Raw genomic sequence first — 262,589 nt, forward strand, 5'->3', positions numbered from 1 at the left:
TGTAAGGGGCTGGCCCCTAGGCTTGTTCAGCGTAGAGGTGCCGTCGATTGACTATTCTAAGCTGAAGAAGGAAGAAAGGACTTTACAAGGGTAGGCACCTAACAGCGGTGAAGCAGGCCGCGTTAGGCGGCGTACTGCGGCAGAATAATGGGTCCAACGGAGCCGGATCTCGGTAACTGCTCCGGCGAAGCCGGAGATATCAATCCGGGCTCCAGCCCGTGACACTTGACGCTCTGAAAACTATATCCCGACGATGTCTGCGATGACTCGCTATACTTGCTTATCATCAATGGGAGAGAAATTATAGTCAGGCCGCCTTTGACATCATGCTGTGAATGAGATGCACTAGGTGAGATCGCGGACGGGTCAAGCGGGTCACACATACCGGTGTTAAGACCGGAGGCGGAAGAGCAGACCCATTTATGCGGACCGGCTCCTCCGGCGTCTCTCGTGGAATCTCAAGGAAGACTGACGGCATTGTAATTCGTCAAAAAACAGTTGCATGCCAACGCTCTTTTGATATCAATTATCGGGATGCATGGGCTCGATCACATTTGTCGCATGCCGGGACCACATTTAGTGATAAATTACGTGACGGACATGGGTTCCCAAAAAGGAAGTGCGTTTGTCCGACTTTCTTATTGGCTGCTCAAATCTGTAGATTGAAGAGTTCTAAAGCTATGATTGGTCAGAACTTGGAAGGATCACAACCCTTGATCGCCGAGCTCCCTAGTCCTCGGGATCCTCCGTCTCTAATTCTCTGTTGCCTGTTGGCGAGAGGGTCATTTCAGGGGCATTTGACGAAGCTTGATTCCTTCTTGATATGCCAATTCCAGCTCTCAGACCACCACACTCGTTGGAGCTCTTCGGCTGCATTCCTTCTTCCTCTCGTATTCGCATGCTACTCGTTTACGTTTGTCTTTGGGGCATCTCGTGTCGTACTAGCGCCTGATTCAGTGTATTGTATCTTGACAGAATGGATGCGAGTTCCGCATCTACGAAGGGTAGCGACAGCGGAAGCTCGTCTAGAACCCAATCGCGGAGCCCTACAGGCCCAGATGAACGGTACGTACGGGTTGGTGCAGGTAGAGTCGAGCGCTGTGATGTGTCAATGCTAAGGACGGTCCGAACTGGGAAGGATCGGTCCCGGCGTCTTGGTTCACATGCAGACTGGTCCGATGGTGGCACAAGTCTGTCTCAGTCGGGATAAATGAGCTGCATGGTGCTTGCAGTTCCACGCTGACTTGAGAGGAAACCAATAGGCCCCCGAAAAATGGTCAAATCATGGCGTTCTCGGTTGCCAATCGCCCGAAGCTGAGTCGAGCCAGCGCCCCGAAAAGCCGTACCGGATGTCGAGAATGCAGGTATGTATGGATATGATACTTGCAAGACCCCATTCTCCCCATTCCCCTGGGGTCTCCATCCTACGAAATCCCTTGTACTCATACAACGGCCCAGGCGGCGCCACGTCAAGTGCGATCAAGCTAGGCCATTCTGCATGAAATGTGTCAAGTCCGGACGCGAGTGTCCTGGCTACCTAGACTCAACGTCCCGCACTCTGCTGCCGTCGAAACAGGCACGGATTGTCTCCCGTAGCCACAATTTCTCCACCACCGATACCCGTTTATTCAAGATCCCTGGCTATGAAACAATGCTATTTGGCCAGCAGAAGGACTGGGAGGCTTTCCAGTCATTTGCTTTCAGTGTCGAGTCGGGAGACACGCTCCTCATCGATGATGCTTCAATCATGACTCCCAAGTTCGCCCAAAGCGCAGCGGAGACTAGTGGTGTCCGTCAAATCTGTTGCGCTGTGGGTGCGCTTGGGAGGTCCTTCCAGTCGATGACCCTGGAAGATTACATCAGTGAGGAGTACCAGGCGGCCTTGGAGCATTATGGTCGCGGGGTCCGCGCAATATACCGACTGAAGTCTTCGAAGACCACCTTGCCCAGCGCCATTCTAGCGTCGATGCTTTTCACGACTTTCGAGTTCATGGCTGGCAGCACAGTCAACGCCGCCAAACACCACAACCACGCTGTTGCCATGATGTACCAATATGTTGATTTGTTGATCGAGGAGCAGGGTCTTCCCCTTGAGGAGCTTAGACTCTCGGATATGGACAAGGCCATGTTCGATTCTCTAGAGCGACACGATACATCCCCCTGGATCGAATCATTAAGCAAGGCAGGTCATGTCAAAATATTGTGCCCAGCACGACGGTTTCCTCATGGGTGTCGACACCGACTCAGCATGAGCAAAATTCCCGACCGCTTCAACAGCACTCAGCAGGCTTTTACCTGGTGGAACTTCGTGCAACACATGATGGCCCATTCGCTCCACCCTCTCAAGATTTCCGGGGACGGGGTCCGACGAGTCAGCGAGGCTACGAAGGCTGCTGCGTACAACGAATGCGACGACTTCCTTCACTCGTGGCGCACCGCTTTCACGCCGCTTTTGCAACACGCCAAAGAACACAGAATCACCCATGGCTCCCGATGGTCGCGGGCGATGATTCTTGAGACCATGTATCTCGAGACCATCTCAGAGCTGCACGCCCGCCACAAGACACACGCAAACATGCTGCCGGCGGTGAAGCCACTTTACCTAGATCTCATCCGCAGCATGATGCAGCTTGCCCGGGAGAAGCCCCTCAACGGCCCCGCCACGATTGGGCTTGAGAACTCCATCATCCGCCCCATAGGCTTTGCACTGGTTAGATGTCAAGACCCGGAAGTTGTGCAAGAGGCAACGACTGCTTTGGAAGCTATCGTAGGCGGTGTGAACATGTCCTGGACGTTGGTTTACCTGCTGAAAAGCCGCAACAAGACGAAGCCGATGGTAACACTTGAGCGTTCGTGGGGATGGTATTTCACTGCGACAGGATGCAGTTCTGGTGCACATGTTTTCGACGGCATACCCTAGTTAGTTTCTGGCGGTTGCTGTTGAACAGGGTCGCCCCAGAATGGTTAGTGCAAGGAGCAGGGGCTGTACATGTATATAGAAAGGGCATTGCCCATCCTCATCAGACCTCTGCTGGTGAAGCATTTTTTTCGTCTAGAACCCATATCTCACTATTCAACAATTACGCGTAGGTAGATTCTGAAGAGGCATCAACCTATCATTTCTGAAGACCTTCTGCGGTTAGAGTAATGTTATTAGAAGAGCCCTATATTGTCAGATAATATTAACATTCCGACCACTGATCTTTTTGCTTTTATGTCTCTCTACTTATGTATCCAAACTGCTAGACCGAAATGACTGAGGGCAACGAGGGATGGCGGAGGGCAGGGTCGCGATGCATCCCAGCCGACCACTGGATCAACGTCATTAACCCCCACAGATACCAGCCACCCGGAGACCCAGCTACCCCGCGCATCCTCGCACCATGCGGACAGCACCCGATACCAACACAAGTTAACCATTCTGCAGCCGGCTGATGGTTTGCAAGGATACGGATACTGATAGCGGAGTTTACATGATAAGACTTTATTTCCTGCTGTGGCTTCGAAGCAAAGTGAACTATGGCCCAGAAGCATCGGAGACAAAATCAACGCATTTGTAATGCCAAGCTTAGATCCGCGGGCAATGGTACACCGCCATCCTAGCCTTCGGCGGTGCTGGCCGAGATAACGAGGTGGGGTCCTTATCCAGTCTCGCCGTGAAGGAATTCAGGCCTACGAGCTTCACTGCAGGCTCGATGGCCGATGTATGCTTCGTTACATGCGGAGAGGATCCTCTATCAAGCTTGCAGTTACAGCTATGATTATTCATGAAGAACGCCACAGGATTTTCCGACTTGTGACATATAAATAAAGACGACATGTGGTCTGTGACACGGTACCGAAGACGCTTTCACAGTCGTGACATCGCACAAACACCACTTCCTGTGCCAAGATATCATCATATACCATCATGATGTTTCTTCGATACTGTTGGGTTCTCCTATCATTGGCCGTTATTTCGTGCGCCTCTCCTATCTCTCGTGCAGATGTAACTCAAAACGACTGGGACCTGGAGTGGATCTCGACCAACTCATCGTTACCCAAGGTCGTGTGAGTACAGCAAAGGCTTGGATATGTCTTCCTCTTGACTGACAACGACATGCAGAATTTACAGCGCCGGTGGAACCATCCTGTCAGCCTCAAACTACAGTCGTCTTGACAACATCGCCTACGGCTCGGGCAATCCTCCCACCCCCGAGGATCTGATTGGCAATATCACCGAGGTCCTCGACGTCGCCCAGCTTGCGATTGTGAGGTTCCCAGCATCAGGCGGAAGCGCGGGCCTCAATTCTTCGCTGTACTTGAACATCAGCCAATACGCCAACAAACAGCTCTGTTCTGAGGGGAGCGATATCGCTGGTGCCATCATGTTCCACGGGACGAACACATTAGAGGAGACAGTGGGTTGATGGTTTGGAATGGGCAAAGAATCAGAAGACTAACTCGAGTGAAGGCCTTCGGCGTAGACTTGACCTTCAACTGCTCCAAGCCATTCGTAGCGACAGGCGCCATGCGTCCCGACACATATATATCTCCTGATGGACGGTCCAACTTTTACCAGGCTGTCGCTGCCGCTGCCTCACCTGCTTCGCGAAACCGCGGTGGACTTATTGCTTTCAATGACAGGTAAGAAGTGTAGAAGCGTTCATGAAGATATCCATATGATATATCTGACCTTCTTAGAATTACGTCCATCTACTACTCAACCAAGGTCAACGCCAACACTCCCGACACCTTCCACGCTCTCGAGCAAGGAAACCTTGGTGCCTTCCTCGCCGGACAGCCATACTATTTCTTCGACGCGGCATACCCCACCGGCCGTCCCTATTTTGACGTCAGCAACACGACCGAGCTGCCTGCTGTCATCATTGTCTACGGCCACCGTATGTATTCCCCCATTAAAACCAGCAGAATGATCGTTCCGCACTGACAACGTCCCAGAGGGCTTCGATGCCTCGTTGATGTACGCCGCTGTCCAAAACGGGGCAAAGTAAGCCGATCACTTTTTGCAGAACCCCCTCCACCGCCGATGCTAATCTTTGAACAGGGGTTTGGTGATCCTGGGGCCCGGAGCGGCTTCCGTCAGTCCTAGCGCCAGAGCTGCGGCTGCCGATCTCTATGAGCAAGGGATACCCACCGTTGCCGTCGCCCGCCCGGTTACCGGCTCCGGCGTGCCCAGTCCTATTCCCGGGGCTCTGTGAGTCGACCTTCCATGTCTTCTTCCTCTCCCACGAAGAGCCTCATCACACTCACCTCCTTGACCGCTGGCTGATTGTTGTCGTAGCATTTACTCAAGTTATGTCGGGGCCGACCAGGCTCGCATCATGCTTCAGCTTGCCATCAACGCTGGCTACAGCCTCGATCAGATTCGCGACCTTTTTGAAAGTCCGCTCAGGAACGCGGTCTATGGATCACCAGCCAGTCAGAAATACTACTATTTATCCTAATATCATGCTGCATAAACAGGCACCAGGCAGGTTTACTCTAAATCATCAAGAACAGTTTTACGAAGACACAGAACTAGCACATGATGGGAGACTCATTAGGTTTTGATATACTATCTCCAATCGTATAATAACAAGCTCGCTATCATACACACATTGAAACGTGGCCCAGATCTCCAGTGAAAATTAAGGTGAAGCAAGCTAATGCTTCTTGGTGTGGTTTTCCAAATTCATCGCGTATGTACAAATCATCGTCATGACGGCGTTCTCGCTTAGAGAGCAGCAAGGACCAGGCCGACGACACCGACGGCGCCGAGGACGCCGGTGTTCTTGGAAGCGCCGGCGAAGACGGGGCTGCTGGGGGTGGCAGTTCCGGAGGGCTAAAAGGCAGAGAGAGACCACGTTAACACAGATTCCCATCACAACAGAGACCAGGCCCAGGCGACACATACAATGACGACGGAGGTACCGATGGAAGTGACGCGGGTAGCGGTGGCGGTGGAGGTACCGGCGGCACCGGTGCCGGAGGCGGAGGGGGTGGCAGCGCCGGAGGAGGCGGCAGAGCTGGCGGCGGTGGTCAGGGTGGTGGCGGGAGCGGCGGCAGAGGTGGCAGCAGGGGCGGAAGAGGACTCCTCAGCGGGAGGGGCGGCAGCGGAGGAAGAGGCGGCAGCGGTGGTAGGGGCGGCAGCGGTGGTAGGGGCGGGCTCGGCGGCAGTAGACGGAGCCGGGGCGGCGCTGGTGGCAGCGGCAGTGGTGGCGGCGGCGCCGGAGGGGCTGGGAGTGGGAGACAGGCCGCACTTCTCGGCGGCGGTGGTCACGCCGTTGCGGTAGTAGATCCAGATGCCGAAGTTGTTGGCGCAGGCCATGCAGGCGTCGTAGCGGGTGTTCCACTCGGCGTTGTCGCAGAAGCCGTCGGTACGGCCGAGGGTGATGAGAAGACCTATGTCAGGTGGTGTTAGACGCCAAATCTCGTGATATAGCTGCCATTGTGCCTCAGTTGAGACCCCAATGATGACTTGTTCTTACCGCAGTTCTCGTGGCAGGCGTAGGCGGGAGTGCCAGGGTCCTGACGGCGCATGATAGCGGGAACGGCCTCAGGGTACTCCCAGCGAGCCTGGATGGAGGCAGAAGCCAGGGAGGCGACGGAGGCCAGGACGGTGCAGGTAACGAATGAACGCATCTTGAAGGCTATTAGGAAGCTTGTAAGGCTAAAGGTTGAGGATGCCGAGGAAGATGCTTTGAGGACTGGAAGGGGAATTGTCTTGGAAATGCCAATCAGCTAATTAAGAACGAGCGTGAGGAGGAAGAGGAGACAAGCCGGACCAAGAGACGGTTGGGAAGAGCCTATTATATGCATACTGCCCTTGGCTTTTCGTATTCCCAGGAACCACGCGTCAGTCTAGACTGCGAGCCGGGTTCGTGTGTGTGTATCCGTCATGGGAACTCCCAGCTTCGCAGTCTTGGCTCAGCTCCATCATCCAGCTCGCGGAGACAGGGGGATGAACTAACTCGCGCGCATGTGGATTTGCCAAAAGACAAAGGGCAATCCGGCGTGAGCAAGGTGAGCAAGTTGGGATCTGGCGTGCTCGGATTTGCCCCGGATCGCCGACCCGACATGACTGGGCCCGGCGCGCTTGGGAGTGCAATCTCGTGCGGGATGCCGAAAAGCTCGTACCAACGATGGAAAATCAAGAACGAGATCCATGTCGGAGAGGAGGGGAGGGGGCGTGGCACAGGTACCCGCCGAACCAACGCAACTCTAAGTGTACGCAGTACTTACATGGTACGGCTGCTACCTTAACCAGCTGGCGATGCCGAGGACATGACTAAAGTCTTGATTAGTGTGCTATGCAAGAGAAGCAGACGAGTGAAGAGGAGGAGGAAGACTGGTTGGCAGTGGTTTGTTGCCAGACTAATGATCCATGATCCGCTCCGCTCTCGCGCGCGCGCAGTTGCAGCTTGCAGTAGGCAAGGTAGCAACAACAAACTCACATCATGTTCCTGTGCCGCCGCCGCCCCTCTCATCCTCCACCCCGCCCTCTTTGTCGACCTGTCGGGAAACGGTGACCTGATGCCAAGTGCTGAAAACATTCGGTTGGCCGGTAAGGATGCTTCTCGCCTTCCCGAAAAGGGCTCTTCTTTCCGGTGCGTGTGTCTGGATTCACCGATATCGTCGGGCCCAGCTCTCGGCCCAGAACCAGGGGTCGCCCATGGCCACAGCGATTATCTGATGGACGATGACTGTCCGTGGCGTGAGGGGGGCACTTTTTCTCGCTTCGTTCGGCGGGATGGGTTAAACTACCCTCCCCCCTTGTTCTTTTGTGGGCGAGGTCGGACTGAGTTCTGGCTGAATGGCTGGCTGGAAGGAGGAGGAGGAGACGCCAGCCCCCCCTTGTCGGTGGAGAAAGGGTTTAAGGTACGATTAAATGGAGCGGAGCACCGGGCACTGGACACACACAGGATCTCGACCTTGTGATGCATCTAATCTTATCAATCACATCAGTGGGAAAGCCATCGGCGAAGAGGACGGACGTTCCCTGTTTGGGCGATATTGGCGCTGCCGCCAAGAGGCACGGCGGGCCGCATGGCAGCACTTGATTGGACGGAGCGATCTGATAAACTGCACTCTGAAAATTGTTTTTATTTAATTGTATTTTTTATCCCTCGTTCCCCTCTTCGAATGTTGCGCATCTCACCACTCAAGAGTCAAGACTCACAACCCGGAACCCTGTCGCTTCTCCATGACTCCCACGCTACTCTGCAACGCGTTGCCTTTTTGCCAAGTAACGCTTATCCGATGCTGGCCCTTTGCCCACCAGTCTATTGCAGAAAAGACTGGACAAACAAACAGAGAGGGGAGAAAGAGAGAGAGACGTTAGATTGAACCGGCCGGCCCCTTCGGCGGCCGAAAACTTCGTATTTGCCGCCGATGCCTGTCCCCAGTTCTCCTCTGCAATGCTGCCGAACCGCTCCTCCAAAGGTCCCTTTGGATCTTGCTGGGTCCTGTCATCCTGTGAACCTCACGGTACATTTCCAAGACTTTCCAAGAACCTGTCGCCACCTGCACCACCACCCAGACCATGCATCACCCAACGAGATTCGGCGCACTTGGCCAGAGGAGCCCACGTTCTGGGCCGCACTTCTGTAGTCCTGTGCGTGTGGACGGACGGTTCGAGTTTTTCCCTCATTGCTTTTTGAGCGTTGTCTATTCTGCACATGTGCAAAGCGGAGGTGGTTGGATCGAGGTTGGCGTGCGCGGGGCGGGAACATGTACACACACACACACACATGCAGCCCTCGAAGAGGCAGTCTCCGTACATCAGAAAGGTAAACTGGGTAAACCGGGTAGGCACTTGCAGCAGTAGTATAACTTGAACGCATTGCCGCCATCCGGTTCGTGTTCCCAAGGATGCACACCCCTTAATTCTTAATTTCCATCGCTCATCTCCCCGATCCCAGTCCAGTCTCTTGGTCTGAAGTTGTGGCTTTGCATCTCTTGGGGTTCTGCCGGGTATCCGACTTGCAATCGTTTTCATCGACTTGTCGAAATGCACTCCTCGCTGAAGACCTTCTTGGCCCTCGGGCTGGCGTCTGTCGCCTACGCCCAGGACAATGTCATGGATGACGACATGGGGTGAGTCGGACGCCGAGGAACTGCGGTGTTAGTGACGTTGACTGACTTTGTCTCGTAGCCCTGCTGCTTTCATGTGGCCCGCCGACAGAGTATGGAGCGGCGATATGGACAACCAGGCCCCTTGCGGCTCCAAGTCTGGCGTTGAGAACAGAACCGAGTTCCCTCTTGGTGAGTTGCGATGACTTCAATCTCAACTGCTCATGTCTGACATAAACTCTGCCAGTGAACGGACAGGTTGCCCTCGTTGCTCAGGATGACTACTACAACACCAAGATCTCCATTTCCTACAAGAACGGTATGTTAACCCTAACCCCCTAACCCAGATTTTGACACTTCTTGTACAACCAACTTGTGTAAACTGCATTCTGCAACAACAACATACTTACTCGTTCCCCCAGACCCTACCTCCAACAGCGACTTTGAAACTCTCATCGAAAACCAGAGCGTCGCCGACCTGAACCCCGGCCACACCTGCGTCAACATCGCCAACCCGCCCAGCTCCGTCACCGCCGGCAGCAACGCCACCCTCCAGATCATCTACAAGGCCGACTGGGACGCCCCGCACAACCAGACCTTCTACGCCTGCGCCGACATCACCTACGTCGAGCTCGCCAACTTCAACACCCGCATCCCCTGCTTCAACGCCACCGAGCCCGGCGAGGACGACCTCAAGGCCACCGCCTCCCCGTCCGCCTCGTCCACCAACTCCGCCTCCAACAGCGGCTCCGGCTCTTCGTCCTCCGGCTCTTCGTCCTCCGGCAGCAAGAAGCTTTCCGGCGGCGCCATCGCCGGTATCGTCATCGGTGCCGTCGCGGGCGTCGGCCTGCTCCTCGGCGCCGCGTTGTTCTTCTACCGCCGCAGCCAGCAGAAGAAGCGCAACTCCCGCCTTGCGCGCATGGAGGACAACGCGAGGAACTCGGAGCACTGGAACGCCGCCAAGGACTCAACTTCGCAGAACAGCGTCCAGCTTAACAATATCCGATGAGCAAGGCTCTGAGGCAAGGGGTGCGGCATGGCTTCAGGTACATAGGACTGTTGGTGATGGTGGAGGGAAGGGGTGGATGGCTGGGTTGGATGTCATGATTTATGGACTTTTGGTTGGACGATGTGTTTATGTGCGACGAGATGATATCCAGTTCTTAGTTTAGCAATGAGTTTATGGTTGATGGTTATCTGTGCTCGCCCAAGTCCAAATGTGCTCGGTGCTTCCAACGACGTATCACTCATCAGTGTGCCAATTCGATGTTTGCCAACAACCTAACAGCCACCTTACTCAAGCCATCCTAAATAAGCGCTGTATCCTCAGTGGTTGACAGACAATCGACAGATGGAAGTGCTCCCGAACGGGGTTGACACTGTGCTCCGAGATACCGAGGGCCATGCCTCGGAGACCGAGATGGCTCGCCAGGCCCACAGTCTTGGTCGCAGCATCAGATAGCGAATAGCAGGTGAATCTCTCTGTTCAAATTTGACCGATTGCTGATAAATGCTATGGTAAATCACATTGCTTGGGTATGATGTTGTAAAGATCTTCTATATGCGTCTCACTCATCTCCGCCTCTGGCCAGAGGAGTTGTCTCGTCTTCTTCGACAGCGCTCTCCTTCTGGTCAGACTCCATAGAACCGTACCTAGCAAGAATTAGCATGAAAGCTTCAGTGATGGAAAAGGAGACTGATTCGTTAAACTCACCATGAAATAACGGCCAGGCCCAGGAAGGCGGCGATAACGCTGAAAAACATGGCAACATAGCCCTTGGCCGTGAATCCTTCAGGCAGGGGCCCGGCAGGCTTGTTCTCACCCTTCAGGTCAAAGAAATTCTTGGTATTGCCTGCGGCGTTGCCTTTGGTGGGAACTCCACCCGCACGACACGCCTCCAGGTGTCCCTCAGGGATCTTCTGCCCCTGGAGCGCCTCGGGCGCCTCGATGATGGTGGCGACAAGACCCTGGTCCATGTGCCACTCAATATGGCAGTGGAAGAGCCACACGCCCGGGTTGTTAGCCTTGAAGCGGATCACAAAGTTGCCGTTGCCCTCGACGACGAGGGTGTCTCGGCGCATCGGGTACTTTGGGAAGCTGATGCTGCTGTCGTTTGCGTACGCGCCGGCGTCCTCGTCGGAGCGGTGGACGACTTGGAACTGGTGGCCGTGGAGGTGGAAGGGGTGCTTGCCGTCGTCCTCGTTGTTGAGGACGATCTCGATCACCTCGTTGTGCTTGAGGACCTGCGTGTTGGTGTAGGTACCGTAGACGCGGGGGTCCAGGGCGTTCTTCTCTCCGACGGTGAGGGCGGTGTACAAGGACGGGACCTTGGGGGCGACGTAGGTCTTGTCGTTGAAGAAGGCGCTTGTGCATGTTAGTCATTGTACTGTCACAACATTCGACGGGAGACATACTAGTTAGCGCCGTCAACCAGATTATCCATCTTGACGGTGAAGCTGAAGGAGTAATCGACCTTGTCATAGAGCTCGCGATGGTCGACGGGTACCAGATCAACATCATCAAAAGCGGCCTCAAAATCGTCTACGGTCGCGGGCTCAGGCAGGGGCTTCTTCTCATCGTAGACGAGCCAGCCGGTGACGTTGGAGTTCTGTTCGTCGGGAATGACATCGAACAACTCCTCGTCCATGGAGCCGACGATGGCGAAGTTTTGCGATGCATCCTTCTTGGTGGTGAGAAGAACGCTGTAGCGCTGCGCCGGGGTGATGTAGAGCATGTCGGCATCGGCCTCCTCAGTCCAGACGCCGTCAACCTCAACAACACGCATCTGGTGGCCCTCGAACCAGATGTACTGAGATGCAAAGGCACCGACGTTGACCAGGCGGATGAGGTAGGTCTTGCCGGGCTGGACCTTGACCTGCAGGTTTTGGGTATCGTTCATGAGAGCCGAGTTGGGGACGGGCTCGGCGCCGGTGGGGTTCTCGACGCTGATGAGCTCCTTGATGAGATATCTCGTCGACTGGTGATACCAATCCGACAGGGTGATGACGAGTTCCTCGTCATACTTTCCCTCGTAAGGGCCCTCGGGGTCGTGGATGACAACGGGGCCACGCAGACCTTCGGGATACTGGCCATCGTTGTGGGCGTGGTACCAGTATGTGCCTGATTGATCAAACTGAGAAGATGTGTGAGCCTCATGTAATGGCCATGTGAGTGTATAAGTTGGGTCTCTCACCTTGAAATCATATGTAAGAGACTTTCCTGGAGGAATGGCGCACTGGGTGACGCCGACAGCGCCGTCCATGTAGTTTGTGCCATTTTGGAACAGACCGTGGAAGTGCAGGCTGGTGCTCTCAACACCGAGCTGGTTGTTGACGTTGAGAACGAGCCTGTCACCTTTTGTGGCCTCGATGAGTGGCAGCGGCCATTGTCCGTTAACGCCGATGGTGGGCTTGTCGAACTGGCCGTCGGGGTTGGAAGTCACCCATGTGATGTTCCAGTCGAGGTTGATGGTCTTTGCCAGGGCTGGCGTCGCGAATAGCATCAAGGCTGTGAGGCGAGCCATGAGGGGCGAACTTGGCGATGAAAAGGCCATGGCGGCCGTGAGCATCAAATTGGGGTTGCGATGTGCTGTGCTCGCTCGGTGGTGGGCGAAGTTACCAAGTCTATGACTCAAGACTCAACACAAGCTTTCAGTTGCCAGACTCTCTCTCTGTGTGTGTCTCCCTTGTGTCGGTCGCTGTCTCACCGGGCCAAACGTCGTCGTCGTCGTCGACCAGAGTGTTGGTATCGCTATTTCAAAACGTCGTGGTTCCGCAAAGGCTTCATCGAACCGGGCCGAGCACGGAGAACATGGCCTTCTTCCAGTGTGGCTGCTTTACGAATAGAGGGACCTAAAGGGAAGGGGGGAAGTCGCAAGCGAGACACACGTGAAAAAGGGTCGCCTGATGGAAAATTGCATGCGTCTTGGCGGCCTGGATCTGATAAGGGAAAGCTCCCCTCAAGAAAAGCGAAAAAGGCCCACCCCGGTGGGGTTTATCTGATCCGCCGCCGCCTGAAAATCAAACACGCAGCAGCCAGCCCACCCCTTCCGCCGGGACGAACCTGTCATCGACCTGCCAGCAGCACAACACCTAAGGTACCTTAGGTATGCTGGACAGTACTGCCGATTCGCTCCGTCTTTGACGCTAGCCGACATCGCTGGACACCCCGGTCCTCGAAAAAGCGAGGAAAAACCTTTCGGTCTCCGCGCCCGTCGCCCGTCACGCGACAGACTTTGGCCGACAATCCTTCACGCTGGTTGGGACGGGATTGTTCCAGCGTGAAATTTCACAGTGAGAGCCCTGTATCCATCGGCATCCATCCACCCTGGCCACCACACGCATTTCGAAAAGAGCCGCCCCGGCCGCTGTCGCAGCATCTCATCCATCTGCATCTCCGCTCTGCCCTGTGCTGTGCTGTGCTGTGGTGACTGTCGCATCCATCATCCCTCGTCGAGCCTCTCTCTCTTCTTTCGATATACCGCAGCCGAGAAGCCTGTCGTCTGCGATGCTTCCAGACTCTCTTGCGCCGTAGACACACTCCCCTCCCTCGTCGAGTCAAGCCTGCCCAGGACCAACAGCGCAGCCAGAGCCCCTTAAGTTCCAGCCGCCCGAACTCTCTCAGCTGACGCTCAGCCGCTCGCGCGCCTAGCACCACCACCATTCGCCCCCAGTCGCCACCACTCACCCACCATCTGCAATCTTCAGCCTCACCCGTAGAACATCTCAAAACAACACACAAGATGGAGGACCTATTTTCACTGCCCAGTAAGCTTGATGAGACGATTCTCATTCAGACGTAGTCGCTGACCCCCCCAGTCTTCTTCATCACCTTCCGCGAGTCCCTTGAGACCGCCATCATCGTCTCGGTCCTGCTCGCCTTCATCAAGCGCACTTTGGCAACTCAAGATGACCCCGTTCTCTATCAAAAGATGGTGCAGCAGGTGAGTTCGTCCCATCTTTTTCACGAGAACCTCCAAATCTGACATGCACAGGTCTGGTTCGGCACCGTCGCCGGCCTGCTGACGTGCGTTCTCATCGCCGTTGCCATCATCAGCGGAATCCACAGCCTCGGCGCGGAGCAGTTCGCCGCCGCCGAGAGCATCTGGGAGGGCGTCTTCTCCCTCGGCGCCTCCCTCATCATCACCGCCATGGGCGCCGTGCTCCTCCGTGTGACGAAGCTCCAGGACAAGTGGCGTGCGAAGCTGTCCAAGGCTCTCAATGCTACCGAGAGCCACTCCGGCCCCTGGGGTGAGCGACTCAAGTATCTCGGCGAGAAGTACGCCCTGTTCCTGCTACCTTTCATCACGGTCCTGCGAGAGGGCTTTGAGGGTGTCTTGTTCATTGTCGGTGTTGGTGTGAGCATTCCCGCCGGCGCCATTGCTCTCTCCTCGGTCCTCGGACTCGCTCTCGGTGCCTTTGTTGGTTACTTCATCTACAAGTGAGTTTGCCTCGTCACAACTCTAGCCATAATGATGCCCGTGCTGACTCCCCATTCAGGGGCTCCAAAACCGCACCCATCCAGCTCTTCCTCATCGTTTCGACCTGCTTCTTGTACCTCATTGCTGCTGGCCTCTTCTCCAAGGGTGTCTGGCACTTTGAGCAGAACGAGTGGAACAAGATTGTCGGCGGTGACGCCGCAGAGCTGGGCTCCGGGCCTGGCTCCTACGACATTCGCAGGAGTGTTTGGCACGTAAACGTAAGATGGTTCCTTACAGCCTCCTCCCGAATCAACATACTAACGCATAACAGTGCTGCAACCCCGACCTCAACGGCGGCGGCTTCTGGGGAATCTTCAACGCCGTACTCGGCTGGCAAAACTCCGCCACGGTCGGCTCCGTCGTCTCCTACAACCTTTACTGGGTCGCCGTCGCGACGGGCTTCTTCGCCATGATCTGCAACGAGAAGGGCTACTGGCCCTTTGCGAAGAAGGACAAGCACGTGGAGCACGAGGGCGACGACCAAGAGCCTCTCCTCAGCAGGCCCGCGAGGTAAGATCAAGCAGTGCCGTCCTCCCGAATTCCCCGAGAAAGGCGCCTACCTGGAAACAACCTGGATCAGTGCGCCTTGTGATCTTCATTGGAACAGGAGTACATTCTCCCAGAGGCGAACAATTATTTGGATCATGTCGCGGGATGAAGACCGAAGACGCCTTAATGAAGAAAGAATGAAAATAGCATATCTTGTACATACGACTCATGTACATCAGCATACTCAATTTGATTGCATATACCTGACCTGCTTTATAGAATGTTGTCATTTGGGTTTGGTGATGCTCCCTCCGGTTCATCGTCCAAAAGACAGAAAATTGCATGACCTTGGTCACATCTTCAACCAAGCCCAGCGTGAGGCCTCACTTCTTCGCAGGCCGCCCGTAGTATTGCAATTTCTTTCCACCCTATTATTGGACGAGACCACAGGAGGGCCTCCGTTTCTAGTGTACTGTATCAAAACAATCCGTTCCGGAGGTATGAGTTCGGTTTCCGAGCACGACCCCTACTTCTTCGCCGATCACTGCATTAAATCATCTCGCCACATGATCTTTCTCAATGATAACCACTCCCGAGCCTCATCATGGCTGCTTGCTGCTAGCCAGATGATGCAGATCCGCCTCCTCGCCAACCCGGAATCCCTGCTCGGTCGCCAACGTGGCTTTGCGCTCCGCGCCAGCTGTCCCGCTGCCCGCAGCAGGCGACGACGACGACGAAGATTTGTTCAGGATCTCATCCACCCGCGACGGCAACCCCGATTTCGCGTTTGCGGCGTCGATGCTCTCGCCGATGTTGCGGTCAACCGCCGAACCATGGGTATCCTTGGTCTCGTCGATGATGTTTCTGTGACGTGTCAGCCCTCGATGCGATAACGGCCGAAACTTTCACACAAAATTCAATTTCTATCCTGCAAAGAGAATTTGAAGAGCTGATTGGAATATCGCTTACTGCGCTTGGCCGTGCTGGTTTGCGTCCAGAGGTGTTTGGCCGACTCCGCGGTCGCTGGCGTGGCTACCAGGCGCAGGGTTGTTCGGAGCTGTACCAGACATGTTTATTACTGGCGAAGTGATGATAATATTAGGTGAGATATTTGTATGATTGTGGAGAACTGTTACAATTGAATGCAATTGAGGATAAAGATCCAATATTATAGTGAAATAGCTTCGCCCAGTCTCCCTTATGTGGCCTTTCGTGGAAGCCTCATCATTGCTACGTCATGAACATTCGGTGGAGGTCGGTCCGCTGCTGAAACACACGCGACCCTACCGCGTTCGAGTGATTCTGTTCGTCTAAGCTGGCTGAGGTAAGATGTGAGTGCTCATGAGGCAAGAGGCTTTGTTGATCAGCCGATTTTGCCACTTCAGTTTCGACAGTGTCCAACACACTGTAGACCAAATGTTCAAAGATGTTGATGGAGTCAATTTACTACCAATATGTGAGATATGATCCAGGCAGATTTCATAGATTTCTCTAGCTGCGGGTTGTTCTTTTTGAGTACAGGAGCCTAGCTGAATCGGACTCACTTTGGCTGTCTTCTGTAAGTTGCAACTCCACAACAGAAATAAGGAACCTGCTCGATATCTCATCCACTCAAACCGTTCATGGTATCAAGGTAAGATGGTTGCGTCCAATTGGTATTTCCGAGATTGCAGTTAAGAAATTCCAGGCCGACCAGGAGTCATGGTGCCATGAATGAAGTAGGTCACGACACAACGAACAAAACAAAGACAATCGTGAAACAGTCATTTTCAAAGACAATTGAACACCGCTGTATTTTATGTCCTATACATTCTGTATCGTATATACTCCGTAAATTCATACATATGAATGGCCAAAATCAAGTGGTTTCATCCGCTCAGTGCAACGGGGCGTGCTGCAACCCGCGCAGAGAGATGCTAGCCCTCACCGTCGCACCCGATCCAACGTCAAAGGCATCCGCCTTGATCATGCCAGGGGCCTCAAGAATGTCGGAGAAGGGGATCTCGATGGCTCCCGTCTCGTCGGTCTTGTTCATCAGCGCAAGCTTGAAGTTTGACGCGTTGTTGACCATATCCAGCGTCACCGGGATCCTGAACGCGGTGTCGAAGTTGGGGTTGAAGATGTCCATCCCGGGGCTGTACGACTTGATCGGCGTCTGGAACTCGCTCGCGCCCCACGTCACCTTCACGCTGGGGTTCAAGTCGCTGCGGTTACCCTCGAGCCCGAGAGCGCTGGCGATAAGCACCGTCGCGAGTCCGCAGATCTGGCCCTCGCCCTGGCTCTCGGCGGCCTTGAGTGCATCAACTTCAGGTACGAAGTTGAAGAATTGGGCGTGGAGGACGATCTTCGAGCCGGTTGGTTCGCCGTTGTGGATCAGCTCCAGCTCGTGAGTACCGCCTTCCAGCAGAATATCCTTGACCGTGGTGGACGCAAGGCCAATATCATCGTCGCCCACGAGGTCATCGTCATCAACGTCGATAGCGATGACCTGTTCGAAATCCGTGATGAGGAAGTCGTGCGTCTCGTTCCAGACTGGGTTGTGGTCGTTCTTCACAGTCTTGGTGCGCCACATCTCCTCGGCGCCGACGCTCACCTGGCAGAAACAGTCGGGGATGTCCTTGATGATCTTGTCCAGCAGCCTCTTGGCGCCGCTCTTCTTGGGTCCGTTGATCTCGGTCGCCTTGTCGACGGTCAGGCGCAGCACGCCGAGGTGGGGCTGGTATGCCTTGAACCAGTCCAGGTTGCCGTCGAGCTTCACCAGGTAGCGGTTGGGGAGGACGGCCATGGAGGCGATGATGTTGAGGATGACCTTGCGGACGGCCTTCTCGATCAGGAAGCAGTCGGCGATGTTCGCGGCGTGAGCAAAGTCGAGCTTCAGGGTTGGGGGGTTGATGAAGGCAACTTGAGCCGCACCAATCTGAAATCATGTTAGTGTATGCTCCTGACGGCAGATGGACGAAAATGTATTACCAGAGGAATAATGTCGGTCAACGGCGAGAGCAGCACGGAAAGTCTGCCGTGGATGTGAACCTTCTCAATGCCCTGTCGAAATTTAGTCATGCAAATCTTCATCGTAAGTTTGTCGAGCATCTTACCAACTTGGGCACCATCTTGCCCTCCAGATCAATATCACACTGTCCATCCCAGTCGAGGTCCATGTCAAGCTTAATGCCCTCATTGTCGGTCTTGTGCACATCCACTTGAGAGAATCTCATTGGCACATTTCCCAGATCAATCTTGACGAAACGCAGGGTTGACAGAGGACCAGGCAACATTGAGGCGAGCATTGGCTCAACAATCTCCTTTGTCATTCGGCCGGCGGCGATGTTGATATGCGGCCACATTTGGTCCACAATATCATTTAGGAATCCTGGATGAAGTTAGCCAGAGTTCATCGTTCAAACATTAGCCAGTTGAGCAGATGAGTATCTTACCGGCCGATTCGGCGCCCCCCGACGCCTTCAGTCTCTCAACAAGTGGTGTCGCCATTGTCGCCATGATGAAATGGTGTATGAAAATGTGTCTACTGAAAGATGAGGTCGAGAATGTAGTACTGGAGCCTCAATGAAGAAGAGTGAAATACGACGTTGGAAATAAGAATGTGGGGCACCCCGACTTTTGAAGAGGAGGCAAGAAGAACCGATCATGGAGTCCAACCTTGGAAAACACGAAGACATCAGCATGTTTTTGATGCCAAGTAGCCCGCGGGGACGGTCGTCATTCCTTGGCAGAGGGAGCGAATTGACGTCACTTGGCAAAACATGACCCCCCTTGTGCCTCTTCTGCGCGGCGAAACCCCTCTCCCATTGGGGCCCTGAGTGTTTGGGAGGCGGTATAAACATTTGGAGTTCAAACTTCCAATAGGCGTGTGTACGCCAAGCAGGGGCGCGACGCGGTGCGGATTCGCTGCTAAACAAGTTTTTTGGGCGGCGATACACGAACCTACGTAGCCTAAATTGCAGCACCAGTTTGACCAGTTTCGGTTAACTGCGGCCCGCAGGTGGCCACTTAGCCCCTACCACGTAGATTGTTGTAGTTTCAGCTGGCTGACACACCGCTTGTTGACCCTCACATATTCCATCGACAACAAGGGGACGGGACCTGTTTGCATGCCAAGAACGATGACAAGTTGTCTTACCATTCTGCAACAAATTGTATCGCCTTTGCGCCGCTGTCGTATGAGGGGATGTTGTAGAAACACAAAAGAAAAGAGGCAAAGCCCCGAGAGCATGTCTCACTTACCGTCGATGCAACATTTGTTTGGAAAAGTCGCAATGTCAGACAGGTACAAGTGTGATCACTCGAGCATGTTGGGGGGAAACGACGCGTTTCGATAACAACCCCGCGTCAGATAGCAGATGCGGGCACCTCGACCCAACCCCGCCTGCGTGAGGACTTTCTCCACAGATATCTGCACATCTAGGGCCACTTTCAACCTATCAACCTCCATTTTCTCACCTTCAATCTATAAAAGTGGGAGAATATTTCTATTTTATCCCTCTCTTGCTGATCAGACCGATATGCGTGATTGGGCTTGAGGATTACGCGGAGGGTCGGGGAAAGAAAACCAAACAAGACCCAGTGGTAACCTCACGTGGCGAAGACCGAGTGATAAAATGATAACGAAATAAGGGCGCGCGGTTGAGCAAAACTCTATGTGTCTTCTACTTGGTCCAAAGTACGATGGGAAGATGAAAACTTTTAGCAGGATTCGAAGTAAGGGATCATATTCAAATGTTCATCAACGGGCACCTTTGGTCTTTCAAAAATCTGCAATAAGTTGTGCGGATTGGCAGAAGTTCTTTAGAAGACAGACGGACATGTTGAAATGCGATTTTACTTAAGAGCTCTGAGTCGCTTGCTCACATATCAACCAGTCAAGCAATAAAAGAAGAGAGTTTTCTCTTATCATCACGTCAAATATTCCGGCAGTTATTACATGAATAACAGAGCACAGCCTAATGCTTCTCAGAAACGGTACTCGCTGACGTACTGACAGTATTATCAATTGAACCTGTTCAGTGATTTTTCAAGGAGTCAAGGAGCCACCAGACTCTATTTTACAATGGCTGATATCATGAGATATAGTCCATAGACCCAAGGCGAGTGTCAGCTGATGGGTGACTGATGGCTCAAAGAAATGAAATTCGAGTTGTATTCAAACATGATTTCTCATTCGGCAATGCTCAATTTTGGATGACAGCTATCACATAGAGTTCTGGCTCCTGGGGGTTTCTTGTAGGACTAATTGTTAACTATTGTTAACTTGCTCACCAACAACAGCAACAGACCAAGTCAAAACATCTCGCAATCACCTAAAATCCTCAATTGTGCTTGCATGTAATTTCGTTTCCCCAATACTTTGCGGAGAAGAGAACACCATTCCTGAACGTTCGGAAAATGAGAAGCCAATAAGTTCACCAAAATCATGTTTTCGTCAAAATTTTGCGTCCTACGAAGCAGCCTAATTGTCGAAGATCCATAACGATAGGATCACAAGCTAAAAGTCGCAGCGCGAATTTGGTATGACGTTGAGCTGATTGGACAGGATAACTGAACGGGCCGGTTGATGCAGTCTATGCATGAGCAACTAGAATCGATGGTCAAACGACGATATGGGTCGACTTAGTTTCGGAGAAGAAAAAGCAACGATAGATTAATCAATAAAGGGGTCTAGAATGTAGATCATGAGTATCGACGGAGTCTTCGCCTTTGCCTGATAGGTGCAGAGTTGCGCCTCGTCAATTGCCCCATAGGTTGCCGAGAGACTACCCCGGCGATATGCTAGTTTATTTTCGGGACTTGCATTTAGTCACTCTAGTCTGCATCAAGTCCTGCAGTGATGTTGGATTGAATCCAGGTACTCCTTGCAGAGAGAAGGTTTGCTGCAACCGCGAGCGCTTCGGCAAAACGGTCTTTGCGAGCAGGTGTTGATACATTAAATGATTTGGTACTGATGCTTAAAGTCGGCAAGAACGGCACCATAGATAGGATACTTGAGGCACTCGGTTTCGCTCGCATTCAGCAATTTCATCCGTCGGCATTCAAGGTTGGCTCAGGAAATTTCCCTAAGGTCACTTGAGGAACTTATGTCGAAAGTTTCTCCTTTCACTGCCGATCCGCAAGAAATTTGCCCCTTCGAGAAGAATAAGAAGTTCCTAATCACGGAAGCCAAGAGTCATGTATGGGGATCCCAAGATCACCGCCCCCTTACCAGAAAATACGCAGCGAAGGAGCCGTCCGATCTTCGAGTCAGTTCAGACGAACATGAGACATCAGATAAACGCTCCCGCCGAGCCAACACATATGGCGGCAATCAATAGCAGACGGATAGGAGGACTTGCCCGCAGCCCGAACGGGTCGCCCCAGACTGTTCATCCCTCATGCGCCGGTTTCCACTATTTTTATTCTCGACTCAAAACCTTGTCATGGATGGTGGGAGTTGGCAAAAGTGATGAGCCCCGTTCACATATTAAAACCTCCAAAGTCTAAATCGTCAACTCCGGAACACTCGGGCCACAAAGTCTCCCCCTTTCTCTCGGCACCAATCACTCGGGATAGCATAGAGTCGTATAACTCCACAAACAATATCACGATTATGAGGGCGATCGGTCTTCGCGAGGCCGGGATGGGGCTGCTTGCAGATATTGGATCGAAAGTCAGTTCTGTCCGCGGAACTTTCGGTTCAGAACTCGCGAAGATAAATAAGGCTGCCAGTCCGCCGTATTACTCGTGTTGATAGGAGTCCCAGAAGCTGTTTGTCACCGCTCTCCCAGTCACTCTTTTGATTCAATCCGAACACAGACATTCGTTTCAATAAACCATCTCAAGATGAAGAGCTTCAGCACCATTGTCCTTGCGGCTGCTGCCGCCACCGGCGTCATGTCCGCTGCTGTCAAGCAGCCCCAGCCCATTGAGCAGCGTACCACCGGGGCCGACCTCAAGTTGGCCGGTTCCGTCATGAACTCCGCCGCTTTCGACGCCTTCAAGAACACCGAGGTCAAGGTCGCCCCCAACGTCTTGAACTCGCGCCAGGAGGCCGAGCCTGACCCAAACCGTAACGAGACCAACCCCGACGTTGTCTTCTTGCTTCAGTGCGCTGACGCTGTGAGTCCATTAGAATCTTGATTCGTGTCTTTGGATGATTGCTTATTAAAGTTCAGGGCTTCCGTGGTGACTGCCTCGTCTTTGGTGCTCCCCCTGGTTCTTGTGGTAAGTGATGGCGCGATCCCCGGCGAGGTGACATATGCTGATGATTGATTCGCAGTCTCTTTCTTTGACTTCAACGGCCCCAACTCCACTGAGGTTAGCGACCGCTTCAACGACAAGGTTACCTCCTTGTCCACCAACACTGGCGGAAAGTGCCAGTTCTACAAGTACGTCGGCTGCTTTCATCTACCGTATCATTGGATGCTAACAAGAATGTCAACAGGTTCAAGGGCTGCGACAACAAGGGCGACGACCGCGGTCTCACTTCTTCCTACAACTACAACCTGGCCGTTGCTCTGCCTGATGACCCTCGCACTGTTGAGTACGACAACGAGATCACCTCCTGGAGGTGCTAAATCAGTAGCCTCGTACATGAATAGACGAGAGCTCCGGTCTTACAGTAAGCCGAAGGGGGACGTCGGAGATGTTTAGGGATAGTTGAGCACTCAGATAGCAAACAATATACTGGGGCACCGCCATTGGGCGAATCATCATTGTCATGTCTAAATTGTGTTAATTCGACCAAGCCCAGACCCCGCATACTTGTTGTCAAGTGGACTTGGATTGCAAGTGAACATACTTCAGAACTAGCGCATCATCATGAACTCAGACGGACCTAAATATGAGCATAGTCTTGGCAAATTCACCGTCGTTCATGGCTCGTCTTCATGTTCATGTAGCCCAGATACCTTACAAAGAGGTAATTATTATTTGATATTTGAACCTACAGCAACTGCGTGTCATACATGGTATATTTCGTCCGGATAGTATGTGCGATGTGAAGGTCTAAATGCATCATGTAGTCGTAAATGCACCGGAAAACTCACGATAGCTCATCTATCATTTGATGAACCGTTTGTGATAAAGCATCGAGAAGACCAAAGCGACGCCGATAGATCGATTCGGCGTGCAACAGAGGCCTTTGAAGCATGTGACTAGGAGATGTTAGTTTCATGCTTCAAATTTGGGCAAGAAACTTACTCACAGTCATATTAATGGCCTTCTCCAACTCAATCTGATGTGCAATGATTTGACGAGGCACATATAATCCACAACCAGGGAGAATCCAGGCTCACAGAACAAACTTTAAGCAACATTCTACTTCCGAGAGAATGCAATACTGCTTCTTTTCACCGTATCGGAGCGTATCGATTGGGAAGACGAATCAAGCGGACTTGGCTTCTTTCGAGCCATTATCTGATATAGGCACATGTCAAACCAGCCTTCAGAATTCAACCGATATGCGAGGATAAATTAATTCGCAGTCCAGACACAGTTGGATCAAATGTAAGCTCTCCTACTCCGCATATCATATTGCAGCATTCGCTTCCCAGCTCAAAGAGGAGTCTTGCAGCTCAATTTCATCTAAATTCAAGCTGCGTGTCATTTGTGACTTCTCTGGTTCCGGGTAAAGAGGTATATTGACGTGTAAACCCCGCACCAGATCGAATGCGTCTACGGAGAGACTGGGCCGGATATGTCCTACAAATCCAGTTCTACAAAGCGTTGGCACAGGTAAGTATTGGACGATGCTTCCTTTGTACGAGCGCAGGGAAGCTTGGCACAAATATAAATTAGGTGCTCGACTTCGACCTCTAATACCTGGTAAACTGCACTTCCACCGTAAGGCCCCACAAAGGGTTCAACCACATATTTCACAATGCAGAACATTTCAGTCGTGATCCTCTTCTTCAGCCTTTTAGCTTGGTCTTTCCCTTAATCCAAATATCGCAATACGTGTTACTGATGTGGGCTAGGGGCGTTTTTGGCCAGACTACGCTGACTCCCTCCACGATTGACCGAACGAGAACGACCACAGTCACAAAGACAATCACTCAAATCTCTGTCAGTCTCACTACCTCAATAATGACAACCGCCGCTACTTCGACTGCGACCGTAACTGCTCCCATTACCTACCGCGAGACAACCACCGTAGTGGCCACGAAGACTGCGACAACAACTCAAACGACCACTCAGACGACCACAGTGCCGTGCTCCTTAGTCAACTGCCCCAAGATCACTTCGACGGGCACGATTTGCAAGAGCTGCTTCGTAGCGCAGTGTACGACGACTTCCACCGTCACCAGATCATGTGGTTGCTCGAGCGCTCTTGCTACGACGACTGTCGATTTTGGATGTGAACAGCCTGATGTGTGCAACAGAATTGGGTGCAGAAATGTGTACGCTGTGGCTACGCCGGTTTGCTAGACAAACTGATGAAAAGAAACGATAAGTAAATCATGATGGCTTGGTGTGGCTTGCGAGACTGTGTGGTTCGGATCTGGCGCAGCGAACGGGTGTGGCCAATGCGTCATCATGAGCCACATGTGAAAACGATGCCTTTGGTACATTGTGTAGTCTTCAAATGCCAAGCATTTTCTCAAATAAAGGGCCACGTGAGCGACGGTAGTTATGCATCGTCACAACCTATCCGATCTAGCTGTGACCATTTGACGTGGGAATTCAGGAAATGGAGAAAGGCAAAGTATCACCAGAGAGTAGCATGCCAAAAGTATAAAATGAATAACAGGGGGAAAAGGCTGAACTCGATCTCAGGGAATCGAGCCTTTGAAAATCGTTGCGTGCTTTGCACAAGATCCCTAGTTCGCGACCTGCTGCTGAAGTAAAGACGGCCCCGAGTCTGAGCTCCCCGAAATCGACAGACTCACGAATCCCAGCTCTTTATCAAGGTACCTAACTAAAGGCAGGTGTGATGAGAAGGACACTTGTGTGGGCGGTGAGAGATCGATCCTACGTTGCCTTAGGGAAGGAGCAGCAACAAGTCGTTCCTGCCTCTCGGCGTACCTACCTTGCCTCATCTGCCTTATCTGATCAAGGCAGGCACCCAGGCTTCTCCCACTTCCTTCTCGGAGAAAATCGTCACCCCGCTTAAAATACTTTTACCGCCCAGTTTCTGTCGTCCAACCTCCATCCGCCAGCATCACAGTCACCCTCTCTCTTCAACATCACCACCCAATGGGTTTTCCAACCATTTTTGGCGTCTGTGCTATCGATATTCGTCATGACAGGGTAAGTGAATTTGAAACATGTCGCTGCAGAGAATTTCATCAATGTTTTGTGTCTCCGGTGGTACATTGCTGACCACACATTAAGCCTTTTTCGAGCACTTTGCGACACCGACTGGAGTCGTCAGGAACGCTCTGCGAAGTCGACCGAAGTTACTTCCACCCAACTCTGCGATACCGCCCGGAGTCATCCTGATGGAGCTCTGCAAAGTCGACCGGAGATGTTGCGAGCAAGATCTGCGAGACCTTTCGCCAATTGGCCTTGGGCAAGCGGGCAACTTGTCTCGTTAGCATGGCTTGGAGGTGTGCTTGGGATTCGTGATGGCACTATCATGGAAAGGCCCTGCTCTTCAGGAGTGGCAATGTTGACGGATGATACACGCCTTGTGAACTTTCATGCTGCGGTCCGGCGAGCGAGAAGAGCTAAACCCTCTGTCTCAATCGCGCCACATTGGTGGTAAGGGCCGAACAGATGAGAGTATCATCAGTGTTTTCATGTCTGCGGCAAGGCAAAGATGATGGAATGAAGAATCGAGGTTGTCTTGGTCTTCCTGCCCCGCTCTTCAGGAGTGGTAACGCTGACGGCTGGTACACGCCATGGGGCCTTCTTGCTGCGCTCCGAAATGGCTTCGCGAATAGCGATCGACTGTTCCTGCCCATGAGGGTGGAAACGGGTGACAGAAGTCGGTACCCAGTGCTACCAGGTCCGCGGCGCGGCAATATGATGGGGTGGAAACCGAACTTGTCCCGGTCCCCCTGCCCTGCTCTTCAAGAGTGGCAATGCTGACGGCTGGCGCACGTCATGGGACCTTCTTGTTGCGCTCCGAATAGCTTCGCAAATAGCGATCGACTGTTCCTGCCCGGGAGGGTGGTAAAGGGTGACAGAAGTCGGTATTCCAGTGCTACCAGGCCCGCGGCGCGGCAGGGAACCGGGACCATTCCTTCGGGGGTGGTAAGTCATTCGCCAACCCTCTTGTGTCATGGACCTGATGCTAACTCACGAACAAACAAAACCACTCTAGAAAGTCGGCGAAAGACAGACTTAGTGCAGTTTGGTGGGATGTTGGACGGCCGGCTTCCGTGATGGAGATGCAGTTGATTTGGTAGACCGGACCGAGACTGGAGTTGGAAAATACGGGTCGATTGGGAAATCAGCGGGAAGGTGTTGCAAACGGCAATTTGCCCTCTCGCGTACCGCACTTTCCTCTGACGAAGTGATCCTCACTCATGCGATGGCGCGATCGGCTGCAGCTCTTTTCGGAGATTGTGGGTTCTGGCGTGAACCGTTGGAGCGCCCAACGGAGTGGAACAGAAATGCACATGCAGGGCAAGCAAACAAGGTCCCAATCCATTAATTCACCGACATACTGCCTCGGGCCGTGCTTCCGCGGGCTGCGTTCTATGACCTCACAGCGATGTTACTGAGCTCTTGGTGCTGATTTGATTTTCGTCCAGCATCCTACCTTATTTTGCGCGATCGGTGCCTCGGTTTGTCCCGAATTGACATAAAAAGTGGCATCGGCTCATGATATTGCGACGGCCCAACACCAACCTAGAAGCCATCTAAGCTGCCAAGGTGGAGCTCGTGGCAACGGCCTACGCGCCCAAGTCTGTGGAGAAAACAGAAAGGGAAAACACCTCGATTTCTTGGGTCCGCAAAATCATGTCGTGCGGGACGAGCTAGTTTGTCGATGAAATGGTCGCTCAAGAGGGACCACTAAGCCCTTAGCTCTTGGGAAATGAGGTCAACGCTTCTGCGGTTTGATGGCATCAAAATTCAGTTGTCTCGATGATTGACGCGGTTAGCCGAAATCGCGGGGGCGGGGATGAATTGGGGATCGTCAGGTTCACCTTGACAACAACCCCGGCTCTCCCCTCATGATTCCCCGCATTTGTCGGTGCCATCAACACCGAGCGCGTTTGTCCGGATGCTACGCTGATTCCAGGGCTACACACCGGACGAACATGGGTTCTCGAGGGCGCACAGGGGTTACTTTGCGACGTTTAAAAAGAAGAGAGACGCTGTCAAATCCAGAATAAGCTTGAGACGGCTTTCGAGTGGTATTGCCAATTGGTCTGTTGCGTTGCATCCGATTCGGTTATCACGATGAGATTCGGATTGAAAGCCGGTGGCCTTTTGTGGCTCGCGGCCTCGCTTTGCGGGTCTGGCCGTGCTTTGGCTCAGGAAGACGTTGACTGGCCGATCCACGACAATGGCCTCAATGAAGTCGTCCAATGGTGAGACTTGCCGAAGATGTTTCATCGAAACAGGTACTGATGCAGGGACATGCAGGGATCACCACAGCTACATCGTCAATGGCGAGAGACTCTTTGTCTTCTCAGGTGAAGTACGGCCTCCTCCATCGCAGTTCCTCATGATGATGATACTGACGGCTTCCAGTTCCACTACTGGCGTATCCCGGTGCCGGAACTTTGGAGAGACCTTCTTGAGAAGATCAAGGCGGCAGGGTAAGAGCGTACTGGACTGACACACCCAACCCACACTAACAATTGGCGACAGCTTCAATGCCTTCTCCATCTACAACCACTGGGGCTACCATAACCCGTCCCCTGGGGTCTTGGACTTCGAGACCGGCGCCCACAACTTCACATCCATCATGACCGTCGCTAAGGAGGTCGGCATCTACCTGATTATTCGCCCTGGCCCCTACGTCAACGCCGAGACCAACGCCGGAGGATTCCCTCTCTGGGCCACAACCGGCGAGTACGGTTCTCTGAGAAACGACGACTCGAGGTACACCGAGGCATGGACTCCTTTCTGGGCCGAGATCTCCAAGATCATCAAGCCGCACTTGATCACCAATGGCGGAAATGTCATCATGTTCCAAATTGAGAACGAGCTCAATGGACAGTGGAAGGATATCCCCAACCGCGTCCTCAACCCGCCCATTGCGAACTACATGCAGCTACTCCAAGATAGCGCACGGGAAAACGGCATCGATGTGCCTTTGTCGCACAATGCTCCCAACATGCGAGGATACTCTTGGTCCAAGGACTTCTCCAACGCGACTGGAAATGTCGACGTTGTGGGCGTGGACAGCTATCCGTCTTGCTGGAGCTGCAACTTGAGCGAGTGCACCGGTACAAATGGACAGTACATCCCGTACTTGACCCAGAACTACTACGACTACTTCACGGTTCAGTCCCCGTCCCAGCCAAACTTCTTGCCAGAGTTCCAGGGAGGCTCTTACAACCCATGGGGTGGACCGGAGGGCGGCTGCCCAGGCGACATCGGTGTTGACTTTGCCAATATCTTCTACCGCGATCTCATCTACCAGAGAGTCACTGCAATCTCCCTGTACATGATGTTCGGCGGTACCAACTGGGGTTGGCTTGCTTGTCCTGTCGTCGGTAGGCACACTCTGCTTCCCAGCTGTTATTGATTGACTGACACACTGCCAGCCTCCAGCTACGATTACTCCTCCCCGGTATCCGAGAACAGAATTATCGGAAGCAAGTTCTACGAAACCAAGCTTTTGACCCTTTTCACGAGAGCGGCGAAGGACCTGACAAAGACGGAGAGAGTCGGAAATAGCACATCATACTCGAGTAACGCAGCCATCACCGTCGCCGAGCTGCGAAACGTAGACAATGACGCCGCCTTCTACGTCGCGCGCCACGCATATTCCCCTTCCAACACCAATGAGGCATTCAAACTCTCGGTCAACACGTCAGAGGGTGCCCTCACTATTCCTCAACACGGAAACTCCATCGCAATCAACGGACATTCGGCCAAGGTCATTGTCACCGATTTTACCTTTGGCGAGAAGAAGCTGCTTTACTCCACTGCCGAGGTTCTCAGCTACATCATCGTCGACGGCAAGGAGGTCATTGCTCTTTGGCTTCCAGAGGGTGAGGCCGGCGAGTTCGTGGTCAGCGGTACCACTTCTGCTGAGCTTGTTGGAGATGGAAACGTCGGCGATTTCCAGACCTTCGCAGGAGAGAGCAACGTCACCGTTGCATACACCCAGAAGAAGGGTATCACCATCGTCGATCTTGGAGATGGCTCGCGTGCTGTTTTGCTGGACCGCACTACAGCTTACCTTTTCTGGGTCCCGACTCTCGACAATGACGTCTTGGCCCCTGCCAACAAGACCGTCTTTGTTCAAGGACCTTATCTTGTTCGTTCGGCTTCCTTCAACGAGACGGGTCGCAGCTTGGCTCTTTATGGAGACGCTGACAAGGAGACCACTGTCACTGTTTTTGCTTCTGAGTCCATCTGCGGTATTACTTGGAACGGCAAGAAGCTCGAGATTGCTTCGAGGGAGGGCAATGTCTTCACCGCGAAGATCGAGGGCCCTGCCGAATTCAGTCTTCCAGCTCTTGGACCGTGGAAGGTCCACGATAGCTTGCCTGAGATCGCTACTGACTATACGCCCACTTCTGACTCGTGGGTTGGTACGTAATACCTTACTTCTGATCACTCTTCCAAGTGCTGATACGTTACAGTTGCCGATAAGACCAACACTTCCAATACGGTCAAGCCTGCCTCGAACAACCCCGTGCTCTACGTCGACGAGTATGAAATTCACGTCGGAAACCACATCTACCGCGCTACCTTCCCAACCAGCGAAAACCCTCCTACCGGCGTGTTCCTGAACCTCACCGGAGGACTCGCCTTCGGCTACTCCGTCTGGCTGAACTCGGAGTACATCGGCTCCTACCTGGGTCTTTCCTACCTCGGTGCTGATGCCAGCGAGTTCTCTTTTGAGAACGCCACTTTGGCAAAGGAGGGCGACAACATTCTCGTCGTCGTTATGGACAACTCCGGTCACGACCTTCGCGAGGCTGCCCTTGCCCCCCGTGGTATCACCAACGCAACTCTCCTCGGCCCCGACGCCTCTACGTACAAGTTTTCCGAATGGAAGATTGCTGGAACAGCAGGCCGCAACGACCTCATCGATACTGTCCGTGGCCCGATCAACGAGGGTGGTCTCTACGCCGAGCGCATTGGTGCAGCCCTTCCCGGCTTCCCCGACGAGGACTGGGAAACCCTCAGCTCTTCCAACGAGACACTCTCCGTGCCCGATGCCGGTATCAAGATCTTCCGAACCGTCGTTCCCCTGGACGTTCCTGTCGGCCTTGACGTTTCCATCTCCTTCCGCCTTACCGCTTCGTCTAATGATACATTTGCGCCGACACAAGAGGGATACAGCAACCAGCTCCGTGCGCTGCTGTTCGTCAATGGCTACCAGTACGGCCGGTTCAACCCGTACATCGGCAACCAGATTCACTACCCTGTGCCGACCGGCATCCTCAACTACAACGGCGACAACACCATCGCAGTCACTATCTGGAGTCAGTCGTCTCAGGGCGCCGAGTTGAAGATTGAATGGCAGGCGGATTACGTGCACACTTCAAGCTTCGATATGAGCTTCGATAGCGAGGCGCTGCGGCCTGGCTGGGATGAGAGCCGTCTCCAGTATGCTTAGGGACGCCTGGAGGTGCAAGATTCACGAGTGTGAAAATTTTTCGGCTTTGCGTATGTAGAAATAATCAAATTGGATGAAAAGTCGCAGTTCCCCACGTGGGTGTATCGTCGGGGCCGTCAAGGTGAATGTCTAAAAAGTGGGAGTTCAAATTTTGCTTGTTTTCGCATCTGAGATCACCACAATTCCTTTTTTTTTTGCCCCGACGTTCGTACAACGGTTGGGATCAATATTCAAGCATTTCGTCATCAAATGACCTATATCTTCCCGATTTGATGGCTCACTGCCTCGGCGTCAGTCGTCAACATGGCTTCCGAAATGCTGGCCACGACGGAACCCAAGTTCGAGCACTTCAACAGACTTCCAGCCGAGCTGCGCCAGATGATCTGGCTCTACGCCCTCGATGAGGCAGGTAATATGGTAACATGCCTTCCTGCCGCCGACCCCAACCTATACCAGCGCAAGAATCCCGCCGCATCAGCAGTCAACCGCGAGAGCAGAGCAGCCTTCCTCCGAGTGTACGAGCCCATTCACGATACTTCCAACTTGGTTCCCGAGCACGCTCCCGCCTGCGCCTATCTGAACCCACGCATCGACAGCCTCTTGCTTGGCGACTACGGTGTCCCAGGTTTAACAGGTTACGCGCCGGTGTGCCCTCCGAGACTGAGCGAGCCGCACGCCAAGATGATACGCGAGGTCCGTCTACAGCAGCGCGATCTGAAAGTGTTCTCAATCAACAGGGGCGTCGGGGCCTGGACGCAAATAGCTTGCACACTGCACACAGGGCCCGCGGGTCTGGTTCACGAATGCCATCTTCGTGTTGCGGATCTGATTTACCCGAACCTGGACACCATCTGGATCACGAGCAGCTACAGCCGCATCTTCTTTCCTCAGAATTACCCTGGCTGGAACCGAGGGCTGACGTTTCGGTACTGCGTACGCTCTGGCGAAGTCTACGTGCAGCGGATCAGGCAGGAGGACTACGAAGAGGGCCTGCGCGTCTACAGAACACCACAAGATCCTGCGCTTTTGTCAGTTGTCCGCGTCGACATCGTTCGAGACGGAGGCTTCGGTGGAGGTGGCGAGGGATGGCATCGGATTAATGTGATTGGGCGCTATCACGACTTGAACGCGGTTTGGGAGTTCATTGTTCATTACATCGATTGTCGACTAAGTCACCTGGCGTGATCATATGAAAGCAGTTGAGCAGCCCTCGACGGTTACCGACGCTTCACAAACTTAGCCGCCGGTTGCAACATCACTTGTCGGTCCTCGCCTGGTCAAAAGGGCAACGTCCATTGCCTTCGAGGTGGATACCAAGCAGGGAAAACATTCAGATAGCACTTAGTGTATTGAGCTACCAAATCATAGGCCTCCTGTGGGCGTCGGAAGAATCATCCTGTACCGTTCCTTCCAATCTCGAGTGTACCAAATCCGCCTGTCCAATCGCCTCCCAAGACAAAACCCTGCCTTCCCAAGATGTACATCATGTGTGCGAGCAAGAGTGTGCCGAGCAAGTCTGTAGAATTTGTTAGAATGTTTCATCAGTGTGCTGTTGCCCTGGGTAGCATACCTTTAAGAAGACTAGATCTAGTTGCGGACGAGACGCTTCAGAAGGTACTCCGCAGAGAATGTCCAGACGAACTGAACCGGCTCGGAGGCCTTGTCGAAGGCGGCAGCATGAGTGTCGCCGTTGTTGATTGTCTGCCACTCAGTGGTGTCGTGGACGAGATCGGGCTTGCGGTCGAAGAGGACCTCGACCTTGAAGACATCATCGCCGGACAGGTGACGTTGAGTTCGCTCATCGATGATGGCATCCTCAGGGATGGTGCCCTGGGAGACGAGAACGGTGTTGGTCTCGACGTGGTAGATGAACTTGAAGTCGGTGTAGCCGTTAAGCTCCTCGACGATGGAGGGAGCGACACTCTCACTGGTGATGGTGACGCGCTCGAGGTTCTTGTAGATGAGGCGGGTCACGTCGATCTCGACGGCGGGCATGGTAGGGTCGAACTCGAAAGAGGTGTAGCCAACCACGGGGGGGACATCGAAGTAATGAAGCCAGACGCGCTTGAGGCCGGTGATGAGAGAGTGCGACTTGGGCGGCTCGATCAGGTTCCACTCGCCGGAGACGGTCTCATATCCAAGATAGAGGACGTCTAGGTGAGGGTTGATGTAAACCCAGTCGGGCTCCTCTTCAGACCCGATCAGTACGAAGGGAAAGATGGAGTCGTAAAGCCGAAAGGCATGGATGCTGAAGACCCGACGGCTCTCCTTGCAAATGCGGGTGAGGATGCTCTGCTTACGAGGGGCATTGAGGTCGCGGCGAGGCGCGACACCGACAAGACGACCGATATTCGCCTCGTTAAAGATTTGGCGGCGAATCGACTCGGGAAGGGCGTCGAAGAGGAAGACGCGGTGGCCAACGTTGTTCGCCGCCATGTTGTGTGAGGTTGTTGGTGGTGATGTAGAAGAGGAGAGGAAATGTGAAAGTTGGGGGGTATGGGGGAAAGTAGGAAGAGAACAACTTTCTGCTCCTCCCATCCCCAGGTTTTATTCTGTGTCTGTCCTGCTGAGTCGTCGAGGGTTGTCTGTCCGAAAGGGTCTGCTTGCTCTCGTGCTGCTATGGTTGCTATGGTTGCTGATGTGGATGTGCTCTTCAAGGCAGGAGGCGTGGGTTTCTGTCGATATCACCATCAATACCAGGGGCTCTCGCTGTTTTGGTTCTTCAGCATGAAGTCTCTGCACATGAAATGTTTTGACCAAACATCAAGTGCACCTTCACCGACAGGACACTACTTGGAAAATTACGCTTGGGTTCTTGAGTATCTCAAAGGCATCACCAGAAAGGGGAAACTTGGAGCATCAGAGCAATTTTCAAAAGATGATTGAAAAACCTTGCGTATAAGACGATAGGTGATAGGTTCCCGATCAATCTAATAAAGAATGTCTGTCACTGGAGGAGAAAGAGAATTGAGAGAGCAAGGAAAGTAAATAATAAAGGGGTAAATGCTGTAAGGCTTTAACCTCTGCGGCAAAGATTGCTCTTTCTCTTTCAGACTCACAATCATCTCAAAGAAGGGTGAAGAAGCAGGTGGCGATCTGTGAAGTTTGAGGGCTTTCGGCTCCGTGCTGGCTGTGAAGCCGGAGGGGAGCTCCGGTGCACTCCGGAGGAACACGGCCCCACTCCGGAGGCACCTGCCCAGCAGGGAAGGAGACACTCCGGAGCAGTGCTGCAGTCAGCCAAGGTAAGGTACCTAAGGTACCTACCTACCTACCCAAGGCAAGCACCGGGCTACTTCCTTCCTTCTTCCCTAGCAGCAAAAACAAACAAAGCCAGCCTGGCCAGATCAGATCTTTGACGTCAACCTCAAAAACCATTCGTCTTCCCCTGCTTGACTCGGGCCATTGCTGCCACCCGAATCCGGTACGATGCTGACCTCTCCGAGAAACATCGCCGGCTTCAAGACATATCTAAATCCACTGCCCCGGCCTCAGCTCCGTCTCTAGGTCCATTTCGGTGGCCGCGGTCGCCGTTAAGAGTATAGCGATCATGTTGTCACGATTCTCCACCAGCTGGACGAAACAGGCAGGGTTTCGGCGAGTTCGTCTTGTGGAGGAATGGGACGCCAACATCGCAAAACATGCATGCTCAACATGGTGCAGAGATGCGAAATCGATTTGGTCTCATGGCCAGCTCCAAGTGCTCAGCAATCTTCCTCGATAAAAACGGCCCCTTCCTGAGATATCTCTGAGCTGCTGAATGCCCCGGTTGGAAGTTGAACTTCTAGGAAGGCTTCGTCGCCCTGACCGTGCCAGAAAAGGCAGCGAGAGTGCGAAACCGTTTTGTCCACCCACATCACGCTCGGATTCAAGGTAACCCAGCCAGATGAACGCATCAAGCAGCCCGCGGGAACCGACTTATGGGGATAAATGCGTCGATTCCAACGTGAAAACAAGCGATCAATGGGGTTGCTGTCAGCAAACTACATAAGAGCGGTCTTAGGTCCGCTAAAGCCGCTGGCGTGGACCTTCAGCGGCCCAGTGCGTCCACTGGATCGTCGCAGCACACTTACAGCTCGAGATTTAGACATGGAGGAATATAAACCAGAGACCTTCCTTATGATGGCGCATTCCATCAAGACATCATCGTCTCATGCGCCATTTTCAGTTCGACCAGAAGCTACGAGCAGAAAACTGACATCATGGTTAACGTCGCGATCGCAGGCGGTACCGGCGCCGTGGGCAAGACCCTCATCGAGGTGATGGCTTCGCAGACGAAACATCAAGCCGTCATCCTCACCCGCAAGGTATTGACTACCGCACGAAGTTTGCCAAAGTTGTCTCGATACTGATTGCACGTCATCAGGCGCCCAGCCCGGAGGAAGAGGCTCTCGCGCCGACTTACCAGGTCGACTACTCCAATGTCGACTCTCTCAAGGCCTTCCTCGAAGAACACAACATCCACACCGTCATCAGCGCCTTTGGCATCAACGCCACCTCGCTCGCGACATCCCAACTCAACCTCATCAAAGCCGCCGACGAGTCCTCGGTCACGAAGCGCTTCATCCCCAGCTCCTTCGCCATGCGCTACCCCGAAGAGTAGGCCCAACCTCATCGTCCTAGTTTCTGAATACCTCAGCTGACCAACGCCCTGACAACAGCGGCGTCAAGATCCTCCCTCCCCTCGAACACTACTTCACCTCCCTCACCGCGCTGTCCTCGACATCCCTCGAGTGGGCCGTCGTCCTCAACGGCACGTTCCTCGAATACTTCGCCCCGGCCGCCCTCAAATCCCACCACCCGCACAGCGTCATCGTCCTCGACATGCACCACAACGCGGCCGCGATCCCGGGCGACGGCAACACCCCCGTGACCTTCACCTACACATTCGACGTGGCGCGCTTCGTCGTCGCGGCGCTGGACCTCGAGCGCTGGCCGGCGGACCACGAGCTGCGCATCGTCGGCGACGAGCTCACCTTCAACGACTTTGTCAAGATAGCCGAGGAGGTCAAGGGCGTCAAGTTCGACGTCGTGTATGATGATGTGGAGAAGGTAAGGGCGTCGCAGATCTCGGAGCTGCCCGGGCACAAGGCCTCGTACGACAAGTTCCCCAAGGAGCAGCTGCAGTGGTTCCTCGCTATTTTCGAGCTGTGGATGGCGACCGGGCTGGGCAAGGTTGAGAGGGAGGGCAGTCTGAATGAGATGTTCCCCGAGATCAAGCCGCTGACGGCGCGGGAGATGCTGGAGAAGTACTGGAAGCCATGAGAGTGCTTGTTAAATAGAGGATGAGAAGATATCTGCGAAGACGGTTCCGGCCAATGGTGCCGTAAGTGACCACTGTCTCCGGCGGGGGGCTGTTTAGGGGCAAATAACAGCGGGCTGCTGCACTGAACCACTGTCTATGCCTAACCTAATGACGCTGGAACGGACCAGATGGCCATCCTGGAACACCCCGACAAGATCCATGCCCGTATTCTTCAAGAGTTAAAAGCCGAATCCTCCAAATGCTTTACTGACGCTGTTCACAGCCACGCATAGAAGTACGCCAAAAAGGCAAAAGGAAATGCCGACCTACCCAGGGATCGAACCTAGAATCTTCAGAGTATGACTAGAAAGCCGAAATCTGACGCGATGCCATTTCGCCAGCAGGCCATGCTGGATTGATGACTAACGGACAGACAAATGCAACTTAAGTAGGGAAGAGGGGTGCGGGCTAGACCGTTGAGGCGATTGATCGTCCCACTCACGATGTGGGGACGGGAGGCTCGTCTGCCTGCGTGATGTGGATGTTAGTGGCCATGTTTTTGTGTCCAACCCAGGAAATGCGGTTCCGCTTATTGAAGAATGCTTCAAGAATCAAGCTGACTACAGAAATGATACATTCGGAGTACTGGGTATCAAAAACGCATCACGATGCTTCCTCTTTAGGGGGCTCTGCGTTGGAGTCCTCGGTCGTCTCTTCACCCTTCGCACCCTCCTTGGCCGCCTCAGGGTCCCACACCGCTTCAATGATGCTCATCCTACATCCCTTGGGCCGCAAAATCTTAGTCAGGACGAATCGCTCGTCGGCCGCCTTAAAGAGAGCCCGGTACTCGTCCTCATTACGCTCCTGCGCGTTCAGCACAGCCAGCATGACCATGTCCATTCCACGCATAATCCTTTCATCCCATGGGTTCTCTTCTCCAGGTTGGCGTAGGCACTGATCCTTGATTACAACCTTCGCGCCGGGCTTCAACGCAGGAACCAGATTCTTGAGGATAGAAACAGCGTAAGGCGTGGAGTAGTTGTGCATGATCCATCGGAAAAAGAAAACTGTTGAAGGAGTAAAGTCAGTCGCTTTCTGTGAACCAATATCAGACACTAGAGGACTCACTATCGGCATCCTTCACAGTTTGTTCTTTGAAGAAGTCGTGTGCCATGAACTCGATGCGTTCGGCGATCTGGGTGTCGTCCGAAACCGGCTTCGGGGCTGAGTCAATCGTTTTCTGAAGATCCTGTACGACGAACTTCATATTCTTCCACTTCTTCGCCAAGTCGACGCAAACGAAGCCCTGGCTGCCGCCGATATCCACCAGCGTTCCGCCTCTAGCATTAATGTCGCTAAAGTCGTATGAATCAACGAGGTGCTTGACTTCATAGCCCTCGCCGCCTGTGAGACTGACCATGGCGCCGCCGAAACGCTTAGCTCGAGCCGGATCCTTGCCAAAGGTGACGAACATCGGCTCCTTGTCCACGGTATCAAATGCGAAGTTGAAGCCAGTCCGTGTGAGTGAAGTGGCCTCTGGATAGGCTTTGAGGGCTTGGAGAACATGAGCAGAGGCGGGGAAGTTGTCTTCAAGGTTGTAGCCAACCCAGTCCTGGAGCGACTGGTCCTCTGCCAATAGGCGGGACGCTGCAGTATGAGCGATCACGCCCGGCGAAGGCTCGCGGAAAATTCGGTTTGTCATAGCATGGCGAAGTACACGCGCGAGGTTGACAGCGTCGAGAGTGGTCTTGGTCTGCAATTCCACCAACGTGATAGTGCCGTCGATTGGCACGAGTTTCGCTTTGCAATGTTAGTGTTAAGACGCACGAAGATGAGCAGCTTGTTGCTTACCGAGACAAAAGTGGTTGACCAATTGAAGGCTCAAGCTGTCTTGCCACTGTCGAATAGTTAGCTTGGAAATTCAACAGTAGCAGACCGCAACGTACGCTCCAAGCCTTCCACCTGACGTCTTCTCGGGGTCCATGAACCAAAGCCTCCAGCTCTCTAGTCGCAAACATGATCTCCATCCGGCTCTTCTGAATGTCCTCGGGAAGCTTGGGAAAGTCAAGGGGTCCCTCGGGGTCCAGACTCGGCAACGGCATGCCATTTTCCTTCATGTACTTTTCCAGCTTTCCGGTTTCCGCCGCGATCTTCGTAGCAAGCTCTGTCAGTCTTGACGACGAACTTGCAGGCTCGTTTGCCGCCGAGACTTCCGCCTTGGTAACCTCATCTTTAAGAGTACCGTTTGACCGAGAAGAAAAGGGTGACAAGGACAGGCGGTTCTGCTTCTTGCCTTCGGCCTCTCCGGTGTTTGATGACGGACTGGTGTTGAGCCACGAGCCGAGCTTGAATTTTGTCATTTTACAGGTGGGTTTTGTAGCAAGATTTACTTCACCCGGTCTATTACGATTAAGAGTTCCTTTTTCATGTCAGCACATCCTCACTTCAGTTAACGAGCAACGCAAGAGATTTCCAGTCCTCCTTCACTAGTATCCCAGCACCACTGGCTGTAGACACAGCCATGCTTGGCTGTCTGAGCTTCACAGCTTTGCAGACTGCCCATAGCCTAGCTGCATGGTGGGAACACCAGAAGTCTCTGAGAAGCCAATTTCAACTCTGATAGATTGCTTCCCCTGCTCTATTATCTGCCGGAGATGAATGACGTGCGAGTTCCACTGACCGTCAAGTTTGAAGGACGTCAAAACCAACGCTACGCCTATCAGTGCTGTGATGGCAGGCTCGAATTAAAATCAACGCTCGATGCTTTGGACGGTAGTGATGCCGCTCGGGCCGTTGTAACACGAAAAAACCCGAGGCCTCGGACTTGGGCTTGATTGACGTAGGTTTCGGGGTATGTGTCACAGAGAGATCAGACACGGCGGCTCTGCGACACAGGACGGCAACCAGGAGATTCGGTCGAGCTTTTTTCTTCGGGGGGAGGAAAGCTCGCGCCATCAGGACCCAGGCGTCTGGGAAGGTGTCTGTTTTTAAGGATGGGCCCAGATGTCAACAACGGCCCCTCCTGTGCTCCTGGGTGACGGGTCCTGGATGTGGGCGGGACAGGACCAGACCGGGATGGGTGCTGAATCGTTGCGACGATATCAACTAGCGCGGCCCATGCTTCTGCGGTCCGACGCCATTGTTGTTTTGTTCATGGGCCGTTTCCTTGTTCCCCGTCTCTTTTGTAGCTAGTGGGCTTCCACCCGCTCTTTGGAGTCCAGCGCCGCCCGGAGGCGACGGACGATCGCGGAGGTCATGGACCTGGCTGGAAGGTGTTCCTGAGACGATGGCCACGGGAGCATGGTTCCATACGACGGTGCAATGGACTAGCAGCTCTTGGGACGGCGAGAAGAGGGGAGGCCGAAGGATGGCAACTTGACAGGCGGTAGTCGATTGTGGCGTGGTATTCGTCCATCCCACTAGTGTAATCGACTTCCTGGCACCCTTGAAGGCCTGGATGGGAACATACTGCATAGTACCACCAATGGAGGTAATTAGTAAACCATCCGAACGGGAGAAACGGCTGGGCGACGTTGATAGCAGCGGCGGTGAGAAGTCTATCTCCATCGTTCAGGGACTGTCGCGGACTGTAACGGCGGTAGACAGAGGGCGGGGGGTGAAGACAGGAAAGACAGAAAAGACAGCACCAGGACAGGTTCCACTGGGACGGGTCGGCAAGCATGCGTCTGCGGGCACTGGGAACACAACAGCTCCCCTCCCCTCCCCCGCCGGCATTTGGGCGAAGAATGGACTTGGAAGAGCACTTCTGGCCAATCATGCCCTGTACTGCAGCACCTACCTTACCTACCATGTTCCATTGTTTCAGCGAGCCAGGGCACCGGTCGCTGTCGTCCCCACTCTGCGGGCGGGCACCTCAGTGGAGGGTGTTCCGCCATTCTGGAACTGGAAACAGCGTCCACGTCTTTGGCACGCGATGCCACCCACCCACCACTACTACGCAGTACACCACCTCCTCCTTCCGAGTCCTCACAGGCTTCAAACTTGGGCCCAATCCATCCAATCTGCAACTCCCCTCAACACCACCCATCGACTTCTCCTCACCCGATCCCACGACGATGCAGCACCCCCTCTGCAGCAACGACTATTTGGCAAGACCATCATACTTCTTCCGGATACGCTTGCAGAATGCTGCACCTAAGAACCTTAGAGCCCCTCCCAATCGCCACCGGTTTGCCAAGGACCTTGAAGTTGGACCGTCTCCAAAACCACACCACACCACACCACACCACCACCACCACGCAACCAGCGACGCCAAACCCGTACGTCCGTATCCGCGGAGAAGAAACACAGTCGGACCTGCATCCAACCTGCTTGCGGTCTCCTCGCTACTTTGTTAGCATCCGCTTTGCTCAAGATCACGACACATCATGCAATTACGACTGGGCAAAAAATAATTGTCTGCGTTAACCGCATCGACTATCCTACACATCCACAAACTCCACCGGCTTCTGCCCATAGACCACCTTGAGCGGCATATACATCAGCACAGAATTGTCATAATACGCCTTCCTGACGTTGACGAGGAAAAGCTCCGTTTGCTCCGCCGACCAATGTAAGCCCCGCGTGAAAGGCCCCAACGCGATGGCCTGGAGTCCATCCAGGAGGATCGTCCGCCAGTACATCCCCACGGTCTTGAGCACCCTGTTACGCGGCCATGTTCCTATGGGAACGTGGAAAACTCTCTCCGTCACATTGCAGAATCCTGCTTCGCGCATCATGTTCGCCAGCCGGTCCCCCGCCGCCAACTCCAAGTCGACTCCGAGCTTCACCAGCCCTTCACCCACGAGACCCCAATACTCAGCAACGGGGTGCGTTGCCGATAGTGAATTGTTGGCCGAGGCCGGGAAATGGTGCATTTCCTGCAACTCCATCCAGCCTCCAGGCTTAAGGTGTCTGAGTCCTTGTTAGCAGTGGCATGGATGCTGGGCGTGACCTGTCACTCACTCGAGGGATCTCTGGAGGAGCGTCTCCCAGTCCTTGATGGCCACAACGGTGTGCCGCGAGTGAATGTAATCAAAGTGGTTTGCATTATACAGCCACGCACTTTCGACATCGTCAACCTCGAACTTGACGTTTGGTGGCACCCAGTCTGGCTGAATAGGGCTGAGATCCACACCGAGAACCTGGGCACTTGGATATTGGTCGCCCACTTCTCTGTCATTAGCAGATTCGATTCGCACGGCTGCCTTCACTTACTCTCAATAGCCCAGGCGCCTGTGCCGGTTCCGAGATCCAGTATGTTCTGAGGGAAACGCCCGATCGGTGCAAAGTTGAGCTTCTGGCTACAAAGAAGCTTAACCATGGCATGTTTCATGTCCTCGCGCTCCTGCTCGACCTCATCGTTCGGGAAGTTGTACCGCCCTTCTCGGAAACGATGGTATCGCCGCCCGTTCTCGTACATGAAGTCTCTCACCGACGACGTAATTGATGTGCTGACATTCGACTCTGTGTCTGTGTCATAACCAGCATCAGATGAGTCTCTCGCGTCGAAAAGATTTAGCTCGTTCCTGTCAACCGCAATGAAGCCCTCGGCTTGCGTTGTGGCCTCTGACGACTCTTGTGCTTGCTGCTCAGCAGACATGTCGGGCAGAATGCGGACTCCATTGGGATGCGTCAAATGAGGCTCGAACGCCGCAGAACGGTTGCCACGGGGCGATAGCGAGTTGCGTTGAGAGTAGTCGTCGGTGTATTCAATGCCGGAGGTCCCGTTTCCATCGCGGTTTGCCGTGCCGGTCCCTGTCATGAGCGCTTCGATGGGCTCATCGGGTGACCAGTAAGGGTCTCGCGACTCTGTTGATGACCCGACCGCATCGACGACAGGGTCGAAGAAGGCGCGCGTCGAGGGCTCAACCGCAGCGGTTCCCGACATGATGTGGTCTTCTCCGGCGTTCTGGACGTTGACATTCTCATCCCAGGGCTTGAGACCTTGTCCGAAAGCCGCACCATGTGTCGTCGAGTTTACATCTCGGCGAGGGATGGAATGGTTGACCAGATTTCTGGGTGGTGGGTGCCACCCTCGCCCGCTCGCGGTCAATGTCTCAGACACCAGATCAGTAATATCAGTCGCGTATCCCGCCTCGTGCCTGGGGCTGTCCAACCTGTCACTCCTACTGGATGACATGGGCATGTCACTCTCGGCGGCGGCGTCCATTGCCTGTCGTGCAGCGTGGGCGTCAAATAATCATCGCCAGGCAGCAATACTAATAATTGCTTTTTCTGATGCGTTGGCTTCGCAGAGCTGGCTGGTGGTGGTCGAGGGTGCTGAAAGATGCAATCACATGCTAACCCAGCCAATGACAAGGTAATTGGCGTTCCTTTAAACGACGGATGGACCCTTTATGACGAACGACCTCTGTTGCATGGCCTCAGCTGTGGCAGTAGTCCCATCCATGCTATGTATGCCATGCCATGCCATGCGTGCCACACCACAACCGGCCAGGGGAATCCGCGGCCGTGCTCAAGCGGGCGGAAAGGCCTCCGCATTTAGCTCACGCTTGGTCAACCAGCAGGCAGCAGAAAGTGGCACGATGTTCAAGTCAGCACCAGCACGAAAGCTTGCATTGCATTGCTATCCGCAGTACCGATGAGGGTAGCAGAGAGCTGACATGGATGCTCACATCTGAGCGCAAATAAGCTCAATCTTGTCGCCAAGGCGGGAGGATCGGGGTGATCCCCCCAAAGGCGCTAACCCGTCTCACATCCCCGGTGCGCCGTCAGTGCAGGCTCCTGTTCATGTTACGAGGGGCTGGAACATCCCCTTTGATCCGAGCTGCATCGGAAGATATTCGCGACTGAATCAAACGTCCTCTGCACGCTGATATCTTCATGTCAGTCTTTCTTCTCAGCCCCATGGCGATATTCTACGATATTCCACAGGCTCTGAATCAGTACCACAGCTAAGATCCTTCGCCCAGGGGCCCGTGACTGCGCCGCGTCATCGGTGATATCTCTTTTCTCGGGCGGGATGTAGTTGCTTGGGTGCTTGTCGGTAGGATTGGGCGGTTCTATATCGCCTCGCCATCCGTACTTGGGCCTACCGTACGGCTCAGAGGGCTTCTTGTGAGGGAAAAGCACCAGCCCTTGTCCTTGGGGTAGAGAAGTTGGGTGGTTGCGGAGTCTGCACTGGACATGGTGGCTCAAGAATGTTGGCGATCAGCGTGGGTTGTGTGTAGTTGGAGTCGGGCTCGGAAAAGCCACAGGTAGAGGTGATAACAGAACTGAGATAGTGCAAGTAGAAACCCATGAATGAGGTGAAGGCAGGAAGAGTGACGTGGAGATGGGAGACAGTCTGATCTGTTCCAATGCTAAGAGATTCCGAAAAGGTCTTCCAACACAGGTTTCGTGTGGCCATTAATTTAAATGGGTTCTTTTTGCAAACTTGCATGTCAGTACTGATCAAAGGGCTAGCAGGATTGTGTGGTGCATCAAGGTTGTCGCGTAAATACGTTGAATGTTCTCTACTTGGTTCATAACTTCGAAATATACTATCGCATCCCCTTATTAAGAAGAATGCTGAGCTATGCCAAGCTCCTCCACTGTCCTCCTCCAAAACACATGTCCTGTACTTTTGCTTAGTCTATACGGGGAGGTAATGCACAGCCGCGCCATCAGGGCAGCTCCAACACGCAGGCTCATCCATGACATTGTCCTTGTACGCCCGGCCAGCGACCGCCGAATCGCCGATGGCGTCCCAGACGGCCAAGCTGTAGATACCGCACCAACCGGATCCCGGGACCCACGTCCAGCTCTTGCAAGCTGCTCCGAGGCTCAGGCAATACGCGGCACAGTCGGTCTGGGCGTATAGATAGCTACCCTGCACCCCGCCGGCCGGTTGCTGGAAGCCCTTCACGTTGCAATTTGCCGTGGCAGGCGGCGACGCAGCTCGGGAACACACCGCGGCCGCGGAGGCGGACGTGCTCGAGGATGCCGCGCTTTGCGACTTTGAGCTGGCGGGCGTCGTGGAGGATGGCGATGCGGTGGCTTGCGGGTAGCCGACGAAGAGCGGAAGCGAGGATGAAGAAGAGCTCGACGAAGAAAACGAGGACGAAGATGAAGACAAGACGTTTGCTGGAACGATGTTGGCGCAGTTGTGGCAGAGCATACTCATCCATACGACCGGCCTGTAGTCCACAGAAGGCGACAGGGACTTGAGCAGCGTCATGACGGGGAGGTTGTAGAAGTTGCAGTTCCAGGAGACGGTGCTGGTGCGGTCGAGGGCGTATCCCTGGCAGCCGGAGATTCCATCGCAGATGACTGCGCAGCGCTGATACGACGGGTCGAAGTTGTAGTCGCCCAAGACGTTGGGGGCGATGCCCGTTGCGACGGCAATGAGACCCTGCGTCGCTGTCGGATAGCCGGACTGGATGCAGCCGTTGGTGTACCATTGAGCCCCGGTCGGTTGACCGCAAGACGTGGTCGACGCCGGCGCGGAGAATGTTGTCACTGTGTCTGCTAGAGCTAAGGTGGTGGCGAGGGCGGTGACTGTTCCAGATGGTCCTGAAGTTGTAGAGGAAGTCGAAGAAGAACTGCTGCTGAAGGGCGTGCTCGTAGCAGATGAGACGGTACTACTTCTGCTGGTGCTACTGCTGCTGCTAATTGCTAAGATACTCACGCTGCTGCTGATAGAGGACGCGATCGCCTGGTTGAGGGTGCAATTGTAACATTCCGTCACTCCCCATGCGAACTTGGCATACGCGGAGCCATACGAGGTGAGGCGGAAGTAGTTGCCAGGGAGGTTATAGTTGCTCGAGTTGACAAAGTTGTACATGTAGCACGACCACGGAGACAGATCGGTGGGCCAGTTTCCACGATCGATGGCCCAGGTGGTGCAGCCGTTCACACCGCGGCAAGCGCCGGCGCAGACCTCGAAAGGCTTGCTGAAGTCAAACACCCCCGATGGAGCCGGAGCAATGCCTGTCGCTACAGCCAGGAGACCGGACTGCGAAGTCGGGGTCGGCCAGCCGGAGAGGGCGCAAGGGGTCGCGCCGTCGTTGTTGCGCTGCGTTACGCAGGTGCCAGAGGTCCAGGCTGAGGCCGAGAAGACGTAGGCCTCGGAGGGCGGCCTTGTTGTTGCTGGCGCGGCTGTTGTGGGAGATGCAGTGCTCGACGTGGATGATGCAGCGTTTGCGTTGAAAGTTGACGAAGCGGCAGTAGATATCGAGGATGCCGCGCTACTGGTCGATGACCCAGCGCTGGTAGATGAAGTAGCCGCTGGGGCGATGGATGACGATGTTGACGGAGTAGGTGACGAGATCGCTGCAGCAGGAGTGCTGCAAGCGTAGCACTGCTTGTCCATCCAGACGATCCAGTAGTTGCCGTCGTTCTGGGGAGTCATCAGCCTCGCGCCGGCGGAGTAAAAGTAGCACGTCCAGTCAGAGTAGTCGGCCGGCCAGAATCCTCTATCAAGGGCCCAGCTGTAGCAGGTGGACATTGACGCACACATCTGCGCGCAAGCTTGGTAGGCGTACTCGAATAGGTTGCTGTTCTGAACTCGCGGAGCCGGAACACCTGTGGCGACGGCAACGAGTCCGGAGGTCTGGAGGACGCCGCCGGAGAGAGTACATCCGGCAGTGTACCAGTTGTCAGCCGTCGGTCGGGGGCAGTTGGTCTCCGTCACCGTGGTAGGAACGGCGAGAGTCGGGATCCATGAGAACAGGGTGATGGCGCCTGGCCGGACGGCCTTTGTGGAGCTAGGTGTGACTTGAGGCTGAGAGCTCGACGGAGGCGATGATGCTGCGGTTGGGACTGAGGTGCTGGTAGTCGAGCTAGGCGATGAAGTGGAAGATTGCCGTATCGTCGTTGAGCTTATCAAGGGCAGCGTGGACGTTGAAGCAGCCTTGCAATTGTAGCATCCCGCCGAGAAATACGCAACCGAACGATAGTTGTTGTCAAATGTTGTCCAATAGTCTCGCGCGTTACCGCCATAGATGTAACAAATCATTGATGTGCCTTGATCAAGAGCGTACGCTGTGCATCCAGGCACCTGTTTGCAAGCTTGGGCACACTGCTTGAACGGCCCCTCAGAGCTAACAAAGCCTGTGATGCCCGTCGCGACCGCAAGGAGACCAGATGTTGCTACAGGAGCACCGGACAGATAGCAGTCTGGCGGCGTTCCGAACGTGCAAGCAGCAGAATCGTAAGCCGGCGCAGAGAAGGTCAGAACACCGGGGATGACTGGAGCTTGTGTCACGGCGGGTACACTCGTAGAAGACGACGAGGTTGTGGACGTAGTTGCCGCCGCAGGCGCAGGAGCAAGGGCAGCCAGGTCTCGTTGCTGGCAGCTGTAGCAAGTCTTTGCAAAGTAGACGACGGCGGCGAACTGAGCGTTGTAAGCGTTGGGATGGTATTTTCCAACCTGGCCCGAGTAGAAGTTGCACCACCATGTGGAGGCTGTGGCATCGGGGTACACGCCGACGCCGCGATCCAGTGCCCAGGAGTTGCACGAGTCGAGGTTGGCGCAGATGCCGGCACACTGCTCGTACGCTTGCTGCATGTTGCCCGAGGCAGGCACAGGAGACGCAGTGGCTTTTCCGACGATGTCGATGGTCGCTACAGGCATCCCAGACATTGTGCAAGTCGACATGTACCCGGGGCTGCTGCATGTCCCAGCCTGATACACCCCCGCGAGGTACGTGGGTACGTTGGCGGCCACGTTCGTCGCAGCCGGAGCAGCAGTTGTCGATGGAGCGTTTGTTGTGGCAGGTGGGACATACGTTGCCCAACCAGCATTGCTTGTTGTGCTTGAGAGCCGAGAAGAGCTGGTGCTTGTTGTTGAAGGTGTTGCCTGGATGATCACCACGGTTGATGAGACGATGACGGTCGAGCTGCTGGAGGCAGAGCTCGATGACGGAGCTGGTGCAACAGCAACATCTCCAATGACGATGGGTACTGCAGTGGCAGGGCAGTACTGAACGATAATCAAGGTCGTGATACCGGCGCTAGTAGGCATGCTGGTCACCGTGGTGTAGCTTCCATCCGTTGTCCAGATCCTGCTCGAATAGATGACGGTGCTTCCAATCATCATTGTCAAGGTACACTCAGACAGGACAGCTCGCTTCGTCGCTCGCTTCTTCAAAGCCTCAGTCTTGTAAGTCAATTGTACCACTACGGAGTCTTCACTCTGCAGGTCAGGAGCAGACGCGGCGGCGACTGTGATAGAGGCCTGGCCATTGTCTGGTGGTGTAAGATCACTGCGGCCTCCATTAGAATTTCTTCAGCACATATCTCTGATGAAAACTTACACTACAGTCTTCCCATCAACGGTTTGAAGCTGAGAGTTGTCGCCAATGGTGGCTCCAGCTAGTGAGGCGCTGACAGCGTGGGGCAATGTAGCATCATTGGGAGCAGAGTTGGCTGAAGGCAAAGTCGACGAGGTGGAGGATCCGGAAGCAGTCGAGGATGTCGAGGATGCGCCGGCAGAAGAAGTCGATGACGGCGCTGGGCTATACTTGTACAAATCCAAACGGTTGGGACCTCCACAACTCTCAGTGGCGTCGCCCATGCACTTCATGTTGCAGGTCGAAGACCCTGCAGACGTAGCAAGCGGGTTCACGGAGTTGCCCGCCCAGCACTCACGCGAGTACTCGATTCCAAAGTTGAGGTATCCCTTTGATATAGCCCAGTCAGCGCACTTCTTGACGGTCATGTCGTCGGAAGCATAGAGGTCGCCAAACGTTCTGCCGTTGGCGGCATCGTCAGTCCAGCATCCGAGGTGGATGAAGTCGCCCACGCGATCGGCAGCCGTACTGACTGCGCTGGGGGCAACTGGAGGAGCTGAACTTGCGCTGGAGACTCCATTGGCGGTGTCCAATGTATACATGTTCAATCGAGCTGGGCCACCGCAGAGGCTGGTAGAGTCTCCTGCGCAAGCCATGTTGCAGTCTGTTTGCTGAGTAGCTGGCAGACTCAGCGAGCCAAGCACATTGCCACACCAACATTCCTTGCCTATGCAATATCAGATCAGTAGTTGAACTGAAGTTGTCCCCTATAACTGCTTACCGTATTCAACGCCCATCCACGCACTGCCGGCACAAAATGTGGCACACATATCAGGTGTCATGGCATCATCAGCACGCGTTCTGGATAAGGCACGTTGGCCCTGGACAAGATCACTGTAACATCCCGCAGAAACGTAGCTCCCTGCCTTGGCCTTTGCAGAAGGACCGGCAGGAGTCACAATGTTCTCGTTCTTGTAAACGCTTAGTCTGTTTCCAGCACCACATTTCTGAAAGCCGTTGCCAGGGCAGGCGAATGAGCACTCGGTGTCATCTGCGGCAAGAGTAGCAGCAGCAGACAGCTTGCTTCCACACCTGTGTTTTGTTAGTGTCGTAGGCAGAAGACCCTTCAGGGGCTCACTTGCCAGCACTCTCTTCCATACTCAGCACCAAAGTATGCCTTGCCAGCCGCAGCACAGATGTCGGCACATGCTCCCAGCGTCAAGCCGTCGCTACCAGTGACAGTCTCAAGAGCACGTCCATTCGAGGGTTCCATATAACTTCACAGAGTTAGGCATCTTCTTCCAGATAGTGAAGGGCTAAAGCTCACCATCCTTGGTACGTGTAGCCATGTTGTGCGGGCAGCGAGACGGCTCGTGGGCCATTGAATGGGACAGATATGACAGTCTGGGCTTGCAATGCTAGCAAGACCGCAGAGCCCAGACCAAAGAAATGAGTGGATTTGGCCATCTTTGACGATGAGCTCGGGGAAAGAGTGTAAATGCGGAAACCGCAGTATAGAGAACGAAAGATCGGATGGACAGCGGGATGGCAAGTATGTCCTACCATCCGGCATGGATTCCGGTTCCCTTAAGTAACGATTGCAATGTCCTCCACGACCTGTATTCTAGCTTCTCGACTTCTGAATCCAGCTTCCACCCTTTTCCGTATCCCACTTGAGACCGACGCCTCAAGACTACTTTTGACGCGGCCCATCCCACAGAGCTTAGGCGATCCGGGTTAGAATTCGTAGCCAGCTAGAGGGACCATCGCTATTCGGAAAGAGAAGTTACAGAGCGATGTCGATTCCGGAAACCTATCCGAGTCCAAAGTAGTAAAGTGCTCAAAGTAGATTTAGCCAGGGGTAAACCGCCATGTGGCTGGCCAACAGCTCTCCGGTGATGGCTCGGGTGGCATCCAATGACTGGCAAGATCGTGACAAGCTAACTTAGCCACCACTTAGCTTGCAAATAGCCTCAGAGAGTTTCCCGCAGCCATGGCGAGGTAGATGAAGAGAACATTGCCAAGAAAAGAAATAATGGCGCTGGGCACCGTCCCGCGTTGAGCGAGCTGCAGGGGCCGCCGCTTGGCGCCAGGAGACAATGAGAGCACATCGGATTGTTGTTCATAGAGACCGATACGGATGAGTCGGCATGGACGAGAAGATGGCTTGCCAAATTCCATACTGGCGGGATTGCCACGAGGGGTTCATGGGGATGCCCCTCCTTTGGACCCTGATCGTCGGGCAGGCCTGTGTGTTTTCAGGCTCTCGGCCTCAGCCCAGACCATCGATCACAGGTTTTATGCTTTGATTTAACCCGGAAGGCATCTCGACCCACATGCCATAAGTCAGAAAACGGCATGACAGCTTTGTCACTTTGTGGGACAGCTCCAGGTGGACTGCGGAGTCTGGCATGCCTGGCCCCGATCGAACTGCCGCGCATGTCAGACCTGACAGGAGGAGAGTCAGTCGCGGGTACTACCGGCGTGGGTTCCAGCCGGCTGGTTCACTTCGCTGCTTCACCCTGAGGCTAAAACAAGCCTTCATTGAAAATTCCAGACCGTCGTGCCCGTTCGCTGTCGCTTCTGGCTTTAGCGTCGCCTAGCGCTCAGCTGAGCTCCGAGTTGGCGGGAGTTTACCTCCAAGCGAGAAAACAACATCGAAATGCCGAATAAGCTTGCTTATCATGCTTGTTTTGGGTGCCAGAGCAATGCGAACTGCGCATTCGGCATGCGGTTGAAGCTGGTAAACTGAATTCAGGGACCACGATGGATACGCCAGAACGGAGGCTCCTGCTCAGGGGCAGCTCTTGCTTAGTCATGCGTTGTCGCACGGGCCACTGGAACTTCACCTTGTGACGTGCTCCCTGTCTAACTGACCTGAAACTAAATCTGTCGACGTTCCTGGTACCCCCGAAGACGAAGTCGCAAGCACCCCAAGACATGCAAAAGTTGTACACGGCAACCGTAGATCACACCACGTTTTCCTTGGGACTTCTTGTCAACATTTTCATCCATCGTCATTCGAGTTGACTTCTCCTTGTAGAATGCTGACAAAGCTCTAGCGTTGTGGCAATAGCAAAGGGTAGCCATCTTTCTCCGACTTGCCATCTTCATTTGGTATGATGCTGGGTACCGGGAGCCGTGTTTCTGGACAGACTCATAACTTGCACTGGAGAAGTCCCGAAAATGTCTGGCTGGCATCGAAACCACGGTCTATCATATCTTGTCTCCTCCGGAAAGAAGAAGTTCCAAAATTTTCATCGACGTTGAGGTGCCCAGATCCTGTCGTGATGCCTTCCAACTTATTCCCACGAATCGTATCCGTAACTCAAATCAGTGGCTCACCTTGTGAACCAGGAAAGAAGACACATACATCATGTATTGCCGAATTACTCTGTGGCCGTTGCAGGCTCTGTCGCTGCTGCAGCGGTGGGAGGGGCGGGCGTGGCTTCCTTCTCGGGCTTACGCCCAGTGATGACATAGCTATAAACCATCAGTATGGTTCACAGGAATGATCCAAAAGCCAACGTCAATTATGAACTTACACCGGGTAGTAGGCGTGGAAGTGTCTGTTCTTCAGATCCTTGCGCACGTCGATGAGGAAGATGTTGACCTCGTTACGCGTCCATTCGAGGGCGCGGGTGTAAGGCGCCATTACCATAGCCTCCAAACCGTTAGTGACGTTATCGTACGTCCAGGTGCCGATGTTTTTGTATCGCTGATCCTTAGGCCAGTCGTTGATTGGCCACTTGTGGAGTTTCAATCTAACGTCCACGAAGCCAACCTCAAGCATCATAGTCTTCAGGGACGGTAGGTCAAACCAGGGGCGTCCCATCTTCGCAGCCGCTTCCTTGAGCAAGATTGCCATCCTAGCGAACGCGCTGTCTTTGGGGAACGTGTTATCATCGGAGAAGGGCCAAACGTCTGCTTCCTGAAGCTCTAGCCAGCCGCCTGGTGTCAGGTTTCTGCGCTCATTATCAGTTGTGAAGATTATATAACTTCAATGCACTGTGAGCATGATGCTTACTCAAAGCACTTGGTAAGGTATATCTTCCAGTCGCTGACGGCCGAGGTCAGCAATCGACTGTGGATGTAGTCGAAAGGCTTCGAGTAGGTCCAATCCTCCTCTAGGTCATCGATCTCAAATGCGACGTTAGGGAGTGTACTAAGGATAGCATATTATTAGTAAGGTATGCTCTGAAAGGCTGTGATGGGGCAAGAACTGTTTCTCACAAAGTCGGCAAAGTATGAGAGAGATCTACTCCGAGAACCTGTTTAAACATCAGGTGAGTTGGCCAAATCTCCCAAAGAAGAAACATCACAAGCTTGTCATCAGGGCGACTAACCTCAGCCTCGGGATGTTCCTCTCCGAAATCAAGAGCCCAGATCCCTGTTCCTGTACCAACATCGAGGACTCTTCCGACTTTAGCGTTGGGATCGCAAGGGGGAGCTAGGCCGAGTCTATCATCCAGCGTATAGATCCAGATCTCGTGCAACATATCTGCCCGTGTGTGAAAACACCGCATCGATTAAGGACACGCTGACAATACCTAATCTCTCGGCTTCCCTTTCGTCGTTGGGCCAAGAGTATTCTGAGATTGATTAATCCAAGTTCACTACCCGCAGATATGGGCTATCTCACTGCCGTCTTTGTACCGATGGTAGGTTCTGCCATTCTCAATGCGGTATTCGAGAAGAGAGCTGCTAACACTGGTACTTGACGATGCGACCGCCTGGGTGATTGCAACATAAGCATATTAGTCTTGAGTCCATCCGCATCGAGTCGCATTTGTTTGGCATCCCAAAGGCTTCTTACCGAGATTTCCGATAGTCCGTCATCGGTAGCCTGATCATAGTCAGCACCAAATCTGAGCCTCGACTGATAATTAGACTTACCTCATCACCAGCAGCTGCAATCTGCACTTCCTGGTCCGCTTCAGCCATGTTTGTTCAAGGATAGGTTTCGAGAAAAGATTCCACTGGTCTAATACACAACTCCAAGAAAGACTTTCCAGAGAGTCATACAGAATTTATGGAAAAATGCAAAGTCGAGACCCGGCCGAGGTTTGGAGGCACACTCGTCCTTGTTGTGGCCGCACCAACATCCTGACTGCAACCCCTCTTCTTCAACAGGGGTTTGCAGCAACCAACAAACGAAAACCCGCATATGCGCCGTGAGAGTCTTTCCTCTTTCGATTAATTCTATGGAGCGAGGAAACTACGGCGGCGAATGAGAGACTCTCTGCATGGGTAACAATCGCACAGGTGAACAGGACGGACAATCTTCTCCTACACATCGACGTATTCCCGGCCCTGCTGCCTGTCTCCCCGGTCGTGGACCAGGGAACAGGTGGAACTGGTGGAACTGATGACATACCTGCGAAAGGCATTCCGGATGCGGCACCTTCCAACTTTGGTAAATGCTTTATTGAAGACAAACTCCATTACCGCCAGAAGCGAACAGCTTGGAACGTGGTCTCCTTGCAGAAATTTCTGTCACCAAAGCCCGCTGAAGATTCAAGGATATGCCAAGAAATAAGAGCCAGTACCGTTTTCCTCAAGATCGTCCTCACAGCGAAAAGATCCGATATATTCAGATGAACAATACAATTCAAATTCAATTCTTGACGCAAATCTGATTCTATTAGCATCGCTCGGTAATAGGATAAAAGGGTGGCCATCTTCCTCCGACTTGCCATCCACGCTCACGGCCCAATTTCTCTTTCACGACGACCTTTACTGTTCCTATCGTGTAATCCAGTCCATCATGAAGGTTCCGGAGAAGAATGCGTTGGTGCAAGTAAATATCGCGTTGTTCCCATGCCGGTGCTGTGCAAACGAAAGACTCTAGTCCCCAGTATTACTATCGAAACTACTCAAACCGGCGTCACGCTTTCTTATTTCACAACACCTTGCTTATCACTCTGATCGAGCACGCCATCAACATGGACGTCTTAGTCGCCATTCCCGAAGACGTGCGGCGAAAGTACTCTAATTACACGTCGACACACCCTCAGACCCGCTTTCATTGCTCTACATCTCCATTCTTCCTGTGCCCTTGTTCATCGACGGACTGGAATGGACCTTGCCGCTGCATGCGCTCTCGATATCCCGGATCTCAGATCTAATGGGAGGACCAGTTGCTCTCTTGTGGGTAGCTGTGTTCAAGCTCAAGTGTGTCAACATATCTAGTCGTTGAAGCGTCCGTGACAAGTCTGTTGTTAGCGTGGAACTCGGTCCAGGTGGCAGTGCTCGCCGAAGTCATAGCCTGTTTAAACCTCGTGCCCACGGCAAGTTATCTGCACCTGGCCCCTCTGCTGACACAGTTATATTATGCCAGAATGAGTCTCTTCTGTTTTGGCGTTCATTGACGTATGTCGTGGTCCCGGGTTTCGACCTCAGCGGTGTATCATCGGTTTGCTGCCTCTGCTTCAAGCGTCAAATCAGATAGTTAAAAAAGCGCAAGCGCGACCGCAACTTCTGCTTCTGGTTGAGCATTGTCTTGGTTATAGTCAGCAGCTGTCATGTGCCTATTACAAGAGTTGTTTGCCATCAGTTATTGGCAGACATGTTCGTTCAACTCCATTGTGGTGGACTTGACAAGTATTTGCAGGTGTTGGGCAATGGAGTCATTGCGACCTTCATTCAACAGCACTTTACAGATTCCTTGCGAAGCATTATGTTGTACGCAGTTACCAAGACCCTCGAACAAGACTAGGAGATCGAAGACGAAGAAGACGAAGAAGACGAAGAAGACGAAGAAGACGAAGAAGACGAAGAAGACGACGGTGATGACGACGGTGATGACCAGAAGGATCTCTTTCAGCAACTATGCCCTTGCCTACTGAGTAAGCTGTCAATGAGTACACGTACTACTCATCCTCTTATGTATATCAAACTTATTATGTTGCCCTCATTTGGAAATCTGGTTAAAGAAACAGGAGCAACGCATAGTAATTTTGAAAGCTTTGACTGGCGACCTAGGGCAGCAGCCAAAGCGAGATCTCGCGCTCGCGAGTTGGAAGCGAGCAGGTTACAGCAGGCGGGTCACCGAACTTCAAGCGGGGCCCGTGTTTGTTGAACAAGACAAGAGCAAACAACGCGGTTCAACGGCTAAATGAACCTCATCGACCAGGGCACGTGCAGATACCTCGGAGAGGAATAGTAATCACAGATGAGCTGGAGAACAGAGGGAAGCTATCAAGCTCGATGCATACCACAGAATAAGGTCGCCAAGTTTAAGCCGTCAGAACCCGTCCACAATCGGGAAGAAAACTACCTCCAAGCTTGCATCAAAGCCCACCGACACGGGGAAATATCCCAGTTCACTCCGCACCGGACCCGAAAATACGACCCCACATCGGCAACTACGTCCTCGTCCCGCCTCCGCGCTCGGAGACGGCGTCAATCTCCCCCGACCGCGACACCGCAACCACAAAAAGCAGAGCGTCATACCTCACTTACGCAACCAACCAGGCACCGCTCAAAAGCCACAAACAGGCACCTACCAACCAACACACACATACACCCAACCCAAGGCAGACACGGAAAAGGGTGCAGGCAGCATCCATCTACAAATGCGTCCCTCACGCCTCCGCACCCTCCTCCTCCCCCTCACTCGTCCTACCACCACCACCTCCCGCGCATTCTCAACGACGCCTCAGTCCTTCAAGTCCAAAATGCCGCCACCACCGCCAAACCCTCCCCTCGCCTACACCACCCTCCCCAAACTAAACCCCTACCTCGTCCCCTACCACCCGCTCCCGTCAACCACAGACACGGACCCGCGCACCCTAGTCACGCACCGCCTGGCCGTTGGCGCCGCCGTCCTCAACCTCGCCGCCACCCCGCCAAAGGTCCTCGTCCTCCAGCGCAGCGCCCTCGAAAAGGCCCTCCCGCACAAGTGGGAACTCCCCGGCGGCGCCGCCGAGGCCGTCGACGGCAACCTCGTCGCCTCCACCACCCGCGAGCTGTGGGAGGAGACGGGCCTGCGCGCCAAGACGGTGCTCGGCCTCGTGGGCAGCTACGAATGGGCCGGCTTCGGGCCCAGCCTCGACGCCCCCGTCGGGCCCGGGGAGCAAGGGTTCGCGCTGCCCGGCGGCGGCGTCGGGATCCGCGGCAAGCCGGTGGAGGTGCCGTCGGTGCAGACGGGCGGTGAGGGCGAGAGGTCGCCGGAGGCGGCCAAGGGTCGCGACGCGTGGAGGAAGTTTACGTATCTCGTCGAGGTTGAGACGGACGGCGAGGGCGACGCCAAGGTCGTGATTGATCCCGAGGAGCACGAGGCTTTTGTTTGGGCTACGGAGGCGGAGGTGCAAGCGGATCGCTCTGGGAAGTTCCAATTCGACTGGACTTCGGAGCATCAGAAGGCTGATATTTTGAGAGCATTCGCGATGGCCAAGAAGAATTAGGAACCACGAGCATGGGGAAGTGGCATAGACACAGCATGATTAGAAGCGAGCGGACCATCGCCGCTTATTCAGGCATCTAATATAGGTGTAGTAGAAAGCATGCCTAACTTCGCCTTCGAGGCTCTCCTACTTCTTCTTAGACCCCTTTCCACCACGACCGCCCTTGCCCTGCTGGCCCTTGGCACCGCCGGCGCCACTGCTACCACCAGCCATCATCACCCTCACCTTGCCAACAGGCACGCAGTTGAAAGCCTCCTCGGGCTTGAGTGCCTTGATCAACTCAACTTCCCTCGGCCACATCTTCTCGCTGTCCTGCGAACGCTCATCAAGAACACCCTTCTTGGCAGACACTGCCTTCCACGTCTCAAACACCTCCTTGACAGCTTTGCCCTTCTTCACCGCACCGGGCTGGAGCTTCGCCTTGTACTTGAACTTGCCCATAGCATTCCACGGTGCACAGACAGGAATGGCCTCGAGAATCTCGTCCCCTGGCAGAGGTGTGCCGACGAGGTTGTCCAACAGAGTCATTTTACCCATCTCCTCGGCGTCGAGCACCTCGATACCCTCTTCATTCATCAGACGACGGACCTCTTCGTGCTCGGCAATCTCCTTCTGCTGGCGCTGGTGCTGCGCGCGGCGTCGTTCCTTCTGAGCAGCCAGCTCCGCCTCTTTCTGGGCCTTCAGCTGCGCCTCGGCTTCGGCTCTTTGCTTGCCACGAGCAGAACCATACAAGGTCTCGGCAATAGCCCTGTCATCCTCGTCTTGGTCCTTGTACTTGGCGGCAATCTTTTTCGCCTTACCCTTCTGACCTCGCTTGGCAGGTCGCGCCTTGTCGCCGGCTGCCGTGCTTGTTTGAGGGCCGGGCACAGCAGCCTCGGCTGGAGTAGAAGCTCCAGTAGCTCCCTCATCTGTACCATCTTCTTCCTCCTCTTCTTCTGATGTCTTGGTAGCTTCCTTTTCTCGAGCTTCAGCGGCCTTGTCTTCGTCAAGCATCAACTGCTCAACTTCATCGACTGGAGGCTCGACTGCATCAGCGCCAGAGGCCGACTCTTCAGTTGCGAGCTTTTCCTCTGAGTCATCTTGCCCGTTCTGCCTGAAGCCCTGAAGAGGGTTGTCACGAGGCTTCTCGTCATCCTCCTCGTCACCAGATCCGATGTCAGACGCGTCATCGATTTCGTCGTCCTTGGCTCCAGCATCTCCCGCAGCGTCGACCCCATCTGGCGCAGACGCTGAATTAGCAAAGCCGTCATACAGCCTGTGCTTCACGTGTCTGGCCTTGCTCTCTTCGCTAATCTTCCACATGATACCAAAGCCCAATAGCAATTGCGCCGGGGGCAAGAAGTTCTTCTGGCCGCGAACCATGAAACTTCCAGTGGGGAGATACTCTCCGGTCGGGGCAGACTTGGACACCTGGTCAGCTTTCACCCACCAGGCACCCATTCCTGCCTTGGAATCCCAAGCACTCGAGCTGCAGACGGCCAAAGTGCCAGCCTGCGCCAAGGTCGAGGGAGGGATGGGGGCATCGGGGTCGCTAGGGGTGTTCTTGATTATGACAGTCGCGGCGCCATGAATGTCTGCGTGAATGTAAACGTCGCCCTTGCGAAGATAGCGCTTGTACAACATTTCGTTCTGCTGGGCGTCTTTGCCACCGAGAACCAGATAACCGTCGGTCGAAATGAACCAGATAAACTTTTCGAACCAAATCTGCTTGCGGATCGGCGCGAGAACCGCTTTCTCCTGCTTCAAACCCTTTCTCAACTCGGCCTGGATCTTTTGTTCGGCATTCTTGAGCGCAATCTCCGTCTGCTGGACTGTCTTCTCCTCTTTCTTGGCAGCAGACCGCTTCTGCTCGTAGTACTCTCTTGCGTTGGCGTAGGGCGTCAATCCAATGTTAACATCCACCTCCAAATGCTTTGCTGTTTTCTGCTTATTGCTCGCTGCCTCATCTTCGCTGTCCGATGCATCCGAGTCGGTCTCGTAGTTCGAATCTTCGTCCTCAATATCCTCCTCCTCGCCAAGCAACAAAGTAATGGTGTTGTCTGCGAGGTTCAGGGGTAGCTTGATAATCTCGGCAACGGGGTTGCCGCGCTTCTGTTCGCGCTCGATGAGCTTGCTGATGTCGATCCAGTCCATTCCTTGTTGAAGTAGACCATTAACGGCGTCCATTGCCTCTTGCACACGCTCCACGTTCGCCTCGATAGCCGTGGCCTTCTGTACATTGAGTGACTGCACCTCCTGAAGACCCTCAATGCGCTTTGCCTGATCATTCCGTGCCGCCTCAAGCTTCCTTTTGGCTGCCGCCTCTCGTTCTGAAAGTTTAGACTCAAGCTTCTGGCCCTCCAAGGATGAGAAGAATTCGTCAACGGTCTTGTTGAAGCCGTCAAACTCGAGGACTTTGATCGTGGGGTCGTTCGCAAACTTGTTTGGTAGGAAAGGATGGAAATCTTCGTAAAGGAGGTCTGATCTCTTCGTTTGCCCCTCCTCTGCCGGTGTCTCGTCCGGTTGGTTCCTATACTTCGCAAATATGTAGCCCTTAGCAGTAGCAGAGCTGGTGGCGTCCTTGACTATGCTACGTGCCTCTGTAAGGGCGACCAGAAGATCGTCCAGCAGGGTCTCATTGTCCAGAATCTCAGCTGGCTTCTTGCTACCGTCAAAGCCGGTGGTTTTGAAGGAGTGGTCCACCAAGATTGGAGGCAGCTCGGTGATTGTCGTAGCCAAACTTCTCCTCAACTCGTCTCCTGGCTTCGACTTGCTCTTCTTGCCTGCCGCAGCGGCCGCGGCGCTCTTCTCAACCGAGGCCTTGAGCGCATCTCGTATTCTCTCCTTTGTGAGGTCGGGGACGCCGTTGAAGTTTTGTCGGTTTTCGAGCGAGTATTCCAGTCCAACTCTTTGAGGTTCCTGACCTTCACCCTCGGAGACATTTCGTAGTAGTGTAAGAATCTTGAGATCGGCGTCCGTCAAGATCACGTTCCCGCTCTGCGCGCAATTAGTAATCAGCATTGTGAAGGCAACATTGGTGGTGGTGGTGGTGACTTACAGCAAAGAACTCGAGGAAAAGACGGTACTGGCCATCGCTGAACTGGAACTCTAGAATTCTGTCGGTTCCGATCTGGGAGACCTTGGTCAAACGCCTCGTCTTGAGAAACTTGCGCAATCGCGTGACGAAGGCAGAGGGCGCCGCGGCGGTCGTGCGCGTAAAGTCTGTGAGGTGGCATCGGAAACCCGAATCGATTATGAGCTGCTTCTTGTTGTCCGGCTTGGCAAACTTGAGCAGTAGGATCTTGGAGGAGAGATCGTAGACGTTGGCCAGGCGCAAGCTGACCAGGTTCTCCTGGAGCTCATGGGCGATTACCTTGACGTCGATGGAGGAGAACCGTTGCTTCATGATCACGGTTGTATAGTCTCAGGCAGTCTATATCAGAGTAGTAGAAGGTTTGCGCCGGGTGTTTCGCGGCAGCTTTCGGTGTAGATGTGTGCCGACTGCGGCGATCGACGACGACGAGGGGCAGATTCTGAGGTGATTGAATAATCGCGGGGCAACTGTGGCTGAAGAGCCGCCTTTGCAAGATTGAACGCCACAATGACGTCACGTGCCTTCGATGCTTCCTCCTTTGATGCCCTTTGATGGACACCGAGGCTTGCAATAATGGGAGTGCCAATGCAATTCACTAAATACTGGTCATGTTTTGCATGGTTTGCATCAATTCTATGACTTTGTTGACTCAGATCTCACGTCTGCCTTTCCAGACTCTATGACGCAGACCGAACTAGGCGCCACACTTCAAGCTCCATAGCTCGGTGGCCAGTCACCCAGTGTCTACTAAAGCTGACAAGCTGATGCTGACCGAGCTTCAAGAGGTTTAAGGGCTGACAGCTCTGCTAACAAAGGCAAAGAGGTCTAAACTTTGGCCTCAGACAAGGCCGCGGTATGGCGTATTCTAACTTGCAAACTAGTTTGACAGACGGGAACGATGACAGCGGCGCCTAATCCAAGGGCCGTGTCTTTGTCACCGCTAGGCTTTGGTTGAACGTCAAGTAGTCTACGCATGCCGAGGGGACATCTCAATCGGGGTCGACGAGACACGGCTTCTTAAGAGAACCGTTTCACTGAGCGCAAGTATCGAAACTATGGTAGGAGGCCCTCTCCATCGTGGGATCGTCTTTTTTCAGAGCTAGACATCGGCAATGCCAAGAATGAGGCATTCCCTTCGTCTAAGGCCACTCCTGTGATATATTCACCACTGACAGATGAGTAGGCCAGGCCATGCTGAACTGGATTGAACGGAATTTGGCTCTCGCCTAGCATTCGGCCCTCTGTCGCGCTGCTACAGACAAGCACTGTACAGCTGTCGCCGCAGTTCGAATGCATCGTCGGAGCCCCAATAGACACGTCGTCGCGAGACCGCCGCTGGATTCGCGCCGCCATCTCCATCGGCCAGCGCATCACCGTGGAGGTCGAGCAAGTGGCGGTGTCTGACCGTACGTCCATGAGTGTCTCGCCTCTGTCCTCAGGTCTCGTGGAATGGGATCCATGTCAACTCGAGTCCTCCTTGGCCATCGATAGTCGCTCGTCTCGAAACGCTACCGCATCGTCGTACTGACAACAACAATCAGTGGAAATTTGCGCATTTTCGAAGGCCTTCATGTGATCAGATAGCAGACCAAAATTTGCCCAATGTGTCGGCGCTGCTGCGAAGGTTTACGGTGAGGATCGTCCAGCGTCGAACATGTGGCTTCCCCATACGGCTAGAGCGGGGACCAGGGAATTTCTCGTCGTCCGGGCAACCAGAAAACCAGGGGTGTGTCAAGGGAGCACCCGTGCGTGCCGAGAAAAAAAAAAGTTCGTCTGGTCTGGTGTTGACCGCGTGGCTGGGAACAATCGAGGGTCTGGAGCAAAAACCCAGATCAATTGGAACAAAGCCAGGTCCAGGGACATCGTCAGGTTATCAACATCTCCAACCTCCCCCAGAGATCAACAACCATCTGTGGGAGACAGGCCTGCAGCGGAGAAGTCTCTCCAGAGTCCAGGTCTTCTCATTCGATTCAGGGGAAATGGGGAAGCCGGCGGTCGAGCTCCATCCATGCATTGGCTTGATGAGACCCCCACTCGGGCGCTGCGGGCAGGATCCGTACGGTAGCTCCAAGTCTTGCGTCGCGTCTCTCTTGCATCTCTGCGGCGTCTGCGCCTTCAACCTCTGGGCTAGGCCTGGGAGATGGGACAGAAAAAGCAAGTTGCCAGCCAGCCTCGTTTTGCATGTGCGACCGTCAACGTGCATAAGTTGTGCGGTGGTTGCAGACCGACAGTCCAATGGTGGGATTCCACGACGCTGATGGCCCAGAAATCAGGACCGGTATTGGTAGTCGAGGGCGGCCGTTGCTGATTCTCAGCAGGGCCTCATCAGCAGGCGACGGCCTGAAAGAGAGGGTCGGGGGGCGGGTGAAGCTGAGGGTGGTTGGGGAAGCTTTGGGAGCTGGCCAATTGAGTTTGCGGGCTGCCGCGGTCAGGCAATTGGGGCCATGCAGACAGTCGATAGCGGGCAATTTGGGCCGTGGTCGAAACGATGATCTTCAAACCCAGCCACCTAGTCCGGTTGTTGTTTTGATGTATCGAGTGTGTCAGGATCATCAACAACAGACTGCCAAATGTGACAGGCGGCCATCAGCTCATTCAGTGCGCAATTGCAGCACTGGACGTTGCAGCTGGAGACACTGGACCGCGGCTTCTCATCGTGCCTAGCTAGCGTCCGTCCCTGTCTCTCGCTGTAGCCTGTGTCTCTGTCCCCATGTCTCTGACCAGATCGAACACACGAAAGGACAGCCGGCTGCTGATTGGTGGCCGGTCGCGCAGTAGCGGCCATCACGGCATTCGACTTGATCGTAGCGAGCGAGGCGGTGGGACATGGAATGATTCGTAGGTTCCCGACGTACTGAGCTTCTGGGCCAGTCTCGAGTCTCGGCGACTCGCGGTGGGAATCCGGGGGTCCCCTATTTTTGTCCAAGGTCCCGGTTTGTTGCGTTGGCTGCTCCGTGCCAGTGCTGCTCGATTTCTTGTCAAGGACTCAAGCAGGGACAGAGGGCCAACAGATGGCCCAGATGCCAGGTTTTGCGAAGGTTGGGGCCGTTCTGCGACCAAAATTGATTGCAATCTGTTGCTGGTGAACGATACGGCCTGCAATCTTCAGTGGAGGGAAGGACCCAGAAACAGCCGAGGAGAACGATGGTCAGCCGGTCAGGCCAGCTTCCAGCCTCCGGCATCCAGCTTTGAGAACTCCAAGAGGTTGAAGCGGGACCTGGAGCGGGACTCCAGCAGTTCGCCAGGGCAATCAATGCTGGACAACTCCACTGTCGGAGCTTGCGCAACGCAACGCAAGCGGCTGGGAGGTGGAGAGGGAGCAGCAAGTGATCCTGATTCTGATTCCCGATGGTTTGTTGACAGTGGATCTGTAGGGGACCTTGGAGGCTTGGTTGCAATGGTCGGGACTGGGAGGAGGCAAGCACCTCATGCCCATGGGCACCTCATGGCAAGCTCCGTGGAAAGCTCTGTCTGAGCAAGCAGCCCGACGCCTCCCGTCGCCGCCCGCGTCCTCCGTGCAAAGTCGTCCGGTAGTGGCAGTCGTGGCGGCAGCATCTTGCATGAAGACGGCTGCAAAGATGCCTCGCAATGATCGCAAGTGCATGACGATGCTCCGTTGGGCCAATTGGCACCGTACGACCAACGTTGGGCCGTCAATTGGTTTAGGCGCTGTTTCCACGGTGGCCGGAGCTGGTGCTGCTGGTGAGACTGGAAGCGGGAGTGAGATGTGAGGCCGACTCAGCATGGCGAGGATCAGAGGCCACACAAACAAGGTGAGACGAAGGCCACGGAGGGAACTCCTTGGTACGCTGGTACCTCGTGCTCCGTACCAGGTAAGGTAGCAAGGTAGGTAGGTATTCGTACTGCTGAGGTAGGAATCGATCCAGCCCAAGGTCGCAACCGAGGTGGGTCCTGGGAGCTCGTACCTGCCGAAACCTCATTTGCAAGGCTGCCACCATCCTCAATCCTCAGTGTGAGTGAAGGCATCCAAGGCAGCTCCTGCAGGGTGTCCCAGGCGTGCCAGGGCGTCAAAGCTTCGAGCTGCAGAGCTCCACCCCGGTCGGCCCCGCTCTGGTGCTGCCGGCTAATCCCAATTGGGCGGGAATAAACAATGGAATATCCACAGCTGCAAGTGACGGGAGCCAATGTAAACATTTGCCCACAACACACGCACCCTCGGCAGCCATCGAGCGATTCAATCCCCAGCCAAACCACCCTTGGGAAGGCTGGTTCAATCTGTTCTCATCTCGCTCCCGCCCGTGGCCTTCCATCATTGATTGAGCGAGAGAGTCTTGACTTGACACTCGCGGCGGCGCACGCACACGCCATACGACACTACCAACTAAGGTACTGCGTGTATCCGTATCTTGGGGGTACTTCCCACCGACACATTGGATGTCGTCTGTCTGCTAATTGCTGCGCGAATGTACACTAAGTGCTAGCCAGGTCCTGGTCATCCCACAGACAGACGCCAGTCACCACCAGTCAGGACTTGGCTCCGTCTATCAAACTCCCGGACGGACCTTCGTACTAGCAGCCAACTTCCTGTCGTCGGTTCCAGGAAGGAAAAAAAAATAAAGTACAAGTCGACATCAAGCCAGACCCAGCTCCATATATCCAGCATCCATCCATCCGCTCCAACCACTCATATCGCACTTTTCTGCCGCCAGTCCCACATCTACTCTCACCAAAGCCTCGTTCAATATCACTCCGTGCTTCACTCGGTCCAGCTTCCTTGTCGAATACCTCGCCTCCGAACCGTCAAGTCAAACACACACGCGCACGCACGGCAGCGGTACACACGCTCGTCCATACTCACTCACACTCGCACTCACACACACACATACGAGACTCGAGACACACCACCCTTGCTTGCCCCGGCAACCTCACAGGCTCAGCAGCCCTCGGTCTTCTGCATCTCACACTTCTGATCCATCCAACCATCTCCCCCAGCCCCCCGTCTTCAAAACCCAATCCGCATCGCACATCTCGCCTGACCCTCTTCTCCCTCCTTCTTCCCTCTCTCGCCATCCATCACCAAAGCTTCAAGCCATCTTTCTGCCCAACGCTTCCCTCGCGCAGAATCACCGACTTCTTCCTCCAAATCCAAAGCAGAAGATCAGAAAGCAAAAGAAGCGCGAGTCAACCAAAGACCGGCTTCTTCCCACTTTCCCCTTCTCCTTTGTTTTTTTAGGAAAACGAAGCAAGAGGATACTCTTCTTTGCCTTCCTTCTACCGGGAACGCTTAGAAGATTCTCCTCGTTGCGCCCAAAAGGCCGCCAATCTGGATTTTGAAGCGCGCATTCCCGTCCCCTTCAGCGTCTTCCCCTCCACCTACAAGGAGAGCGAGACACAAACCCAGACCCAGACCCAGACAGTAACCACTACCCACGAAGAGCTTGAGATCAAACTCCCCGAGAAGCCTCACAAGCCCGGACGGGAAGGTCACGTCTCTTCGTTCCCTCAAGAACAACTTCCCCCTCCCAGGAAGGACCACCGCGTCACCGAAGAGGTCCGTATCGAAGAACACTACCACCGTCCCGGTCCCGGTCCCAAGGTCGAGTCCCACACCTACGTTGAGGAGTTCCGGTATGTGTCTTTTGTCCCCCGTTTCCTTGTGTCCAGCAAGCAATCTCAAAGCACCTCCCGAGAGAGAAATTGAGCTCGAGAGAGAGAGAGAGAGAAGGAGAGGCAAAAAAGGACGGAGAGAGTTGGCCTTGAGCTTCCAGAGAAAAGGGCCCTCCAATTGATGGGGGGTCCGGACATCTGGAGAAACAACGGTCTCTCTCTCTTCCTCACCTCTTGGACTGTCTCTCTGTCTCTCACACTCTCTCTCGGTATCCATCCCACCCAGCCCGTTTGTTTTCTTCCACACACACCCCCAAACACCACAAACCCACCCGCGGTCACCGCCTCCCCATCCCCCCTCCCCTTGGCCCTCCTCTCTCTGCCTCTTCCGACCCTCCTCCCCTGTCCCCAACCGCGGGACCGCCTCAGCTCGGGCCCCGGTATTTCACCAAATTTCCTCTGCTACCCTTGTCCATTACGAGCCGCCGACCATGGACCCTGGGCGCCTCCTCCCGGGACCCTAGTCCGCAGTTGGCCAAGTAACAACATGTCACATCAAACATGTCAACTGGATCAAAAAAGCTTCCCCATCAAGCTCTTCCCCCCCAACTCACCTATCTCACTCATCTATCCCATCCAAACATTCGACTGACCTTTCTTCTCTTTTCCTTCTCTCCAGCCCTGTCCACCAACACTTCCACAACACCACCAACGAGTTCAACAACGACACTCGTGTCCAAGTCGACCACCGTCACCACGAGCACCTGGTAAACCCGATTGATAGAATCGAACGCCAGTACCGTCAACGCGCTCAGCCCAGCTACTACCGCGAAGAGGTCACCATCGAGCAACGTCCCTTGGCTTTGCCCGCTCACTCTCACCACTCCTCCGGTTCTTCTCAGGTCTCGGGTCACTCCCACAAGTCCGACCACTCCTCTCACCACTCCCACCACTCTCACCACCACCACTCCGACCACCACTCTCACCTCTCCTCCCACTTCCCGTCTCACCACCACCACCACCACCGCCCCGCCGCTTCCCACGTCGACGAGTACACCGTCGACTCCGAGCGCCCTCGCCCCCAGGAATTCAAGGAGACCATCAAGGTCACCGAAGAGACTATCGAACCCTCCCACGTGTCTGCCCCCCAGCACAAGTCCGACAAGATGGGTTACTACGACGAGCAAGGTATGTTACTACTCCCCCATCCCACCCGGGCTTCAAAACCCCCAAAGGCCCTGGTGTGATGACCCCCCTTGCGATGCTTTCTTGGCTTCAGTGTGTTTCGGTTTGCGCAGTGTGCTCTCCCCCACTATGGTCCAAGAACTGAACAGGTGTTTGCCGCACCAGGTCATTATCACTCTTTCCGCCAGGGTCTTCACAAGCTGGCTGACAAGATTGCTCACCCGCATAAAGGCAGCTCCACCGGCTACGAGATCGCCGAGATCCGTGGTGCTTCCCGCCCTTCGTCCCCCGGCAACACCGGTGCCCCTCTCCTCCCCAACACCGTCACCATCCCCTGCCACCACATCCGCCTCGGTGACTTCCTGATCCTCCAGGGCCGCCCCTGCCAGGTCATCAAGATCTCCACCTCCGCCGCCACCGGCCAGTACCGCTACCTCGGTGTCGACCTCTTCACCAAGCAGCTTCACGAGGAGTCCTCCTTCATCGCCCACCCCTCCCCCAGCGTCGTTGTCCAGACCATGCTCGGCCCCATCTTCAAGCAGTACCGCGTCCTCGACCTCTCTGACGGCCACGTCACCGCCATGACCGAGACCGGCGACGTCAAGCCCAACCTGCCCGTCATTGACCAGTCCAACCTCTGGTCCCGCCTCAACAGCGCCTTTGAGTCCGGCCGTGGCTCCGTCCGCGTCCTTGTCCTCAACGACGCCGGCCGCGAGCTCGCCGTCGACGTCAAGGTCATCCACGGCTCCCGTCTGTAAGCGTGTGAGCGTCACCGCCACCACGCGCTATGTTACTGTTACGTCTTGGATTGTTGGGATCTAGCAACATGTACGAAATACAGATGATGTCAATGTAATGGAGAAATGTGTGAAGGGAAGGGTTGAGATTGGACGAAAATCTTTCGGATAAAGGATCCACGGAGTCAAGTCTTTTACGTAGATAAAGTAGCTCTGTATATGATCTATTATCCATACCATCTGTGCCAATCAATCGTGTCGTGTTCACCAAAGTGTTTATGCTGGTGGGAGCTTGGGTCTTACGGTGCAAAAGAGCTCCCCTGTCTCTGTCTCCATAAACGTGCGTTTGCCGCCACAAGTGTTCCCTGCCATCCATCATGCTTCCATGTAAGTCAATGCCCGCCGTGTTAATAGACTGTCACAGCTACCAAATACGTAGAAGCCATTCAGGAAAACCCAATCATGAAAAAGACATTGCTGTGTCCTCAAAGGAATGCATCCGTCCTCTAGAAATGTGGGCAACACTTCTCTAACGGCACCACAACCTCTCTGTACACCACCTCCGCAAACCTCGAGTCGCCCAAGTCGTCCTCGCGTTCAAAGTCAAAACATATATACTTGCGAATAGCCTCATACAAGCCTCCACCGAGATCATCACCAATGTACTCCTTCATCGCCTTTTGCGCCCTTCCAACCCAAAGAAAAGCCCCACAGAACATGGTTATCTCGTTCGGTCGCCTGTTCTCTTTCTATTGCGCCGTATAACACATTTTCTATTGCGCAGTATGACGCTGAGACTGCAGGTCGCGAGAGCTCTTTGCAAAGAAGGGGCCGGAGGGCTTTGCTGTTTTGCCTCCCGCTTCACTGCAGACGAGAAGAATGTCGTCTTTGGCAAGCTGCGGTGGAATCCAGGCGAAGGTCGCGAGACTGAGGAGTGTGAGGGCTAACCAAAGGCCCATGTAGAGGCGGCTGTAGCGCATAGACGTCGTTTGCAGGAAGGCGTCGATGGTTTGCTGCCTAGATACGCCAAATGAGCTATGGTCGACAGGTTCTGGCTTGAACGTGATCTTCATGCTTGCGTCGACAACCAAAGCGTTTTTGCAATTTTCAGCTGTTGGCCCAGTTAAATTGCAAAGGTTTATTGGATTCTTCCCCTCGATGTTAAGCAAGTTCAGGGTAGATGAGGTTAGCGGAACTGACGCCTCAGCGAATTGAACCTTTGAAGGAGCTGAAACACCGATTGGCGAGACTAACGACTCACTTGGTCACGTTGTTCATAATGCTCATGGTACAAGGCACCGGGGTTGAATTTACCTTTCTGGCGGCGTGCTTATACTGCCGCTATCCGTGAAGACCTGAGTGACACTAGATACGGAGCTCTGCTTAAGGCTCGAAACAGATGTTCCATTCGGGTTGACGGTCAGCAAAGACGGTGCAGGGCCAGGCACCGGGACCTTCAAGGCCTTTTACAGCTTTCTGATCGTACGCTTGAGCATTGACTTCTGAGCTGGTGCCGCCTTCAGGGGATTTGAAATCGACAATGGCGCCATGATCAACGAGTTGATGCCTTTCTCCTTCGCTATATTCGAGACGCCATATTCTGGTGATCTTTTATCATACAATACAAACAAAATCACGCGACGTTCACGTCCCGGCCCTACTGTTCCTTCTGGTAGTTTTTCCGGTGCCTCTGTTAGCTCTGTACAGAATCCTGCACCACGTCCACCTCAAGACCTTAAAGGTCTTGAGCCAGATAATGTTGTGGAAACTTCCGACACTGGAGGGCGCTCGGTGCCAGCCGCATATTTGACGGATGAGAAGCCCACGAGCTTCGTTGATCGCCCCTCGCCAAATTCAATGCTCATCAGTAGGAGCAGCTACCGCCCTTCTCCTTCTCATTCTCTGGATGCCACTGGTGGGGGTCTTTACCCTCTTTTCTTTTTAGCGAAGACAAGACAAACATCCGTCCGCCGCCCCCGGTTGGACATTACAGTCATCTTGAGTCCGATGCGCGGAATCGAGCGCAGTACAGAAGAGAGACACCGAATCCCGAAGCATCTTAAGTAACACCCTTCATGTTTACTTACGAGAACTTCCATTCCTTGAAAGTTGCGTCGTGGACACCGAGGATGATGGCTCAGTCAATGCACGACGCCGGCATCTCCCGTTGGCCGCTTCATAGAGCACTCCATTAACAGAGAAACCCTCTGCAGTATGAATCAGGATGACCTGAAGGAGATGGAGATTGTTTCATTTGGCACGCGGAGGAAGATTTGGCGGCATATCGAGAATCTGAAGAGTGCAGCCTCCATGGATTGACAAGAGTGCGGACAAGCCCTTATTCAACCAGTTGGGAAGAGTTAGAAATCCTGGTCGCCCGAGGGCAGTGTGTTATTTCATCTTAATAGCCTCAGCCCGAACTATAAGCGGAACGGCGTTCCGGAACTCAGATCTTTTCGGCACCGGTGCCGGGGAACATGGGCACCGGCACACGGAGCATCCGGTATTGTGGGCCCGTCACATTTGCCGAAATTCCGGCGGTGCGGTCCCGTAGGCCGACTGAATCCCTCCAGGTTCGATCCATACTAGATCTCTTCCGCAGCCGAGTCGTTCAGGTCTAGACTCTCAGAAGGTTCAAGTCAATGAAGAGTCAATTCGATGTTCTTATCGGCGCTTCTATGGATTGCGTGTCGTCCCCATGACTGCTCTGTCGGCACAAACTGTAATAAGTCCAGCGAATTAAGTGGACTCTATTGCGACATCTTCTGGTAACAGTCTCTGGAACAGCATCGTCGCCCATATGGCATCCACTCAAATCCATCAGACCCATATCGTAATCCAAGCGGATGGCTGGGAAGTCCGGCACCACAACCGATGCGCAAAGAACCGCATCATGTGAGGACCCTTTGGGTGCGATCCCTAGGCACCTTGATGGACTCGCGCAGTGTCTCGTGTATCAATGGCGTGCGTGACTAGCTGTCATTGGCAGCTAATCCCTGCTGGCGCACCCCTCATCTTATCGCTGTTTGGCTGGTTTGGAGTGATCCCACCAACCTCCAACTGATAAGCAACCTAGCTACCCCGGGTTCCGGGAAGCTCTCACTAGGGGGCACGGGGGGCACGATTGGGGGATGGGAGGACCTGCCCTACCTCGCCTAACGTGCAACAAGACACTCACCTGCTTTCTCTGGCATTCTCGGTATCAGGTGGAACGTGTTGAAGACTGGAATGGGGGAAACTGAGTTGAAAGAGGGGTTAGTTGCTTACGACTCGCGTGCCTTTGTCTTAAATACCGAGCTAGTCCATTCCTTTGAAACCGAGGAAGGCTCAAGCTTCTCTTCCTCCAAGCTCTCTTCGCGGGATTGCGTGATTGTGTAGCTGTCTGGCAGAAGCTGGTCCTTCCCCCCCCCCATCATCGGCCAAACTATTCATATTCGTGGCTGAGAGGTATAGCTTCGCGTGTCCATCTGAAAAAAAAAAAGATTCTATCAGCCTGCCAACATGGGCTCCCAACCATCAAAGACCGCCGCCGTCGACCCTTCGAGCGAGAAAGAACTCCTCGAGCGCCTTCGCCGATTCCAGGTAACCGAAAATGAGTTGGTCAACGTAGAAAACGGAGGCGGGGACGAGAAGAACGGCATGAAGCTTCTCCGCGAGCCTGAGGGTCTGCCCGTACACTTGACACAATCATGGCAATCCCGCTTCCTCTCCGATCCAAAGAATAAGTGAGTTTCCACTCCTGGGTCTCATCCAAAAGGCCTTCAACTCACTTAAAGCTCCGCAGACTCGCCCTCACAGCGCTCAGCACCGCCGACCCGCGAACCGTCTTGACCTCGACCTCGACCAAGCTCTCGGATCCGCAAATCTTCAACGTCAAGATCCCCTTCGAGGGCGGTCCCATCACAAACCAGCGCTCCTCCGGCCGCTGCTGGCTCTTCGCCTCCACAAACACCTTCCGCGTTGCCCTCATGAAGCGCTACAACCTCGAGGCCTTCGAGCTCTCCCAGTCCTACCTCTTCTTCTGGGACAAGCTCGAGAAGTCAAACTACTTCCTCGAGCAGATCATCGACACCGCGGCCGAGGATCTCGACGGCAGGCTCGTCCAGGCCCTGCTCGGCGACATCGTCAGCGACGGCGGGCAGTGGGACATGGTCTACAACCTCGTGCAGAAGTACGGCCTCGTCCCGCAGGCGCTGTACCCGGACAGCTGGAACGCCATGAACTCGGGCGTCCTCAACTCCATCGTCAAGACAAAGCTGCGCGAGTACGCCCTCATCCTGCGTAAGGAGATCCGCTCCGGCTCGGCCACGGCGCAGACGCTCTCCTCCACCAAGGAGATGATGGTCCGCGAGATCCTGAGCATCCTCACCCTCACCCTCGGCCCGCCGCCGAACCCGCGCGAGGAGTTCACCTGGACCTACCTCGATAAGAACGGCAAGGCGCACGAGCTCACAACGACGCCCGCGGCCTTCGCAAAGGACATCTACTCCTCCGACTTCCGCATCACCTCCGCCGTCATCGAGGGCATGGTCTCCCTCGTCCACGACCCGCGCCACGAGCCCCTGACGCTCATGACCGTCGACCGGCTCGGCAACATCGTCGGCGGCCGCGGCGTGACCTACGTCAACGTCGACATGGCGACGCTCAAGTCCGCGTGCGTCTCCATGCTTAAGGCGGGGCTGCCCGTCTTCTTCGGCTCCGACGTGGGCAAGTTCAGCAACTCCGCGTCCGGCATCATGGACCTCGACCTCATCGACTACGAGCTCGGGTTCGGTGTGTCCACGCTGGGCATGGACAAGGCGAGCAGGCTGAGGACGGGCGAGAGCGCCATGACACACGCCATGGTGCTCACGGCGGTGCACCTCGACGCCCAGGGCAAGAGCGTGCGGTGGAGAGTGCAGAACAGTTGGGGCGAGAGCGCGGGCGACAAGGGCTGGTTTGTTATGAGCGATGCGTGGATGGACGAGTTTGTGTACCAGGCTGTCATCGACCCGCGATTCCTGAGCAAGGAGGTCAAGGGGGTTATTGGTACGGAGCCGATTGTGCTGCCGCTGTGGGACCCGATGGGCAGTTTGGCATAGATGTCTCGCGCGTTTGATGGGTTCGGGAGTCGGCGGACGCGTCTTTTCTTGTCGGGCACGAATATTAATGAATGGGATGGGTAGGCAAGCAGCGATCTAATTTACTACATGTTTACTTTGCATCCGGGCCCCCTCTCAACTGCTCAACATGTGGCCGGTCGTTCTCCTCTCCTCCGCCGTCGGCCACTTCCCGCGAAACCATGGCCGTCTAGCCAAGCGCAGACCGGTGTAAGACCAAAGATCCGTCAAGTGGGCTGCGTCAAACCATGGCGGCAATCCAAATAGACCCGCGTCATCTCCAGTCATGGAGCTCCGCGATATCCTTGCTAGGAGTGTCGCCGGGGCCCGAAGCGGATACGTCCCGGCCGCCGACAGCGAACCCCGGGGTTATCCACTCACCGAACCTTTCCTCAGAACCCTCCACCTCGCCGATGAAGGTTTTGCTCTCCCGACAAGGGACCACACACTCTCTGACGTGGTGGGCTCGGCCCGCGAAAGTTCTTCCAAGGACGGAAGGTTTGTTTTGCCTTTTGTGGATGGGATATCCGCTTGTCGACCGGGATGGAGTCGCTGGCCTCGAAGCGAAAAGTGAGGCTGCCCTCATTTGGCTCCCTGTACGCGTTTTGTTGAGCTCGATCAATTGGTATCAGTCATTGCTCCTGGAAACTCTGAGTCTGTGACTCAGCCGTGACTCGACAGAAATTGCTGCGTTCTTCCGATCACCTCGTAAGACAAAATTGTATCAAGATTAGAGACGGGACAGGTTCATGAGGGCTGTTCGCCGTTTGATCTGGAACGGCCTATGAACTACAGTCCGTGTAGCACGTGGAAGTACGGACACTGTCCAAGCAGTCGCTGCTGTATCCAAGCCGCTCGGTCTAGCAACGACTTGACGGTGCATTAGTTCGTAGGCTGAATGAATCCTAGGCTGCTTCTCCAAATCGCCAGCGCGATGCAAGCTACACTTTTGATAGCAAAAGTGAGGTGCGAGCTGACGGACGTCCTTGAGGTCTGTCGCCAAGGATCTCGCACAGTCGTTCGCCTGTACGTAAGTGTTCGAGATCAAGGTCGGGGGCCTCAGTTCAGATGGCGTTGCGGCGTATTCTTGGCGCTACATCGATCCACGTGGGAAACAGCCCATCTCTGGCATCAGAGGCTCTGCTAGTCCAAGCTCAATCTTCGTCGGGCTCGTTCACTCCATCCTTCGACTGCGGGACAGCATCATCTCCCATCAAGTCCACGCACGTATCGCTCAAAGGCCCGCTTCAAAGACGGATTTGGATGAAACGTCAGTAGATCGAGATGCGAAAATTGAAAATTCAAAGTTTTCACCCCGTCAAAGGATAGGCAATGATCGGAGCAGGTCACTTGAGATACAATGCAGTACATGGCGGAAAGCCTATGAGCTTCTGGGCCTAACAAACTGGGCGAGAACCCAAAGCCGTTGCTTGGTGGCTTGGAGTTGACCGAAGCCGGGGATCCCCGTCTTGGGCTCTACCGGGAGCGGGCTCTGCTGGCGGGTCTCCGGGACCGTTCAAGCCCAACCGTCAACGGTGTTGTAAAGGGGACGCCACAAACTACATGGGGTCCAACCCTCCTCGAAGCGGCAAAGCTTGAAGAGTGGAAGAGAAAATCTTCAACTGTGTCGCCTATTGGCTCATCAAAGCGCAAACCATAGAGATCTCGAATGCTGGCATCGCCAAGGCAGTGTTTTTTTTGGGCAGGGCTGTCTGGCGAATTGAAACAGATGGGATGCTCCTTGTCGGCTAGAGGGAATGACGGGGCATGACACGAGTGCGCCTTTCTCCATTGAGCGCCCTTGCGTCGATAGCAAGACAACCATCCCATGCTCTCGTAGCATCTCGCCTTGCACAGTTGAGGAGGCAACTGGAGAGACGTTACACTTGTTGCCTTCCTCTGTGGTTGCGAAGGAAGGCAATGAGGGAAATACAGCAAAGTATCAGGCAATAGCTGCGTGTGGCTGAATCGTAGCGGTGAGCGAGCATGCGACTGACGGGCTCGAGATCGACCCCAGTGTCCCCACGCGGCAGTTGCGGTTTGGCTCTGGCCGGGTATCGATCGAAAGGTTTCGGAGCCAGTGCTTCGCGGCAGGCGGGAAGACGCAAGTCATTGCTTGTTTGGTCGTGTGTTTGCGGCGTGGCGTAGCCGGGACGCAGATAATATGGAGAGTTGTCTTGCAGAACGGCAAGATGCTGCAGATGCGATTGAGTAGCAGTCACGCAGTGCAGTGTGCTATGTAGGCACGTAGGTCGATGGCGTGGTGGTTGCGGCGGTCGGTCGTGAAGGTGGGTGGTGCGGGGCAATGGTTGCGCTTGTCGTCGTTGTCTTCTTCCCTCTCGTAGGCCAGTCGGGTTGGAGATGAGTCTGGACAGCTGTTGCATCGGGATATCTCACATCAAAGGACTAGCGGATGTTCCAGAGTCTTCGATGTGTCCCACTGTCAGGTGGTGCTTGGCAGTCATACCGACGAGGGCTGACAGCCCATCAGGCACAGGCCAGGAGGCACAACAGACGGGCAGTCGCAGTCGACCAGCAACCAGAGATGCGGGCGGATGGTTGGGTCGAAATGGGCACGTCCATTTCATCCACAGCGATGCAGGGAGAGAGACATGGACAAGCGTGTAGTTAAAATCGGGCTGTCGGCGCAGTGGGGCCCATTTCTGCGTGCAGGTATCGATCGATATCCACGATTGGAAGGGATCGTGGCGGATTAGGTTTGGGTTCTGGAGGGATTGACGGATTGACTGGCTGTGGTTGTTGACAGCGTTGATGATGCGATGCCCAAGGGTGTGAAGGAGTTGTTGATGTTTTATTTCTTCTGCCTCGAGTCCTGGTTCGGTGTTTGTTGATTGCAGGAGATAGGAACGATAGGTACTGCAGGCGAGGCAGGCAGGTATGGCTCGGAACTGACCCAATGGAAGGAACTGAGACGGAAGGCAAGAACGGCGGGAGGTGCGCCTGCCCGAAGTACCATTACCACCACCAAGACCTGCCGTTGCGGCTTCACATCCACATCCACATCCCACCAGCAAGCAGTTGCATGTTTGGTTGCTGTTCGTTCACCTCAGTCCCGTCCGTCACGTTCATGCAGCTCCCACGTCTGCCGTTAGCCTCCACCGAGGACAAGCATCCGTTTCCTGGGCAAGCCATCCCGTCCCGGCCGCTCTAGACGGCATCCATCTTTGCCAATGGGCGTCGCTCGCTGGTTCGCCTCAATCAATCATCAATCAGACTGGCGTCAACATCTTGCGCACTAACGTTCTTCTACCCAGCACAAAGTCCCTCCGCTGACGTCGGCCAAATTCCCGATCCATCACAAGCGGACAACGATACGGCACGGCGGTTTTTTTGTTAGTCAGGGACCCGAGCGACCCTTGTCCTCCGGTCAGACGGCATTGGCATTGCATCGCACAAGAAAGAGCGCGGCATACATACAGCGTGCCTGTCCGTACAGAGCATTGCGACGCAACCCACGGCGGATGGGGGCAGCTGCGGCTTCTGCGACGCGAAGCCAATAGCTCCAACGAATGAAGCAGTGTACATTCATGTTGCCAGGCGGGGATTTGCTTCCTGTCCCCTATTTTTCTCAAGTTGTCGAACGCAAACATCTGCACGAAACAGGTCTCCGTGGCCCGTCGTCATCCACCCAACACGAGGAGTCCAGAAAATGCTGGCTTGTTCTTAGTCGACAAGCCCCCTGCCCCCAACACTTGCGGTGCCTCCCCGGTGGCGGTGGGGGTTTGTGACACTGGCTCGCCGTCTGCCGGACGTCTACTATTAGTTGGAATTTCAGAAATTCAATGTTCAGTTCACTGCGTGCCTTAGCATCGCGCCAAAGCCCTGGAAGGATACGCCGTCAATAGCGAAGGTGAATCCTGGATCCGGACCTTCACCTTAGAAAAGCGCAAGCGAGGAGCATCCTGGCTCTGGTCCAGACCTGAACAGACGGACGTCATCGCCGCGATCGACACGGACGACAGCCGGCTTCCCGAACAGGAAAGAGAGCGACTCATTGCTCACCACACCACCAGCGAGCTGTGAGCTCACTGCCGTCAGAACCCTCTAGTTCCGAAGGACGGCCTCGCATTTCAAAGGGCCTGCTTCGGTTTCACTCCCCTAAACCAAAGTCACTAGCCAGTCGAACCCTTACGACGGAATAATTATGTGCTTCAGATTGGACCTGATCGATTTCAATTCACCGGTCGCTTCTTCGCCCTCTTTTGGTGGACTGCCTCTTGGGTTAAATCCGCCTCATCAGACAGACCACTTAAACTTCTCATCACATTTCACACACAGTCGATCGCCTCCTTGCGTTTCTTCATCAACAAGCCCTCAGTGGCGACCATTGCCAGCACCAGTCGACAGTTGGAAGCAGAAGATCAGGAAGATGCAGGCAGGACTTCAGGGCGGAACCTACAGTCGAATCACCGCCCTCGTCTCATCCGGCCTCCAGTTTTCGTCTTCATCTGAACTCCTCAGGAACACACCACAGAGACGAAACGGCCTTAGCCAAGCAAGCAAGCGTTTTCCACATGCCCGCCCAACAGGCCTCCCTTTCCAGCGCGATTTGATTGAGCTAGCACCATTGGCCCTCTGCCTGGGTAATAGATAGGCTCAAGACTTGTCCAGCAAAGGCAACGTACTAAAACAGTTATCGGCAAAGCGCCCAGTCGTCGGCCGTCCATTTCCCAGCTAACGGGGAACTTACCTTACATGACGGCACTAGCATTGGCATTGACGTTGACGCACGTACACAGTCAATCCGCCAATCCAGCTTGTCAGCTTGGTCAGGGTAGAGCTACCTCGAGCTACACCAAGACACACCCTCCTCTCCATGGCTCGTCGACTACGTAGGAATACTGGAGTATTTCACGTGCAGCACGCGACGGACAACAAACCACCCTCCGTCTATTATTGTACATGGCATGCAGCCTTGTCGCGGCAACAAGCACTTGTCCGTCGTCAGCTCCGGATAACCGCAGGCCCCTCGCGATCTTCCGAAGACCCCTACTGGAGGAACAAAGTTCTGTCTACGACAACGTCCAACCGTCGACATCCTTGGCCTTATCAACCAAGTCCTTGGTTTCGCGGCACCTTGCCTACTGCGTACTCCCGTACCGCCGTACCAGTACAGTTTGTGCTCTGTACTCCAGGTACCCACGGGCTGGCGGCGTTTCTCGAGGTAGATACCAAACCGCCAACCGGACGACAGAAAGGACGGCGGCGCCCCAGGGACACAGACTCTCCCTTCAGACAGCAGCCAACCAGTCACGCAGCCTGATTGACTGCTGACTATCTCTTTCTCTGACATTTCGCCCGTTCTGCCTTGCGAATGCTCATGTACATTCTACGGACTCGACTTGTCCCCGGACCATCATCAAAGCAAACCCCCCCGCGATCCTTACAGCTGTGTCGACAGGGATCAGTCCAGTCCTCGCTCCGTCATTGCACCCAGGATAACCGCCCTCCCGAAGTAATCGACGTCGCAGTTCAATTGTCGCCCAATTTTCGCCCCCCAGCCAGCGTTCCCGACACCCTTCGCCCGTCAGATGCTTCAGTGACGTTGATCTCGTCCTTGGATATTTGGTAGTGGAGGTAAGATTCCCTCGTCGATCTATTCTTTCCTACAACCTCGTCCCTCACTCATCTATCTTTTACGCACACATGCAATGCGCCTACTCACACTCCATATGACTACTCGGCTCGACACCCTTTTTGTATGGAACCGTGGCATGGAGCAGGTGCATGGATTTATTCGTCCTATTTTTGCGCCCTTGTCCACCCACTGCTGAATCCCTACGTTCCGCAACTAAGTTGCTGCTAGCAAGCTGACTCGCCCCTCTTTCCCACGGCGCTGCAGGTGCATGCAGTAGAGAATTCCACCAGGTCCACATCAAGCAGCCAAGCGGACGAGACGAGGGACGAGAGACGTTTCGACGGCGATCCGACGACAACTGCACCCACCTCAACCCAAAGCCAGCCCGACCTTCCCTGCCTTGCCTGACCTGACCAGACCATCTGGCTCAGTTGCTTGCGCTGGCGTGCTCGCTGAACACCGGACCTGGACCCCGCCATCCTGTGCTCCTCTTCCTCCTCCACCTGTGCCCAAGGCCCAAGAATCCACACCACACCCGACTCCGACTATCCATTTCGGTGAGGTGGGCATCCCAGCATTGCCCCTCATCCTCTTCCTCTCCCTCTCCTTGTCTCCCTCCACGACCAGGGAAGGGGGAAAAACACGGACACAAGCATAGGGCTTCATCCCATTGTTCGCCCGAAAAACACCAGCGAACAAAGTGAGACAACACAACACCCACCCAGATCAGCAACAGCCGTGAAAAACCCAAAAACGCCAAAGCACTTCGACGTCAAAGCGAGAAAGACATAAAAATTTTAGGGCGGAATCCTCACGTGGGTTCGTCGTGCATCTTTTCCGCTACGTCCGCTCCGCATCATCGCAATTTACTTACTCGGCGCCCAACCCAACCCGACTGCCCCTCTTCATCTTCCTCCCTCGTGGCGCCGACTCGACGCAACTGAACCCTCCAAAAACATCACTTTCGCTGGAGAGTGATCAGAAATCGAGAGCAGCGGCCAAGTTGGCGGTGACGGCGAAGGCGACGGCGACGACAAACACATCACAGGACGACTCGTAGCGTGCTGACAACTCAGCAAACCCGTCGCTATGGATCCCCGCTACTCTTCTTCGCGCTACACCGGCACTCGCCCACGATCGCCTACCTATAATCCGGCGAGAGCGTCGATGCCCACCAGCATCGGTTATAGCTCCATGTACGGAGGCGACATTCACGTCATGCCTACCTCTACGAGGTACACCCCGACGACCTCTTCTTCCTCAAGAGGCCATCACCATTCTCACTCCACCACTACTCCGACAACCACCACCACGTACGCTGTCACCAAGGATCCTCTGGCCCGCGGTCCCAGCCTGAGAGATGTGAGCCGCAACCGGGCAGGCCGTTCTACAACTCTTGACTCCAGCGCTCCCCGCCCTGTCATCGTCACTACTACGACAAGAACACCTCAGCAGGCAAGCTCTTCTTCGCATCACTCTTCGAGCAACAGACACTCCAGCCCGACCCGCGACGATTACCGCTCCAGCGACAGCACCTTTTACACCCAGCCGGCGTCTTCTATACGTTCCCGAAGCCACCATCGCGGTGGCTCTTACAGCGCAACAATGGATAACGAAGAGTTCACTCGCCTTCGCGAACGAACTGTCGACGGTCGGCTTGATGCATACCGCCCAACAAGATCGTCCACCCTATATGCGAACAGCTCTCGTCACGGCAATGCTCCCATTGATTACGGAGCCACTGATGGCTACGAATACACCGCCCCTGGCGACCTTGCTCGCTACGACTTGGACCACTCTCGTCCCCCCTCCAGATCTCGCAGACGAGAGAGCATTGACCGTGGTTACTACCGCCCCAGTGTCAACGTGACCACTACAGATCCTGTCAGTCGTCCGTACAACGACACTGGCCGTCGCGGCGGCCCTCCGCCGACGACTTGGGGTCTCGACAAGATCAATAAATCAACCACCAACGTGTATGACTCAGGGCAAGGCTCTATCCCGCCCATTGTTCCGGCCGCTCCTGTTCACATGCAGGTTCCTCCAAGCCCTAGGGATCGACGTTCCGCCGGTATCCCTTCGTCTTTGGATGTGGCCGCACCGTCCGTCGCAGCCGCAACAGTAGCCGGTCCCACTTCATCTCGTCGCCCTGTATCTGTGTACAATGAGGGAACAGCTCCGCGCTCCATTCACCACGAGGATTATTACCGCAGCCGTGAGGATGACCGTGTGCAGCGACAAGCAAGAGAGGATCGCCCTTATGACGCTACTTACGGTAGTGGCGACTACTTCCATGATGATGCCGTGTCCACGCGCGGCTTTGGCATTCGCACGGATTCGGCTCCACTTGGAGGCGATTTTGATGACCCACGGAACCCACGTAGAGAGGTCCGTCCCGAATCCCGCACCGGGTACCGCCCGGAGTCTAGAACCGGTCATCGGACTTCACCCCCGGACACAAAGAGAGGCTCTGATGATGAATCAAGGAAGAAGCGTGACTCCGCACGACTCGAGCCCGAAAGAGAAAGACACAGCCGACGGATCAGCACCGCCAACGATGATGAATCCGAGCGAACCAGGTTTCGGGACAAAGTAAGCGCTGGTCTCGGACTGGCTGCTACAGCAATCGGCCTTGGGCAGGCTGTGAAGGAAAAAGATGAGAAGCCCGAGAGATCCGATAAGCCTGAGAAGGAATCCCGAGAGTCACGGCGTCGCAACGATGAAGACGAGTCAGGAACGCGCACCGCCGATAGGTACAAGCCTAGAGATGAGTCTCGCGACCCAAGGGACCGCGCACCTGTGATCGTTGAGACCCGCAGAGCACCCGCTGACTCGGAGGCGGATACTCGTGAGCGTGACCGCGGCGAGCGGGAAAGGGAAAGGGAGCGGGATCGGGACCGGGACCGTCGGGATGCTGAGGCTCGACTTACTGGCGACAGCGTTCCGTCTTCCCAGCGCGACGGTTCTCCTGACGACGACCTTAAGAAGTCGAAGCGGCCTGCTCAAAAGGCCATTGGATTCAACCCCACAAACACTAACGACATCCGGGAGTTGAAGGAGCAACTAGCAGCAATGAGGGACGAGAAGCCTAGGGAGAGAGAGAAGGTTCCCATTGCTGCTGAAAGGTCTGACCGCTCGGAACGTCCAGAGCGCTCTGAGAGATACGATGAGCGATATGACAGATCGGAGCGGTCAGAGAGGTCTGAACGGTTGCCGCGAGACGACCGATCGGATCAACAAACTTACGCTGATCTTCCCCTGAGAGACACGAAAGAGCGCACGCCTTCGCCCAGGAAAGAGTCACCGCCCAAGAGGGAATCACCTGTAACGGTGCCGTCAACTGAGTCGACGAGAGATGAGTCTCGGGGCCGTGAGGTTACACCGCCTCACGGAGATGAGAAGCAGGTTCGTGTTGTTTCTCCGCCTCGCGACAAATCGGACTCGAAGCCACTCAAGGGTATCCTCAAGGCACCTAGCAAGTTCCCCGAGGAAGACAACCCGATTCGTGAGGGTGTCGCCCCTCACAAGGATGACAAGAAACTGAAGGAGGTCCCTCCGGGCGCCCGTTGGACCAAGATCAGCCGGAAGATTGTCAATCCGGAAGCCTTGACCGTCGGAAAGGAACGGTTTGAAGTTCGCGACGACTTCGTCATCGTGCTCAGAGTCCTCAGCAAGGAGGAAATTCAGGCATACGCCGCTGCCACTCAAGTCCTGAGAGGTATGTTAAATACTCAAGTCGTTCTTCCACAATTGAATCTAACCAGTAGCACAGAGAGGAGGCGTGAGGAGGCAGGCAAAGACCGCGACCACGATCGCGAGCGAGACCGTGAGCGCGATCGGGACCATGACCGGGGACGCGACAGAGATGAGGACGATGACAGGCGAAGACACTACCGCCACCACAGGAGAGATGACGGGGATGACGATCGATATGACGAGGAGCGCGATCGTGAACGCCACCGCAGACATCGTCGAGACGACGACGACGACGACTATCACCACCGCCGTCACTATAGGGATCGCGACCGCGACCAGGCGGCTATCGAGGGATAAGGGTCAAAGGAACGCATGTACTGATGAATGAGCTATACGGGCGCAGAGATTTTGAATTTTCCAGCGAGAAGCAGCATTGGATGAGGAGCTCCACAAGCGAGAAAGCGTTTCTTTCATATTTTACACTTTCAGGCGGAAAAGATTCAATATTTATATGGGCATGGCAAAGGAAAAACCTAGCGGCTATCGAGGCAATAAATCTACAAAACACTTCTTCGACGTATGAAAGGACCCTCGTCGATAGCTGTCGCAGTGGACCCCACATGAATTGGTCCCGTGGACAGTTTGGAGCGAACTGGTCTCACCTTCGGGCGAACGCCACGACGTATTAGCTCGCTCTAGATGCTTGGGCAACAGATGTCATTCGTCTTTGGCTTTCGTGTTGTTCGCACCCTCCGCCGGCGCAGCATTACGTGAGTCTCTTCTGCGACCCTGCCTCGGCTCCCACTTGTCAATGGAACACCCTCTTTCAGAGTGCCCTTCTCAATATCCACAGAACTGTCAAGGTGATGATGCATGGCGCCTCAACGGTGACTTTGATTATTATTTGCTACTAGCAAAACTCTTTTCCTTGACAGAAACTTTGCCTCCCACCCTCCTGAAGCAATGTTGCTCTTGTATTGGAAAAGTCTGTGGTTGGTAGGCGGGATAGGATATAAGGTTTCTGAAACTATCCATCCTCAACGCAGTCCGCATCCACATGAACGCCAGGTGAGTGACCAGAGAGCTTCCTTGATGTATGGGTTCAATCATAATTCTAAGCACATACGACCATACCCATTGGAGAACTCGGGATCCCGTCCGCTCTCCCATAGATAAGCCAATGAGGGCTGGAGTAGTAGTCGGGTCGGTGACGACCGGCGAATGCCCGGTGTTGCATGTGCTTTTTTTGCACCTTCCTTGTTCGAGGGTTGTTGTTCGTTTTGTTCAACCATCTCTCGTTCCGAGGACAGACAGTTGCGCCTGGGACATATTTGTGGCATATTATGTATGCTGAGGCGTTTCTCCTTGTGCACCTTGGTAATGATCGTTCATACGTATGTCGCCGCAAACTTTGAGCACAGCTAGAAAGTTGCTCTGTGGCTGTTGTTACGAGCAATATATTAGCAATATGCTGATCAGTCTGAGTTTGCTGTGCAGAGCCTAATATGAGAAGTCTCGAAGCCACTGCGAGAATCAAACTATTCTCGAAGGGCCGGTTTTTCACGTCTAGCTACTCATATCGACCATTGAACGACCTCTCTACCTCTTTAGCCCAGCCACATCCATTTGTGCGGATGCCTCATGAAGGCTGTTGAAAAAGTCTGTTACCATTACTGATGCAGACGCCTACATCGAACGTTGGACGACTCCAGCGCCAGGCAGTGGCTGCTCATCGTCGCCATCAGGGTCTATCATGATCTGTTGAGGCGTTCTCGACGCGCCATGAGTGTTGGAAGCCTCCTCGATTGTATCAGCGTAAGCGGATTTATAAATGAACACGACGTGACGCCTGATGTTTCCCCTTTTTCTTTGTCCTCATCTCTCATCATCGTGCCCTCCTTTCCCGTCTTGTTTGCGGAAATTCACCGATCTCACACCATGAAGTGCTTCATCATCACAGGCGCCATCTTGTTGGCGCCCTTGGCGATGGCCAAGCCGGTTAACTTTCAATCAGCCCGGCCCAGTCTCGTCAAGCTTGCGGCGGCCGCCGGCAAGAACATCACGTCGGATGGCCCGAACTTCGAAGACAACGTTCAAGGACCTGAGCAAAACATGCACCAGTGCATCGTAAACTGTTGGGTCAAGAAGATAGGGGATGCGAACAAGATAGGGGATGCGGACACAATGAAATGCACCTGGGATTGCATGAACCGCCCCGAGAACACCGTCAATGTTCCGTCCACGAGCACTTCGCCGTCCACAAGCACTTCGCTCTCAACGAGCACTCCGCTCTCAACGAGTAGTCCGGCTTCCAACAGTCCCCTTGTTCCCACCGGGTCGAGGAGCTGCTCGAGCACTATCAGCTCGACTGCTGCTCCCACTCCGACTACTACTAGTACTCCTGACGAGACTACCACGGCCATGATCACGGTCACCAACACCGCAACGATCACAGAAACAGTCTACATGCCAGACGACGCTACTACCACTGGAACTTCTGACTCAACTCCCGCTCCTACTCCTATCGATACACCTGCGGAGACAACTACTACCGCTGTAATTACCAGCGCTCCTGATAGCACTGCTACTGGAACTTCCTGTGCTTCGATGAGCTGTGATCCTACGACCACCGTCACCGTCGCCACAACAATCACAGCCTCCCCCTCGCCTTTGGCTTCGACTTCAACTTCGGTCGATGGCCCCGTCTCTACCCCGGAAGCGTCGTCAACGTCGACCGTAACATCGACATCAACCGACGCTCCTATCTCTATCCCAGAAGCATCGTCAACGTCGACCTCAACATCTACTTCTTCTGTCTCTACCCCAGGATCGCCATCATCCAGCACTTATTCGTCCGATTTCACCACTACCACCGCCGCCCCCGAAGAAGTCACGGTCACAGCAACCAACAGTGTCACCGTTGCCCCAGCAGAAGTCACAGTCACCGCGACCAACACTGTTACCCAGTCACAGCCGCACTATCTCCTTAACCCTTTCCGCCCGTTCGACCCAAACCCTACCATGCCATTAGTATGATCAAGAGTATCAAATGGTGTGCGGAGGCTAAAGTCGGTATAGACATGGTAACATGTTTGGTGGAGTGAAGAGTTGTGGCATGTTTTTGTTCAGGCCCAAAACCTAAAGCTCACTGATAAAAGGGGCAGATTTTGTAGTCTGAGAAAATTACGTAGATCCAGGTCCTCTGTTTATGCGAATCAAAAGACATTGTTTGAATACAGGAAGTCCGGTGACATGAAGACAAGATGATTACTGGCCGAATGAATATGTTCTGTCTTTGTCACGACTGTCGATATCATCTATAGCCCTCGACAGTTTATGAAATTGCGCACCAAGTCCAAGCAGGACTGATTGTTCAGCTAGCTTTCAGCGCTACAACCCTTCATGCATTGCATTTGAATTGCCTTTACAAGCTTCGTTGCAGTAACGCTAGGAAGTACCTCCAAGCAGTCTCCTCGCAACTCTCGCCTCGTCTCATGGTTTCCTTTATGAGATGTTTAGCATCTTCATTCTTGTCGTGGCATCATATCGGTGTTCGATCTACTTGAAAGTGAAGCTAGAGGGCTGTAGGAGTAAGCATACGTCTGGAAATCAGACATGGGAATTTTGGAGGTTTCTCAACAAGTTTTGTGTCAATTTGCAGCGGTGTAAAGAGTTCACTCTCTTGTTGACTTGCTCAATGATAACGGCCAAGCTCCACTGTGACAGGAGTCGTCAACAGCAAACGTCATCACAGCTTGCCTCTCTGTCAATGAATGTCGGATGGACAGAACCTGCCCGGCATCTTCATTTCGTTTCTTATGATCGCAATCAGAATAGCCTCGTCGTATATTGGACCACCGAGACGTATCTCATCTTGACAGCTATGTTCTACATGGCCCCCGTTGATGGCATAGAAGTCGAGGCTTTTGGATATCGCGTTGAGCCGGTAATCATTTCCCTTGAATTCGTCTTTGAGACCCGATAATACCAGGTGAACACGACACTGATATCTGAAATGGCGTCGCCAGGAGACATGGCAACGCCTGCAGTATTCTGGTCTTTAGTATCTTCCAACATAAGACCGTCTCTTGAAGGTCATTGATAGTTGTAGCTGATCTATGTACGAGCAACGACGTACTCCTAACAGCCCCGGTCAGGGCAGCACTCATGTACTTCACATAAACCACGGCGAAGAAGAGGGACATCACGGACTGAGCGACCCCCTTTCCGCATACTTCAGAATTCCTCCAAAGTTGGAATCTCACAAGTGTGCTCTTGTGACTCTTCCTGCAACGCTCATAGTTAAACTGTCTATCTTATGAGTTGACGGCACGGCACCAGATTCGACAGCTCAACTTCACTGGCAGCTAGTCAACCTCAACCCGGGCAACTTGTAGTTGTCTAGCAATGTCACCAAGTTGACCTGTAACCGACATCCGTCATTCTTGAGTCTCCCGGATTCAATGAACCAAGGCCAACTTGCTCCTACCTCTGCGTGGGCATACCAGATACCCGGTCACAACGCTCGACGCGTCCGCTGTCTCCCAGACGCGTCGCTCCACAGCCGCCTCCCATGTCGTCGAAACCCGGCGGCCCCAGGACCCCTTTTTTCTGCCCACTTTCTCCCTCTCAACTCACTGACTCTGTCCGACTCTCTCGTCGACAAGGGTTCTCCCCGTCATTTCGAGGTCACATCGACATCAGAAATGCGAACCCGCTCGACGTCTCATTGTTCCACGCAAAGGGTATTCTGCCCACCGGCTGCCTGGGGGGTTTCAATATCGTCGCTCTGGTATACCGCGGCAAGGCATACCCGCTCCTGATGAACCCGTCACCCAGAGTTGGGGTCGGCATCTCCAAAAAAGCAGGAACCTTGGCACCACGAACCCAGCAGCAAGTTGATGAAAAAGGAACGCTCCCTTAGCAGCGGCCAGGAATGCGGTCTATCAAAACGTAACCCCCACGTGGAGAAGGACAAGGCCAGGTTCGCAGGCCGAAGAAAAAAGAGGGCAAGACAGAGAACAAGAAGATACAACGATGCTGTCCTCAATCCCAGGCCTGGTCCGGCATGGATATCCATGCCAAGGCCCCCTCGCACCTCATCCCCAGGGCCCGCATGCCTAAATATAGTGGAATGATGCTTGTCACCAATACCACTGCATCATGCAGGGGAAGCTCGGTGGTGTTTTCAGGACTCTCACCTCATTTCTTCATCCTTTAAACCTTTTTGGGCAAAAGCGCTCGCCGGACGCGTCGAGGGCCCCCCCGACGGCGGAGTACGGCGAGCTTGAGTGGACAATGGCCCTGGGAATTCCCACCGACCCGGAATTACCAGGGCCCTTGACCAGCATAGACGCGCTAAGATATCGCGGCGCGTCTGTCTGTCAGGCTTGGGCAAGCTGAAGCTCGCCGCGACTTTGAGATGCCTTCATCACAGCCATATCGAGGTACATGAATCAACGGATTGTTTAGAGCAGCACAAGAGACTTGACTAAATATGTTGGGGTTCTTCCAATTCCTCAGAACCGGGGCCAGGCTCTCATAGTCTTTGAAATTGGACGGCGATCTGGGAAGATTGGCGGAAATACCAAAACCCTTCCTAACAAACGAGTCGGGTACTCTCAATCTCAAAGGATACCGTTTAGAACCCCAAGCGAGTTACTTTGTAACCAACCGCTTTCACGTTATCAGCCGGTATTTGCATGAGTGCTTCAGAACTCGTCGTTGGAGACATCCCCACCAAGAGGTCCATTCATCTCCATCGGGACTGAGGATCGAGTGTCTGCTCCGAGAGATTGCCTTGGCGATGACTCTGTGTTCTTCTAATCTGCGCTCACGAAGCCCAGGCGCAATATGCGTCGAACTGCGCCTCCGACCAGCGTCCAAATAGGTTGCCGGACCATCACCGAAACTTGATTTTGGCCGCGAAGAGGAAGTAGAGCCGGGACCAAGCTCTGTGACAGAGCTGCCCTCAAACGCCTTTTGTCATGACTGCCTGGCCGATGGTCAACTACTGCTTGTTTGTGCACCTTTCCCCCGATATTGGCAATATCCAGACTGTGGCACTGAATCACCAATGATTGGGGGCAATATACGGACAACCAGCAAGTGACCTGTCCGCTCACGTCTTGACAATGCTCCCGGATGGCGATCACTTGGGAGTTCCGCAATCTGGGCTGGCTAGATTGAAGGCAGCCTCTGTCATTTCGCGTTCAGTAGTGCCAGTTCATAAAGTTCAGTAACACGTCTCCTTGCAGCACCAACATTGACTACTATGCATTTCGGTGCTGTTGTTCACAACATGGCTGACAACGCCAACTCGTCCAGAGTGGGCTTCGTCTGCCCAATAACATGGAGTGACGGGCGAATGCCACTTGGTGCCGTCCCTTTTCAGCACCGCTCACGTATGTATACATCACCCGAGAATGTCAAAACAGACCGCCGATCACAGAGCCTAGAACACGGCGGCATGGCCTCGTTCGCAGCGTTTGCGAACATGAGCGATGTCTCGGTCAATGTGTTTAACTAGACAAAGGATACCGAGACCCTATCAAACCTCCCTGACCGCCCCGGTGTTGCAGCGGTGAGCTGTCGTCGACTGGGCGGTGAGAGTGCATACACTCAACGGCAGCTGCAAACATGATGAGTGAACGTGTCAGTCTACCAAAGACATCAACTGCATGCTTGCCATGCGGACAGTAACAGGCTGTCTCGCTCCCCGTCAAGAACTTATGCACATGGCGTGGCGGCGAGACCACATCCCGTGACGAACGGTTCTTCCCCACTTGTTGGAATCCAGCTCATCGTCCCCACAAACGGCTTCAATGTCTTGGAGGAAGTTGGTGATGTCTTGGATGATACTTTCCGCCCAGCAGCGCTCAACCAATACAAAACGGCGCATCGTAGAAACACAAAGACACATGGCTGTTCATGGCTCGTCAAATCGGAAAGTGAACCCAAATGCCTATCAAGATGTTGGGCTACCCGCAGCTGTCCTCCTCAGCGCGAGTTACTCGGGATGATAGAGGAAGTTGAAAACAACACACGATTGGGCTTCACTGACTCTGATACTCATTTTCACAAAAGCCCAATCCAATGACAATCGCGTTTTTCGCGAACTTGTTATCTTCTTCAGGGTGGACGCTTCGTCGGTTGACATTCCAATGTTCGACCCTGTCACTCGGATGCGAGTGATACTCGCCAGTCCTCAGCTTCTAAGCGTGAGGTATTGATCTTTCGATAGCAGTCTCATCCGACGGCCAAAGCGTCAATCCTGATGCCAACCGATCCTACAAAAACGGCGAATACGCAAGTCCATGCACCGAGTGAATGATCGTCGTTCCTAGAAGTGACCGTTGCAGCGAATTGCTTCGGGTTGTGCCTGCCTGGGTGGAACTGCAATGCCTGTCAGTCGGTGTGCGGGATCTATCGCCCCAGCTTCGCGACTGACATATTACGCAGTAGAAATCCAGCTGAGTACAACTGTCGGCCTGCCAGGCCTGACCTTGGCTGACAGACAAGGGCGCAACGCCATCAGTTTGTCCAGTGGATTCTGGGGAGATCTCTAACAGGGCTGGGTGTCAAGTCTGCCCGTACTCAACCTTGCAGCTATCAGTACAACATGTCCCTCCCTAGGTGACGGCAGGCCCGTCTTCAGCCGCGCAGAGAGGCTGCGTAAGGCTGAAGCAAATCTTTCGACTGGGTTGACAGGATGCAAGATGCCACTGCGGACGATGGATAAATTGAGAGAAACAGGGGGGCAAAATAGAAGATACGAGGCGAACAAGTGCATTTTCCTAGGGTTTAATAAGCATAAAGGGTGGGAGGATGGCTTCTGCAGGGCTTTGCGCTCGAGAGTCAGAGGTCGTATCCAAGCGGAATGTCCGTGAAGTGCATAAATCATATTCTGTAGTTCAGGTCGTCTCATGCAATCAGTGGCCAGGAAACCAAGAAACAGAGCCCCAGGGCTATTTATCGAAAGACGTCTGGTAACATGTATCTTCAAGCCGCTGATATCTGAAGAGCTTCAGATACACTGAGGAGATACCGTCAAATTTTTATTGAATCTGACGATTGGACGGGTATGGCGTGGCTTACAAGGATGCCGGCAGAGAAGAGAGGGACAGATGGATTGGGTACCGCAAAATCTGCACCGCAGAGGGCTGCAATGGGACCTTGGGGAACGGGACAGGGGCAAGCAAGCAGACACCGCCAGGCCCCTACCTTTCGACCCTTCCCCATCCCCCTGGCTGAGGTCTGGTTGTGCCTGCAATGCGCACGCACTGACATGCTGCACCTCTCGAAGTTTGCGAGGGTGTAAAAGTCCTCCAAGACGAAAGGAGGTCGATGTGGGCCGCAGAATATCAAGGGGCGAGCTTTGCCGACAGGGCGGCTCCACGCAAGGATGCTGAGAGGATCCCAGTCAACGCGTCAACCGGCACGACTCCTATCCAGTGAGTTGGAATCGATTTGTGGAGGTTGAGCAACTCGACAGCACCGACGTGTTGTTGCTCGATGGAGGTTGAACTCGCTCGCTGTCGAAAGCCCAACTGGAGGACGAATGCGGCAACGCTTGCTAGTCGGACTGGCCGCCGTTTCTGGCGTTGACTGGTGGAACTTTGGCTCGCTTGCCTGGCAGATAACGTGGCACCTAACCGCTGCCAGCCGTTGGAACTTGGTAGTTTTGGTCCTGTACGTAGAAGGGATATCCATGTCTCTCTCTCTCTCTCTCTCTCTCTCTCTTGGAAGAACGTGAGGCGTGACGACGGTGGAATGCACAGATGGACTTGTCAATGTCATCAAGCCAAGTACCGTAGCAGTGGCAGGCTGACTCTGATCCTGCGGTGTCTTGGTCTGGGTACGAGGAGCCTGATTGATTGGCAGGGGGCAGAACGGGGGCCGCCAGGCCTCACAATGGCTGCGCTGCTGTGGGGCTCATATGGCTTGAATGACACTGTAGCTGCGTTGCGTAGTAATCCGACCGCCCGCTTGCGCCGCTAGTGGTATCGACTTGCTTCCTCCAATGTTGCTCGTTGCGGCGTTGCCGTAGTCTGTCCGGTATCCTCGTACCCAAGGTCAAGGAAAAGCAGAGCAGATCGCGTAGCAGAGATTGCACTGACTGCGACAATGTGCAGTAAATGGTCAGGACTGTGATTTCGTGCTGCCGAGTGCGATTGTTTTCGCATTCAATATGGTCTAGTCGCCGTCCGCTGGCCCCCAATGTGGAGATGAGGTCCGGGGCAAGACTGAACCAACGTATCCGTATTGCATAAGTAACAGGTATGCATGCCTAGGTGGTGCTCGTAGCTTCACGGCGAGGCACCTGAAGAAGCTGGTGCCAGAAAGATTCATCAGATAGGCTCCTAGCCCAGCAATGGCACCATGCCACCCTCGTCGTCATCTTGGTCGTGTGTTTTAGCTCAGTCTTCAAGGGAAGCAGCAGTTCGTCCTGATGAATGTGAGTGAGACCCGTTTGTTCAAGCTTCGCGGGGTCTGCCAGGTTCCTCTGGGCTGTCAGGAGTTGGAGAAGCGCCCTAGTCCAAGCCCAGTGCTCCCTTTCCACCGTCCAAACGGATAGCCCATGCCGGACGACGCCCACCCGCGGCGCGGCAGCCACGCCCACATCCCAGGCTGGTCACAGTCCAGAGATGCCCTGCCGCTGCCTCACCCCCAGCCGCCCACTTCAGGAATCCTGGTGCAGCCGCGGTGGCAAAAAATGGTTTCGCGCCATGCAGCCGTGCTGTGGTGACGGCAGGGGCGTCCGTACGAATTGCCATCATTGCTGAATGTGTGGCGGTCGATGGCGGTGGACTTGTGAAGAACATGAAGGCAAATCGTAGGTATGCGGTACCAATCTGCTCGGTCGTATTCAGGTCAAGTCGTCAATTCATCAAAGACTTTAGGCGGCAGCAGCTTTGCTTGGATGCATACTATGCATCTTTAAACATGCTGTCGTCTGTTGTTTGCTTGGATCGAATCTCGGCGCCCGAGTGGCAGCACATCCCTGTCTGTGGTAAGGCATCCTATTCATAATCATGGAAGTATCGTTGCACTATTCACCATCTCGGTGGCATATTGATACCTGAATCCCATGGCGAACTGGCACAGCCATCCACGGGTCAGCAAATTCTCCGAGGGCCAGGGGCGACGATGCCAGCTAGTGGTTGGTCGTGAATAATATGAGGCGGCGATGCCTGATAGAGTGGTGAAGACAGAGGGCTGCTTTTCGCTGGCACCCTGCCATGTTGTTGTCATTCAAGGCAATAAATTGCTTCAAGGTGAGAGACAGCCATGGCGTCCGAGATAGCTAGCTACTGGAGGGAAGCAGTGCTCAATAGGTGCCTTACACAGGCTGCCCTGTGCCCCACTTGAGATCAGCCACAGCTGCAAGCAGAAGCACGGTTTGTACTTGTGGCGGTGTAGTTCATCAGGCGGCGGGCAACCGTGCCTATCTACCGCCGTATGTTCACGATGCAATGCCCCTCAGTTACGAAGATGCATGGCGAGGCAACTACATGCATGGTGCATTGTACCACATCACACCTACAAACACACCGGCTTCGCAGCAGGATCAAGACCGACATGCCTTCATCTGGACTCTACATCTCTTCTTTGCCGCGAAATCGAAACGATTCGATTCGACACATTTCCAGCAGCCGGTGCAATCAACCAAATCACGTCACTGCCTACCTCAATTCTCCATGTCGGGGCCATTTCGGACGACTCCTCTACACGAGAAGTGGCGGGGAGGAATAAGAAAGACGGGGTGACGGAGCCAGTCTGAGAGCCATGGGCTCGGTCGCAAAAAAGCACCAATGACGCGTCGAGTCCTGCGAGGACCCAGCTCCGATGGCCGTGGCCCACGAGAACGTGACGTTTGCGACTCGCTCTCGCTCTCTGCGCAATCCTGCGTGTCCATTCCACGCGCCTTTTGTCATCCCGTCCCCTCCTCCCCTCCCTCTTTGCATCTACGCCATCCGGGTTTCCTCGTGCTTGACCGGACGACTTCCGCGGCGCGGCACGTCTGCGACAACTGGATAGTTCGGATGTGTTGCTTTTTCTGCAGCTTTGGGCCCCGTATGCCACGGCGATACGAAGGGAGGCCGGGAAAAAAAAAGAGTCCGTCTCCTCCTGCCGGTCCCAGGGAGACGAGAGCAGAAACGACGTTGGCTGATGGGTTGGCGTGCGTGGTCGAACCAGCAGCCTGGCTGGACGCCACGACTCGGGAGGATTAAAAATAGCTCCAGGAACAACGAGATGGCGCAGCAGGCAAAGTTTTTGCGCAGTTCATTGGGTTTGGTCGAACTAACTCCCAGATGGACGGCAAGAAGAGGCGCATCAAAGTCCGTCTGGATGCAACCAACATTCACACCAAGGCACTTTGATTACGAGCCCTCGACCAATACGCACTGTTGTACTGGGGCGGTGTTCGTACTCGATTGAGGGCGTACACTGTACTCATCATGAAGCACATGCAGCCCATCACATCATCGCTATCGCCATAGCCTAGTCTGAATCAATCACAACGGGACTTGGAACGCTTCCAACTCCTTCCACCGCGTTGTCCAATGCAAGGCGTGCTGGCTGCCAGTGGCTGGAGATTGTCTTTGTTACCGGCGCCACGCCCACCTTCGCCTCGGGACGTCTGCGTCTCCAGCCCCGGCAGGACGTCTGCCATCGAAACCTTACTGCGTTGCGAGAGGGACACACGAGTGCCGATGTACTCTGGCCCCTAGCCCCAAGACGCGCCTCTCTCAGAACTTTGCCCGATGCAGAATGGCCGTGTCAAACGGCAACAACGCCGGCGCCGCGGCGGTAGGGAAAAAAAAAAATAAGCGCAGACGGCTTTGGCTTTCTTGACGTCTCGACGACATAGTTTACTAGCTCCAGAACTGTCTAGCAGCGGCACGAGCTGCAGCTGCATGGCGGTGATTAAGTTCCGTCAACGGCATGGCTCAGAATCAAATGGCAGCCAGCATTGCGTATGTCCAATCTCGCCGGTGGTCTGGAGTTGAGCCCATGGACGATCGGCCTACATTGCGGACGGGGAACATGTCCCGTTTGATAATGGCCCCCAACGTGGGTGGACGTGTTAGCCGCTCCTTACCCAATATGCAACCATTTCCGCGTCCCACGACTCGCCCACAGCTTCGAGAAGCAGATTTTGGCCGGATTCAGAGCACAGCCGACAGCACACAGAGTGCACTCTATCCAATGCAAGTGCTTGGACTGCCTTGCTGCTTTCCGGTCGACACGACAGTCGGCAGCGCGATGGGCATCCAGTACGCTTGCATAATCTGACGACGGATGCGCTGTGCTCAATGCTTCAGTGCTATCGATGGCGTAACGTGGTCCCAAGATCAGCTCCGCATGAGGACTGTTGGCTATATCCCGCTGGCTTCTGGCCTCAAAGTTTTTACTCTTTTAAAGTGGCTCTATGGTATTTCTTTCAGACCAAAAGCCTTAACAACTTGGGATACCATGAGGTATCTGAATGTACCGTCGCCAACCAGAACAAGCTGATAACGCGCATACGCCGCTGCATAGGCATGCAAAGCATGGCAGAACTGTTGCCAATATTTTCTGCCCACGACGGCGAACTCCGTCGCTAAGGCAGGACTAGCCGGTCGCTTAGAAGCAAGCTCCAGCGCGGCGTGCGGGCCATGCCTGCTACCGCCAGTCAGAAAAAGCCACCAAGACCAGCCGGTTGGAGTTTGCCCCCCTCTGGATATGAAGACTAAATTACCTGGGTCTTCGACTTTCCACTGGCGAGCTACGACAACTTGGGAGTACTTCATACACTAGATGCCTTGGCCTGCCCCGCCGTCTCCTGTCACTTCTCGAACCGGCTCACGAACCGTTGGACATGCACCGAGACCCAATCCTTGTTCCCGGAACCCACCGGTCATCAGCCAGCGGGTCACCAGAGGTAGGTACTTTGCTTTGAGGGAAAGAAAGAAAAAAGACCAAAAAGGGTATTTAGCTCGTCCCATTCTTTTTCCAGGCAGACAGGTTGGTTCGGAAAAACGCAAGCACAAAGTCAAAGACCCAGCGCTGTCCTCACCGATGTAAGGAGGCTTCGAGTCGTGACTGCAGCCTCAGACTTGAGTGTATATGTCAGGGCGATGACATATCCGTACGTACTTGGTCGCGATTGCGGTGCTCCTCGCTGTATGCATATCCGCAGGAAGGGCTGCTCCAGGCATCCCCGTGCCTTAATCTGAATAATAAGCTATGCAGGGTACAGAGTACGGTTTCCAACGTGGTCCTTACGGCGGCGGCCGGCGTCCAGCATCCAGCATCTAGCAACCCAACAAGCCCCAAAAAGGTACAGACACCGTTGACAAGGTCTGCACCAGAACCGTGGGAGAGCTGCCGTTTATTCGACTGGACTAACCAGACTCGTCTAGCAGAATAAGGTGGGCTGCCTCTGGCCCTGGTCCTCGCCGACACCCTTCGCCGTCCGCTCCCCCCCGGTACCTAGGCACGTTTCCCAGTAGCTCTCACTCCACCACCTGAACCCCCGTACGAGCAGCGCAGCCCCTGAACTTCCCGACTGGCTCGCACCTCGTGCCAGGGCCGGGAGACCAGGTCGCTGGACACCGGTACGGATGGCTTGTGGAATGAAATGACCGTGGACCTAGTAGCATCCCAGACACACTGGCAGGAGCCGTCTCTATGTTTGTCTTTCTCCGCATGTGCCGCGGCCCCAGGCGCAGAAGCTTCAGGATGATCTGGTTCTGGTTCCTGAGGGCTTCTTCACCTGTCATCAATCAGGTATCCCTGAGGCTGCCACCCGGGCCCGTTCCTTCAGACTGGACTGCGGACGATGCACTACTGCCCAGTTTTGACGGTGCCGTCAACCTTGCTTCCCGCGCCGCACCGCACCGCTTGAGGGGACCGTCGGCCGTTGCAACTTTGGATAGTCACTTGTGATTTTGATGGTGCACTACAAATGGCCATGACGCCATCTAGAAGCGAACAAGCCTGCTCGTGAAAGCCGTGGAATCTGCATACCGTGTGTCTCGTACGAGTACCTCTGGGCTCTGGGCTGTCGAAGGAGGGAGAGGACGTCACTGGACTCGCACGCTGGGTGATCATGGCAGGTTGACCTGCTGGACTGAGGCGCAACACCAAAGTCAAAGCCCAATCGTTCTTTCCCGTACCTACCTTACCTTACCTGCCTTATGAACATTCATCTGACGTTCGTTCTTGCCTTATGGAAAGCCAAGCCAACGGTCCGGGAAAGAGGTGAGGTCCTGCTGGTTCCATTCTTGCCTCCCGTCCACGTCCTGCCTACCTCAGCCGAGCCCCGGTCGGCAAGCACGTGTCCCATGTGCACCTCAGTGGGCGTGTTCCAGCTCCATCGTGACTTCCAAACCCCCTGGCCAGCCCCGATCAGTCGCCCTTGCCTTTGCCTGCCTTGCCTGGTCTTGTCTTCGCCTTCCTTGTCCTGCCTTCCCGTCCACCCCCCGTTCCATTCCCTGCAGCAACTCAACATCGCCTCGATTTGGACTTGGACTTCAACTTCAAATTCAACGACGCCCATTTGGAAAGTCTAACGCTGTATTCAGTCTTCAGAAACAGCAGCGACTCCCCGTTGATTCTGTGCGCCCGCATTTCGCTTATCGCGGCAATCTTCAGTTTGAAGCATCCGCTAGACGCAACAAAAGCAAAAGTCACCGTGCAAGGTTTTTTGTCTCTCTCGCGCTGGCAGACGGGGCCTCGCCTTCGACTCGTCATACAGAGCACTTTCCTGTCGCATATCTGACATCCACCACCACAATATCGATCCAAGCTGGGACAACGCGCCCTGGAACGATCCGTTCTTTTTCTTCCCGCCCGCGAAGTCTCGACGCGAAACAACAGGAAGACCAGCCGAGTGCCTGTCACCCTTTACTGAAACACTCCTAATTCAGTGCACCTTGAAGCCGAGCTGCGATTCAGGAACCGGTCATCAGGTCCGCCCTGACCATTTTTTCCAATGTGAGTCGCTGTTTCTCTCGCATGTCGCAGCTCCAGACGGGTCCGTCACCTTCTCAACCCCGGATATCATTACCTCCCCCCAATCGCACCCAACCACCTTCTTCCCTGATGCTTGACCTGAGTCAACACGCGCCACCCACGCCATTTTCCATGAGATATTCATTCGAATCGCTGCCAATCTACCCGCCCGCCGGCTGGCTGGCTGGTGGGCATTGCAAAACTTGCGATACGTTGGCAGATCGAAGTGGGCATCCGCAGCCCTTAAGTGGGTGCAAACTGAAGGCTACAGGCGCAAACCAGGAGCATCTCACGTCCCATGTCATGTCTTTTATCTCGTCCAAGGCGAGACCTCCACTAGCAGATATCCGCACACGCTTGGTGTCTTGCGCCATCCCCAGTGTCGTTGTCTAAATAACGTGGCTTGCAACCTCCTCGTGTCATGACGCTTGTTGGGGCTTTCTACCTAGCGTTCGTTCAAATGGTGCTAATTTTGACCGTTGCGCGACAGAAAGATCAAACCGAGCCCGTCCACGATCATCCCTGCGCATCGCTGTGTCGCCGACCCAAATTCCACAGCATCTCATCCCATCCAATCTGCTGGGGGCGTTCTCGAACAGTGTGCCTCTGGCTTCTTCGCGCGACCTACCGGCTGTAGGGCCAGGGCAGTCCCTGATTTACTTAGCGTCACAGCGAACCGACTTACAGGAACACGCACACACACACACTCTCTCTCTCTCACACCTCACACCCGACCTACCTTACCTTGCAGGGCCTGCGCAGTATCCGTACTACCACGGGCGTTCCAGCAGCCCGGGCCGTCTCCCAGATATAGCAATTGGATCAGTCAAAGACATCGCCACACCGCGGCAGACGGCTGCGAGTTCGTGAAGATATTCTGCTCTACATCGCACAGCGCGTATCGCATCCAATCAGCACGCCTTTCTCAGCCCGATATTCGCAGGTTGGTCCATTGAAGCTGCGACACCTGGTACAGCACATTGTACAACGTACGTCCTACTGCGCGCATACAAATCAACGTCGTTGCGTCAATTGGACTGGAAAGCGGCAACGCGATCCAACTCCATAACGTCTGAGCACCCTCATCCTCGTGGTCTTCGTGGTCCCTGAGGTTGGTGTCGTCCCCCCTGCTCTCATTCCTCCCAGGGTGTTTGGTCAGGGTATTGTGCGCGGACAAGGGTTCGACTCTTTGCTAACGGTTGGCGATTCTTTGACAGGTACCGGTCCACCAGGCTATCTCAAGCCGCCCCTGTGTTAGCAGCTTCTGTACCTTACAAGCCACAAGGGCTTACGGTCTTCCCCAGGCGGTATCAACGCTGAAGCTACCTTAGACCCTCAAGATAGTGGCCTGCCAAACTCCATCTCAAGCTGTCGACGAAGCTTATTCTCACGGAATCTCACCGGTAAGTCAGCCACACCTTCTTTGGAGGACCGAACATCTGTCACTTCCCCTTCCCTCTACCCCCTGGCGGCATATCTGGCCCCGCCGTTCCCCCGTTTTCCCTGGCCGCCCTTGGGCACATTGTGGGTGTTTATTACCACTCAACTCCACGAACAACTGCAAGCGGTGAAGATGGCCTTCAGTCTAGACTTTTGCACATCACGCACATCCTCTTTCAACCACTGCTATTTTAGCATTTTCTTGGGCAATTCTCAAGCCGGGGGACCGTTCCGTCCACACCTCTCTTGCAGGCTCCCCTAACAGCTACCCACCCAATATTTAGCCGGGATTTCGCTTCCCACAATTCTCTTGGGTTCCTCTGTATCGTCCAATGGACGTCCCTTGGGGGCAGCCCATCACACCCCAGCTTCTCCTTAATAAATGTGCCGAGTGGTTCGCTGAAGGAACGTCGTCTGCTTGGGAGTTGGCGTTATCGGTCATCCTACCTGATTTTTTTTTTTAATCCCCTTCCCTTTCCTTTCTTCTTCCCCCCTGGTCTTATTGGAGGCCCATTGCCAATCACTTCAGTCTCCCTGGCTCTGCCTAAATATCCGGCATTCTCTCCTGTCTCTCCTCTCCCTCACCATATCTTCCCTCGTTCCCAGCAGCGTCCGCGTCTCCTAACATACCTTTTTCTTATTCATCCAGGGTCTGCATTGCGTCATAAATCCATTTGTGCCACTCTTCAGCACGACAACCCCTGCTCAGGAACAGGGCCGTCCACTCCAAGTATGCGTTCCCAGTCTCAAGCCGCATCCCCAGCCGCTTGACAGATGTACTTTCTGGTTCCCCTTGCGAGACCAGACGTTCTTGCGATTACCCGTGGCAAGGCTGGCCTGCATGAACTAATTCGGAACACAGACAAGACCACAGGTCAGGTCCCCCAGCTCAACCCGTGGCTACCTCACAGTGAGCGGGACACAGAAAGCCTGCAGACGCATCCCAGGTTTGTCCGCACGGCCCCGGCGAACAACGTTCGACAAGCTCCCTGGTCCGTCCCCGGAGAATTGGTAGACCGTCACACAGCACCCTACCTAAACAGGATCAACCAGTCCAGTGCCTAGGGTTCCAAGAGCACTAAGACCTTGCACTACACCACGCTACGGCAGCGCCCTTCAAGCCAGAAGAATCGTCGCCTTCCACAGCTTCCTTACCAGCTTCCTTGACCCAAGCCGCAAGCCTCAATTCCGTGCATCGCTGGGTTTCCCTCCCCCTGCACAACGCGCCCACGTCCATACACACGTCCTGCAACAAGCAAACGCTGCAGAATCAAACCCACCCAAGACCACGGTCAACCAGCCTTGCGCAGATATACTTGCATCGTTACTGGCGACAAGGAACTGTCGACGCGTATCTAACACGCCTCGTCCTAACTCCCCAAGGTACGTGCTTTTCGTCCCTAATCTCCGTCTTCGTCCTCTCTATCTGTCATTATTTTTTTTCTCTCCTTCTCGCTCTTGTTCCCTAGCGCGCGGCAGCTCCAGTCCAATTTCTGTCGTATTCCGATGGGGATCCGAAATTATTACATTTCAAGATGCATCATCTGAAGGCCTGGTTGTTCGGCGCCTGCCCACATAGGGCTTCTTCGACGCCCAAGCGCGTCGTCGTTTCAATTTCGGTAACGTCCCATGTTGCAGTCTGCGCATGAAGACTGTCTGCACGACTCAACGCATCCCCTCTTGGGCCTCTTTCCTTGTGTGATTGCCGTCAAGGGTGTTATTTTTCTGGGGCTCACTGTCGGAACCCGGTCGCGTGTTCTGGTCGCGGTCGCATGAATTTGCTCCGATCAAAGTTCGGAAAACAAAACACTTAAGATGCTGACTTGAGTCGATTTGTAGCGAGCTGGGATATCTTTGTTTCACACCGTCTCCAACATCGGACATACCTACCCAAGATCACGGGTTAATTCTTGCTTCCTGACATCTGCACGAACTGAAGTTCATTCAACGCATCCGTCGAGACGCCTGAACCGAATCCTCCCAACAAGGTGAGCATCATAGCAAGCTCCTTCCCAGCCTGCACAATACAACCAGCTGCTCTCCCAGCTATTTTGCTTGCCTACGGCTCTGCCTGCCTCCGCATCTACATGGTGCGCGTCTGGACACCAACTGAGTTGATGGGGAAAACCTTGACACAAGTGGTGCGGTGAATGCTGCGCTGTTGGGCATCAGGATGACCATCGCCTCGCGGCGATCCCATATCACGCCAGGTTTGCTGGCACTGGACATCGAACATCCCCGTTGGGATGGTTGGAGTCAGGCTAGAGCCCAGGGACGCCTAGGACGACCTGGTTCAAGGTTCACTAGTTACAGATGACAGATGCTAACGAAGGCGCACAGAAACCCCCTCGATATCAACTCATGACTGTCAGAGCCATGGCGCAGAACAGGCAGCCCTCCGGAGGCTACAAGCAGGAGCCGGATAATGTAAGTTCCTTTCCCCTTCTCTTGTTGTCCTCCCAGATATCCCCTTGCGTCGCTGCATGGCGATGTGATTACGTATTCCTTCTGTGGTTCCTGCCTTTGTCATTTGTTTTTCTTGTCAATTACTCGAGCTCGTTGGGGTGCATAAGGTTGTCTGCTTCAGCTTGACCGCACACCGGTCTAAGTTGTCTGAAGACTCGTCACTCGGCTATCTGCTGTGACGACGAGTCGTGACAGGCGGCAAACACGGACCTCGCCCAAAGCTCTCAAGCGGGAGTTGAAGAACAGGTCAAACAAGGATAGGGTTTGAGCGACACGCATTGCTGGCATCGAGAACATGAGAGCGTTCTGGGATTTCCGTCGCTTCCAGAAGATCGCAACGCCGTCGCAAGCTTGACCAGGTCAGGACCCAAAGTCTGTGAGATTGGCAGGGTAGCTCCTGTTTCACCAATGACCGGGGCTGTCGCAGGCTTCATTGCATGAGTGGGCCCTTCCGACTAGCGTGCCACAGCGCCATTCCATTTTGACCCTTTCCAAAGTTGGGGGGGCAATTGGAGAAGGGCGGGCAAAGGGGAGAAAGGTGGTGGGCAGCAAGCAAGCCAGACCAGGGTTGGGCAGGGCAGGGCAAGGAAGGGTGAGTGCTACCCAACCAAGTTAAGCTCCGGGGGGCTGGTTGAACCTTGGGAAGCTCCAGAGACACGCTCGCGGTTCTGCTGGGAGTGCGAGGGATCGCAGTCAGGTCTCCGGAGCTGCCTACGGGGGCCCTCGCACAACGCAGCAATGTTTGCTTGCCTGCCTGCTTGCTTTTCCCCTTGAGCCACAGCGACCAACAGCCTCCGTACGGATGCTGTTCCTCGTTCCTGGTGGACGGAGCTGGGAGAAGCTGGCGCATGCGCGAAGCCAAGTGGTGGCTGGTCCGCTGGAAATGAGGTACACGCAGGGCCAAACGGCGGCCAACGGCTACCCGGGCCTGCCTATGTTGCCTAGTGCTGTCTCGAGTACAACGGGTACCAACCTTTCAGCTTTTAGCCTCGGTGAGGTTGGGCTTGCCTTTGCCCCTCGTACTCGTCATGAGCGGCAAAGGGACATGGCATGCAAGCCCCAAAGATTTCTCTCATGTCCACGTCAGATGAGGAGGGAAGTTAGGAAGGAATCGGAAACCACAAAAGAGGAGGGAACAAAAAAGAAAGAAAGGGCAGAGAGGCCAGCTAGCCGAAAGGAATCGGCTGAAGCAGAGCAAGCTCTAGGCGATGAGCTCAAAAACCACCGGAGGTAGTGTACCTTTCGCTGGCATGTCCTGGCAAAGCAAGATGAAGATGAGGTGACGATTGTGGAGATCTGGAGGCGTTGTGGTGGGGTGGCTTTCTGCTCCGCGGTGCAGCTTGTGGTGGGGCTGGCAACAGCTTCTCCAATCATGGTGACTGCGCGAGCGAAGCCCCAGCCGGCGCATCCATCTCTGCTTCGTTTGCCGTTATGATTCGGAATCGGCTGTCAGGGGGAGAACATCTGCGAGGGCCCAGTCTGCTCATCGATCGCATCGGCGAGAACCACTGCCAGCGATGGCGATGGGAGGCGCGGCGGAAAAGAGGCAAAGAGCAAGTCACGTTGATCCAAACAAGACGGTGGACAAGCTCCAGATGAAGATGAGGAGAAGCCTGTCCTGCACGTTTGTTGCCATTGTTCCCACCTAGAGCAACGGCGGCGAGGGTGACATGGCTAGCGCTTGTCGTGAGGAGTCAACGACCCCATCATCTCTGAGTTGGCTACCAGGAAAAGGCGTACCGGCGACATTCCAGCAGCTGGTCTAGCGGCCGTCTGAGGACGTACTCAGTACGGCAATCCCGCACTGCTGGCTGAGGGTAGCCCGGGTTCCTGGTTGTTCCTGGGACGTGGGTGATACATGGGTCAGCGGCAAGGTCTCAAGTGCAGAGCCAGGACGGCAGAAGGGCAAACTCCAGTGCGCAGCTCGGCGAGCAGGCCAGGCATGAGCAGCCAGGACAAGACCCAGCATCGCATCAAGCGACATGGGGCCTTGCAAGCGGCAGCGCGGGACTGATGTCCCAAGCAGCCAGGATCAGTTGAGACCTGGGCTCCCACATGGAGCTATCTTCCCATCCAGGCACGACGCCGCAGCTCAGATCAGTTGTCACAGTTCGTTCTGTTCTCTCCCACGTCGTCTACCCATCTACCCTCTCTGCCTCACCCATGGGTTACCACACCGCCTTGAGCCAAACAAGTCAAGTGAGTGGCCAGGCCGGTGCAGGGCCCAGATGAGGTGTGGTGGGGGGGGGGCAGGGAGTCGGGAATTGGAGTGCAAAGCTTTTTTGGGGGTGGTTGGTGGCTGAGAAGCGAAGTGAGGACTTGGGGTGACTGGGACTTGGGACTGCCACTGCCGTGCCTTGGTCTGTCTGCCGCGGCCTGGTTTCCTGACTCCTCAGGCTCAGGCCTTCAGGACTCAGGACAAGACTCAAGACTCCAGACTCAGTGGTCTTGGATGAGAGGACACCCGGCGGCATCCCGGTAATATCCTTGTCCGCTGGCTAGCCCCGGACGAGGGCTGCCTGATTGGGCAGCTGCTCCAGCTCGGCCCTGCAAGTTGGTGCCGCCATTGGTCATTTAATCTACTGCGGTACAATGCAGGAGACCCCTGTCACGTTTCTCCCATGCGCTGTCCCACACACCCTCTTTTCCTCTTTTTTCTTTTCTTTTTTTTTGCTTTTATCTTTTTTTCACTGCCCACCACCATGTCCACACACACCCCTGTCCACACCGCACAGCATCCACAGCACTTTCCTCACATCTCCACCGCGAGGCTTGCTGTTTGCACCCCCCAACCCCTCTGGGGCTGTCTCCCCTCCCCTCTGATTTAGACGAGGAGAGGAAAGGACGCAGAAGCAGCAGCAGAAGCCGCGCGAGAAAGTGGGTGGTGGACGAGAGGAGTGGGAGAAGGCTTGGACGTTCTCTGTCTTCCCGCTCCCGCCAATGTCAACGCCCACTCCCACCTTCAGTCCCAATCCCACGCCCATGTCCACGCCTCCCCGGTCGTTATATCCCCTGTTGTTCCCTTTTTCTTCCATGCCTCTGCGAGTTGCAGGAAGAAAAGCATCGAGAAGCTCTCTGCCTCTGCTTCAGCTTTTGCATTTGCTGCTGCTGTTGTCGCCGCCGTCGTCGTCGTCGTCTGCCCAAGGTCACAGGCGCGTTCGCAACCTTTCACGGCTCTGAACTCGAAGGTAGTTGCATCTGCGTGCTCTCTGCTATTTGCCGCTGTTCTTGCTGCTTGTTGCTTGCCTTGTTTCCTGCTTATACTTCTGCTGCATTTTGTCCGCCGTTCTGTCTGCTTCGTACACAGGTCAACCAACGCGAGCGCGCACGTTCTTAACCCTAACAACCTTTTTTCTCTCCTCCTGAATCCTTCTCTCAACCAGTCGTCCATATTCCTCTTCTACCGGGCTGGCAATCTGCGAATAACTCCTCATTCCATCTTTGCGGTTTCTTGGTTCTCTGCGTTTCCTCCTCGAAGCTCGTCACCATACACACAAATCGGTCGGCGAGGTGTACATCCGTATGCCCTCGTCGTCTCGCCTCCAATTTGCCCCACGGCTGTGGTAGCGTAGCGCGTTGCATGGGCATTGCCGTCGAGTTAACATCGCCCTCACCGTCGATATCTCCTCGTCCCTTCGCTTCGCATCGCATCGCCTAGCCTAAGGTACCGTACCGTTATATCGCCCCTTGTATTACCTTACATTGCACCTCATTCTACCCCGAACGTCCAGCAGGGCTTCCAGCTCCACTGCGTCCGCGCCCCCCTGACCTGTCTGGTCTGGCATCCCGTATCTCGAGTGAGAGAACAGTTCCCAAAACGCGCCTCCTGTCTCTGCCTTTGCCATATACCATACGCACTCATCATTCTCCATCATGTATCCACTCCAAATCCTACCTTGCTCCAATGTTCAAATACCTACCCTGTTCCTCTCCTGCCTCCTCACTCGCCCATTCCCCCCGACCAGAGCCATCTTCTGCTGCACCCTCGCTCCGATCGCCATCTCTCCTCCTTCATGCTCCCTTGTCATCTCATTGCACCGCACCTTTCGTCTCTTTTCGTTCCTGTCCTGTCTGGTCGCGCCAGAAACTGCAGTACCTGCCGGTAGCCAGCCAGGTCCATTGCGTCTCGAAACTTCGGGTTCCGCTTCCGAGTATCCTCGCCGCGTCGTCTCTTTAACCGAAGCTGGCTTGATTATTCAGGGGTAAAGCATCAATCCCTACTGCCTTCCAATACCGCAATACCGCTACCCTATGTTTTCGCTTCTCCGATCTGGCGCTGTAGTACGCGACCATTTCCTGGAGCCCGAAATGTCCACTTTATATCAGAAAGGGGTCCCAAACTGGGTCTAGCACGCCTCACCCGCGCGATCCTCGTCGACATCCAGGGGATGAACACCACTTGGATGCCATGCCCCCAGGCCCCTGACAGTGTCAAGGAGCAAAAAATAAAAATACAGACGCGCCCTGCTTTCTTTGTTTTCTTCTTGCTGCTACCAGTCAACTTAATACGTCGAAGCGTTCGTGGATGAGGGACTAATGGGTCTTTTCTCTATGCAGCATCACCCCCACCATCAGCCCCAGGGTCCAGCACCTACTCAGCACCTGCAGCACCAGCAACATCCTCGACCCTCGAGCATCGTTCATCAGCAGCACCACCCGCAGGCTCAGTCGCAACAGCATCCTTCGTACGCGTCCGGCCATCCCATCGCCCCCGCCTACCAGCAGACGAGCCAGGCTTCCAACGCCCAGCACTCCCAGGACGGCCTTCCTTATTACGCGCACCCGAGCCCCTACAGCACCCCAGGCGCGACAAGCGGATACACTTCCGCTGGTGAGTTCTACCAACACCGAGACGTGACGACGAAAACGACGCGTCTTGACAGCTTCACAACAACATTCACTAACATTCACATCTAGACCAATCCGACATGATGGCCGCCGCTCAAATGCCGAGACCACCTTACCCTCCTATGTCATACCACACGCCTCAGTCGAACTCGCCTGCGTCGGTAGCATCGCCCTCCCAACATGACCAGCACCGCAGCATCTACGGCCAGCCGCCGTCTCAGCCTCTCCAGCAGCACATGTACTACCAGACTCAGCAAGCGCACTACCCGTCCATGCAGGCGCAACCTCAACAGTCGCCGTACGCGCAGCACGCTGCCCAGACGCACCAGCCCATGTCCTCGCAGACCAACATGATGATGTCGCAGCAGCAGCAGCAGCAGCAGATGCCTCAGCACGCGGCACAACACAGCCAGCAGCAAATGACCAACTCTCCGCGCGGCCACATGAAGACGGAGCCCCAGGTGCCTCTGCAGCTGCAAAAGCCTCAATCGACTCCCATGCAGCACGCCCAGCACCCCCAGAACGGCGCTGCTCTCAACACTCCTACCGGTTCGACCCCCGGCGGTGTCAACCCCAACGCGGCCCCCGGCCCTATTCCGGCTACCACGCCCTTGGTTGTCAGGCAGGACCAGAACGGAGTGCAGTGGATCGCGTTCGAGTACTCTCGCGACCGCGTCAAGATGGAGTACACCATCCGCTGTGATGTTGAGTCGGTCAACACGGACGAGCTTTCTGCTGAGTTCAAGACGGAGAACTGCGTATACCCCAGAGCTTGCTGCCCCAAGGACCAATACCGCGGTAACCGCCAGGTGTACGAGACGGAGTGCAACACGGTCGGATGGGCCCTCGCCCAACTGAACCCTCCTCTGCGCGGCAAGAGAGGCCTTATCCAGCGTGCTGTGGACAGCTGGCGCAACAGCAACCAAGATCCCCGGCTCCGAAGCCGTCGAGTCCGCCGAATGGCGAAGATGAACACCCGGAAATCGGTCCAGGGCGGTCCCCATCCGGGTGCTCATATGGGCGGCCCCAGCCCACCAGGGATGCCGCAAGGAGCGGGTGGCATGGGTCCCGCGGGTGCATCAGCCAAGATGCCTGGAATGAACATGGGTCATATGCCGCACGCCAACGCTCCGGGTGGAGGGGATGAAGTCGGTATGTTTCACCAGATGTGATTAAAGCCCTCCGCATCTGCAGCGTTTGCGAGCCCAGTCGTTGTCTGTTGTTGATTGTCGTTGCATCGCACATACACACTGCCCGGCATCCCCCCTAAAGATCGTTGATTATGTGATACCTTTCCCCCCTTCCTCCTGTTAGCCGTGGTCTAGAGCGACACGAGCACATCACACAAAACACATACAATTTTTTACCTCTGTGCCTTTACCTGCATCTACTATTACTCGTCAGAAGTCTTGGGAATGGGTTTGTTACACTTTGTCTTTTTTGCGCTTCCTGTCCGTATAGCGCCGGCTTCCTTTTTTTTCGGTCGCATCAAAGCAACTGCTACTTGATACAGCAAAGCTCGCCGCGGGTTGAGAGGGATTTCCTTTTCTCTTCGGCACAGATCTGTACATTACCATAGTTGCTGCACGCAGTTGCTGCTGTTGCTGTCGTTAGTCATATGTTCCCGAGCTTGTCGGGCAACATACTGCGGTACTCTTAGAAGAGACACCGGCAAAAAGTCGCATTGCTTAGCGTTTTGCATTCACCCTTGTTTTGCGTCCCAGCCGCGCATGGCTTTTCTACCACTCCTATCAAACGGACGGGAGGGAACTAAGCTCTTGCCATGGCACCTCTGTACCGCAAAAGCAACCCCCTCAGATCCCTTTGTCTTGAGCGTTTCGCGTTGCCGTTGGTTCGTGTTGTCAGGGCTGCCGATCAAACATGTTTACCCCTCCCACTCCGCTCAACCTGCAGACATCTCCGAAACTCGTTTCCAACCCGTCATTGCAACGTTGGCTGACTTATCATGACTGACTAGGCGATGGAGAATACGTTGACGAGCACCACCATCACCACCAAGCCCCGACCGGCCAGTCGGGTGGCGACGGCGACGTGAGACAGTCGCAAGTATTCTCCGGTAGCTACGGAGGCTATCCGGCCCCCAGCTCCGGGTCCATGCCGCACATGGGCAGCTCTCATGGCGGAGCCATCTCCGCCCGTCGCCACAGCCGCAGCGAGAACGACGAGCCCGAAGATCTGTTCCCCAACATCCCGGAGGCTAAGAAGCGCAAGTTCATCCTCGTCGAGGACAACGTCCGGGGCTCGCGCCTTCGTGTGAGAGTCACGCTCGATGGCGTCGATACCAAGGAGATCCCCGACTCCTTCCGCAAGGGAGCTTCCGTCTTCCCTCGGTCGTACTTCCCACGCGAGATGCAAAGCCCGCCTCCCTCCGCGACCGGGTCCAAGTTCTTCATGGAGGATGCTGATGAGGAGGATGACGGCGTTGAGGAGACTGACGGTCGCACACGCAGAGCCCGTGGTAACAGCAAGGCCATGGTCAAGGTGCCCATTGGTGAGAACACCGAGGGAGAGGTTGCCATCCCCCGAATGAGGAAGAGCGTGAGAGGCAAGGAAGTGCGTCTCAACGACCTCGGATACCGGATGGCCTGGCTCCAGAGCCGAGTCTTCGCAGGTCGCACTGTGTTCCTTCAAAGAGCCCGTGAGTACTCCAAGGCTGTGTCGAACATCACAGAGACTAACATCATGCAAGTGGACTGCTACCGTAACAAGACTCGCTCCGCGATTGAGTCCATCATGCAGGACGTCAAGACCCTTGCGCCGCACTATGAGACGCGTGTCGGCAAGCGGAAGTGGAACGAGAGAATGAGAAAGGGCGAAACCGATGATTAAACCAAATCGGCCACAACGCAAGTCGCAAAATACGTTTGCCAAGTATTTATCTGGTCACGCACATAACCGCGCCGTCCTACGAGCACAAACTTGACATCAGCATTCTCGAGCGAGTCCCCTCATCGAACCGATTCATACCTTTTTCTCTGCTTTCGTTTTTATCTCGTTTCCGCGCATCGTTAATATCGACGTCTCACGACCCTTTTGCGACACAAAAAACAACCATTCTGTATCATACGTGCCGATCCGACAAGTTCATAAAGGAGGCTGCTAAGGAGGAGGAGATACCAACCGTTTGGTTTTCTCATATGGTGATGACGTGACGATGAACCCCTTCAATTTTCTTTTTGTCTACGAAGGATGAAAAAAGACGTTTGCTTTTCAAAATCATTACTCGTTTGGGGAGGTTCCTTCCTCATCGGAAGGTTTCTGTTCTGCGCCATTTTTGTTCATTGCAGCAAGCAGCACACGAGCTTTGCTACGACGCCTTGGACCACGACAAGACATGAGGCGGCTTTTTACTTTTCATGGCCCGACTTTCTTGCATTTTCCCAAGCTTGGGGATGAGGTTTCCTACGTTTCGGCGGTGCGAGGGTTTGGAGGTGGTGGATGGTGGGTGAGGTTCGTTTTTCCTCCTTCGTCTATGGTCGGCTTCTTGGTACATTTTCTCAAAAAAAACTTTTCATGCTCTCGCTTTTCGTTGCTTTTTCGGCAAAGGTCAAGTTAGGGATTTTACCCGTGGAGGAATATGGGGATTGGGGGCTTGGGTTTCGGGTTTTCAGGCTCTTTTTTCTCCTTCGGTTCGGAGGCGTCGGAGAGCGTACTTGCTGGTAAGATATGCTTCGTCCGGCGGCGGCATGGAGGGTGTGACCATGGTTCATAGATTTTTCTTTACTCAAGATTCTGATTTTTTTCGGTTATCTCGTCGCATCTGTGCCTCACATGTGTTTGTACGAGTGTTCGTGTGTAAATGGCATATCAGTCTTGGCGCCGTGATGGACTGACCACATCCCAAGAGGACATGCAGTTGGCTGGGCACAAGTTCACGAAATGTCGGTAAGGTCATCGCGGCTTCTTGGAGATCTGTCATGTTGATACGTGCCGCACTTTATTCGCCTGTTTCTATGACTCGCGCGTGCACCACATATTGTTCAGAGTTCATCTGATGTTGAGGCTTGTCAAACTCTGTGGCTTCCTCACCCGAGCTTGGCTTCTCACGATATAGGTCGTTTGTCTGAAATATTCCAGCACATACGACCATACCCACTGGAGAACTCGGGATCCCGTCCGCTCTCCCATAGATAAGCCAGTGAGGGCTGGAGTAGTAGTCGGGTCGGTGACGACCGGCGAATGCCCGGTGTTGTATGTATTTTTGCCCTCATCCTTCATTTTTGAGAGACGAGTTCAGTAGTAAGTTGATGACGAATACACGGCCTTCCTCGCATGGTTCGGGATTGGTGCATGTTCTTGATGATGGAAGATCTATATGCTTTTACTCTACATTGCTGCCGCCTATGTGATCACTCCTTCGAAGCCACATCCTTTGGAGCTCTCTCTCGTTGGAAGACAAACAAAGCCTCATCTTTTCCGGCGAAACTCGGCAGCGGAATTTGCACCACCTTGGTCCACTCCTTGTGTTCCCTCTCCATGTATTGATCCATTGTGACGCCTTTGAATCCCGTGTACCCGTTCCCGTTCTGCGTGCCAACGACCGCAATAGTGTCGCCCTCATACGCCTCAACCAGGCCCCTGGTGAATCCACCCTCCTCGCCGCCCGCCACACCACCGCCGACGACGGGGTACACAAGCAGCAACGCGAGGTCCCTGCCCGAGTCGCGTTTCTTGAGCCACTTGACGCCGTCGGCGATCTCCGTGTCGGAAACCCAGTTGACGCGCCACTCTGACTGCATGTTGTCTACGGGGAACGCGGTGACGCCGTAGAGGCGTAGCATGAATGTCCAGTACCCGTTGCCAGACCCCATGTCGGCGACGGCCCTTCCTGCCAAGAGTGTCTTTAGTATGGAGAGGGCTTCGTGGGAAGGTGTGGCACAGCCGAAGTGGTGCATGAAGATGGGGAGGACGTGGTGAGACTGCATGCGTTTGGCGGAGGCAGGGTGCGGCCCGGCCCATTCGAGATTCCGGCATGACCACGCCCAGAAATCGACATAGGGGTTTGGTGGGCAGGAGGTTGCCTTTTTGCATTTCGGGATTGCGAGGGTGGTGGCCAGGGATGGGTGGATGTAGCGGTGGGCGGTGAGGTGAGAGGCGATCTCGAAGCGGAGGGAGGACTTTTTTGCGTTTGACAGGAACGATTTCAGAGCAGATGATGTAAGAGTTGTCGGGAGGAAGATGGAGACATAGGCCTCTACGTCAGCTTGAGGAGGAGGGTCGAGCTGAGGGAGGTGTCAGTCTATTATTCGGCCGTGAATTCACCATCAGCGCTCAAGACATGAGAACATACAGGTTTCCCCTCGTCATCACGATACCACGCATGAAGACCGTTCTTCCCCCCCATGTTCACGATTTCCTGAACCTGCGGGAGACGGACTGAAGTCATGGCATGGTATACGTAGGTGTCGCGCCTAGGGTCGATGCCGAAGGAGAGGTTGACGGCGGAGTAGAGGTTGTTTTGGGCCAAGAGCTGGTTCGCTTTCTCGTGACGTTCTCTGTCTTCCGCGTAGGCCTTTGGATCAAATTCGGGTGCGCCTACGCAGTGCACGAATTTGCCGCCCTTGGACGACATTTTGGGCGGTTGATTCTACAAGTGAGATGAGTAAATATTTTGACGTTATTTTGTCGTGTTTGTCATGAGAGATTTTCAGAAAAGTTTGGCCTCTATGAAACCGAGTTAGCAACACGTTTCTCTGCAGTGACAATACCAAGCTTAGCACCCACTGATATGAACATTGAACGGATGCTGCATCACAGATCTCGGAGCGTTGCAAGGTTGTTATCCGGAACGTCGTTTTTAGAACACGCCGGGTTTTCGGGGCCGCATTTTCGGAGCGGACGGATGTCGTCATTGCATTTCGCTGAGCCTCACCCACTTTTTCCGGGACAGTGAGAGGCGTCGGCTGCACTGTGCAGGTTGCGAACGAGCCACGCGAGCGGTGGGGAAATGTCCAGTGACCCCGGGCTGTCAGGTTCGTACTGTGCGCTTAACCTTACCTCAACCGGCGGAGGTAACGGAATGGAATGTTTGGAGAAACAAAACATCTCTCTTTTGACTTCAATTTCGACGACTTTTGCTACTCGTGCGAATGGTGAATATATACAACGACAGTAGCGATCACGATGATCACGCTGGATAGAAAGGCGTTGCGGCTGCGGTCTAGCTGTTGCTGCGAGGTAGCATTCGGTCCAACATGACACGGTTGTTCTCACTTCTTAGCCACGAAATCGACGGCTCTTCATCATACCTCAACCCACGTGGAAGCCCATCCATCTGCTCCGACGCGTGAGCTGACTATCCAAAACGTCTCGATACCTGCCCTGCTTCCCAGGTCATCGCCGTGCCGAATTGCCTGATCCGCTCGTCACCATGTCATGACTCGGAAGTCGGGGAAAGGCATCGGGCCACCGACACCGCAACACCGCTGCGCCGGATACACAAACATTCATCCGCTCCCTCGGGAGTTGACCGCGGTCGAGAACACTAAATTTCTTTGCCGGCCTCTCCCCCACACAACCCAACCCCGACCCTCCACAATCCTCAGGGGTAGGGCCGATTCTGCGGGCACAATGCGGGGTGCTGCATACCCAGCATCCAAGCCATTGGGCCTTTTTGGCAAAATTTTGCCCCGGTTGGATGCTTCTTCAGGCCTTCGAATGGCTTCGCTTGCGGTGACGTAGTTCCACTGCACCAAGCTACACCACCCCGGCGGCTTGGTCTCGTGGCACGATGCTGGGATCAACCATTCATGCTTGCCATGGCTTCATCTCCAGACCCCGTCTTGATGGACGACCCGGGGGGCCCAATGTCCGACCTTCTCCCGGTCCCGCACCCGCTGTAAAAAGTACAAAATGCCCGCCTGCCTCCGGATCGGCGTGAGGTTCGAGAGAACGGTCGTTGTAGCGTCTGCTCGGAACCAGTCGGCACTCACCCCGTAAACATCTACCACCATGACCCGACTCAGTCTGCTGGCCGCCTTCTCCACGGCTTGTGCCACGGCATCCGCCCTCGTCCCGAGACAAGCCGTCCCGGGTAACGACACCGGTGCCGCTGCTCCCACTGCCCAAGTCAAGAATGGCTCGTACTACGGCATTTACAGCCAGTCGTACGACCAGGACTTCTTCCTCGGCATCCCTTACGCCCAACCTCCCGTCGAAAACCTGCGTTACCGCGCTCCTCAGCCCCTGAACTCGACCTGGGAAGGCACTCGCAACGCCACAGAGTACTCGCCGCAGTGCTTCGGCTATGGAAGCGATACCTGGGTGCTCGGAAACTACGTCTCGGAGGATTGTCTGACCATCAACGTCGTCCGGCCCCACGGTGTTTCACCCGATGCGAAGCTGCCCGTCGCCGTATGGATCCACGGCGGTGGCCTGACTAACGGCGGTAGCTCCGACCCGCGGTACAACGTCTCCTTCATCGTCGAGCAGTCCGTCCGCATGGGAACCCCTTTCATTGCCGCCAGCATCAACTACCGCCTGCATGCTTGGGGCTTCCTCTGGAGCGACGAGATCAAGGCCGCCGGCGCGGGAAATCTCGGTTTCCGCGATCAGAGGTTAGCTTTGAGCTGGGTCCAAGAGAACATCGCCGCTTTCGGAGGCGACCCGGAGCAGGTCACGCTGTGGGCTGAGAGTGCTGGAGCTCGAAGTGTCGGAACGCAAATGCTGGCCTACGGAGGCCGCGACGATGGTCTCTACCGCGCGGCCATCATGCAGAGCGGAACCGGCTTGGAGACGGACTTTGGCGAAGTTGAGTCGACCACCAACACGTGGCAGGACTACTACGACACCATCGTCAACAAGACCAACTGCACGTCTGCTGCGGACACCCTGGACTGTCTCCGTGGACTGCCAGCATGGGATCTGAGCGATGTCATTAACGGCACCTCCAGCCCCTCTTTCAACGGCATGGCGGACGGCGACTTCCTTCCCGCTCCGCGTTCAGAGCTCATCAACGCGGGAAAGTTTGTCCACGTCCCCATTCTGATTGGCGCCAACTTCGACGAGGGCACTCAATTCGGACAGAAGGGCATCAACACCACCGAGCAGTGGGACTCGTACCTCCGTGCCCAGGGTGCCAACAACGTCACTATCGAGGTCCTCTCCGCCCTGTACCCTGACATCCCCCGCGTCGGCCTCCCTGCAACGCTCGACGGCCGCCCAACGGGTGACGAGGCTGATCTGGGATACATGTACAAGCGCGCTGTGGCCTTTGGGGGAGACCGCGCTCAACATGGGCCAAGGCGATACTGGGCGCGAAAGTGGGCTGAGGCGAACCAGACGGTGTACTCATACCACTTCAACGTGCTGGTCAACGGCATGATGCCCTCCGACGGCGCGAAGCACTTCCAGGAGGTCGTTTTCGTTTTTGACAACACCGACGCCGTGGGCTACAACACCGCCGTCGCGGTGGACCCGTTCGAGGGCAAGCCCGAGACGTTCAAGACGCTGGCTGATATGATGTCGCGCATGTGGGTTTCCTTCATCACCAAGGGCGACCCGAACTACAACGGCGTCACCAACACGACTTGGCCGAAGTATGACGTTGAGAATCCCTACAACATGGCCTTCGATGTCAATGTCACGGGTATCGCCTATCAGGAACCGGACACGTACCGCACGGAGCAGATTGAATATCTGATGCAGAAGTTGTGGACTCAGGAGTAGTGGGGAAAACACGGATATGGAAACCTAATGTTCTAGACGATGGACGTAATGTAATGGATCCATGATAGTATAGAAGTACAATACCCCAAGAAAATATCTCTTGCTGCCGCAATCTAGGGAAACGCTGTTTCTATATTCTGGCTAGCTCCTGTCAACTGGTTCACCCCTCGCCCTCTGTCAAACTTTGTGAACATGGCACCGGCAAAAGAAGAGCCATGGGAGAATTATCAAAGGGTTGTCAAATCGTACAGCTGTCACCAGTTTGCCCACCTATAAATGAAGTACTTACTGCTCTATAGCTCCCTTCTTCCGATGACCCAGTCCGTCCAGAAATACATCAAGTTCGAGGAAAACTCACCTGGCTTGTGGCCTCATCCTCAAGCTTGCCTCGGCCGGTTCATGCGTCGCCACGCTGGCACATACTCGTCCCAGCGGGGGATCTCTACCACCCTAACAATGGGATCAGTGTGGCACCATTCGCATCCATGTGCATAGGTCTCGCCATGGACACGACAATCTCGAATATTGACGGTTGGACGCCCGCGCGAAGGCGTGGTGCCAGACCCTGACGTGACCGAAGGAGACCGAGGATCCGATCCGAACGTTTGGTCTCCAAGGCCCATGGCTAGCTGATGCTGAGCTGAGGAAGAGCTGGAGGAGGCCTCAGCCCGCATTGACGTGTTAGTACGCGCCAGACTTGCAGCTTGGCTGCCGGATACACCGTAGGCGGACAGTCGTAAGGGAGTCGTGGGCGGTATTTCCGGAAGCGCGTGCTTAGGTGGAGGTGTCGGTGCCGGCAATTGGCCCTGCGTAGGTCTCTCCTGTTTTTGCCTAAGTGGGCTCTTGGGCGGCGGTTGAGGAGGCTCTTGAGGGCTGCTAGGGGGGCTATATATCGAGCCGGTTACGATGCGTGGATCGTCCTCCGAATCTTCCTCAGAGCTCACAGACGGCGAAGGTGCTGCAAACCTCACGGTTTTGGGCTTGGCCTCCCGGACCGCCGTCACGATCTTGTTGCTGTGGTAGTCATTGAGATGACAAGGGACGCTCGCTTCCCCGTTCGACTCATCAGATTGCTGTCTCCTGAAGCGCGGCAACCTCTCGTTCGCCGCGTGGCGAGTTTGGTTTCTACCCTCCAGTTGATCGTACGTGGCCGGCTGACTCTGCCGAGGGTATGGGTGTTCCAGTGCTTGCGGGTGTATAGACTGACCCGAGTAGCCGCTAGAAGCATGCGAGCTGGTGCTTGAAGGAGAGGAAGTCCGTCTCCTGGGGGCGCGTAGCTCTGGATCCTCATCGCTTAGTGGACTCACCTCTCCATTCGCGTACGTGGCTCCCGAATGGGGCGATCTCGGAGGGCTGCTAGGAGGAGTTGACGCAGGATAGCTGAGTCGTCTTCCGGGTGTTTGTTGAGGCATCGGGAAAGGCTGTTGCAAGCGGCTGCTGTCATGCTCGGCATGATCAGGCTGCGAGGAAGATTCCTGCCAAGTCTGGGCCCTCTGCCGAACCCGTGTGTTCTCATAAGATTGACTTGGGCTTGGGCAGTCACCGCTTCTACCGCACCATATGCTGAGTTCGTCAACAACACTTGACACATGCTTGTGAATCACGGCATCTGACGCCCCCAAACTTTCGGTCCACTCAATCGTCTTCTCGCGCATCAGCGCAGCTTTGGCGGCGAAGTCTGGGTCGGGTCTTCGCCTGTCTTTGCATAGACGGCACTTGTCTGAGGTGAGGCAAAAAATATGCATGGTCCTGAAAAGCGTATTTTCATAGAACCGTGTAAGGCTCTGTGCCGGTTGACTGTTGAATGGGTGCTTCAAGGATGACAAGAAGTTCTTCATGGGACTCTTCAAAGGACTCTTCATGGGACTGGAGGGAGTCACAGGATGGGCCACTGGCGGAATAAAAAGAGCAAAAGGAGGGACGTCAGTCGCATTGATCGTGGTGTCCCAGCCGTTTTGCTGTCTGTATGACCAGTACGCTTTTAGGATCTGGGATGATGGCAAGCGTGGAATAGGACGTTGGGTGCCGTAGTATCGCTCGGGGTACTCGGTGTACACATCGACACACTCGTCGCAGAAACCGATGATAGCATGGAGCGAACGTGTGTGTTTGCAGAGGCTGCACTGGCCACTCGATCTCTTGGAACATTTTTCGGTGCTCCATGTTGAGTGGGCGCAAACGGTGTAGAGAGTTTTGGTTTGCCAGCACATCTTGAGAGTTGAAGAGAAGAGGTGAACCTGTTTTATGTGAGAATGGACTATTTGGAGGACTTGCCTGGTATTTTCAGAGTCGAGGATAGAACTTATTGTGCGGTTAAGAAGTTAGAAAGTGGTAGAAGATGATGTTGAAACTAATTGAGAGGGAAGTTTCTCGATCTTGTCTTGTCTTTATCTTATAGTGTAAACAATGTATATGGGATAAAGATCAAAGTCCGGTGTCCAGCCATTGTTCTAATGGTATGTTCTGGTAGATACAGAAACAGGAGGTTACTACAAAGATATTGTCTGCATACACTCACTTAGACCAAGGCCTTTGTGCACGTTGTTGAGTGGGCATGTTTCTCGGGCTGAAAGGGAGTTGCACTTGCTGTTGTTCTGCGACAGATATGGTTGTTCTGTTTGGGTTTGCGGAGGGTTTTGGCAACAAGAATTGTTTTCAGGTTTGCTGACCACCACCAAGGCTTCGGCAAGGCACTTCCATCAGTTTGGGTTAGCATGGCTTCACTACCACTAATCCAACGAAACCGTCGCACCTTGAAGCAGACATATTGCCAAAGATGATCATCATGAAAGTCGTGATAATTGTACTATTCTAGGTGCGGTGCTCAAAGGCCCATTCCAGGGCTCTGTCCAAGCGCATGGTGAAGGACGTCGATCGAAGCGACTCCCCTGCGCGCAAAGCTGTCGTTTCCAGGCCGCATTTGCTATCGGAAACCCGCCCCATACTAAAATACTACCCCGAAAGCCGTACACCTTCTTACAAGCCGTACTTCTTGTCCTTGTCGGCGATAGGGAAGTCCTTTCCGGTGGTGTTTTTGCTACAAGGGGCAATCAGTTAGTTTCAATCAGGTCGACGTCGGATTGTTTTGGGATACTAACTATTGACCTCTGATGAAGTCGCTGATCTGCTCGTCCTTCGCCTGCTCTGCGGCACTCTCGTTGTCCTGGGCGCCTTGACCGAGAACCTTTTCTTGGAACATGTCGACAGCTGGGAACAATGTTAGCTTCCGCGATTCGAGAGTGCAAAGGAAAGGTGTGGGCAAGATAACTTACCCTTGTCAAGACCATCCTCCTGCTTCTCGCTCTCACGACCGCCACCAGCCATGCCGTTGATCTTGTCCATGAAGCCTCCAGACTCCTTCTTCTCCGGCTGCTGCTGGGCCTGGGACGAAGAAGAGTCGTCCTTGTTGCCTGTAAGCTTGTTGACGAAGTCCATTGTGATGATGTTATATGCGAATACTACGATATGATTTGTATCGGATGCGGGATTGAAATCGAGTTGAATGCAGAGGGAAAAGTCAATTGAGGATAAGCGGGATGGCTTGGCTACTTGTACTAGAGAAGGGTCGCACGAGAGAGAGAGACAGTCAGACATCAGCGGCGGGGGTTATCGAGACGGAATGGTGGCTTAGACTGCCAAACCCAGTAGCACCTCCCTCTCGACCAGTGGAATAAGTCTTGGCAAGCACCATTTCTTGGGAGCAAAGGTCGAGTCGCGATGCACCACGCGCTTGTCCACCCGCCCGCTCATCGGTGGAGTTACATCATCAGCTGGTCAGGGGCCACTGACGCAGGCTAGGTCCCAATCAGCACAGCGGGCAGGAGCACAAAAAGGTGGCAGGCACAGCTAGACGTGCGTCTGGGAGCGAGGTTCGCCCTTCAAGTGCCAAGAAACACAAACAAGCAATGAAGCTAGGAGGTGAGCGCACATGAAGCTAGCCCACGCTTGGTGACGTGATGTCCACCCGTCCCCAGCGAATTCAGCTTGCTTCGCCGGAAGCCCCCCTGCCACACAGTGTTGACCCCGCCAATTTTGTCGTTCCAGCTGATCTATTGGACGAGTGCCATCGGGACCCATTTAAGGCCAAAATCAAGCTTCGGCGCACCGCCACTGCGCCACATGTCCGTGGGGCATCTGTGGCTCAATGTTCTCTGACTTCACCGGCTGAGTCAATGCTGCTGACACTTGGACCACAGCTCAGTCACGCCGATGACAGCGCCCCGCCATCCCGATCTATATCTTCGTGACGGCGCGACATTCTTACGGTTGTCGCAAACCCTTCCACCCAAGCAATCGCTCGCAGTACACGGTAACGGTCAATATGGGCGACAAAAACACCACGGATATCCTCCGCCGACCCCTCTATGGTGCGCTTTCTTGCGAACGTCTACCCCTCCATCCCCCACTGACAATGGCACAGTGTACGACCTCCCGGCGGAAGTCCTGACGACACTCTCCCTCAAGCCAGACGCCGCGATCCCCGACCAGTCGCCTCCCTCTCCCCGGTCCAAAGATACATCCGGCTCTGATCTCGTTGGCTCCCAGGCCTGCTCGCTCTGCGGGCTTACCTTCTCCACGGTCCTCGATCAGCGTAGCCATCAAAAGTCCGACTGGCATCACTACAACCTCAAGCAAAAGCTGCGCGGCGCGAAGCCTGTGACGGAGCAAGAGTTTGAGAAACTTATTGGAGGTAATGCGCCGTTGCACTTACCCTGCGCATGCGAGCTGTGCGACTGACTGTCGGTAGATCTCGACGAGAGTCTCTCTGGCTCAGACTCCTCCGAATCAGAAGACGAAGCAAACGACCAAGAATCCACACTTACAGCATTGCTGAAGAAGCAAGCTAGACTAGCCGACCAAAGGAACCCACCCGCTCTAGGAGAGAACGCCGACGATGACGAGGTAGGAGGACGGCCCGGAAAAGGCAAACCGCCACTGATATGGTTCACCTCCCCGGTTCTTCCGCCAAACACATACTTTGGTCTCTACCGTGCGATCCTCTCAGGAGAAGAGCTTCGAGATGAATCAAAGCTGGTAGAGGTGGTGAGGAAGAAGCAGCTGGATCCCATAGCCATCCCTAGAGTGCCCAAAGACGGCTCTGCGCCGTTACCAGCTGTGGCTTACAAGGGACCGCACTTCTTTCTCTGCATGATTGGCGGCGGTCACTTTGCCGCCATGGTCGTTGCCCTTCCGCCACGACAGAACAAGTCTGCGGGCGCCCTCAACAGAGAGGCTACCGTCCTCGCCCACAAGACTTTCCATCGGTACACTACTCGTCGCAAGCAAGGTGGATCGCAATCAGCAAACGATAATGCAAAGGGCGCCGCACACTCAGCGGGCTCCAGCTTGCGTCGTTACAACGAGCAGGCTCTGGTCGAAGACGTACGAGAGTTGCTACGGGAGTGGAAGGGATTGCTGGATACCTCAGAGTTACTGTTCATCCGGGCCACCGGCGCAACCAACCGACGCACATTGTTCGGTCCATATGACGGACAAGTCCTGAAACACAATGATACGAGGTTACGGGGGTTCCCTTTCAGCACGCGGCGAGCTACCCAAAACGAGCTAATGAGATCATTCATTGAGCTCACGAGGCTCAAAGTCAGAGAGATCAACCCCGAGGACGAGGCAAAGCCCCGGACAGAGACACCGACACCTAGCAAAACACCAACGCCGAAGCCGACGAAACCAAAGTTGACGGAGGAAGAAGAGACGGCGTTGCTTCACACGTCGCAGATCCAAGCTCTGATACGCCGCACCAAGCTCCCTGCTCTGTTATCCTACCTGAAACAAAACGACCTCGCACCAGACTTTCAATTCCAGCCTCCCGACCAAAATTATCATACCCCAACACCACTCCACCTCGCAGCACACCAGAACGCTGCGCCTCTAGTCCTTGGTCTCCTCACTCGGGGTGGCGCATCGCCGCTGGTCACGAACAAGGACGGCAAGACGGCCTTTGACCTTGCGGGAGACAGGTCTACTAGAGACGCCTTCCGAGTCGCGCGCTCGGAGCTGGGCGAGGACAAGTGGGATTGGGACACGGCACATGTACCGTCACCACTGAGCAAAGCAGATGCCGACAAACGGGAGGAACGAGAGCGCAAGGAAAAAGACAGCAAAGAGGCCGAACGCCGGAAAGCCGAGGAGGAACGGCTGCGCTCCGAAGGGCCCAAGGTTGACGACAAGAGAAGGAAGGCTGCCGGCCTGGCATCGGCGCAGCCTAACAAGTCAGCACAGGAGAAGAGGGAAGAAGAGGCTAGGGGGCTGACGCCTGAGATGCGGATGAAGCTGGATCGGGAGAGGCGAGCCAGGGCTGCCGAGGAGAGACTCAGACGTATGCAGGCGGGCGGATGATGATGATGATGCAGCCGCGTTGTGTTTGGTATGGATTAGACGGGTCAGTTGCGCTCACCTGCGACGGCGACAGATGGAGCCACTGAGCAACACTCGTTAGATGCTCTTGGAAAGCTTAGCACGATAGACTTCTTACTCAGGTACACTTTGTAGGCCATGAAGTGATGAGGAGTCTTGCTGGGATCGTTATTCAGACCGTCGTTGTCGATGTGAGGCGCCTCGTATTGGTGATACACCTCAGCGATTCTCATCCCCTGAGCTGTCGCAAGACGAAGTGGCACGACATCGTTTGAGACAACAGAGCAAGATAATGGACCGATTGCTACGAACGAGGAGATGAGCCTGCAATTCGCTCCGTCACAATCGACATGGCAATCCGAGACACCAGTATGGAATTCGGGAACTCATGTCGCCATCTGTAGGATTCTTGGGATATTCTACAGAGCCGGAAGCATGCAAGGCAAGGAAGGAAGGTGCCATCTACACACGCAACGAAGCTCACGTCTGTGCAAGTTCACATGCAACTTTACGTTACCTCGTATCTGTCCATAGCAATCCTCCTGCAGCTTTGCGCAAAGCCACTACCAACGTTCATGCAGGCCACACGAAACTAGTCGGCTCTACGTTTGCTTATTCCTCCGAGTCTTCAACTCGAACCCGATCTTACCGGTGAATCGACTTTTCACAGCCACCTCCTCAAAAGCAATGCTCCTGGTAGACCCAGAGATCTTGCCCACACGACGGAACATTCGACCTTTGCCGCTTGGATGTCATGTCAGGGGAACGGATGCAACGAATCACCTTCGGAACTCGACCGCGAGAAAGAAGCATTGGATCGAGTCACTTCCCGCGGCCTCCGCAGTAGCGCCCAACATCTCAATGCTCCTCGATGCACCGACTTCCCAGCCCTCGATACCACCAAGTACAGGGAAGATTTTGACAGATGATACCACTACCACCATCACCAGATTTGTCTCTAGTGTAAGTAGAACGAAAGAGCCTGAACCAACCAGTGACCCACGACACCGCCTCCCCCAAGGAGAGGCCCGCTCATATCGCGGCAGATCGCCCTCATTCACCGAGTCGATCTCCTTGGCCAGGGACCCAAAGGCAAACAGAGTGCCGTCTTCACAGCCACCTCCTGGAGTACTCAGGAACAAACGGCAAGGAAGGGGAAAAAAACCATGGCAGAACCCTTCTCTTCGCAGTGCCGTCGTGCTCAAGGACGGCCCCGCGTCAGATGGCACCCACCCGCTGGATGGAGGGGGACTGGGGGAGGGATACCATAACCACCAACAGCTCAGCTCGTGTCATGAAACCAAGCCAACCCCGCCCCCACCGACCGACTTCTTTTTTTTCCTGCTCTTCAACCTTTTGCTAGGCTAACTCTGGTCTTTTGACTCTCCACAGTCGAAAGACTACCGGAGGAAAAAGCAAGCATGCGAAAGAGGGCCAGAGTCGAACCCGTTGGCCGTCATTGCCGTCCGCGGTCCGGTGGGCGGAGCAGCCGGGGAATTTTTTCTTTACTCGAGCTTGGAGCCAACAAGCTTCACAGCCACTGGTCAACGTCACGGTAGTAATGGTCGTCATTGCATGAACTGTTCGGATTGAACATTATGCATGTTTGGCGGGGTATAGCATCGAAGATCGGAGCCTCAAGGAGAATTTCGTGAGTTCGGATGAAAAGGAACAAAACGAAAAATGAGACGAATGGGATAGCCCGGACTAGTGTTGTCAGAAGCAAAGTGGAAAAAAAGGCAAGGTAGGGAAGCGTTGATATTGGGACGAACACTTGACTCGCCAACAAACCGAAAGGCCTCGCGGCATATGGGTGTCGTTGTCTATCCGTACGTGTCTCTCTCTCTCTTCCGAAAACTGACGGCGTGTGAGACAAGGCGGCCATCGAACGACTCTTACCACAGACACAGAGACAACGAGTTTAGCCACAACTAGAACAGAAACCCATCGTATATGCGGTTTCAAACAAATTCGATGCCCATCTCGGACATCGCCAGTGAGCCGCAAGGTGTGCAAGTTGGCGCGAGAGTCGACTAACTCGGTAGGTGATGGTCGTCCAGAACTATTCATGAAACGTGGACAGCTGTCGACAGAAGACCTCGGGCAATTCATCGTTCCCCTTTCGCAGGGGACGGCCCAGAGGATGCCTTTTTCGGACATCAACGACAACCCTTGGTCCACCACCGTCAGGGTTGCACCGTGGAAGGCACCCGTTGGGGTGCTGAACACCGAAGGGATAGCCCCTGTAGCTTGCCCGGCCCTGGCTCCTCCCCTCTCCGCCAGCAAGGCTACGGCGTGTTGTAGCCATCACGGGAACTGGCGATTTTCGGGCTGGATGGTCCGCCGCAAAAAGGGGGTCCGGTGGGCGAAAGGTGAGAGGCACGCCCGGCAACGGAGGTGCACCGGTGAGCCAACTCTCAAAAGGTGAATTTGGGCCACCCCCAATCCCGGCTATTCATTGTTTGGACCCTCCAAAGTGCCGAAGAAACAAATGTAACCTTGGCTTCACCAACAACGTCGCTGAGAATAGCTGCGCGGTGGGACGAGGGAAATGAGTGAAGAAGGGACCGCTGGTGAGCCATATGGCAAACTGAGAACATCCGGGCCATGGCAACGGAACCAGGCGATCTCATGATCGGGACCGAGCCGTGATTACGGTGTCTCTTCAAGGCCCCGTTTTTGGATGCTTCGGTTTCCTCATTGGGCCTGCCAGGGATTGACCCAATCTGCGGCATTCAATGATCGACGAGAAGACGGGGCGGTAGCGTGCGCTCTGGGGAAGAAGGCAAAAGCACCGGAGCTTTCATCAGGAGTATTGAATTGTATATCCAATATTTCATCTCGATAACCACCAACTCGTGGACAATGAGATCACTGTTGCGGTCTGCGTCGTCGTCGCGTTCGGATATCGGCCTGAGAAGGGAGATTGGAGTTATTCAACTCTGCTTGCTCTAGAGCGGTGAAGGCGTCGGATCCTTCGATTGACAAGAGGAGGACTCGATGACCAGGAAGACATGTCAATTCCGCGGAAAGGATGGCCCGTTACCAAAGCGCCGTTGTCTATGAGCGTCAGGTAGGCAGGCCGTCGGAGTTAGGAGGCCAGGACTGCCATCCAATTTCCCCCAGTCGCCACCAGTCGCTTAGGGTCGTTCAGTGTGCGCCGCACCGCACGAGCCTCAACCGTCAATCAGTTGTTCGCTCGTCTGGAGTAGAGGGCCGTTGGGTTTTTTGACAGCAGCATATGGAAAAAGAAACGTTTCAGCCAAATGCATGTGGAAATTGAAGGGCATTTCTAGACCTCCAGAGGGGGGAAAGAGACGGTTGTATCACTGGCGATTTTGGGAATGGTTCGGATTCTCAGATTCAGGTGAGGCTCTGTATTAGGAAAAGTCCCCCCCGGTTGACCTGGCTTCTTTAGGCTTAGTGACCTTCCGATAGGGCAGTTTGCCGACGTCACGTAGGCAGGAACCGCTGGTCTTCGGTTCTGTCGGTTACGAGTTGATGGCGGTTCTAGATACCAAAGCAACCTCAAGTCGCAGTCGAGGCCGAAAGCGTCGAGCCCAATCAATTTGTCTCTTTACGGAATTGGCTGACTGGCGAGGGGCAGAGGCGCTGGGCGAAGCAGCTTGATGCTCGGTGCAGGCGCCTATTCGTAGGTATTGACCTCTTGTCAGACTGCAAAGGCGTTGCTATGTCTCAGATTGAGCCTCCATCTGATGACCACTGCAGACCTGTGGTCTCTCAAGAGGCGCCGGCTTGTCAGCGGCCATCATACTGGTGCCGCGCGGCCAGAAGCCCGGCGCATCCCCATGCATATGTTGATCGAGGTCTCGAATCATGGCCCAGGCCGCCCGACACATCGCCAGTCATGAAGCGGCGATTCGTTCATCCACCGACCAGAAGGATGCTTAAATCTAAAACAAAATCTAAACCGAGAAAAGGTTGTCGGGTTGTCGATCCACAAACAGAGGAGAAACGCCGAGGGCCTAAATGGGCGTGGATATGGGCGATACCGAAACCACCACTAGCGTTACTTTGCCGCCAAGGTGGTAACGCGCCGTCGTTCTCGCTTGGCCGTTGGGTCTAACTTGCACAATCGATTGTGCTGAATTCGATTCGGGTGGCTTTTGTCGTGAAACAAGCCGTTTTCCAGAGCCAAAGACAGCACTTGAGATGGCTTCCGGTCACATCACGATTTGGAAGACTTTCTCGGCCGTCGTCCACGGCCCGCTCGAGACCAAGCATCATGACGTGACATGACATTGTGCTCTAAGATCTGTTTGGGGGTCGAAATGTCTACGGATAGAAGCAGCCGGCACTGATGAGGCAGGCCGTGCTGAGCGTCAGGTCGCTACCAGCGACTGAGGACTGGCAAGGCTGGCTCGGATGTATTCGGCTACCGTATGAACACCGGTGATGGTGATGATGACCCAGCAGGAAGAAGCTATCTGGTCTGCCTCCGGTTGTCGGTCTCGGTTTGTGTTCGCTGACAAGCATGGCCGGCTGGCAGTATCCGGAGGCCCTGGGCATTACGTGGAAAGGAATATAACTAACACGAGATGATATCGCTTGACAGGCGTGGCAACGGGAGTGGGCGTTGGATCGAACGATTTAGACGATAGTCTGTTCTCGGATGGCGGGAAAAGGAGGATCTGATTGCGCTGGAGGGTCTTTGAGGAGACTGGACGGGAGAAAGACGACGGTCACAGCATCGTGGAGCCGGCTGGCCAGAGGGTCTGAGCATGGGCAACCGGGATGTTCAGCATGGCGGATGGATTTGGAAAGCAAGGCCGACTCTTGGTGTCATGATTGGGGAAAGCGTGGCTCGTGGATCTGGGACCCCGGGTTCGGGAGGACTTGGAGTCTTGGAGAGGCATGGCGGCTCTCGAGGAGGAGCGTCGATGGCAGGCTCGAGCGTGGTGGTGGTAGTGGTCGACAGATTTTTTTATTTTTTTTACTCGGTAGCCAGGGGGGAGAAGAGGATAGAGTGCCCAGATCGGAGGGCTACGATGCGCGTATGACCATTTCCAGCGGTAGGTGGTGATTTTCCCCTTGCAGAATGGCCGGGCCGTGGTCGGGGGAATGATGGAAGTGGGCGAGTGAATCGATGTTGGACAGGGTCGATGGAGCTCTGGACTGGACACTGGACTGCTGCCAGTGGCTGACCGGTGCCAGGCCATGATGATGGACCCCTTGATGTCGAATGCACCTCAGTGGGAGCAGGAGCAAGGGCAGGGGCAAGGGCAGGCGGTTTCCCCTTGCCCAAGAAGTTTCCCATCCGCGGGGCGATGATTGGCCATTGGATGGCGTTCCTGCATTAGCGTAGCTTGGGGAGCGGCGCAGTGGCTGAGCGTTTCAACTTGCACTGGGCAGGGGGCCCCTCGCTGCAGGAGACAGCAGAGAGCCCGGGCATGGAAGGCATCACAAGCATGGACCAGGACGGGAGTTGCAGTCACAGTCGACAGTCAACAATGGAAGGCCAATGTGTTCGGAGAAATACCGGACAGGTTCAGAGCAGCGCAGCTTTATCGTCTGTTGTCGCGAGAACGTGCAGCTTTCAGACGACCCAGCGTCTGTCATTGGGTGGCCCCCTTTTTTTGCTCCCGCTGTCTACCTCACTATGCATCTAAGCTTCTTTCGTCCAATGCTCCCACACAATCCTCACATATACGCAGTGAGTGAAGTAGGTTAGTTACTGGGTAGGAGGAGGATTCAATATTCGTCCACAGCCCTAGGTATTCACGGAATGTATGTTGGCTCCGGAGAAGAGGGCCTTCGGGAAGGGCGGATATGCATGCAGGCGAGCAAGTGTGTAAGTTTAACAGCATCAATCTTCTAAATTAACGTTGGCACTGCCGTATGCGTCAACAAGTGCAAAAGTCGGGTCCTAAAATATCTGGATTACGTGCATCGTCATTTTACTCGGTACCGCCGTCGACCCCAAAGCGCTGGCCGGCTGACGTTAGGCGCGGGAGACCAGCGCGTCGCGGCCCCTCGACCTGGGATATCCCGCCCACCCTCTGCAGGTCCTTGATGGAGGTGACGAACGGCGGCCTGATTGGCTGGCTGGTAGCGATGGATGCCCCAGGCGCTGTAAGGTGTGGAGGGGAGCGCCTTCGGGGCTACTTAGTAAGGTAGTCGTGGGTGGTCCAGTGGCACCAGATTCCAGATTCAGTGGGCGTTTACCCCTGACTAAAAAAAAGAAAAAAAAAAGAGTAAGGTAAGGTGCACCCTTGGCCTGGGGTTGCAATTGGCAACTGCCAACCAGGCACAGAGGGGGGGAAAAAGTGGCATCTCGAAATCCAAACGTCTTTAGCCACTCGACACCACACGACTCACCATTTCCAATACGGGACATGGTGCAGCACAGAATAGCAAGCCACGGGGCTGTCTGCCACTGGTGATTTGCCATTTGCCCTCCTGCTCCATGATGGATCTTGCAACGTCCAGCGCCCAGCGCCCAGCGCCCAACGCCCAACCCAACGTCCAGCGCCCGGCGGCTTGCTGTAAGGCAGAGGCCCAGATGGTAGCTTGGGCCTCCCATGTCGTCGGTTTTCTTTAGCTTACCTAGGTTCTCTCTCGGGTCTCTGTTTGCGTCGCCCCTGAAAAGCAAGCCCGAAGGAAGGAAAGATACGTTCCGACAGAAAGCATCGATGGAAGGTGAAGGCGGGTAAACTGCACCTGGCAGATGGCACCCGACATCTGCAGCCCATCAGCTCGGCCTTTTCTGAGCTTGAGCCTCGAGGCGGCTCGGCTCCTTTGGCTGAGGTGAGGTGCCGACAGCTGCGAGTCTGCTGTGAGGCGCCTGCAGGCTGCAGCACGTCTCGTCCTTCGTCCGAACCGCTTCACCAGGCACAGGCACAGGCACAGGCAAAGGCACAGGCAAAGGCACAGGCATCATCGCCATCAATCAGATTCGGCGGCGGGATACGAGCCTAGCCAGAGCGCACCCGCCGCCGCCGCACCGACCTCGCCTCATCTCGTACACCACCTCACAGACTCGCCGCAACATCTCACCATCATCAAACCAAACCTGCCGCCGCTGTCTTACTGCCTCCCAGCTTCCGTCACATCCGTCCACCACCGTTGATCGACTACGCCTTCATCTCAGGCATAATAGGCGGTGCCCTTAGTCTCAGCCCAGCATCACCACCATCTCCACATGGCGCCTCCTGCACCTCGTGTGCTCAAGCAGACTGGATAACCATATCGTCATTCTCCATGCTGCGACCCCGTCCTAGCCTCTGCTGCATTACTCCGGAAGGCTGAGCTCACTCAATCTGAACGTCGTCCATCGCTTCCAATTCGTTCTGGCCCCTGGTATGCACCACGGGAGTTGAAAGGTCCCGGCAGACGAACCGCTCCATGGATACCTACCGATACTGTGCAATGCTTGCACAATGAGGCACTGCTCGGGATCCCGTCGACTCCCGTTCTCATGCTCCTCATGGAGGCATGGATGATAATGGCCATTCTATCCGGCATCCAGGGGCCCGTCTCTTCCTTGCTCCGATCCTGTGGAAAGCTCGCTCGAATAGGAACCGTCCAGGTGCCTGATGGCTCGAAGAAGAGGCAGTGCTGTTTCTGGGCCCCATCCTGCAATCCCCGTTCTTCACACTCGTCCAGTCAGATGCGGTGACGGCCGTCAGAAAGACCGGCATCAAACCCGGCTTCGCTGTGCGGTGGTGGTCCTGTGGAAGAAGGCAAGCATTCAGGCAAGCAAGCAAGCAGCACTGGACAAGAATATCCACCTTTGCGCCCACCTCGGCCACCCTTCGAGGCCCCATGTCTAGTGTCGTCCACATTCATGGCCATGCAACGGGTCCCCCAGTCCGCCAGTCCGTGCTAGACTTGGTGGTGGCCGCCGTGCTCCTCCTGGACGTCGACTTTCAACTCTTGGACCTACGCTAGCCTACCACTCCAGTGTGGCCCCACTCCGTCCCCTCCCCTTCCCACCACCCCCGTCCCCCGTCTCCGTGCAGCTCATGCTTACTGCGCTAAGGTACCTCACCCTCACGCTCTCTCGTTCACACCCCCCTGCTCATCGTCTCTTCAGGTGAGAGACTGGAGTCCTCACAACCAACCATGCCCCCGTGATGCTCCTCGTGCACTTGGTATATAGATCCTGTCTCTTCCCGCCGCTATTTGGTGTTTCGATTCTTGTCCCTCATCGAACATTCTTTCCTACTTTCGTTCTATCAAACAAACAGTCCATTCGCTTTCTGAGAGCAAAGTCATTCGCTTCTTTCTCTCAACTTAATATCAACCTAGTTTTTTGTTTCATTCGCTTCAGAACAAAGTAACACTCTCACTCAAGAAAGAATACCTTCGTCAACCAACAATCAAAATGAAGAACACCGTTGCTCTTCTTGCCCTCGCCGGCGCTAGCCAGGTCACTGCTACTGTATGTTGCAACTTCACTTACATCTCACTGCCTCCTCGCATATCACTAATACTTCACAGGGCTGGAACAAGTTCCCCTCCTTCGACTGCCCCGACAACACCAACAACGAGTGTGACGACAAGCAGAAGTCGGGCTTCTCCTGGGGTGACCTCAACACTGGTTCCTTCAGCAGCTACGGCGGATTCGACTTCAAGGGCTGGACCTGCGGAAGCGACTTCTCCAAGCGTGACACCCTCGCTCCCCGCACCTTCGGCGGCAAGGTCATTGAGGGCTCTTGCGGTCAGAAGAAGGAGACCTCTCCCTCTTTCGGCTGCGGCTCTAGCTCCGGCTCCCCCGACAAGTTCTCCATCGGCCACTTCGATGTGAGCGTCGAGTTCGACTGCGACCTCGAGTTCCACTACGACATGCCTGACGGCTCTACCTGCAAGCACCGCTCTGCCTGCTCCAAGTCTGGAACCACCGTCAAGAACACCCAGTGCGGTGGTGCCAAGAACGTCACCATCGTCTACCCCTCCCAGCCTTCCAAGCCCAAGTCCACTTGCGGCGTCGGCATCCACACCATCAGCTTCGACTGCAGCCCTCCCAAGACCTCTGTCCCTCCCAAGACCAAGACCAGCGCTGTCCTGTCTTCCGCTACCACTCTGAGCACTGCTCTCACCAAGCCCGTCCTCACCACCTCCGTCCCCGAGGTTGAGAAGAGCACCAAGCCCGCTCACTCCACTGGCGTCAAGGAGACCACCTCCGCCCAGCTTCCTTCCGTTTCCATCCCGGCCGAGACGAGCACTGCTGTTGTTCCCTCCGTCACCAAGCCCGCCGAGTCCGTCTCCAAGCCCGTCGAGTCTGTCACCAAGCCCGTCGGCGAGACCACCTCTGCCCAGCTTCCTTCCGCCAGCCAGCCCTCCGAGTCCAAGCCCGTTGAGTCTGTCTCCAAGCCTGTTGAGTCCGTCACCAAGCCCGTTGAGCAGACCACCTCCGCTCAGCTGCCTTCTGCCTCCGTCCCCGCCAACGGCACTCAGCCCGCCGAGACTGTCCCCGCCACCCAGCCTGGTGTCTCCAAGCCCGTCGAGTCTGTTACCACTCCTGCCGTCCCTGAGACCAAGACCACTGTCTACGACACCACCTCCACCGTCTACACCACCCGTGTCGAGACCGTCACCTCTTGCGCTCCTGAGGTCACCAACTGCCCCGCTGAGTCTCGCACTCCCATCGTTGTCACCGCCACGGTCCCCCTCACCACCACCGTCTGCCCCGTCACCGAGACCATCGTCCACACTCCTGGTGCCTCCAAGCCCGTCGAGCAGCCTTCCAAGGGTGCCTCTTCCGAGAAGCCTGTTGCCTCTTCCGTCACCAAGCCCTCTGCCACCATCCCCGCTGGCCCCGTTGAGACCCTCCCTTGCCCTGATGTCGTTCCTCAGTGCTTGAGCACCTGGCTGTTCTCTTCCGGCTGCAAGGACAACTCCGACGCCTCCTGCTACTGCCCCGACTCTGCCTTCGTCGAGAACGTTTTCAACTGCATCTACTCCCACGGTGCCAGCGACGACGTCATCTCCAAGGCCACCGAGTTCTTCCAGGGTATCTGCGCCGCCCACATCCCCGAGAACCCCGCCATTGTCACCGTCCCTGCCACCATCACCACCGCCATCACTGTCTCGGCCACCAAGCCCGCTGCTACCAACCCCGCCGAGTACACCACCATCACCGTTGACAAGACCATCGTCGTTCCCTGCGTCACTGAGGGCACCACCGTCCCTGGCTCTTCCACCACTGCCACCATCAAGACCACCCTCACTGCCCCCGCCGTCTCTTTCGCCACGGACTCTGCCTCCCAGGTTGTCCCTGTCCCTGCTCCTTCCACCCCCGCTGCCAGCAACCCTGCTGTCACCGTCTCTACCCAGGCCCCTGGTGCTGAGGCTCCCTACCCCACGACCCCTGCCGCTGGCGCCAGCAAGACCACTCCTGCTGGCACTGGCGCTGTCGTCCCTACCACCACCGGCGTCGTCGTTGCCGGTGCTGGCAAGGCCAGCTTCGGCCTTGGTGCCGTTGTTGCCGCCGCTGTCCTCGCTGCTTTCTAAGCAGGGTAACAGCTTCTTTCTCTCTCAGCAAAAGGTGATTCTTTAGCGGAGGAAAGTTCGAAACCCAAAAGATTCCATTTCCTTACTGTCTCAATGTCGCTGCACGCAAATCTGTAATCTACAATCCGCAATCATACATACCATTCTTACGATCCTTACGAACGAAACACTTGCATGGGTTGGTGGCCTGGCTTGGACACAACCACATTTTATCACACTTGGCCGCAAAACAGAGCGCATCAGAAGGGGAACTTGTGTAACATAACACGGTCTTCTGCATCTCTGGCCCTCTCCTGTATTGTTCTTTCCTTTTTGTTCTTTTTGATAGCGATCAAAAGGAGGCAGCGGGAGGAGTTGGACTTCAGAGTTATACCCTGGCTGGTTGAAGTGTTAATAGTAATAAAAAACGCGCTCTACTGAATCTTCTCTCACCATTGGATCCAAGTGACATGTGTGTGAACGCTTGTGTGCCATTCAGCTAACATTTTCTTACACATATTTCGAGTCATGTGATGTTGTAGTTGCGACATGCCCGGAAATGAGCCATCTCTATGCATCCCACTTGCCGCGTCGGCTGAGGCTGATCGATCTTCGAAGGAGAGCGATTGTTGTTAGGGTTTCTTCTGGTTACCACCTCACCTCCCCTTTTCCCGCCCCGCCGATCCATTCAACCCCCAATTCAGAAATACGACGCCAGAAATGGAAATTTGAGAACGCGCGGCGGCGAAATCAAGAAGCTTGGGCCGGGCTCGGGACGCGGCGTTGGAGATCGGCAAAGCGACGGGGAAACGCTCATACCGGCCGTCATGGAAGGGAGTGAGCCCATGGGTGCGGACAGACCACCTTCTGGACTGTGGTGCGAATCCTTCTGGGCGGTCTTCATTAACACTATTGATATCGATAGGGACAAGGAGCGCAGCCTTATTCATTCGGTGATTGCTAATTCCTTGTTCAGTTTTTTCTTTTAGTCTCTCTGTCCTCCTCTGTGCAGTGTCTCGGGTGGAGGATGCCGTTCGTTGCGGCAGTCGGTGAGTTGCGTCAATCAAACAAACTCCACGAAGTCGGACTCTATTACGTGGTGGTCCCCTTTCCGATCAAGGTTTGGGCTTGCTCGGGTGTCCCGCGGCCTGACGACGGTGTACCTGTGACGGATCAATATCCATCGACACGAATGCGGCAATGAGCAGCAACTGCAAGTTGACCGCTTGTGACGGCGCTCAATGAGGGAGGGTGTATAAAATAAACAGCTATAGTTTCTCAAGCTTTTCATATGATGGGTCGTCTGAACTCAAGAAATTCTTGGCAACCACAGGGCTCTTGACGAAAGACATACGGCGACGTATGCAAAGATGGTCCCCTTGGCGGGAATCATGGAGACGCCGACATTCAGCCTTGAGGGAACTCGCTGTTCGCGTCTAGGTTTGTTCGGAAAAGAGGGGACCGATACCGAGTTCAACCGTTGATACGCCCCTTGCGCCAAGAGTCCTGTCGGCGATCTTCATACAAGGCTGCAGAATGGATGTATGGCGTGGAGTTACCGGGTTGAATACGGATGTAATCTGGGTTGGAGCCGTCTCGTTGAGATCCGCGTTGGTGATGGAGCTGATCTGGCGTCGAATACGCGGCCGCGGCATCCTCTGCTAGCCTCGAGCATCGTGATATTCGTATCCCCAGACAGAGTCCGGGTAGGGGTGAGTTTACCGCATGCCATGCTGCTTTCAGGAGAGCTCGAAGAAAGCGATCGTGGCAGCCAGCCTTATCGACTTTGAATTCGAGTGATACCTCGAGACGTTTGTGGTCTATGGAAGTGTGGGAAAACAATCGTTTCCTCTGTGTTCCGTATTGCATCGATCACTACCAACGGTTTGCAGGCGTGCGACATTCCCCAAAAAGCAGATTGAATAACCACTTTGAAGACAACATAGCTCAACAGATGCGAACAGTCTGGGACTAAATAGAGGAGAAGCAGAGAATTGCTACTTCTTCCCCACGTCACCTTGAGGCTAGCAAATCTATGACAACTTCAGTGGTAGATGATGTGATGGAGACTGACTAATTGTCCTCTGCCTGCTATTGTCCTTAATCATGATAATATACTGGTTGTGAAGAAGACAGAAGATGTAGCTGCGTAGACACAGGAAAAATAGGCGGACTTGTGAGATGGGCCACAGACGTCCCGGTGCTCCTCCTTCTGCTTCCAAGATAGCATACATCTCTTTAGAAATGCTGGTGTTCATCTCGTCCGTACTTCGCTGTCTGAAATCTGGATATCAATGAGGCCACTAGCAGTCTCTGCCATTTACACACAAAATGCAACAGATAAAATCCAAGGTCGCGCGTATTACTTCCAATGAAGTGCGAATAAGAGCCCGCAGCCATGGAGAGGCCCTTTCTCGGGGTCCTCGAGTGTTTCACCTGAGCCGGCTGCGTCGAGAACAAATCAGCATTGTCTGATTTTGGCACGGAATCTCGCGGCTGGCCCCTGTTCCCATCAAAAACCCCGACAAAATCAGTCGCGATATTCTCTCGGCGGAGATTCGGTTCGTGCATTTGAAGTCTACCGACAGAGGTGAAGCCAGCTTCAGTGCTTTGTTTACTAAGAGATGCGGCCCGATAAGATAAATGAAGGAAAGCCGGTCATTTTGAACACCTAGGTCGACCTTTGTCACCAGTCACTTCAGAGAAGACTCCAGCGCCAGAACAAGCAGAAGAAGTGGAATCGCTTTATACCTACCCTTTTATGCTGAGGGGAACATCTGTAAAAGAGAACAGAAGCATGACCGATCTTTCAGTGAAGGCCCTGCAGACGGCTGTAGTTGACTTGGTACGACTGGAAGATACCGTTGAATCACAGTAGGCCTTTGCTGGCAACGGTTGCAATGGTAAATGTATAAACTATGCGCGAGATATTGGCCGCTTCAGCAGCCCATGCCGCGTACGATAACATTAAACTGGTGAATACGTGTGTAAAGTAAGGGATGGCATGAGTGTAATCCAACACCTAAACGTCTCGTGCCCAATGTCGCTCACATCTTTTCGCAAATGGCCCCTCGCTGAGGACTGTAAATGCCAGAATATGCCGCCACAACGCCCTATGCACCAAATGACCGCCTCTACTGGTTGTCCGTTTCTGTTTTTCTTTCTCCTACCCGGGTATTGCTATTTCAGTCTCTCCCTGATTCCGAGGCATAGTCGTCCACCAAGCTTTGCATCTCCGGGTCATGCAGCGCTACCCGACCACGAAGACGCCGCTCGAGGTGTTGCGCTTCTTCAAACGATCCACGACGGCCCCAGTTCCGGGGTTGGCGCTTGAGGAATGCACCGACGGAGCCAAGATAGCCTTCGTGACGAAGGAAATACGCCTGCTTCTTGCCTTGAGACCAGAACTTGATGGCGTAACTCAGAGTATTGATTGTTTGACGGTGACCGCGGATGAAAGAACCGCCAAAGTAAATGTGGTCGAGGTTGTGGATTTGTGACTGGAGGAAGGCGATTTGACCAATGTTGTTGGAAATGGCATACAATAGTGATCTGGAAACATCTGCACTGGAGAAGGGTTGGTCCGAAGCATTCTCTCCAGCAGCATGGTGGCTCTCTTCTGTGGAACTCTCCTCAGGTTGTGTGGATGGGGAACCGCGGTTCTTGTTGTCGCCGTTATGAAGGCCGCCGTGGTCCTCGGCCTCGTTCTCGGCGGTACGCTTCATGCGGAAGACCTTGCCAAAAGAGGACGCGATAGTCGTGCTTTTGAGGCCAATCTTTCCGTAGTCACCACCGTAGATGTCGCCAACAAGCATGTCCACCTTGGCGTTGTCCCCCTGTTCTGACGCGTCCAGCATCTCGTCAAAGGTACGGGCACCTGTGAGAAGGGACAGAAGACCCCAAAGCGTTCCGCCACCAAGTGATGTTCCGCCGACGCGTTGGTACTTGTTGGGGCCTGAAACCTTGAGCATCGAGACGCCAGATCCGATGTTAACAAGGAGATAAGGGTATATGTTTTCCGAGGGCGAGACGAAGTGCATGGGGTCGGTTTCGCTGTAGGTAAAGACCTCCCTGGGGATTTCGGTGATGAAGAAGTCGAGACCTACGTAGCGCATGCCGCTAGTCAGCTTGGTTATTCGCCGGGGAATGCGATTGGAGGTGTATGCTTACCGATAATGAGGCACTCCATCTCCTCTTCGCGCAAGACATCCACACCCAGAACGTCGCGCATCTTATCGTAGAACTTGAATGCGCCACCGCCCGTCGCCATGACGCTCAGGGCGTTTGGTTGGGAGCCATTGAGTGTTTGCTGCTTGTCCTTCAGGTGGCGCATGAACTCAATGCAGTCGTCTATGCGATCCGTTTCGAAGTTGAGGAAGTTGAGGCGGCCACCAGGCTCCTTGGAGCCGGCCTCGCGGGTGAAATAGACAAGCTTGATTAGGGAACCGCCAATCTGGGGGACGATAAGGTCAGCAAGTGGAGAGAGAGACTCAAAGCAGGTATCGGGAGCGACAGGGCGCATACATCTACGGCGATATGGCTGACGACGGCATGATGGTTCGGCAGGCGAATATCGCTCGTCTCGTGATGGGTCGGAGAACCTCGGCCATTGCTTCTCGGAGAACTTGAGTCCGGGTCGACGATAAAAGCGCCCTTGACGTTGATGCGGACGGAGCCCGGGCGAATGATGGTGTTGTCAATCTCTTCGGTGCTCGTCATGGTCCGGGCTCTGGTCCGGACGTCTGCGCCCGGGGGAATAGCTGGCTCTGTGGCAGTCGCGGAGAGGTTCTCGTTGTGGTGGTCGTCGGGTCGGGGATCCTCTATGGCTGAGGTTCCATGATCGGGCGCGGGGCACATGCTCGGTCTTTATGAGTGTGTCGTCGGGCGCGCGGAGGAGGGCGGACGGAAGTGGCTTGGGACGGTGCAACTCATGAATTGAGGGTCCAAGAGTAAGATTGCGTGGTTCGCGAGATGCGGAGGACGGATGGGGACAGTGCGCGACGGTTGATGGAGTTGGTGTTGCCGCAGGGTTCGCCTTGCGCCGTCAGTTCGCTTCGGAGTTGAGGGGAGCTGGAGGTCATCGAGGAGGGTGCATTTTTGGCCGCGGGGGGATGCGGCGTTATTTTAGTGGGAACCCCTCATGGGACCGATTGAAACTGGAACTCACCTAGGAACTCACCTAGGTATCTTACCTTTGTACCCAGCTATGTATGGTACCTAAGGTACCTTATGGATAGATAGACCTTACCTCGGTAGTCTGCCACGAACACACAGCGACCGCGATCAATGGGCGGTCAATGAAGCCTCGCCGCCCTAGCTCGGAGTCCTCATCCAGGTGCCCGATTCCTAGCCTACATCTCGGAGCATTTTCGAGTCTTGGAATATTTTCCGAATTCTCCCAGACTTCCCCTAAATACATCCTTCGGAGGCTTTAAGGTAATTGGTGTTGCTTGTGCCCCCTGGCAGACGGGATACGTACTGCCTCCGATTGTGAAGTTAGTCACCGATAAGAAATATCTCTACGACATCGCTACATTCCTCCCTCTCTTACCTCTCCGTCAGTCAATTCACCCAGTGAACGTGCAGAACAGATAAAGACCCCATATCGATATTTGGCCACTACTTTCGCGTGACGACGTAAGTCCTCTTCCTCCACTAAACTGCTAAGAACGCAAAACAATGGCAGACTGACCTCTATCGTGCGTCACAGCGCCGGCGAGCCCCACGGCAAGACCGTCTCCTGTATCATCGAGAACTGCCTGCCGGGGCTGTCCCTCTCCGAGTCCGACATCCAGCCGCAGCTCAACCGCCGGCGCCCGGGATAGTCGGCAATCACCACTCCGCGCGACGAGAAGGACCGCGTGACTAAAGCATTTGAATGCGAATTTGGGCGCGGGAGTGGCATCCCTGCAGGAAGTCATGATGTTTGCCATGATGTTCATCCCCTAGCATCGCAGATTGGGCCCTGACGACTATGGCTCGAAGACCATCGACCTCTACCCGTGCCTCTCCCACCCTACGGCATCGAGATCGTTGCTTTTATTTTCTCGGTTGGCAACATCAAGCTCTTTGAGGACAGCCCTTAACCAATAGCGACGACGATATCGACTTCCTGAGTGGCAACCCTAGGCTTCTCGAGTTTGTTGACTTCCTAACCCGCGAGAAGGTAGATGAGTTCCTTCCCGGGCGCTGCCCCTGATGAGCTCCGCGATCAGCATGACTCTACTGGTGGTACCTTAACCTACATCATTGGCGGGTGCCCCTTCGGTCTCGGCGAGCCGTACTTTGATAGCTGAGGCTCTCCTTGCCCACGCTATTATGTCTATTCCTGCTGTCAGGGGCCGTCACGACCCCAATGTTGCTCCTCGCGCCGTTTCTATCGTCGAGGCCATGGCCGCTCTAACTATTGCTGACGCCCTTATGGCTCAGCACGCGAGGCAGATGGGCATGAAGATCCGCAGCTGGACGATGGTACATTGACTTTAATTTCGCGTGACGAAGCAAGACTTGTTGGCATGGCTCTTTAATTCTCTCACGATCTGCCTCCCTCGTTTTTGCGACTTTGAGCTTTTCGTGGTAACGTCTAGCTCTCGCTCTGTTGTGGTCTGCCAATCGGCATGGTGCACTATTTCCTATCTTGGCAAGTGGCTAGGGACGTCCTCCATAGGGAGTGGAGGGGACTGTGTTCCGTCGGTACAAGCTTTTCCACCTTTTAGCCTAGGTAGGTAGCTTGGTCCAGCTCCCGTTTGGCCGAGGCTTTCAGGGCGTTCCCCCACTAATACATCTACACGGCATTATTGCAACATCCCGCCAATACCCTCCCAAACGTTCAGGTTTTCCCCATCCTATTTCCGCAACGTTCGGATATCGCGCGTGGATTGGAATGCGGAGATGGCTGGTAGACTTGTCATTTGTCCACGGGCAGATGGCGCCTCCATGTGTTCTGCGTTGTTCCATGCGCCCCCCTCGCTCGCTCGCTGCACGTCCCGGCCTCCCGTCTGCGTAGAGGTCAAAACTGCTGCTGCTGCTGGTTCGGCAGCTAACCGTTGCGATTGAGTAATCTCTGTACTGGCCCCCTAACCACGTACACGTAGCCATCCGGCTCTTTCGGCGCGGCCTGGGACTTCAGCCGCCCGAGACACATGGGGGTAAGCCGGAAGAGGCGTTCTCAAGTCGTCCTCGCCACGGCATCTATTAAAGTCGCAGTCCCGTTGAGCGGCTGTCGGGATAAGACATGACATCATGGCACTAAAACTGACCTTTTGCGCTCTGTAGCATCGCCATCACATGTCCGACTGATGCACCCAGCCGTTGTTGATTGGCACAAACCCAAGAAACCACCATCCAGTAATCGGTCCTCGAGCCAAAGTCACAAGGCCCTGCCACGTCATTTGACGAGCCGTGCCATCGTGTCTGGCTCTGCCGTCAGCTCAGGTAGGCCGTTCAGAAGCTCCGCCTTAGCGTGAGAATGACCTCGTACGTGCTTGCCGCAGGGCTGACTGGAATGGACGCATTGACAAATCCCAGTGTGGCGGAAACGGAGTGAGCCGGCGACTATTACGAAGAGGCTAGAAATGAATCTTCCCGCTGTCAGCGCCTGGAATGTCAAGTTGCATTAGCTCCGGCTCCGACGCCGAGCCCTGGCGGAGAGACCCATATATTCCGATGCAATGTGGATGCACACGGGCCGGCCCCAACAATCTCAGCCAGCCTATTTTGACTTAGGTTTTAGCCTCGGAGTACTAGATAGACCTTAATAACTGGGCCAGGCATTCCGAAGAGGATGAACTCGATAACGGTTGGCCAAACATAGGCGGCTGACCCAACTCATACAGTTGCTTACATGCCTGGTGCTATCAGTATTGGTGAAGTTTTGGTTCTGACGACTACTTGACACACCTCGGAGCAGCCTATCTAACAACATTCGAACACAACAAGATAGCAGGATACCGGTGGGACCAAGATAAGGACAAATAGCAAACCAATACATCATCGCGACCACAACAACTCAGGACTTACGGAAGCGCATCCTTGAGCAAGGGCGTATGAGTCCTGCCACAAGTATCCTGTACGTGTTTTCGGCCACATTTGCACTAACAAATCCGATCTTGTCTCACTTGCTGGTTTCTGCTGGATTAGTGATACCATTGATACGAGACCACATTCATCACTGAGGCGGCGAGACCAAAAGTAAAGCCTTCCGCACTCAACCACAATGATTTTTGGAGAGGCCTGTATTTATTTCTTTGGAATTTGACTATAAAAGTTGAAGGATGGGCAACAACTCGCCTGAACTTGCCTACAAGCAACAGCCATCCGACTTATTCTATACATCTCCCTAGTGTAGCGTGATATTCCAACCAGTAGCACCTTGCTGACCCTCTTTGTTGGCCCCCATCCAAGCCTCTACGTCAAAGTCTCCCAAGCCCTGGAAAGAATCATTGACTCTTTGAACCCACCAAAACACAATATGGGCCTTAAAGAAATCGCTTCAACTTAGGTAAAGGCCCAGGCTTCTTCGGATTCGACCGGTGGAACTGCAAGACCCACGGCTCGCAGCCTTGCAAATCTCTCGCCGGCTGCCACGAGGGCTCGGCGTATTCCCATTCGACCAGATATTGTAGCCCCGTCTTCGGTTTCTTGCCCGCCCACCTGGAATCGAGGATGCCTTTGAATGACCATCGTTCCTCATCAGGTTTACTGAGATACTTCACCGTAACACGTCCCTCCTTGTCGGCTTCTGGCTCGGAGACCTCCGCGACAAAGACTGGGGGCGCTAAAGTGAGCTTCGAGGACAGCCTTGCGTCTTCGGGCGTCGTCAGTTGTACTGAGTCTGCTTGTCTGACCCAGGGGTCGTACATGAGGGACCACTCCATCCATATCTCAGGCGTCAGAGTAGTGCTAGGCAGAGGCTCGCTGTGGTCGATAACATGACTATACAGAGAAGGCGGGGACAGAGACTTGCCAAGGTGGCCCCAGGTAATGTCGATTACGGGCGCGTGAACCCAGGCGTTGCAGAATAGGCCAACGACGGCAACGAGGATTTGCAGCATAGGTCTGTACCCGATAGACCCAAACGTCCAGCGGTTCCAAGACTCAAAGTGAGCGTATAACTTGATCAAACACAACAACAGCGCCCTGTCGGCAAAGTCTGGCCCAACCGCGGTGGTTTGGGTCAACAGAGCTTGGCGGTCCGACAGCGTCGTGCTCAACAAGATCCCCTCGAGTCGACCGACGATGTCTTCGTCGTCTGGCGGCGGGCCGTATTGAGCTTCGGGTCTTTCAAGCTCGATGAGAAAAGTGCGTATGACTGCTCTGACGAGGGGGAAGCGCATAAAGCTGTGAATCTCGTTGGCAACGATGTTGTGTCTCTCGGCTAGGCGAGCCAAGTCAGCATGAATTGCTGAAGAGATAGTGAGAGGGTCTTGGAGTGGGTGAATGGGCTTGAACCAGTAGTCGCTGGGCCAAGTCGTCCGCCTATGTGGCTTTTTGGCGAAGGCAACCTCGAGGTAATCCTGGTTGCCGATAATATGCCCATCGTATCGCCATCTTGGGTCGAGGTGCTTCTCTTGAAGTGCCGAATTCGTGAGCCTGACGGCGTACTCATCTTTGACGTGACTCGGCAAACTGAAGGCCAGCTCAAGGTTTGTGGAAGAGAAATGCGGCATATTACAGGTAGGTTATAGTCGGCGATTTCTGCGATGTCGACAAAGCTAGCCTGAGAGGAAGAGGATGGTAATGATAATCTTACAACTAGAGAAGTGAGTACGCGTTGTGAAGAGCTGCTGCTCGAGTATCCATGATTTCCCCCTCATCTCCCGTATATATAGAGCATTTCACTCGTAAACCGCGATTGAGGTCGCAAAAGCATAATGTCTTTGATAGCTCTTATTGTCAACGCATGACAATGGAGGTTTCTTGATTCCGAAGATGAGGCTCATCACAAAGCGGAAGCCTACAAGAGATAAAATGATGCTTGTCAACGAGCGAAGTACTCGACAGTGATAAAACTTGAAGGAAGGTGGCTTGGAGGAACAAGGAATTGTAGGCGATGCTGGATGCGGGCATTGTTCACGTTCAAAGGGCAACTGGCTTTGTCTTTTCCGATGGCCGTGGTTGCTGACAATCTACCTCAATGCATCGGAATGAAAGAGGCGATTCGGATAAGAATTTGAGGTCCGGCAGAAGATGAGACAATGAAAGCCGGCTCCTGTGCCGAAGCAGGCTCACCCCGACACACGGAAGACGGGGTTCGCAGCGGACATCGGTTGGCGCGCATCGGATGCCATTCTTCTGATCATGGAAGAAGCTGTTCGTCGGCCAGACTGCCAAGACCGTGGTAACGACACCGCAGGCTTCTCTCTCCGACGCCGCATGCGACAGCCCTGCAGCGCAGCTTCCCTTGCGAGGGCAGTACGCGGCCTCGTCGCCGGCAATGAGGGGGGCCCCATAATAGGGACGTTGTTAAGTGCATTTGAATCCGGGAAATCACGAGCACTAGACCGGACTGCATTCACACTGAACAATTATTTGGGCGCGAAGCTCGATGATGATAGATGGCAGGTGACAGGCGGGACCTGCTCACATGGATGGAATGGTCCGGTCTGTCTCTGTGTGCCTGACGCCGTGGCCTGGGATTGCGTCCCGCGAGGAGCGCCAAGGAGAAACAAGAAGACCCAATCAGGTGATGTACCTGAGCCATCACCTCGACTAGCCCTGTGACTGGCGGGGCGGACCAATAGGGCCCTTGCTTATCAGATGAAAGGTCAAAGAAAGCCGGAGGTCTGTTGACGGATGCTCTCAGGTGTCGGGGGTCTCACGTTGAGTGCTGCGGGCAAGGCGGTGTACGTGAAGGTGGCGGGAAGAACAGCATTGGCGAACGAACGAGGACGCGGGAGAGGGAAAAAAAAAAAAGTTGATCAAAAGTTTTCGGACCCAAGGGCGTGGGTAAGTTGGTGGCCAGATCCAGGGAAAATGTCTGTTGCAGAAGTTGTCGAGTCGCGATGGATGGGTGGCGGAACAAGGGAACGCCTGTTGCAACTTGTTCAGCTCCGTCCAATAAGATGAGACCGACAGAGCTATATCCTTAGCCGTGCCTGAGAGTCTACTCGATGTATGGTACATATGTAGTGTACATCGACAGCGTTTGTGAGTTCCGCAAACGACAGAGCTGGTAAAAGAAAATCCAGGGGCAGCAAGCAGCTGAGGTTAAGGATGGGCGGATTGAGTGAAGTGAGAAACATGAGAGTTGCCGGGACGCAGCTGAGGCCCTGCCCGGTTGCGTCAGGCCGTCCCCGTGAGGTCACCGGCAATCAAGGGTCCCGACGTCTCGACGGTCGGACAGGGCTCCCGTCGTCTTCACCTCAGCAACAGCAGCCGCTCAGCGGCCGTTGCCTTGTGCTTCAGGGGACAAACCCTGCTCCTCCCCACTGAATAGCCGGTCGCTAGTGACGATGTGCGATGTGATGGCGTGCGTCGGTGAAGCTCTGATAGGATATGCCGCCATCAATCGTGCTGGATATTTTCTTGGTCAGTGGAGGTTGACAGAGGATTAGGTAGTGTACCATTTGCACTATGGAGGGTTCGCACGTATCATTGAGCACCTTTCAAACAGGATACCGCTGGATGCAGTTAGCGCTGCCGCCTGGTCCACCTCGACCTATCCACTTCGCCCGTGTTATCTAATCGCAGTCTCGTCCCGCCGACTTGGAGGCACTTGGCTGAATCGTGGCTCGCAACTCCCGGATGCGCACCAAAGACGCTGAGTGAACCCGGTGTCAAACATTCTTTGGACGTCGTCGGCACGCGCTAGATTCAACATTTGAGTTGCCTGTCCTGTCTGTCCTCTTGTGCATCAATCAGCACCGTGCTAATCAACATTCATGGGTGCTCTCGTCTCAAGCAAATGCTGGATGCGATGACGGTGGATAGCTTCACCCGTCAGAATTCCACGTCCACGCTGCTTCCTCGACCCCCGTTCCTCCACATCCATCCATCCATCCATCCATCCACCAAAAAAGACAAAAGACGCCACCGATTGAGTCGTGCTGGTGCTTGTTCTGCCGTTGGCGCATCTCTACTGGCCTCTTCCGTCTTGCACCCCCGTCCTCCACCCCCACTATTGACTGACACACTACCTACCTAACGGGTACTTGCTATGTACCCAACCTCGAACCAGCTTCCATCAATGACGTCCTCCTGGCCCAGGCATGGCAGCTAAGACGAGAACGAGACAGGCACTGCTTGGTATCATCGCTCAATGGGTACGCATACGTACGGCGCAACTTCACACTCCTGTTGTGTGTCCAGACCAACCACCCCTCCTTCCTACCCAAGGAGAGAAGAAGACGAAAAAAAAAAACATCCGAACTTGTTGCTTGCTTTGCTCTGCGCTTTTTCCAGCAGGCAGCCACTCAGGCACGTTTGTCTTCTGTTTTCTCTTGCTTTGCTTGTTGCTGAGGTACCAGACCTTGCCAAACCCATCCATCCCACCTCAAGGTACCTTGCCTACCTGACCTTGCCTTGACACCTACCTCTTCCTACCTGACCCTACCTTACCTTACCTTACCTTACGACGCCACTTCCATCGGCCTTGGCCACTTGGTCGCAAGTAAACATCTCCAACACCTCCAACACCGCGCGCCCAGAGACCACCACACAGGCAACCTGTCCGCTCGTTGCTCAGTACTGTCGTCGCCACAGCCTTCGTCGCCGTCGTCATCTTGGTCCCCGCCGCATCGCGCATCGTCTCGCATCATATTGGAGCACATCTGATGAATACCACCCGCCGACTTACCTGCTGCTGACTGGCCGCGCCAACCCGGTGATACACTTCTTTCGCAACTCCGTGGATCCGGTCGCCACGCTTCCATCGCCAGCTTCATTCGCCATTGACTTCTATCGCTCTCTCCTCCCGTATCCGCCTTCACATCTCCTCTGACAAGAGCTCCACCTCGCCATCTTTTTCTTCACGCACTTCCGACTGCCGCTTCGCCTGCCATCTCACGTCCTCGATTGACCTCTGCCGCCCCTACTTTCAACAGATCTCTTGCTCTGCGCCAGCTGCCCGAACGCGCGACCACCTGTACGACTTTGAAAATCCCGCGATACCACTCCGAACCAGACAAGCCCCTTCGGGCTGCAAGACCAATTGCCTTGGACGAGGCCGACAATTGACACACGCACGCACGCACGCACGCACGCACGCGCAGCCGCCCGTCCTCGCTGCGCTACAATCGGGTATCGAGCTTGGGCTGGTCACCACAGACGGAACATCGCCAATCCAAGGCCACCGGCGGTGCGCTCTCCTGACCACGCCTCGCCCATCTGGAACGGTCGGCCGTGACCCCCATTCTGTCTGTCCCCCACACTCACCCTCCTGGACGATACTTTACATACCGCATCGCACATTCCACTGCCCATCATGAACGGCACCCAACAAGCTTCGGAGCCGCTTGCGCAACAGCCTCTGCAGCCCGCGGCTGCCAACGTCAACGCCAGTGCCAGCGCGAATGCCAATGGCAACTCGACGGTCGCCAAGAAGCGCAAGAAGGAGGGCTTGAAGCCCATCATCACCACCGAAACTCCCCAGTAAGTGTGTTTATGGTCTCCTTGTAATTTTTTTCCATCTCTTTTATTCGCAGCGACCAAGAAGGTTCCGTGTTGTTTGATTTCCATTATTTGACGGGTGGGTACCGTCGAGATTGTTGGTTGTCATCATCTCAATACGGACGCCAGTTGGCGTCCCGAGCTTCATTTACACAGGACATTACCCTGCCTTTCCTTACCTTACCACACTCCGCCTGCCAAGTTGTTACCCCTCTATCCTGTCTAAAACTGTGCCCGATGCCGCACGTCCTTCCCTGCGCGTCGCTGCGGGGCGGAGTACGGGGGGCCAGTTGGATGGATGGATGGATGGGGGCTCCTCCAGCCAGACCAGACCAGTTTGAGCCGTCGAGTGCAGTCGAGTGCAGTCAATTCAGTTCAGTCCAGTCCCAATCGGCACAAGGAGCAGCGGCATCAGTAGTCAGTGCTTTCTGCCCAGGACCGCGCCGCGCAGACTGTCTCACTTCCGGACATCTGGGAAGCATGCATCAAGCAGGAAACAAGATGGCGCTGGAAGACGCTACGGCAGCGAACAAGCAGAACAGAAGAAGAAGAGTGAGGAACAGACAGCAAGGCCCCAGCGGAACAGATACCCGACGGGGATCTGTCACTGGATTGGGCGCATGCGCTGCGGTTGCACACAGGGCCGGCCATTGGAGGAGATTGAAGCGTTACGGGTCGCCAGCTGTTGCCGCCACCGCAACACTCTGCCAGGGCTGATGATGCGCAGCAGCAGCGCGGTGAGGTGCATCTACCTGTCTTGTTGATGTGGTCTGCGCCGCGCCGCGCCGCGCCGCGCCGCGCTGCGCTGCTCCGCCGGTGCGACAGATACCCATGATGAGAGGCCGGCAACGCGAGGGGCCGGGGTGATGGACGGGAGAAGAGGAGGAGAAGAGGAGGAGGAGGAGGAGGAGGGAAAAAAAAGTGCGAGGTTTGTGCTGACCTGACGGGGTGCCCTGACTGAAGCTTGCCTGTCGTATGTGCCCGTCTTTTGCACGAACTCGACCCGACTGCATACCGGGGACTGACCAGGCCTGACCTGACCTGACTGGACCGGACTGAACTGAACTGAACTGGACTGGACTGCTGCGCTCATCACTCACAGCTGTTTTGCTGCACACTGACAATCTGTACTCACGGCATCTGGGGACAGACAGAGATACAACAGAGGGGCTGAATAGTTTTCAGACATATCGCGACTGGTCTGAGCTGGCTGGACTGGACAGTGAACAGAACAGCACAGAAGAGCGGGACTGACTGACTGGCTGGGCTGGGCTGGCTGGCGCGCGAGAGTGAGCGCTCACCGTCACCCTCCCCACTGGTCCTGATCCGACCCGACCCTGGCCAAGGTGGCCCAGACTTTTGCGTCGCCAGACCACTGAGCAGTCGCTCTCTACCCCCCCCCCCCCCGTTGCGCGCATCACTGACCCCTCTCGCGCTACCTGCCCTGCTTTGCTGCCCGTTCTGCTCTGCTTGCTGCGACCTTCCATACCTACCCTTTCCCGTCTGCTTTTAGTACTTCCTTCCATATTACGTGCCTCTTTCTGCTACCTATCCTTACCATTACCTACCATACCTACCTTACCTGCCTCAACCTTCCGCCCTTCCTCCTCCTCCACCTCCATGTCGGAGGCAGCTTTTTAACCTGCCCTTCCTTACCTACCTTACCTACCTACCTTTTACCTACCTTAACTAGTGCACGCCTACCGCCTGGCTGATTGTTCCCGCGCCTCGCCTCGCCTCGCCTCGCCTCGCCAGCCCGGAAAACCTGAGCCAACATCATCATCGTCGCCAAGACCAGGAGGAAGCCGGTCTCCGTACCCAAGATTTACCGGACTCACACCCAACTCATCGTCGTCGTCCTTGGAACCCCGAACAACGAAAGCTTGCTTGCAACTGGATGGTGTTTCTCGGCCGAGTATTGGACGACCTTGGATCGAGGAGTTGCAAGTCTTACGTACTACTTTGCGGACGACTTAAACCCAACCAGGACGGACGCAGATCCTCTTCCTTCTCCGCGGGGCCGTCGACGTGTCGACAGCATAAGCTCATCCAGGCTAGTCCTGCCAGGGGAGCCCATGAAAGATGAGGGCAACAACGCTGAACTTTGTCCGCAACCTCTGCTAAGCAACATGCCTGGTTCCAATGGCATAACCGCGTCAAGTGACCGGTGTTGCGCCCTGCGTCATCTCCAACGTCGCTCATCGCCATCAAATCTCAATAATCCACAGAAAATCCCACCCACTAGTCTGAGTAAGGGGTGGCGACCACGCCGGCCGGCTTGCTGGCTGGCTTGCTAACCTGGCTTTTCCCAATGTGAACGTTGTTTTCCTGGATGCTGAGTTGGGTCTCCTCCTCGCAAGCCATGACCGAAGGAGCACCACTAAGACAGGAAACCATGACAAAGTTATTGTGGCAGCCACCGTTGACGACCACACAACAGCCATGCTAGGCCGTTTCGGACGGGCGTTGTCTCAGGTCGAACACCTCCAAAAACGACATCACACACAATCTTTGCTGTGGCGGCTTGCTTTCCGGTGCCAGATCTTGGTTCATCAGCCCCAGTTCTGGTTTCTTCCCCATCCCATACAGACTAAACAGCCTCCATCCAACGCAGTAGCTGCTGTTGAGGTTCATGTGCTGCGACGGCTTGGCATCACATCCCCCCTCCTCTAAACCACGTCAGGGAACCTCCCTAATTCCATTGGCTGTGTTCGTGGCAGTGTATCCGTATCCGAAGCTTGTCGGTGGGTTTGCATGGCAAACGTTCGTTTGACGGCTTCTGTCATCAAGTTTAAGCCGATGATTTGCTTTTGGGGAGGGATGCGGGAACGAAGAATGGGCTGGACCAGCCAGCTGGCCCTTCCTACCAACTAATGCAACAACTCGGGTCTGAGATGCACCGTGAGACAGCTTCATCTCAAGTCGGAGGATGGGGGCGGGGGGATTTCTTCCCAGGTCCGCTAGGTTTCCGATCTCCCGAATCCACCGAAGACTGGACCAACTCGTGGTCAACAACCCGTACGGGCGGGAAAAAGATGGATTTGCTGGAGTAACCCGCGGACGCAAGCAAGCAAGCAAGCAAGCTGCGAGAGCACAGATGGGTCAGTGGGCAAGCATGTGTCCTGTACAACATCAAACACCGGATAACAACGCTGCTTGCTTTGCTTTGCTGTGCTTGCACGGTGGGGTCTCCGGCTGGCTTCGGCCGGGCGGACGGGCGGATCGAGCCAAGACCGACTTCACGCCGTGGTTGCCGAGCCGGAGCGTGCCGATCGTCATCAGTGAAGATGCCGGTCTCCACTGTCAACGCGGCCGAGATCGGTTGACGTCGCTCGATGGAGTCGGCTGATCTCGTAGATGCGCACGCGGTTGCTAGAGTTGTGGGAGGCTGGGGCGAGGGGGGTGTTCGAGAGAGAGGTCACGCGGTGATGCGTGCACGCTCTGGAAGCGCCGCTCCAGGTGCGGCGGTTCTTGGAGATGATCTCCAACGATCTCCCGGGGCTCTTCGTGGGGGGCGCGCATGCTAGCATGCTACGATGATCGCACGAGCGCGGGCAAAGCAACGATTGCGAGTCATCGACCCGAGATTCTCGGGTGACGAGTTCTGAACTATCATGTGCCAAGGGCTCTTGTTGTTCTCGTGAAGCGGTTGTGACTATCTCTCAGGCCATCTCGATTATTGATGCTTGCTGCGGAAGACTCGCTGCTGATCCCGTCTTCCCCCTGCACTTACATCCTGGCGAAATTGAAAGATTGTGGTTGTGCGCGTCGCGATGTCGCGTTCAAAGTTTTTTTCTTTGTCGTATTGAACCCAAGTCTTCATGAGATGTGATAACTGAATTTTCGTAATCCGGCATGCGAGCAGCAGCGACTTGTCTTCAAGCACTCACTCCCTCCCTGCCCGCCGAGTCGGTGAAACTCCCTAGTGATAACATGACTTAAACCAGAGTCTTGCTCGGTACCATACGAATTCCGCCGAATTCGGTCTCACCAAAAGCAAGATCCCCAGAATGTCTCTGGTGTATGACGCAGATCCAGGGCGGCGCTCTAGCCGCCGTATCGTCGGGTCATCTCATCGTCGTGAATCGAGAATCGTCGCAAGGGCGGTGAGACGGGCATCGAACGATTCATTGCTCCTTGCAGGGAGAAGCAAATCTCAGCTGCGCTGGCACTGCCATGGTGAACGGCAGGGCTGCGGAGCGTCTGAGGCAGATCTTGGTGCAGGATCTTGCAGGGCCACGGCCATTAGCCACTTTTTCAAGGGATGGTGATGCAGGACTGCCTGCCTCGGTGCCTCCTTTTTCTCTAACTTCGTCATATATCGTGACTTGTTGTGGGTAGTGTTTTACCTCAGGTGGCAAGATCGCTTAAGCTGAAAATTGCCAGCTGCTCGTGACCATGTGCGATTTCCAGGGTTCGCAAGGGGGAAGAAATGTGAGATTGTTGTCTCTCCTATTTTTCTGGTGGTTGACGATGTGGGCTTCCAGTGCCTGGGAGCCAGTGGGAGGGGGAGGGAGGTCGAATGAAGCTGTTCGGAGAATATGATAACTGACGAAAACCTTTTTTCATCAGATTGGCCCCCTCGCTTCCGGGAACCCTTGACGGCCTGACCTGAGAACCTGAGAAAAGAAAGAAAAAAGCAATTATGCTCCTCTTCAGATCCACCGATGGGATCGTCAACGTGCTATGCGGGCGGGGGTGGATGCCAGCGTGCGGTACGGTTCCTTTGGGTTGGGAATTCTGCCAGATCATCGTCCCAGAGTCCCCAGATTGACGATCGGGGCCAATCTTACGGCTGTTGCATAAAGCAACTCTGAGAGACGGGCATCGGACGGGTTCCAGCCGCGCAACGTGAGTCGAGATGCGATTTGTGGGTTTCCTGACTGAGAAAAAACAACAACACTTCTTCTGTCAAGATGATAGAAATTCTGTGATGACCATGTTTGCTTGTCATGAACCCTTGTCGATGGGGCTAGTCGATCAACCGCACCTCCTCAGACAGGACGGCCGTGCCGCTCATAGGCAGGTTTGACGGGTTGCGCAATGCAAGGGAGGTGTGATCCCGCCGAACGACGAGACGCCGGGCCCGGTCCAGGTTCACGCCCCCGACGTTATCACCAACGCCGTAGGTTGGATCACCACGGGGAACGGCTCCCGGACGGGTCCGGACAGGGTGGTCTCACATACACCACTGGCGAAAAACCGTTGCCAACGGGCTGGAGCCAGGCGGGATCGTATCATTGGGGAATCTGACAGGCCGGGGGTCGTTGTTCGTTTGCGGCCCTGGTGGTTGGTGTTGAGAGAAAAAGCAAGCATGCCCGTATGTAGCTTTCTCAATCGACACTGTGTCGTGATAAAAGGCCGGTCCAGGTGGTGTTTGCTTGCAACATGTTTGCTTTTTCCTGTAAGCCTGCGCGGGGCGAGACTTTTTAAAGCCGCTTGATATTAGTTGATTTGTCTTGCTCATGTCTCTTCTCGCCTGCTGACCTGTCACTTGTCTCTTGCCTACACGAGAAAGTGAGAAGAGACGATATGGACGAGGAAAAAAGCAAGGCAACCAGCTGCGATGTCTCTCGTCTGGCGAGGAAGTAACCGTTTGTACCGATACATCCGTTCCAACGGTGGTCCCAAACTCGCTGATGGGCTTGTTTTTGTCGCCCAATCCTGATCGGGGTCATTCGGCGAGGGTTTCCGTCATCCTCAGGATGAAACAGGCTCAGCTTGGGTAATGCACAAGATCTCTGGCGACGAAGAGAAGAAAAGATATAGGTTACATGGTGGTTCGGGGAAGATGTTGACGGCAGAAAGACAGATGCACGACGACGAGAAGGTGTGTGTCTGTGAGGCGTTCTCCTCAGTTTCGGTGTCGTCTTCGCTTGCCTTGGCTGCAGACGCCGGCAGTTAGCTGATGTCACGTGGTGAATATCCCCCTCCTTCCTTGAAACGGCGGACGATGATATAGCGATGGACTATAAGGCATTCAGATGTGATTGATCATGAATTGGCGATTTGGAATCGGTGGTGAGGGCATTCAGGGGCAAGAGAAATCTTGGTTCGGAACTTTTGTCGCCGCTGATGCTCTCGATGGCGATGTTCCAGCCCTCAATCGAACCGTAAGGCAATGGGAGCTTATTTCAATTCGAAACTTAGTGGCTGTATTATCATTATATCGTGTTACTGAGTATGCAATGTAATCATTGTTGTATTCCGACGATGGTTTCGCCATCGCAGGAGGTGAACGACGACCCTGTGAGCGTGTTTGCAATGCTACGCAGACTTTCCTGCTTGAATCGAATGAGAGTTGTGCATCATGCGTGAAAGTAGCAGCGGTTCAGTTTTGTTGTACAATTGAGGCTGGTGAACACAGAGACGTTGAGGCTAAGGACGTATTTGATGATATGGTCTCCATATCAAAGCCACCACCAAACATCCGAATAGCAAGAAGAGAGGGTAAATAAAGAGAAACAAAGAGAAACATACATTTAGCAGCTCTTAAAATCAGAGTATCAGTTAGGTACCACTTCTGAAAGCCCATATGATGTTCGTGTGGACACAACTCGTGGCTATCGTGAGCTTCATCTCAGTATAAGTGAGCTCCACAGAGGGGCAAAAACATCACCAAAAAACATACAACACCGGGCATTCGCCGGTCGTCACCGACCCGACTACTACTCCAGCCCTCATCAGCTTAACTATGGGAGAGCGGACGGGATCCCGTGTTCTCCGATGGGTATGGTCGTATGTGGTGGTTTGTGAAGCCAGAGATGTATATGAAGGGTGGCTCTCAACTGTGTCCGCCAATCGTTCAGAGAGTAGTTTGCGGAGAACAGTACGCTTAAGATCAACAACAAAAGGTGATTTGCGGTCTTATCACTAAAGGAATGTCATTACTAGATTTTCCGCAACTCCATCGAGGGAAAACGTTGATATCAACATCTGCGCCTCCTATCACCACTCTCATGTAACCATCCACAGCATCTGCTCATCAACTCATGTGCGCTCCCCATCGTCAACGCCCACAAAAAGCCATGTCTGTATGTATATAACGCCCTTGGGCAACGCCAAACAAAGGAACTTTCCTTGGCCGGCCAGCCAGCCGATCCGGACTGAACCAAGAGTGCACCGCCAACCCATATTCATATTCCAACAACGCTAGTAAAGACAATTCGTATCCTCCTTTTCTATCATACAAACAGAATAAATGAAACCGCTCAATATTTTCCGCCCATTCTTTCGAGGTCGGCTTCTTCTAACACAGGACTATTCACCCTCGCCGCTCCTCCTCTTTGGACCGAGCTCGTGCCAATACTGGTAACACCGCCGCCGAAACTCCAACTCCCCCAGCTGTCCCGGTCTCTGGACTCTCTAGCACATCGTTCTGTCAAGTCACAAAAGTCCTTCGAATCCTTCCCCAAGACGACGCCTCTGGCGGGGTTCCGTGGCGGTATGAACCCGGCTGCGAGGGCCAGACTTACGTTATGCCCGACGTCTATTGACTGCTGTCTGAATAGCGCAGTTGGGCTGACGGGACTGATGGGACTGACTGGGCTTACGGGTGGCGGTGGCGGCGGAAGCGCTCGAGTAGGAGGCGGACCGGGACATACAAGGTCTGGTATGCGCAGAGGAGTGTCATGCGGACGGGGAGGTCGCGATGGTGACGGGTAAGGGAACGCGCTGGAGATGTTGGAGACGGTCGTTGTCGTGCGGTTGCTGGCTGCGCTGCCTATGCTCACCGTTTTGATAGACTTTCCATGGAAGCTGCTCGACAGCGGAGAGACGGGAGGTTTCGATGAACGGTATCCTTTCTGTGCGAGCCTGGCGCTCACCGGATCGGCAAAAGGAGACTGCGGAAAGCCGCCTGGGCCATGATAACTGACTGGAGTTCCTGGGAAAGAGCCTCCCGCTTCTGATGTTGTCGTGCTGATCAATGAAGGAAGCAGATTCCGTTCTTTCAGTCGGGGCGGTGGTGTAAGTGTCGTATGATGTGTACCGTCGTGCGTTGAGTCTTCTGAAGATATCAGGGGCGTGGGTGAGCTGGCTTGAGGAAGTGAGGGGTGCTTGATTTCGTTCTTGATGCTCTGAGTGTAGCCACGGCGGGGCCGGCGTCGCCAGATACATATCGCAATTGCTATGATCGCAATTAAGACGATGCCACAAGATATTCCAATAGCTATCTTTGAGCCTAGGGGAAGACTGCCGCTAGGTCGTTTCCCATGCGATTGATTTGAAGTTGATGCGCCAGATGTTAGTGCTGAGTGACTGGAAGATGTTGATACCATGGCCGTTGTCGACGTTGAGGAGGGCTTCGCAACAATGGCACTTGTGGCCCAAAATCCCTCCTCTGAGGTGGACGGTCTTGAATCGCTCTGAAAGAAAGGCTTTGAACACTCTGCGTAATTGATGACGGCCGAACAGTCGTATTCTAAAGGAGGCGGCCCCGGATCTTGAACTGTTCGAATGCCGTTGCTATGGACCAAGGTCAACAACACAGCTGACATTGATGGGGTGGAGCGACTCACTTATGACAGGTATTGACGATGTAATTAACACCAGCTAACAAGCTGTCAGACGATAGCCCGATGTTATTGACAGAAAGCTCTACTCACGATCCTGCCCCATGGACGGGAACACCCCGCAAATCGACGAGTTGCAGCAATAAAGATCCCACAGCTGCTTCGTGTTCTCAGTCTGTGAGAGAATCCCGCAGGCCTCGGTCCATTTCGAATCTCTGAAGCCCGGTACCAGTTTCTCAAGGAACTTTCGACCGCAATTATCGATGCATTGAGGCGGATCTGGAACATTGGAAGCTATTTTCCCCCATTCCCTTGCCCGGACTGCAGGATAGCAGCCACTCCCCTCCGAAGCCGTCATGGCTAGGCGAGCCGGCCTACGCCGGCGGCGGCTGTGAAGCAAGACACTTCAGGTTCGGCGTTTCCCTCAGGTGAGTGCGACGATGTAGATATTGTAAGCTGAGTCGGTGTACACGCGGCTTTCGTAAAGTCAGCGACTGGATCGTGGAGAAAGAGTCGGTGTGAGCTGAGAGGGGGCTGGCGGATGCTCTTTCACTTTTGACGAGCACTATTGATAGCATTCGGGGGCAAAACTTGATGAGTAGTGGGGAGTCCTTGCAAACGCCGCCCCCGTTGCTATATACTGATGCCAAACGCGAGCCGGCCGTCTCTCCCACGGAAGACTTGGCTGCCTGAAAAGGTGGACAATGGGATGGTGGTCATCCAAGCAGGCACGGGGTGGCTACACTGCTGTGTCTGCCCGCGGGTCGCAATGGCCTCGTATGGCGCGCCAGTCACACAGCTCTCAGAAGGTTGGGGACAAGAGAACTGCACGCACCCGACTGGCCGTGAGGATATGCACATAATGGATGAGTTCCGCGCGGGCTCACATCTTGACGTAGGGAAAGGGGACTACGGAAGTGAGATTCCCACCGCAACAAGCAGATATGTAGATGCCCGTTGGCTTGCAGAAAAACCCAAGGATGCCTGCTTTCCCTGGAATTCGAGTCTTGGAACTAACCAAGCTGAGAACTTCGCACGGTCTGGTTCTGAACTCGAAGAGACCAAGCTTCGGGAAACCGGAATACCTCCTCTTCAGCTTTCACCAGCTCGTATCGTGAAGAACCTATATCCAAGAATTTGGACTTTTTGTTCAGATACACCCGAGGAGCCTTGCTCATCTCATTTCAAAGCTGATCTTGCAAGAGCCTGTAGAATCTCTGGATGGGCCTGCGCTCGCAAGGCTCCTGTGTCACGAACGGCCTTACTTCGCACGAACTCAACAGGAGGCACGGCGGGAGAAACAGAGTCGAATTCCAACCAGTCGGAGGCTCACTCAACAGACCTTTCTTTGCCCGACGACATTTGAGCAGAGCCTTTTAGGAATCTTGGCCCGTAAACGTTTCTCACTAAGCTTATACGGGATTGCCTCCCCGCGTGGACGAATGATTTTGAGGTGCCACGAACGGGTCGGGATCTTGGAGGGGATGAAGAAACACAGACCACGGTATCACAGTGCTGGATCCAATGATTTTCGGCCTTACGCGAACGGCCACAGACACTGTAAGACTCGTGCGAGAGCATTTCTAGGTTGGAGTTAGCGTGGTAGCACCGGCGGCCAATTTGGGCCTGTTCCAGCTTTGCTGGCTCTGGATCGGCTTCGCATGGAATGTCTCTCGATTGAGTGCCCTTCCTCGTGAGAGGATTGCTGAGCGATTTTCGACCAGCGGTGTGATGCCCTGGGCCAGCCATGCGACCTGTGACGATGCTGGAGGGATAAGACCAGGATGAAAGCTGAAGCATGGCCAGATGCTCAGCAGTGATTGAAGGAACGAGTTTAGCTGATTTGAATGTTTCCAAAAGGGCAAATGCTTTGCGTTCTAGAAAGTCGGGCGTTCGGTGGAAATTTGTTGGTATCCAGGTCCAAACAGCCCAATATGCGCCTACCCGTGATCTGCTGGCTTTCGCTGCGCCGTTTGGCAAACCTGGAACCAGGAATTCCCGCAGCCTGACTTGAGCGGTCTGTAAACAGAAATGGACCGGGAAGCATCGGTAGGCTTTGCTATGAATAATTTTGTCTTGTCATTCAATATATCTTAATTCCCCCGAAGCACCGAATGAGGGCAAAGACAAGGATGAAAAGTAAGCCCTTGCGAAAATCTTGGGTAGATCGACGGTCCGCCAACCGCTCCGATCCACGAGGACGATAATCGTAGGGCTGTACGACTCACGTGGGAAATGTTCCGCATAATAAAGCCTCGCAGCTTGGGATGTGACGTTACTGAGCCCTGAGGTGTGATTCCCATAGGTGTGGCGTACGGTGGTTGGAGATCGACGGCCGGCGGCTGCAGCTGGAGAGCCGCTGGTTCGTATGCACGGAGAATATTGGCTCGCTTCTCTTGGTATTGGAGAAAGAGGCGCAGTTGAATCCTTGAACAAAAACGTGTTGAGTGGCTGTAAGGCTCTCAGCTTCAAGAAGTAGTAGGTTTTTTCAGATTCGTATCGAATGTGTGGACCCCTCACGTATGAGCCTTGGATGCTTCGATATCGGCGCTTATGCAGGGGAAGAATGAGGTTGAAATAACCCCAAGGCGTTGTCGTCACTGGGGATTGTTTTGTCTGAACGCTGTCACGAGATGGTTTGTAATAGACGTTCAAATCTTGCAGGTTTCTGTTTAACACAAGTTGCCCACGGCCTGTGCCGCAAGCTCAGAGATCCGAGCTGGGGGGTGTTCAATTCTAAATAGTAGAACATCTAGAAATTGCTTATATCTTCTTCACGAAAAAAAAAAAGGTCTCAACCAAGCTTGATGTGGATGCTGGTATTGGTTTTCAGAAGGGGTTTGCATTTCAAAGTTGGTGTTTTGGTTTCCAACTTTCATAGCTAACGAGGCCCTTTCAATCAGCTTCTCAATTGCTCACAGAAACTGTGAAGATACGACTGCGTATATGATTGAAACATGTGCGCAAACGTCTCTTCATCTTAAACGTCGTGTTTCTCAATGCATGCAAATCGGTCAGTTGTGTGGCACGAGTGACGAACATCTTCGGCAATCATCTGACTGGTCTGACAGCTGAGCGGACAACCTCAGGAACACCAAAGTCGGCATGTTCATCTCCCAAGTCAATAACCGTAGGAAGAAAAGGTTGAATGATAGCGCCAGCTGTCACAGTCAACTTTGTTCCTCACGGCAGGCTCACAAAGAGCATCTAAGTGCTGCCGTGGTAGAGTAGAAAATTGCAACTGCGATGAGTGACAGCGGGTAAATGAAAACAAAAATGTGACAGATAGGAGTGCTACTTAAGTTTGAGCCAGAGTCCTCGATTGTTGGTTGCTCTCGATCCACGATCATTTAAAGACTCGGCAATCTCCCGGTGCTCCAGGCTCCTTGCGTCGGGCAAAGACCCGCTGGCATCGGCACTCGGAGCCCACTACACCGACGCCACAGCAGGTCCCGCTCCGATCTACAGCGGTCCAATAGCACCGCTCCCGCAAACAGGAGCTCCAAGCTTCCTTCGAATTCGATCTCAACTTTCCCATCCACCTTCAACACCACGATCACGAACGCGCTTCACGATCGCCTTCCCTCGCACGAAACCTCCAGCCAAAATGTCTGTCACACTACACACAACACACGGCGACCTGAAGATTGAAATCTTTTGCGAAAGTGTGCCAAGAACAGCAGAGGTAAGCTCCCCCATCTCGCCGGCCGCCTTTCCAGGAAAAAGCAGGTCCCTAACAGAGAACCCTCCTCCGCCAGAACTTCCTCGCCCTCTGCGCCTCGCACTACTACGACTCCTCCCCCTTCCACCGACTCATCCCAAAGTTCATGGCCCAGACCGGCGGCCCCGCCGAGCCGACCCCCGAGAACCCCAAGGGCGGCCGCTCCATCTGGGGCGGCGCCTTCGAGGACGAGATCCGCCCGGCCCTGAAGCACTCCTCGCGCGGCATCGTCTCCATGGCCAACAAGGGACCCGGCACCAACGGCTCTCAGTTCTTCATCCTCTTCGACAAGGCGCCGCATCTGGACGGGCTGAACACCGTGTTCGGCAGGCTCATTGGTGACGACAGCACGGTCACGCTCGCCAAGATTGAGGCCGTCGAGGTGGACAGGAAGAACCGACCCAAGGAGCCGGTGAAGATCGAGAGTGTCACCATCCACGCGAACCCGCTTGCTGGTTGACCACGACCTGGAATTGCTATGTGCTGAAGAGGGACGCTGCGTTTGAGGTAGCTTCGGACTGCTGATTTTACTGCGATGATACCCGTACGCTATTGCCCTCCCTGCCGGCTGAGCCGCCGCTGACCTTCTCAAGATTAAATTCTAGACTCGAAGAACATTTGCACGGCCTACCGTCATCAAAAAAAACAAATGCTCGTCCACCCTCAGTCCTAAATGAAAGCTTTCTTATCAGCAGCCCCCTCAAATTCCATCTCAACCACCTATTCAGCCCTCGGCTTTCTCCCGTCCCCATCCAAGGTCCATATTCGTCGTTCCAGCCTCGATTAGCCAACAGCCTCATTCTCTCCTCGTGCCCGATCTGCACCCCGTGCAACGCGCTCCAAAACGGCCTCGCGACTTTGCGTCTCAGCAGCACCACGGCCGCAGGCGTCACCACCTCCTTTGACGCCGCAACCCCTTCAAGCTAGCCGGCCGCCCTCGCCCACTCCACGGCCCCAAAGCTCGGAGATGGTATCACTCGCGGAAGTGCCTAGGTATCCATGCGAGGATCCACGTGCGCAGGTAGTCTTGAAGAACTCCTCGCGCGAGCGGAAGAGCAGAGGAAAGGCTGGACGGTGCGCGGTTCCGGGGAGGGCGGGGAGGCTGGTCCTCAGGCAGTATATGCCGCCGCGGCTTGGTTCTGAAGGACAACTTGGGGAGTTTTGTGGGTAGAAGAGGCGAGTTTACGGAAGTCTTTTTGGTGTAGATGAAGGGAACTCTCGGCGAGAATTGTGAGCGTTATGCTCTTCTGATTAGAGCCTCTTCATCGCCGTGCCCATGCCATGAAAATGGCAATAAAATAGATCAAGTGAATGCCCCAATACAGGCTACCTCTCGTGAATAATCCCTTTGAAGGTTTGTCCCCGGTGACTACCAAAAAGTGGACAACATCCGAAGCGGTCCAGTCGGTGAGGTGTAGATAACCAAGGCTATTAGCATGACGCAAAAATCACACATACATCATCAGCTCATGCCATCGAGACGTGTTCATCAAGACTAGCATTCAAGCTCTTTGAAAAGGCGGTCTAGTCTAACGTCCAGTGTGATTTGAAACCCGCTTGTTCCCCCCCACGAAAGTTTCATATTGATATTGAGAAGAGGAGCCATTCCTCCACAACGCTGGCAAACGCTCCCGAGCGAACGCAATTCCATCGCATACCTCTTTGATGCAAAGAACCCATTCCATCCAGTCGGTCGTCTTCACTCCCCCAACCAAGAGAGAAGATAAAAAAAAAGCACAATTTGGGATATCATGATCTCCAGAGCAATCGAACCACGCCTCCCTGAAAATCTGCAAAGAAGAGACCTCCCGCCGTTTTGTGTCATTAAAGCAAGCCGCTCCCGGTGTGTTGTTTGAAAGAAAGTCATAAATTGAAGCCAATGGGTAATCGTGGCCCCGGTAACCTGGCCTCTTCGCCGTTCAGCCGACGCGCCGCCTTTTAGTGCCACGATCAGGACTGCCAGTGTACGGGTCAAAGCCGTCGCGTGCGATTTCTTCCGTTCCACTGCTCTCACTAGGAGTGTTGGCTGCATTGACAGCCGCAACACCGCCGTTGGGCGTAGCAGCGTCCAGGGAAAAGTTGAAGTCGGTTCCATCTCCCTGGAAGACGCCCCCTTGGAAGGCATCATCACCTTGGAAAGCATCTTGGTTGAGGAACTGGTCAATGTCAAGGTCAGACCCAAAGTAGCCGTTCTGGTGATTGATGTTGCCGTTCTCGTCAATGCCAGGAATCCGACCGGAGGGGCTCAAGGGGCCCAGCATGCTTGAAAGGTGGTCCAGCTTGGCAGCTTGCTCTTCTTGCATCCGCTGAAGAGCGGCCAAGTCGGCTTGGTTGTATTGGATATGCTGCAGGGAAGGCGGAGGTTCGGCTGAACCCATGATGGGCGAGAGTGAAAGACCTGACGTGGCGGGCATGGAAGGGGCGTCGGTGGTAGCGCTGACAGATGGAGCCGGCGGTCTGGGAGAAGCGGAGACGGAGGGCCTTGTTGTTGGCGTGTTGCTGGTGGGCGTTGCGGAACGGCCAGCCATGATGTTGAGCATCTTGGTGCGCTGGTCATTGCTCATGGTGACAGGGGTGTTGTTCACGACCTCGGGCAGGTCAATGTTGGACGATTGGTTTGCATGGTTTGCGTTGGTGTTGTTGATGATCTTCATCATGCTCTCGTGGGGGTTGGTCTCAAGCTCCTGAGCCAGGTAGTTGCTGGGGGAAGATGCATGGTCTCCAGGTGACGTGTCGAAGAGCTCTGTTACTGTGCCCATCTCACGGTTGTTGTACGGCTGGGGCGTGGGCGCGCTAGATGCTGGGGATGGAGAAACTGTGTTGGCACGGCCGTTTGGAATTGGCGGCAGAAGCGCTTGTCTGCGCTTCGCGAGGTTCATGTTGTTATTCGCCGCAGACTGCGACTGGATGTAGTCTCCAAGGTCCACCACACTGCCCTGAGGCACAGAGCTGTTGTTGTTGGCATTGGGGATGATGCTCGCCAGCAAGTCGTTCACGCTTTGAGCGCCTGCCTGATCTTCGAGCGTCTTCCTAAAGACGTTGGCCAGAAAGTTAAGGATGGCGTTGATAGAATTTTGGTGACGATCGTGCTGGCTCTGGAAGACGACGGCCTGATTATATAGTGCCGAGTTATCTTGCTGGATCCGCTGGATGGCCGACATAATCAACCTTTGCTGATCCCGCAGCTTGGCCAACTCTTCGCGGATGAGGGCCATCTCTTTCTTCTGGATGGGCATGTCCCCCGCAGGCGGGAGGGCTCTGCTAGACGGAGCGCTGGTGGCGCCGAGTCCTTGTGTCACCCCGTCATCGATAACAACATCCTCCTCGCTGTCGCCCTCGATCTCTACATTCTTGGCGCCTTTCTTGCCCTTGTTGCCGCTCTTGGGCTTGTTGATGAGCCACAGCAGATTCGGGTGGCCGCGACGGAAGAACGGGTTCGAGTACTCGCTGGGGCTCTTGTTCTTCCGCTCGCTCGCGCGCATGGAGTTGTCCGACAAGCCGACGCGCTTGTGGAAGCCGTACATGTTGAGTTGTCGCACAAATGAGGCGTAGTTGTTGTGCTTGAACAGATCGGGAATGAGCTTCTTCGCGAACTCGTCCTCGTCGAGAACGATGAACGAATCACCCTTCTCGGACCATCGAATCAGGTCGGAGTTCTTGTCGTCGTCCAAAAAGCTACGCAAAGGTCAGTACGTCACACGGTAAACAATCCCCACACTCAGCGTGCTGATCGCATCGCTTGGGAGGGGCACGGAAATCTCTGACCTGCTGAGCTTCTGGACGAAGGGCGGAATTTGCTTCCTCTTCTGCTGCGCCTCTCTCATGGCCTTGCGAGCCATCTCCTCCAGCGCCTCGATGTTATCGGTGGCAGTCATGTTGCCGTTTGGTTGTTGCTGCTGCTGTTGCAGAAGGGCGTTGTCGTCACCAACGAACCAGGGGTCGGCGGCAGAATCGAAATTTGGCCTGGCAGCGGTGGGCACAAGCGCTCTGTTCATCTGTCTTCGTGCAAGAGCATTGTTGGGGCTCGGCGTGGGCTGCACGAATTGCTGTTGTTGGCCGTGGACAATGCCATACGAATTCACGGCTGGGGGTGCGGTTCCGTCGACAAGGGCGGTCCCGTCTGCTCCTCCCCATCGCAAAAACTGATCGCCCGTCGGGCTGGGAAAAGACTGCTGAACTGCTGGCATCGGCATGGCAGGTGCTGGTGATGTTCCTGGAGCTGGTCTCTTTCGGGGGTTCGAAGACATGGGTATGTACATGTAAGTATCGCAAAGGTGCGAGCGAGGGCCGTCGAGAAAAGGACCAAGTCGCCGTGATATGCAGAGCCTCGGGGGTTGAGGACAGTGGCGGCTGCGGGGACCTTCTCAACAGCGGAAACTCGTTTGATGTTTTTTTTGTCGCGGGCCGCGGTTGTTGATTGTATTGTAAATTTCGGGGTGCAGGTTGCCTGACAGCCTTGTCGAGTTGTGGAAGCAAACCTTCTTCTCCTGAAGGCTATTGGATTGCAGGACCAAGGACGGATGGATCGGTCGGGATCGTGCAGCAGAGGCGGAAGGGCGCTTGTCGCATGCGCAAGGCCGGCTCTGGCGGGAAACGAAGGAAGAGCGGCGTTGTTGTCGTCGTCGTGGTCTGGTCGGGCAGGCGCGCTGGGTTTCCAGGAGCTCGTGGCAGAGGTGCACCGCACAGGCACTATATATGACGACGGCGGTGGGTTGGTTTAAGGTGTGTCACGGTCGTCAAAGGCAGGCAGGCCAGAACCTGAGTCAATCGCTGGGAGCCTGGGACGGTCTTTCGCAAAGGAAGTGTATTGTGAGGGAGAAACGGCAGGACAATCGTTCGAAGTTCGGGCGGGCAAAGGGGCCTTGTTGCGATAAGGCGGTCGTCAGTTTCGGCGCAAGGATGGGATTGTCTTGGTCTCGGCGGACTTTGCGAAAGCTCTGAATGGGAGGTCCGCTTCTTTTGGCGGAGAGGTGACGGAATGTGTGTTGACCCAAGGGACCTTAGGTAAGGCGACCTAAGGTAAGGTCAGGTCGGTGTCAACGTGAGGTAAGACGTTAGGCGCCAGTCCCATCCAGTCGCTCGCCAGTTCAGTCAGCGCAACGTGGAGTAGTGTGCTGGACGGGAGGTGTTGGCGGCGGAGCGCGTCCGTACTTTTTTTTTTTCTCTCCCCTCTAACACCTGGCCTGGTGGGGGGAGCGCAGCTAAGACTGCACGCACGCTGCTGCAGGACAGAGCGGTGTCTTGGTTGGCAAAAAAGATTTCAGGAATGAGGTTGTATCAGTGCCTAACAATTGAGACACAAGACAGCTGGATGCCCATGCAGAGGGTAAAAAACGATGAGGGCTTGACGGCAGAGTAAAAAATTCGAAAGAGATTGATCTGAAATTGTCTAGACCGTCTGAACACCCGAAAAAGAGAGGATGATGCTCCCATTATCAAGACGACGGCTCTCCAAGGGACTCAAGGCTGAGGTCCCCCAAAGTGGGGACCCTGGACAAGCAAGAGCCCCATCCACGCAGTGTTTCCCCCCCCTTCACAGAACATGCACCACACGCCTGGGCACCGTGGGCATTCAGGGCCCTCGAGTTGGTCGGGATGAGGTCCCTTTGCCACGGGACAGACCGTCCGGTCCAATCAGCTGCTGCCTTCACCGGTGTGCTTGGCATCAAAATCACGTGCTGATACCGCTTTACGCAGGACGGGCCACCCCGTTATCCCTTCACGGGTGGTCAACTTTGCATTGTGCAGCATAGCTGTGCAGTGGATATGCATGAGCCAGGCGCAAGAGCCACCAGCTGTCAGCGTGCCCGTCTGCAGCGTGTCCTCGACCGGGGGATCCATCCGACAGGCTGGCACCAGCTGTGTTTCCACCAGTGCTGCTCCAAACATGGGGTCTGGACTCGGCCGAACTGCCGTTTCTTTGCGGTGACAGTGGTGACAACTGCGAAGCACATCCCAGGCCATTTCCCCTCTGAGGCCATCGCGATGAGGCATGTGGAGCCGGCGGGGAGCCTTTGCATTTGTAACGTCATTTTCCCCCGATTCCTAGCTTATTTTTCGATCTCAGCCTCCAAGGCACGGCCCCAATTCAATTATTGTCTGAATAGCATCACGGAACCCAATTACTAACGCGTCCCTGAACTTTCAAAACCCGTCAACACGACTTCCAGGGGTATCATTGGTTTCCTCGACAAATGCGCAACCCAGAGTCGCATTGCACCCTTGTCGCTTGGCCCGTTTGGCCCGTCCGTTCTTGTCTCCTCTACCTTGCTCCTCTGCCCGCAAGAGCCGAAGCTCTCGCCATCTTTGCATTCCGTGCCTGGTCCCATTCCCGTCCGGAGTTTCCGCTCCGGGCCTCTCGCGATGCCTTCCGTTCTTCCTGGAGCGTCCGGGCCTTTTCCCTGGGGTCAATCACAACCAACTCGTCTTCGGCCTTCTTACGGTAGCTCAGGTCCTTGCCCAGCTTATCTGCCTTGAAACTGAGTGCATGCGACATCCATCCCTCATCGTCGCTGTCTTCCTGTCCAGCTTGGTCCCATGCCTTGCAGCTTTGGCAATCGGCGATGAAGTGCAAATCACAAAGTTCCGCCTCCTCCTCCGCGCCTTGTTTTTCCTCCCCGGTCTCCTCCGGATCGACAGATACCGGCCCACTGTCCTTTTCCTCCGGAGCTTGCTCCAGCTTCGACTTGAATGCCTTCATGAAATCCAGCGCTTGTTGGTCCTCGCGGGCGCTCGTGTTTCCCCCGCCCCTTCTCTTCCGGCCGCGTATCGATGTTTCTGGGATCATGCTCTCGAGAGCAGACTTTTTGGTTTCCTTGACCTCCTCGGGCTGATTGCTCCGCACCATTCCCGCCTTAAGTGCTTTAATCTCATCGTTCATCATCTCGAGCTTCGATTTGCGCGGCCGGTCTTCGGGTTCGGGCGATGGAGACGCTGGTACCCGAATTGGAATGTCACTCTTCCTCGGCGGTGACAATCGTTCCTTCGGCGGTATCGCCGCTATTTCCTCAACGGGAGTGGGTTCGTGTCTCGCAGGAGGGGCTGCTGATTCCACCTTGTTCTCTTTCGTCTTGGCCTTTTTCGGTTTGGTTTTCGTTTGGGCGGGTTCCTCTTCCTGCGTATCCATCACGATCCTAGTGTCGAACTTGGTCTTTTTCAGAACCGGAACCTCCTCCGCATCCCCCTCCTCATCCCCAAAGCTCAGTAGTTGTTTCCCCCCTTTCCTCTTCTTCTTTCTTTCGACCACCACAGTCTTTGGTGCTTGGGTCGCGACCCTCGATCGCTTCACCATGTCCTCGAAGGGATTCACGAGGATTTCAATGCTCGTGATCTTCACGGGATACATCGGTCGATCCGTCCCAGGTGTGACCTCCAACTCGCCCATCTTCGCCAAGTTGTAAATCGTATCGCCTGCGACTCGACCGAACAGGGTGTTTTTGTTGTTGAGCTCCTCGGCCTTGTCGAGCGTAAAGAAGAACTGACTACCGTTCGTGTCGGGTTTGCTCTCGTTCGCCATGCCAAACTGCCCGCGCCGATTCCACTTCAATCGTGAGTGGAACTCATCTTTGAACCCGATACCCGTGGGACCCGCGTTGTTTCCACGTCGCTGGTCCATTGGCCAGGCGTCGAGCTCGCCGCTGAAGCCGCCGCCGTCGTAGATCGACTCTCCTCCATTGCCTGTGCCAGTCGGGTCGCCTCCCTGCAGAATAAAGCCAGGCACCAGTCGGTGGAAGATTGTGTTGTCATAATAGCCGTCGAGGGCCAGTTGGAGGAAGTTGCGGCAGGTAAGTGGTGTTTGCTTTGCGAAAAGTTCAACCGAGATGTCGCCCTGCGTCGTGTGCATGATTACCGAGGCCGTCGGCTGCGGCTCGAGATTGTAGATGGACGACATCTTGATCGGTCGAGATGACACCTCTCCCCAGCCCGATATTCGATTCCAATGTCGAGATTGATGAGTGAGGCTGGTGTGAAGAAGATTACGACGTGAGATCGGGTGGGTGCAGCTGTTTACCAACGAAGGCGAGCTAGGAGACTTGGAAGGATCGTCGTCGCGAATCGCTTATCGATAACAGTCACGTGATCCTTCGTCATACCGATTAACTGTTTCCATGCCTTTCCGCGAAGGCAACTCTAGCTTCTCAAGATGCTTTCCTGGGTTTCCTTACAAGCCATTCGGGACAATTCCGACCGCAAGCCAATGCCTGAGAAACGGCTGATAACCTTAGATCTACTGCAAGATGATCGGGAACCGTTGAACCGTTTGATGCAACCTCGATCTACACCAACATGCGACGCTATCATCGTATCCAAAAAGTCCGAAATCCGACTCGGCCGAGTGCTGTCACTTACACGGCCGTGCCTTCTGGCAACGTTTGGCGTCCATCAAAGCATCCATGGCAAATGTAAAGGAATCATATCGTTTACCCTAATAGGTACTCACACGAACTGGCTAACCTTGTGGCATCGTTTTGGTCCGCGATCCGTCAGGCGAGTACCACTTTACGCCTACCCGGTATCGTCGAAGTCGAGAAAGGTAGGCCATCTATTGGGAAACTCTTCTTGTTATTTAAAGCGCACAAACAAAAAAGTCAGCTAGTCTTCCAGACAACAAATTCAACGTTATGCCTCGTGTTTGTTGCCAGTCCTCACTTGTTGAAACCATTGGGTGCCGATGTCTTGTGACCCTATTCAGAACGCCAAGCGCAAACGACCACTGTACGATTCCGACGATGGTTCGCCTATCAGTCACTTGAAGAAAGAGACTCTCGAGGGCCCTGAAACCCGGCAGAAATCTGAACATATAACCGACACCCAGGTTGATGCACTGAACCTGATGTTGTTCAAAGTCAGCTTGACTGCATCCGACCTCCCATTACCAAGCTATGCCTCGAAACACACCAGAATCTCCGTCAAAGAAGAGATAACAACATGTCCGAGAGAAATAATCGATCTCTTGCTCAAAGACCATTCCGCAGGAACGCTGCAGGCCAGGGAAGACGAAGCTCGGCGACTATGGCAATCGTTCATTGACGAAGCAGACAGTCTTTCTGAGGCCCAGAGTATTGGCTCTAGCGGATCCTCGGTTGCATGCGTAGCCAACGCTCAAGCGGAGATCCCACTCGAGGGTGTAGACCGGGAGGCTACCTTGTCAGCAGACGAGAGTTGGGAAGATGGAAAATATGGCGCATACATGGACGCTGACGAGCCTAGTCTACAGTCTGAGAATGGGCCGCCAAGCGATGCACAACTGCATACCGAGACAGGCGACATGTAAGTTTCCAATAATGATAGCCCTTGGAAAGAGCCCGGTACTCTTTTAATTTACTCGGTTGAAAGGTTAGCTAACGCTGTTGAAGGACGAATCGCTCAAGAAGCCGACAACAGTGTGACCAGCCTGACTGCTGTTGCAAATGCGACATTCCGGGATGCTGTCTCCCGTGCCAAGAAATACGGGATGGGGACCTGCTGCAAGGACAAAACGAAGAAATCCCTGAGATAGGTCGGCGCGAAGACCGCATCCTTGAACATGGTCTCCAACACCATCACAACCAGAGCAGAGAACAAAGACAGCCAAGCCCCTGCTCTAGCCCGCCCTCAATGATGTAATGAAATGAGCCACTGGCACGAAGAACAAAGCAAGAAACACGAAGCCGAAACAAGCCTTATTTTTGGGGTATTGATTTGTCTATTTCCTCTATGAACGGTCCTTGGCAAAAGTGTTTGCAACGATAAATGGGAACACCAGTGTGGCATCTGCATAGACCTATACCTTAATGTCAACATTGTCTTTGTCTCCGAAAGTTCTGCAATACGGCATACCTTGACAGCATCTGCATTAACCTTAATCTTTCCCCAAGAAACGGCCTCGTCCGGCCTGGCTCCGGCATCGCTTCCGTCAAACTCCTGGCCCGTGTTGATGTACACGGCCGACTCGGCGCCGTTGCGCATTAAACATGCGTTTGCGATGTGGTGCTTGATGACACCGCCACCGAGGATGATCATACCAGCGCGCTTCGCACGCACCGAGATGGTGTTGATACGGCGGATGTCCTCGACGATGTCGCACTTGAGCTGTCTCGGCGAAGCCTTGAACGTGTGGAAGTAGAGCATGTCTCCCAGGCTTCCGTCGGTAAGTGCCGGGCAGAAGACGGGGATGTCATTCTTCCACGCCCAGTAGTAGACGGAGCGCGCGTCGTTGATTTCCTTGCCCAGACGGTGGATCATCTTAGATGGTGTCCAGTTAATCTCATCGTCGGTACCCTTGCTGGCCTCCTGCTCCTCCAACATTGCGTCAAAGATGGGCACAACCCAGTCCTCGAAGGCGCGGTAATTTGAGTTTGGGACGACGAGGTTGCCAATTCTGTTCTGCCCCTTCTTGCGCAAGTCGGCGCCGGGTGCACTAAAGGAGGACATGTAGGTGTCGCCCAGGCACTTGATGAAGTCCTCTTCGACGCCACCGGCCGTTGTCACAATGGCAGAGACGTGCTTGTGCTTTACAAGCCATCGGAAAACTCCTCTCATGCCGGATGAAATCATATTCGACGTGTAGCCGAGAAAGATGGTGGTCTTATCCCCTGTCTCGGGGTCTCGCCATGCCCTCTTTCACCCATGTCAGCTGGGTCGCATCACAACAAGACGGCGTGACAGCCTACCATGTCGTTGATGATCCGGATGGACTCGCCAAGAGACGAGGCCTGGAAGCCCATGTACTTCATGCCGTTGAAAAGGTTCTCGGCGGTGATGGGCCCGTCAAGGTCGTCAAAATCCAGCTCCTCCACCTTCTGAGTGCCCTCGGGCATCTCCTCGGACACAACGAGCACCGCATCGGTTGCTGCCGCGGGCGGGGCGTTGGGGTTCTCTTGAGACGCCATGTTGCCTGTTTTGAGCAGAACTAGACACACGTCAGTCCAAGACCCGAAAGCAGTGAATCGGGTTGAAGATGAGCGAGGTAGATTGTTTTCAAGGTGAAATTGATGTCTCAGGCTGGCGGAACAGGTACATACCAGTGAGTGGCGATCTTGAAATTGTGGACACGAGAAATCGGCGGAGAATTGCACAGCTAAAACCAGACACAAAGCCCTGTCTCAGTCTTGAATCAACCCGAGATTTAAATCAGGATGTGGTGGGAGTAGATGAAGGGAAGCCACCTTGTGAAAAAGTCCGTCCACAAGCTACCTCGCAAACACAAACCACATGGCTCCGTCCAATGAATGGGCGGCGAACAGAGTCAGACGGGCATGGAACGACTGTGACTCCATGCCGCGATGTCCAGAGCATAGGTCGGCCGGGCTCCACTCTGCAAAGAATTTTGACGGAAAGGTGGAGTCGAGGACGAGAAAGGGCCGCAGGGTCTGAGGCGTGCCAGGGCCGATCCTTGTCGCCCTGTCGCTTGGGTTCGCGAATTCTTAGATAATACAGGTACGTATCTCTTTTTGAGACAGCCTGATTTTCCTGTGTTTTCTCGGGACTAAAGATGACGATAACGACGGTAGAAGGGATTAGAGAAGACGACGGTAGACGATAGTGGTTACAAGTCACGACGACGACGATGACAATGACGACATCGACGACGATAGCGAGCACGCAGGAAACGCAGTCGCTCTAAGGTAGCACAGGGCAAATACCCAGGTGGACTCCTCTTTTTTGTTTGTTTGTTCAATGTTGGCGTCTGTATCCGTACTCTGTACCTCGACTAGTTGCGCCTGTGTACGTAAGCATGGAGCCACCCAACCCAACGGAGCCAAGAGATGGAACAGAAAACACGGAGAACACAAGGAAGACGGGCAGCAGTGGAGGCTGGAAATTGGCAGGGCATGGCAGCTGTGGCAGGGCCTCACTGTGAACTGCCGGGGGTCCCGCTAGCATCTTCTTCGGGCTTAGCGTATGGGGCGGTAAAAATGAAGCTGGCCTGCCGCCTCGCGGCCCCCCAGCACGCTGGAGCCCCCGGGCAGCGCCTGGCGGATTTGAGATCCAGTCCAGTCCGGGCAGTCCAGTGCCAAATAAGCGCCACTGCACGCGAACCGTATTTTGCAGGCTGAACGTGGCCGGGGTACCGTCTTCAATCCTTCAACATCACACGATTGCTCCCCAGAGTGTGTCGCATCTCTCGCTGCCCGCACCTCGACCAGCAACGACAATCGAGTCGCCTTTCCATTTTCTACAGCATTACCCGACGACGCTCATGCTTATTCTGATCCTCGTCCATCCATAATCGCCATCATCCACTCACACAACTGCGCGACCCGCTGTCGGATGCACCCACTCCCCGCCGTGTCCGCTCTCCCGCTACCTAACCTCCTGAACAGCGAACACCGACCGACAGACGCTTATCCGAGGTTGGAACCCGACCACTCTCAAAGTCTTCCAACGACCCACGACACACAAGGTTCCAAGGTCCTCTGGTTCCACGTCCCAATCCTTACACATATGGTATTGGACCTTTTCCATAGCCAACTTTAAGGGCGACAGCCCAGCCTAGCGCGATGTGAGTCGAGTCGAAACAACAACCCCAAGTCATCCGTATCTCTGCATCAAGCTTTTTCCCTTCTTCGGCGATAGCCAGACCGAATGCCACTCCCTCGCGAGAGCAGGCGTTTTCAGAAAGAGACACTCAGATGCGACCGCCGTATGACCGCCCGGGCCGTCATGCGGGTGTGAGGCGTAACCTCGACCGGCCCTTTCATGCTAATCACGATCTCTACAGGGCTTCGAGATATTCCTCGAGGTATGACGGAGATCGTCGCTCTAGGTCGCCTCGCGACCGCTCGCCCGATCGCTACGAACGCGCTTCGCAGTACAGCGATGGCGACCGCCGTCGTTCATCGGCCGAAGCGCGCTCCAACACTTCCGCATTCCAAAATAACAGAGATTCATTCCGCGACAACCTATCCCGTGAGCCCCCGCGCGGCCCCAAAGCACTTTTAGACCCTCCAAGCGGCCCTAGAGGTGGCGGCTACGCTGGCGAGTTCAGCAGAGGACGGGGCAGAGGCCGTGGCCGCGGATGGTCTCGCGACGAGAGCAGAGATCGCGGAAGAGACCGCGATATTGACTTCAGAGATAGACGCGATGGACCTTACAGAGATGAGAGAAGTCGCGAGCGAGAACGCGACAGAGACTGGAGAGATAGGGAAGGCTACCGAGGAAGGCCGCGTTCACCAGGCAGAGGCCGATCACCGCCGCAGCGAGATTTTCGAGACAGAGATCCTCCGCTAGGCGTCGACGCCGAGAGATCTAGACGAGGCTCGAGAGACGGCGGACCACCCTCGGCCGGTTCCTCCAATTCCGATCCTCCATTCATGTCCCGTGGCGGTTTTAGAGGAGGCAGAGACAGAGGACGCGGGGGCTGGGGCGACCGAGGCAGGGGGCGAGGAGGCTTTTATGATGACCGCGACCGCGACCGATTCGGTCCCCGTAGTCGCTCTCAGGAAGGGCGCTGGGGCCGCGATCGAGACGACCGTGATCGTGGCGATAGATGGATGGACTCCGACGCCCGTAGGGATCCCCGCGACGACCGCGATCCTCGTGATCCCCGCGAACGAGAATTGCTACGACCTAAGGGCATTGAACGAGACCGTGAGCGCGGTACATCCTCGCAGGCACCGTCGCCAAACACAAAGGACATTTCTCCCCCGCCTCTGGCCCCATCAGCACCAGCGTTCGGAACGGTGCCCAGTAGAAACGCAGGCGCAGCCGACGGATCGCCCATTATTGGTGGCACTGGCAAGCTTCCACCGACGGCGCCAAGAGCATTCAACTCCGAACGGCCTGTGTCCGCCGGACACTCTGGCGGCAGCGAATTTCCAGCTCCACCCACCGGACCGGCCAAACTGGGTCTGCCAGAAGGTAGCCCACCGATTCCCTCGGGTCCTCGAGCTCAGCAACAAAAGCAGCAACGGCCGTCGAGCAAACAATGGATCAACCCTGCTTTAGCGGGTAAGAAGATTCCCGAGTCGCCCAAGATAATGAGGTCACAGAGCTTCGCCCAACAAAACCGACCAGTACCCTTCAGACATGACAGTGTTCCGGCCGATCACGGCGATTACGACAGACGTCCTCGTAGTAGTGATGCGAAGGCCGACTCTCATGCTTCGACCACGGAGGGATCTGTCAAGTCGCTCAATCTTCCCGAGCCCGGCGAGATCATCATCAAGAGTGAAAGAGACAGTTACTCGGCCAGAGCGTCAATGGATCGGGACGTTGACCATCCAGACGTTTCAAGGGACACCGTCATGTCGGGAACTGACGCACACGGACATGACGACTACCGACCATCTTCGAGGGACGACGAGAAGCTCAGGCTCTCTGACAGACCCCCCTTCGAGGACAGATCAGAGGAAAAGAACGAGCAGCCGTCCAAGCCCGCTAAGCAATGCCGAATGTCTGCTCACAGGGCGCGATTTGTTTTGCCCCCACAAGAGCCATCGGCACCCGTCTCTGAGCAAACTTCCGAATCCGACGACGATGAGGACTATGGGGAGTACTTCCGCAATGAGATCGCTAAAGAGGAGGCCGAACTGCAGAAACTTCAGCATGCCGCCGACAAGACGCCGGATCTCATAATTGCCCGGTACGCAGCAGTCTCTAACGACGCGATTGCGTCTATTTTCACGGAATCGGATGGTTTCACCGACATCATTGGCCAAATCCCAGAGGTGATTGAGCCACCTAAAGAGCCGACACCTGTCAAATCACCGGTCGTGGAACAGCGCGAGAAGACACCCAAGATCCCGAGTCCTGTTATGCAGATTAAGCCAATGCCAAAGGACATCGTAAAGGAAGTTGCAGCAGAACCCCCGGCGGCGCCACAACTCCCAGCAGCGCCTGAGCCTTTGATGGTACCTGAGATGAATGCTGAGACTGTGAAGGACATTAAGAAGGATGATGGGGAAAACGTGGCTGAAAAGGGTGCCGACAAACCGACCGAGGAACCCGCGGAAAAGCCGGTCGAGAAGCCGGTCGAGATCCCATCTGAGAAGCCAGTCGATGAAACCATCGAGAAGCCAGTCGAGGAGGCCGCTAAGAAGGCTGTTGAGAAGGCCGCGGAGGAACCTGTCGATAAGGAAATCGAGAAGCCCACGGAAACTATCAAGCCAACTGAAAAGCCAACCGAAAAGCCTGTCGAAGAAGCTGCCAAGGGCGATACCGAGATGACTGAAGAACCCGCAGTCGAGACCAGCATTGTTGAACCGCAACCTAAGACCGAAGAGATGGATGTCGACGAGCCGGCCACTCTTCACGATGCGCCTTCTCCTCCAGCTCCCGAGCCAGTCAAGGATAAGGACGTGGATGTCCCAATGGAAGACGTTGCCCCGGAAAAGCCATCTGCGGAGCAAGTGATGGAACGGCGGTCTAAGGAGCCGATTACCAACGGGCATCCTTTGCTTCAGCCTCCTAGCGAGCCGATCGAGACCATTGAAGGCGACAAGGCGTTTCCAAGCACACCCTCGCAAATGGAAGACGACGACGATGACAACTCTACCGAATCGGAAGACACCGATGCAATGCTCATTGACAAGATCCGCCAATTTTCCGCGACACCTCCGATTGACAGCCTACCCGACTTCGGATGTCGTCCTTGGCACCAGGACAGAGACTTCCTGCGAACTCTGGATTCCGACCCGTTGATTGATAGCTTCATCTTGGAACATCTTGGAAATTTCTCTCTCGAGAAGAACAAAGCTCAAGCAGTGGCAAAGAAGGACTACGCGGAGAATTATGTCAATTACCTCGACTTCACAGTGTCTAGCGACCCGATTGCAGTCAAGAGCCGAGAGACCTTCATCAGCTGCTTGCCGATGCCCGAGAAGCACATTCCCATCCCTCCTCCACCAGAACTCAAACCAGAAGGCAGGGGAGCTGGCAGAAGGTATGCGAGCGAGCGTGACCTTGAAAGAGTTCTGCAAGCCTCCATGCGCGAAGACGAAGAACGTAAGGAGAGAGAGCAGCGCGCCATGCAGGAGAAGTACCGCAGCGAAAAAGAGGCAGTCATTCCTGAGATGTACTGGACGCAAGAGGAGAGGGACGCCGAATACTTCAAGGATACGACCGGTTTCACCCCTGTAGAAAAGCTGGTGCCGGCCTGGCAAATCCTCCAGCCTATCAACAACTTCACGCCAGAAGAAGCGGAGCAGTTCGAGAAGAGATATCTCACGAATCCCAAGCAGTGGGGTGTGGTTGCTGAGAACGTACCGAAGCGCAACTTTGGCACATGCATTCAGTACTACTACCTGATGAAGAAGGAGCTGAACCTCAAGGACAAACTCAAGAAGCAACCCAAACGTAGGAAGAAGGGTAGAGGCAAGACTAGGTCCAGTGCACTCGTATCCGAGCTTGGGAACGCGGAGAACGAAGGCGAGGAGACCCAGGAAAACGGCGAGAACGGAGAGAGAAGACGGCCCCGTCGCGCCGCTGCTCCGACATGGGGATTCGAGCAGCCAATCACAGAATCCGAGAACACCACGCCTGCTGGCACACCAGGTCGTCGCGGCGCAAAGGCAGATCCTGACAAGCCCGATGGCAGGAAGAGGGGAAGAAGAGCAGCAAAGGACAAGGAGCCCAAAGCCGCCAAACCTCAACAAACCCTCGCAGCCGCGCCAACTCCAGCCTCAGGCAAGGGGCGGTCTCGCTCGAACTCACGCGTTCAGAATGTGGAGTTCCAGCCGCCGCCTCCTGTGCCGATGGAGAACCGACTGCCATCGCAGTTCGAGGCGCCAACGCCCGGTGTGCAACCGCCTTTTGCAGCTGCTCAGCAGCCACCTCTGGTTGTTCAGGAGCGCCCTGTCTCTACGACCCCCGTGATTTCGGACGTGATGGCGCCCCCGTCGCTGCGTCCAGAGCCGCCTCAACTGCCTGCTCAACCGACGCTGGCAACCTTCGACATTGCTCAGCCGCAGCCCGAGCGCCGTCCCCCAAGCACTGCTTCTAGCTACTGGAGTGTTTCGGAGGCAAACGACTTCCCGGGCCTATTGAAATCTTTCGGCACGGACTGGCCGGCCATTGCCACACATATGGGCTCCAAGACAGCTGTCATGGTCAAGAACTACTTCGTTCGACAGAGGGACCAGGGCAAGAGTGATTGGGAACAATTTGCTTCTGATGCCGATGCGAAGAAACAGAGGGGAGAGAAGCTACCCGATCCTCCACTGCCAACTGTTGGAGGGCGCAAGAAGTACGATTCCACTCCAGGCGGATCTCACCGGGCTATTGCTTCTGCTCCAACCGCAGCACCCACGCCTCCAGCCGCACCCGTCCCAGCCTCAGCTCCTACAACTCCTGCAGCGTCTACAGCACCAGTCACTGAGCCGCCCGCCGAAGTCGTCACGCCCAAGGTTGAACCAGTTGCTCAGCCGCCAGGCAACCCGCCTTTTGGACGTTTCACTATGCCAATCACTCCCGCGCCTCCTGCACAACAGCAACAGCAGCAGCAACAACAGCCACCTGCACAAGCAGTGGCGCCTCCTCAAGCTGTTCCCTTGCCACCCGCTCAGCCTGCTGCTCAGGCACCAATGGCTATCCAGCCGCCCCATCCCGTTGTTCAGCCAATTGTTACACAATCAGGATCGCCTAGTACTCGCCCCGTAAAAGCACCGCAGCAGCAGCCCTTCGGCTTTCCTGAGAGGGAGCGCGAGTCAACACAGCCACCTCAACCAGTCAGGATCTCCCAAAAGCCGTCTGCAACTCCAGTCACCGAGCCTATCCAGCAGCGTCCTCTGGCTGTCGCTCAGCCTATTCAACCCGCACAGCCTGAACCCCAGATTGATCGTCAACAGGTCGAAAGGCAGCAGCTGGAGAGGCAGCAAGTGGAACGCCAAAGAATTGAGCAACAGCAACAAATGGAGAGGCAGCAACAGCTGGAGCGACAAAGAATTGAGCAGCAGCAGATTGAGAGGCAACAGCAACTTGAGAGGCAGCAAATGGAACGTCAACAAATGGAGCGTCAACAGCAACAACAACTCGAGCGGCAAGCTATGGAAAGACAGCAGCTTGAGCGACAAGAGATGGAGAGGCAGCAAGCCGAGCGGCTGCAAATTGAGAGACAACAGGCCTTGGAGAGGCAACAGATGGAGAGACAACAAATGGAGAGGCAGAAATTGGAGGCTCAACAGGCACAACAGGCACAACAAGCTCAACAGGCCAAGGAGCATTTGCGACCCGAGCGCACACGCATGAAGCAGGAGCCCGAGATGACACCCCCTCACCACCGTTACGAGCCTTTCGGATTTGGTCAACAGCCGGTCCGGAGCGTTCCACCTCCCCGATCGGAACCGCCGGTCCCGGCCAGGCAGGCGGAGCCGCCTCGCGGAGCACCGACACCGGTGCCCCAAGCTTACGGTCAGCCAATGCCGCAGCCAGGCGGTCGTGGCTTACTCGGCGACCCTCAGCCATCGGTATCGACGCCCCCTGCGCAACGCCCGATCGCCAGTGCCCAGAGACCCATGCCCCCGCATATGGACTCTTATGGCACTCCGCCGCCTGCTGCAGCACCTCGTCCGCCAGCTTCGGAGCCACGCAAGACATCCAACCTCATGGCATTGCTCAATGACGATCCTCCCGCGGCTGCAGCTGCACCTGCACCGACGCCTCAGCCTAAGCGTGTTAACGATATGGCTCAAGTCAAACCGTCGCCCACGCCTCCTCCTCAAAGCATGTCTAGAGGCCCTGCGCCAGCGCCAACTCCAACACCATTGCGTCCGGAGCGAGAGCCCCCTCAAGCATATCCTTATGCCCGGAATGCTGCCCCATCTGCGTCAGCCATGCCTCCGCTGAAGCCAACATATACTGCTTCACCACAGGCTCAGCACATGAGTGCGCCGAGATCTACTATGGCTTCTCCTCACGACGCAGCAAACGCAGTCGAGCGCGACTATTACCGTCATCAATACCCGCAGCATCAAACACCCGCGACCAACTCACCTCAAGTCGCACAGCCTTATCCGCCTCAGGCGCAGCCACCTCCCCGAGATCACTACCAACCACAGACCGGCTACCCTGCGTACGGAGCTGCTGGCTCCCCACCCCAGCAATACGCCGTTCATCAGTCGGCATCTAGACGGGAGCCGCCGCCCCCGCAAGCTCGCGAAAACGCGTGGCCAACTGGACCCCAGGGCCACGCCATGGGTCAACCGCAGCCGCCACAGCAACCACCATCGGCCTGGCCGCCTTCTCACGCAACACCCAAGGCTCAACCAGCGCCGCCGCCTCAGTCTACTTGGGCATCTCCACACACATCTGCTCAAAAGATACCCACGGGTGGTATGCCGCAGCAATCCTGGGCATCCGCCCCGCCTCAGCAGCAGCAACCTCCGCCGCACCACCATATGTCTATGCGGGACGACAGAGGCGCTCCCATGTACGGCCAGCCTCCTCCCCAACATCCGCACGCCATGCAAGGTCGTTACCCGCCAGTCACTAGGGCACCTGAGCCGATGCCACCCCAGGCGCCGCAAGCTTATCCACCGCGATACGCGACACCGGGACCGAGGGACCAAATGCCGCAACGCAGCTACACGCCTGTCGGTTACGATGCTCGTGGTCCGCCTCCTGGGCCATATGGCGCCGATCCAAGAGAGATGCAAATGCGCGATCCTAGAGATCAGAGGGACCCTCGGGAGCTGCAACAACAGCAGATGATGCAGCAGCGGCAAATGGGCTATGATAGACAGCCTGACCGTTATGGTCGATAAATGAGAACCCGTCTTGGTCGGTTACACAGAAATAAAGGGAAAATGTACAAAATTCGAGCTCCAGGAAGACAGCTCAATCGGCTGGCTAGCTTGGATGGGTACAAGGGAGCGTTGGGGGGTTTGGCTGTAGATCATGTATTCAAATGCACTGTTTTTATCGTGCTTAGTGCACCATCAGAAAGGTTTTCAATTGAGTTAGGTTTATACGATGTCTTTGATCTCAGACGAGCAGTTTGACATCCACGCCACCAGTGACAAGTAACATGAAGCGAATGTCAGTCCATCGCGAACATGACGTCGATGTCGACACGTCGGCAAGAGACGTCTTCACTACAATATATGATCGCCCGCCCCTCATGCAGACTTTCATTGATTGGTGCAAATACTGAGCACAGTTAGGGGCGGTAGCAGGGACATCTCAGCCGGCTGAAGTGGGAGTCGATCAATACAATGTCGATAGCTACCTTCACCATTCGTATTCGGGATGGCCCACGGGCGTGTCAACCGCTTGGCAAAAGGTGTGAAATGGCAGACGTCTCATTTGGCCCGTCATGCTCTTGGTGGCAGCAATTATCCCACCGGAAAGTCTATCAGTTAGGCGTCCGCATAGCTCCCGGCGCCGAAGCCAATTGGGAAGAGAGTTTCTTAAAAGCAGAGATCCCGCGTTCAAGAGCAAAAGGCTGCTCTTTTGCTTTGATGGTAATTAGTTCTGATTGCTTGTGAGAGCAACGAGATATCGCCATGGCCGAGAATATGTCAATAGTTGGGAACGCCTCAACTTCTATCTTGCCGGGGGACTTTGGATTCTCACCAACGTTTCTCAGCCTCATTGCAGGATTGACTGCTATCGGACTTCTCATCATCAGATGGTCCACCCCTGACCTCGACGATCGAGAGCCGCCGGCTTTGAAATCTCGGGTTCCGGTGATAGGCCACTTGATCGGCCTTCTCTGGCACCAAGGCCAGTATTTCAAAGTCTTATAGTGAGAAGAAGCCTTTTCGACAGCTCCCTCCCCCTGAATAGAATGACTGACATCGCTATCCCCATTAGTGAGAGAGGCTTGCCGATAGCAACCCTGCCGATTCTCAACGGCAAACTCTACGCCATCTGGGACCCGGCCCTCGTGCAGTCTGCCTACCGCAACAAAGACCTCTCATTCGAGCCCTTCGCCGTTGAGTTCGCCCAGAAAGACCTCGGACTAAGCAACGATGTAGCCAAGCTTCTGCGGGAAACGGACCTTGTACCGGACTTTTTTGGTGTCATCCACCCTGCGTTGAATGGTGCCCATCTTCACCGCATGAACGCCAACGCGCTGAAGTACGTCTCCGCGGAGCTCGAAAGGATCGGTGGAGGAGTCGGTGATGAGAGCGGACTTGATGTGCCGAATTTGTTTGCGTGGGTGAGGAGGGTCATGACGCTCGCGACGACGGAGGGGCTTTACGGGGTTGAGAATCCGGTGATGAAGGATCTGACGTTGATTGATGACCTGTGGTGCGTATTCTCGAGAAAGAGAGAGGAGGGAAGAATGTGTGTTGCTGAGATGGTCGTAGGACTTTTGAAAGCGGCGTGCCCATGTTCATCCTCGACATCCTCCCGCAGTACACAGCCCGCAACGCCTTCCAAGCCCGCGCACGTCTTCAAGCGGGCCTGTCGAGGTTTTACATGGCCAGACACGACCACAACGACGACGTGGCGCAGATTGTCAAGGCCAGAGCGGATGTCCTGCGGAGGTACGGCATCCCGGACCGCGAGATCGGAACGTTCGAGCTGGGGCTGCTGCATGTTGGAACAGCCAACACTATCCCGGTCTTTTTCTGGTTTCTGGCGCATGTTTTTACGCGGTCGGAGCTGGTCGAGAGACTGCGTGAGGAAGTTCTGGAAGCCTCGCAGCGGAAAGAGGACGAGGCTATCATCGACATCACAATTTTTGAGAAGGAGTGTCCCCTGCTTGTGAGCTGTTACCGCGAGAGCATGCGGCTCTCGAGCAGGGTTATTGGGAATCGGAGAGTTACGAAGGATACGACTATTTCTGACGGGAAGAGCAGGTCTTACATGTTGAAGAGCGGGGTTAATCTACAACTCTCCGCTGAAGTTCTGCACCATATGGACCATGTTTGGGGTGAGGCTCCGGCGTTATTTGTTCCTGACAGGTTTCTGGCGGTCGAGAATGGGGGCAGGAAAGAGGTTGGGGACGAGAAGATGAAGAGAGCGGCGTATATTCCCTTCGGAGGGGGCCGGCACTTGTGTCCTGGGCGGAACTTTGCTTTTGCGGAGAATCTGGGGTTTGTGTCGGCGTTGTTGCTTGGATTTGAGGTGAAACCTCTGAATGGCAACGTTGGCGAGTTGCAGGTTCCGGAGGCAATGGCGTGTACGCTTGCAGATGGCACGCCCAAGCCGGTGAGAAATGGAGAGGGTTTTGGAGTGAGAATCGTGAGGAGGGAGGGTTGGGAGAAGGCAAAGTTCAGATTCGTGTGCTAATCGTGGATACGAGGCCACGCATAAAGATAAATGTGTGTGAGATGAAACTGCTGAGCTCCTTCGTCGAACGATGAGGGGAGATTTTTATACATGACGAAACTTGAAGATGCCAGTACGATGGTGAATGAAAGTAACACGTAGGAAGAGTCCACTGTCTCCTTTAAGTCTACCGAGAAGACTAAAGGTAATTGGTTTATCTTGCTCATATGCCTCTTAATCAAGAGGCTTTCCATACATGTTTTTCATGACACATTGCTCTTGGTGGAGCGCGCATGGGATATGTGAGGTTGTTTGTAACACCTGCGTAGCTGCGTAACCTTCTTCGTGACTACCTCATGTCCTTCCGCACTTTGTTCTTATCCCAACTTATATTGACTTGGAGCAATGGTCAGTTTCCAGTACATTGTTGGATGTTTCTGAGCTGCTGTGGTTTCATTCAGAGTCGCGAGGACGGGTTGTAAGTAACTAATGTATCCATAGTCATGACCAGTTCATTCCGACCGTATTCTCAATCTGTTGGGCTTTGTTATTTTCGAGTTCTTTTCTCGTCCACAGCTCGCATCCCACTCCAACCCAACTTTTAAGTTAATCTTGAACAACGATGCAACTCGAAGATTCGACATCCAGCGTATGGTGCATTCCTGAAATTGGCAAAAGGGCTGCCAGCGGCAAGGGCGGCTACGTTCCGCTGACTTTTGTGAAAGCGTTCGTCCCACTTCCAGCGTCAAAAGGGCGTGCATGTCAGTTCAAAGGCGGAATGGTGGATAAGCTTTCCCGCTGAAGATCAACGACATCTATTTTGACCCTGAGGTGTCCCGTCTAGATGGGAGAGGACATTCTCATGCAGACTCTTCTCTTGAACCTGCACCTCGTTTACTTCATTGCCTTTACTTGCCCGATATCAGTATGTCCGTAGCGTCACAAGTTGCTCTGGCGAGCTACGCCAACATGTTCAGCATCGGAACCGCCTACGCCCTCAGTATCGTGCAGTTCGAGCTACCTAGACTTCTCAAAGTCTCTCACGAGTGGTCTTTCGCCCCCTTCGGTGCAGCCAGCGCCGGTCTTGCAATCGGAGTCGCGACAGCCGCCTCCTCAATCTCAAAGAATGGTGCCCGTTCTGCTGCGGCGAGAGGTACAGCACTTTGGGGTCTCGCTGTGCTTTCCACGGGCCATTTCTTGGCTTCTTCGAACTTTCCAGGCCTCCTCGCCGGGCTGTTTATCGGTGGAATCGGCGTAGGATGGACATACCTCGCCGTTATCATCATGGTTGGCCAAGCATTCCCGAATCGTCCACTGGCAAGAAGCGCCATAGGACCTTTGGGCTTCTCTTCGGGCGCGGCCGCCAGCTTGGCCTTATCTTCGTTCCTCAGATTCAACACGCGAAGTGTGGAGGATGTTGGCGGCTTCCTCAAGATTGGGGGTGTGACATTCATAGCCGCTGGGGTCGCGACACAGCTGTTGTTACCCAGCGATACGACCAATGATCAACGGCAAGCACCATCTGCGCCGCTCGCGAAGAAGCCCGAGAACTTTCTGAAGGGCACCTTCTGGATCTTGCTCTTCTTCAACGCCTTGCCTGGAATGGTGGCATTCTCTACTCTCCTTCCGGGGGTCTCGCACTACAGGTCGACAGATCAAGACGGTTCTGGGAATTACCTGCCTTACACGATGGCCGCACTCGCCAGCGGAGGACTCCTCGCGACCCCTCTCAACTCTACTTTCGGAACCAAACGCACCTTCATCGTCTTTTTCTCCATCCGGGCCAAGCTGTTGATCGCTCTGTGGCAAACGTCGAACCAAGCCTTGGCCCTCGTCACACTCTGCGCAATCCTCTTCGCCCATGGGGCGGGCTTCAGCATCCTTCCTGGTTTGATCAAATCTCGATTGGCTGAGCCAGCGAACTTTCCTCAAGAGTACGGTCGCGTTCTCACGGCATGGGGCGCAGCGGGAGTTGTCGCCGGCGGTCTCAACGCCACTGTGAACACTTCTTTTGGGAATCTAGAGACGTTGAGTCTTGCGATGGGGTCGATTCTGCTGGTTACCGTTGTTGGTATGGTAGTCACTCCTCTCGGCGTGTAAGACTGATGTGCTGTCAAAGAATCTAGGGAGTGGCATTTCAAATCCACGCTCTTGGAAATGGAACGGGCCCTGGAGCAAACAGTTGAAAAAAATACCAGTGGCGTCACACAACCATATCGCAACATTACAGACTGCCGGACTTCTGACTGTCCGAATTCCTTCCGCCGTTGAGAACCCTCTTACATCCATGAGCTGCAAAGATTGCTTTCGGAGTGAAGTTGGAGCGGCTCACGTCAGTCAAGGGCCTCCACGGCAAACCCGCTTACTCAATGTCGATCCCCGGAAATAACAGGGCTTGAACTAATTAAGCGGTCAGCGGGCGGGAAAGCCGCCGAAGAGAGATAACGATTATGTACATTACATACGACTCGCGAGAACAACTTGCAGGGTTCATTTGTCAGGAAATGTGACGTTCATCCGAGTTGCAGGGGTGTTTGAAAGAAACTCCCCGCGTCATGTACGCAGAGGATCACGAACTACTCGGAGGCATATGGAAATCCTAGTATAATATCGACTGAACAGCTTGGGCAAATTTGAGAATTTTTGGCAGAGAGTATAGAATTCAATCAAGCTTCAGGCGTCTCAGAAGCGGCCCAATATCACTCTCGCGATCCCCTCATTTGCGTCATTTCTTCAGCAGCACATCGCCCTCAATATCCAATATGTCTACATTTGAAGAAAAAGTCACCACCGCCGTTCACGATGGCATTCTGCCAGGCGTCTTACTATACGCAAAGGACAAATCAGGTATCATTGCTCTGCCTCTTACTTGACTCTGTCTCTGACACGTCTAGGCCGCCTAAACTACTCCCAAGTCATCAACTCTCAGAACGCACCCCACGTTCCACCCATATCCCCAACATCAACTCTCTGGTTAGCTTCTGCAACAAAGATCATAACCACCATCCCCGCTCTCCAACTCGTAGAGCGTAACATCGTCACCCTAGATGAGGATATTTCCCCCCATCTCCCCGCCCTTGCCTCTCAACCGGTTCTTAGCGGCTTCACCAGCTCCAACGAGCCCATTCTCTCACCCCGCAAGAATCCAATCACCCTACGTCAGCTTCTATCCCACTCCGCCGGAACGGGCTACGACTTTCTCTCTCCTGAAATCCAGCGCTGGCAGATTCTCAACGGCAAAAAACCCGTCTCAGGATCAAACGTGGAAGAGCGCTTCTCCTACCCGTTTCTCTACGAACCCGGCACACACTGGGCGTACAGCAATGCCATCGACTGGACCGGTCGTCTCGTCGAGGTCCTGACCGGCCAAGACCTGGAAACTTACATGCGCCAGAACATCTTCGAGCCCCTGAACCTCAACTCCTTCACATTCAACGCCGCCAATGTGGAAAAGACCCTCTGGCCGCTGAGCACCCGCAACCCGGAGACTGGCAAAGTCATTCCTTATACCGGAAGACATCTCAACAACGGTGTAGAGTCTCCGCTTGGAGGTCAGGGTCTGCACGGGAGGATGGACGAATACATCGAAATTCTCTACTCCCTCCTCATCGACGATGGCAAACTGCTCCGTCCAGAGACCACTGCGGAGATGTTCAAGCCTCAGCTAAGTGCCCAGTCGAAGAAGGCTCTGCTGCATAACATGGACACCCCTCAGGGATTTGTGGGAGACTTTCCAGATACCAAGGAGTATGACTGGGGACTCGGTGGGATTCTCATCGACGGGGATAGCCACCCGTATCGTAAGAAGGGGACACTGATCTGGAGCGGAGCAGCTAACATCTTCTGGGTAAGTCGCATCACAATCCCCTCAAAACAACTGAGTCAAGAGTCTTGCAAACTGACATTACCATAGTGGATTGATCGTGAGACTGGAATCTGCGGCCTCTTTGGCACGCAGATCATGCCAGCTGGAGAAATCGTCACGAAGGGATACATCAAGGCTTTTGAAGAAGAAATATATGCGAGAGCCCAAGCATTGTAAGCACTGAGTATCAATGTTACTGAGAATCACCACCCAAGATCATGACCTCTTCAGATAAGCAATTGAGCATTGCCGATTGTCGTTGCTGGTCGGTGGGGTTCAAAATCTTCCCACGAAATTCTTATAACGTCGGGCCGTGAGCCAGCACTACGGAATCATCATAAGAATACTTCGCGAAGAATAGAGAGAGAGAATAATATCAGCGGCTGGGTGTATTTAAATAGACTTTCTAGACCATGATATACGGGCCTCCAAAAACTTCAAGAACATGATGCAAAGTCACTAATGAATGATGCACCTGGAGCGAACATTGCAAATAGTTCGCAATCTGTCGCTGAGCAAACTCCGACTTCACGCGGGGCCGGTCTGCTTCAAGGCCCGCCCCGTAGAAAACGGCTTCAGCATGTTTGATTGCCCATTCTAAGTCAACGTGTAGAAGGCATTTGCTCAAGCCATTCACCCAAGAAACGCAGCGACAAATCCTTGAGTTTCCCGTTCTCTTTCAATGCTTGGAAGTGACAACCCTGCTTACATTCGTTCATGCATCATGACTTCGTATAATATACCGACCAACCGCCCGTGGACTATGCATATAGAATATGACCTAGGAGATAGTGTCAAGGAGTAGTGTTTGTGGCTTACGCCTGGATCTCTACTTATGGCTGAGTTGTTGGCTATTGTGGTCTACTCCAGAACCTTTGCCTTTTTCTTCGAATGTCTTCATTGGGCCCTAGCCCAAGAGAACATTGTCTGCATCGGCCATGATTTTATTGCGAATTGCATCTTGAATACCTAAATACGTACAAGGATACCTAGTTGTTTGGGCCTAACAACATTCACAGCAGTGGTCCGTAAGAGTCGCGGCATATAAAAAGGAGGGATGCCGGCAAGGTAACTCCTCGGGACAGAACTCATGGGTTTCGAGTATTGAGTCCTTCTATTGTGATCAATACGCAGAAGGTCATCCCCTAAGCGACCCGCTTTCTCATGGAGAACGACGGCTCAGAGGGCTTTCATATCAGCTTGGCCTCAAAAGCGGCTGCCGCATGAGTATAAACCCAATACACCACAAACAACGGAAATCGAGAACAGGATATGATTAAGTCAATGCCTGATAGACAAACACACACATATATGGAACCGTACTCCTCCTGGAGGCCCCAAACCTCGCCATCCAACAACGTGGGAAGAATCTACTCAATCACCTGAACCAATTGCTGTTGCCGTACAGTAAGTGATCGGCCAATATGCCATTTATATTAGAACCATACAACCAGCATCGATTAGGGGATGGGAGTACGAGGGATTCAAATCACTCAATCGAAAAGCATGGTGCAAAACTAAAAGTCCATCATTCGCCTTCGCTAAAAGCTAACACGACAAGCGCAAAAAGAGGTATGCGGCCAGCCAGGCAAAGAACTCAATCCTGCAATGCAAAAAAATAAGAATCGGGAAAGCTCCCACACGAAAAAAAAGCTCCGCCATGTTGAAGCGGGTCGGTAAAAGAAGAGAGAGAGGACAAAACAAAAAAGGTGTTTGGACATATCCTCCATACGGGCATAACACGTAGAACCTTTTCCATCCCTTACGCTGCCGGTGGTGGTGGCGGCTTCTCTCCATCTGGTGCGGCAGCGGCAGCGTCGGCGGCGGCACCTGCTTCTTCCTCTTCCTCTTCTTCCACTTCTTCGTACTCGTACTCGACACCCTCCTCCTCTTCTTCTCCTTCGGCGATGATGCCGTTCTGTCTTTCCCACACTTCCTTCCTGATTCTTTCGTCCTTCGCCAAGCGGGCCCTCTCGACCTCCTCAAAGCCGCCTGATTTCTTCAGCTTGCCCTCCTCCACGAAATTCGCAAGTTCTCTCTGCAGTTCGTTGCCCTTGCGGCCCGCAAGCTCCTTTTGCCTGAGCTTCTCTGCCCTCTCGATAGCTTCCAATCGATTTTCGTGATTAGGCTGTAGCGCCCTGACCTCTCCCAGAACGCCATCCTTCGCGGCGTTCTGGTCAAGGCTGTTTCCCAGGTTGTTTAAGCCCTTGGAAAAGTTGCGAGCAGTGCCAGCGCTGGCGCTGCTGCCGTTATCCTTCATCTGTTCCTTGGTGGCCTGCTCGACCAGCGCAAACGTCTCCGAGGCCTTTTCCAAGTCGTCCTGCAGATCGACCATGAGGTCCTCCATAAGGCGCAGCTCATCACGGCCCTTGCACACCTCCTCAAGCTCCTTCTCCCAGATCTTGGTCCAGATGGGCTTCTCCTCCTTCATGTAATCCTCCACCTTCTTAAGCTCCTTCGAAAGCTTCGTAATATCCTTGGCGACGCCCTCGAGTTGCCTAGGCAGCGGTCGCACACCACGGAGAACCACATCCTTGCGAAGGTCTTCCACCAAGTCCTGAAGATCGTCGACCCTAGCGACGAGTCGGTCAGAGTCCGCGTTGAGTTGTTCGCGGCCCTTGGTGACGTAGGCGTGGCCGGTCTCGCCCTCGATGGTGGGAACCGAGGCCTTGACCACTGCGGACTTGACGTTGCTCGCCTTGTTGCGGATGAGGGACATGGAGCCCTGGATTTCCGACTGGAACTTGGAGTAGGCTTGTCGCATGACCGCGAGGTCACGGCGGAGGCTCTGAATCTCAGTCAAGTGGGTGCCAGCGAGCTTGCGGCCGCCTCCAACGGCGACCGCGCCGGCTCCGTCGGCTGGTGCAGCGACCACAGGTGGCATTGCTGCCAACCTAGCCATTTCCGTTGCGGTTTCTTGCTGGCGGTCCGAAACTCGTTGGATCGCCAATCCTTGGTCATCCACATTCTGCTTAACATCCTGTACGATCTTCTTAAGTTGGCCAATGCCATCATCGATGTGGCGCTTGACCTCATCCAGGGCCTCGACGTTAAGGACAAGAACGGTACGGTCCTTGATGTCTGATAGGTCCTCCAGCTCATGCCTTACCCCTGAAACGGGATCTTGGATATAAATTTCGGGCAAATCGGCACCGTTAGCCTGGGTGTTCCAAGAGAACTTCTCGATGAAAGCTAGCTGGAGACGGCCCAGAGAAAGCTCGCTGTAGCCCTCCGGCAGCACAAACTTTTTGACCTTTGACTTGTACTGCAAAAACAGAGTCAAATCTTTCGTCAATGGCGGGGATTGCTCTGAAAGGAAGGTTGCGTCTCGCTTCTTCTCGGGTGTTCTGACTTGCGGCGATCTCGGCTCGTCTTTCACCGGTGGCAGCGGCTTTTGCGCGGGCTCGTCATCATCAGGAGACATGATGGGAAGGTCATCGCTGAGAGGCCCATTGATGGTAGCACTAGGTTTGGGATACTTGTCTTCGGGGGTCTGAATCGTAGGACTCTCCGGCCTAGCTGTGGATGTCTCTGCTGATTCCTCGGCACCCCGACTTGGAGCGGGCGATGAGTCTGCTGGAGGCTGTTTCGATGCGCGATTTTGACGAAGAGTCTCCCGTGTCTGAACCGCACGGAGAGACTCTCTCACCTCGCCTCGGCCTCGGTTGGGTATCGGCGAGTTTTGCGACGGCAGCATAGGCATGCCGTTCACAGCGCCGCCCAGATGCTTCGAGATCTGGTACTGCGAGTATCGACGAGACGCCCTTCTCTCCAAGTCACCTCCCTTCTGCAGGGCAGCGAACGCGCTCGACTGCTGCTTTGGCGGTGGTGGGGGCGGCGGGAAAGAGTCAACGTTGATCTCGTTAGACGGCTGAGAGGGCATCGACGTCTCGTCTCCGGGGTATGGCGGCATGACGGGGATGTTCTGCATTGTTCCGCTGGACATGGACGACTGCTCTGAGTTGACGGAACCGCGAGACTGATCTCGAGGGGGCATGTAGCGACGGTTTGGAGACGTAGCAGGTGCGCCAGCTGACTGTGACGATTCCCTCTGCGCATCTGGCCGATAGCCATTCTGTATACCCTCCTCGAGCAGATTCGTTAGGCCAGTATTCGTGCTACCGATGGTACTCGTGCTCGTTGTCCGCTCCGGGGCTCCCCCCGAACCGCCACTTTCCCTATCTCTCGGTCCCTTCTGTCTCAGCTTCTGCTGCTTCCGCTTGAGGCCGTGGAGCAAGTTGATTATAATGTCGCGAATACGTGGGAGGTATTTCTCCAAGCTCTCGGTGCTTGCTTCTTGACTAAGGGTAGCCTCTAGAATACTTCGCAGCAGTTCGGGAACGTTGCCCAGGTCGGAGGTGTCCACGTTGATAGCTGTGAATGCCCGGCAGGCCATGTTGAACTCGTATCCTAGTCTCACATAGACGTCGGAAACCTGGCCGTCGGTGGCTTGGCCGCGCGACCATTGTGTGAGAGTCTCGAGAAGCTGTTTCGTGGCAACTAGCAAGTGAGTGACGCTCTTCTCTATTTGCGATAAGGGCATTTGAGAGCTAGTAGAGTTCTGCGGAAATGTCTGGTCAGTTTCTTGCAAGATGGTTGGGAGGAGCTAGGGCTTGGTGGGGTGGATTGCAAGAGGAGCCCAGATCTCGGGCAACAGCTTGCGAGCAACGCCGAGCACCGTGGACAACGCGTGGTATACTCACATTTGATCTTCGCATGCCATTTGGAGGCGCCGATCGGTTCGAGGCGTTGGAAGAGCGCGACTGTACGCTGTTACCGGGCGATATCGAACGTACGGGAACATTTGGTGGGGGCCCAGGTTCGGCACCGGGGGAGCGGCGTTGCATGCGCTGAGAAGGGCCTGGCGGTGCCTGCATCATAACTGAGGTCGGTAGTGTGACGTCTTGCGATCAATATGTTCCTCCCTCTTTCTCGCTCTTCCCCAAGCAAAGTCTCCGGGGCAAAGGTAACCAAAAATAAGAGCTCGGATTCGATTGAAGGAGCGACGGTTGCTATTCGATTAAAGGTTCGCCAATCATGCCCGTCCAGGAGGAAGACTCGGAGGAAGAATGGTGAGCTGAGCGAGGGCGAAAAGTTGGAATATGCAGGAGCAAGGAGGTCGAGAGAATCTCATCCGATGCCGAGTCCGTGGGCGACAGGATACCTTAGTTATCGGCGGCGAGCGGCTGCGGTAGGGGATCGTCCGGTTCGGTGCAGGTCAAGACAGCAACAGCCAGAGTCGGACTGGCGTGGCGTGTGTTCGGTTGGGAAAAAGAGGCCGTGGGAGTGCAGGATTGCTGGCGGGACGGCTTGGTCTGGACGGATTCGGTGCGCAAGTTGGCAGGTGTCGCAGACGGCGGGAATGTTGAGCTGATGACTGCAAGGTTGCCGCATAGACTCGCAGAGCGCAAAGCAATTACGAGGTGCTAGTATGTATTTACGAGGTAAGGCCCTGCGCTGCGTGTATGCAATGTCGAACCGTGTTCGGAAAGCGGTGCGGTGCGGTGCGGTGCAGTGCGGTGGACGACTGACTGGAGGCGAGGAGTGGCTCCCGGGATGGATGGCTCTGGACTGCTTTTTCGGCCCAAGACCCAGTTGCAGTGAAGCCCAAGGAACCACTGAGGTGGTGACTGGAGGCCAGCAAAACCCGCTGTAGAATGACTGCCCCCGGTGCACCCATGCCCTGTAGCGGTGCGTCAGGGCCCCGTCACCGTCCGCCGCAAGCACCAATCCGCTTGCTCGCCCATCCCTCGTCAACCCCCAGTCCGCCGCCCACCCACTGTCCGCTGCCCGTCCTGCCCGTCACATCATCCTGACAGTGGAGCGCTGAGGCCTGACTGGCTCCCAAGGGCTCCCAAAGTGGCTTGACCCCCCCTGTAATGCCAGTAAGCGAGAGAAACGCACGTGCCCTTTACCAGCCACCTCGACGTCAACTCGTGTGTGCTATTGGCCATCGCGATTTGCATCTCTTTTTTTTTCCAATGGAACACGCAAGTTGCTCACCTCCTTCCGGTCTCGTCCACTTTGACTGTCCCGTCCTGTCATCCATCTCGTCTTCTCACCCCTTGAACAGAATACAAATATCTGGGATGAAACACACTGGAATGTTTCAAAACAACCATAGTCTGTCATATGCGTAGGAGCGGGGTGCTGTCATCACACCTGCTAGATCTCCATTTTCAATGAATATCTCGACCTCGACTCCAGAGATACTAATGAGGAGTCGACCTCAACCCACCGCGATGCCCATCCATCCATCCCTCATCGCGGTCCGGGCGTTGCTTCGGTTAGCACGAGGTGTCTGCCCGCGTTAAAATCCTTCCCATGCGTTCCCACGCGTTGCCATGCTTTCTCTGCCCCCTCATAGGATCAGTGCATCCAAGTGTCACTCTGCAACCACAACGCTACCTCGACGTCTGAACCCTGCCAGCCACTGTTAGAGGAAGACGAGCCTGGCGTTTCAACCTTTTCCTCGTGGCCGGGCGAACCATGACTAGGGCGCGCCATTACATCACGAACCGCTACTGCACTACCGACACGCGGTGCTCTTTGGTTCATTGCCATCTTATTCTCCGTGATCTACAGAACGAACCACTGAGAAGACCCGGTCGCATCAAACGGGGTCGTTGACAACTGTCACTCCAGTCAACTCAACCCAGCAGCCGAGTCCAGACATGGGCACTGCGCCACGCGCAAACGGATTGCGATCTGCTTAAACCCCGGTGACTGGAAAACGACATGGGTTACTATTACGGAAATACAGCATTAACCTGAAGAAGGCGCCAGCAGGGACCTTATCCTGACTCCAAACCTATCGTGCCTCGCGCGACTATACAATCAACTCAGCCACGCTGCTTGGTTTATGGCAGCAGCTTGCGCATGAAAAAGAACGTGTGTACTGAGGCCGTCACCAGCGGATGGAAAACCCACGGCGTCTCGAACTTGGCGTGCCTTGCTACCGACCTTGCGATCGTGGTCTGCGGCGAGCCGGGTGTGAACATGTTGTCGTGCATAAGCTCCTCCGTCAGCCGCTGCACCTTTTCCATGCGCGGGAACATTTCCTTCTCGAATGCCTCGACCTTGCGGTCCAGGATTTCTGGGCTTCCTCCTTCAGTCGCAGCGCCAATGATGGCCTTGGCCAAGTGCATCGCATCCTCCAGGGCGACGTTGATACCCTCACCGGCATACGGCGTCATTAAGTGGGCCGCATCTCCGATGACCGTAAACCCGCGCCGGTGCAACCACTTGAACCCGACCGGAAGCATGTACAGCGATCTCGGTGTACACTCGCCCTCCGCTTTGACGATTGCATCCGTTAGCTCCGGGCTCCAATCTTTGTACAGCTCCAAGAGGTGCTTCTTGACTGCGTCGATATCGTGTGAGTCGTATCCGCACACTGCTGGGCTTGACCATTTCTCTTCTTCCGACACCACCGCGGCATACACACTGAGACTCTCGTCGCCCATCTGCTGAACTGTGATACGCTGCTGGTAGCTGTTGGCGAAGAGGTTTCCCCTGTTGACCAACTTGGACAACTCGGGCGCAGTCTCTGCAGCGTTCGGGATGCTCAAAGAGTAAAGTCCAATCTTGGTCCAAGAAGGCTTTACTTCCCGCGCGAGTAGCTGGCGGACCTTGCTCCAAGCTCCATCCGCACCTATCACCAGGTCGAAACCCGCCGCCGAGGTATGTTCAAAGTTGAGCGTGCCGTCCTCGCCGACTGACTTGAGGCGATGTCCCCACTTGATCATACCCTTGGGCAGAGAATCTGCGAGGATTTCACGTAGTTTGGGTCGGTCGATTTCTGGGCGTTCCTGGACACCACTCCCCCATCCTTCTGCCGTTCTCACAAAGTGGGGCTTGTTGTTCTTGTCGACAATGGCCATGTACTGTCCATCGTATCTGGCATGCTTCAAGAACTCATCAAACAGACCCGCCTCTTTCAACGCAGCTAGCCCGGTGTTGGTATGAAGGTCCAAGCTGCCGCCCTGCGATCTGAAATCCGGCGAAGACTCGCTTTCATAGACCGTTGCTTCAATGTTGGCTAGATGCAGAAGCCGTGCCAGCATACATCCTGTGGCCTTGTAAGCCGATGTTTAGGCGTATGACAAGAAGAATGCTGTGCATTGGGTCAAGACTGCAATGCATTATTAGACTTACCAGCAGGCCCTGCACCAATGATGGCTATCTTGAGGTTGGTCATTTTGACAAGGGAGAGTTACGGATCGCCCGTGACGATGATTCTTGAAAGTCAATCGATTCAGGCCAGTGAACGGGCAAAATAGATCAGAGTTGTAGGCACGAATCCTCTCTGATGAGTAGTATCTTACGATGACTTTGAAGCGTAAGTGAACAATTGTGAACAGCCCAGACTGATGGAATGAGGCCTTGGCAAACGCGAGTTTAAGTACGCCGCCGGGTTTTGGCTAGCTTAACCTGCTGACAGCCACCAAGTCGCTCACCATTCCCTTGCGGACGGGTATCTCAACGACGCCGCGTCGGCATCCTCGCACACGCATTCGTCACACAGGCAGCAGCGCCGCAGCTCCGTGCCCGAAGCCGATTTTCCGGATAGTGGCATGGTAGACCAGCCCTATTGGGCTGGCTGACTGAGATGAGGCCGTACACAACAGAGGCCGCGGATGCTCCGTCGACGGATTTTCCACGGAGCTGACTGTCAAGGACGCTGTATCATCAATCGTGCACGTTACCTGCTAAATCCCGAAAGTTTAACTCTTGCCGATCTCCTGGACGAGAAGTTGAGGATGAGAAACAACTGGCAATTTTCGGCCATTAACGGAAGGACGACGGCTTTAGTGAACGTCGCGGCTTCGGGCTCACTGATAGCGCGATGCTCTAAAGGCTGATGTCAGAACTTGTTGGTTCGCGAGAGCAAGACAGACAACAGTGCCGATGTCCCGGGTAATCTTCCAGGTGCATAATAGCACTGATGCAAGGCAATTTTGAAAGAAGTTCTGTCATCCCATCTTTGCTAAATAGATGGTAACTTGATCTCAGCTCTGAGTGGTCCGGGCTGAGTTGCTACGATTGGGTGGAGTCCACGCACCTAAGGTACACTGTACCCGACCAGCAGCCGTAGACTCACCTTCCGTTGTGTTTGCCTCAGGCCACCAAGGCATCGAACTCGGAGCTTGCGCTTCGGGAATCTAGAAACCTTCAATTGGCATCACAACCGCCGAGCTACGTCCCACTCCCGCATCTAATCAACCACATCAAACCCGTCCCGTCCTCGAAAAAACCGCCAAAATGGTCTTCGCCTGGAAAGCCGCCGGTCTCACGTGAGTCAATTGATTCCGCCCACGATACGATTGCGTCGGGAAAGCGACAGAAAAGAGGGAACGGAAAAGGCTAACCCGGCAACCCCCGATCAACAGCTACAACCGCTACCTCGCCGTCGCTTCTCGCGTCGTGCGCCGCAGCCTGAAGGAGGACAAGAGAATCGCCGCCGAGCGTCGCGGAGAGATGGAGCTGCGTTTCGCCAAGTGGGAGGTGAGCGACAGATAGAAGCGACCGACGAAAGAGAGAACATTCGCGCTGACAGAAATGCCCGCAGAACGGCAAGCAGGGCGACCCCAAGCCCCTCGCCCAGGCCACTGTCGCCAAGCCCGCCGCCTCTTCGTAAACCGATCTACCGAAAGAAAGGGAAATAGATGAGATTGTATGAGCGACGGAGCATGACGTGCGTCGAACAGGATAGATGGGGGTGGACAGATGGAAGGGTTGAAATGCAAAGCGCCCCTTCCGGGCACCCGCCGGCTCCTAGGCAGTGAGCTGCTGTATCATATCAAAAAAGTGGCATAAAATCTGTCAATCCGATGCCTCATCTTGCCAAAGTTTTCTGAGCACTCACTTTTTTTTTACTGGTGGGATTGGTGCCTCTGAAAGTTGCGATGTCGGGCACAGTGACGAGCCGCTCGACATCGGCCAGAATGTTGAGCGTGCTCCCTCCACAGACCCAAATTTGCCCGCCGCCGGACAAACTCGGTTGTGATCGCTCCATGTTCCCGTCGCAGGTACTTCGCACAACAGCACCAAGCGCCTTTGGCCTGCACGCCGGATTGCAAACAAGTGACTGCCTCATTTATTTCCACAGGCTTACTGCAATCCCGTCCCTGCGGACCTTGCTGGCAGAGTTATTGTGGCGCGCCCCTCCATACCATTTTTATTCGGCCTATCCATGCCCGGCTGCAAAGTTACTGTGACCTCACTAAAACCGCACTCCCTACCAAGCGTCACTCAACAGAGCCTCATATGAGGCGCATCTGCTGAGATGGCCATTTCTTCCGGCTTTGGAGTGTCCGAAGGTGGTTTCCTCATTTTGAACGGTCCATTTGCACGTTGCTAAACTCAACCTAGACATTTCAAGGCTCTCGCTGGAGCAAGGGCGCGAACCCCCGCCACCCCCGCCGCCCAACATCTCAAGTGACGGCATCGTCGCCTTTGATATCACATCAAAATTCACCGCAGCCGCCGAGAGTGAGCTTCAACCGTGAGCTTCTTCAAGGCAAATATCAGTACTGACTATTATCAAGAGCTTGAGCCTGGCGAGCTCGTCAAAGATGGCTTCTTTACCCTGTTTGAGTCCGTTGGGGCTCTGGAGGTACGCGGAAATGCTGTTGAGATGACCACGAACTTCACGCTCACCGTCTGACCAGATCATGGATCCGAAGATGGATAGCGGTTGCCTTGAGGCGGAGGAGTCTCTTGACGTAGACTACGACGTATCACGGCCTCTCCTCCCCGAAGAGGTCCTTGGCATTATCGACCAACTGCTCTGCCACGAGGTAGGTGCCTGCCTCCGTCAACATAGCACCCAGCTAACGCTCAGATAGATGGCCTGGCATGTCGGATACCCCCTATCCCAGACTCTATTCACAAGTATATACGTTGAGTCAATTTTGATGCCCAACCCAACTACTCTCGATGACGCCCATTTCATCCGGGACGCCAACGGCAAACCACCAGCACCGATGCACGCTGTCCTCCGGGCGTACATCCTAGGGTTGCTCAAAACATGCGGCAATGTCAACGAGAGGATAAAGAGCGAGCACTACTATGAGGTAAAACTCTTGCCCTTTCTCGGTGAACTTGGCTGAACGTGCCCTTAGGAGGAAGACTTTGTTACAAATACCTACAACAGAGTCCTGCTCGACGACTTCAGCGTTGAATCAGTCCGAGATATCATCAAGGATGCTAGCTTCATCCTGCGTCACTCCGCGGACTCGGTACCGAAAGAGCTCGTAGACGCTCTGAACGCCAGGTTACTCCTCAGATACACGTTTCTCGCCGCCATTGATCACACGCAATACCGGACCGACCCCAATCGGATCAGGAGCCCGTGGCAGGAGGCCTTCGGCATGCTCCCAGGCATCAAGGACAGCCACGGCCTTGGAAAGCCCGTCCCCGAGGCCTTCAGTGCGAAGTTGCAGCGTAAGCTTGCTAGTACCATGCCCCCGCGGCCTATAGTCCAAACCAGCTTCGAGGACGCCTTTGCAAATCTCACGAGAATGATCAGCGACGGGATAGAGGTCGTGGGCGTGCTAAACTACACCGATTCGATCTGCCTCCAGGTAGCCCCTCCCCCGACCCCTTTTTCACCACGAGTCTACCACTGACAAACCCCTCTCAGACCTACGTCTCAACCTTCCAAGCAAAGAAGCCTCAACCCCTAATTTTCGTCCGCACCCTTCTCCAATCATTCCTCTTCAAGGACATGGAGGTACTCGGCCACAAGTCGATCCGCCAACTCCTCGACGACGACTTTTCCATCGTCTCCCTCCCCGCCTCCCCCCTCCTCGACCGTGCAAACGACGAGATAGAAGCAACCCACGACCCGCGCTTCACCATCGCCGCCCAGATGGAGTCCTTCCGCATGCGCGCCGCGCAGCCCTACCTCGACATCCTCCGCACCTTCTGCCAGAACCGCTGCCGCGTCCGCCGCACCCTCTGCCACATCGTCCGCGACTGGGAGAACCTGCAATTTGACGCCGAGGACATTGACCAGATCATCCAGCATCAGAGCGACGAGCAGCCCGTCGTGTACCAGTCCGCCTCGGGCCCCGTCGAGACCTTCTCCCTCCCGCTCTCCTCCTGGGCGTACCTCTACAAGGTCAAGCAGATGGAGTGGATCGTCCAGCTCGGCTTCGAGCTCGAGGTCTACCAGCCCGACGAGCTCGCCGGCATGTACTGGTACCTCAACTTCCTCGCCAAGAACCGCCTGCAGCACGTCGAGCGCATAAAATCCTTCGTTGTAAGGAGCCTCAGCCAGGCGCAGGCCAACAGGCAGCGGCTCTCCCCGACGGCCGAGGCGCAGTACACAAAGTCGCTCGCGTTCCTCCGCCTGACGCTCCTCGACGCCGCCGTGACCGAGGGCCTCTCCGACGCGCTGTCCTGTCTGTACACCGCCCTGCACCGCCTCGGCCTCATCAAGCCGCCGCCGCGGCCCTACAGCACCGACGAGCTGCGTTACGAGCTGCGAATGAAGCCTTTCGCGGTCATCGGGCTGCCGTCGCTGCCCACCTTCGAAGAGTTCACCATCGGCACGCAGCAGTCTGACGCGTCCGTCGACGACCTCCTGGCGCTGGCCGACCGGGCCATCGCCGGCGCGAAGAAGGGCTTCGAGGTCATGAGCAAGTTCCCTGAGGCGGAGTCCTTCTCCGTCGGATCACATGATCGCTGGGTGCCGACCACGAAGAACGGGCTCAAGTCGTGCATCGCCGCGGGGCTGGCGGTGTCGGTTATCAGAAAGGCGCTAGACAAGTCGGGCGAAGGCGGGGACCTCAAGCTCAAGGCCGAGGTGCCGACTCCAGACAAGTCGTATCACGAGTGGTGGATCGTCCCGAGAATCATACCCGTTCGGTGAGGCTCTGAGAGCAACGAACCGAGGTGTAGCATAAGATAGACTTGCAACGGATAATTGAATCCTACTTCTAAAAAAAGATGTGATACTCCTAGATTTCTTCCCAATTTCCCAAAGAATCATGTGATGCTACCTTTGGCAACCATGTTCGCCCGATTTCCATCCAATACCCGTGTTTGAGGGTATTTCCGTGATTTCCGTACAAAAATTTGATACAAGTCGCGTGTTACGAACGTATATGCTGAGCTACCATGCGATGCGATGGAGCGTCTAGCTGGCTCGGTCTATATATGCGTTTAAATCTCAACCTCTAGTCCCAACTGTGTTGACTTGCGCAGTTTCCAAGTTTCGAGGTAGTCATTGATTTATGAAGCATTTACGCGCGCTTCTTGGACAGCAGCCTGAGCTTGACAGTCTGCTCGTAAAGGACGTCTTTGAAGGCGAAGAGGAAGGCGGCGGTCAGCACGCTCTGAGTGACCTTGGGGCCGATACCTGGACTTCTTGTTAGCGCCGCATGCATCACCGTCTTTGACATGTGACATTTACCCTTGTAGAGGCCGGCGTAACCCTCCTCCTTGATGACCCGGCTGATGGCCTGGGACATGCCCTCCTTCTTCTCGCCGTTGCCAGCGACGTGCATCTGGCTCTTGACCGTGATATACGGGTAGGTGACCGACGTGGCAAACAACTTGCCCAGGGCGCCGAGGAAGAAGGCGATGGTTGGGGTGACCCTCCTCTTCTTCTCAACGGTGTTCTTCATCTGCTCGAACAGGGTGTACTGCAGAATGGGGTTGATGACGAGCACCAGCGCGGGAATGACACCCGAGAACAGGGCCTGGGGGCCTTCGTTCTTCAGCAGCGCCAGCAGCGTGCCGATGGTCGAGGGCGCCTTCGCGGGCTTCGCGGCTTGCGCCTCCTCGTCGCCCTCCTTCTTGGCGCTGGCCTGGCTGCGGGTGGTCATGCGGGTGTTGACGACCCAGATGGGGTTCGTGAGGATGACGGTCGCGGAGCCAGCGATGGCGCCCGCGATCATGGACTCGACGGTGGTGAGCTTCCTGTTGGCGCGGCCGGCCTTCTCGGCGGCCTTCTCGAAGAAGGCGCGGGTCCATTCGTACCAGTAGTAGTAGACGAAGTTGGTGACGCTGATGCCGAACAGCGCGGACTCGAGGCCGGAGTAGAGCCCGGACACGCCCTCCCTGGCGACGATCTTCTGGACGGCCGTGAGGAAGGCGGAGTCGGCGCGCTTCGATTCGACCTGGGCGCGGGTGGAGAGGGTGATGAGAGGGTAGCTGCGATGATGGGTGTGATTAGAACTACGGTTTGCGCCACGCGAATGGAATCTGGGGTAAAATCTGGAGATGATGGAGGCACGGAGGGTTCCAGAAAAGTCCCCTGGTTCTTCTTACGTCAAGGCCATGGAGAGCAGACCCCCGCCTGCGCCAGCGAGGGCGTGGGCGACATTGTCGTTCTGCGGGATTGCTGGCTTAGACTGCGACATGGCTGTGGATTATATGGTGTATGTAGAGTGTCTGTCGCTGGAAGGAGGCTTAGGTTGGTTTTACAAAACTTGGGACGACGAGAGGGCAGCGGTGCGATGATGCATCAACCTGAATGCGGGATGTGGATGCTGACGGATGCGCCGTATTTGAATGGGAGTCTGAAGAAGTCGAGTCTGGCCTTCTGCCATCTCAAACAGTACCAATCCCTTGGTTGGAGCCGAGGTCAACCACGTTAGCAATGCCGAAGGGGGGGAGGCCACACTGGAAGGGCTGCCGCTAAGAACCTTAACCCCAGTTATGTCATTCATGCTATCACAGGCAGGGGGGCTGGAAAAGGGTACTGACGGTCACAGGTCGCATGTGAAGAATGGGGCGCCAATCTCCCATAATCTTTGCCCAGCAGGGTTTAACTCCGAATTTTCGGGGATTCGGGATTTCTCACGTGGAGAGCCTGGTTTTCGAGGCGGCCCCGGCCCCGTGAGCCGTCAAGGTCGGGTCGAGCGCCGAAGCGGGAGAGATCGGGACAGCGGGGAAATATTGTTCCCCTTGTCTTTAATGGGCGTGGACCGTGCCCGCGGGAAAAAGTCAAGTCGCTGTCAATCGTCTCTCGTCCCCGCCAAGGCGACCGAGGGATGACTTGCGCTAGTCCACACTGGGAAGAAAGTAAACAAAACAGCTTTTGGGCTGACATTGACAACTGGTCCAGGGCCCTGTTGGGACCCTCTTTGAGCGCCAGCGCAGCACCACCCTGCCGGCACCGCGGCCACCACACCACCTCGCGCGCAACACACCTTTCCCATGAATAGCTTTCAACGTTCGTGCGACTAACCTACAGGAAGGCCAAAGAGCCCTGCGCGTGTTCTTCTTTTTGGCGTCTTCTTTTGTTTCTTTTTTGCTTCTTTGCATAAAGTCTACGCGATATTCATACCCAACGGCGCGCGCGTCTTGCCGCCTCAATTGCGCCAGCCAACATGGCGACTCCAATAACACGAGCACCCAGCGAAGATGACCTCTCGTCGCCCGATCCCCTCAACGACAACCTATCGTCCGCCCTCTACCCGTCGACAAATCGCGTGACCCGAAGCCAGCGGTCCCAGCGATTGTTCTCCGTCGGAGGCCCCGGGACGTCGCCTAGAAAGCAGATGTTCGAGCTCGAGGTCGGAGACAATCGCAAGCCGCAACGCCTACTAGTTACCGTTGAAGCCGAGGACGAGTACGAGAATGTCGGGCGCAGACTATTCAACGCGCAAACACCCAGCCTCAGGAGAGGCACGACTACAACCACGATTCCGCTCGGCGGCGATAAGAGAGCCACGGCGATCAAGACCCCGGCGCGGAGGGGTCGTCCACCCAAGAATGCGACGCCAGGACCCAGCGGCGCAGGTACCGGCACCACAACGAGAAAGAGGAAGGGAACACCAAGGGGAACGCCCAGACCGGCGCGCAAACCCAAGATTGGAGACTCGGACGATCTAAATTCAGACATGACCATTCCTCAAGGCACGCCGAAATCCATAATGCGCCGCCCACGCGGTTCTAGTCGCCAGGGTTCCACGGATCCTGCGCCTTCGACAACGCGGCGCCGCGGCAGGCCAAGAAAGGTCGATTTCAACCCCGACGAAACTATCCATACGATTGAGGACTTCGACCAGGCTGTCCCGCCATCGGACGATGTTCTTGCGGCGGGTATGCAACAGATGGATGTGGACTCCACCCCGGCGCGGGAGCAACCGACGGAGAACGTACCAGAGTCTGATGGGGATATCTGGATGGCAACGATGGATGATGAGACAACACCGCGGCCGAGGAATCATGGAGACACGAGCCAACGGCGCATCTCGTCCCCCTCCCATCCCAAAAAGAGCCCGACACCGTTTGATTCCGACGATGGCAACGAACCCGCTTACGATAACTACGACTTTGGCCCAGGACCGGCGAGCGATATTTCTTCTCTAGTCGGCGACGATGCTCATCCCAGCAGTGGCTCTCGCGACCGAGATATGGACACCGTCGCCCAGGGCGAAGACTTCAGCATGATCTTTGCGAACTCGATCCCGTCACTTAAGAGTAGTATGGGCGTGCAAGCATCCGGCCCGGAAGACTTTGGCGATGAAACAAACATGATTATTAACCAGACTCTGGAATTGCTGAGGCAGAGTGGCGCTTTGCGCCCGGACGACGAAGACGAGGAGGATGAGGTCGTGGGCATTCCCACCCAGCAGGCGGAAGAGTCTAGAATGGAGGTCGAACATGATGTGACGCTTCACACCTCGCCATCGACTAGGATAGAAGCTCTCATGGACTCTCTGGTTGACAACTCTGTCGACATCAATAATGAGACGATCCCCGATGTGACTGGCGAAGTCAACGTTGAGTCCATCGTGGATATGAGCGCTGTCACCCACTCACCCGTCGATCTCCCATCCCTGCCGACTCCAAGGCTTCGCGCACCTTCGTCAGCTGCAGGAAGCGATGGCACGCCCAGCAAGGGCAATCAGTCGCCTGCCTGGATCCGGAGCAGCCCTCGCCGCAAGTCTATCCCGCTGGGTAGGAAGCTCCTCGAGTCCAAGGCACGCCAAATGGATGACTCCTTTTCCAGCATTCCCTCCAAAATTCTAGCCGCTGCGACACCTGCCAAGAAGACCTCTAGGCGAAGCTCGACCTCAAGACGAAGTTCGGGTGTGAGACGAAGCTCGATGGCCAACGAGGAGGACTCTGCCGCGTATGAGGATGATTTCTCCGAGATCCCCGAAGAGTATCTGGAGGCTGCTACCCCTGGCAGGACGCTGCAACGAGTGGATGAGACCGAGGTCAACGAGGAAGAAGAGGCCGAAGTTGAGGCGCAAGAGGACAGGGGTATGGAGGAAGTTGAATTGGCAGAGGAAGAGCCCCCAAAACCTTCTCCGACAAAAAGTGCCGACCGTTCGAATGCGAATGTATTCACTCGCTCAGACTCGAGCAGAATGCTCACGCCGGACGACACTCTATCTTCCAATGAAGTTCCTGTCCCTGACTCCGATGGCAAAACCATCGATGCGCCTCAAACGTCTCCTTTGGCCGAGCAGTCTCAATTGCCGGGAGATACGAGCAAGGTTAGGAGTGAGGGCAGAAGCAGAAGCAGAAGCTCTTCTTCTGCAGCAGGGCAACATCATCTGCCTGCTGAGAGCTCTCCCCTCGTTTCGCATTCTTACCTGCCTGAACAGAGAAGCTCTTCTCCTATGGCTGAGGAGACTTTCCTGCCTGATCAGCGAAGCTCCCCTATAGCTGAGCAAACTTTCCTCCCCGATCAGCGAAGCTCTTCTCCAGTAGCTGAACAGACCCATCTACCCGAGGGAAGTTCTCCCCCAGTCGTTGACCAATCTCATTATCCAGAGCGTAGTTCTTCTCCTGCAGCCGAAGAGGCGGACGAACCCGTGGCGCCTCCTGAGAAGAACGCTGTAAGGAGGAACTCAGTTCGAAGCTCTTCGCTTCCCGTTGGAGACCTGACGACAAACTTGCCTCGTACGGCGAACGAATACATTACACCAGTAGGCCCGGCCTCATCGCCCATTCCGGCGCCTACTGGCAACCTCTTAGCACCTCGTGCGCCATCGCCCGAGGCCGGCTTCCGCCCAACCCTGTCGCCAATAGTCCGGGCCGGCCGAGCTCTACAGAGCGTCACATCAGATGCCTCGTCTCCTCCTCGCCAGAACTCGCTCGGCAGCCCGTTCAGACCGACTACTAGTAGCAGTCAGCTTCAGCCTCAGTCTGCCTCCAAGCCAAGAAACAGCTGGACCCAGCCACTTTCGAACTTGATCCAGGCAGGCGCTCAGTTCTTCCAGTCTCCCACCAGGCTCTTGGCACAACCATCAGTCCCGCAATCAGTAAACCAAAGCCAACCCCCGTACGAGGATCCTTTTGGCGCCGAAGATAGTCATATCGGCCAGCCGAGCTTCATGGAGGCCCTGGCAAAGAGTATACGATCCTCGTCGCCGAGCACAGCGGCAGCACGTCCCAGGTCAATGTCGGGATCTCTCCGTGCTGCGCCGGCCGACGAGGCCGATGAGATGAGTTGGATGCAGGAAGAGCCTGCTCCTCGCGAGCAGCCATTTGCCCCGTCGCGATCTGTCAATTCTAGCATAGACGCAATCGGCAACTCGTTTGGCAGCCAACAGCGCAGCTTTGAGGCTCGGCCAAACCTTGAGGCCCAGCGCAGCTTCGAGTCTCAGCCTGGCTTTGAGCGCCAGGACTACGATGCCGGTGACGAAACCGAGGTTGAAGAGCAGGAGCCAGAGGAAGAGGAAGAGCCAGAGGAGGATTATGCAGAAGAAGAGGAGGACGATGACATCTGGGCAGTTGAGGCTTCACGACCGGCTTCGCAGTCAAGCCGCCAGCGCGACTTTGGCAAGCAATCCGTCCAATCGATCCCTGCTCGCCGTGCTGCCCCAAGCCCGTGGAAGAGAGGCCCCGAATCACCAAAGAAGCCACCTGTGTTCACCCCAGCTGCGTCTCGTGCCCACGACTCAATGGCTGATGACGCTGAGATAGAGGACTTTTCAATGCTCTCTCAGCAGCGCAGTCGCCAGAAGCAAATCCCGCACAAGGCCCTCAATATGGCTCAGCACTCGTCCGCTAAGAAGGACCTATCTGCCTTCTTCTCATCTCCGGCCCTCTTGCCCGGCACCGAGGGCGTTCGGGACATCCTGGACGCGAAAAAGCGACAGAATGCCTTGGCCCAGAGGGACCTCTCACAGCCTGCCGAGCGCTTCCCTGGGGGGCTAGAGACGAACTCGATGTTCCCCTCCGTCCCGCAAAAGGCATTCAACCCGTCCCAGAGCGGGCGATCAGATCTCTTCTCTCCTGCAAAGCCAAGTGCCGTCAAGAACGCCAGCGCTGTCACAGTCCCTGATGTTCAAAATACCCGCCGTGAGCTCTTCGCCTCCAGCAGGAGCCGGCCCAACATGCGCCATCAGTCAGAGATTCCCGACTCTCAGCCCGCAATGTCGTCCGAAATCTCCTTCCTCCCCGTCGCTCAGAAGCAGAACTTCACCCCGCGGTCAGGCCAGAAGACGAACAACCTCTTCACCAAGGCCGCCGCCCCGGTTCCTTCCCTGACCCCGGTTCGCATGCAGCTCACCCGCGCGGACATCAAAAAGTGGCAGGAGGATAGTGCCTCAGCCATCGCAGAAGACAGTCCCGAGTCCCCGTGCCGCAGCAGCCTCCGCCCCCTGCCCGACAGGAACATGTCACCCCCAAAGTCCTGCCTGCGCTCCCCCCTGAAGCCGCGCACGCCGGGAAGGGTCGTCGAGTTCACGAGCAGCGTGCTCTCCCCGCTGGCGCAGGCACAAGCCCGCGCGGAGCGGCGTATGTCCGCCAGCTCCAACGGCAGCGCCGCCGGCCCCGCCGCGATCGCCTTCGCGCCGCAGCGCAGCATCACGATTATCGAGGAGGACAAGGAGAACGACGTGTCGGAAGAAAACGAGGAGATGGACGTGTCCATGACTGACGTGCCCCAAGCGGATCTCAGCAACCCGCCCAAGCCCGTCGAGAAGCGTCTCTCTCAGACGATGTGGTCCCGCAACCACTGGCTTCTGATGGACGAGCTCATCCACCTGCGCAGGCGGGGCCCCTTCAACTTCCGATGGCCAGCCGGCTTCCAGTCGAAATCGGGCTGGTTGCTGGGTAAGTCGGTCAACTCGCACGGATCCAGTCTGCTTATGGAGCAGTGGCACCTTGACGTTGTTGACGCCTTCAAGGCCGAGGTTGGCGGGTGGGATGAGGAGGTGCTGGCCAAAAGGGCCTTTTCGTTGATTGTGGGAGAGCGGCTCCGCAGGGAGCAGCGCGCGCCTAAAGCATCCTCGGTGAAGTTTGTTTAAAGGCATGCATATTGGCGTTTCCTGTTCCTTGGGCGTTGTGGTTGATTGATGAACAAAAGATCAGGGGCCTATCATGAAAGTTTCACGTTGAATCATTGTACTGTGGTTTCGATGGCGTTTCGGGGGAACAGATATCACATTGTTTGGACACTGGGGAGATACCCGCAGTTTGTAAGATACCACTTCATCAGAATGAATTTCTGTCTCATGCACCGCCGGCATTGTGTGTCTATGGTAATAGTACAGTTCCGAATCCATTCGCTTCCTTTACCCCTTGAACCCTTGACGCCTGCCATGTCTTACTCGAGCATCGAGGCCTGGTTGGTGTAAAGGACGTCCACCACGCTGCTCAGCTTCTCGATCGTAGCAAGGGCGTGGTCGTATGCGCTGTCGCGCTCCGTCTCGTCGTAAATGATGAGGCATCCCGCACCCTGGTCCAGAACACCAATAATGACCTTGTCGAGAATCATCTGGGAGAGCTTGCGCTCGACCTGTTGCGTGTCGAGGCCGACCATCTTGGCGATGTGGTTGATCTCAACGCGAGAGAATGGCTCAATTACCTTGATAAGGTTTTGCTCCAGCATTGCGTCGTACAGCCGGCGCAGGTGGTTGCGGATGAAAGCGTCGCTGCCAAGCTGCTCGCGGTAGGACTGCAGAGCCTGCTCGTACTCCTCGAGAGAACGGTTTGAGTGCGCTCTGGCAATAGCCTTCATAGCCTCGAGGTTCTTGCTAGCGTACTTCTGGGCCTGCTTGGAGGTCATCAGGTTGTTGACGTCGTCAACGAGGTTGAGCATGATCTTGCAGAGCAGCATGTACTGCAGGGCGGCGGTAGCCTTTGTGTGCTCGTCTTGGCTGTGGTAGCCATCGAGGGCCTCGATAAAGTAGGAGAAGGCCGTGTTGAAGTCCTTGTCTTCGGCGTGGAGCATACCGCTCTGCATGTCTAGGTGGGCCTGGAGAAGGGGAGGGGTGTAGACGGAGGCGGCGCTCGTACGGGCACTGGTGAGGGCGGCACGGGCCTTGGGGATGTTGCCGAGAGCATGGTAGACGCGCGACTCGAGGAGCTGTACCTCAACCAGGACAAGCTTGTCGTCTAGGCGCTTGAGCTCGCGGAGGAGGCCGTTGATGAGTGTGAGGGCGTCGTAGTAGGCTTGCTTCTGCATGAGGAGGGTGACCAGGCGGGTCTCGAGATTCTGGCGCAGGAAGCTGCGGCGCTCGGAGGTGGCCCATTCTATACATGACTTCGTAACGGCAATCTGGATATCGGTGCTGCCCTCAATGTTCTCGAAGAGGTCGAGGAGCGAGCGGACTGGAGGGGTAGCAGTTAGCTATCTGCGGAATCGCCTAATTTGACAGGTTTGCGATCAGTCCATACCAAGCTTTGCTGTCTTCGCCTTGGCGAATGACGAAAGCACTGTTCGGCTTTTTGTGACAAGGTCGACAAGCTCCTGCGTGTTCCTACAAGGGCAATTAGCACACATGGGTCCGACGATGTCATCGCTAGGTGGGGAGGGGCTCACTTCTCATCCCGGTACAGCTCTCCCAAGCTAATCAACGCCGTCTCGTACTCCTTCACCGCAGCATCGGAGGTTGCGGAAGGGGGCTTGGAGATGATGTCCTTGTAGAGCTGCTCTGCCTTTCGGGGATCTGACTTGGCCGCCTTCTGTGCCTCTTGCACCCTCGCCGATTCGCCCTGAGCCATTCTGGATATTTGACCTCCGGTCGTTCAACAATTCGTCTCGGTTCGTTTGCTTGTGTGAGGTTTCGTGGAATTGTCGTCGTGGGGAAGAGGTGGTGGTTATGGTTCAATCGCCGGATTCGTGATGTAGCTTCTTGGTGCTTTGTCAAGAGCTCCAGCCGCCTCCAGCAGGTCCAGGTTGCCATGACCGCGACGCAAGCCCGGGCGGGAGCAGAGGGCAGGCACGGCCGGGCCGTGATTGATCCGCAAGGAGCTATGGTTGGCCAAAATTCTCCGAGAGATCCCCCACCCCACTTAAATTTTGGGAGAAGTTCTGGATGGCTTCGCAGCCATTGATTGACACGCCTCTGGTGAAGCAACACACTGCACTGCATCCGCCAAAATGAAGATCAAGGCCCTTTCTCGAAGCGTGGAGGCATATCAGCCTCCCGGCGCAAGTGCGCAAAAGCTGCCTAGGTATATGAGCTCATGGTCTACCTGCAAAGCATCGCTAACTCTTCTCAAGAAACCTCGATCCCGCCCAGCATCCTATGGAACGCGCCCGAGAGTACGACAACCTCGCCACTTCTCGATTTCACAAGCTAACAGCGCGATCAGGTACACAAAAGCCCTTAATGCTGTCAAGCTCGAGCGCATGCACGCCGCGCCCTTCATTGGACAGATGGGCAGCGGTTTTGTTGACGGCGTAAGATCGAAGTGGATTCAGCTTTGTGCGACTGCCATTCTGACAGCTACTACAGGTCTACTCAATGGCGAAGGACCCAAATTCCCTGAAAAATTTTGCATCGGCAAGTGGTGACGGTGCGATCAAGACCTTCGACCTTGCGAGCCGAGACGAGATTTGGACGGTGAAGAGCGCGCACACCAATATTGTACGAAGTCTGTGCTGGACGAAGGACGGAAAGCTACTCAGTGCGGCCGCCGACAAGACGATAAAGCTTTGGGACCCCTACAACACGCCGAGCGATTCCGCGCCGATTTCTTCTTGGCTGGGCAATAGCGGTTTCCAAAGTCTGTCCCACCACAGAACACGGAACGCCTTTGCGGCCTCATCCGCGTCTAGCGAGATCGCCATTTACGACCTCGAGCGACACAGTGCAGCGCCCGAGATTCTGCGCTGGCCCAACGCGACCGACACGATCACCTCCGTTGCTTTTAACCAGGTGGAGCAGTCGATTCTGGGAAGCACGGCCGCCGACAGAAGCATCGTGCTATGGGATGTCCGCACTGCGATGCCCCTGACCAAGACGACCATGACTTTTGCCTGCAACTCTCTATCATGGAACCCGATGGAGGCTTTTAACCTGGTCGTTGGCAGCGAAGACCACAACTGTTACGTATGTGTGGAGATATTAAGAATGCTTGCGGAATGATGCTGACCTGTACAGATGTTTGACATGCGCAAGTTCGACAGGGCACTGAACGTTTACAAGGGCCACGTCGCGGCTGTCATGAGTGTCGAGTTCAGTCCGACGGGGGAGGAGTTGGTCTCCGGATCCTACGACAGGACAGTCCGCATCTGGAATCGCGACCAAGGTCACTCACGCGACATCTACCACACCAAGCGCATGCAGAGGGTCTTCAGCACCATGTTCACACCCGACTCCAAGTACATCCTTTCCGGCTCCGACGACGGAAACGTGCGCATCTGGAGGTCCAACGCCAACGATCGATCCGGTATCCGCTCCGCGAAGCAGAGACAAGCCCTCGAGTATAACGAGGCCCTCGTCAACCGATACAGCCACATGCCTGAGATCAGACGCATCAAGAGACACCGCCACCTGCCGAAGGTCATCAAGAAGGCTGGCGAGATCAAGAATGTCGAGCTCAAGTCCATCAAGAGACGCGAGGAGAACGAGCGCAGGCACACCAAGAAACAGTTCGAGAAGAGACGGAGCGAGAGAGAAAAGCCTATCCTGGCACGTGAGAAGTAATGGAAAATCTGCGAAAGGTGCTGCTTATTGCATTGTTTGGCGTTTGGGCGGCATGTCAATTGTATGTATGGGACAAGGGGGCCACTGTGTGAAAAGTGCATTTAGAACCAATACCACAGGTCAAGTCGTCCATGGTCAAGAATTCGTCAAGAATATACCAACGAATTTCCGCGAGATGTTACGCATCATTCGGGTTGATTTCCCCATTGTCCATTCTCACATATCAACGCCGCAACTGACATCTTTAATCTAAATCCCGGACGGGCTTTCACTCGGCGGCCGACGAGTCCGCCGGCTCGGAGAGAAGCTTAAAAGACAGCGGCCCACCCGGCAGCGCAAGCCGTGGCGGAGAGATGATCATGGGCGGCTGCAAGGGGCGAAACGGGGTGTTTTGGTGGTAGCAGCCGACCCCAAACCACCCAGGGGTTCCAGGGGCACACACGCTTGCAGCAGCACACAGACAGGAGCTGACCTGTCAGGGGCCCCCTAGCGCTTGGCCTCCGTTTCAACGCTCCCAGAGGTCCATCCACATGTGACGAATTCCAGCTCCCCGCTGCAGAGAGAGCGCCTCGAGCTTTCCCATTCCTTGTGGCCAGACTGCAGCCGACTTTTCGTCTCATCTTTTCCCGATTTTCCCTTTCTTCCCTTTCCTCCCAACGCTGGACGACACCTGTACGATTCTTCCTTTACATCCGCATCCTTCCCACCTTAATCCTTCTTTTATTCTGTGCAGGACGCGGGAGAGAGCTGTTGGTCTAATACGTCGCGAGAACACGCACAGTCGTCACTGCTACCTCGAGAGAGAACACCACCACCACCACAATGGAATACCCACGCCCACCCCAACAAGAGTCGTGGTTCGCGCCCCTCTCAATCGACCTCATCGTGAAGGTCTTCAAGATCACCTTCTTCCACCCCTTCGTCTCCTGGATTATCCCTCTGTGCTTCCGCGCGCAAGCTCTTCCCTACGATGCCCCGCAAATGATCGCCTCCATCGCTTGGGCGACCTTCATTACCCTCTGTTGGATGGCAGGCATCATTAACCAGCGCGTCGCTTACGGCCTGCCCCGCGAGGTCGACCTCTCCGAAGAAGTCATTGTCATCACCGGCGGCGCCAGTGGTCTGGGTCTGCTGATTGCCGAGGTCTACGGCATGCGCGGTGCCACGGTTGCCGTGCTCGACGTCAACGAGATGGAGAACGGCGAGGCGCGGGGTGTGACGTTCTACAAGTGCGATGTCACTGACAAGAATGAGGTCGCGAGGGTAGCGGGAGAGATCGAACGCGAGGTAAGCTCCCCAACGTGCCCCCCATACGATATCACAGATCACTGACAGTCCATCCAGCTCGGCACACCAACCGTTCTGATCAACAACGCAGCGATCGTCAAGGGCAAGCCCCTCCTCGAGCTCGAGATCTCCGACATTGAGCGCTCTATCACCACGAACTTGACCTCCCACTTCATCACGCTCAAGACCTTCCTCCCGCAGATCATTCGCGGCGGCCAGGGCGGCACAATCGTCACAATGTCCTCCGTCCTCGGCCACCTCGGCGCTGCCTCCCTCACAGACTACGCCGCGGCCAAAGCTGGTGTCACCGCCCTCCACAAGTCCCTGACCGCCGAGCTTGCCGCCTCCCATCCAGAGATCCGCACCATCCTCGTCGAGCCCGGCCAGCTCTCGACCCCGCTCTTCTACGGTGTTCAGACCCCCCACGCTTTCGTCGCGCCAGTTGTTGAGCCTGTGGACGTGTGCAAGGAGGTAGTTGCGGCCATCGACGCGGGCCGCAGTGCGCACGTGGCGATGCCGCTCTACGCCAGGTGGATTCACTGGTACAATGTGCTCCCCGCGTCTGTTCAGCAGGTTGCGAGAAGGGTCGCCGGTGTAGATACCGCGATGAAGACTTTCATCGGAAGGCAGGAGAGGGGCATGAGTGAGAAGAACGGAAGATTGATTTAAAAGGATGTTGCAAATACCAGAGGACCTTGCGGCGCCGGCGTCGGGCGGGTTCCGTAATCTCAAGCCGCATGTACAGAAACGTCTCAAGACATACATGAAATAAATACTCTAATTCACGTTCAAACCAAATTGAAGCTTAACTGTCTACGTGCTGGTCTCCTTGGACTCTTTGCCAGACAGATCTGCGGCCGGGGAAACCCTATTTAAGCCATCCAGTTTCTTGTACGTGAGTGTGTCGAGGTCAATGCCATCAAGAGCGCGTGCCTACCTGTGGTTTAGCATGTTTACCCGTCGATAGCCGAGAAAGGAAACACGTACGCTGATTCCATAATAGTCTTCATTCAAAAAGTCGATGCCCAGACTCGAGCCGCAGCTTCCGCAAAACATCTGGTCCTTGGTCTTGGTGTTGAAGCGGTAGTTGGTGCACTTTTCCCGCGAGCCATCGTGCCAGGTGACGTCCTTCTTACTGGGGTCTGCGATGACGGTCAGCCATTTCGAAAACGCAACAGTCACGCAACAATGTGCAACCAAGACAGACATCCCCGATTTCAAGCCACAAGAAAAGGAAAGAGAGGAGGAAAGAAAATCCCAGACTCACATATGAGCAGGTAGCCGCTGCGCCGGCAGATGGAGCAGTTGCAGTTGAGCACCTTGTACCCCTCCTCCAGCGGCGGCGAGAGCGTCAGCGAGAACTTGACGTTGCCACAGTGGCAGCTCGCGTCGTACGTCTTGGACGGCTTGGGCGCTTCTTCGGCGGACATTATGTCTGGATTGTAGCCTTCGATATTCTCAATTGAATACGAGCAGTGTTTTTTTTTTTTGCAATGCCGAAAGTGCTTAGTGGCGTGGTTGGTTTGGCGGCTGTTTGTGTGTGGTGTTCGTCTTAATTTGAGACTTTGGGGCAACAACAACTTGGAAGTTTGATTGCTAGGAAGAGCGTGCAAGAAGGTCAAAGATATCAATTGCTTTATAATCAATCAGGCACAATAAGCCTGCTTTGGGGAACACCCGCGACAGGCGAAATTGTAAGGATTCGTCGCGAGTGTCTTCACTGCCACAATTATCCGTCTTATCATAGTCCGAGACCCCCTCTCGAAGGGCGTCACCTCCGCCACCCTTGTCATGCTGAACTGCTACATACTGCATTTACCAGCATATGCCCTGTCCACAATGATATTGCTGTCATTTCATGATTTCCGTCATATGTCTTTCAAAATTCAATTGTACGACCGAGTGATCAAAAGAAAGTCTGTTGCGTCACAGCTGTCGGGGCCTGTCATTCCCGGCTGGCACACCAGGATTGCGGGAGGATCGACTAAATGCGGGGGTTCCCGAAAGACAAAGAAATTGTCAGATTAACTTCCATCAGTCTTGATTAGCAGTTCGGGGGAACCATAAACTATAACCAAAATGACAGTTTGGTCAGTGCGTGCGTTCACGGATGATCGGCCGATTAGCCTGAACCTTTCGGTTATCTTAATTGAGCCTCTCTTATGAGACCGGCTACATTTCCTGTGTACTTGATAACTTCAATTAAAGACGATAGCAGTAGAGAGAACGATGGCGTGGAAGACGATAGCAGAAGGAATATTAACGATGGAGGTAATATTGACGACAATGGTCATATGGAGTATACATGAACCGTCACTTTAAGACAGCAAAAGAGGGCGTTTGTGTTCTCATTCTCAATTTCTCTATTCCCATTCGAGTGTAACTAGGATTATTATATGGGTAAATGGTAATAAAAAGGCAAAGGCAAGATGGTATCATCAGATGAACGATGCTGTCGTAAACCTTTCCCAAATCAACATGACGCTGAAACAACTTTTTTGGAGTCCCCTCCCTTCCCTTTCCCTACTTTCCTGGCCGGTGGTATCTTGATGCGAAAAGACAAAAGCCAGAAAAACCTCGCTGGGAAATCGAGGTCACATATAAAAGGCGTACATATATACACCATCACATACTTTGGAGGCGGACGGTTTAGACGGCGTTCTCGGCCTTGTTGCCGCTGGTCCTCGGGATGCTCGAGGGCCCGTTGACGGAAGGCGGCTTCTCGTTCTCGTGGCCGACGTGGCCGTTGGTGAGGTCCTCGACGGACTCCTCGGGCTCGTCGGCAGGCGCCGCAAAGGTCGGGGCGTACGCGCTCTTGGCGCGGATCTTGTGTCCCCAGATGTAGAAGATCACTGGGATAGGAGCAAGGACGACAGCGACACAACCCAAGAGGGTCGAAGCGTATTCAATTCCCATGCCGTTGAACATATAGCTCGCAAACAAGGGGAAGCCGGCGCCGCAGAGGGAACGGAGGAAGGTGTTTCCAGCAATGGCAGAGGCAGCGAACATGAGATAGGCATCGACCAGGTAGTTGAGGGCCTGGAGGAAGATCGACATGAGGCCGAAGCCGGTGAAGAGACCGCTAAGGGTGGGGACGATCCAGTGGATGTCTGCGCGGTAGCCGGACCATCCGAACCAGAAGATACCGGCTGAGAAGAAGATGCCGCCAGCGATGACGCTGGGCAGACGCCACTCGGGAATGGGAACGCCGTTGTTGGCCTTGAGCTTGCGAAGATACCAGGGTTGCTGAAGAAGGACAGTAACGCCAGCAATGAGCTGGCCGGTAATCATGCCGAAAAAGGTCAGGCCGGACTGGCCAGCGTTGAAGCCGTGAATGCCGCGGAAGACGAAGGGGTATGCCGTCAGGAAGAGATACAGAAGTCCGTAGATGAAGGCCATGTACACAGACAAGGCGGTGACGATGGGCTCTCCGAAGAGGAGGCGCATGGGACGAGAGAAGTTCTTGTTGACCAATTCCTTGAAGTCGACCTCGATTTCCTCCTGCTTGGCGTGAATGCCCCAGTTGCGGGTGCGACGGCGCAGCTCCGAAGCTTTGCTGACCAGGATAACAGGCGGGTATGTCTCCTCGAGGAAGAGCAAATCCAGACCGAAGGCGAAGAAGCCCATGATAGCCGCAAGGTACTCAGTCCAGCGCCAGCCAAGGTGAGACTCGACAATGTAGCCACCAATGAAAGGAGCCAGCAGCGGACCGGTGAAGACGGCCATTGAGAAGACAGTAATAGCGCTACCACGGCTGCGGTTGTCGAACATGTCTGAGAACACAGCGGCGACGACAGCCAGCGGACAGGCGCCGAAGAATCCAGCGAAGAATCGAGTGATGAGAATAGTCTGAAGATCCTTGGCGGTAGCAGTAGCAATGGAGAATACGGAGAAGCCAAACATGGCGAGGACTAGGGGCAGTCTTCTGCCCTTCAGCTCGGAAAGCGGCGCCCACAAACTGGGTCCAAAGGCGAAGCCCAACACGTAGAAGGACACACCAAGCGTGCCGACAGTTGTCGACACGCCATACTCAATCGCAATAACCTGGGTTGCCGCGGAGAAGATACTGCTGCAGAATGCGGCTGTCATCGTGGTGAAGCCAAGCATTGCGGCTGTAAGTAACCTGCACGCCAAGACATGTTAGTGACGGCCCTGAGGTGGAGCGCGTGCGCGCAGGTCGCACAGGATGTCATCGACTTACTTCTTCTTCAACGGCCAGTTCTGCGCGTGCAGGGGGTCGTTGGGCCCGTCGAATTCCACAACGTACTCCTCCTGTTCGGGCAACGGCGGCGGGTACGGCTTGCCGGCGCCCATTTGCGGGAGCGGCCTGTTGGACTGCTTGCTCTTGATGCTGCGGCCGACGGTGTTAGAGTGCTGGCTGCGGGCCGTCGCGATGCGGCTCAGGGCCGTGGGGTGTCTTTCGAGGTCATTCTGAGTCGAGACGCGGCTGATGCCGGTGCCGGTGCGAGAGAACGGGCGGCGGCCGGTGGAGACGGAGGACGCGGAGGATGAAGAGGATGCGGAGAGGACGCGCTCGATCTCGTGGCTCTCACGGCCGTGGTAGCGTTCGGGGGAGGCGGCGCGCTCGGCTGCCGCGATCTCGCGGTCGACTTCGTCCATTGCCATGTTGGACGAGGCCGATGGTGTTTCGAGAGTTTGTGGTGTTGCTGAGTGAGAGAAGCACAGATCGTTGGGGGGTATACTGCTTGTGCTAGAGCTTGTAGCTAAATACTGGCAGATACCGAGGAGCCGCGGATAATCCAATTGATTTCAAAGAAACCCAATGCAATGCAGAGCTGTGTTGTACTGTTGCTGAGTGGTAGCTCGGAGCTATAATGCAGGCGGCGCGTGTTGGTGACCAGCTACGTCAGAGTAAAGTAATGGGATCCGATCTGAAGCTGTCAGAGTAGTGTGGGCGCCGGTCAGATTTGGGGGGTTCTAGATCGGTGGCGACGAGAGGAGAGCGCGCGCGGACTCTGGAGGAGGGGTAATAAACTGGAGATGATGAATGCGCGATCCAGAAGAGAGTGATGGTGCGGCTTTTCGTCTTAAAGAGGGACGTGTTTTCGATTCTATCTGATTCACGAAGGGCGTGAAAAGTACAGATGAAAAGGAGTTGGGTATTATTAGTGAGCGAGTGGTGGGTTCCGGTTTGTAAGTAGACGAGAATAGGTAAGCCAAGTCACCTAGTTGTACCAGGTTGCAAGTGGTGTATGGGCTATGGATACAATGAAAAGTGCGAAAAGGCCGAGGGCCAGGAGTTAGTCGGACGCAGGAGAGAAGGAAAAAATCGAATATGGCAACGAGGAATGACTCTCCTCTCAGCTGATTGGGAACTCGCAGTGCAAATCTCCCCGGTTACCAAGCCAGGGGAGGAGGGAAGGAATGGGTCACGGAGTCCCACTTGGGCTCCCAAGTCATGCCGGTTCCCTCTTTTTTTCTTTCCTTACTCTCAGCTTCAGGTAGTCGGCAAGCAGCTCGGCACGAAAAATTGCTGAAAGAGACCTACACTTGGGAAAGTGGGTGGGCCCGGACGAGGCCGGAGGCGGCACCCGGCAATGGCCAGTACAAATGCTACATCGTAAATACCTAGGGTGCTGGTGGTAGGGAAGAGCACCCTAGCATGGGAAAGGAATTCGGTCTACTACCGCACTTTTGCTTAGATATACGTAGGCCATTGGGGCGGTGTTGTTACAGACGTCCCAAGACTTGCCCACGGGTTCATCAAATATTACCAATTGGGATGGCTGTTGCGTTGACAAACTTTGGGTTCCCATGTTTTAGACTTCCATCATCCCAACGGGAAGGCAATCGCTTCGGCAATGGCTCACGGGAATAAATTAGAGCCTAGAGTTGAACAGAGTTTCTGCGGAACATTCCACAGTCCTCGGAAAGGCTCGAGCAACCACCAGCAATCTTGCAAACAAGAGTCGAGTCAAGCAGAAAATCAAAAAGATTGCTGCCAGATCTGCTGTTTCTTCCGTTTCCTTAAACCCCCGGAAACCAATCAATTTGCTGCCACACTACCGGTCGGATCCGAGGCTAGACGATGGGGCGGGCTAAAGCCGGGTGATGTCATGTCACCGCTGCAGCAGCTGGACTTTGGAGTTAGGACGCGGACGGGAAGGGGGAAAAAAGGAACGAGTAAAAAATTTCCACAGATGGGGCGAGGTTCTGGACCGCCTCCCTCAAACTTCGGCCCCGCGCGCTCGCCTTTCGGAACGATGCACCCAACACACACACACACACACACACAGCCAAGATGCAATCGACTGACACTTAGGTCCCTTTTAGTCATCAGCCTTAAACGTCACCTTGCTTGACAATCGACACACAAGCTGCTGCACTGACTAAAACGTGGGCGCCGCGCCACGGCATCCCCGCGAGTTCCATCCTGTACACTCTCGGCCTCGGCTCGCGTGTTTACAGCGCCGCCGAAAGATGGAACTAGGGGGGGGGAAAGGATCCCGCTGGATCGGGTCAAGCCGCGCGCTGTGCGATCTGCGAGTTGTGCAGCTTCACCGTTCACGCAGATCTAGCCGCCTACCGTCTGTCTACCTGCATTCAAAATGATATAGGCCTCAGGAGGATTCGACAATGATACCTGATACGATTGTTCTCTGCTAGTGAAATTGAACAATACAAAAAGGACGATGATCGTGGATCCGCCCTCCATCGCAAGCGTCCACCTTGCTGACAGCGCCGGGGCTCTTTCCGACCCTGCCACCGAGGCCCAACGCCCAGCCCAATGCCGCTTCTTACCGCTATCCGCTGGGCTCCCGATGGCCACCCCGGAGCGGAAGATGGAATCTTCGTCTAAACCCGCCGTCAGCCAGGGGTGAGAAAATTCCGAGCTGCATGGGTTGGATGTGGTATGTCTCCACCATGCTCAAATTTCTAGAAAAATCTCGAACGCGCCCTGCGACGCTTTCCCGCGGCAATTGAGACATGGAAATATCAGGACGTTTCTTTAAACATATACAATAGTGTGTAGATTTTGCGCGATGTATCGCTAAAGAGTCTAGTGTGAAAAAAAGTCCATCCAGAGGGTCCCTCAAATGCAAGGGTCCCCGATGCAAATGCAGGTCCACGGCAGATCGAGGCTATCGTCGGACCCCCCAGCCGTTCTCGAGCAGATTCGTCGCCTCTTCCAGGCTCAGTCCCGATGTCTCGGGATAGATCCGCCAGATCAGCCCGTATCCCACCATGCACACCAGGGCGTACAGCACAAACGTCCATGACGGACTCAGCGCGTCCATCAGTGGCAAGAAGGTCAGCCCAACGATAAAGTTGGCGCCCCAGTTCGTCGCTGTCGACACGCCGCTGCCGATGGATCTCACGGCCAGCGGGAACAGCTCACTCTGCATCCACGGCACGTTGCCCAGTCCGAGCGCGTACGACGCGACGTACACCATGATGCTGATTAGAATCAGCACCGCGGCTCCGCGGTCTCCGCCCGCTCCAGCCGCCGAGCCGGCTTCGGTGACTGCTACCGTCTCGGTCCGGAGGTCAACGAACGAGAAGCCGTATGCCGATAGCATCAGACCGGCAATCATGAATGGCAGGGAGTAGAGCAGAATCTTGCGCCTGCCGATGCGATCGATAAGACACAGCGCCGCAACCGTGAACAAGAAGTTGGTGACGGCGACGCTGAGGGATGTAAGCGTTGGTGTTCCAAAGCCAACCATCGTGAAGATGGTAGCTGAGAAGTACATGAGCGAGTTGAAGCCGCACAGCTGTTGGAGGCCCTGAAGCAGGCATGTGATGACCAGCGCGCGTTTGTTTCTTGGGACTGCAAAGAGCTCTTTCCAGCCGCCCCACCATTCCAGGCGAGGCGTTCCCTCCCGTCTCATGACCTCTCGCTCGTCTCGGATTTCGATTTCGATCTCCTTGACCACAGATTCGGCAGCTCTCATGCCGCCTACGGTTGAGCCGAGAACCTTCTCAACAACCTTCTTCGCCATCAGCGACCTGCCTACCATGACAAGCCACCTGGGCGATTCTGGCATGAACACCAGGATAGCGCATTGCAGGCCCGCGGGCAGAGCACCCAGGCCCACCATCCATCGCCATCCAGTCGACTTGTCGCCATAAACCGCAAAGGCCCATCCGATGATGTACGCGACCACTTGGCCCAGTGTGATGAACAAAACATTCATAGTCACGAGCCGGCCGCGGTGGCTGGCAGGGGCAAGTTCGGCGATGTACAAGGGGACCACGAAGCTCGCGGCACCAACTGCCGCGCCGACTATGGATCGGCCCAAGACCATGGTTGTCACCGTGCCACTCCATGCTTGCAACAAAGCGCCCACGATGAACAGGATATCAGCCACGAGTATCACGCGCTTGCGGCCAAGCGCATCAGCGACCACGGACGAAAAGGGGGAGACGAGCAAGGCAAACAAGGCAGTGCTGGAGGTAATGATGGACTTGTCGAATGATGTCAAGATTCGATTCGAAAGTGAGGTATCGATGGAAACAAGCGTCGCTGAAATCACGCCGGTATCGTCTGCGCTCAACCGGGTCAGTATTGATTTGCTTCCAGTCTTTCAGCACGGGCCAAACGTACATCCAAACAACAGGCCGCTGATGCCGGCAGCAAACGTGAGTAGCCAAACAAAGAGACTCGGTCTCGACTGAGTGTTCTTGAACGACTCGGGAAGCACGTCCGCCTCTTCGTCCTCGCGATAGTCCAGCTCGTCGTCGCGGTCTGGACGACCGTCCATGAGCGGAGCCTCCATTGAATCGGGCATGTTGTTGTTATTGTAGACGCAGCCGGGGAGGTTGGGTGGCTGCTGGAAGGGAAAAAACGGGTTTTAAAAATCGACCTGGCGCGTTCGAGAGAATGGAAAAGGCGGCCTTTCAAAAGGCCATGCTGGGGAGATGGTTTCGGCACCGTCGGTCGTCGTCAGAAGGGAGGCAGTTCACAGTTAAACAATGACGGGATGCTGGCCACGTTACTCCCTGAGAGCCGGGAGCTGGGGCCTGCGGGGCACTGGTCACCAGGCCCATGCATTCTGCCTGTTTGTCGGGTACACGGTCCGTCACTATATCTGCAGTGGATGGGAAGTACTCCTGTATCTGATCAAGGCCCGCGACCAGTCAGCTTCAAGTCTCTCTGATTCCGAAACTCGGCAGCTGTTCACCGCCCTCCACTGTAAAGCACTGATCATTTCATGAGACGTCAACACCTTCCAGGTTTCTCTCACCTTGATTACTCAGGGCAATCAGGATCGTCAATCAGCGCCCAAGACTGCTATTGATATTGCGCTTATGTAATGCGGCTCGCGACAACAACCTCCGTCAAGGCGTCTCTCGTCCAAACTCCAGTTCTCCCGACTGTTTCGGCAGTCTCAGGTCGCGGCTCGTTCTTCCAGTCATGGCAGCCCGCAGGTCTAGATCAGACTTTCCGAGGCAGGATTCGACAATAATTTGGCTCTCGTATCGACTTTTTGAACTTGATGCCCGTGTCAACTTGAGCCCAGCTGTATGAGTGGCAGATGTTGGCTGTCGTAGGGCTGAGTTGTGGCTGTTGAATACAACTTGGGGCGGATGAATTCAGATCCTTCTTAAGAGTGACTCGGAAGCCAAGTACCGGTCTCAGGCGGAGAATGTCTGATATAGCAACAAAGGATTGTAGCGGAAAAGCATCTGGGCAGAAGGGAGGCCCCGGAGTGAAAGCAAGCGAATAATTCCTGCGGGCGCTCAGGGGAGTATGACCTTGCCAGCCAGAGGCATTGTCACGCGCTTGGCTCTTTTCGTAGACCGAAGGGCATTTGGCTGACTAGCCAAAGAGCCAATGAGCGGTGAGATTAGTGGCACGACAGCATTGAAACCTTGAAACTATCTGTGTAACTCTTGAACGACACAACAATGTTGCTTTGCAGGTCAATTGAAGATCGTGGTCCCAGCAATAGTGTCATGGGCTTGCGGCGTCGCCAACGGCTTGAACGGCATCTGGTGACACTTGCTGCGTCGAGCGCCCTCAACGCCCGTTTTGCGCCTTCCAAGACAACGCTTCGGCCAATGAGACGAACAAGGGGTTCGAAATGTCTCCCGTGGCTTCCCGTGCCAATGGCCAAGATGACTTAACGCGCCTTGGCTCCGGCCTTGTGCCATTGCATACTCAACCAGGGTCTTCTGCGAGCTTGAATGACTTCATCCGGACGTTGTCAACGGTTTGGCTCACGATGTCAGTTGACCGGTATGACTTGCCGAAAGGTTCGCTGAATCTGGAAACCGCAGCGGCGTTCGCAGAAGGCCGGGTCCCGATTCAGCCAGCCGATCGTCCTATAAGCTTGTTGGGCAAGGAATGGCGGGCTGTAGCTTGTCCCGTTAGACTCTTGGGCTACATTTACTCGTTGCGAGTTGTAACTCTGTCAGATGTCAGAGCAAGACGAGGCAGGGAGCTACTGCGGGCGAGACCTTTTCTCGCCCTGAGCTTGCGAAATTGAATGTCGCCTCGGGCTTGCCAGGGTGTAAGCATTGGCTGTGCGGCCTGAACCCACACGTCGAGGACAGCTTCGTGGAATGAAGCCCTTCTTTGTGATCTGTCAGTAGATGCGGCATGTGTCGAGCAGTCTGGGGGATCGTCCCCGGGGTGACTTCTGGAATGCTCGGAAGAGGACAGAAAAGGCGTGTCTCGGATCGATCTCGAAAAGGCACACAAGCTCATCAGATAAGCCCTCGGTTGATGTCATTCTAGATTGATGGAAAAGATGGGATAAGTTGGGAGCAGCATGGGCCATAACAAGAGGCAGAGATTGAGGGTGTGCTGAGAAAGAAACAAGCTACCTTACGTGACCGACTGCCTTCTGAGTTGTTGATGCGCTCCAGGAAATAAGGTACTCGGCGGGCAAGAAGAATCATCTAGATGAAGGTACCTGTACTTGCTCCGTGCAGTTGGTGCTTGGACGACCATCCAGTGGAGCTGGCTCGACCCCACTGGACCATGCCTGCCCGCTGCCGCAGTCGCACTCAACGTGCAGACCTCTTTGACTTTCAGAGGCGACCCTTCACCTGAGTTGGAACAGGGGACCTGTTGGCCGCCGTGCCGCCCTCGTCCTGCGGTCTGCATCTTGATCCTTCGCAACCTTGGAACTCCATCTTCGATTCAGACAACTTTCCTCCGCTGCCAGAGGCCCAATCAAGACCGCCGAAACTATTCTGAATTATCTATCGCGTCGATGACTTGCTGATAAATCAGGCCATCGCCCACTCGAACTGCAGCCTGTTGCCCGCCAAACTCCGATAGCCGGTCTGTCGGCCGACGACATCGAACAACAGGTGCGCGGTAGGCCTGCAGCTTATGCTTCTCGCGACATGTCCATTTCGATCATATATGGCCCAATGCAGAGTTTAGCCAAGACAGCGCCCAAGAACGGCAAGCACAAGTATTCGACTCGGACTACTCCAGGACGCCTTCCCCAAGTCGGCGACCACCTTTTGTCGATGGTCACCGGATCGAATGTCTCTCTACACGTACGAAGCCGGAGAGCCTAAATTTACCACGGGAGCAAGACAACAAGAAGAATGTGCAACGTTGGGTGTGATTTGGGAATCCTGGCGACGGCGACCAGCCTGCCGGTTCCCACCGCCGCCCTCCCGGCGGCCAGACCTCTCAAACGCCCGCTCGTCTGCGCCGTGCGGCCCTCCGATTTGTCTGTTGGCTGTCAAGAAAGCCTGTTTGCGGACCCTACGATCGCAGTTCCCCGCTGAGAAAGGTCATTCTCGTGTCGCTGCTCGTCTCATTCTGCTCTTGCCTGCTTCCTCTCATTGCACGGCGCTTCCGGAGGTCGACAAAAAGCACTTTTGTTCAACGACCTGATCACCACAACGTCTGTACGACTCGGGAAGCAATATCGGGTGGGGGTAAATCCTCTCAAGACCCCTAGCAGCCGCAATTCGCATTGGGAGTACCCCACCAGCCCACGCCATAGGCTGGACATGACGTTGATCTTCCCCTGATGGAGGGGTCCTCAAGCATCTCTGGCACAGCGTACGAGAGTCAGGCAGAGGGTTGGCTGCGCGGGATTGGGAGCGTCACTGGTGTCGCGTGCAGTCTACAGCCTTCGCAGCTTCAACGCATGCCAAGCTGCCTTCCTGGCTGTCTCCCACCAGACACGGAATAGGGGATTATTTTCCACACTCAGCATGCTGTGTACCCCAGCCGACGGGCGATCCTCGCCCTGCAGCCCCAGTCTACGCTACTTTCAGGCGGTAGTGGACGGTGCGTGCGGTGTGACATCCCGCGAGCAAAGAGCCTGGTGTGCTGCCAAAAATGAGTGGCGTTTCTTGCAGGAATGACACCAAGGCGTTGACAACAGCCACTCAGACTCTACAGGTTCTTATCTTTCGCCCTATCGAGCCAATGGACCACGGACTGATTCATGCGAGCTGAGGGGGTTAGAGTTACCTAGACAAGTCCTAAAGGCGGCGATAAGCCGCCAGACACAATCAGGTCTTGAAGCTATCCATCTACCAGATCGATCTGACGAATGCTGACACGGCTTTAGCTTCAGGGAGCTAACACTAACCAACATCAGAACGCTATCTGTATCAGGGCTATCTCCTAGACGACTGCAGGTCTCTTGGTCTGATACGAAGCCCCCCCGTGAGGACCTGGGAGGCGTGGGAACGTGGGAAGGCTATCATTGTTGGAGCTGAAGACTGGAAGATGGATGTCGGCACACAGAGACAGAGCGTGGTTGGAGTTCTCGAAGGACAGGGCGAGCAACACCACAGATACAAGGCAAGGACAGGTACAGTAGGTACATGTTGGCCGCAGTGGGTCATGTACACGGTACGGTTGCAAGTGCCCGCAGAGACGCAAAGAGGCACGCGAGAATGAGACTGAAGGCTCATGCACCTGAGTTTGCGCCCGCAAGCCGGGGCTGTCTCGCTACGTTGAACCATGTCGGGGTAGCGCTTTCTGCCTCTGCTACCACTGCTAACCTTGTCCTCCGCTGTGCCGCCCGCTGCGTGCCCAAAGGCAAAAGCCGAAAAAACGCCCCATGCTAAGGCACCGACTGCCAATGGACTGTCTCTGTGTACGAATGTGCAGTGGACTGCGGAGAGGGACATGAGGGCGGGTGGGCAAGTGCAGGCGGGTGCCGTGTTGCTGGAGACGGGCAGGCAGGGTCCTGGTGGGCAAAGTGGTGGATCGTTTTGGCGCTCTGGATGAGGTTGCTGTTGGTGAGGTACTGCGCAGGAAGTACCCGGAGCCGTGTGTACCTACCACAGGACCTGGATGTAGGTACGTTACGTCGCCCGTCCATCCGTCAGTCAAGACAAGATGCGGCTTGCCTTGGCCTTGCCTTAGGTAAGTGAGGTAAGGGTAAGCTGCTTAGTGCTGTCTCCTCCCATTTACCTTTAACTGAGGCCTACCGAACCACCAAGTGGACGGACGGACTCTCGACATGGAACCGTCCTGACAAACCGACCCGACGCACCTCAGACCCCATGAAATTAATCCCGTTCCCGTACCGACCTGATCTGCTTCGTCTCAAACATAAACCTCACACACCTCCAAATTTTCATTGAAGTTGCTGCGAAGCCCTGCCCAGCCAGCTTCTCAACCTGCGCCGCCCTGCCCAGTCCAGCTCCCGAGTGTGAAGCTGATTCGGGCTTAAGAGCACGGCACGCACGCGGTTATGCAGCCTGCGTCGTCAGCGTCCTAGGCGGCAGGCACGTCAGAGCATCTCCAGGGGCAAGGAACGACGAAGCGACCCAAGGCGAAGGTTCCGTTCCATCGAGACGAGACGGCCACACACGCCCGGCCCCGCGTCCGACGAGGCTGATCACCGTCTACCACCTACCTCCCACCTACCACTATCACCACTACTGACTGTTGAACATCCATCATGGGTCAATGGTGGGACACCGCGAGGATTGACGCTACCGTCACTCGGCAGTTCGTCTGCCAGTACCTTTTGCCTGACGAAATAGAGCGTTTAGACCGACCTCTGGCCTTCGGCGGGGGGCTGACTGACGGCACTTACTGGGACTGGATCGACTCCAAGGCCAAGCGCGTCTTCTTGATTCTCGTCGACCTCAAGATCCCGGACCAAATATTCGGCATCATTGACGACTCGTGGGACGACCATGATCTCCCCGTTTCTATCGAGCATATCGAGCGCCTGAGGTTAACAGCCACCAAGGACGACAAAGTCGAGCGCAAGTTCTTCATCCGCCAGTTCAATTACCTGCTGAAGCCCTTCCAACGGGGGGACCATATCGTCTTCAACGACTACGAAATCGTGCCCCTTGATGTCATCGAGCGCCGGACGGCCGGGAACACCGCCGTCGAGAAGGTACTCCTGCCGAACTGTCCAGGGCTGGTCTTTTACCGGCGCCGGATCCCTATTGGGAACGGCCCGAGCCAACTAAGTCGAGGAGAGTTTATCGAAATTATCAACAGCATTAGAGGGATCCAGAATGACCACTTGGTCTCTTATTATGCTTCTTATACCCAGCACGGAGCTGCATACGCTCTCTTCACGCCTGCCACGGACTCTAACTTGAAGTCCTTTCTCGGCAACACCCCATCCAATTTCAAGAACTTTCCCAAGAAAGAACGGAGGCGGATGGTGATGAACTGGATCCTGTGTCTCGCCGACACTCTTGCTTACCTCCACAGCCGAAGGCTCTCCCACGGAAACATCAAGCCTTCGACCATACTCTTTACCAACCAGCTTCACATCTTCTACTCTGATTTCACGAGACTAAACCCCGCGATTCTTGCAGGGTATTCCGACAAGAACTCATTCGACCGAGAGTCATATGACTATGCCGCGCCAGAACAGTGGTTTCGTCCAAGCGGCGGCCCGACCAGTCCGATGGGTCGAAAAGCGACTTTGGCCATGTCGACGTCTCCAGAAACGCACACCAACTTCTCTATTCCCAGGAGCGACAACCCCAGCAGTCCGAACGCAATGCTGAGCATGCCAAACCCGCAGCTTAGCCCGCAGGCTGCTGATATTTTCTCTCTCGGATGCGTTATTCTCGATCTCATGAGTTTCCTCGTCAAGAAGACGACAAAGAGCTTCGCAGCCCACCGTGCCGCAAAGCACAAGTCTCCTGGCCGAGGAGGCGCGGTACTAGACTCTTCATTCCACAAAAACTTGGGCCAAGTCGAGTCCTGGATGTCCACGCTAGCGAAGGAAGCGTCAAAGAAAACGTCCGAGTCCGAAGGCGGAGCCGTGTTCAAGGGTATCGTCCCGTTGATGCACATCGTCGCACGCATGCTGTCCGCGAACCCCAACGACCGTCCCCCCGCGTCCGAGGTGCAGACGCAAATCTACCAGATTCTGACGAAATACTGCGACATCACCGAACCACACTGCGTCCATCAGTATGGAGGATGGGACTTTGGCATGTCGCAACTACGCATCCAAGCCGTAAGCCCCAGCTCCGAGCTGATGCCCCAGCCTATTCGGCAGAACTCATTGTCTCAGCCATCACGGCGAGACAGCGGAAGCCTGAGTGGAAGTATCAGCCCACGAGGTCTGGCCCACTCGAGGACAAACAGCAGCGGCGGCATGTCGAACAACAGTGGTATCAGTAGTGCGGCTAGCAGCGAGCATGACCAGGACCGAGAACTCGGGGCTGGGTTCACTGCCTTGCGGAACATCCGGGTACCACCGGTGAGATCGCCGGGACCGTGGGACTCCAGCCCCGCTGTTCCGGGGGGCCGCGGCGACCAAGCCCCGGTGTACTGAGATGGGTTGAAAGAATGTTGTGGGACAGTAAATGGCGCCAATGCAACTAAGCGGTCGTCGGTGATTTGGAGTTCATTCTTTTTCTCCCATTGGGTTGGCGCAGTTGCGATATCGATACCATACTACCAGGTCACCTGGGTCTTGCATCAGAATCTCTCAAGTAGATAAAAAATGGAGGAAGGCGGCCACTACTGGAAGGAAATCTTGGGAAATGTTTGCGTGGTTTTTCAGGTGTTTTTTGCTCAGCGATACCTCTGCCGCGGTTCCTTTGACGCAGGCAAAGTCTGTAACACCCTATCGGAGCAAAGTAGGCGGAAATGGAAATGTGTTGTTTCCTGGGAGACCTCTCTGATGTCTTGATTTGTAGTGACTACCGGTTGAACATACTTTCTTTTTTCTTCCCTTCTCATCCCAACATTGTCGGACAATGCCGTGAAAGAAGCAAAGAAGACCGACTGGCTGTGATGAGCCTGCGTACATTCGTATGAGGGAAATACTACAGGAGGGAGTGCACCCGTGGATGCAGAAGGAACAAACTGTCTATCCAAACAGGATTCCGCCAGATGGACTGACCATCCCTTTTGTAAAAAAGGCACTCTCCCTCTCTCTCCCATATGCACGCGTAACTACAGGGAAGGGCGAATCCGACGGCCTCCGGGGGGACTCGCTGGCGCCGCCGCAGCTATGGCATTATCTGTACCACCTGTTACGTGATGCTATTTCCTGCCGAATGGGCAGTTTACATGACAAACAGAAAACCAAAGAGGCTCAGCAGGGGCCCCGGAGGCTTTTCCCGCGGAGTGGGACACCGCTGCAATATTACCACAGTGGTGGTGGTATTCGTAACGGTGCTGCGTTTATTCTGTCCAGTCACCTGCCAGGCGAGCGTTCAAAAGCATTGCATTAAATTCATCAGTTCGTAGAGGTGACGCTCCTTCTGGGTGAGATGGCTTTTCCATGTGTTCTGGTCGACATTGAGTCGGATCAGGTTGCCTGTCAGCAATGCCATGCGGTTGGCGGCGCTGCAGGGAAGTCTGTCAGCGACCTCTGAGCTCTCGCGCGCACTGCAGGCCTACAGGAACTTGTGTTGCTGCCACAGAAGCCTGCACTGGAGAAGTTGCCCGTCTCGACTTGCGGCCAGCAAGGGTCAGAACCCAGAAGCTTTTCCCACTCACCTTGTGGCGGCTTCTTCGCCTGTTTCTGGCCATGCGGAAAGATCTCTCTCTGGAGCGTGCGGAAACAGCATTTTGGCGAGCGTCTCGGCGAGAGGAGAATAGTAGAGCTACAAAGTCTCGGATTCACCTTTTCGCTGACCTTGGCTGTTGGGGTCCGGCAGCTTCGGGTCGGGGTGCGGTAGGGAGGGGGCCATATTGACCGGCCTCGGTGTAGAGCTTGGCCGACGTCGAACTTCTCCGCACTTTGGCTCTGCCGTCTTCTGTGTCCTAGGGAAAGCCAAGACAATGCGCTGCGAATACTAGACGACTAAAGAGAGTCTTTGGATCGTCTAGTCTCGTTCGGGAAGAGCGTGTCGTGCTTTGTGTCGTCGAATTCGTTATCGTCGCCAACGCCGAGAACGATCGGCCTCGAGGTGCACGCCGTTCGCTTGGCCTCGTAGACCCTTCTTATTCCCCGTTGGTCCCCTTCCCGGTGTCGACATCGACCCCGCCTGCGATCCTGGGTCGCTCTGGCAGACGCGGGGTGAGATTTCGGACGGAGGGTTGAGTCGGATGGTGTTGTCGAGGGGGTTCATTCCACGTTTCAGTGTATGCAAGACGCCGACCAACGAGAAGCGTATTTGTTTGGCATTTCCGCTTTCATCTATGATCGAATGATGTTATGGAGTCGGGGTATCGACTTGGTTGCAAAGTCTCACATTGATCGAAAGATGCAATCGGTGTTACCATTGAGTCTTCCTTTTGCTCGTATCAGTCGTCCGGCACGAAGCCGAGTTTGCTTCGATAGTTTTCGTTTGCTGGTTGCCTGGACGAATGCGAGACATCATATGGATGTATGCGGCGCATATGCTGCGAGACGTGTCACCGATGCAGCTGACGGTCCACCGCATAGGGTTGAAAGGCCTCTCCCTCTCTGCATACAAACACTCTCCAGCACCACGGGCGAATGCGACAGGCGATAACAGTCGCGGTGGAGCCGAGGAGGCTCCCAAGCGACACCCAACAATGGGGATGCTGCAACAACGGAGTCTCCCAGGCTTCGGACTGCCTCACAGAGTTGCAACGACAGGGAACAACAGCTATTGCCCGGATCCACCGGTGACGTTGAGCCTTGAAGCGCCCTCTTTCTGCTCGGTTTTTTCTTCTCCGCCTGCTCACTTTGACATTTGACCCTGAACGAGCCCGAGTACTTCTCAAACGAAACAGCCGCCTGGGTTTCTGGTATCTTTTTTTGCAATCACCGTTGCAACGGCAGCGGACAAGGATCGAGAGCAGAGGATGGAACCAGGGTTAAGCTTACCCTGGTTCGCGTCAAGAATTGCCTTACTGCAGAGCCAAGAGGGATTTGAATGGGACGCTACGCTGAGTGCGTTGCGTCATATTCATTATGACAGAGACGCTATCAGCAGGCCGCCGCCTTTTTTGCCGTGTTGCCGCCGTCGTCCACCATTGGGGGCCGTGAGGAATAGAAGACAATTTCAATCCGTGCCCTGAATGTGGTGTAAGTGTCGCTAATCTGGGCGATGCCCCCGTAGGCCGGTCCAGATGAGAGCAGGCGAGGTGGAAGAGAATTAGAGCAGAGCGAGGAGGAGATTAGGTCGTCGCGTTGCCATCAGTTTCAAGCTAAACACAGGCGGGATTTTCGCCGTTGAATTGGTTGCCCCCGGTGAACAAGGACAGGCCGAGAAACAAACTGATTGTTGGGCCCCTATAGCGACATGACTCTCGATTGAGAACGCGGTAACTTGAAAGAAGGAAAATGCCAAATAGCAGCGTGGCGATTAAGAAATGCCGCTGTTGGCGTTTGTCGTCCGCCTTTTGGTGCTTTTTGCCGGGACGCTAGAAGCTCTTCTGGCTGATAACCTAGCACGCATCAGTGAGAAAGCTCGGTCCGTTTCCCGGCCCCCCGACTCGTGGCGAGGAAGTAGCTGCGTGAGGCTATCCTTAGCGGAACAGGACACGACAAGCTGCGGGCCAATATTCGGGTTGGGACAGCAATGGTGCGGGTTGGTTGGAGAGCTATCAGAGACGGTGTGGCTTCGGGTGGGTGGCGCGCGGCCTCCGTCCGTGGTCGTCGTGGGGGGATACAGGAAGAGAACAGCAAGTTTTGACGACGATCGCGATCTTTTCTTCCCTCTTGATCGGCGTCACCTTAGGTAACGTGAGGTTATTCCGCTCAATTCCCTCTCCCCGCTCTGTCGGACGGCATGTCTGAATACTGGAGAACGGGAGAGGGAGACCAGGAGGAGCGGAAGGATTCTGGGGAGCCCATCAGCCCTGGGGAGAAGTCGTCATATTCCATATCCGTCGAGTAGGCCGAGAGACGCGTCGACGTCTTGCAGAGTCGCATGGTGGCAGAGTGTGGCTGCCTGCTTACTGCGGCAGGCTGGTTGTCTTGCGTCAAGGCAGGCAGGCTCGTTGGCCCCAATGAGGCCGTCCATGTCGCAAAGAACCAGTCAGATTCTGCGAGTTCGCGGCCGGGCGAGGGCGACAATCAAAATGCCTTAGCTTGCCCCCTGGCCCGCCGCCAATGGCACAACATGGCGCACCTCCACTGATCCAGACCCATGCAGCGGCCCTTGTTCAGTTGCTTCAAGCTTGAACTCCTGAGTCCTTGTTCGTTTTCGCCCTCTTGTCGCACCCCTGTTGCCGGTCGTTTTCACCCTGGCCGGGTCGTCGCTAGCACCACAGCGAGCTCCAAGCTCCGACTCCTGCCTTAGTGTGAAGTAGGCATTTTTCTCTCTCATTCGTTTGGCCCTCCACGTGTGTGGAGAGGTGGGATGCGATTCCAAAAAGAGAAAGAGAAGAGCGATGTGAGAAGGGCGACAGGGGGAGTGGGAAAAAATAACCAGGGCCATGTTGTTCTTGCTCATTCGGATTGTGTCCCGCGTCGAGCGCACCAGCAATAAAACAGCTTCTGTTCCCCATGCAATTGTCAGTCACGTCACTCGAACCGAAGCTGCTCACCTACGATACTCCAGGCCTTCTTGCCTTCAAAGTTGCCCTTTCCCGCCTCACCTTGACAGTTCTTCAGCGCGGTTGCTTCGATTGTGAGGTTCTGCCTGATTGTCGTTTGCGTCGAGAAGGCTCGTTGGGTCAGCCGTTGCGCAGTTGTGGCAGTGTCGAGCCTGCAACGGAAGGAATACGTATTGGGGGTTCAGCTTTGGGATAATCGCAGGGAAGGAAGGGCCAGAGACACCAGCAAGGACAAGGAAAGAGACGCCAACAACGGCGACCACAACCACCACAGACGACAGTCGCTACCTGTTAGGCCTACCTGTATGCCTTGCGAACATTGCTGTTGCTCGATTTATTTTAGGCGTCTCTCGTCGGAAAAATCACAACAATCCTAGACAGCAACATCACCAACTTCACAGTGTTCGACTTGCACGCTTTTTTGGGCCTTTTTTGGAGCCACAGCATTTAAACATCACCGACCATCGAATCCTCAACTCTTACGAAACTTGCTATCACTAGCCGAAGCTTGTCGTCAGCTCGAACTGCGGATCGTTCCTCACCATGCGAGTCGCTAGCATCTTCTCGGCGGTGCTGCTTGGCACAGCCGCAGCGCTCGCACCTATTGAAATCCTCGGCAACAAGTTCTTCGACGAGAAGGGCAGACAATGGTTCATGAAAGGTACGTGCCAACCGTTCGTCTCTGTCACTTGACACGTTTCTGTGCCCTCTGCCGTCTCCGCCTCAATTCGTCGTCCTCGTTTACAGAACGTTGCAAGCTGACGCCATCTGCAGGCATTGCCTACCAACTGAGGCCAGGTTAGCCCAGCTCAACCGTTTGCACACTTACACAGCATCCCCTCTAACATGAAGCTTGTTCAGATGATCCGCTCGTCGACACCGAGCAATGCACCCGCGACGCGGACCTCATGAAGACGCTGGGCACCAATGCTATTCGTATATACCATGTCGACCCCGATGCTAACCACGACGGCTGCATGGCTGCTTTCGACAAGGCTGGCATCTACACCCTCATCGACCTCGACACTTTTGACTCTTACATTCTTCCGGTAACTTTGACCCCAACGCAGCCAAGAGCTCCCTTGCTGACGCGTCTTGTAGAATACTCCCTACTGGAACGAGACACAGTTCAATGCGTACGCCAAAGTCATGGACGTCTTTGAGAAATACGACAACGTCCTCGGCTTCTTCGTTGGCAATGAGATCATTGCGCTTGATAACCAGTCTCAGGTTGCCCCTTTCATGAAAGCTGCTGCACGCGATATGAAGGCCTACCGCGACAAGAAGGGTTATCGCAAGATTCCCGTTGGCTACTCTGCGGCCGACATCGCTGAGTTGCGACCCATGCTGCAGGACTACCTCACCTGCGGTGGCAAGCCAGAGGATAACATTGACTTCTTCGGACTCAACTCGTACGAGTGGTGCGACCCCAACACCTACAACACATCCGGTTACGCAAACCTCCAGGCCATGGCTGAGCAGTTCCCCGTCCCCATCTTCTTCACTGAGACGGGATGTATCACTGGCGATGGCCCGCGGACTTGGGACGACCAAGATGCCATCTTCAGTCAGCCCATGGTTGATGACTGGAGCGGAGCAATGGTCTACGAGTGGATCTATGAGGAGAACCGTTACGGTATCGTGTCTTATGGCCCTGAAGTCTCCAAGACGATTACCGCCGGCGATGTTTACGACGGCTTCACCCGCAAAGGCACTCCGATTCCTCGCTCTCCAGAGTTCCAGAATCTCCAGTCCAAGTGGGCTACGATCACACCCACCGGTATCATGAAGTCCGACTACAACCCAAGCAGCGTCTCTACCCGAGAATGTCCCAAGGCCACCGGTGGCTGGCTTGTCGACGGCAATGTCGCCCTGCCTAGTCTTGGGGAGACCTTCAAGGGCAGCTACTCTTCGACGCCAACAGCGGAGCCTGGTGCAACCACATACGCTTCTGGCTCTGCAGCGCCGACTGAATCTGCAAAGTCCTCAGCCCCCGAGAGGCCTTCAGGTTCCGGCACCAAACAGATCGCCGGCATGGCAATCGGTCTTGTCGGTGTGATGATCTTTTTCACCGTGTGGATGTAACCTGCACACGGAAATCACTTTCTCTACTTGTACACTTTGAACATACACTTTCACGACGGACGGAATCACGGCTGATACCCACTTGGCGAAGACACGATACCTTACACTTTTCTTTCTACGGCACGGCATTTGCATAAGGCGTTGTTGTTCTGGCAGGCACACAGGTGGAGCCTTATGTCGATTTGTACACACAAGTCGGTGCGGCGAAGGAGCCACACTATGTGCTGGTGCCCTGAACACGATTTGGTTGGATTATTGCTTCGGATGCTTTCTGTTCTGCATGGATTGCGAGCAGGTTTAATGACGGTTTAATCGATAATACCCGGGTGGAAAAAAAGAGATACCCAGGCGTTGTTTACGAGAATACATAGACAATGACGGAGTTGGCTTTAAGCCCTTTCAATAGATCCGGTCTACACGTACGATCGTTGCTCCTTCCCATCTTGTGACTTTGTGCAAGGAAGTACCGGTAGTCTCGTTGTCCTTCTTTTTGTAACACATTAGGGGAAGGGAGGAGCCCGGCTCGTATCTACGGAGGACTCCCATTCGGCGATCTCGATGATGAATACCTGACTTTGGGTCCGCGCTTGCCTTGAGCATCAGCCATCGCCGACTCAACATCATCTTTTGGAGTATAGGTTGATACTTCAAGCAGACGGAGCGGGTTTGACTTGGTCCTAGATTACAACAGCTGTCCGCAACGGATTCGAGGATTTGTAAATCGTCGCTCGTCGATTCAACGTCACCTTCCGAAATATGCTTTGATGCATCAAGAAAAAATAGTAGGGGAGGCAGGAGCGGGCCAAACTCATTTACATCAGGGGCTATCCACGACGCTTTCCAAGATGAATATTTCGTTCTGGATTCTAGGTAGCTTGCCTTTGGTAGTTACCAACGTCAACTCAAGAGAACCTTCCGAAGTGCTTTCTGAAGCTCCATGTCGAACCAGAAGGAGCGCTCGGCTCATTTGCAGAAGGCGACCATCCACGATGCTTCCGACGATAATTACCTAACTCTGGGTCGTCGATCCGTCGTCAACAATATCGCCGTTTGAATTGTTTGGATCATACCCTATTGCTGTCGATTTTTCCAGCTGCCACCTCTTCCCGCGTTTCAATCTCGCTGCATCGAAATGGACGACGATACTCCTGACCCTGAAAAGCACATAAGAAGACGAGTACACAGGGCTTGGCTCAAAGGCTTCGCCAACGGCATTTGTGTTACCGCCGCGACATCCTGCGTCGTCCTCGTTTCATGGGGGCCAATCGAGAATCACATAAAAAAGCACCGTACTCAAGACAATGCCGCACCTGCACCCGATACGAACTTGTCGAGTACTCCTACTCCTTTCAACAACACTATTTCAACAAATGAGACGTCCATTAGCGTCCAGGCGACACCTCGACCGCTTCTCATGAGCATCAGCAACGTCGGTTCTGATTCTGGATGCATATGCGAGGCCGGCGTCGGGGACGGCGATGTTTTCATCTCCGCGGGGGCATCTGAAGAGTGGACAAGAAACAACGTGTTGCCATGGGTTGCAGCTTGGGTCGCGTGGCAAATCATCGAAAATGCTTAAGAGACCCAGGGATCAAGCAGTCATAGGGCAGTGATTGGCATGAATCGACGATATGGGTTGGGGAAAACATTGCGAATTGAGAGACGAGAAAGGTCCTGGTGGTGCAATAGAGACAGTGGCCATGGCAGTAATGCTGCTTTCGAGGTCATTCTTAGGATGTATGCTTACTTGGAATAAGAAAGGCATCTCGGAAGATGGACATTCCATCACGGAAACGATTGTACACTCAATGCCGGCGTACTAAGCCCTCTTGATATGAGGTATAACGGAACAGCTGTTGGAAGAACAGTCCGACCTTTCTTAGTTTATGATCTCCTGCATCTTGGTGGCCTGTTTTATGTCAACCCGTTCCGGGCTCTGGCTAGAGATGATGGTTCTAGGCAGCTGAATGGTCATCGACAAGCTCTGGCAGCTCGACATGAGGGGTTGCTCAGCGTAAGCTGCAACAAGACATGGGAGCTGATTGCCTAAGTGGGACGGTGTTGTCGTCGTCGTAGTTGTTCTTGTATGCCGTTGGCCTGCCGGGGTGAGCATTGCGTGTGACAGGCAGGGGGGATGATGGGAAACGGCAGAAGGGGGCTGAGTGAGATCCATGGTCTCTGGAGCCAGTCGCAACCTAAGAAAGAGGTTTGACGGATTGCTTTTTTTGTAAGAGGGGATCGCCGCGGGTGGCATTCACGTCAAGACGCCTGTCATCATGCTAACAGTGTGGGCACGGACATATCTGAGATCCAATGGGGGTGTGCAGTCGATTGTGTCAAGGTGCCATCGTAGGAGATGTCGATGGTTGAGTATGCCTTGGGGCATACATGGTGGTGTTATGACAGACTGATAATGCGAGTTTCTTCTGGGTGTGTATCATGATGGCTTCCCCGCTCGGCATCTTGCCCACGAGATGGACACGACACTGCACATGATGATCTTGATGAAAACGACGTTTCCGTTTTTCTGCTGGCAGGCGGCATAACGTCGCCTTCAGATCTGCCTGCTGTCACGGATCGGGTCGATCTTAACGTTTTCGAATTGTTCGACATCCAGAAGGCATCCAGAAACACAGGCCAGCCGCGTTTTCCGTCGTTCAGCTTCATGCGAGCAAAGTATGCCCACTCGTGCACATAAAGTGGTGGCTTATACCAGTTCTTAATAGCTGCAGTCTGTCATTGACAGCTGATCGCGCGCGGGAAGATGGGAAGCACACTGGAACGAAAATGCCCGAACGACGGGCCTTTCTGTCAGAATGCTAATGCCGCGCTATTGAGACTTGGACGTGGCAATATTGGTGATATTTGACATTCGGTATTGACGCTGGGTGGGCAGGTTTCATGTTTTGCTTGGCCGGGGAACGTTGTCGGCCTTCGGTGAGTGCCATTGTTAGCGGGGACCAGGGGGGTTTTGGGAGCCAGAGCCAAAGAATGCAGTGCAGCGCAGGTCGTAGAAAATGGCTCGTGTACTATATCTCGAGGGAAGAAGGTTTTGAACATGAGGCGACCCGATTTTCTGTCGTTCCTTTCGGGTGCCGAGAGATGACAAAAACAGGAAATCTGGACCAACTTTGACTTTGGGGCTGACTTGACGTGACGGAATCTTGTCCTATTCTCGGCAACCTTATAGGGTGTGGATTATAGGACGAAGAAAGATTGGATTGGACGGGTGCCGCTAATCAAGAAAGGCAGTTTTGATGGTGCTGTTGTCGTCGAATTCGAAGCCGGCTCATCAGAGTCTGAGCGCATCGTTGAATCTCCAGATTTTCTTCTTGACGAGACGCACTGGCGATCTGATCACCAGACTGGGACTGCACCCACAGTCCCCCAAACCCTGGGTGACCCCGGCTTTGTTTCCTTCGTCTTGTCTTTTCTTTTTCCTTTCTCGGATCCCCTTCTCTCCCTCGGTGCGACTGAGCCGGATCGTTCGCCCTAAAAATACGTAACTGGAGAACCCCGAGTCTGAGCTGCGTTGTGTCGAGGACTTGGCAACAGACAACAAGTACACACCACCGGCGAAGAAGACGAATACTACAAAGCGAGAACGAGGCCATCCACATCAACTGACACTCTGATCTTATACCTTGGCCAGATGCTGTTATACATATATGCAGCACAAGTCATGGGCGATGCCAGCGGACACACGCAAGTCAGTCCGTCGATCAATCTGTGAGCGTCAGCCGCATTTCGACTGCTTTAAGTGGTGTGCCTCACAGAAACCTGCATCGATATGCAAGTCCGCAGCAGCATGAATATGCAGAAACCAGGCGTCCCGTCGTTGCATTTGTGGCTTGCGGCACAGCAGGACATTCACACTTTGCTCGTCAGACCTCACTGACTGTAAGTGTATTGTGAACGTCTTACAAGTTGCACCGACCAGAGTGCAGCCCGCAACTGGAATCATAATCACAAATCACCTCGGCCAGTGCCCGGGTGCGGCTTACCTGAAAACAGACCGACTCCCTCTACCGGACGGGATCCCCCCAAACCGAACCGGCCTCACCCCGGCAGGCGCACCGCAGCGAGGACTACGAGATACAGGATGAACGTTCTGAAACGCGACTCGATGCCGCGCCGTGGAGCCAATCGGTGTATGCCGTTGGCTGCCCCAGCTCTCCACGTCCTCTCCGTGACCCCGTCTCTTCTCAACTCTTCCAACCTCACCATCTGCACTCTGCACGTTCCCTTGAAACAAGGCCAGCAGCCCGTTCACGTCATGTAGGCTCCGGCTCTGCTGTCTCCAATCAACGCCCACCCGCAACGCTCTGGCACCGCACCATCGTCCGGAACTGCCCCGTCAGTTTGTCCTGTCCTGTCTCGTGTCGCTGGCTGTCTCTTTCGTCGTACTTGCACACCCTCCCGCACGCTTCTGGCAGATCCGGACAGGCAGAAGCGTAGCCACGAGAGAGGCCGTCACGCAGGTACCAGGCACACCCGCGCGACAATCCGTGGAACCGCTGTCATGGGTCTCTGACCAGGTCCATCCAGGCTGACGCAACAAACGCAGGACATGCCACGCCAAATGACAGTACGTGTGGGAGGGTTGGAGCATCGTCGTCCCTCACTTTTCCTATTCGGGGTTGTTCGTTTTGATACTCTACTAGGCTAGAGAAAGAATCACGGTCCGAGGCAGCGAGTGCTTGCTTCGTCGTGAAGCGAGGGCGAAAAAGCAAACTTGGTAGATCACTCCGTGCGTCTCACCTCCACACTCTTCACATCTCGTCATCGGCGCGCCAGACCGAGCCTATAATGACCTATATCACGGCTTACTCGCGCCTTGCCCCGGCAGACGAGCGTCCCGGGCTGGGCCTGCCACCGTGATCTGTTGCCCTTTTTCTCGTCGTCCCGGGTTTTTCATACAAGTCCATCCTGGACATACGGAGTTACCCCCGCCCCAGCCGCCGATACGCGAGAAAATCATGAGGGAGAAGCGAAAGAGAGAGGGACACAGAGCCCCGCCCTTGCCGGACGCCGCATCCAGGGTGCCTGTCCGTCCCTCTTTTTGGATTGATATTATACCTGGCCAACTTGATAAGACGGCATCGCAGCAGCAGGACGGGTCACAAGCAAGGCGTTCCTGCAGCATCTCATACCGGGGAGGGGCCAACACACGCACGCAAGAAACCCGGCCGCCATCGCCGCGTGGTTCCGTTGCATCGATGGTCCGGCCTCCTCTCTGTCTCCCTCTCCCCATGTCATTCCCTGGGGCGCAGAGCCAGCAGTTCTACCCTCACGGCTGATACGTCGGACGAAGCTGAGGCAGACAGGGCAGACGCGGGCTGGGAGTCCTGTGGGTGCGGGAATGACGGGTGCGCATGTAGCGGTCTGCGGCTACCGTACCTCAGTTTTTGTGCTTATATGTAGCGTCGCAGTCGCGCACGCGCATCTGCGGCGCACATCTCGAAGCTAGTGTTTTGTTCTGCTGGAACCCTGGATCTGTTTCTCGACGTCTTGTACAAAGACCGGGCCACCGCCCACCCACACCGATTCGGAAGGTCTGGGTGTCAGTGGAAGGACAAACATTTTCCTGCATCGGACCAGCGGTTCGACTTGTCCTCAGCACGACTGCATATGCAAACGCATCCACTCGCACACAGCTTGAAGCTGGAGGCTCGACAGAGTGAGGCCGCACAAGGACGGCCGAGATGTCGCTCAGGTTCTACAAGACGCCCGGCGCCGAGCGGCCGTGGCGCCCGCCGGTCATGGACGAGGACTGCCGGCGGTACCGTCGTCGAACGAGGCGAAGCAACAAGTGGATTCCACCCCGGTTGGCTTTTGAGGAGATTATCAGGAACAACACGGCATCGGTGAGCTTCAAGCAGACAAGTGTGCTGGAGTTTACGGCACCCCACTAACATGATCACCAGCCATGCTCACTGAACGACTTTATGGATTACCTCGTCTACGTCGAGCAAGATGCCGAGCCCCTCCAGTTCTTTCTCTGGTACTGCAGCTATGTCCAGACATGGACCACTCTCTCGCCTGAAGAACGTGCTCTCGCACCACGCTGGGATCCGTACCGGGGCAAGAAGCTCACTTCGAAGGAGAGAAGGGCGAAGAACTCGAGCAAAGTCAGCAATATTCTGGAAATTCTTGACGAGGAGAGTAACCAGACGAATGTCGGCGCGGATGGAAAGAGTCCGACTGGAAAGCACAACCGCAACGCATCGGCCGCGACGAACTTTTCTCATCCAAGAGCGACTTATATGAAGGGGGATGAGAAGGAAGCGGGGGAGACGATATCGGCAGCTGGTAAGATTCCATTCACTCCTCACGGCGGGATGCTCGCGAGACGTTCTTTTGACCTTTCATGAAGCTAACCTACCCCAGCCTCACCATCATCTCAACCCTTCCGTTCCGACATCACCACCATCGTAAATCACTACATCAACCCCAACGCCCCACGGCGTCTAAACCTAACAAAGGATGATCGCACATCCGTTTTGACAGCAGCAGCCTCTACAACGCACCCCTCCGCTTTGCTGCTGGCGTTCGAAAAGGCCGAGGCCCTTCTCCGCGGCAAGCTGCACCCAAACTTCATCCGCCACAACATCTCCAACACCAACCCAATGGCAACACATCTTCTGCGCGGCGTTGGTTTCTGTCTCTTCATTCTCGGGCTGGGTCTCGACATTGCATTCATTCTTTCATCCATTTCACGGTACTACCGTCTCTTATCCGCGCCCTTAATATTCTCCGGCCTGGCCGTCCTGGTAGCTGCGTTGGACGGCGTGTCGCTATCCCTCCACTTGGCACATCGACGACACGTCCGGCCATGGGAGGTGCCGGACCTGGAATCCGGAACCGGGGCCGACAAGCGGCACCGCCGGGCTGCTACATCGGAAAGCGTCTCGGGAGCTGTGGACCCGCTGCGCAAACCTACACTACAGACTTTTGGCCCTGAGAACCTCTTCCTGAACGAAGAATGGGTCGCCACGTACGAGCAGCGGTCCTTTTTTCGAAAAGTGTTTGAACGGAGCATAGTGAGTAAGAACAAGCACTTGCGCATCCTGCAAGACGGCGTTGTTGCCGGAGCGGCGCTGTGGGCTGGGTTAGCTACCGTCGCTCTTGGTGTCGGATCGGTTTTTATACCCTCGTATAATCTTTTTTGAGCTGTTTCGAGGAGCGTTTTATGAGATCATGACAGTCTTTTCTGGGATACGGATAGAGATTTACAAAAGCATACACGCAGGCGGGCACTGGGATCTGGCAAGGGTTGATGGATGCATTGGCTATAATGGAGGAGATATCCTGAGTCATAGTGAATAAGACAACATACCATCCATCTAAGTGTGTTTCTTCTTGACCAAACATGAGGTGATGTTTCGAAGTTGATAAACACGGCTAGAGGTAGGACATGATGATCCTCTTGGAAGCATTCTCGATGGACGAAGTCAACCTCGTGCCGTAAACATTGGCTGAAGTTGTGATTATGTGAAAACTACATCCGCCACAGTGTGAACGAGACGAGAATCGAGACGTCTCTGATTCAAGTGGCCGTGTACGAACAAGAGCGACGCTGAAGAGACAGCATGCTGTATGATGCCTCTTGAGGGTGGTTATGAACTGAACATGTGGAACTCTTTGAGATTGAATGACTTCACGATGCTGAAGCTGCTAATGCTTACGCCTGGCTTCTATGACGTATTCCGGTGCTTGAACTGTAATCCACAATGACCTGCAAGTGTATACACGACGCTGAATGTTCCGTGGCGTAGAGCTGAAAACGTGCCTGAAGTGCCATGTCCACACTCAAAAGTTGAACAACAGAACGTAAAGTCAACAGAGTTGAGATCGTCAACGTTCCCTAGCTCCACTTTCACAAATCCAAGACACAACTAGCGGGAAACAATGGGGGCACGGAGCTTTGTTCCATGAGACGCCGCCGTTCAGCGCGGGGTTGCCACAAATGGACGCTGTTTTCGCCTTATCGCAACGCTCCGGCAGTGACCTTCCGCTTATCGGACCCTGTCACCCCTCCAAGTCCGCGCCATGCAGCAACCCCAAGCTAAATGATTGTAGCTCCCCGGAGCCGACTTTAATCTAATCGATTGCGGTGACTCAGATACAAACCACGAAATCACCCGTCTTACAAGTCACCAACACAAAATCAGCCTCAGTAGCGGCCCGGAACAGAATGTCGGGACCTGTACGTCTTCCGTCTTTCCCAATTGACCCCGCCGCGTGCCTCTGACGGCCTCACTGACCAAACAATGTCCACCCAGCGTGCAGTCGTCCCGTCCCTCGAGACGGTCAGGTCCGTCCTGTCCGCCCCCGCCGGCAACAAGAAGCCCACCCTCGTCCCCGTATACCGCCAGATCTCCTCCGACCTGATCACGCCCTCCGCCGCCTACCTGAAGGTCTCCGCCGCCCACAAGGACTCCGACTACTCCTTCCTCTTCGAGAGCGCCGCCACAGAGCGTGTCGGTCGCTACAGCTTCGTCGGCGCCGGTCCCAGGAAAGTCCTCGCCACAGGACCCGGGTACGGCCCGGAATGCGATCCCCTACCGGCCCTCGAGGCTGAGTTGGCGAGCCACGTCGTTGCGCATGTGCCGGGCCTGCAGCTGCCGCCCATGGCGGGCGGTGCCGTCGGCTACGTCGGGTATGACTGCGTCCGCTACTTTGAGCCCAAGACGGCGCGGCCGATGAAGGACGTTTTGAAGATCCCCGAGAGTCTGTTCATGCTCTTCGACACCATTGTGGCGTTTGATAGGTTCTACGGCGTGATCAAGGTCATCACATATCTGAACGTCCCGGAGGACCTCTCGCAGCTGGAGGCAGAATACCAAAAGGCGACACAGACGATCGACGAGCTCATCGCCGTGCTCAACGCCCCCGAGATCCCCCTGCCGGAGCAGCAGCCGATCGAGCTGGGCCAGGAGTACACCTCCAACGTCGGCCAGAAGGGGTACGAGGCGCACGTCACGGCGCTGAAGAAGCACATTGTCAAGGGCGACATCATCCAGGCGGTGCCCTCGCAGCGCTTCGCCCGCCCGACGTCGCTGCACCCCTTCAACATCTACCGCCACCTGCGCACGGTGAACCCGTCGCCGTACCTGTTCTACGTCAACTGCAAGGACTTCCAGATCGTCGGCGCGTCGCCGGAGCTGCTCGTCAAGTCGGAGGGCGGGCGGGTCATCACGCACCCGATCGCGGGCACGGTGAAGCGGGGCAAGACGCCGGAGGAGGATCAGCGGCTGGCGGACGAGCTGCGCAGCTCGCTGAAGGACCGCGCGGAGCACGTCATGCTGGTCGACCTGGCGCGCAACGACGTCAACCGCGTGGGCGACCCGTACACGGTGCGCGTGGACCACCTCATGGTTGTGGAGAAGTTCAGCCACGTCCAGCACCTGGTGTCGCAGGTCTCGGGCGTGTTGAGGCCGGACCAGACGAGGTTCGATGCCTTCCGCAGCATCTTCCCCGCCGGCACGGTGTCGGGCGCGCCCAAGGTCAAGGCGATGGAGCTGATTGCCGAGCTGGAGCAGGAGAAGAGGGGCATCTATGCTGGTGCGGTGGGATACTTTGGCTACGGCGGCCTCGATGAGAAGGGCGAGGAGGTGGAGGGTGCTATGGACACTTGCATCGCGCTGCGGACGATGCTTGTGAAGGATGGTGTTGCGTATCTGCAAGCCGGTGAGTTTACCCCTATTTGTGATGAGGTGAAACATTAAAGCTGACTTTGGTGGCAGGTGGTGGTATTGTGTTTGACTCAGATGAGTAAGTGGCTAGCCCCTTTTCATTGTGAAGACTTGTGCTGACGTTTTCATAGGTACGATGAGTGGATGGAGACGATGAACAAGCTCGGCGCAAACATGCAATGCGTAACGACAGCGGAACAGCTGTATTACGAGCAACAGCAGGCTGCGAGTAAATAATGATAGACGGAAATAGAAATTTTGTTTCGGCGGCGTTCACATGATGTTTTGTTCCTGACGTTTGTGAAATGTGGGTTGGTGATTCGTGAGGCGTATGTTCATGAAGATGAGGTCGATTGTCGTTCTTGCAATCCCCGGCTGGTATATGATCTGATCTCGTTGTGGGATGGTTTGATTCGTGGGACCGAGATATATGATGTATTCACCGAGCATGGCCAAGAAAACTTGACTTGGTTTCCAGTTCTCATGACCACAACGAAGTGCAACTCGCCATCGATCCGCAGATGTCGTTTCTTGGGTATCAAACTTGTGCTCTTTTTCATTTGGCACTTTATAATATCTTCTTCGGACACCTTCTCTTGAATCCGCATGGCGTATGAGAAGAGTCTAGCTCTCAACAGACAGAGCCTTCACACCAACCAGCTTCGCCCCCTTACCCTTGCCCTCCGTCGTAACAAGCCAGTATTCCGTCCTCACTCCGCCCTTGGGCACCACATAGACCCTCACGTCGTTGCCCTTGCCCGCCTTGCGCACCGCCTCGATGATGTCCTTGTAGTCGCCGTTCGCGTCCCAGTCGACGGGGTCCTGGAGCTCGACGTCGGCATTCTCGGGATCAGGGTGCTGGATAAGCTGCGCGAACTCGACTACAACCCGCATCATTAGCAAAGCTCCTCCCCAAATGCGAACACAGCATGATACCAACCTTCATCAGGCAGTCCCTTGCCGCCCTCATCCCACGCCAGCGCAACGCCGACAAACGGCTCGTCCGCATCAGACACATACACCTTGTCCTCCTTCAACACATCCTGAATCGCCTTGGGCACCTCCACACCCTCGTCCTGCGCCTTGAACTCTCCCTTCTTGGTAGCCGCAGGCTTTGCGTAGCCCTCGTTGGGATCCTGGTTAGCCTTGTCCAGGAAGGCAGCGTAATCCGCGTCGGACATCTTGAGGTACTGTGTCGTCGTAGCGAAGCTTCGTGTAACGAGTGGGTAGAGGTGCGATCTAGCTCTGATCGCGTTGTTCGTTTGTAAGATGGGGCGAAATGCTCTGCGGTAGAGATTTCTGGCAAGTGATCGAGGTAGCGTAGTCGCGTTCATTCGTAAGGATGGCGGGGTCGAGGAGGGGAGCTGTGATTATAAGGCAGGAGTGGTTGTGGTCGCGGCTGGTTCGCGGGACATCATGCACGGTGTGGTTGGGCATTTCGGAATGACGCAACGCGCCGGCTAGCCACGCCTCACGCCGCTGCGAGTGGACCGGGATACCCCACCATGCGGTTGCCGGGTGCGCCACATTGAGACTAAATAGAGAAAAAAAAAGAAAAGAGAGCAAAACTGCAGGGGTGGAGAAGCGAGCGCCACAAGCGCACAGGAAAATATGCGCCGTAAAATCCGAAAAGTTCATCGAAAAGTTGGCAAAATTCGTCAATTGCGCAAATTTGAGCAAGAGTCTCTACGAACACATGCAAATGGGATGGTCATCTAGGTATCATTCATTGGTTTGACTTTTTGATTCCGGCACTCATTTTAAACCTCTTTTGAGGTGTCCCAAACCATCCGAATAGTAACGTGAAGAACCCTCGACACCTATGCCATGACCATGATACAATGAAAGTGAATCGTTCCCCATTTAAGCGGTAGCAAGGTCCTTCTTGAGAGTACCCTGGTACTGCTTCTTCTCCGCCGGCGTCTGGAAAGCACCGTGTCCGAACTCGGACGAGGTGTCGATCCACTTGAGGTCGATCTTCTCGAGGGCCTTGCGGGAAGTGTGAGTCCACATGGACTTGCGGAGGGTGACGACACGCTTCTTGGGGCCGGGGATGGAGCCCTTGACCATGACGAAGTCGTTCTTGACCTCACCGTAGCGGACGAAGCCACCGAGGCTGGGAGCATGTTAGCAGTTGCGCGCAATTGAATAGAAGGTGGGAAAACATACGGAGTGATGGTCTTCTTGGTGACGTCGAGCTCAGTGGCGGCGTTGTCGTCAGCGTCGCCCTTGCCGATTCTGTAAACCTTGTGGTTGACAGAGGTACGGTGGTGGTATCCGTCCTGACCGGCACGGGCAACGGTCCACTGGACGTGGGAAGGATGCCAAGCACCGATACAAGCGACCTTGCGGAGACCCTTGTGAGTCTTGCGAGGAAGCTTCTTGGTACCCCAACGGGAGGTGACACCGTTGAATCCCTTGCCCTTGGTGACGGCAATGACGTCGATAACCTCGTCCTTCTCGAAGACGGAGCTGACCTCAACGGGCTTCTCGAAGAGACCGTAGCCGAAGTCGACCTTCTCGGGAACAGAGCCACCGTTGATCTGGATCTCCATGAGGTGGGCCTTCTTCTGCTTGAGGGGAGTCTTGCGGATCTGGGTGTGGGCGAGGACACGGACGACGGTGCAGTACTTCTTGATGCGCTCGATCTCGCGGGTGATGTTGGCGCCGGAGGACTCGGCGTGCTGCTTGGCGTACTTGGTGAAGGCCTTCTTCTTGGACTTGTACCAGTTCTTGTAGAAGCGACGGCGGAGCTCGTCGGACAAGTGCTCGGCCCAGACGGTGGTGAGAGAGCGAAGACCGCGGGGAGTCTCGATGTAACCCACAATACCAACAACGATCACCTAGAAGATGTTAGCCATAGGCACAAAGCCAAGCGGGCTGCGTTGCTAGTACAGGGGGGGTATCAATGATGGAGACGGCCTCAACCACCTCCTTCTTGTTGGCCTTGGCGCCGGGACGGTCGAGGTCGCGAACGATCGTGGTCATGCCAGCCTTGTAACCCATAGTTGCGGTTAAGTGCGGCGATGCTTTGGCATTGTCCTTGGGGAAGCTGTTGAAGGCATCGTCAGCATGGTGTTCTTCAACATCTTCAACCCCAAAATTCCGAAAATTCCAGGAAACTCCCAGAAATTCCGGACAGCTCGGGAGAGCAGAGAAAACGAAGAAACAGGAAACAACCGACCTTTTACACTTGCCTCTGTGCCTAGCAGCACGCTTGCGCGGCAGGTAAGCCAGCGAACCGTGGCGGGGAGCCTCGTACTCTGTGTGAACGGTGAGCCTTCATTCTTGTCGATGTTTGTGCGGTTGAAGCGCAATTGGAGCGCGAAAGGAGAGAAAGTAGCGAAAGGAGCGCGAAAACGTACTGCGGTGAGACATCGTGGTGTTCCTGTGAATTGGCGGGGTTAGTTGGACAGGAAAACGATGGTCGACGGTCGAGAGAGGTGTAAGAAAAGAATGTGAGGCTTTTCGCGAGACCCCCTGCGTAGGTGGGATGGGAGACGGGTAGAGATCCTGACCAGAAGGGCAGTTACCCTTATCGATAAGGTAGGTGCCCCGTTCCCGAAAAAAAAATCCTGCTTCTCATCTGGTCTGTGCAAATGCACTAGAGCGGCTCAGATCACGTGCTGTTCTGGCTGTCTCCACTTTCTGCCGCCGTCTCACAATCTTGGTTTCATCGTGACGCCTGCCCCCACTGCTAATGTCGTTGTCGTCGTCGTCGTCCAGTTAGACCTGACAACTAACCTGGAACACCAGACATCTATGTTATTCCTGCCCTCTTGACTTTCGCCGTTGCTCTTGACCTTGTTGCTGTCCTCTCTCGTTGTCACTGTAGCCGCCTCCGTCGCTATCGTAGTCGTCTTCGTCCGTCATCGTTGTGCTGTAAATCTGATCTCGAACTTCCCTCATCAGATTCTCTTCTTATTGCAGTTACTTCCGCCATCTCCCTTGTTGCTGCTGTTATTGTCCGCGTCGTTGTTGTCGTCCTCGTCGTCCGGTGTCTCTCCCGAGTCCGTCGAAGCAATAGCCGGTTCCTCTTAGCTGTCCCTAATGTCCGAATATCTGATGCGAACAACTCCGAAAGACTATTGTCCTGTGAGCGGCTGTCTCTTCTCGAGCCTGCGCCGGGCATCGCGCCACAGTTGAACTTTTCTACCTTTCTGGCCCAGTCGTTGAGTGTCTAGCATCCCCCTTTTTTTTTCTGTCTTCTGGTATCTGAAACTTCAAAACGCATTAAACCCAGGAATATCGTCGGCTTCTGAGTAGCAGTCCCTCCCCAACGACTTCTTTCTCTCAACTGTTCCTTCTCATATTTAATGCAGACAACACCCTCCCTCGGGAAGGCTGCTAGCCTACCAGTTCCACAAGTCTACGCCGACATCCATTCTTAAAGCAGGCGAAGTTCTAGAGGGAACGCCAGCGCCGGCAGCATGTCTACTTCCCAGCAAGGCACGGCACAGCCCATGCTATCCCCATCTCTCAATCCAAGCTCCTAATCGGTCCACCCCCTGCAGAAAATCAGATTTCTCAGCCTTAGGTGGATAAAATAGCCATCAGAAGGCTGGCGGGAGTTAGCAGACGGTGATCGGCGGTGTAAGCGGAAGATAGAGTTTGTACAGCGAGCCAACGTGAGCGACTGACTTCGGGAACTGCTTTGAAGACAACGATGCAGACCTGATCAATGGATAGACGCTTTCACACCTCCCTTCCGGCGATCCTGGGTCCATTCTTTCCTCCCAGTAAAGGGATAAGTGACGTCAAGGGATTTCAGCATCACAACCCACGACATGATATGCAACGTAGGATGCGATGAAGACCAATTAACGAAGCGTATCTCAAAGAACAGCTAAAACAGACTCGATGTAGAAAACGACTTGAAGCATTCCCAGAAGCTATGAAGAAAGGAACATCTGAAAACCTTATAAGATCTAGTTGAGAAGGATATGGCGCCGTTACAGGACAGGCCACTCGAAGAACCCAGCCTCCCTACATTACTCGCAAGTGGACTCAATGTGGCCATGGTATTTCTCTCGCTCATTCACAGACGGGGGATCAAGGTTGTCTCTCAGTAGAGAAACATACCATCACGTCCTAAAGCTGGTAGAACATTTAGAAAAGCTACCAGCTGAAGATCGTATTAGAAGACATTTATCTAAATGCGCCATTGTAACTGTATTCTCTGCAGCTCTGCTGTTATCTCTGCTGTTATCTCCGTCGTCGTCTGTCCTGTCGTCGTCTCTGTCGTCGTCTCTGTCATCGTTGATTTGCCGTCGTCATGCCCAATACCCAAGTATCCTGTGAACCTAGCACACTGGAATCAGGTCTTGCTTAGACTCCTGAAGAGATCTACAGAGGTGGGTAGAGACTTGTATCTACAAGCTTCTTTGGGAGCACCTGAAGCCTTCCTCGTCAAAGGCCCAAGTCCATTGATATAGGTGAGACCGCCAGTCTGCCTATTCCAGAGCAGTTTTCTACACTTATGAGCCCCAGCCATTTCCTTTGAGGCCCCCAAGACCCTGGGATTTCATTTTCCTGCAGCATTTTGGACCGGGCACTCTCTCCTGCCTTGTCGCGTTGTTCTGGCTCACACACCACAAAATTTTCACCTCACATTCACTGCAGCAGTTTCGGCTCATCTCACCTCAGGAGCTGAAGCCCGCCCTCACCTTCTACACCTCCCACCTCAGGCGGCACCAAATTGAGCCCTTAAAAACCCTGCCCTCCTTTGAACTTTTCCATCCCACCATTCCTCTCTCATCCCACTCTTCAGAGAGCTTTCTCTCCTCTCCCATCCCAATCTTTCTTCTTCAACATCACCTGGGAAGGGAAGACATCACAATATTCATCTCCCCTAGAGGCAAAGGAAGCCTACCTTTACCTCTACACCTTCTAGCACATTCGACTTTCGACCACCTTCCCCTTCTCCTACTTTCCTAGCCATACTTTCCTCTTCGAAGCACCACCTAGGAAGGCCGCCACAGCGAGCACCTCACGATGGCGCCGGTAATGTCGGTACCCCAGGGCCAGTCCTTCCCGAACGGCCGGGTCATTAGTCCTGAGGAAATTCGAGCGGTCACAGTCAACAGGGACACCGAAGTCATCATGAAGGACCAGAAGGGCAACCGTATCGAGGTCGACGTCGACAAGGGCCTGATCGGTTACTTAATGTGCGACGCCCCGGACATGGAGGGCTACGTCCTCTGCCAGCTTATGAACAACAACGGCGACTTTCAGACAGGTGAGTTTTGCGGACTTTTGGCCTTAGTCAAGTTGTCACTTTGTGACCAAAAATGCTGACAGCTGCGCAGTTGCCATTCGCAAGGCAGACATCGATGTTGGACAGCTCCACGGACTAAGAGTCGAGGAGGCTCATGGCCAGAAACATGGCTGGATTTGTTACCACATCACCTGCGAAGGACGCGAGATGTCAGTCTTCCGCACTCGTTCGCGCGTGTCACAAGCTGGAGGCCGTCGCATCTTCAAGGTCACGGTGCCAGTCACTGGAGACACGAGCTGGAATCTCTGCTACTCTCTCGACCAGTTGAACCCAGCGCCCCCGATCGACACGCCTCTGGTCGTGTCCATTCAATCCATGGACGACGGCAAGCCGCATGCCACCCCTTGGTACCGAGGTCCTCAACACGGCGCTTGGGACAACTCTGACGAGCTTCACTCCTTTGCTGTCACCGCCGCATGGCAGGATGAGACGACCAGCAAGTGGGTTTCGGTCAATGTCCAGAACAGCGAGACGTTCTCCCGGCGCAGTATCCAGCTGCCAACCGACCATTACCACAGAAATGTGGGAGGAGACATCAGCTACAACGATTCATGGATTCTGGCGACGAGAATCCTCCAATTCATTCACAACCGTCGCTACCAGAGCCCTCCTCCTTTCCTCGCGCGCTCACTCAACGTCGATGTCAAGGACGTCGTCTGGAACCACATGGAGCAGACCGTCCACTTCATTCCCCGAACCAAGTACAACAATGCTGAGTCACCCAAGAGAGTCACGTTCTTGAAGAATTGGAACGCCCTCTAGCAGACTTGGCCGAACCTCATGATCGGACCCAAGCCCGAGGGTTTCGAGTGGAAGTGCGCCGTCTGCAGTGCCCTTGCGACATCGAGACTGCCTACTGGTAACAAGCGGATCCTGTGTCAGCCGATTACAGCAGGCGAGATAGAGCCCGACGAGATCGTCGGCTTGGGAGCTACTGCAGAGCAGATCGCTTCATGGACTTGCCAAATTTGCTGGACCGCTTATCGCCGACCTTGCGTCTGGATCAACAAGGACATCTTCACTCAGACCAGGAAGTCTACGGAAGGATCCTCCTACGTGTACACGTTGCCCAACTACCCGGGTCTTGTGCCAGTGTTCCCGAGTCAACTTCAGGCAGCGGAGCAACCCCCTACTCTCCCGGAGTACGATATTTACCATCTGAAGGGCGAGCTTGACACGAACGAGGATGGTGCTGAGGACGATGTTGCGGATGAGTTTGCTGTTGTGGGTTAAGACTTGGGATTGAGCCAAGATGCCTTCGATTGCAGAGGGACAGAATGGAACGTGGCAGGAGGGACTTTCAAAACGGCGGGATTGGGGCCTTACACATCTTACACGACACGGTAGGGCATTCGGATACATGGGACTTCATCATTATCGGAGATCAAGCGACAACGCACACGCTTGACGTTTGCAGCATGGTTAGCCATCCAGATTCTTTTCAGACGGCTTTCAGATCATCAATCACACAAGGACAAAACTAGGAGGAACTAATCAGGGCTTATGGATGAAACAAAAAAAGGGTAGTACAGAGCATCAGACCTGTCATCAAGTAATTTTCGTAGATAGCAAAAAAACCAGTAGATAGCACCTCTGTGTGCAGGCCGCGGGGCTACCTTTGATAGTGAAGATGCATGCTGAAATTGGGATGCGCGAGGATTGTCGTTGCTATCCTGCATGATTGTTGTGACATGAAGTCGAGCTTCCAGTTCTGTTGACTTCAGCGATACCGGGAGCAGCGAGGTGAAATATTCAATGACCTCGCATCATCGAGTCCAAGAAAGATTGCCTGTGTTTCTAGGTTGACTTATGCCATTCTATACTTACATGGGGCGAAAAGGCAAATCTAGTAGGTGGAAATAAACCTAGTGAAAGGGGACTAACCAGACGTAGCGTAGACGTTCCCACGGGTCATCTTCACGGTTGCGGCAGATCTCCAAACGTTCCTAGAGAGAAGAAGATCTATGTTCCCACATTGTTGTGGCTGTGGTAGACCTCCCAACTTCCCTGGCGAGAAGAAGGGGTACGTGCCAACAGATTTTCGCGACCACTCCAAGGAAGGGGAAGAATTCAAAGCACCTCTGTCTCGTGGCCTTCTCGACACCTCCGCTTCCGTCGAGGCGGGCGTCGGTAGCTTCATGGCGATCTTGTATAAGCAGGGGGAAAGGGGGGTGGACGCTGTCAACGCAATATGTTGATGTGAGTTCGACGCAACTAACGCTATTCTTGCTGTGTTAACGTCCTAGGTGGTGTAAGAAGACATAGAAAAAATTGCTTCGTGGACTTGTCAGATTTGCTGGATTGTTCATCGCGAGCTTTACGTTTAACGTGGATATTATTTATAGGCTTGGCTGAGCAGATTGCTTCGTGGACGTGTTAGATATGCTGAACCTCTTATTGTCGACCTTGCGTCTAGACCAACGAGAACGTCTCTAGCTGCCGCCGTCGTCGTTCGGCGTCTCCCGCGTCCGTCGCTGTCCATCGTTTATCGCCTAAGAAGTTGCCAAGTTTGTCGATGACCAGCCATGGGGCCCGAGCCAGGGCTTCCTCGACTTCCTGAGAGTCACCTGGGAAGGAAAGAAATTACAATAACAACCTCATCTAGAGGTAGAAGCCCCTGTTTGCCTTTATAACTTCGAATATTGATAACAGACGTTAGTAAAGTTCCATCCTCCCAGCCCAGGGGTCTCGTCAGCCTCTATCTCTGGTAGCTTAGTTGTAAACATATATGTGCTATTTGGCATTTCAAGGGATTCCTTATGAAACTCACGGCGCTGAGCAATGATGACGCCGTGGCCATCGTTTTTGTTACTGCCCGAGAAGCCCGCCTCAAGGGCGGCAGAGGCGTCGAGAAGACCACGGCGATGTCATAGTCTCTGTCTTCCATCGCCGTCGTCTAGTGTCTCCCGAGCCCGGCGTTTATCGCATCCCAATTCTTGTCTGTTTCGAATCGCAACTTGAATTCACCAGGAATCAGGCCACCAGAGCCCTTCGGTTTATCCACAACCGTCGGTACAAACTTGAGCTCGCACTGGACCATGGAAACAAGGATGATTCTTTCCATCCGCAGCCAAGAAAGTAGAGCCATCCGCAAGGCCGACTTTACGGATGTTTGTGCCTATATCAACCTCACCGTTGGTACCGTCCCCTACTACGCTAACGAAGCAATAGATCGACATCTTCTGTCCTTCGCGAATCACAGGATAGCTGTTCCGTTGGTGACGCTGGGGCTCCTCGGCTCGACTTCTGTGAAGCTGGCCCCTATCGACATGTGACTTACTTATCCACCCATTGCGTTGACGTCGTCTGCCCCCTTTTTCTGTCGCTTATACATCGTATCTTGGATCCCTAACAACGAACACTGCAAAGCTGCTGACGCCCAAGAAGCCCGCCTCGAGGGGACCGCAGGGGTCAAGAAGGCCACGACTAGAATACTTCAATTCATTCACAACCATCGCTGCGAGAACCCTCCTCTAGCGCGTAGCCTCATCTTTAACAATCCTCCAAGACAGCAAAACTATCCGCAGCGCTAACTGATGGGCGTACCTGTAAAAGACCGAAAGTTTCCGTCCTTCGTAGCAATTCTCGTAGGGAATGTCCCACATCGACATCTGACTTGCGTAATCGACTCGGAGTCCGCGAAGCTGGCCTATATCGACGTCTGACTTGCGCGTACCACAGATTGCTTCGACGGCGTCTGCCCCCTTCTTCTGTCGCTTATATACATCGTATTCCAGACCCCTAATTCAGTACACTGCGAAGCTACCGACGCCTCAGAAGCCCACTTCAAGGGAAGCGGAGGCGTCAACAAGGTGCCGGACTTCTCATGTTCGAACCAAAGCCGGATTGGTTTCTCTTGCAGGGCCCCTACTATTTCTTGGCTATGAGACGTTTATATTGATGAAATTTCCAGTCCACCCAGCATGGGGTTGGGGGGGAAGCAGTCAAAGCACATTGCACCTCCGTCTGTACCCGTGGCCTCTTTGACACCTCCGCTGCTCTTGACGCGGGCTTCTTGAGCAGTCGAGGTACAATATACAGTAAGGTACAGAAATGGAAAAGGAGACCAAGCTTCTTGGACAGTAACAGGAGCCATGGCCGCGGTATCCGCATTGCGCAGCGCCGTGATTTCCATGAGCAATGCCAAACAGTACATACATACACATTCACCAACATTCAGTTTCCAGAAACATGTTTAGATGGGGACTAAGATTCTTTTCATGAGCTACCTAATTGCCCAGCCACACCAGTTTGCTCCTCAACGAAAGGTCCTCTCGAGCCAGCGCGTATTTGAGAACGAAATGGTATACATGGAAAGAGAACACAATGTGCAGAAACAAAGAAAACAAGTAAGTCATACTGCTATTTATCCATTATGTCGATTCAACCTTGGGGGTGGGCCCCATCATGCCGTTGATGCTTGCGCTTGTTGGTGTCTTGGTCTCTCCTGACGACGGAGCGGGGCCCGAGCCGTTGGTCGTGGCCACGGCGGCCTTCTTCTCGTCCTCACCGCTGTCATCATAGTCCTCGTCGACGTCCATCTTGCGAGCCGCGCGTTCCGGCTCGCTGGGCTGAGGCGGGCGAGGCGCGGGAGTGTGCTCCATGGGCGCTCTCTCCTCAGCAGGGTACTCCTTGACACCCGGGGCGGGTCCGGAGGGAGGTCCGGACGGGCCGTTCTGGGCGCCACCATCATGGAGAATGTTCTGCATCGGCGCAGCGGCCGACTGCATGGGCGGGAGGTGGTTAGAGGGCATGGGGTGGCTCGGCTGGTGGTGCGCAGCCTCCGACGGGTGGTAGCCGTCGTTGGCGTTGCGCTGCTCCTCGCCCCTACGGATGTCATCCGCCCTCCTTTGGTCATCAGCCCTGCGCTGGTCCTCGGCGCGACGTTGGTCCTCAAAGCGGCGAGCCTCCGATGAGTTGCGACGGTACGGGTCGCGAGAGCCGGGAGGGGTAGACGGACGTCTAGGACGAACGTCGTCCAGTCTGGCGCGGTTCTCGTCATTGGCAGGCCGCTTGTGAGCAGAGTCCTCTTCCCACTCGCGCATGCGCTTGGGTCCAACGGAAGCCGGGCGATCATGCTCGCTGCGGGCGGCAGAGTCCGCAGGGATCGCGCCCGGAGGAGGCGGAGGCGGGTGTGCCGCCTCCATGGGACCCGGTGTGGGGCCGTCAGGGTGATGTCCGTAAGGCGGAGGTGGGGGCGCCTGGTGTTGAGGGTACGCAGACTTGGGGGACGGCATGCGGTTGTCGTGCATGGGTCTCTCACCGGGGCGGGGGCTGTTGGTGCCGCGGAACTGAGAAGGCGGGCCCGGAGGGCCGGTCTGCATGGGAGGCATCTGAGCAGACGACGGCTGAGAGTAGTTGGGGTTGGGAATACGAGGCGCCGAGGTGGGAGGGGCTTGGTGGGCCTGCTGAGACTGCTGCGGCGGGCCCGACTGGTAGTGTGAGGGAGGAGGGGGGGTCGGGCCCCGGCGAATCGACTCGGGGTAGGGCGGGCGACCGCCGTGCTGTTGCTGCTGCTGCTCTTGCCTCGGGCTGGGCTGGCGCGGCATGGGAGGCGCGGGGCCGCGGAATGGCTCACCGCGCTGCTCGTAAGGGTTAGGGGGCTGCGGAGGGGGGTTGATATCCGCGAGTCTGCCCCAACCGTTAGGGCCGGGACCGTTGGGTCCGGGAGGCGGAGGCGGCTGCTGTCCTTGCTGCTGGCCTCCGCTGGGAGCAGAGCTTCCCCACTGAGGAGCCGGGGGACCGACTTGGTAGGCCTGCGGGTGAACGTCGGCCGGCTGAGGGGCGGATGGGGGCTGGCCACCGTTGGCGCCGCCGTTCCTGAGCAGCTGGAGTCGCGCCTTGATGTGAGGGTTCTGGGGGTCCAGCTCTGCAGCGCGCTGGTACGCATCCAGAGCGTCACTAATTTGGTTGTTGCAGGACTCGTACAGAGTACCCAAGTCGTACCACACCTCAGAGATGAAGGGGTTGAGGCGGATGGCGCGGGAATAGGCGTCAAGCGCATCACGGTACTGGTTGATCTGGTAGTAAAGGACACCGATAGAGCACCAGAACGTGGGGTTGCGCCCATCACGATAGACGGCTTGTTGGTACGCCTCGTACGCCTTGGGGTACTTTTGCTGGGACATGTAGCACCGACCGAGCAGGTACCAACTTTGCGCGTCGCCCTGGTCAGCAGCAACAGACTTCTCCAAGAACTCAATGGCGCGCTCTTGGCTCTGGAAGCTGCTGCTCTGCTGGTGGTGAAGCCAGCCGAGCTGTTGCAGGACCTTTGCGTGACTGGGATCGCGCTCGAGGACCCGCTGGTAAGCAGCCTTGGCGCTGTCATACTGTGGAGGTCAGTAAAAGCTTTCTTCGGCCTGGAATCGAGGGACTCACGTCTTTCTGCTGTTCATGGACGTGTCCAATCTGGAACCAGATATCCTCCTCGGTCAGGGGAGGCGGCGGGGAGTTGACAATGTACTTGAAGCACTCCAAACTCTGACCAAACTTCTGCTGCTGTTTATATATTATACCGAGACGAAAGTAGATTTCGTTTGCCTTCTCGAAGTCGGGCTGCATCTGCATGACTTGGGAGAAGGCCTCCTCGGCGTGCTCGAGAGAGCCATATCGGTCGTAGAGAATACCAATGCCATACCACAACTTGGGCTCCTGGATCAAAGTTAGCACGAGTTACTTCAAGACTTATATAGCGCAACATACCCTAGGGCTCCTCAAGTTGACGAGAGCAGACTGGTAGGCAGCGTAAGCTTGCTGCAGATCGTCCATCATAAGGTAGCAGTGGCCTATGAATTGTTAGCGTCGCCATCGGATGAGGTTTGGTCGCGCGCGTCACATACCTAGACTGCCCCAGGCTTCACCATTGGTGTTGTCGATCTTAAGGATCGCCTGCAAGTAGTCGACGGCCTTGTTGAACTCCTCGCGCGTGCGCAGGATCAAGCTGATGGCGTTCATAGCAGCTACGGATTGCGGGTTCGCCTGCAACGCACGATCGTAGGCCTTCATGGCCTCGTCGAGGTTGCCGAGCAGCTCAGCGAAGCTACCTGTAGTCAATTGTCAGCGAGGGTGATGCGCGTCAATTGTCGCGAGTTACCTACCAATCTGCATCCAAACGGCCTCGTTCATGAGGAGAATCTGGCGCGACGGCGCATAGTTCTGGCCATGCTGCAGGCTCGGGGGCGGAGGAGGCCCAGGAGGGCCATGCTGCTGAGGCTGCATGGCCATCGTCGGGGAGGGATGGTGGTTGGCCATTCTATCTAGGGGAGGAGGAAAGTTGACTTGCGCGGCCAGCTGCGGGTCTGCCTCAACGGATTGATTGCCTGCCTGTTGACCGCGCAAAGGCGACGATGTGGCAGGAACCAGAAGTTGAGGGTTACGGAGAAACCAAGAAATTAACTTTTAACCAAAGATGGAAACCGCTACGAATACCCGAGGTTCGCGTCACCGAAAAGGCGGGAAGTTGAAAGGGGTTGTCGCGATGGTCCGACCAGATTGTGGTGGTTGTGGATGGCGACCCGTCAACCTGGGGGCTGGGGGGCGAAAGTTAGAAGCAACGACACGATGAAGCTGCTGAATCAAACAAAAATAAACGGGATGCGGTTTACGAAAGGGATGCAAGGCCCTTTGATGAATCGCAATGATGATGTTGGGAAAAGGAAGGGATACGAGACCCGAAGGCGATCGATCGAAGCGGCCCCGATACAGCTCTGCGGGAAGTTGGGGATGGGGGAAGAAAACGAGAAGGGGAAGTTGGGAGGCTGCGAGAGGTTCCTAAGGTAGGTTCCATCATTCTGTGCCAAACTCACCTTACCCACGAGTGAACGGGCAGCAAGGAGGGAGTACGTACCGGGGACGTACCCTTTGTTCCTTCCGTTCCTTTCTCCCACTAAATGCACGCCACGGGTCCCTTTTCCCAGCGAAACGATACGACGGGGCGTGTGGCACCCTTTTTTATTTAGCTGGGGGTGCCAGATGTGGGGAGGGGGGGCCAGGAGAGGGGGGAGCTAAGGTCGCCGTCGCGGCAGCGGTAGCGGTACGTACCCTGAACCATCTCATCTAAAAGCCTCCAGGCTTTTTACAGCTAGTTCGAGCTTAGCACGCACTCTCTTACCTTACCTTTGCCTTTTTTACCTTCCCTCACTACGGATACGCAGTCCGTACCCTTTTCTGCGCTGGCTTGCTTGCTTGACCTGACCTGGCCTGACCTCCCGTCACTTGCGGATATCTTGGCTGGAGCCGAAGTGCCACGCCCTCGGCCGTCACCCTCGCTCCGTTGGACCTGGGACCATCATCTCACCCACGCGCACCGCAGCGCAGCGCATCGCGCAGCCGCCTCAGAGTCGCGCGCCCACCGCCCGGGGGCAGATACGCCTACGGATACACTACCTTACCCCCCTCCCACGCCGACCCAGGCCAGGCACGGCACCCAGGTGCAGATTCATGGAGGCGGGCGGCGGGCACTCCCACTGAAGGCAATTCGCCTCCCCTCACCCATCCCGCCCAAGGCGCCCGCTGGGAGGGGACCGACGGACCCATGGCCCATGTGTGTGCTTGGCTGGCTCCTCCTGCTGCTCCGAAATGGGTTGCGAAAGGGCAAGGATTTACAACCACAGAGTGCCTTGGCTGATGGAGACCACGACCTCACTTGCGGAAACCTGCGGTTAGGGAGATGGGGATTGTGGATGAGCCTTTGGGAGGCTAGCGAAACACGCACTGCAGACGGGTCTCCATCTTCTTTGATTGCTTTGCCGAGCCTGCGTTGCGCATCGCATCGCATTGCTGGCGAGTCGAGTCCCGTCGTGGTCGGGGGCGCGTCTGCTGCGTCTGTCTCTCTCGCCATTTTCTCTCAGCCTCCTCCCTCCTGCAGACTATCCGTCACCAGCACCGCCGCTGTGAACCTTCCTCCCGCCCTGTCAGTCGCCAAATGCGTGATTGCTACCTTGTCTTATGCCGCCGCGGGACCTCTCCATTTATTTATTTATTTCGTGTTGCTGCTGAAAGTGGGCCCCCGAAGCTTCTTTTCCCCTTGTCGCAGGTTGCTGGTTCCCCCAGCAAGTCTCCAGAGAGAATCTCGCTCATCACCCGCACTTGCGAGTCGTGCATCGCGAATCTGGTGATTAATCCGACAATGTCCGAGGAGGTGTTGGAAATCAGAGTGCCGTCAACCATTTTAGTCGAAGCAGCGCCGCAGGATGTCGCGCAACGTGATGCAGCCTCAGTCTTGGCTTCGCGATCCGCGATTTGCCTTGTTCTGGGCGGCGGCCCCCTTCAACTCGCTGACGTCCAGTTGCAACGTGTGCATGTTCATATCGATTAAGCGGTGGCGCACGTTGTGATAGCTGACGGGCCCGGCGCGATAAAATAGGGGACGACGTTGCCAGCACGCCCAGACAAAGCACATGATGAATGATCTACGAGGGAATGCTTCCTTGGCCAGCACCCAGACGCGGGCATTTCCATCCATCCTCAGCCGGTTTGAAACAAAAAGAACAGCCGTGTCGCATCGCATCGCATCGCGTCGCCCATGCCAGTCTCTTGGTTTCCGCGGCGGAAACTCACCGAGGGTATGGGTCACGATTCGAACAGAGACATGCCTTAGGCAGATCTTGTGTGCCTGAGATGACTGAAGAACGGCACCCACGGCACGGGACGGATACAGACAATGGAACAGCGGTAGCATCATCGCGGCCAATGCGGCGAAATGGGCAGAGAGTGCCCTTTTTTCCCAGCGTCAGCGGCCGATGCAAAGTAACCGCCTCTTTCGTGATACGGCCATGTCAGGTGACTGAAAATCTTTCCGAATTGCATCGATCTGTCAGATCTGGATTGTGCAAATTGCCAAAGAAGAATGCTCCGATCAGATACCCTCTGTGACCAAATCCGAACGTGCTGTCGACGCTCGTCCTCCGGGTTCCCGAAAATAAACAAAAAGAAGATCAACTAAAAGATTGACAGGTTCGTCAGGAATGGATCGAAACAGCCGTCAATAGCCCAAGGGATCAGAGGCCGAATTAAAAATAATCAGTCACCTCAGCCCAAGAAATCAACAGCGCTGCGCTTGAGCTGCTGCTAGGTACTGCCGCCGCCGCCGCTAAACTGCATTTCGGCAAACCCCACGTGTCGCTGGGTGCTGTTGGGTTGTCACCTCAGCGTCCAGGTTGGGGAGGTTAATATTCACCGAGGGGACAGGCTGCTGCTCTGGGTCCTTTCCCCCGGGAAATGTCCCTGAGATTGAGTCGAGCCGGCGTCACCCTCGCAGTCCCAAGTCTCACCCGACATGAGCCTCCAACCAACGAGTGCTAGGCCAGCGTGTCGACGGCTATCTGCCCGTTGCCCGCGCCTGGCTGGCTGGGCTCTCCTCACTAACGAACCTGGGAGTCGACTCTGGGTTGGCGGGCTGGGCTGGGCTGGGCAGTGTCCAGGGCGGGCAGATTTGGTGCATGCACCAGCACCAACCAGGCTGGTCCCCCCCGAGCCCGAGATCCTGATCGGGGGTGAAAGGGTGTGCCAGGTGGTGGTGGATCGCACCGTCGAAGACATGCCAGAACCAAAACCAACGACCCGACCTCTAAGAAAGGACGAACTTTGAGTTTGGTTCATGTCATCGCTGCACCACTGCATCCATCCATCCAGAACGCCGATGTGACTTCATCCGTGCCGCAACTGCCCGCTAGTCAGTTAGCTCCGTTATTGCATTGGGAGGTTGATTACCCTCCCACCGCCCTCCCCAACTCTCCGAGCTTCCCCTTCCCACCACCATCATTACGCAGTAGGTACATACAGTGTATGCCGTAGGTTTGGAGACAAGCGCCTGGCCGCCCTCCGTCACCGTCTCTGTCTCTGGGGTGGTGTTGTCTTTCCTCGTCGGCCCCCTCCCCCGGTTATGATCTTCGGTTTCAGCACCTGATGATCGGGATGGGATGGGCTTGGAGGTGGTTCATCGGCTTCGCTTCCTTGCAGCAGGTACTGCTTGATGTCTGGAAGGGACTGTTATTTCGGCCCTCTGTTGCAACGAACGAACCTTGCCTTTCTTCACTCGAATAAGCTCGGCTGGCCCGAAATCTGCGAAAATCGCGGGCATCGAGGTTTCAGGCCCGGTTTATAGGGTCCTCCGACACGACGCTATCGTCAGGAGGTGCAGTGCGGCGGCTGTTGACCCTCGGATGGCTGCTGACAGCCGGATTGGTTTCCTTTTACCGGCGGCGTATCGATGTGCACCATCTGCCCGTGTGTGGAGGATGCAGATACAGGCGACATACATGACGCGGGTGCAGATGTGGGCGTTAATACTCTGTCTTTTTATTTCCCGCCAGCAGCCAAGTCGTGATTGCCTCGGTGGCCGCCGCTGTCGCCGCCTCCGCCGCCAACCACCCGGCTGGGGGGAGGGGATCATGGGTGGGAGGGGAGACACACGCAGCGAAAAGCTGGAGTCTTGGCCTTCACGGTTGGGACTGGAGGTGAGGCCTGAGGTGAGGAATGAAAACGAGGAGGGGGCGTCTCGTCAGGGGTCCGAGGTGTGAAGAAATAAATTGCGAGTGATGAACAGCAGCATCGACGGGGTGGAGGGGCGTGAGAGGGCGTGGCCGTCGTCGTGCGTCTGTCTCTCTCTGTGTGGCGGGGGTGCCTGCCGTTCCCCCAGTCCTTGGCTTGGACGAAGTAAAGATTGTGTGCGTGCCCAGCGCGGTACAGCAGATACGTACCGGTAACGCAAGGTAAGGTATGTTGGATGTGCGTGTGGGCGGCGGAGGAGGGATGCAGCCATCTCTCGCATATGCAGGCCGTTTGGGGCGGTACGAGGGTACCGAGGTGTCAAGGTGAGAGTCGGTGGACGCGCGACGGGTTTCCGGGAGAGGGAGGCGGAGGATGGCAGAGCGGCCGAGAATGAAGGGTGATGGGAGGCTGTATCTGCATCGTCAGGATGAGTAATGAACAGGATGGGATGCCCGATCTGTTCTGATGATGCTGAGGGTGGAGGTGAAATGAATGGGAGGGTAAGGGCAGCTCAAGAGGGTGGTGATGGACAGAAAACGGGAGATGAGAGTGCACGGCTCCTGGGAAAGGTCCCGGGCGGGTACGTAGGGTAGGTTTGTCGGCGTGCATATTCGGTACTGTTGGTCGTAAGTGATGAGGCACTTAGATAAGTACGAGCGAGCAGTGTCAGTGTACGGCGTAAGGTACTCGCAGAGGTGACTCGTGAGAGAGACAAGCAGCAGGCGTGCTGCACTGCGCTGTATCCGTACCTACACTACGGCCACCTTAGCGACCACAGCAGCGCCTCCAACCTGCCATCCGCCAAGTTGTCGAACCTGACGTGCCACGGTGCCACGGTGCAGGCTGATCTGACTCCTTGGCGTCAGTTATGGTGTGGTATCAAAAAGTCTGTGGGACGGGGAGAGCCTTTTCGGGGTCAAGTGGCACCGCCTGGGTCCATCCATGTTTCCATCGCCCTCGTCCTGAACAAGTCTTCTGTGCCTCTTCCCAACGCGTACAAGCGGCCCCTCCCCGGCAGCCCGGGTATTTTCTGACTTTGTCCTGTGTGTCCGCGCCGCAGCACGGAGCAGAGGGCGCTTCCCGTCCTTGTCCTGGTGCCTGCTGAGATTATCTAAGACAGGACAACCCACTGCGTATTGAAGAACGTACCGCGCTTACCTAAGGCAAGGTCGTACGCTCCCTCCCTCCCCACAACTGTTGCGTACCGTCCGGCTCTAAAGCGCCCCCCCCTGGGTCCCCTTTGCGGGATCGGGTTGGAAACGAACAAGAGGGAAATGTTATTGGCTCCCGACAGTACGTCGTTTTTTTTTTTTTTTTTTATTTCCTTCGCTGACTGAAGAACGGAAGAAATGGCACGTTCTGCTGCTCGCTTCGCATCATGATCAGCATCGCCGTCGTCGTTTCGCTTTCGCCGTCGCAACAAGTCAAGTCAACCGCTACACTCGGTACGCACCACGACACGTCCAGAGTGCGACGATGACGGATACACAAAACACATCACCACCTACCCACAGAGTATCCGTACCTTAGGAGGCTGATCCAAGCCTGGGTCCTCGTGGTCAAGTGGTGCCTTGCGGGCGGTGCGATCCCTCCATATTAATAAGGACGGGCAATATTGCTTGAGTCCTCCACCAGCTCCCCTCCTCGCCAGATTGGCTGCTGCCGCCCACCTTGTCTGCCCCGAATCCCCGAATCACACTCGTCGTCGTCCGTCGTCCGAGCAAGCGGATAATAAAAATCGACAAGTTCAAAAATTCTCCTGCCCTGCCCTGTCCTCCCTCCCGGTGCCAGGTTCCTCTTTCGGGCTGCCTGCTGCTGCTGCGCCGTCGTCGCTCGGAAACCCCATGCGCCAGGACCCAGGACCCAGGCTCAGGACATCATCTCCTTTTTTTGCCTCAACTCTTTGAGAGGAGCGCAGTCCACAGACCAAGCCCACTCAGGGAAGGGCTTGGCTGGTGCCGCCCTCCGGCCACGATGTCTACGGATACCTAGCCCAGCCCTTCCCCCATCATGTACGTAAGTCTCAACGCTCGCCAGGACCCGTCATGCGGTGAAAGGAAACGGCGGGGACTGGAACAACTGGGGACGACTCGGTCCTGTCGGCAACCATCACACGTGAGCTTGTCTCCAACGAGGCGAGCCTATCCCCGACGGTCGTGGCCCCCATCGCAAACCGTCCCATCTCCCACGTCGTCAAGGTTGGACTGGTCTGCCCGGTCCGACACAAGACGTACGGCATACGTGTTTGTCGCGACATCCAGACCGTCGCTTTCGTCTCCCATCTCCTCTTGAAGGCGTAGATGGATGGCACTTGTTGGCTGCCGGCGCCAGCGAGCGGACAGAAAAAGGAACTCCCGCATGGATACTTGCAGATCGAATCGCTGGGCTGGGCGCAAAGCGCGGGCATCTCAAACACCCGCATCCCGCCGCCGCATCAAGCCATCGCACGACACCGCTGCCACGATGTCCATGTCTTGGCGTTGGGTATGCTTCTTCTTCTTCGTCTCCTTGTCCGGTTTGCAGCACGTACGGAGATGCTATTTAAACTTGGGTTCTGGCCAAGACGGACTGGTTCCCAAGCAATGCTGCCGCAGCGGTTTCTTTTTCCTGGGCCACCCTCAACTAAGCCAGACATGCCGATGCCTTCGCCTGCAAATGAACCATTCTTGGCTGCGCGGGCGCACATTCCACATTCCTGCGAGGGCTGTGGAACATGGGAGCGAATTGCAAGGTGAGACAAATGATGCAGCCCAGCCCAAGCCTGGCAGCGGCCCATCCACACCTCAACGCAGCTCACGAGCCACAGGCGCCAGGGGCTGCACGCGCCACGGGGAAGCCGACTCAGCCAAAGCCAAGTCATCATCATCAACACGGGCGGCGGGCCCCAAAAGCCAAGCCAAGCCAAGCCTACCCGACGGTGCCTTTCTTTTCTTCTTGTCGTGTTCTTTTTTTTTTTTTTTTTTTTTTTTCATCTCGTCGGAGATGTTCAGTGGCTCCCCCGTCGTTCCCTCCGCATCAAGTAGGGGCCACCTATCAGAGCCGTGATGATCCCTATCATTAACCGGCAATGGGAACATCGCCAGATACCACGCCGCACCGACCGCACCGCTGGCGACCCTGAATCTCAAGGCAACCAACACAACACACACGCGCAAACAGGGTCACCTCCCAGATGTCTAGTGCCCCGTCGGTTCTGAGGAACGTTAAGCACCTGCTGAATAAGGCGTGCTGATTGTGGGGCTTCCCATCCGCCCATCCATTCCCTCGTCATCCCCTCCCGCGCCCATGTCCACACGCCAAAACCTGTGTGAACCCGGCAATATCACGTCCCAGCTGTGATTGGCTCGGCCGGCTACCGCTACATCGGCAGAAACCTTTTTTTCCCTAAATTTTTCCTTCTTTTCCTGCCCGGCCCTTTCCCTTTTCCCTCACCCAAGCCACAAGCCGCCTCTCCAGTGCTCCACTCTCGCCTAAGGCAACGCTACGCCATGCCGCCGCTACGGTGTACGTACCCAGAGATCGGCGCATGCCGTCGACGTGATTGAGATGTTCCAGACTATTGGCCCGAGATTCCAGGTGCCCAAATTCTGGGCATTTTGACGCGTCCGGTTGCTTCTCCCCAACCACGGCCCCATTCGATGGCGTAGCGTCCAATCAGGCTGCTGTCATCTCCGGCTTCCATGGTTTTTCCGGAATACACCACACGACTAGAGATATGACCTGTGCAGTGATCGTTCAAGCCAATCAACGTTGGAAGAGCGGCAAGTGAGCGACTCGTGAGAACCGCCTTTCCCGTTCGCTCCGTTCCCCCAAAGCATACGTAATTGCCTGTATCGAGACTCAGAGAGAGAGAGAGTGTGTGTGTGTGAGCGTGCGTTGGTGCGTGTACATTACATGCATGCATTGACCAGAGACACCACACACACGCATCATACAACACCCACCACACAGGCACAATCGGCTCGCTTGCTCTGACAGCCAGCCAAAAGAAGGGACGCAAGAAGACGTTGGGTTGATTTGAGCAAGAACGCAATACACTTTTGGAGAAGCAGACGGAGACGGGACGATCAAGGGTTCCTTGACCTATTTACCCTTTTCCACGGCCGTGTCATGCAGAGGGGAGGGCCCCCGAGGTTCATGTGTCATGTTCAGAGTTTCCCGCCGTCGCGCCCGTCATCCGGGGGTTTGAAAGGTGGGAGGAGGGGGGCCTGGATGAACAAGACTGATGAAATCCATGTCGCCATCCATCATCCAGCACCACACGCACGCATCCCAAGATCCCGTGGGAAGCATCCTCCCGCACCCTTTTCCCATCCATGGAAGGGAGGGAAGTAAAGCATTAATCGTCCAGTGACCGCATAACATTGTCTGGGCAGACTTTGGTCCATTCGCCTTGCGCGCCATCTTCTAGGTAAGGCGGCGCCCATCATGGCAGAGCTTAAAATGGTGAGACGAGATGTGTAGTGGGATACAGGTAAACCCGCAGGAGGGGGAAAGATGGTTAATGAAGAGGCCGATTAGGCTTCAAGGAATGCCATACGAGTGATATCGATGATGGTCTCTTTTTTGGGTTCTTGTTCTTGCTTTCTCATTTTCGGTTCACGTTCTCCGTGGCCCCCTTTCGTCTCGTTTGATCTGACCAGAATTTGACCGCCATGCATTCTCCGGATTACCGTGCGCCCCTTCAAACACTCTTACCTCATGTTGCTTGACACCCTCCTTCGCCCTCAGAGTCGAGGGAAGGGTAGGATTAGGAGAGGGAAACGGCAAGTCCCCGTAACTCACCCACGCACGTTGGCCTCTATCATTTTACCCGTACCTTTTCTAAAATTCACTTTCTTTTGACACACGCATGGGTCCCGAAGATCGACGGTTCGACGTTCCTCGGTTTTCGAGTCCCGCAACTCTAAATCGCTGGCACAGAGGTGGAGGATGTGGTCCCATTAGATCTATCTCATCGACGGGTGAGAGGCACGCAGTCTATGGCAAGGAATGGGAAATGCAGTCTCATGACAACATTCCAGTGCATCCCAGCGCTGAGTTTCGATATCCCGCTGAAAATTGGAATTGCGCATTCCCGATCGAAGACGTGGAATTTAGATACGGCATTTGGCGACCTGCCGTGTAAGCCTCAAATCTCAGCCTCCATTTCTGGGTCCTCAGCGGCAGACAGTGTGTGGGTTGAACGGCTAATGTACACACCAGGGGGAGGGGGGCAGCCAGAGGAACACTGAAGAATACTACAGAACACAATGAAACACGGACCCTGAAGCAAGCGGCGGTTGGATGCCAGACGAAAGAAGCAAAATTGAAAAAAGGGCCAAAACTCTAAACAGCGTCCGTCTCCCTTTGGTGGGCGGATCTGAAGGACTGACGTTCGTTTACATGGGCCGGTATCTATTTTCCTCCCATGATCGGGGAGGGAAAGGTACCGTAACCGTAGGTAGGTAGGAGGCCCGGGCATCAGTGCGAGCACTCCGCCAGCCGCCGCCACGGGGCGGATTAGAACACACACCGCATACGCACACACACACCCAAGAAAGATGAGGCATGGGAAGAAGTGTCAAGTTACACACGTACGCAAACAACGCCTGCAAGGCGGCAGATTGGCGCACTTTGACTTTTTGTCCCCCTTGGCGCTGGGTTCGAGAGGGAACGCAGGCACGAAGGTAAGGTGGAGTTTAGCCCAGATGGATCTGCCCGGCCGCCCACGGACCGGCGATCGTCGTTCGGGGTTTGGCTGTCACACTGGCTTTTTTCCTTCTTCGCTTCCCTTCTCCGGCCGAGCGAGCGAAGAGACAAAAAAAGAGGACGAAGAGAGAAGGAGGGGGGCGCGGGGACCCGACAGCGGATAGCACGAGCCGAGTCTGCACACAGACGCTCTCGTATATATCAATGACAGAAGGGAAGAAAAAAGGGTAAAAAGAAAGGAGGAAACAAAGCTGCGAGCAGAAAGATCGGAAGAGAAACAGAATACGTCCGAGGGCTCCCCTTTTTTTGCTTTCTTCCTATGTCATGTTCTACGACCCAGGTCCGAGAGTTGTTTTTTGCTGCAGCTGTGTGTAAGACAGAAAACCGGTCCGCCGCACAACCGCCACCAGTCAGGCCTGCGTCTTCGGAGCCGTTCACCCACAACTCGGACCTCGACGACAGTTCGGGGTGCCGATGGAGCAAATCGACAGGGGAGAGGACGAGACTGGACTGAACTAGTGCCTGGACCGAACTGATATATACCGACATGACGCAGGGCACGTGGGTGAGGGATGGCACATGGAAACGGACGGATGCTCGCGCGCGGATGTCAGTGATACCGGAACAATGACGAAGGCATATCTGTGGACAGA

General features: G+C 55.0%; 60 protein-coding genes and 1 non-coding gene across 61 annotated transcripts; 34 read left to right on the plus strand and 27 right to left on the minus strand.

Annotated features, from left to right (window-relative positions):
- Window positions 1-1,651: 1,651 nt before the first annotated feature.
- COL26b_003388 (uncharacterized protein) lies at window positions 1,652-4,409 on the plus strand (the record flags this gene model as incomplete). The annotated part of the gene is made up of 3 exons (XM_053176286.1): window positions 1,652-2,127; window positions 2,248-2,793; window positions 4,106-4,409. The coding sequence occupies 3 exons, from the start codon at window positions 1,652-1,654 to the stop codon at window positions 4,407-4,409; spliced, it is 1,326 nt and encodes a 441-aa protein (XP_053039635.1).
- A 101-nt stretch (window positions 4,410-4,510) lies between these two features.
- On the plus strand, window positions 4,511-5,201 carry COL26b_003389 (uncharacterized protein; the record flags this gene model as incomplete). The annotated part of the gene is made up of 4 exons (XM_053176287.1): window positions 4,511-4,626; window positions 4,684-4,883; window positions 4,942-4,990; window positions 5,048-5,201. The coding sequence occupies 4 exons, from the start codon at window positions 4,511-4,513 to the stop codon at window positions 5,199-5,201; spliced, it is 519 nt and encodes a 172-aa protein (XP_053039636.1).
- A 515-nt stretch (window positions 5,202-5,716) lies between these two features.
- COL26b_003390 (uncharacterized protein) lies at window positions 5,717-6,624 on the minus strand (the record flags this gene model as incomplete). The annotated part of the gene is made up of 3 exons (XM_053176288.1): window positions 5,717-5,824; window positions 5,897-6,384; window positions 6,471-6,624. The coding sequence occupies 3 exons, from the start codon at window positions 6,622-6,624 to the stop codon at window positions 5,717-5,719; spliced, it is 750 nt and encodes a 249-aa protein (XP_053039637.1).
- A 2,368-nt stretch (window positions 6,625-8,992) lies between these two features.
- Window positions 8,993-10,063, plus strand: COL26b_003391 (uncharacterized protein; the record flags this gene model as incomplete). The annotated part of the gene is made up of 4 exons (XM_053176289.1): window positions 8,993-9,078; window positions 9,137-9,246; window positions 9,302-9,373; window positions 9,477-10,063. The coding sequence occupies 4 exons, from the start codon at window positions 8,993-8,995 to the stop codon at window positions 10,061-10,063; spliced, it is 855 nt and encodes a 284-aa protein (XP_053039638.1).
- Window positions 10,064-10,622: 559 nt separating this feature from the next.
- COL26b_003392 (uncharacterized protein) lies at window positions 10,623-12,578 on the minus strand (the record flags this gene model as incomplete). The annotated part of the gene is made up of 4 exons (XM_053176290.1): window positions 10,623-10,707; window positions 10,769-11,419; window positions 11,470-12,188; window positions 12,249-12,578. The coding sequence occupies 4 exons, from the start codon at window positions 12,576-12,578 to the stop codon at window positions 10,623-10,625; spliced, it is 1,785 nt and encodes a 594-aa protein (XP_053039639.1).
- A 1,218-nt stretch (window positions 12,579-13,796) lies between these two features.
- Window positions 13,797-15,048, plus strand: COL26b_003393 (uncharacterized protein; the record flags this gene model as incomplete). The annotated part of the gene is made up of 5 exons (XM_053176291.1): window positions 13,797-13,821; window positions 13,873-13,997; window positions 14,049-14,494; window positions 14,554-14,752; window positions 14,806-15,048. 5 exons carry the CDS (start codon window positions 13,797-13,799, stop codon window positions 15,046-15,048), a joined length of 1,038 nt encoding a protein of 345 aa, XP_053039640.1.
- Window positions 15,049-15,625: 577 nt separating this feature from the next.
- On the minus strand, window positions 15,626-16,093 carry COL26b_003394 (uncharacterized protein; the record flags this gene model as incomplete). The annotated part of the gene is made up of 2 exons (XM_053176292.1): window positions 15,626-15,887; window positions 15,993-16,093. 2 exons carry the CDS (start codon window positions 16,091-16,093, stop codon window positions 15,626-15,628), a joined length of 363 nt encoding a protein of 120 aa, XP_053039641.1.
- An 806-nt stretch (window positions 16,094-16,899) lies between these two features.
- Window positions 16,900-18,512, minus strand: COL26b_003395 (uncharacterized protein; the record flags this gene model as incomplete). Its single annotated transcript, XM_053176293.1, has 4 exons — window positions 16,900-17,940; window positions 17,994-18,065; window positions 18,119-18,393; window positions 18,458-18,512. 4 exons carry the CDS (start codon window positions 18,510-18,512, stop codon window positions 16,900-16,902), a joined length of 1,443 nt encoding a protein of 480 aa, XP_053039642.1.
- A 3,342-nt stretch (window positions 18,513-21,854) lies between these two features.
- On the plus strand, window positions 21,855-22,588 carry COL26b_003396 (uncharacterized protein; the record flags this gene model as incomplete). Its single annotated transcript, XM_053176294.1, has 4 exons — window positions 21,855-22,130; window positions 22,187-22,235; window positions 22,291-22,399; window positions 22,456-22,588. The coding sequence occupies 4 exons, from the start codon at window positions 21,855-21,857 to the stop codon at window positions 22,586-22,588; spliced, it is 567 nt and encodes a 188-aa protein (XP_053039643.1).
- Window positions 22,589-27,471: 4,883 nt separating this feature from the next.
- Window positions 27,472-30,711, plus strand: COL26b_003397 (uncharacterized protein; the record flags this gene model as incomplete). Its single annotated transcript, XM_053176295.1, has 5 exons — window positions 27,472-27,496; window positions 27,628-27,727; window positions 27,780-28,630; window positions 28,682-29,677; window positions 29,729-30,711. 5 exons carry the CDS (start codon window positions 27,472-27,474, stop codon window positions 30,709-30,711), a joined length of 2,955 nt encoding a protein of 984 aa, XP_053039644.1.
- A 303-nt stretch (window positions 30,712-31,014) lies between these two features.
- Window positions 31,015-31,896, plus strand: COL26b_003398 (uncharacterized protein; the record flags this gene model as incomplete). The annotated part of the gene is made up of 1 exon (XM_053176296.1): window positions 31,015-31,896. The coding sequence occupies one exon, from the start codon at window positions 31,015-31,017 to the stop codon at window positions 31,894-31,896; it is 882 nt and encodes a 293-aa protein (XP_053039645.1).
- A 402-nt stretch (window positions 31,897-32,298) lies between these two features.
- Window positions 32,299-33,147, minus strand: COL26b_003399 (uncharacterized protein; the record flags this gene model as incomplete). Its single annotated transcript, XM_053176297.1, has 1 exon — window positions 32,299-33,147. One exon carries the CDS (start codon window positions 33,145-33,147, stop codon window positions 32,299-32,301), a length of 849 nt encoding a protein of 282 aa, XP_053039646.1.
- Window positions 33,148-34,910: 1,763 nt separating this feature from the next.
- COL26b_003400 (uncharacterized protein) lies at window positions 34,911-35,973 on the plus strand (the record flags this gene model as incomplete). The annotated part of the gene is made up of 3 exons (XM_053176298.1): window positions 34,911-35,015; window positions 35,075-35,307; window positions 35,370-35,973. The coding sequence occupies 3 exons, from the start codon at window positions 34,911-34,913 to the stop codon at window positions 35,971-35,973; spliced, it is 942 nt and encodes a 313-aa protein (XP_053039647.1).
- A 302-nt stretch (window positions 35,974-36,275) lies between these two features.
- On the minus strand, window positions 36,276-36,360 carry COL26b_003401. The gene has a single exon. It is a non-coding gene; the product is annotated as a tRNA-Arg (tRNA).
- A 256-nt stretch (window positions 36,361-36,616) lies between these two features.
- Window positions 36,617-38,313, minus strand: COL26b_003402 (uncharacterized protein; the record flags this gene model as incomplete). Its single annotated transcript, XM_053176299.1, has 3 exons — window positions 36,617-37,020; window positions 37,082-37,706; window positions 37,900-38,313. The coding sequence occupies 3 exons, from the start codon at window positions 38,311-38,313 to the stop codon at window positions 36,617-36,619; spliced, it is 1,443 nt and encodes a 480-aa protein (XP_053039648.1).
- Window positions 38,314-40,395: 2,082 nt separating this feature from the next.
- On the minus strand, window positions 40,396-42,125 carry COL26b_003403 (uncharacterized protein; the record flags this gene model as incomplete). The annotated part of the gene is made up of 3 exons (XM_053176300.1): window positions 40,396-40,867; window positions 40,919-41,123; window positions 41,171-42,125. 3 exons carry the CDS (start codon window positions 42,123-42,125, stop codon window positions 40,396-40,398), a joined length of 1,632 nt encoding a protein of 543 aa, XP_053039649.1.
- A 1,425-nt stretch (window positions 42,126-43,550) lies between these two features.
- COL26b_003404 (uncharacterized protein) lies at window positions 43,551-48,539 on the minus strand (the record flags this gene model as incomplete). The annotated part of the gene is made up of 7 exons (XM_053176301.1): window positions 43,551-44,333; window positions 44,356-44,538; window positions 44,586-45,663; window positions 45,979-47,163; window positions 47,215-47,917; window positions 47,972-48,241; window positions 48,518-48,539. 7 exons carry the CDS (start codon window positions 48,537-48,539, stop codon window positions 43,551-43,553), a joined length of 4,224 nt encoding a protein of 1,407 aa, XP_053039650.1.
- Window positions 48,540-50,579: 2,040 nt separating this feature from the next.
- Window positions 50,580-52,134, minus strand: COL26b_003405 (uncharacterized protein; the record flags this gene model as incomplete). The annotated part of the gene is made up of 6 exons (XM_053176302.1): window positions 50,580-50,673; window positions 50,736-51,155; window positions 51,218-51,317; window positions 51,833-51,923; window positions 52,007-52,036; window positions 52,087-52,134. The coding sequence occupies 6 exons, from the start codon at window positions 52,132-52,134 to the stop codon at window positions 50,580-50,582; spliced, it is 783 nt and encodes a 260-aa protein (XP_053039651.1).
- A 2,735-nt stretch (window positions 52,135-54,869) lies between these two features.
- On the plus strand, window positions 54,870-55,598 carry COL26b_003406 (uncharacterized protein; the record flags this gene model as incomplete). The annotated part of the gene is made up of 1 exon (XM_053176303.1): window positions 54,870-55,598. One exon carries the CDS (start codon window positions 54,870-54,872, stop codon window positions 55,596-55,598), a length of 729 nt encoding a protein of 242 aa, XP_053039652.1.
- A 126-nt stretch (window positions 55,599-55,724) lies between these two features.
- On the minus strand, window positions 55,725-58,983 carry COL26b_003407 (uncharacterized protein; the record flags this gene model as incomplete). Its single annotated transcript, XM_053176304.1, has 2 exons — window positions 55,725-58,574; window positions 58,636-58,983. 2 exons carry the CDS (start codon window positions 58,981-58,983, stop codon window positions 55,725-55,727), a joined length of 3,198 nt encoding a protein of 1,065 aa, XP_053039653.1.
- A 3,431-nt stretch (window positions 58,984-62,414) lies between these two features.
- COL26b_003408 (uncharacterized protein) lies at window positions 62,415-66,182 on the plus strand (the record flags this gene model as incomplete). Its single annotated transcript, XM_053176305.1, has 4 exons — window positions 62,415-62,444; window positions 64,040-64,260; window positions 64,919-65,427; window positions 65,590-66,182. 4 exons carry the CDS (start codon window positions 62,415-62,417, stop codon window positions 66,180-66,182), a joined length of 1,353 nt encoding a protein of 450 aa, XP_053039654.1.
- Window positions 66,183-69,662: 3,480 nt separating this feature from the next.
- COL26b_003409 (uncharacterized protein) lies at window positions 69,663-71,242 on the plus strand (the record flags this gene model as incomplete). The annotated part of the gene is made up of 2 exons (XM_053176306.1): window positions 69,663-69,886; window positions 69,946-71,242. The coding sequence occupies 2 exons, from the start codon at window positions 69,663-69,665 to the stop codon at window positions 71,240-71,242; spliced, it is 1,521 nt and encodes a 506-aa protein (XP_053039655.1).
- A 6,706-nt stretch (window positions 71,243-77,948) lies between these two features.
- Window positions 77,949-80,912, plus strand: COL26b_003410 (uncharacterized protein; the record flags this gene model as incomplete). The annotated part of the gene is made up of 2 exons (XM_053176307.1): window positions 77,949-80,577; window positions 80,632-80,912. 2 exons carry the CDS (start codon window positions 77,949-77,951, stop codon window positions 80,910-80,912), a joined length of 2,910 nt encoding a protein of 969 aa, XP_053039656.1.
- Window positions 80,913-82,493: 1,581 nt separating this feature from the next.
- COL26b_003411 (uncharacterized protein) lies at window positions 82,494-82,858 on the plus strand (the record flags this gene model as incomplete). Its single annotated transcript, XM_053176308.1, has 2 exons — window positions 82,494-82,781; window positions 82,802-82,858. 2 exons carry the CDS (start codon window positions 82,494-82,496, stop codon window positions 82,856-82,858), a joined length of 345 nt encoding a protein of 114 aa, XP_053039657.1.
- A 21,157-nt stretch (window positions 82,859-104,015) lies between these two features.
- On the plus strand, window positions 104,016-107,162 carry COL26b_003412 (uncharacterized protein; the record flags this gene model as incomplete). Its single annotated transcript, XM_053176309.1, has 3 exons — window positions 104,016-104,295; window positions 104,382-105,464; window positions 106,291-107,162. 3 exons carry the CDS (start codon window positions 104,016-104,018, stop codon window positions 107,160-107,162), a joined length of 2,235 nt encoding a protein of 744 aa, XP_053039658.1.
- A 1,520-nt stretch (window positions 107,163-108,682) lies between these two features.
- On the minus strand, window positions 108,683-109,905 carry COL26b_003413 (uncharacterized protein; the record flags this gene model as incomplete). The annotated part of the gene is made up of 2 exons (XM_053176310.1): window positions 108,683-109,555; window positions 109,624-109,905. 2 exons carry the CDS (start codon window positions 109,903-109,905, stop codon window positions 108,683-108,685), a joined length of 1,155 nt encoding a protein of 384 aa, XP_053039659.1.
- Window positions 109,906-111,284: 1,379 nt separating this feature from the next.
- Window positions 111,285-113,000, plus strand: COL26b_003414 (uncharacterized protein; the record flags this gene model as incomplete). The annotated part of the gene is made up of 1 exon (XM_053176311.1): window positions 111,285-113,000. The coding sequence occupies one exon, from the start codon at window positions 111,285-111,287 to the stop codon at window positions 112,998-113,000; it is 1,716 nt and encodes a 571-aa protein (XP_053039660.1).
- Window positions 113,001-115,976: 2,976 nt separating this feature from the next.
- Window positions 115,977-116,435, minus strand: COL26b_003415 (uncharacterized protein; the record flags this gene model as incomplete). The annotated part of the gene is made up of 3 exons (XM_053176312.1): window positions 115,977-116,037; window positions 116,099-116,207; window positions 116,273-116,435. The coding sequence occupies 3 exons, from the start codon at window positions 116,433-116,435 to the stop codon at window positions 115,977-115,979; spliced, it is 333 nt and encodes a 110-aa protein (XP_053039661.1).
- Window positions 116,436-117,321: 886 nt separating this feature from the next.
- Window positions 117,322-119,357, plus strand: COL26b_003416 (uncharacterized protein; the record flags this gene model as incomplete). Its single annotated transcript, XM_053176313.1, has 3 exons — window positions 117,322-117,367; window positions 117,421-117,690; window positions 117,748-119,357. The coding sequence occupies 3 exons, from the start codon at window positions 117,322-117,324 to the stop codon at window positions 119,355-119,357; spliced, it is 1,926 nt and encodes a 641-aa protein (XP_053039662.1).
- An 8,365-nt stretch (window positions 119,358-127,722) lies between these two features.
- COL26b_003417 (uncharacterized protein) lies at window positions 127,723-129,851 on the plus strand (the record flags this gene model as incomplete). Its single annotated transcript, XM_053176314.1, has 2 exons — window positions 127,723-127,779; window positions 127,839-129,851. 2 exons carry the CDS (start codon window positions 127,723-127,725, stop codon window positions 129,849-129,851), a joined length of 2,070 nt encoding a protein of 689 aa, XP_053039663.1.
- Window positions 129,852-133,015: 3,164 nt separating this feature from the next.
- Window positions 133,016-134,687, minus strand: COL26b_003418 (uncharacterized protein; the record flags this gene model as incomplete). The annotated part of the gene is made up of 3 exons (XM_053176315.1): window positions 133,016-133,932; window positions 134,001-134,283; window positions 134,355-134,687. The coding sequence occupies 3 exons, from the start codon at window positions 134,685-134,687 to the stop codon at window positions 133,016-133,018; spliced, it is 1,533 nt and encodes a 510-aa protein (XP_053039664.1).
- Window positions 134,688-155,558: 20,871 nt separating this feature from the next.
- Window positions 155,559-156,132, plus strand: CYP10 (Peptidyl-prolyl cis-trans isomerase cyp10; the record flags this gene model as incomplete). Its single annotated transcript, XM_053176316.1, has 2 exons — window positions 155,559-155,636; window positions 155,710-156,132. The coding sequence occupies 2 exons, from the start codon at window positions 155,559-155,561 to the stop codon at window positions 156,130-156,132; spliced, it is 501 nt and encodes a 166-aa protein (XP_053039665.1).
- Window positions 156,133-157,591: 1,459 nt separating this feature from the next.
- COL26b_003420 (uncharacterized protein) lies at window positions 157,592-159,865 on the minus strand (the record flags this gene model as incomplete). Its single annotated transcript, XM_053176317.1, has 2 exons — window positions 157,592-159,347; window positions 159,438-159,865. 2 exons carry the CDS (start codon window positions 159,863-159,865, stop codon window positions 157,592-157,594), a joined length of 2,184 nt encoding a protein of 727 aa, XP_053039666.1.
- A 2,069-nt stretch (window positions 159,866-161,934) lies between these two features.
- On the minus strand, window positions 161,935-163,563 carry CWC27 (Peptidyl-prolyl isomerase cwc27; the record flags this gene model as incomplete). The annotated part of the gene is made up of 1 exon (XM_053176318.1): window positions 161,935-163,563. The coding sequence occupies one exon, from the start codon at window positions 163,561-163,563 to the stop codon at window positions 161,935-161,937; it is 1,629 nt and encodes a 542-aa protein (XP_053039667.1).
- A 1,803-nt stretch (window positions 163,564-165,366) lies between these two features.
- Window positions 165,367-166,543, minus strand: DYS1 (Deoxyhypusine synthase; the record flags this gene model as incomplete). Its single annotated transcript, XM_053176319.1, has 3 exons — window positions 165,367-165,435; window positions 165,492-166,271; window positions 166,325-166,543. 3 exons carry the CDS (start codon window positions 166,541-166,543, stop codon window positions 165,367-165,369), a joined length of 1,068 nt encoding a protein of 355 aa, XP_053039668.1.
- Window positions 166,544-168,317: 1,774 nt separating this feature from the next.
- On the plus strand, window positions 168,318-168,884 carry COL26b_003423 (uncharacterized protein; the record flags this gene model as incomplete). Its single annotated transcript, XM_053176320.1, has 3 exons — window positions 168,318-168,323; window positions 168,376-168,396; window positions 168,597-168,884. 3 exons carry the CDS (start codon window positions 168,318-168,320, stop codon window positions 168,882-168,884), a joined length of 315 nt encoding a protein of 104 aa, XP_053039669.1.
- A 168-nt stretch (window positions 168,885-169,052) lies between these two features.
- Window positions 169,053-175,354, plus strand: COL26b_003424 (uncharacterized protein; the record flags this gene model as incomplete). Its single annotated transcript, XM_053176321.1, has 2 exons — window positions 169,053-169,244; window positions 169,268-175,354. The coding sequence occupies 2 exons, from the start codon at window positions 169,053-169,055 to the stop codon at window positions 175,352-175,354; spliced, it is 6,279 nt and encodes a 2,092-aa protein (XP_053039670.1).
- Window positions 175,355-176,379: 1,025 nt separating this feature from the next.
- COL26b_003425 (uncharacterized protein) lies at window positions 176,380-177,833 on the plus strand (the record flags this gene model as incomplete). Its single annotated transcript, XM_053176322.1, has 2 exons — window positions 176,380-176,846; window positions 176,906-177,833. The coding sequence occupies 2 exons, from the start codon at window positions 176,380-176,382 to the stop codon at window positions 177,831-177,833; spliced, it is 1,395 nt and encodes a 464-aa protein (XP_053039671.1).
- A 948-nt stretch (window positions 177,834-178,781) lies between these two features.
- Window positions 178,782-179,912, plus strand: COL26b_003426 (uncharacterized protein; the record flags this gene model as incomplete). The annotated part of the gene is made up of 2 exons (XM_053176323.1): window positions 178,782-178,965; window positions 179,032-179,912. The coding sequence occupies 2 exons, from the start codon at window positions 178,782-178,784 to the stop codon at window positions 179,910-179,912; spliced, it is 1,065 nt and encodes a 354-aa protein (XP_053039672.1).
- A 662-nt stretch (window positions 179,913-180,574) lies between these two features.
- COL26b_003427 (uncharacterized protein) lies at window positions 180,575-181,854 on the plus strand (the record flags this gene model as incomplete). The annotated part of the gene is made up of 3 exons (XM_053176324.1): window positions 180,575-180,659; window positions 180,707-181,659; window positions 181,726-181,854. The coding sequence occupies 3 exons, from the start codon at window positions 180,575-180,577 to the stop codon at window positions 181,852-181,854; spliced, it is 1,167 nt and encodes a 388-aa protein (XP_053039673.1).
- A 1,585-nt stretch (window positions 181,855-183,439) lies between these two features.
- Window positions 183,440-186,554, minus strand: COL26b_003428 (uncharacterized protein; the record flags this gene model as incomplete). Its single annotated transcript, XM_053176325.1, has 2 exons — window positions 183,440-186,238; window positions 186,381-186,554. 2 exons carry the CDS (start codon window positions 186,552-186,554, stop codon window positions 183,440-183,442), a joined length of 2,973 nt encoding a protein of 990 aa, XP_053039674.1.
- Window positions 186,555-188,537: 1,983 nt separating this feature from the next.
- Window positions 188,538-189,877, minus strand: COL26b_003429 (uncharacterized protein; the record flags this gene model as incomplete). The annotated part of the gene is made up of 2 exons (XM_053176326.1): window positions 188,538-189,748; window positions 189,835-189,877. The coding sequence occupies 2 exons, from the start codon at window positions 189,875-189,877 to the stop codon at window positions 188,538-188,540; spliced, it is 1,254 nt and encodes a 417-aa protein (XP_053039675.1).
- Window positions 189,878-190,941: 1,064 nt separating this feature from the next.
- On the plus strand, window positions 190,942-191,317 carry COL26b_003430 (uncharacterized protein; the record flags this gene model as incomplete). Its single annotated transcript, XM_053176327.1, has 3 exons — window positions 190,942-190,973; window positions 191,070-191,184; window positions 191,249-191,317. The coding sequence occupies 3 exons, from the start codon at window positions 190,942-190,944 to the stop codon at window positions 191,315-191,317; spliced, it is 216 nt and encodes a 71-aa protein (XP_053039676.1).
- A 648-nt stretch (window positions 191,318-191,965) lies between these two features.
- Window positions 191,966-194,557, plus strand: COL26b_003431 (uncharacterized protein; the record flags this gene model as incomplete). The annotated part of the gene is made up of 7 exons (XM_053176328.1): window positions 191,966-191,999; window positions 192,052-192,171; window positions 192,228-192,295; window positions 192,351-192,479; window positions 192,528-192,755; window positions 192,804-193,265; window positions 193,325-194,557. The coding sequence occupies 7 exons, from the start codon at window positions 191,966-191,968 to the stop codon at window positions 194,555-194,557; spliced, it is 2,274 nt and encodes a 757-aa protein (XP_053039677.1).
- Window positions 194,558-194,930: 373 nt separating this feature from the next.
- COL26b_003432 (uncharacterized protein) lies at window positions 194,931-196,052 on the minus strand (the record flags this gene model as incomplete). The annotated part of the gene is made up of 3 exons (XM_053176329.1): window positions 194,931-195,046; window positions 195,101-195,843; window positions 195,961-196,052. The coding sequence occupies 3 exons, from the start codon at window positions 196,050-196,052 to the stop codon at window positions 194,931-194,933; spliced, it is 951 nt and encodes a 316-aa protein (XP_053039678.1).
- Window positions 196,053-197,024: 972 nt separating this feature from the next.
- COL26b_003433 (uncharacterized protein) lies at window positions 197,025-201,908 on the plus strand (the record flags this gene model as incomplete). Its single annotated transcript, XM_053176330.1, has 2 exons — window positions 197,025-199,152; window positions 199,426-201,908. The coding sequence occupies 2 exons, from the start codon at window positions 197,025-197,027 to the stop codon at window positions 201,906-201,908; spliced, it is 4,611 nt and encodes a 1,536-aa protein (XP_053039679.1).
- Window positions 201,909-202,207: 299 nt separating this feature from the next.
- COL26b_003434 (uncharacterized protein) lies at window positions 202,208-203,607 on the minus strand (the record flags this gene model as incomplete). Its single annotated transcript, XM_053176331.1, has 3 exons — window positions 202,208-203,214; window positions 203,281-203,363; window positions 203,426-203,607. 3 exons carry the CDS (start codon window positions 203,605-203,607, stop codon window positions 202,208-202,210), a joined length of 1,272 nt encoding a protein of 423 aa, XP_053039680.1.
- Window positions 203,608-203,986: 379 nt separating this feature from the next.
- COL26b_003435 (uncharacterized protein) lies at window positions 203,987-205,538 on the plus strand (the record flags this gene model as incomplete). The annotated part of the gene is made up of 4 exons (XM_053176332.1): window positions 203,987-204,060; window positions 204,202-204,289; window positions 204,345-204,941; window positions 204,993-205,538. 4 exons carry the CDS (start codon window positions 203,987-203,989, stop codon window positions 205,536-205,538), a joined length of 1,305 nt encoding a protein of 434 aa, XP_053039681.1.
- An 822-nt stretch (window positions 205,539-206,360) lies between these two features.
- On the plus strand, window positions 206,361-207,494 carry COL26b_003436 (uncharacterized protein; the record flags this gene model as incomplete). The annotated part of the gene is made up of 2 exons (XM_053176333.1): window positions 206,361-206,825; window positions 206,874-207,494. 2 exons carry the CDS (start codon window positions 206,361-206,363, stop codon window positions 207,492-207,494), a joined length of 1,086 nt encoding a protein of 361 aa, XP_053039682.1.
- A 144-nt stretch (window positions 207,495-207,638) lies between these two features.
- Window positions 207,639-208,255, minus strand: COL26b_003437 (uncharacterized protein; the record flags this gene model as incomplete). The annotated part of the gene is made up of 3 exons (XM_053176334.1): window positions 207,639-207,758; window positions 207,813-207,967; window positions 208,093-208,255. 3 exons carry the CDS (start codon window positions 208,253-208,255, stop codon window positions 207,639-207,641), a joined length of 438 nt encoding a protein of 145 aa, XP_053039683.1.
- Window positions 208,256-209,474: 1,219 nt separating this feature from the next.
- Window positions 209,475-211,451, minus strand: COL26b_003438 (uncharacterized protein; the record flags this gene model as incomplete). Its single annotated transcript, XM_053176335.1, has 2 exons — window positions 209,475-210,948; window positions 211,027-211,451. The coding sequence occupies 2 exons, from the start codon at window positions 211,449-211,451 to the stop codon at window positions 209,475-209,477; spliced, it is 1,899 nt and encodes a 632-aa protein (XP_053039684.1).
- Window positions 211,452-213,928: 2,477 nt separating this feature from the next.
- COL26b_003439 (uncharacterized protein) lies at window positions 213,929-215,578 on the minus strand (the record flags this gene model as incomplete). Its single annotated transcript, XM_053176336.1, has 2 exons — window positions 213,929-215,334; window positions 215,395-215,578. The coding sequence occupies 2 exons, from the start codon at window positions 215,576-215,578 to the stop codon at window positions 213,929-213,931; spliced, it is 1,590 nt and encodes a 529-aa protein (XP_053039685.1).
- A 5,109-nt stretch (window positions 215,579-220,687) lies between these two features.
- On the plus strand, window positions 220,688-222,544 carry COL26b_003440 (uncharacterized protein; the record flags this gene model as incomplete). The annotated part of the gene is made up of 1 exon (XM_053176337.1): window positions 220,688-222,544. The coding sequence occupies one exon, from the start codon at window positions 220,688-220,690 to the stop codon at window positions 222,542-222,544; it is 1,857 nt and encodes a 618-aa protein (XP_053039686.1).
- Window positions 222,545-227,238: 4,694 nt separating this feature from the next.
- On the plus strand, window positions 227,239-228,780 carry COL26b_003441 (uncharacterized protein; the record flags this gene model as incomplete). The annotated part of the gene is made up of 3 exons (XM_053176338.1): window positions 227,239-227,356; window positions 227,557-227,744; window positions 227,797-228,780. 3 exons carry the CDS (start codon window positions 227,239-227,241, stop codon window positions 228,778-228,780), a joined length of 1,290 nt encoding a protein of 429 aa, XP_053039687.1.
- Window positions 228,781-234,485: 5,705 nt separating this feature from the next.
- On the plus strand, window positions 234,486-235,952 carry COL26b_003442 (uncharacterized protein; the record flags this gene model as incomplete). Its single annotated transcript, XM_053176339.1, has 3 exons — window positions 234,486-234,647; window positions 234,708-235,092; window positions 235,171-235,952. 3 exons carry the CDS (start codon window positions 234,486-234,488, stop codon window positions 235,950-235,952), a joined length of 1,329 nt encoding a protein of 442 aa, XP_053039688.1.
- A 1,101-nt stretch (window positions 235,953-237,053) lies between these two features.
- Window positions 237,054-238,715, plus strand: TRP2 (anthranilate synthase component 1; the record flags this gene model as incomplete). The annotated part of the gene is made up of 3 exons (XM_053176340.1): window positions 237,054-238,473; window positions 238,530-238,557; window positions 238,610-238,715. 3 exons carry the CDS (start codon window positions 237,054-237,056, stop codon window positions 238,713-238,715), a joined length of 1,554 nt encoding a protein of 517 aa, XP_053039689.1.
- Window positions 238,716-239,102: 387 nt separating this feature from the next.
- On the minus strand, window positions 239,103-239,659 carry COL26b_003444 (uncharacterized protein; the record flags this gene model as incomplete). The annotated part of the gene is made up of 2 exons (XM_053176341.1): window positions 239,103-239,359; window positions 239,419-239,659. The coding sequence occupies 2 exons, from the start codon at window positions 239,657-239,659 to the stop codon at window positions 239,103-239,105; spliced, it is 498 nt and encodes a 165-aa protein (XP_053039690.1).
- A 682-nt stretch (window positions 239,660-240,341) lies between these two features.
- RPL3 (60S ribosomal protein L3) lies at window positions 240,342-241,856 on the minus strand (the record flags this gene model as incomplete). Its single annotated transcript, XM_053176342.1, has 5 exons — window positions 240,342-240,594; window positions 240,648-241,321; window positions 241,374-241,530; window positions 241,663-241,741; window positions 241,844-241,856. The coding sequence occupies 5 exons, from the start codon at window positions 241,854-241,856 to the stop codon at window positions 240,342-240,344; spliced, it is 1,176 nt and encodes a 391-aa protein (XP_053039691.1).
- Window positions 241,857-244,472: 2,616 nt separating this feature from the next.
- On the plus strand, window positions 244,473-245,517 carry COL26b_003446 (uncharacterized protein; the record flags this gene model as incomplete). Its single annotated transcript, XM_053176343.1, has 2 exons — window positions 244,473-244,716; window positions 244,787-245,517. 2 exons carry the CDS (start codon window positions 244,473-244,475, stop codon window positions 245,515-245,517), a joined length of 975 nt encoding a protein of 324 aa, XP_053039692.1.
- An 18-nt stretch (window positions 245,518-245,535) lies between these two features.
- COL26b_003447 (uncharacterized protein) lies at window positions 245,536-245,988 on the plus strand (the record flags this gene model as incomplete). The annotated part of the gene is made up of 1 exon (XM_053176344.1): window positions 245,536-245,988. One exon carries the CDS (start codon window positions 245,536-245,538, stop codon window positions 245,986-245,988), a length of 453 nt encoding a protein of 150 aa, XP_053039693.1.
- A 3,140-nt stretch (window positions 245,989-249,128) lies between these two features.
- On the minus strand, window positions 249,129-251,979 carry COL26b_003448 (uncharacterized protein; the record flags this gene model as incomplete). Its single annotated transcript, XM_053176345.1, has 5 exons — window positions 249,129-251,084; window positions 251,134-251,406; window positions 251,458-251,540; window positions 251,595-251,798; window positions 251,853-251,979. The coding sequence occupies 5 exons, from the start codon at window positions 251,977-251,979 to the stop codon at window positions 249,129-249,131; spliced, it is 2,643 nt and encodes an 880-aa protein (XP_053039694.1).
- Window positions 251,980-262,589: the final 10,610 nt, after the last annotated feature.

Source organism: Colletotrichum chrysophilum (assembly GCF_026319265.1).
Source record: "Colletotrichum chrysophilum strain AFK26 chromosome Unknown scaffold_19, whole genome shotgun sequence".
In the NCBI taxonomy this organism is placed as follows: Eukaryota; Fungi; Ascomycota; class Sordariomycetes; order Glomerellales; family Glomerellaceae; genus Colletotrichum; species Colletotrichum chrysophilum.